Raw genomic sequence first — 221678 nt, forward strand, 5'->3', positions numbered from 1 at the left:
TAGATCAATTCATGGTACCTGGGTTATGCTCAGTTGATACATTAGAAAGATTTTTTAAAAAGAAAAATTAGCAGCAAAATAATACAGAATTGACGAAATAATACAGTTTAGACATGTCACGATGAATAGATAAAATGAGGTGTTTAAGCAAAAATACCCCATTAGAAACTCTACATGGTAAAAAGAGATGTCTTGCTCAACACAAAAAGGCAAGAGCATTAAGAGCACTGTTTAAGATATCATAAGTAATCCTCAGACCATAAAGCTGTCATCTACTGATGATTTATTTTTCTGCCCTAAAATATTAACAAAAAGGCAGCAGTAGTACATGAGTAGTCCCACAAATTTACTACTGCTAAATTGTCTGCACAAATATTTGTCAAGTACTTTTTAATGAAACAGGCAGCACTACAACTCACCCACTGTTTCCCACCATATATATTACAGATAAGGAAATCAAACCCTAAGAAGTGATGTAAGGTGTCCAAAAACATCACTATTCTTGACGTTAAACAAGCTAGTCATGCAGTTTTGCTGCGGAAACCGCAATCCAACCAAGATATCCAACAAAAACACTGGCATACACCCCAACCCTTCACGGACAGCAGTTCATCAACAACTGGTTTGCACTTAAAAATCCAAACTCAATTAAGATTCTATCTGGAATCGCATCCTCCATAAATGGCTTCTCTCATGGAACACTTGAAGCCATCTTTCCGGCGTCATTCCTTACCTATTATCTTATTGAAAAACCATGCAATATTATCAACAAAGCAACACCTCAAGTGCTGACAGTAGCAGTAGCAGTGGAAGTAGCAGAACTGCTTCTGCTGCTGCTGCTGCTGCTGGGGCTATTGCACCTAAAGTTTCAGGCCACCATCATGTTTTCCGTGGAGTTCGGCGTAGGAGTAGTGGAAAATGGGTGTCTGAGATTAGAGAGCCTAAGAAGCCTAACAGAATCTGGTTAGGCACATTTCCTAACCCTGAAATGGCTGCTGTTGCGTATGATGTGGCAGCGCTTGCACTTAAAGGCCAGGATGCAGAGCTTAATTTCCCAAACTCAGCTGCTTCTCTGCCTGTTCCTGCTTCCACGTCACCACGTGATATTCAGGCGGCCGCAGCTTCTGCGGCTGCTGCTATAGGTGCTGCAAAGGATGCTTTAGGGATTCGAAGTATGGGGGATACTAATCAAATGGAACAGGAAATTAGGCCAATGGTCAATGATCAGTTTGTTGACGAGGATTTGATGTTTGATATGCCTAATGTTCTTGTGAACATGGCAGAAGCGATGCTTCTTAGCCCTCCCCGCTTGGACATTGCAGGTGATGATGCTACAGCCTATGACAGCACTGGAGACCAGAACCTTTGGAAATTCCCTTGAATCCATGCATCTTTCTATATGAATATGATCAGAAACTATATTAACTAATCTCCAAGATAAATAAAAAATAAAAAAAAGAGAGTAAAAGATCATAATTCATAGTATCTCGTGTCCAATTTCTGAAGCTGATCGGATGCAAGGTATATGCATATGTTAATTAGCATGAGTGGCTTGTTTTTTCCATTATTAATTTTTTATAGGATTTTCTTATTCCTATATTGAAGTTTTTTTCCTTTTTCCATGATCGGCGCCTTGATGAGTTGAGTTCATGAACTATCTTTCAATCATAAACTTTGCCAAATCTTCATTGTTTTTGTTCAGTTCTCAAATCAAAAGATTAAGCGAAGACACCATTCCAATGGTGGGTAAAGAAAAGCTAGCAAGTTGGCAGCTTTAGTCAATAAGAATGATTAAGAAGTTGATTTACTATGCTAGCTTCTTATAGCGATATAACATTTCTTTTTATTTTTTATACATTATTATAAAACCTTTGCGAAATAATATTGGACAGCAATCTCATCCATAACATCGAGGCTATTTGATATCTTTTATGCTTTTAAACCACATTAATTTTAATCATACTTATAAATTCTACATATCCGTAATCTTAAGTTACAAATAAATCCAAAATGATATTTTTAATTATTAAAAAAAAACTGAAAACTGTTCGGAAAAAAATAGATTACTGAGTTGACATATGCTCGGTATATATGGTGAAATATTTGTTTTGTTTTTGAATCGAAGCTCCGTACAATCGGTTCGCGTGTCATTCTCAACAAGTTGGGTATTGTCTGAGTAGACGCTGACATTTCAGCTTCCATGGATAATTGTCTCCTACTAATGCATGGTTTATATAAATGTCTGAGTGTATCCACCACTGTCAGCATCCCATTTGATCAAATTTAGTTTCACCTTGAGAGTAAGAAAATGAACCACCAATTGAGTAATGTTTCTATCAAATGTACTGTACAAGTATGCGACGAGTGATCTACCAAAGGGGAAAAAAAGCTATAAATGAGCACCCATGGATTAGAGAAGGAGGCTGGTACGTACAAAGGTAAGCTTTCTTCTGGTGATATATAGACTAGGACCAGGACAACTCTCTTATGGTTCAAGTTCTTGAGGTAGCGTTTGAAAGAAAAAATAGAGATAGTTGAGATAAAAAAGATATATTTCCTGTCATTTTTGTCTTGAAATAACATAAATTCACTTTAAAATTGCTTTAGAAATCATCTTCGTCCCTCCGACTAAACATGTTTTTATCCTCTCGATAGATGCTTCTTCCTATCTTGAACCTAACCAAATACTACCTTAACAATAGATAGGATGGAAGAGAAAAGATCATTTATGAGAAACAGTAAACATAACAATTTCAGGTTTGTGCCTGTCATCCTTGCATATATAGGGCCACGCTGATTTTCTCTATATCGTTCCAATTGTACCGGATGTCTACGTGCATATTTCAGATAAGCCCTAAAGCTAAAACTAACGGTAATGGAGATTGGAGAGGTTTTTGTTCCCAACATGGACATGCATGGCTTAGAATGTTTTTGATGAATGACTGTCTATTTCGTTTCATCAAAACCCAGTAGGAGCTTAACCTGCCACAAAGCTAGGTATAGCATGGGAACAATTATCTGGTAATCTCTGACCTCACTAGCTTTCCACATAAAAGACAGGCAGCATTTATACTTCTTCCCATGTAGATTTGCCTTACTATGGCAAACAATCTGTTGAAGATTGCTAACCCAAGTGATGAAACTATGCTTGGGAATATGAATAGATCTCCAAATAAATTTATGCCAGTACTCAACTAGGGTCTTTTCGCTTCTAGCAAACTCGCAAGCCCTAGTTGAACAGAAATATTTTTTTCTCGTCTTTAGCAATTGCTTCTTGCATACTTTTCTTAGGGCAAAGGCTCAGAGATTGTCTTTGAAAATTTTGATTGTGCCATGGTTTCTTTTTTACCAACTCCAAGGGTAGGCCTAGCAGTGGTAAAAAAATGGTCTGATTGCCCTTTTGACTTGGTGGTGATTTTAGTTTTTTACCAGGAAATAATATAAAATCATTTTAAAACTCACTGTTTAAATTCTCAAATAATTAAGTAAAACACAGTAATAAGCTGGCACAAATTTTAAATTTAAAGACTTTTTATATACTTAAAAAATAATATAAAATTATTCTAAAATCTCATTTGATTTATTTATTTATTGTTCAGAAATGCGATGGTTTTTATTTTTTAATATTTTTTAAAAGTGTATTTGCTTTGAAATAAAACTTTAAATTAATATTTTTTTAGTATTTTTAAATAATTTTAATATATTGATATCAAGAATATAAAAAAAATAATATTTTTTTAAATAAAAAATATTTTTAAAAATACTATGTAACATGTTATGGAACACATGATTAACATCTTGATTGTGAAAATCAATACCCCCGTATAATTGTTTTAATTGAACATATTAAGAAGATAAAATAGGAGCTAAGATATTGAAAGTGTCGGATTTGTTCTAAGATTATGATGGTATTTCAATTACAACAACTATTCAAAACCAAGTTTCTGATCTAATTACCACAAGAAATATATATATGAAAACCAAGTCTCAACTTCCATGAGAATGTTTAACAAGAAGCAAGTGAGCAGAAGATCATTCATATGTAGACTTTCTTTGTCCTTTCACTTCTTGGCTTCTTTCTCAGCCTTTCTTCTTGCTCTCCTTTTTCTTGAGCTTAGAGATGACTCAAACCCTCCATCCTCAGACTCTTCCAGGTCTCTAAATGATTTCTTACATGTTCAAAAACAAAACAAAACATTAACAAAAACGAACACAACATCTATCTATGAAGAGAAAAGAGATAAGATGTTAAGAGATCATAGATACCTCTCGAAGCTCAGAAAAGCTTACAACATAGAAAGTAGCAGCAGCAGCAGCTACAACTCCTAGTATGGGAAGCGCTACTTGCATCCCTGCATCCATTTTTCCTCGTCCTGTTTTTTTTAATACAAGAAGGGAGGTGTTCTTGACTCTTTAACAGTAATTAAACAGATAAGGGGTGTCAACATCTATCTATGAAGATAATGTTTTCAAGCCGTGACCATGAGATGAACTGATTGGTCAAGGTTAAATGGGCCAATAATTCAGACAGTTCAGAACCATCTAGTTCTGGGTCTGCCAACACCCAGCCCAACCTTGCCACTTTTTTTCCCACCTTTTCTTTCTTTATAGATTTGATGGTCAAAGATATTCTAGTTCAATTTAGGAACGTCAACTAAGATTAATTTTTTTAAGAAAATAATTTTAAGTATACACTTTTTATATGAATCTTGGCTATTTTACATTCGGTTCGTCACGGGTAATAAATTTTTTTTAAAAAAATTTGAATATATAGGCTATTTCGATATATTCTTTTACATAAAAAAAATTCAAAGTGTAAATAAAAAAAAAACTATACAAGCATCTAATTAAATAAGTCAGTAATCAACTATGTAAATAAACAAAAAAAATCATTAAGAATGACTGAAAGAGAAACTGCAAAAATTAAAAGATAAATGTAGATCAAGATATTTTATCTCGTAAAATGAGACATTTATACATTTGTGCCTACTAAATTTATTTATTAAAATAAATACAAGATTATTGAAATAGAAACACATATGAAACTAATTGAATAAAAAAAAATATTATGTAAGGTTGAACATATTATAAATATTATTTCAAAATAAATACTTTTTTTATAAAATAAAGCTTATATGTATAAAATCATAAAAAAATGTTGAATCACATTAATTTTTCAAACACGTTGTCCATGTTATTAGATAAGAAACACCATAAATAAAAAGTTATTTTTCCAACTTAAAAATACAAGAAGGCCACATACTGGCACAAAATAAGTATATATATATATAAAAAAGTGTGAAAGGACAAAAAGTACCTCTAGATCCATGTTTTTTTTAAATCTTTTTTAAGGATAAAATCATATTTTTAACGTATTCTAAGAAGCGAAAAACCCAAAAAAACCTTGGTCTAATTTTTTTTTACTTTAGAGATTTTACTGTTTAAAGTTTTTTCATAAATCAAATAACACAGTCGATGGTTCTTGCTTTTTTTTACCTTGAAAGTACATGCGTTATTTTACTATGCATAAAATTTGGAAAAGATTAACATACTTTTGAATTATCTTTTAATGACCAATAAACCTATAAAAAAGATCAAATTACCATGTTATTAAGGTTTTTTTTTCCACCAAGAGTAAAATAGTAATTTTATTGTTACAATTTATAATAAACTATGTTTGGCACTGTAATAAAAATCTCACATCCTCTATATATATACGAGATGACTTGCCCGCGCGCTGCCGCGGGCTTATAAAACAAATGCACTTGATGGTGTTATAATTGTGAACCAACGCTAGATAAGTAATAAAAATTAAAGGTATGATGGAGCAAATATTTCATGAAGGAAAAAAAGTTGTGTTGGTGATTAAAAACTTAGAGACTGAACAAAATAATTTGTAGCAATCTACAATGTTTTGTGAGGAAAGATACAGTGCTTTCGCCACATGATTTAGCTTTTCAGTTACTAAAAAGCAAAAAAAAAAAAACAAAGCTAAATTCTCTACCAACTTAATATTAAAAAAAATCAATAAAGATAATTTTGGAAGGAAAAAAACCCATGAGAAAAAATGTTGCAGCAATTGACAATGTTTTGTGAGGAAAACTATAGCGTTTTTCCCAATAAAATAAACTAAAAAACTATTTAGAGAAATATTATAGCAATCCACAGTGTTTTGTGAGAAAAACTACAACGCTTTCCTCATATGATTTAGTTTTATTGTAATTATAATTATTAACCAACTCAATATTAAAAAAAAAATTGACAAATATAATTTTGGAAAAAATTATAAAAAAATCACATGAGAAAACATTGCAACAATTTACAGTGTTTTAAAAAAAAATAAAGCTAAATTCTTAATCGACTCAATATTAAAAAAAATCAACAGAGATAATTTAACAAAAAAAATAACAAAACCAACACTAAAAAGACGAAAAAAATCATGTTGGAAACACTATAGCAATTCACAGTGTTTTGTGATGAAAGCTACAGTGCTTCCCCACATGATTTAGCCTTATTTGTAATGACTTGTAATTGTAATTCACAAACAACTCAATATTAAAAAAATAAAATTGAAAAAGATAATTTGAAAAAAATTATAACAGCAAAAAACTATGCGGAGAAACACTGTAGTAATCCACGATGTTTTATGAGCAAAGCTACAATACGTTCCCCATATGATTAAGCTTTATTACAAAGTTAAATTTTAACCAACTCAATATTTAAAAAAATAAAATCGATGAAAATGATTTTGGAAAAAAATATTATAAAAAAAAAAACACAAAAGAAACTGGAAAAAAACAATGTGAGGAAAAACTATATCAATCCATAGTGTTTTTTGAGGAAAAACTTGTATTTACTTGTAATTACAATTCTTAACCAGCTTAATATTTAAAAAATAAAATTGACAAAGATAATTTTAGGGAAAAACATAATGAAAACAGAAAAAAAACCATGTGGGAAAAAACACTGTAGCAACCAGCAATAATTTTCGAGAAAAGTTAAAGTGTTTTCCTCACATATTGTAACTGTAATTTTTAACCAGCTCAATATTAAAAAATAAAATAAAAAAAGATAATTTCGGAGAAAATCATTAAGAAAAACCATGCGGAGAAACATTGTAGCAATAAACAATGTTTTAAAAAAAAATTACAAAACTAAATTTTCAATCAGCTCCATATTAAAAAAAATAAAAAATATAATTTTGAAAAATAAATAAATAAAATAGAAAAACTATGTGGAAAAACATCAAAGCAATCCACAGTATTTTCAAGAAAAAATTACAAAGTAAAAATTTTAACCAGGTCAATATTTAAAAAGTAAAATCAACAAAAATAATTTTGAAAAAAAAAATAAAAAAAAATAGGAAAGTTGAAAAAAAAAAATTTGAAAAAAAAATTAAAAAAAAAATTAAAAAAACGAAAAAAAAGGAAAAGTTACAAAAAAAAAGGAGAAAGAATCACTGTGAATTACTGTTGTAATCCACAGTGAAATGTGTGTGGGGGAACAGTGATTCCCCCCACACCATTTAGATTATGTTTTAATATATATATATATATATATATATATTAATAGTGTATTTGGATAAATAATTTTTTTATATAATAATATTCTCTTCGTCGCTAAGAAAGCTAGCCATAGATGATAACAAATTTCTATTTATCTAACACTTTTAATACCAGACACATTTGTTTCCTTCTAAACCTTTTCATATTGTTTACTAGTCAATTGAAAATACTTATAGCAATTAGCTTAGTTTGTAAGAAAGTAATTTTTTTTTAAGCATAACACAGTATGTAGAAATTGCAATTAAATGTTTTAAAAATATATTGTTATTTATTATTATTAATTATATCAAATTTCATTGATTCTCAGTTTTTTTATTGCTATATATTGTTTTGATCCATTTATTTATTTATTTTTTTCAATCTTGTCTCTTAAAATCTAATATAATTTGATTCTTATACCAATTTTGATTCTTATTATTTTAATTGCTATTTATTTTATTTGAAATAATTCATGAAATTACAATTTTTTTTAATTTTATCATCTTTCAACTTTTTTTATCTAGTATATTTAGTCTTTATTTTTTTTAATTATTATTTATTTTATTTGAAATAATTATGAAATTGACTTTTTTTTAATTTAATTATTCTTTAACTTTTACTTCTGTTAAATTTAGTCTATATTCTTTAATAAACTTGAAAAAATAAATTAAAATATTAAAAATTTATTTTTCAATTATTTTTTATGATATAGTCAATATTATTAAGTATTTATTTATTTATTATGATACAGCAAAAAAAAAAAAAAAGACTTTACTTTTGTATATTTTATTTTCTTCAAGGCACTCGTTCAAATTGCTGTCTTGTACATCCAAATTGGGGTGGCAGTGGAGCCCACCAAAAGCTATAGCAGAGTAGATCTTGGGCCACTGATAAATCACTCTCTCGGGAGAAAGAAAAGGTGACAAACAAGTATATACAACAACTTCATCCCATTTTGGTGCTCGGATTTGAAAAAATTTTAGCTATGAAAATGACTCATTTTTTTTTTTTTAAAAAAAAAAAAAACAGTTAGGTGTTGCGCTTTGAATTTTTAAGTCTAAAAACTACTAGTCAAGCGTGGTTAGGTTGTATTTTTTAAAATTTTTAAAAAAATTAAATTAATATTTTTAAATAAAAAATACACTTTGATTGAAAAGCACCGTACGTAAATCGCAATAATAGAGACAACTACTTCTTGGAAACATCTTTTTGTCTCTTTCCCTTCCAAAATTTTAAGTCATCTCTGCTAATTATCCCTTTGTGATGTTTCTATCATTATATTATGTATATTTTATTTCATTCTGTAGATTGGGGTGTCTCTGAGTTTTTTTTTTAACCTCCACGACTTTTCGACTGGTTGTTTCAGGTACATCAGTGAACTGAAGGATGAATTTTTTAAGTTCGGTTTAGTTTTTATAAAAAAAAATCAAATTAATTTTAAAAAAAAATCGAAACCAGCGGTTTTCTAGAATAAAAACCAGTTCAAACTGATTTGACTCGATTTTTTTTAATTTAGCTCGGTTTTTTCCCTGTATTTTTAAATACAACGATAACATATCTTTCTTGTATTCTAGACTTTGTAGAAGTCAACGGTATAAGACCAAGTAAAGTTTCAAGATTGACCAGTTGCTAAAATGAATCGGAAAATTCAGCATAATAAATCAATACAGCAAGTGGATGGAGTATTGATCAGCCCTTCTTGCACAAAAATGTTAATAAAAAATATTAACGTATCCTTTGATTTGTTAATTTCTTGTTGAACGGACGGCCTTTCACTTGTTTAGCTATTTCTAACTAGAATTATTAGCATATATTGGCATATATATTGACCTCCAATTAAATGATAGAAAAAGATGGATAGGCTTGTCTTGGTGCTTGGTGCATTTTGTATAGTTTTCATATTATATTCTAAGATTCAAAACTTAAAAATAAAAAATTGAATAGAGTGCACATGCATGACTTGTTTTCTAGAATAAAAATTTATTCTAAATTTTATGGATATTGATCACACCCAACCTAAATGGATGAGTTTTTTAGGATAATTGTTTTATCTAGTGAGTAATAAATATAATACAGGTATTGTAAACCCGATTCAAAATCTAACCCAAATCTAAATTGAGATATATTTATTTATATTATATAGATAGATATGTTCAAGTTTTTTTTAATTCAATATACTATATACATCCTCTAATACTAACATAACATAACACAACACACACACACATATATGATATTTATAATTCCATCGTAGAATTTATGTGCATATCTCAAATAAATAAATAAATATTATTATTTATTTTACATTGAATAATAAATAATACTTAAATAATAAATATTCAAATATATATATATAGACATGAAATTATCAACTAATTAAAGATATTGTGGAAAGAAATGGGTGACGGTTTTCTGCCTAAAGAATAGACACAAGTAATAAATAAAAAAATACTAAAGATTTGAGCCATAGAATTTCTCAATTCATGTTTGTGACCATTTCTTTCATTTGTTTCAAGGCCTCCCTCCTACCATAAAAGGGTCAACCATACACATACCAATATAGACGACGAGGACTCATGCAAGTTAAGAAACTGATCAAACTTGCAAAACTGAGGGCTATAGTACAATAAATAAATAAAAGGTAAGGAATTAATCAAACAAACCTATAGAACCATAAAATTAAACAAGTTATTTTCCATGTCAGAAATATTTTTTCTATTTAATACATATGATAAGGATATTTCTCATTAATATTAATATATATATCAGTGATATTTTCACTTTTTAGTATCATCCGGTTAATATTACGTTTTAGTCTTTTTTTTCTATAAAAAGACTCGTAAACTATAAATAGATCATGAATCCTTCAACTGTTGGGGGTTCAGAATCTTCACTATCTACTGTATATTTATTTACATAGTATATCTTTGTAAGATTACTGCATTTTCTCTTAAAAAATCACTGACCTAATCATTGAAGAGTTTCTAAATTCATTAAATTTTTTTTTTTACAGATATCAAAAACCAATCATCTCAAACGGAGAATGAATCAAATTTTTATAATATTAACTAGTTATCCAAAATATAAATCTTTTCTTCAAACTGTATGATTTTTTAAAGATATCATCAGTACATTATTGATTTAGATTTTCTACCAGCAATCAAAGTGTCTAGTATCAAATGTTAATTAGGAGTTATGGAATGATGGAGAAGCAAATGCACAAAACTTTTGTGTACTATCCACCTACTAGTCCATTGATATATATAAAAAAAGGTATAAAAAGCAAATTCAATGAAGGGTGGATTTTGGTTAAGATTCAAGTTATAGATGGGAAGGATTAACTAAAAAATATTTTTTAAAAAAATAATTAAAATAAATAATATTATTTTAATAAAAAAAATTAACAATTTTTTTTTGACTAGTTCAGGTTTTGACCATATCAGGCCCGAGTTATTGGGTTAACCTAGGTCTTTGATTGAATAATTTAAATTAGTTTTACTTTTTATTTTTTTCTACTCGAATAGATACAGATCCGAGTTTGGGTTTACTCACCACACAAATACAAACTTTAAAACAATGATAAAAAGAATCTAGAATAGTTGATTTACTAGTTAAATAAAATACATTTTTTCTTGATTTTTTAGATTCATACTTTGAAATCAACACATAAAAAGATTTATTAAATTCTTTTAGATACAACATATCATAAAATAGAAAAAATTATTATTTTTTAAAAAATATATCAGATAATATATTTTTAAAATAATTAATATGCAAACTAATTTTGAAAAATCCACTACAGTAAAACAAACAAAAAAACAAAAAAAGGAGCAAATGTCACGCTCGGCCGAAGAAAAGACAGTCGTCGCCTATGCAGCACACGTAGAAGGGCGGTCTGGTCGGTCGACAAGGGCCGCCATTTTGAGACCAAAAAGCCACACATTTTTCTTTGTTGTTCAGTGACCAATGGCACCTTCTGTGTTATAAACTTTAAAAATGTCTTACATTTTTTTCCACTTATTGTATATAATTTCGCAATGCCAAAACTATCGAGTTGCTCCTTACTAAGGGAAATAAAAACAATAACAACAAGAAGAAAAAAAGACTTTAAAAAAAAAATTGACTCATAACCCCACGAAATTAAATTATATATTGCACAATACATGTGTTATGTATTACTTTTCAATGATAAAAATTGAGATCAAATATTGGAAAGCAGAATTATGATGAATTTAATGATCTTATATGAATAGATTCATCTTCTTTTAAAAATAAAAATTAGAGATTGAGTTAATTAGTTCCAATACTCAAAATTTTGATTGAAAAAAATTCTTTAATTGCAGCCTATAATAATAAAAATTAATTATAAAACTCATTTAAATTCATGATCCAATTCAAGATTCAAGTAAAAAATTAAGTGAATTTTAAAAAAATTCAAATTAGATTTTACATAGATTCTGACCATGAATTAACTTGTTTAGTTGATTAAATTGACCCACCCCACCCGAGGCCGGTATAATAAGGAAATTAAAAAATGGGTATCAATGCTTTTAACCATGTGTTTATTTTTGTGTTTTAATTTATTTTTTTATCTAAAAATATATTAGATTTATGTTTTTAATGGTTTTAATATACTAATATCAAAAATAAAAATAAAATTTTAATATACAATAGAGGCATTATTTTTCTTGGTTTTTTTTTTCTATACAGCACAGTTATAAAATATATGGGTCAAATAACAAGTAATTTGATGGTCAAACTTACTAGATGATGATGATCATTGCTGTTAAATCTAATTTACATATCTGGGAAAAAGAAGAAGAAAAAGGCTAAGCATAAAATCGTTTTGGTTTAAATTTAGCTAATTATGATTAGATATATGATAGAAAAAAAAACAAATTAGATAATTAATCTTTGTTATTTAAATAATCGGTTTCAAATATAAATATTTATATATAATTTGTTTTTGTTTTCCTCCTATGAGATGAAATTTATGTTGTCAGAAACAATTCACCCAGATTGGACTGTAGGCAATCAGAAAATGGAGCCTGATTAACATGATTTATTTAATTTTTTTTTTGTTGTACTGTAAACAATAATTATGAAAAATCTTTTGATTTATTGATTTTTTTACTTACATACCAGATTCATCTGAGTATATCAATGAAATGTTGATCTAGCGATTAAAATATTATTATATCAAGTTCAATCCCTAGAAAATGTATTTATTGGAGAGGGCAACTATAAATCTCGAACAAGACTAGTCTCACCCCTTTTAAGGGTGTGAGAATACCGAGTAAAAACAAAAAAAATACCAAATGTGAGTTTATATCTATATTATTAAACTAATGAATCGATTAAGCTATTAAATTATCAAGTCATTAATTACTATTGAGTCGTTTATAATATAATAAAAATATAAATGTTCGTTGCATTATATGAAAGTTTAAAAAAGAAATGATGAAAGTGGTAAACATACAATTCTATTAGCTAAAGGTTTCAAGTTCAATTCCTGCAAATTATAGTTTTTTTTTTCCTTAAAAAAACAAGTGAATACCCAAACCCACTTATCTAACAAGCTAGGTTTTACGACTTGTTTATTTTTGTATTTTGAAAATATTTTTGAAAAAATTTAAATTTTTTTATTTTTTTCGCTTCGAATTAATATTTTTTTGATGTTTTTAAATCATTTTGATGCGCCGATATAAAAATAATTTTTAAAAAATAAATTTTGATACTTTTCTGAGTGAAAAATACTTTAAAAAACAACCATAACCACATTTTCAAAAGACCATTATCTTAATTTTTCTGATTTTGATCAGGTTTCTTGTCGATCCTGTTTTTAATATGACCTCAAAATAGTAAACATAATTTAATTCGAATGAAACCAATAGATACAACCAAATTAATAACATAAGTTAATGATCAGGATTATCTCAAAATACTAATATCATCTCATGCGGATAATAAATACAGAAATATGAATTTATCTTATGACATTAATATAATACACGAAAATGACGATTAAAATTATCAATAAAGTATTATTTATTTTAATTTCTTAATCTAAATCAGCAAACTAATTGAAACTCTTATATGAATTTGTAACTAATTATTCATTTTTTAATTCTTTTTCTTCAAATCAAATAAGAGCTCATAAAACATTCTTATCAATGTTTTAGACAATTTATATATGGTAAGTAAAAAGAGATCTAGGGGCAAAAACCTAAGATGGAACCAAACCGGCAGCGTTCCGACCCAACCATTGTCCTATTGGACTGACCCCACCAATCACTCCTAGGTGGACCCCACCTCTCCCTCCCTCCCTCCCTCCCTCCCTCCCTCCCTCCTTTGTATAAGATTCTCTCTTTCTTTTCTCTCACACACTATAAAAAAATACAAAGAAAAAAACCTTTCCTCTCTCAAATTTCTCTTCTCCTCCACCACTACGACCGTAACTCTCTATAAATTTTTCGTTTTTCTTGTAAAAGAGGAAAATCCCATTTTTTTAAGATAAAGGAAGTAATCCAACTTCGATTTTTCTCTCAGGTAAACTATCTTTTGTCTGTGTTTTCTTTAGCTCTGTTTCTTGCTCAAAGTTTCAGTCTTTCTGATCAAGAGATCATCAGTGAAGTGTGTTTTTCTTGCAGTGATCAATATTTATGTGATGTTGTTGATGATGATGGTTCAGTGTTCAGTTTGTTTGCGATCTTGGGCTGTGCTTTTTATTTTTTTAGAATTTGATCATCACTCTGTTCATAATTTTTTCATGTTCAAATCTGAAATGGATGGGCATAGAAAGGTTAATTAATACCTTGCTTGCTGGAAATGTTGCTTGAAAAAGGAAAGGAAATAAAAGCAGAAAGCTTTGATCGCTTTGCTTTATTTTTTGTTCTTTTTTACAAAAACCTCTATTTTAGGTCTGATCATTGACCTTTTATTATTTTCCTTTCTGGTTAGTAAAAATAAAATTTTATTCATAATTTAAAAATCAATGAACACGGTGGTTGTTTGTCAATTTTTTTTTGTCAAAATAAATCTGATTTTATTTTCTTTTTTGTAGTATCTTTCAGTGATCAATCTTTAATAACGCATGGAATTTGTTTTAGATCGTTTTGTAGCCAAACGTTTTTGTTTTTTCCACTCCAGCTAACAGTGGACGTGTCAATGATTGTCAGAGGTTGTTTAAAAGGTTTTAGCATTATATTTTAAATTTTACTTGAAAATTATTAAAATAATATTTTTTTAAATAAAAAAATTAATTTTTTAAAAAATATCATTTCACCAAACAGTCTCCAACAATAATTTGGAAAAGAAAAAAGAAAAAATTAAATATTTTAGGTTAAAAGAAAATTGAATCTCAGGAATTTCTCCATTAATTTTTTTAAAAATGTCATAAATTTTCTCTTCAATTGATGCATGCTGTCTGTTTTTGTTAAAAAAAAATAGAATAGTATAATTTTTGTCCTTTAAAATTGTTATTTCACACTAGTATCTTCAATTTTTATTATTACATAAAAAATTAATTAACTATGTTACAATTTATAACACTAAAGCATTACTATTCAAACCACCTATCCTGTCGAGTCAACCTGACCATAATTTGGGTTGAATTTAAAAAAAATCATATTGAAACTTATCTAGCAAGTTAACTTTTAATTCTTATAAAACTTGATTTGATTTTTTATATAAAAAAATAAAATATGCATTTTTTTAATATTTTTTAAAATAAAAAATTTCTTTTATAATTAACCCGTGTTAATCACTCGATCTGTAACTTGAGTCTTGAGCTAAACCGGTTCAATAAATTTGCATTAGACCAAATTTTGCTGGCTATATATGTTTTAAAAGAAAAACTGTTTTTTTTTTTAATTCACACATTACATATTATTTTTCTTAAAAGATACAATATAATTGGTTACATATTTCTAATTTCGTATTTGTCAGCCATTATTGGGCGTATGATTTACAGCAGAGAGGGATTATAGAAACTTGGGTAGGGGTCACCGTCCTTGATTAATGTTCATATTTAAGGGTGTGCCTGTGTGTAGCTATTTGTTGATATAAAAGGTTTAAATTGAGCTGTCACACAATTTTAACTTTAAAATTGGGAAATAAAACAAAAATAAGCAAAAGAGAGATGAGATACAGATGGAATGCCAACTTTGATAGGATCCCACCCACTATGCATCCTTTTTGGTCTCGATATGTACACTCTCATTTTTCTATTTTTTTGCTTCAATACATAGTTTTTTTTTTTTTATTATTATTAATAATATAAATATTCGAATTAGCTTGCGTTGCGTGCACCTTCACTAATTTACCAGGTTCTAAAATTATTAATTATATAAATCTTCAATAATTATAAAATTTATAAAATTCAAAATAATAATTTTTAAAAAATAAATTTAAAAACTAATCAATTCAACCACCTTCATAATTCAATTCATGTATATGTTTTGGTTGATCAATCTCATCTCATCTGCTTTCCAATTGGACGGTCATGTTTCCATGGTCAATCATGGAAAAGGAGGATTTGATGGCCCTTGAGTGAAATTCTTAGGTCCCAGAAAGTTAATGAGGCCCCACATGACTTTTTCACATTTTCACATGATGGGATGTCATAATAATAGGTTAGGTGATTTGGGATCTTATATAGTCCTAGTAAATTGTATTTGAATACATATAAGAACAATAGTAAGCTCTTTATCTTAGTACCAGTATAGTATTTTTTTTAATTTTATGGTTATTTTATGATGTATTTTGGATAAACATCATGGGATACAAATTATTACCAGGTTCCCATGTTGTTGTGATATGTTACATAAATGGCGCCAGGATTTCTGAACCCACCAATTCCATTAATTGCTACTTTTTTGGTGTCATGTTTTGATCTCGAAATATGTTTTTTCAACTATAGATGTTTAGACTTTATGTGTAGTAAAATCTAGAAATTTGATAACGTGTATAGAAATAAATGACAAGATCTTTGGGGCCGGGAAACGGGTAGAATATGGGTTGGGACGGGTATCTACCAGGCCGGCTGCCCTTCCAAGAGGGCATGTGGAGAGCAAAGCATACAGCCTGGTAAAATGTAGCATCTTGGAATTTTATGTTCTAAGAAATGCATTTCCCCGTTGAATAATTTGTTTGGCTATGCCTATGATGACATGATTTGACGTGTACCATGTCCTATTTAGGCTTCCACGTCAGGTAGTTTTGTCGGCACACACTTCAAAGTCCAAATCGAAGACACGGTGATCATGTAATTCACTTGTGCACATCTATATGAAACCCTGCTTGATGATTTTTTAACCTCAAATTTAGCTCCGGCCTGGTTTAATGATAAAAAAAAAAGGAAGTTAAGATGATCCACCTATTTATAAGTTGATCTAGTACCTGATCTTGAGTCGAGGCTTATAACTATATTTGCGTCCAACTAATTCCACCTCGGCTAATTGACTTGGCATTTTATAATTTTTATTTTTTCATAAACTGATTACATAGATAATAGTAGTATAAACTCTGTTTTTTAAGGAAATATTATAATTTCTCACCAAAATCATAGTAATTTAAGTGTTCACGAGCCGGCTGCTACAATATCATTGTGAGACACTTGTTGATTACGAGAAACATGTGAAACTATAGCACTGTAACACCTGAGCCAGTCAGCATTATCGATTTCTGATCTACATGCTGGCAATGCAGTAGATAAAGTAACGAAAGACATCATGTTGCTTTGTTCAATGTCTTTTGAGTTTTGAGGCTTTGCTATGTAAATCATGAAAGAAAATGTTGTGTTAACTGCCAATTTGTTACAATTTCAGGAGGAGAAATCTAGGAAAGTGAAGTTAGTTTGATATGGAAGGAGAGACACAAGTCAGTTCAGAAGTTCCAGTTGTGAAGGGTGATCCTGATGTTGCTGATCTTATTAAGGTAATTTTAATGCCTGAATAAACTTGATGAAAGTGACATTAGCCTGCATTGCAGAAACTTGCTGAAATGCCGAGTTGCTGTGGATTTTTTCTCTCTTTTTTGGAAAAAAACCCTTCTTTGTCAGCTCAGTTTTGATTCTGGTGATGTTATTACAGCTTACAAATGGAGACTTGACGCATGTAGAAAAGGAAGGGAGGAAGGAAGAGGATGAAACTGATGGAGAATTCATCAAAGTGGAGAAGGAATCACTTGATGTGAAGGATGGTGGTTCTCATACCGCTGAGGTGAAATCTGCTGGGGAGGCTGATAAGCCATCTGTCGTGGAAAGAAGTTTAAGCGGTTCGACCAGAGAATTGCTAGAGGCCCAAGAGAAGCTGAAGGAACTTGAGCTCGAATTGGAAAGAGTATCCGCAGCATTAAAGCATTCTGAATCCGAGAATACACTGCTGAAGGATGATGTCTTGCTGGCCAATGAGAAGTTGGATGAAAGTGGAAAGAAGTATGGAGAGCTTGAAATCAGTCACAAGAAATTGCAAGAGCAGATAATTGAAGCTGAGGAGAAATTTAGTGCACAGCTCCACACTTTGCAAGAAGCTTTACAAGCAAAAGAAACCAAGCATAAGGAATTGGTTGAGGTTAAGGAATCATTTGATGGTATCACCCTTGAACTCGAGAATTCAAGAAAGAAGATGCAAGAGTTGGAGCATGAGCTGGAAGTATCTTCTGGTGAGGCAAAGAAGTTTGAGGAGCTGCACAAAGAAAGTGGTTTGCATGCTGAATCCGAGACGCAGAGGGCCTTGGAGTTTGAAAGGCTGCTTGAGGCGGCAAAACTGAGTGCAAAAGAAATGGAAAATCAGATGGCTACTCTTCAGGAGGAAGTCAAGGGCCTGTACGAGAAGGTTGCAGGGAATCTGAAAGTTGAAGGGGCACTTAAGAGCACGACAGCAGAACTTTCAGCAGCTAATGAAGAGTTGGCTGCTTCAAAATCACAGCAGCTGGACATAGAGCAAAGACTTTCTTCAAAAGAGGCTCTCATCGGCGAACTGACCCAGGAATTGGACCTCAAGAAAGCTTCAGAATCTCAGGTGAAGGAAGATTTCTTGGCTCTTGAGAATTTGCTCACTGCAACTAAAGAAGATCTTCAAGCAAAGGTTTCGGAGATGGAAGGCATGAAGCTGAGGTTGCAGGAAGAAATCAACACAAGGGAATCAGTTGAGGCTGGGCTTAAAACCCATGAAGCACAGGTCGCAACTGTACAGGAAGAATTGGCTAAAGTACTGAAAGAAAAAGAAGCTCTAGAAGCAGCCATGGCGGATCTCACAAGTAATGCAGCACAGATGAAAGAGTTGTGCGGTGAGCTTGAGGAAAAGTTGAAAACTTCAGATGAGAATTTCTGTAAAGCAGATTCTCTTTTGTCCCAAGCTTTGTCAAACAGTGCAGAGCTAGAACAGAAGTTGAAGTTTCTGGAAGATCTCCACAGTGAATCTGGAGCTGCTGCAGCAACTGCCTCTCAAAAGAACCTGGAGCTTGAGGATTTAATCCGAGCTTCAAATGAAGCAGCAGAAGAGGCAAAATCACAACTGAGAGAGCTTGAGATACGGTTCGTTGCAGCAGAGAAGAAGAATGTGGAACTTGAGCAACAGTTAAATTTGGTCGAACTAAAAAGCAGTGATGCTGAGAGACAGGTGAGAGAATTCTCAGAGAAAATATCTGAACTCAGTACTACACTGAAAGAGGTAGAGGGGGAAAAGAATCAGTTGAGTGCCCAGATGGAGGAATACCAGGAAAAGATAAGCCACCTTGAATCTTCCCTGAATCAATCATCATCTCGGAATTCAGAACTTGAGGAGGAGTTGAAAATTGCAAAAGAAAAATGTGCTGGGCATGAGGACCGAGCAAAAATGCACTATCAGCGCAGCCTTGAACTTGAAGATTTGTTCCAGACATCTCATTCCAGATTAGAGGATGCTGGAAAAAAGGCAAGTGAGTTTGTGCTGTTGCTTGAAGCAGAAAAGTACCGAATCAAGGAACTTGAAGAGCAGAACAGTGCATTTGAAAAGAAATGTGTGGATGCAGAAGCAGATTCCCGTAAATACTTAGATAAGATATCTGAACTAGCATCTGAAATTGAGGCTTACCAAGCAAAGTCATCAAGCCTTGAAGTTTCGCTGCAGATGGCTGGGGAGAAGGAGACAGAGCTAACAGAATTACTGAATTTGGTCACTGATGAAAAGAAAAGGCTGGAAGAGGCATCAAGCAGTTCCAATGAGAAGCTGAGTGAAGCTGAGAATCTTGTGGGAGTGTTGCGTAATGAATTGATCGTGATGCAAGAGAAGTTGGAAAGCATTGAAAATGATCTAAAGGCTGCTGGATTGAAAGAAAGTGATATAATGGTGAAGCTCAAATCTGCAGAGGAGCAACTTGAGCAACAAGAGAAATTATTAGAGGAAGCCACTTCTAGAAAGTCAGAGCTTGAGTCATTACACGAAGCCCTAACAAGGGATTCAGAAATCAAACTTCAAGAAGCATTAACAAATTTCACTAACAGGGATTCTGAAGCAAAATCCCTGTTTGAGAAACTGAATACCCTTGAAGACCAAGTAAAGGAATACAAGGAGCAGATAACTGAAGTAACTGGAAGGTCTGCACTTTTGAAGGAAGAATTGGACTTGTGCTTGTTAAAAATGGTAGCTTTGGAAACCTCCAATGAAGAACTCAAAAGTCAGATAGTGGAAGCAGAAACCAAGTTTTCCAACTCCTTCTCAGAGAATGAACTCTTAGTTGAGACGAACAATCAACTGAAAAGCAAGATTGATGAACTTCAGGAATTGCTAAATTCTGCCGTTTCTGAGAAGGAAGCCACATCTCAACAACTTGCTTCTCACGCAAGCACTATCACAGAACTAACAGACAAGCACTCAAGAGCCATAGAACTTCATTCTGCAACTGAGTCGCGAATGATGCACGCTGAAACACAATTACAAGAGGCCATTCAGAGCCTCACTCTGAAGGATGTAGAAACGAGAGATTTGAATGAGAAGCTAAAAGCACTTGAGGGGCAAGTAAAACTGTATGAAGAACAGGCTCATGAAGCATCCACAATTTCTGAATCTCGAAAAGGCGAGCTGGAAGAGACTCTCCTGAAAGTAACACATCTGGAAACTGTTTTAGAGGAACTTAAAACAAAGTCAGGTCACTTTGAAAAAGAGAGTGGTGTGCTAGCTGAGGATAATTTGAAGCTCACTCAGGAGCTAGCCTCATATGAGTCCAAACTCAGAGATTTAGAAGCAAAACTATCTACAATCCTTTCTGAGAAGGATGGAACTATTGAGCAGCTTCACATTTCAAAGAAGGCCTTTGAGGATTTGCGGCAGCAGCTTACTGATGAAGGGCAGAAATTACAGTCTCAGGTTTGTAGCATCATTTGTGTTTTTCCTTTTCGTGGTAAATAATGATTTGGCAATTCTTTTGTCCATAGTCGCCTAACCTGATAAACTTTCAAATCACAGATATCTTCAGTTTTGGAAGAGAGCAACCTGCTCAATGAAACATATCAACATGAAAAGAAGGAACTTCAGTCAGTGATCATTCAGCTCGAGGAAGAACTGAAGGGACAGAAGGCCAATGAAGATGCCATGAAATCTGAGATTGAAAGTCTCAAGGCTGAGGTTGCTGAGAAGTCAGCATTGCAAACTTCTCTCGAGGAACTTGAAAAACAATTGACGACTGCTGCAGTTGAACTAAAAGAACAGGTATTTTTTCAAGAATCAAGCACGAGTTCAAAAATAGGGTTCTGATGTTCCATTAAGTTTATTAATGAATACTGAACAACATCTCTGACTGTAGCTTGGTGTAGGCCTCCCATTGTTTCTATGCAAGGAACTTGTAAAAAACTTTACTGACACTTCTTTCTAATGTTCAACCAAACAGAAAGAAGCAAATTCTCAAAAGCTGGAAAAAGAAGCAGCTCTGAAGAAATCCTTTGCAGACCTTGAAGCCAAGAACAAAGAAGTGTCACATCTAGAGAACCAAGTGAAGGAACTTGAGCAGAAACTGCAAGAGGCTGATGCTAAATTATTGGAAAAGGTCAGTTTATATCTCCCCCTATTCATGGAATTTTCATTGTCTAAACTGGAAAAAATAAGCCATGAGGAGGTGAAGTTGGAAATAAATGGTCAGTGGACATGTTATTATACTAGTCATTTAAATGTAAAAATCGAACAGTTGTTTACACGGAGATATATAGCAGGGTGATGGAAGCAGTCCAGCTGAACAGAAAGGAGTAGAGATCAAATCCAGAGATATCAGCGCCGCCATTTCTACTCCCACAAAAAGAAAGAGCAAGAAAAAGTTAGAAGCTGCATCTGCGCAAGCCTCATCCTCTTCTGAAACACATACTCAAACTGCCGATGTTTCGCCTGCCATGAACTTTAAATTCATCTTGGGAGTGGCCTTGGTATCTATCATCATTGGTGTAATTCTTGGGAAGCGTTATTAGTTTTGGCATTTTGGATTTTGGTCCTGCTCAATGCTTCAGGTTTTTTTGCCCTTTTTCTTTAAAAAAAATTCCTTGTTCCGTTCCAGTTTATACATAAGAGGTTGGAAGCTGTATTAGTATGCTTTCTAGATTAGGTTTTTGAGCAGTGGTCAGGAATTTGTTTTCTTTATTATCCCTTGCCTCAATCCATGTGACAGAAGAAACGTTCAATTCATGTAATATTCAAGTTTGCATTTATTAGTTTATTGATTGGATGTAAGTGCTTTGATTCGTTTATTCTTAAACCCGGTCTAGCCTAGCTTGGTAGGTTGCCTTGAAAATCTTATGATCTGGAGATTAGGTTTCAAGATGAACTAGTTTTAACATTGACTCATCCAAACCTCCTGATTAGGTTAACTTGGCTAAATCAATCCAAACTCGGCTAATTCAACATTAAAGAATTTTTGCAGAAAAATTGAAACAAATATTTTTGATAAAAATAATAGACCTATTAGGGTGAACACAGCTTGACCCGGCAACCTAGGGCTTTTTTTCAAGCCAAACCCCAAGTGATAACGCCATCACTCTTTCTGGATGTTTGATTAAATTCCCAAGTGGGTTATAAAAAAACTGGAAAAAACTGAGCATGTGATGAACAAGAAACATGGAGATCAGGCATCTAGTGACCACTACATCCTGCTTTATAAAGGTAGATTGAATATTGTAATCAAGTTCTTTGGCGACCGAACAAGAGCTGAATTCAACACATTACCATTGCTGTACCATCAATGTCTGATTGAAAGAATTCAAACACAAGTACTGCCACTCAACATTTCATGGAGATGCATCCTGAAGGCCCCAAAGCTCTCGGCGCCATTATGATTGCCAGATTAACAAATTTAGTAGCTTCAAGTATTTAAGATCTGTTGATATTGAGGCAGATTCGGTGCATGATCACACGTAATGGCACAAGAGGATCCATCTAGCTGACTCAACTATTTTGGGATTGAGGCTTAGTTGTTGTCTTTGCAATGATTGCTTGTATCATAATTTAAATTCAGTCATAAAACCAGCGATAACATCTCTTTGTGATCTCCAGAAACGTAATTATTCTTGATGTCAAAAGGGTTTAAGGTGAGTCAACTCAAAGCCATGAAAGCAAAATGATCAAAAGATTCCCATGAAAAGGAAGCCATGGTGTTACTCCATGTGCGGATTTTGTTCAGCGCTCTGCAGATGAAGCACAAACCAGAAAATTTTACTGGACTCCAAAAAGATGCAGCGCTTAAAGTATTCAACTATGCCATATTTAGGAAGGTCCAAATTGCACAACATTAGTGTCATACTTGATAGGAGTCACAGCCCCAAACTAGTTCCTATTCATTGCTTCAAACATTACAATACCTTTCTCCACTGTGAGCATATGGTGGAAAACATAACCAGCCATCAATATGAACTCTCCATGGTTTACTTCATCATCTCCATTTCTCATTTTAAACATCCTAAGATCCATTAAAGATCTCAAAATCATCAAACCCTGCATACAGACCAATGCGTTTAGTTTGATTAAGAAAAGGAGCTGACTTGAGACATTCTTGAGCATAGCAAGGCAATTACCAGAAGCGACGTCTTCACTTTCATCAGTTGATGGTGCCAGTGGCATTGTATTAACAGAACGTGGAACTAGTGACATCCAATCTGAACTCCCAGAGTCTTCAAGGCAAAGCTCATTCTGTGTGATCCAGTCTTCAACAAGACTGACATCATCAAATGATATGGGGTCCTCAGGAATCTGCTTTTTGTTTCCATCAACCCTGCAAGAAAATCAGTAAGCAAAAGAACAAAATTTATTTCCTCTCTGATTTTCAAATAACTAAAATAAACAGTCATTGGTTTTACTTACATTTGTCTAAGACGCAGGTTGTACTGAACAAAGACAAGATCAGTTAGTCGTTGACGCTGTAGGAAATTTCTTGTGCGATGCACCTTCTCAAAGGGAATATGATTATGGCTACACCCAATTGCACTGCAGGTTTGGCTGAGAATACGAATAGCTAAACGTGCCAAATTTGGGCAAGATCCGCCATACATAGACCACCAATCAGCTAAAATGCCATGGTATATTTAGAAATCAGTTCCAAGTAATATCGATGAAAAAGAAATGCAGCCCACTACATGACAGAAAGATGAAATTCTTGTACAAGCAAGGATTGCAAAGAATAAATATAACCGCCTACATAATGTCTTATGTCAAATACGTTGAACACAGTATCAGAAACATGTCAAACAGGCACAAGTGAAGTTATGTTGATATTCCTAAATTTTTTATGATATTTGACAGTATGAAATGAGTTTGACAATGAAAGGAAACTTATGTTGACAATATTTTCATAAGAGGTTTCTTAAATGGTTGCATGCACATACTTGCCGTGTGTATGACAACAATTGGCGTACTATCAGAACTAATATTATTAGAAAGCTCTTGCAAGAAAGCAAAGAATCTGAACACTAGATGGAAACAGCAACAGTAATCAAACTATAATGAAAGTATCCTTACTAGGAAGCATAGTTCCTCTAGCTCTGATTGCCAACTTCTTCCCAAGGTGTCCTTCTGCATTTTTATACAAGGTTAACTCTTTGACAATCTTATCCTGGACTTCAGTATCAGGAACCAATCTCTCGATGCAATCAAACATCCTTGACAAAATCTTATTGTGCATATCTCCTTCAATGCTATAAAAGAACTTGGGGTTAAAGAAGAAACCTGCAGCGTGAAGAGGAGTTTGCCATTGTTGTTCCCACCTATGATCTATAATATTCCAGTAGACCATATAATCCTCTCTCTTCACAAGTTCTTTCTTAATGGTTTCTTTGGCTCTATATATTCCTGAAAAAACATATCCCATCGCAGCCCTCTTTTCACTGCTAACTATCACCAAAACTTGCAGGAGAGGACTTGTTAAACGGATGATCAAGATGCATGAAGACCAAAATGACCGATTAGTTATAATATCTACCATTGCTAATCCTCCAGGTTGCTTTGAATAAGGGCAGTCCATCCACTCCTGTGAGGTTACCATGGTTTGCAAATTAAGTTTGAAATTAGCCATTCGTTTCAATGCAGTGAAGTTGGTAGCAGAGCGTGTTATACCCTGTTGCACAATGTCACTACCAGAAGTAAACTTCCTCATCAGGTTCAACACTGCACTGTTATTGTAGACAAATCTCGTGACAGATTTAGCCTGTTCAAGAACTGTATTTATCCAATCAAGTTTTCCAATATCCTCCAGTATCAGATCAATGCAACGAGCTGCACAGGGAGCCCAATACAAGGAGGGGAAAGTATCCATTAATTTTTTCCCAGCAGCAATATAATGTTCTTCACCATTAGTAATTACTTGTAAAATGTTTCCAGCTCCAACTTCCTCCACCATTAGTTTAAGCAATTCATACAGACCATCTGTTGAGTGGATAAGATTTGATGCATCCACAGATTTCAAAAATACTGTTCCTTTGGAGCAATACACCAAAAAATTTAGTGTAGTTACACCACTTTCTGAGTTGCATTCTTCAACCAAAAGAGAACAGCCAGTCTTCACCCATCTTGTCTTATATTGATTAATATCACTTTTTACTTCCTCGACCAGACTCTTCAATATCCGACCACGAAGATCTTGATGTGAGGGTGCAGCAATCCCTGGCCGCCCATAAGCAACAGTATCAATCAATGGTTGGGAAAAATTTGAGTCCATTGCATCTAAACTAGCTCCTATATCATACAAGAACCGCCCCCATATCGCATGGATTGGATTATCTGCTGTTTCTGAACCCATTGCTATTAAAGCATCAGCATCATCTGAAGCTGCAACAGCAATAGCGCTCTTTCTTGTGCCCAAATTTCCATTACTCGTTCCTTCTCCATCCAGTAAGAAATCTGAGTTTACTTCTACTAAATTGCAGGCTGCAACAGCTCGAAGTGGGGTGATCATGTCATCACTATAATCAGCAAATATGTATACATCTTCACCACCAGGAGGTGAATCAACATCGTCTAATTTTTCTCGTTTTGACTTTCGTTTCTTTCTTTGCCTCACTACAATTGGACTTAAATGTTGTTCCATCAAGTCCCGAACATCGGATGGAACTCGTGTACAACTAGGCACCCCACCACTATTTCTACCAGCAAGATGCTCCTTAAATCTATGAATGCCACCACCCTTAAACAATTTGGCACAATAATTACACTTTATCTGCACCCGTTTCTCGTTTTTCAACATTTCACAATGTTTCCACCCCACATCTTTTTTCCTTCGCATTCCCGGAGCTGATTCAAAATTACTTAAGGGATTTGAAAACATGCCTACATCACTAAGAGGCAAATTAACATCACTTTCTTCTTCCTGAATCTTCAGTTGCTGGCTGTTTTGCTTTGCGGTAATCACATCAAGATCTTGTTGCATTAATAGCCGAACATCAGGTGGAACACTTTGGCACATAGGCCCACCACCTTTGGGACCGGCAAGATGCTCCTTAAACCTATGAATCCCACCACCCTCAAATATTTCACCACAATATATACATTTCATGCGTGTCTTTTCCCCTTCCTCAAACATTTGACAGTGTTTCCATGCCAGGTCTTTTGGTGATGGTACCAAAAACTCCTCCATTTTCCAAACTAACCCTTTATAAATCACTAAACAGCTTTACCATCAACTTTTCTTCTTCAACTGAAACAAAAGTAACTGATCAAACCTGAACAACATTAATGTTGCCTTTTCCTAGTTGTACAAAACTGTCAGCTGGACCTCAATTCCTACAATTTGACACAAAACAGAACATAAATAAGACACGCCCTTAATCATTAAATACGATGATAGATGAATCAAACTAGCTAACATTATACCTCGCAAAGAAAAATAACAGCCCAGAAGACAAAAGTTTGAAACTTTAAAGTCAATAGCTTAAAAAAATCATCATATGAAGACAACCCAGGTCTTATATTCCTAGTAAAATGTTAGAAATCTCAAATTTATGCCATAGACTATTATCCCAAAAGTCATGCAAGTCAGCAATTCCTTGATCATGTTATTACATTATAAGACTAGAACCCAGAATATCACAAATACTAAATGGCACTAAATTATACTGCTTTTGGGCATAGAAACATGATTCAATAAAACAGAAATACAAGTGAAAGAAAAGAACTTTACTTTGTTCTGTAACAGAAAAAAACCATGGTGAATTCTGGTCGGACCGATTGTTTTGACCCAACTGGTTCTCTGGGTTTTCACAGGTGATCTATCTAGTGGTGAAGTTTTGAGGGAAGATTCTTGTTGGGTTGTTACCTCGACTAGCTGATCATCGGAATTTCGGGTGAACCGAGAAGATGGTCTGGTTGCTGGTCTGGTTTTGTGTCCTGCCGGTTAGGTTTTTTTTTTTTTTTTAATGGGAGAGGCACTGAAAGAGAGTTGTTTTGATTGCTTGGATGGGTTTTTTTTTTTTTTTTTTCTGGGTCAACTATATTTTAGCCTCTCAAGTCTCTAGATTTGAGATATTTTATTTTATTCTTTACCATTTAGAATTTCTCAAAATTAATTCTATAGATTTTAAAATGTTCCAAGATCACCCCTATATTAAATATTAGAATATTAGCCGTTTAGAACACATTTGTCTATTCAATGAAAATTGTATTTTAAATTAAAAATATAAAAAAATAATATTTTTTTATTTCAAAAGCAGTATAAAACGTAGCAAACTGCGTAAATAAACAAATAATGAAACAAATTGCCAAATAATATTTTTTTTCTTTCTAGTACACTCTTCACAATTTAATCTAGATTTATCTACAATTACTAAACAAATTGCGAACCAGCCTTTTAAATTATTTAAAAACTTTAAGATTAACATTAACATGGGAAAAATTTAAACCAAGAGAATTGTAGTTGAGCATTACTTAATTATAGGGTGTCGAATATAATTTATTCATTTGTTTTTATAAAAAAATTATTTTCGCATTTATACTAGTGTATTGACCCGTATTCTGTAGCGGGACAATAATAAATTTTTAAAAAATATATAAAATAATATTTTTTAAAAAAATCTGGGTCTGACAACCATGTCAGATCTAAAACAAGATATGTAAAATATTTTCAAATTCAAATATCTTTACGTCTGGTATTTTAGTCACACCCAGCCTTGGGTATGTTTTTTAATCTACAATAATTTTATTTATATAATGATGGGCTTCATATACGGATTTAAGAATTGAATATGACGAGTGTTGTTATGTCGGACCTATTGATACCCGAGAGCCCAGTTTGATAGTGGATGCTTTATATTTTTTGGGCCATTAGAACTTATAGAGGCCCAAATTAATGGCCCTATTCTAGATAAGTAACGGGCCACATGATAAATCCAGGATCAAATGAAAAAAAATATATGACATTGTTTTATTTGTTGATTAATTAAAATCCGATTTTCTTAAATTCTCAATATTTAAGAAAAAAAACTCTGAAGGCTTGTTTTTCTTTGCTGGAGAGTGAGAATCTTAACGACGAAGGGTTTTTAAAACTGTGGAGAAATCTCCATTATCTAGTGATCTAAAAAAAAGAAACAATTAAGTTAGAATTCCTGGGATATAGGGTGTGTGTGTTTACACGGCCATACCATGCTTTTCAAAGAAAATATTTTTTTGTTTTGAATTATTTTTTTTATATTTTTAGATTGTTTTGATATAATGTTGTTAAAAATTAAAAAAATAATAAGATATTATTTTAATACATTTTAAAGCGAAAAACACTTTGAAAAGCAACCACTATTATAATATTAAATATTACCTTGGTTGACTGTAACTAATTTGACTTTAATTTCTTTGGAAAAAAGAAATCGTCAAGCGAGTTGGACTCCGGAGAAGGATGAAAAGACGATGATGGTATAAAACGAGTGGGATAAGTATTGTAGAGCTGATACAGTGCGTCCTCTCGTATTTCACTGTTCACCCAGTATTCACAATTTTTTTTTCAATTGTATTTTGTTTGTAAAGTCTCTTTCAAATAATTTTTTTTTCTTTCTATGTATTTAATTTTTGAAGAGATTTTCGTTATTCATCTATGTTTTTTTTTAATATATTCAATCTTGCATGCATGATATTTTTTTTCCTTTTAGTTTACTCAATCAATTTAATATAAATATTTATTTTTATTATCGTTTGATTGAATAAAAAACATTATTTTAATAAATAAAATTAACAAACATAACCAGGTAAAAATATTCTCTTGTGAGATGAAATATTTTAATCTATATTTATTTTTTTAATTTTATTTTTAATTATTTTTTTTAATTTTTTTATTAACACATATAGAGTTATCAATTCATTTAATTACATGAATAAATAATTTTTTTTATTTCCTACAAAAACACGTAAAAAAGCCGCTCTGTGTATAAATTTAATTTAATTTTATTTTTATTTTATTTTTTTTGGTGTTGAAAGAAAAGCCGCCCCGCAGGGAAGCATGTTTCACGTAACTAGCAAAACAATAGCCTGAATCACAACAAGTAGAGTGATGGACATTCTATCAATCAAATCATCCAAAAGTTTGCAACCCATTTCAACCCCCTCATAATTGCCCGATCATCATTTATCCTCTTTTGACACTACGAACCCACTTTACTTGATCACAGTATGCTAATATAGTAACTTCTTTACAGGAAAAGATGGTGTTAATTTGTCAATCCTTCCACATCCAGTACTGCGTGTCCATTGTTGTGTTAAAGCTTGCTGGAAACCATAGAAAGTAGCATCCATCTCACATCACAAGCTGAGCTTTCAATTTCCCATGGCGCACCACATGTGTTGGACTCTCTTGCTTGGCCTTTACCCATCATTAGCTGTGTTTCTTTGTCCTGTATCCTGTTTCTTCTTTCCTGATTTATATATAAGATCCCTTCAGTAGACCCACAACCTTCTTTCCATCGCTCGAAAAACCCTAGTAAATTCTCTCTTACTCAAAGATCACATCCCATGACATCTCTTGTTGCTATCAACCCTAACTTCCCAAGTTGTTTTCCAGCGTTGTATACCCAATTTAAACGAGTCTAAACCGAGTTATCTATGTTTAAAAATGATTGATTATCTATATAGACAATACTTAATTCAAAATAAACCCTCTTCTTCATGATCTTTCCTTGTATGTATGTATATATATAGATATACTGAAATAATAATAATATATATATGAGAAACAAGACTACTTACTAACTGATGGAGCTCGGATTGGTGGCTAGCTCTACAAAACAATTTCTCGGTAACCTCTCCTTGGATTTTTTCTTAAACGGTGAGGTCTTCTCTATACACCAGAGCTAGCCTCTTGATTGAATGAATCAATACTAGTATTGTTTCTACATGGCTCTACTCGTGGGTAGTAGATCTTTCACGACGAGATTCAATTTTACAATAATGATTAATGTTTAATCATGTGGATTAATTAGCGGACCTTAGTGGCCAGCATCAGTTTTTGACTTCTTAATTTAAATAATTAAGATTTGTCCCATTCATGCATACCAATCTGAAAGACTAGATGGTGGCACGTAGCATTAAGAATTAATTAGCTGCGTCTGCGTCTCGTGAGGCTCAAGGTTGGGACCATATGGAGCATATATTTTCAAGAAATTCCAAATCATTGTTCTGTTGCTGCAGATGTCCGATTCTTCAAATCGATAATGGAATATAGAGGATGAGCTGATGAAACACACACAAAAAAACAATATGAGAGATAAGTAAAAATTCAAGATGGTCCAAGCTAGCTAGCTAGCTTCTATTTTGGATTCAAACACACGCTAGCTGATCATATCTGATCTCGCACTGCTCCTAAATTCCATGCAACCCCACAGCTAGCCATAAAGAGATGGAATACACAAAAACACACAAGACTCGACCTCCCAAATCCCAATTGTCTAATGACAAAAACACCCAAGACTCAAAGAACATGGCACAAAAACTCAAAGAACATCGCACAAAAACACACAAGACTAGCTCAAAGAACATGGCACAAAAACACACAAGACTAGACCTCCCCAAATCCCAATTATCTAATGCATCTAATTAAAAATCCAATCACGTTTAACTTGAAACATTTACAAGTTTGGTGAACTGCCTCCAAGCTAATTGCAACTATCTTCCTTTCTTTTCTTCTCACCTCTCTAAAGGAACTTATTCCTAATGAGTATGCCACTTTGGATTAAGAATAGAGAACTACTTTCTTTCCCTTTAAAGAATTACAACAATATTGTGAACATTACCTGCCTAAACATTTAAAGATTTGTTTCGCATTGTGTTGTGATGCGGTTGAAGATATTTTTAGATTGATCTAAAGTTATATGATTTTTATTATTTAAGCCCTTTTCATCTCAAATTATGGTAAAGGTTTGTATTTTAAAAAAAAAAAAACATTTTTTACCGTAACTATAAAAACTACTGCAATGACGTTAAACACACATTAAGTCTTTAAAAAAAAAAACCTTCCTAAATTAAGGTTGTCTCAGAAGGAAGCAAAACACTTCTTGTCCATTATTACAATAAGAGAAGATCCCCCGTTACCATTGATCCAATGCCATCGTCATCATTCTAAAGTCTCTCTCACCACAAATTCTTCACGTTTGTGGCATTTGACTCCAATTAAATAGGATGATCCGGTCTCATTGACGACAACAGAGTAATTCAATCTGACGGTTGCCACGCAGAGGCGGTCAACAAGGACAAATCCTTCCACCCCAATTTCAAGCACCCATTTTCTTCAACCAAAGTATACCCTCTCCATGGAAACATCCCGAGCAACAAACCAGCTTGAGCGGCCGGGTTACCCTGGAGCGAAACGGGTCGAAACCCAGACCGTCTCAGCTCGTCACCCCATCTCTCAACCTTAACCTCACCGGTCCTCTTAGGACCGCCGACAGCAACAATATTCCTTATCTCACACCCAAACAGTTGCTGCTCCACCATATGCCTCTCTACACTATCCACACCCAATCCGTCCCCAAGAGCATCAAACAAGGCACTATAATAATGCAATGCCTCAACAAACCTCCCTAAAAAACTCCCCCCATGACTTAAATCTTGTTCAACGGTCGTGATCAATTTCGGCCTTAACAAAGCCAACAATTTCAACGTCTCTAGATCACTCCCAGTTACATCATACAAACAATGATGCATCCAATGTACTACAATAGCCTCTCTCGGCCTCACCCCGAGTTGACTCAAACCTGTCACATTCCCAATTTTACCCTCTAAGGGGTGAAACTCAAACGGGAGCCCGAGTGAACTGGCGAAATCTGCGAGTCGCCTCCCGGTTGACTCGAGCAACTCGGATGAGGATCCAAACCCGGTAATTCTCATGGACCGGATCTTTCTAGGCCTGGAAGCTAAGATATGAAACAACCCTGGCCATTGAAGTCCTTGCATTATATCCAAATCGATGACGTGGACACGATCTTCGCCGTCCAATGCTTGGAAAATCGCTTGATTAGCTGTGAAATGAGAGAATTTGACCAGAGGACTGATTGAATTGTATGACTGCAAAGCATTGAATAATTTCTGTGACTGAGTTCGCGTTACTGATTTTGACACGAGTGGTGAGTAAGTACCGAGGATAGAACTAACCACCCGCACCTGCAAAGCATGTGCAAAGTACGCTCCCACTCTCTCCGGCGAAGATCCAAACGGCGTCGACAGCTCCGCAATCTCAGGCAACAAGTCCGTCGCGCCATTTAGATTATCCATCGCAACACACTCCGCACATTGCAGCAAGAGCCCAAGCAACCTGAGCCCACTAGACTCACCCCCGTCGTCTCCTCCTCCGCCTTCGACTAAATTGGTTGAGGAGACGATTTCCGTGGTGGGATTTTCATAACTGACCCGTTTGGATGAAGGGTCATCACCGGAGGACTCGCCGACAGTGAGGTCCGCGGCGGCACGCTTGGATTTCATGGGGGAGGAAGAAGAATTGTTGGGGTTTGTGGAATTGATAGGGGATTGAGGAATTAAGCTTTGAAGCATGATCAAAGTGAAAAAAGAAAGATCTTTGGTGGGTATCTTAGAGAGAGAAAGATTCTTAAAGGCGAGCAGCTTTTAAGTAAAAAGAGACAAATCTTAGCAGAGATGTGTCAGAGAAAAGAAGAAGGCGGGGTGTTTGGAAAGAGAGAAAATGAGGGAAAATTAGAAAGGGAAATTTTTGTTTTGATATTATCGTTAGGTGGACTTGGTTTTGACCGGAAGGGTTTAGTTTAATGATGAAGGGTTGTAATTAAAATGGGATTGAGGGAATAATCAACTGTTGATTATTAGGTCATTGGATTCTTGGGATGATGTTTTGGGTAATATTATGGTCAAAGTTTGTCTTTATGTTAAAAAGACAAACATAAACGAATGTATTGATTCTATAGTTGTAAAATTTGATACGAAGCAAGAGTTAATATTTTAAAAAACATATTGAAATAAAGTTTTTTTAAAAAAAAACTCTTTTCAAAAAAATATAAGTTAATTTAGGTTTTTTTTATTAAATTAACTATTTTTAAAACTCAAACCAATTTAAATCTTGAATTAACTGGGTTTTTGATTGACTGATGTAATCCATCCGAATTCTAAAACTATAATTTATTTTATATTATTTTATTTATAATAATAAAGACTGATAATTATATCGTTGTTCTGTATTTTTTTTTTTAGTTTTTAATAATTGAGCAGTTTTGTATTTAACAATGTTTTTAATAAAATAAAATTTGAGTTCTAGTAATTATAGTAATTATTGGGATAAAAATTATACCCATTTTAACCTCTATTTATCGGAATAGAGGTGGATATATAGATTTTGTTTTAGGCGGAGATATATAAATATATTCAATTTATTTAGATATACATGAATAATTTATTATATTTATGATTTTCTCAATACATGTCTAATATAATTAGAAAGTTGACGTTTTTCTAAATTCAATATGAATTAACTTTGTTTAATAAATGTAAAATATTTTATTTTTATGATCTGAAAACTACCTACCATATAAATATAAATATGTATGAAAATCAAGAGATCTTTATGGAAACAAAGTTGAAAAGTGCATCATTGTCTTTATAGACTTTCATTATCATTCGTGAAAACTACAATATATAATTAAATAATAGCAGACTACCTTTCATGAATAAAAAATAAAAATAAAAAAGAATTTTTTTCTATTAAATTTAGGTAAGCAATTTGATTTATGACAGTGGGAATTGCATGAAAATACCAGGCTATAAACAACTTATTTGAAATTAGAGATTTGCTTTATTTTTATTCAGACATAGTATTTATAATATTTCTTAGAACACAAAGTAATATAGCAGGAAGTGACAGTGTTTTCATAGTTACATCGTGGGCTTGAGTATCCATGCTTAAATCTGGATTTTATTTTTGGATTTGATATTCCCCAAAACAAATTTTTTATTAAAATAGCAGATCCTTTGATATTTAAATTAGTAAATTATAAAAAAAATATGCAAGAAGGAGAACAAAGAGTGTAAGGAAATGTATATCATAATTATTTGTGATCTTATGATTGTTTTTTTTAATGAATTTATATTTTCATGTGATGTTTCGAATAAACATATTTACTTGATAACTCAGAGTTCATCTTATAAAAAGTGAAATAATGATGAAAAATAATTGTTTTTTTCATATATAAACTAAAAATTTCAATAATTTATTATTAGGCCTTGTTATGTTGGTGGTGGTGAAAAAGCTTGATGCTCGAAAATGATTAATATTTTTCTTTTTAGAAAACATGTTTGTGGACGATAACTATAAAAAAAATAAATAAATAAAAAACACCCTATAAAATTCCACCTTGCTTTCTGATGTGTGACAATCGCTAGGCTTTCTGAGAATCTATACAGGATTAGATTCGGTTCCATGATAGTTAGGACAAGGTCCAGTTTGTTTGTTTGTTTGTTGTCACCAGCTCAAGGGTTGGTCCATCATCCAATTCCATGTATACATTTAAAAATCCCTAATTTTTTTAATGCTGTAATCATAATAATAAAATTGAAAGTTCTAACATTGGAAAAAAAATTGCCGAGAAGAAAAACAAGAACAGGCCATGGCAAAGTGGCTCCCAGACCATCGAGTTGTGTTCTGTCCTGTTCAGAATGAAAGCATATGTCAGGGAAAGTACAAGCCCTACTTGAGTTTCACCAGGCCCATGAAATAGAAATATCAGATGACTGTTGATTCTCAAGACAGGAAAATTTACAGTGCTGCAGAAACCCAATATTTATTATTCTCAATTATTGAGTTTCTGTTTTTATTCACTAGAGAAAGGGACCTTCGAAATCAATTCTCTTGGGATTTAGATATATGAATTTGGGACATTGTGATATTATTTAGTCTAAAGCATAGTTATTAAATTTAAATTCCCCAACAGACTTGCCAACCCATTGACCCATAGCTTGATTCAAGTTAAGCTTTTTTTACTTGTTTTGAAAATTAACTGTTTAAATTATAGTAATTTGGTTGATCCATCTGAGTTTCGGATAATCCATCTAAATCTAAATAAAATCAGGTTACGTTAATTTTAGGGATCATGAAATTAGTTAAGATACACGTAAGCTGATTCGAAAAAAACAACCCTATGAGATGGCCGATCCAACTTCCCTCCGTTTGTTAAGTAATATTTTAATAAGCAAAATAATTTAAAATAATATTTAATTAAGATTAAAAAAAAAGGACGATAAAGATATAAACGTGTAAAGATACAGAAATATACAAAATTAAATTTTCTTATAGATGTAGAAAAGATCTCTGTTTAAAACAACAAGTATTAAAAAACAAGTTCTCTTTTTCTGTACTGTCTTTGTTGTTTTGTCCGCAGGCAATAATGAATCAAACACAATTAAGAACCTATCGCAACGGATAGTAAGAACTAAAATTAAACAATTTTATCCTGAAACCTGTCCATGTCTTATAATAAGCTAAGTTCTTACCGCTTGAGCTTGACCTTCATTTCATACGTACAGAAAGAGCTGTTAATTGTCATATAATAATCGTTACAAATTATGGAAGTTGTCGAACTGTGATCCTCAAGATCCTGGGCGAGCAAAACAATCAATCATGTCAAGTTCACGTTAATTATTAAAAGAAACTAAAGGGTACTTATTTTACTAGTTTTTCTTTTATTAAAAAAAAAAAAAACTCTAGGCTGATATACATTGTGAATTGAAATAATAAAATTATAATTTTATCTTTATCAAAGAAGAAGAAGAAGAAGAAGAAGAAGAAGATGCTCCTGGCAGGCTTTTGATTTTTACAGTCTAATACTAACATACCATTTAAAGCAAAAGCCATAAGGTAATAAATTTTTTGATTTTTACAGTCTGGTAGGGTTCTTAAATTTTTTTTTCATTTTAAAATTACACTAAAACGATTATACTGTACTTGAATTTAAATTGCCTTTTATTTGAGTTTAGGGTTTTTTCTGTGCTTTTCATATGATTTTTTTTGTTATTATTAAGTTTAATTATGAGTAATATAGTATTTTAGTATATATAAAAATATTGTTTAATACTAAAAGGTGGGTTGATCATGAAGATCATGGGAGAAGCGTGTGGGTACTGCCATGCTTTTAACGTCATTTGACAGTCAAACACCGGCTTTTACAATGATCCTTCATTTCTAAGTAGTGCGTGTGAGCAACAAATCTCATGTTTTGTGTCATCAATATTTTTTCCCCTTTCTTTTCTTCTAAATATTTTCAAAGTAGTTATTTAATTTATTTTTTTCATATTTAGTCTATATTTTTTTAATTTTTATTTGTTTTATTTTAAATAATTCATGGAATTTGAATTATCTTTCAAATCCTTCATTCTCTTTTTTTTTTTTTACTGTGATTTTTTTTTTAATTATTTTCTTGATTGAATTATTTTTTAATTGTGTTTCTCAATATTTTATTTTTATGTTAGGTTTGATCTTTATTTTTTTAATTTTTATTAATTTTTTTTGAAATTTTCCTTTTCAATTTAATTATTTAAGATTTTCATTTCATGATTTTTTTAGATTTGTCTTCTATAAAATAATTTTAGCTTGAAAATCTACGTCATAAGTTTAAAAAGTTAACTCAAGTTAGTTTAAATTTTTAAATTTTTTTTTTATATAATTGACCTTTTCTAATTTTATTTTTTTACAAGGTTATTAGTTATTTTGATCTCATGTAAAAAATCATGGACTTTGTAGTTTAACTCTTGCTATTTTTTTTTTAATTTATCTGTTGTTGTTTTTGTTTTTTTTTCCCATAATTAACCAGGTTATTGAATCCAATATAACCCAAAGATTTTTTTTACATTGAAAAAATAAAATGATTTAGCCCGCAATAGATATATATCATGGGTTACCAATCTAGTATAACTCTAAAGCTTTTTTTTTTTTTTTTGGGAGTAAAATGTAAATCCAACTCTAAAGTTGACATTACTGCAAGACCCTAGTTTTTTCATGTTTCTAATCGGCAAACATTTCATACAGCAAATCAAGATATCAATTCATCTTATCGGCGTAAAAGTTGCATGCGAGACCAAAAATCAGTCACTTTGGAAGACCTGCCTAGGCGCGGAAGGACATGAAGTCAACAATGGAAGGGAGAAACTAGCACAGTTCAATTATACAAGATTGTTGGAAGAGCTTGTTTGACAATTAAGAGACAGAGGACATGATGAATGCTGTAAACAGGGCAACAAAAAGTAGCAACAGCAACAGGAACATTAATGGAATCACGAAGAATGTGGATCATATGATGATATTAAAAATAAATTTTATAAAGTAAAAAATATTATCATAATGCATTTATAAATAAAAAACAATTTCTGTTGTAATATCAAACACCCACTAAGAATATAGAGAGAGAATTGTAAGAGACTTTGAAGGTAGCAAGAGAATTGATAAAATTTGCAGACTGTATGTTATTCTCTCTTCTTCTCCATTCTTTCTTACCCTTGCATTTGTTTAGAATTGATGCTTTTCAAAGAAAGTTTTTACTGGAAAATACATAAATTTAGGAATAAGCATATCGCCTAGTAGCATGGCAGCCTATCTAAAATTAAAATATGTGAAAAGTACCGAGTAAAGTCGAGCAAGATCGATCTCCAAACTCTTCCATTTCATTCAAAAAGTGTAGAAGACGAGGCACCAGCTTAAAACTTCCCAGCACAACCCAACGATAGCAGATGTCAACTCTCAAACAGGCAATTTAGACATTAACAAATCATAAATCATTAAACAAAAGGCACCACATTTCAATTTCATCAATAAAAGGCCATAAACAATAGCTCAAGACATCTAATTTCATTAACAAATCATAAATCCAAAACCTAATCAACCCTGCAAGCAATCCTTTAAGATTAGAGGCACCACATTTCAATTTTACCAAAGGTGAAGCAAGCACTCAGACTCTCAATAAATCAGAACCCCTTCTAAATTCAATCAAGGGAAGAACACACTAACACATTCCCAGGTAGATTTGCAATAAACCGAAACCTAAAACATCATGCTACCAAATTAAATAAAGCCCGTAAAGCTAACATAAAAAAATCATCACATGAACAAACAATCAAACATCAGACATTAAGAGTGCAATTTATATTAATAATTCCAAAAATAACTAAATCCAAGCAGATTCAAACTAGCACCATAAAAAAACTACAAAACCTTAACAATGCTCCTTAAAAATGTCTAAAAATAACTTAAAAATGTCTAAAAATAACACATTAAAACCCAAACAAAACCTTAGAGTCGGCACCATTTTCCTTCCTTCAAAACCTCAGCTTGGTGAAAAACCAACGGTTCTTCCCAGTCTTGAACCTCTCCTCGAACCTTGTCTTTGTTTCCTTACAAGCCACGACTTTCTTATCCTTAGTTGCCAAGCAATCAGGAGTAACAAGGTCCTTCAAATCCACATCCAAAGTATACCTAGTAGGCATCAGGTGCTGATAGTTAACAACCTTAACGAAACACTTGACCCTCGATTTCTTTGCTGTTTTCTTGGCCGAGTCTTTCTTTATAACCTTGCTTGGGTACTTCTTGATCCCTGCGACCAAGCAATGACCATAGGGGCGGTCTCTGGTTCCATCATCAAAGTGCTTGACGATCACTGCCTTGCGACCAGCATATCGGCCTTGGAGGACTATGACGGCCTTGTTGGGTCTGAGAAACTTCACCATTGTCGCTGCGGCTTAGGGTTTCTCCTCCCCTCTCTTTACTCTCTGTGGCCGTTCTAAACCCTAGAGATGGAGAGGGGGCGGTGTCTGTGTTTATAGGGGAAATGGAAACCCTAGCTTTAGCTACATCTGCGTGTGGGCTGTATTTTTTAATAATAAACTGGGCCGGGCTTCGTTTAGTTGTTCACTGTGTAAGTGTATATTGATGGGCAAATTTATTACCCGTCATAAGTCAACTAGAAATCTGGTATGTGCCTGGTTTTATTTTAAATCAATTATATATTTTTTTATTAAAATAATATCTTTATTTTTTCCAAAAAGCTCTCAAACAATATTAGGTTGATTAAATAAATGTTAAATGAAGTAGTGCATAGGTAACACGTGCTTTCCACTCTTGAATTATATCTAATTAGGATTTTAACGTAGACATGAACAACATAAGAAAAATATCATTTGAAAAATGAAAAGAATTGATTGAATTTGATTTTTTTTTCTAATGGAGTTCGTCTCTTAAAAAGATTTATTATTTCTTAAATAGGTCAAAAATCAATCTTAATAAGAGAAATTATAATCTTAAATAAAATAAAAAAATTATAACATCTAAAATTAAGCTAAAAATCTAAAAGAAATAACAAAGTTGATTCAAACAACATTTTTAAAGTCTAATTTAACTGGTTGTCTCCTATAAAATTGAATTTATAAAATCATGTGGTAAAATTTGAGTTTGGTTCAATGATTGTATTAAAATTTATGATCCTTTTCTTGTTAGGTTGTTTGCTAGGTTGTTTGCGTTATTAGAGTTTAATATAAACTAGATCTTAGAACCTCACCTAATAACTTAAACTTGTAAGCTGAGATGATTTTTTAACGTGATATCCTTGCTGATTAAACGGTTACGAGTTCAAATCTCACTATCTCCATTTTTTCTTCTACTTAAAATTAATTAATAGCACAAGATAATATATGTTTGTGGAAATTTCAAGTCCGAAAAGAGTAAAATATATGTTTGTGGAAGTTTCAAGTCCGAAAAAATTTTACTCGATGAGATGTATTAAAAAATAATACAAATTAAATCGTAAAATCTCAATGATTCTGTGTTAATTACTTCATCTCATTTATCCATGAACAAATATGCTGGGCATTCTGTATGGTTCACTTATGGAAAATCCACAACTTACTATATATATTGTCACTTATATATAAATAAGTTGCTACCAGCAAGCGAAGTGAAATGGAAGGCACGCAACAAATCAAATCACTATGTATATAAATAATTTATTGCATCAAAGTGGTAATAAATAAAATCAAACTACACGGTCCCAATCTATTACAACGTAAAAAATCCAGAAAAGCACATCTAAGGAAGGGACAAAGCACAAATAAAGCATCGTTCCTCAAAAGCAAGCGTCGCAGAGACAACAGCAACACAAGGCAGCACAACTGCAAGATGAAAGAGCCAAGAATTAGAACATTCAAAACAGAATGTGTGTTTTAGATAGCTAGTTTTTGCGGTTATGATTTGAAAAAATATATTTTAAAAAACTATAAAATATAATTTTTTTATAATCAAAGTTTTAATCGAGAGTTTTTAGCGGGATTAATGTAATTCAAGAAATGAATATACTAGAGAAAGATCAAGACAAGCGGGCTTACCATCCCTTCCAGAAGCCATCACCCCTGGATTTAGTCTTCACAGGAATAGGATTTTGCTGGTCGGATTGACCATCCATGGTTGGATAGCCAGCTGGTGGTGGGCCTGAATATGCACTAGGATAAGTTGATGTTGGTGGGGGAGGATATGCCACTGCAAGATTTCAAAGCCACCTGAATTAGCATACGCAGACTCCAATAGAGAAAACAAATAAATAAATTACGTAAAGATCTTTGACTCTACAGACAATCTTGTTGATCACTACAAATTATGACAAGGGGAGAGTTAACAGATACCAAATTTGTGATTAATTACTCAATTACCAATCTTGCATGATGTTAATTCCGACTCAAAGAACAAGGGTTAATTTCTTAGTGAAGCCACTGATGAAAGCAATTAGATGTTGATCTTGACTGTTTTATGAAAAAACCAAAGAAAAAAACAGATTTGAATAGATTAGGAATATGTGCAGAGCTTTTGATTTTTGAAAAGGGAAACAAAAAAGACGGAACTTTGCACCCAGCACTTAATTCTTTGGACACTAACCTCAGCAACTAATCCCATCTCAACAATACAACAAAGTGTTTCAAGATCAAACAGTTCATGTCCAAATTAAAGACCTTAACCAATCACACCAGGAAAAAGATGAAGGATTACCTGTAGCTTGATTCTGACTCATGGTTGAAGAAGCGAGTTGAGAAGCACGAACAAATGAGAGCTATGGAAGAATGGAGATAAGGACGAGAGAAGTTCGGTTGTGGTGGTTGATGAAGGCGGAGAAGATGCTATGCTAAAATAAATTATTGCTATCTTTATATAGAGATGGAGGGAGGCGTTTGCTTGCCAGGGGTGACTAGCGAGGGCGGTCGCAAACGCGTTAAGAAGCGATGAGTGGGTGTTTGGGTCTACTGCTGCGGCTGTGGTTAGAATTAAAAATTGTTTTAAAGTGTTTGGTTAATACTACTATATTTTTTTTTCACGTGGACTCCACTTCAAAACTAATTATTTTTTTGAATCCATTTAAAAAAAATAGATATAAAAAGAGGAGAAAATATAAAATACATGACCCACCAAAAATAAAAAAAATATTTCCATTTATGATTTTTTATCCTTTTTATTTATTTAAAATTAACTTTAAAAAATAATAAATAAAATATCAATAATTACTCCCGATCCACGTAAAATTACACTCTTATTTACGTTATTTGTTTAGATTTTACTATTTTAAAGTTGGTATGAAAATATATGAAGAAATGTTTTTGTAATATTTATGTGAGAATGACATCATATGTGGTTATTGTGTCCAAATCTCGACAATAGATGAGAAGGAGAAGCGGAAGGCAAAAATCCTAGTCAGCCGGAAAGATCTTGTCTTGAGTCTTGACACGCGTATCATGTTTGTCGTCATTGTTGACTAACTTGACTTTACCGAAACTTGGAAGATTCGGGGTTGTTCTACTAATGGAATTTATTGGAAGAATTAGGCAAAAATCCTAGTTTTATATATATATATATATTACAAGTGTTTTTAAGCTAGTATGTTTTTTAATTAAGACTAAGTTTTTTTTTTTTTCTAAACATCTAAACCTAATAGGAGAAATGTGAACCAAAGTCTAGTAAGGCCACCCAAATCTTAGCCTAGCCATAAAAGCTTCCAGAAATAAATAAGATACCCATGTAGGCAGGCTATGAGCATTCCTTTACCATTCAAGTAATTAATTATAAACTATTTATTGTTCCTCTTTTATAAAACACTTTATTTTAAATAGTACCTTGCTTCTTCTTTTTCAATCAATGTTATTTTTCTTTAATTTTATATTTAAATATTAGATTTATTTTTTATTGAGTTATCACAGTCTCATGACACGGATCACGAGTTTAGAAGGTTGACAAGGTTGACTAAGGTTTTTTTTTCCTTAATTAATTATTTTTTTCAATTTCATTGTTTAATATTTGGTTGATTGAGAATTAAACTGCATAATTTATTTTTTTTACATTTGATTATGTTATTTTGGCCTCATGACTCAAGAATAGTACTTAACGGGTTAACCCAAGTTGGCTTGAGTTGTTTTTTGTGTCTTTTTTTAATTAATTTTTTTTAATTTCATCATTCAACACTAGATCAGTTGAGGATTGAGTTTTATAATCTGTTTTGATTTGATTTCTGTGGGGATATCTTGGTCTCACGATCAAGGTCGCAAGTTTTGGCATTTTAACTCCAATTAAATCGAGTTTTTTCTTTCTTTCTAAGAGGTTATCTCAATCTCATGACCTAAGTCACTGGTCTTTCAACAACAAATTTGCTTTCTATTAGGTTATCTCCGTCTCATGACCCGAGTTGCGTGTTCGGTGGGTTAATCCAATTGACTCAGTTTTTTTTCTTTATTTAATTGAAATTTTTTCCAGATTCATCATTTAATAGTGTGTTATTGGAAATTATGCTTCATAATTTATTTCAATTTGGTTTTTATTAGGTTATCCTGGTCTGATGACTCGGGGATAATGCTTAACTGGTTAGCCCGGGTTGACTTGGCTCATTTTTATGTCATTTTTTAATTAATTTTTTTACAAATTTCATCATTCAACCGTGGATCCGACAGAGGCCATTGATAATTAAGCTTCATATTTGTTTTTCTCTCTATAAGGTTTGGTAGGTTAACCTAAGTTAAATTAGGTCTTTTTTTATTTTTTTTCTATGATGTTATCTCAATCTGATGACCCGAGTCAAGAATTTGATGGATTGACTCGGATAGTTTTTAATGTTTTTTTAATTGATTTATTTTTTTAATCTCGTTCTTCAATATTAGACTGATTGAAGATTAAAATTCATAATTTATTTTGATTTACTTTCCATGAAGTTATCTCAGTTTTATAACCCGGGCTGTGAGTTTGACAAGTTAACTTGGGTTATTTTTTGGTCCTTTTTTAATTGTTTTTTTTTTCAATTTCATTATTCAACGTTAGGTTGATTGAGAATTAGGTTTTATAACTTATTTTGATTTACTTTCTATATGGAACCATCATAGTCTCTTAACTCGGGTCGTGAATTTGACATATTGTCAAATTAACCGGGGCTGATCTAAGTCAATTCAATATGTTGTTATCTTAATATTAAAAAAATATCATTTTGAATTTTTTTAATCAAACTATATTTTTCCGAGTTTAATGAGTTGCTTTTGAAAACACAATCAACCGGGTTATATTGGGTCAATCCTCACACGATTGAAGTTTTTTCGCTAGAAAAAAATTAGTAACATTTGAATATTTTTTTCACATTAAAGAAAAATTTGACCCGACCAGTCGTGTAACATGAGTCAATAATCTAATGCTAATAATAAAGTGATAACATTAGTGGTAATATGATTTAAGTATTTTAGACTTTGTTAGAGAATAGTATAAATCATATCTCGAGATTTCACTCAACAACTTAAATTTTTGGTTTGAAATGACTTTTTAATATGGTATTAGAGCTTTACTAATCAAATAATTACGAGTTCAAATCTCATCAACTCTCACCTGAGAGGATATATTAAAGAATAATATATAAGATTAAAACCAAATCGAGATAGAAAAGTAAAATTATCCGGACCCAACTCAACAACGATTAAGATTTAATTGTTATCTTTATTAAATATGGATTAGAGTTTAAGAAAATAAGTTTAGAAAACAAGGTTTCTTTTCTTCTTTTTCCTGTTCTTCTAATAAAATAAAGGAGTCATATATCCAGCAGTCTAGTCTGCTAAAATTACCATTCCAAATCATGACACCATACACTTACACTAAATTAGATGCATGTGTATGGATAGATGAATGCATGCATAAAGAGTAGGTTTACAATTCTCCATGAAAACACCAGCCAAGAACTTGCTATGGTGCCCAGTACTGACCAGCCTTTTGATCAAAAACTTGTTTACGTTAAGAAATATTCTTGATTATTTATTGATTAATAAAAGAACGAAAGAATGTCAATTAGATCTTCATTCCTGTAGACCTTCAAAATAGGAGGAATGGAGAGAATAATAATCCGAAAGTAAGTGAAGTTTCAAGAAGAGAATATTTACTCGTCATAAAGCCAAGGGAAAACAACTAAAAAGTGTTCCGTGTAGCAGCAGAAAGAAAAAAAAAGCATGGAATTTGACATTTATTGTCACATCTTGACCTGGGCTATAGCCCACCCAAGTCTTTACCATGCCTCCGCCCTTGCATGTAGTCAGACCGGCCACGCCTTGATAATAAATATACTGAGGGCGCCCATATACCCAGCCAGCTTGCATTTCCATTTTAGGTTTATATTACTTTTGTTTTGATGGAACATACGAGCTATATGAGTCATGGGTCAATTTGACTACGTGTCTTTAGACCCATTCGTCTTGTGATATTAACACATACTCTAAACCGTGTGGTGTTTTTTTTTTTTTCCACTTGTTATTGGTTATTAAAAAATTGTATGGGGATGTATGTTTTTTTAAAAGCAAAAACAATAACAATACTCTTTTATTTCTAAAGTTAATAAAATTTAAAATGATTGGCCAAGAATTTTCTTGACTTCTTATGAGTTTCTTCAAAATAAAAATACTTTTTTACCTTTAAGAACAAAAAATTATTGGGCCACTGGACAAGGTTTTTTATTTTTATTTTTGGTTTTTTCATTGTCTATGTACAATACAATTATGAATTTAACCTTGAATTAAACAAAAAAATAGCTTTGCATTTAAGGGTATTTTTATACTTTCACACGAGTATTTTGTTTAATTAACAAGATCACGAGGGGTGTTTTGGTATTTTTTATGTTTACTTTTGAATATTTAAATCAGAGAACTGCTGCCACATGTTGATAATGTGCTAGCGAGTGGGTGACGTCCGCGCTAATCAGGCAGCGTGTATGACACCGTCTAATGGCTAAATTCAGTCTTTTGTCGTCTTCCTAGATGTGCGACCGTGTCCTCTTCCATACGAGGTGACGCGTGTGGGCTTATGGTGATCGGATTTTAACCAGCAATCATTTGTTTTTTCTCATTCTTTTCTCTCTCCTGACAAATAAAGTACATATTTATCCTCTTTGTTTTTTGTTTTTCTTTTCATTATTTTAATTTCTTATTTTGTTCTTATTTCTTTTATAGATATATATATTTTTTTTTTGCAATTTATTCTTTCAATTACACTTTCTCATATGTTTTATTTTTAATTTCAGTCCCCATCCTTTTTATTCTTGATTTCGTTCTTCTTTCTTTTTATAGTTTCAGCCCTCATTCTTTTAATTTCTTATTTCATTCTTATTCCTTTTAAATAAGTGTTTTTTTTTTCAATTTATTCCTTCAATTACAATTTATCATTTTGTTTTGTTTTTAATTTCAGTCCTCATTCTTTTAATTTCTTATTTTTTCTTATTCCTTTTATAGAAGTTTTTTTTTTCAATTTAGTCATTCAATTACAATTTATCATTTTGTTTTGTTTTTAATTTCAGTCCTCATTCTTTTAATTTCTTATTTTTTCTTATTCCTTTTATAGAAGTTTTTTTTTTCAATTTAGTCATTCAATTACAATTTATCATTTTGTTTTGTTTTTAATTTCAGTTCTCATTCTTTTAATTTCTTATTTTGTTCTTATTCCTTTTTGTAGAAATGTTTTTCTTTTCAATTTAGTCCTTCAATTACAATTTCTCAAATATTTTATTTATCATTTAGGTCCTTATTTTTTTTAATATTTAATGTTTTTTCCTTGGCTCTTTTGTTGAAGCCTTTTTTTTCCTTTTAATTTTATCTTTCAATCAAATTTTTCTCTCTCTAATTTAGACCTTATTCTATTGGTTTTTTCCTTTTCTTAAAGCTATTTTTTAATTCAATTTAACTCTCAATTGAAAATTATTGGCTTTTGGGTTAGTAGTTTATCTAACAATAGTCAACTGATAATAAATCAACTAGTGAGAGAGGACACTCCTCTTGGTCAAATCCTACCATTTGTGTTTTTCAAACTTACATGTAAGTATGCGATCGATTATGAATTTTGAGTTGACAGTCTTTTTCTTGTGGTTTGGCTTTTGAGAACGGTCACCCACCCGTGATCAATTACATCCGGAAACATGTCTATGATATTAAAAAAAATTCAACCAATGGGTCATGCAATGAAATTTATTTATTTTTTGACAAATGTTTCGTGTTTGAGACGATTGGCTCAACTAACAGGGATTAACCCAATTGTTTAATGATTTTAAAAGATTTAATGAATAGTCCTGATGCAGCTACACTAAATTACTCAGCTAAGAGGCATCAATCTCCCTAATTCTCATGACTTTATTTCTTTTCGGTTTTTCTTTAACTTTGTTTAATAATTTTGTAGGGAAAGAATGTCCATGAATTTAGGCCACCATAGAGCATAAATAAACACATGTTATGGGCACAACATGCTTAGTTGACAATCCTTTCCAATCCCTCCCTCTATGTATTTGACCTAGCATTGAAACTTGAATGCAAGCAAATTAAGACAGAAAACATCTAGTTTCCAGGCATGCTGATTTATCAATTTACCAATTAAAATCAAACTCTAATAAATTTGATTTTTAACCCTTTTTTTTAATAAAAATTAGTAACTTCAGGTAGTTTTTTAAATACCAAGATAAAATCAATGAATATTAGATAGACCATCTAGCTATAGCTATACTCATATTGATATATTAATAAAAATATTTTTTAATCAATTTACCAATTAAATTAATCCTTCAATAGAAAATCCCCTCTCAATAATAATATTATGAAAATATGAAGAGAAAAATCCACTTACCACTCAAGGCAACAGTTGTTATCCATGTTACAACTGTCAAAATGTTATTGGTTCATAAATAATGATCTAGAGACTTTTCATCTTCTTTTTTATTTTTTGTTTAGAAAAGATCATGATCTAGGGACTGTTTGTTGCTTACGACATTGGTATTCCAAGTCAGAACACATTAAAAAAAGCCAGTGAAAATATCTGTCTACAGCATTTTCCTATTCCGGCATTTTTTTTTTGTTTTTTTAATAAGCTTAATGATATATATTTTTTTATTTTTTAAATTAATTTTTTTAGTATTTTTAGATTATTTTGATAAAATAATTTTTTAAAATAAAAAAAATATTTTTAATATATTTTAAAATAAAATACAACTCGTAACACCTATCGAACACTACCTTTGGTTTCTTGTCGGAAAAAAGAGGAAGAACGTTAAGTAGAAGACTAGTTTATCTAGTAATCTATATATATATATATATATATATTATCTGTCTAAAGAATAGTTGAAGGCTTGGAGTCTATCACCAACACAAGCAAAAACCTTCTTCTTCACCGTTTCATATATAGGTAACTTATTATTCTTTCTCTTTTCCCTTTGTCTAATAAAGTATTTGCCTTTTTCTTTATGTCTATTATATACTGACCTTTCATGTCATTTATTCAACTGGGTTGAATTTTTTTTTGGCTTGTTTGGTTTCTGGGAATTGAAAAGAAACATCTAAGATTGAAACTCACTAAAAAAGATTGAATCTTTTCATTTCAACTGTTTTATCAGCTGGTAAAGTTCAAGTTTTATACTGGGTTTTCTTTGTTCTTTCCTCAAGTTTCGAGTTTCAGGTTTGTTCTTGGCTGGTTCGTGTGAGCTTTTGGATTGCTCTTGCTGTTGAATTGGTTGTCTAGAGTTTTTCTTGTTTGTTTTTTTGCTATGTTTGGTTGCTGAGAAAATTGGAACGGAATGATGATTTGTTTGGTTTCTATTTGGAGATTGATTCAGCTAAAGAATGTAATTTGATCCGCGATCCTTGATTAATTTAGAAGGCTAGGTGAAAGGCTTTGGGGGCACACTAGCCGGAAAAGTAGTCTGTGGCTATTTTAGTATTCAATTTGTGAAATTGATGAATGGTTTGGTTAAAATCTTTAGATTAATGAATGCTGTTTGCTCCGAGGAACATATATTCTTAATTTTGAAGTTTGTCATCATCTTGTATAGAAATTTGTGCATCTATAGATTTCGAATTTGCTATTGATATTCAGATTTGATGCCTCGCCTTTGCTTGTTTTGTAGGTTAGAATTAGCTGGATTTGTTGATGTTGGCATAGTATGACTGAAAGCAATAGCAATGCAAGTGTGAGCTCGAGTTCGAGTTTGAATAGCAGCTTTCCGGACATAGAGGATGACCAAACCATTGCAAGCATCTTAGCAGAAGATGAAAGTTCTCAAGTTGCTGGAACGCTTGGGAAGAGACTGTCGCATTTGGACTCCATACCAGTATTTTCCTTTCCACATCTATATTTTCCAGCCCATACTACATGCTTACACATATATGACATTTCAAATTCACATGGGCGGTGCATCTTTTTGTTTCATTGTATAGTGTATGGAAAGGCCAATTTGTTAAATTATAGTAAATTTTAACCTCCATCAACCTTGTGCACCAACAAAACGGGCTGTTGATATGCAATGCTGTACCAATCTATACTGCAGTCTTGGGTGTTAGTTACGATGGGTAAAAACTTGTGGTGATATCACTCCTTAATTTAAGCAAAATAGGGGATAAATCTAGGTACCAACGGCGCAGTAGGGCATTTCGTGTATGTGTATGTAACTTCCATTTATAAATAAGCAAAATAAGCAGCTAATTTCATATCTTTGGCCATTAAATTACTCCTTGCAGCGAAGCCTAATTAAGTAAACAATAACCCAAATCCAAAAGTTAAGAAGCATGCCTCATCACCCAGTGAACACGCATGTACCTATCCAATACATCATCCAAAAAATAAAAGATTAAAACAATCAGTCCCTAAAAATACAAGGAACCATTAACAAAAACAATGTGAATTCTGTGGCTGCATAAGCCAAGTATGCAACCTGTAGTTCCTTGCTGAAAGTAAGGGTTGCATTGTGAATGTTCTCTTGACCTTCACATTAGCTTGCAACAAGCACGTGTTTTGAGGAACAGAGTAGGAAGTGCTCACTGGATACTTCAACAACTGCTGTTATTATCCAACATATCTGGCACTTCCTTCTATGCTTGTGATTGGTTATCTATTTATTTTAACCTAGTTTATACTCTATATTGACCAGTGAGTGGTAAAGAGGTAAACAAATACACATAATTGTTGTCCTTTTTTGTTTTGTTATTTCCTCCTGCTGCTGAATAACTTCTTGGTGTTTATTAAGCCATATGAATAATCATAGATTTAATGTTTTGCCAGCACACTCCACGGGTGAATGGTGAGATACCTGATGTGAATGATGCAACCTTAGACCATGAGCGACTGTCTGAAAGGTTGTGATTTTTTCATCCACCCTTCATACTGTTTCTTATTCATTCTTGGATCACTTGGTGCATTTCACTTTTAGCTAGTCTGTAATGTGATGCACCCTTCATACTGCTTCGTATTCATTCTTGGATCACTTACTTGGTGCATTTCACTTTTAGCTATTATGTAATGTGGCATGCCTATAATTGTTATCTATTTTTACGTGCTTGCCTTTTCTCATTCCTGTGATGAATTTAGTTTCAGTTGCTAGCATCCTTTTTGTAGGTTCATTTTGAGCATGGCAAGCATATTTTTCCATGTATAGACTCTGATTTGCGCTGTTTAAGTAAAGATTGTAAATGCTGGCTTGATGGCATCTAATGTGCATATTGTTGAAATATTGAATAAATGGTTTTTACCATCTGATGTCAAAAAATTGGTTTCTTTTATATGCAAAGAGTATGGTTTATCTTTTGTTTATCCTAACAAATGGCTTTCTTTCAGGTTGGCAACATATGGTTTAGAAGAACTGCAAATCGAGGGCGATGGGAATTGTCAGGTGTAGTAGCTACAATACCAGTTTCATTTCTTCAAATGAATTGTTTATTCATAAATGTACTAGCATGGATGTCTGAAAGAGTCCCCATAAGTCACTGTGAGAACTCCATTACAGAAGTGCTTATAAAGCTATGGTTTGATTTATTTGATAGTTTCGAGCATTAGCAGACCAATTGTTCCGCAGTCCAGATTACCACAAACATGTGAGGAAGAAAATAGTCAAGCAGGTATTGTTGATAAATCTCTACACATGACTTTACTAATTCATTATGCCGGGGGATAGAGAGGTTATGCATGTTGGAAAAATGCTACTAATGGCCAACTTCTAATACATCCAAGTGTCTGGTGCTATGCATGAGTCTGCTATATAGACTACATAGTTTATATATTTTCTATAAAATTGCTTTGTCATGCTTCACTATTTTCTTATCATTGTTTCATTTATCTTCTTTTTCAGCTAAAGCATTTCAGAAAATCATATGAGGGATATGTCCCCATGAAGTACAGAAGCTATGTGAAGAAGATGAAAAAGTTAGATTTCTACGGTGATGCATGCTAGTTTTTTTCCTGCAAAAAATGGAAACCATGCTTACAAAAAATTAAGCTGCATTCTAATTCATTTTGTGTGTGAAACCTTCCATGACACTAGGCCAGGGGAGTGGGGGGATCATCTAACTCTACAGGCAGCGGCAGATCGAGTAAGCGGAAATCTAACTCTTTTCGCTCCCTTATTGAATTTTTCTTATTTATTGAATGGATCCATTTTCCTGAAGACTATACATGAAGCCTAATTGTTTGCGTTTTTTGTAACTATTATCTGCTTGTGTTATGCAATGGTTATCCTCTGACCACTTATGGGCATGAATTCAGTTTGGTGCCAAAATTTGTTTGGTAACATCTTTCCGGGACACATGCTATATCGAGATCATGCCCAAAGACAAAAGTCCCACCAGAGGTAGATCTAAATCTTTATACCATATCCCATAGGTCATCACAACATGTATATCATGCTTCTTGCTAAATGGATTTCTGTGTTAAATTTGATTACTGTAGAGTAAATTAAAAGTCCAAATCTTATTTCTTATTATGCTACCATTTGTAAGTCTGCATGCTTTACCTGTCTTGAGAGAAACTGGATATTTTATTTCCTAATTATCACCTCCTCTACTTCTCAATGTTATGGAATTTTGAAGCTAACCAGGATAAGGGATGGGGAATTGAGAAGAAGAATTTTCCTAACAAAGATGGATCACTATAACCTGTTTCATGCTTCAAAGTAGGCTATACTTATTATTCTCTACTTACTGATAATATGGCTGCTCTTGTTTCCAGAACTTTGGCTGAGCTTTTGGAGCGAAGTTCATTACAATTCATTGTATGCAACTGGAGGTGAGGGACAGACCAGTAGTCGGAGCTTGTTTTACCTTCAGCACAGCAAATTTTTTTGGTACCTTCAAACTAATAGCCTTAATGGATGCTGTCTATGCCTACAGATGTCCCGACCAGAGTAGCAAGAAAGAAGCATTGGCTTTTTTAAATGTTTGACATGCCGGCAGGAGATCAAGCAATGTCATATCCACTCTTCGTTTGTTCTCTATACATGTACATAATTTCCAAATAAGCAAGCAACTATAGAGTAATTTAACTAGCAAATATGTAACTTGATATTGAATTCAACATTATATATTCATTGTTTTTCTTTTTAATTCTTATGCTGAGGTCCTTGTTGGAGAATCCTGAGGAAAACTTTATAGTAAGCTTCTTTTTTTAATCTTAAAAAACCACCCTGGCAAGAGCTCTTGGCCCCAAATATACACATATCAGGCATTTATACACTTCCCGAGCCTATAATTCGACTGTATGCCTCCGGAGAAGGTACGAATTTTAAAAATTATTCGTAGGGGCAAGCAGCAATCTCTGCGTTTCAGTAAAACAGATTCGTGCCCCTGCCAGTGGATTGCAAGACCGACACAAAAGAGCAACAATGGGGGTTCTGTATGGATTGTACTGTACGGACATAAATGACATTCTCGTTCTCCCATGCAGCTTCAGTTCGTCTGGTTATATAGTTTGGCAATATAGGGACTCTGATAAAGCCATTGTGAATGGTGCCCACTGAAATGTTAATGGATTTGCGCAACTCTATAACAACAGTCCCTCGACAAATAATTCTTATGGCCAACAGATAATGGAGCAAACCAGCACAGGTATCTTGAAATCATGACTAATCCTGCTCGAATTAAAGGAAACAAATTATTATTGTCCTATAATAGTTACGTTACTTTAACATGAATAAATATGGCTGCGGCCTCTGTTAAATCGTCCTTGTGATGCAAGAAATTTTTTTTCTAGTACTAGCCATTATTTTCACGCTGAGGTTAGAAAGACTTTCCAATAATTTTCCAAGTTGGTCTAATATTTTTTTTTATTGGATTTAGAACTATTTTATTAAATTCCCAACTTTATTTAGAGCTTTTTCCTAGTTTTGTTTAGGATTTTTATTATTTTTTTCTTTATTGTCGGTTTTCTTGTTGGTTTATGTTAAATTTTAGATTTATTTAAAAAATTGTAAACTTCTTAAAGAGACATGTCATATATAAAAAAAATATTCAGTAGTAAAATTATGAATTAGGGTTTCTCAGTGATCGTCTATAATCGATAAAACTCTATGTTTTTGTGTTTATTGTATTTCTTTGTGTTTATTGTGTGCTGCAATCCTAGATTGTTTTGCTTGTCGTGTGCTGTTAAATAACCATGGTTAGAAAATGTCATAGAGCATAACATGTTCAGGTAAGAGGGGGTGAGAAGGTTCCTTGTCGGGAGAGAAACGTTCAAGAGCTGATGATAGAAGACAAATACATACAAATTGCAAAATTAATCTGTCAATTGGTAGAGGTGAGAAGCTTGAAAAATCATAAAAAGAGTGATCATATATCTATAGACACTTTTGAAAATCCATTTCAGAAGCATGCATAGAGGAGGTGGCTTCTTGATCGAGATGAGAATCGTGGAGATTTTAATAATCCTGTTTATAGTGAAGAAGTTGTGAATTAGTATTCTCTATGAATTTATGATGTTTATTTTGATGTGATGATGATATCATAAATAATAACAATAATGGTAGTAATGGTATCATTGATGTTGTCCATGTTGATAAGTTAGAAGTTGAATACAAAAAAAAATATGAAATGTGATCAATTTTTTTTTATTAATTTAAGCTATGTTGATTTTTTTATTACAAGTTTATTATTATCACAAAGATAGATGTATTCAAGTATTACATAGTTGTCAAGCATATTCATGAAGTTGGAGATGTGAAATTTATTACTGTAAAAGTCAATGAAAAAGAAATAAATTGTCAATTGTTATTTTTTATATAAATTTTAAGATGAAGGGATTGAAGTTGAAATCTAAAAATATTATACACCTAAAGCAAAGAAATAAAAGGAGCTAGAGAGTCTTGATTAGACATTCACAAGATCGAGGTAACAATAATTTGAACTCGAAGACGAGTTCTTTTCAACACAGGAAGACTGATGTAAGTAATTTATTTTTTCTAACATGCAATTTTATGTTAATGGGTATAATTTTCAATCTGACTATTGGATCAAATTGAAATTTTACTAGAAAATTTCAGATGTTCTTTTTCTATAAGATTAAAACTTTGCAGCAATTGGGGATCAAGAAGGCCTTCCGATAATACCTAAAATTATTATTTGAAATTTGCTATATTTTTTTAGTTACTTTATAATTTGATTCTCTATTTGATTATATAATGAAATATTTATATTTAGAATGTGTTAAAGAATCATAGCAATTTAAAATTAAATTTTAATTATTAGGTAAAGTTTCACTATATGATTTATATTATTTTTTAATACATTTTCTTAAATGAAAGCTTTTTAAATTTGAGATTTGTAAATGTATATATTATCTTGTGTTTAATTTTGATCAAATAAATAAGGATGATGAGATTCAAACTTATATGACTACTTGGTTATCAAGATTCTAATACATGTGAAAAAATTAATTTATTTTAAAAATTTAAATTATTAAATAAAATTTTAAAATATAATTTATATTATCTTGAAGTAAGTGGAATTTCATTGCTGGTGATAATAGTAATTAAAAAAAAGGAAAAGTAAACCAGCTGTGTGATATGGACACAGATACATGAGGAGCGTGCAGCCGTGCACCTGGTTTAATGGCTCTCTGATTACGTTTTTACTTTAATCCTTAGTAGTAGTCTTTCTCTCTTCCTCATCTTCATAAATATAAGCTTCCGCACATTGATATGTTCAGCCCTATAGCTTATATATGAATATTGAATCATTGGATATGTATAACATTTCATTAAAAATTACTTATAACCCTTGGTAGTGATCTTCTTAATTAATATATTCAAGTGATTGGGGACATACGCACAGCCAAGAACCGTTATAAAAGCAAGGCAGATTATGCTCCAAAAAACCACAAGCACTCTAGCTTTCTTCTTAATCTTCTCAATCACAGGCATCCTCACAGGTTATCAGCTAGTTTATTCCCCTTATTTCCATTGAAGGTTAAATTATTTATCATTTTACGCAAGCACACTTCACTTTTTCTTCATGCATCTAAGAATATTTGACATTTCATAAAACATATGGAATTATTTGATAATTAGTTCCCTTTAGCTAGGCTTGGAAGCAAGTGTGAATTGATTCATGCCTACTTCTGCTGCTATTCAGCTCTAAAATCAATTGCTAATGAAGAACATTTGGGATATGAAAGCAAAAGGTGATTAAATGTGTTATCTTGTGTGGATTGACTATGTAGTCTTTTAACTGTGCTGGCTCTAGTGGGCCGGAGACTTTTGCAAGGTTGATAATGTAAGATTTGACACTCTTCATCTGTTTTGACAGGTGAGATTTGGAAATTCCCACGATCCATAATGGAAGGAAACATGAAAGTTTGGATTTTGCAGTTGGTGGCACTATGGGTTTTGTTAGTGGCAATTCACGATCACCATGTCGTGGCAAACGATGGTGGCGTTTATACTCATCCCGAGCCTATAATTCCACTCCATGCCTCCGAAGAAGGTAGGAAGGCTATCAATAATTCAAGGTCGTTTTCCATCGTCGGGGCAGGCAGTAAACTCTGCGTTTCAGTAAACAGATTCGTGCCCCAGCTAGTGGATTGCAAGGCCGACACAAAAGAGCAAAAATGGGAGTTCCTTGCAGATGGTACTTTGCGGACAGAGACAAACCATAGCATGTGCCTCACTTGTAATGACCTAACCCAAGGAAGCGACATTCTCGTTCTCCCATGCAAATTCAGTTCGTCTGATTATATATTTTGGAAATATAGGTCCTCTGATAAAGCCATTATTAATACTGCCAGTACTACTGAAGACCTGGTAATGGATTTGCGCGAAGGTCAAACAGAAGTCCCTCAACAAATATTTCTTTGGGAATCCAATGATGGAGACAACCAGATGTGGTATCTAGAACCATGATTAATCCTGCTCAAATTAAAGGCAACAAGTTATTGTTGCCCAATAACAATTACGTTACTTTAATATGAATAAAGATGGCTGCTGCCTCTGTTACATCGTACTTGTGTGTAATGCTAAAATATATAAATGAAATGAAGCTTCGCTTTGATAGAGTGGTTCTTTAATTTGTTATAATTAGATTGTGTTGAATGAGTAAAATCGCCTTATTTTCATACTTTTTTTATATATCATGAAAACGATTCTGGATATTACCCACGTGGACAGACAAGATCAAGAACTAAACCATAGAAAAAAGCCACTGGATATGACCCACATGTGGACAGACATGACCATGTAAGCCGCTTGAGATTTATATGGTCATTAATTTCAGAATCCGTGAGATTAGTTGAGATGTACACAAGTTAGCTCGAACACCCACGTTAATCAAAAAAAAAAAAAACTTGTCAACTTAAAGTTCTTAGTTTATCATATATTTATACGGAGGCTGAGAAATGCAAGTGATAATATTTAAATAAAATATTATTTTCTTTTAATTCACTCCTTAGTTGAGTTTCAAGTTTACTTGCTTACCTTACTCGAACAAGGTTTAATAGCTTTCTCTTATCAGTTATCACTATTTAGGTCTTGGGGACCGGTAAGAAAAGGTAAAGGGAAAAACAAAAACTAGCAAGAAATGGTGCGATATACATAAAAATTACTAAGATACAACGACGAGTAATTTTTTTGTTAGCAATAGTTGTAGGTAGAGATATTTAAATGTCTCATTAGCCGATCGACTTTGATTCAGTATAATTGACATATTAACAGTTTGTACACAATCTATATCATGGGATGGCCAAGGAATTATTTGTTGAGGGACTTCTGTTTGAGCGCCGCGCAAATCCATTACCAGTTCAGTGGCAGCATCCACAGTGGCTTTATCAGAGGCCCTAGCTATATTGCCAAACTATGTAACCAGACGAAGTGAGGCTGCATGGGAGAATGAGGATGTCGCTTCCTTGGGTTAGGTCATTACAAGTGAGGCACATGCTAGGGTTCATTGGCACTCTTCATCGATTTTGACAAGATACGGACATTCAATCTTTTTGAGTTGATAGCCTAAATGTTCATTAGTAATTCATTTTAGAACTTCATTGCAGCAGCACCATGCATGAATTAATTCACATTTGCTTTAAAGCCTAGCCGAAGGGAACTAATTATCCAGTAATTCCATGTGTTTTATGAGATGCAATGTATTCTTAGATGCATGAACAAAAAAATAATAATGATGATAAATTGTGTATGTCAATTTCATGTGTAATCTATTGATTAACTGCAAGGTATATTCATTACATTCTCTACACCAAAGGCGTGCTTATGTCAACTACTCAAATCCTACTCCGTGGGACGAGCATGTGGAGCAGCCACTGACTTATCTAATGTTCCATCTACTGTTGCAAAAATGAACTTCGTTTGAAGCTTGGTTTAGATACAAACCAGACCTACAACATTTAAAAATCTTTAGTTACCTTTGTTTCACTTATGTGCCACAGGTTAAAAGAGACAAGATTAATAAAAAGGCTAAACTAGAAGTATTCATTGGATACAACAATTCATCAAAAACTTACAAAATCTTCCAACCTCAAAGTGAAAAAATTCTAGTAAGCAAAGATGTTAACTTCATGAAAGATAACAATGAAAATGAGAGGAACCAGAAGAGAAGCAAGAATCGTCAACAGAGAAGCAGGAATCTTCAACTTGGGAGATTGTTAACGACAATATTGATGATGAGTCGGTCAGAGGTACAAGATTATTATCTGAGATTTATGAAAGTAGCAATATTGTTATTTGTGAGCCTGCATAATTCGAAGAGGCAATGAAGAACTACGAATGGATTGAAGCAATTAAAGAGGAACTTAGAATGATATAAAAAAAAAATGATATATGGATGCTTATGGACAAACCTTTATATAAAAAGGTTATAGGAGTCAAATGAGTTTATAGAACCAAACAAAATGCAGATGGTTCTATAAACAAATACAAAGCCATATTAGTTGTGAAGGACTATGCTCAAGTGTTTGGAGTGGACTTCTCAGAAACTTTTGCACCGGTAGCACAATTTGATACAATCAGATTGCTACTTGCATTGTCTGCATAAAAGGATTGGAAAGTTTATCAGTTAGATGTAAAATCTGCATTTCTGAATGGATATTTGCAGGAAGAGATTTTCATAGAACAACCAAAAGGTTTTGAAGTCAAGGGACAAGAGGAGAAGGTCTACTTGTTGAAGAATGCATTATATGGCCTTAAACAGGCTCCTAGAGCATGATATAGTATAACTGATGAATATCTATATAAACTTGGCTTTGTTAAAAGTATGAGGGAGGCCACATTATATGTAAAAGGAACTTATGCAAACTTCATTATTGTATATGTTTATGTTGATGAATTACTTGTAACAGGAAGTTATAAGACACTAATAGAAGAGTTCAAAGCTGAAATGCTCAATGTATTTGAGATGACAGACCTTGGTTTGATGTCTTACTTTTTTGGAATGGAGGTGAAACAAAGTAATGGAGGAATCTTCATATATTAAAAGAAGTATGCTAAGGAGATCCTGAAAAAGTTTCACATAGAGAACTACAAAAGCACAAGCACTCTTATGAATTTGAAGGAAAAATTCAGCAAGAATGATGGAACAAACAAAGTAGATGAAGGTCAGTATAGAAGTCTAATTAGGGTGTTTGATGTATCTTACAGCAACAAGATTTGATATTGCATTTGCTGTAAGTTTGCTCTCACGATTCATGCATTGTACAAGTGAATCACATCTTCAAGGCGCAAAAAGAATAGCAAGATATATCAATGGTATAATAAACTACGATATAAAGTTCTCTCATTCTCATATTTTTATGCTTCATGGCTATTATGATAGTGACTAGGCAGGATCTATGAATGATATGAAAAGCACTTTGGGCTATTATTTTAGCTTCTGATCAAGCATGTTCTCTTGGTGTTCAAGAAAGCAAGATGTGGTTGCTCAAAGCACAGCTAATGCCAAATATATAACAGCTACTGTTACTGTAAATCAAGCGATTTGGATAAGAGAAATACTTGTAGATTTGCATAAGGATCAACTTGAGCCAACACATATTTATGTTGACAATCAAGCTATAATTTCTATTGCAAATAATCCTGTTTTTCATTGCAGGACTAAGCACTTTAAAATCAAGTTATATTTTTTAAAAGAAGTTTAGAAAAAAAAAAAAAAGGAGAAGTTACTTTGCTTTATTGTAGAACCAATGACCAGATTGCAGATGTTTTGACTAAAGCTCTTTCAAAAATAAATTTTGAAAAACTAAGAAGCAAGCTAAGTGTCTGCAGCAGTTAAGGCAAGGAGGAGTGTTAAGAATGTCTTAAAAGCTGCAGAAGATCAGGAGATTTTGGTCCTCTACTTTAAGACCAAATCTTTAAGAATAAATTTGATTGTATTTAATTTGTTTGCTATGTAATTTTCAAATTTAATAGTTTTTATTTCAAACTAAAACTCTATCTCTATCTAAGAGTGTTCTGCAATCAATAAAGAGTTCTGCAATCAATAAAATTGTCTTTCTTATTTTCCTTCATTATGCTATTATTTATGTTCATGTTATGCAATTAGTGTAAAACAATTAACAAATCGAATGCTGGTGAACCATGTACAGCAGCATCTAATGTTGTGATTGCTATTATACGAGGGCATAAGAGCTCACTGGGTATGGCTACTATCTGGCAAGGAGATACCAAATTCTTTAGCATCTTGATACTTGCATGGGGTTTGGTGGCAAATATTGATGGGAAGTGCTAGTCCAATGGGAATCGCTAGCAGAGGAAGAAGCTGCATGGGAAGACCCCACCATGATAAATATGTAGTTTGGAAGTCAGACCTTAGGGTTGATGGCAAGGGAAAAAATAATAATAATAACAAAAAAAAAAATCAATAGAATAATAACCTTTTGCGTCGACTTAACTACGAGAACAACCTTTTGCATCGACTTAAACAGGTGCAAGGCTCAAATTTCTGTTTAAACAAACAGAAATTCTGCAAACGAAAGAGAAGCAAACAAGTCATGGTGATGAAACATACACTGAAGAACAACCTTTTGCATCGACTTAAACAGGTGCAAGGCTCAAATTTCTGTTTAAACAAACAGAAATTCTGCGAACGAAAGAGAAGCAAACAAGTCATGGTGATGAAACATACACTGAAACCCCAATATCAAAATAATTCTGCCCGTGAAAGATTCCACCACCACTTGAAGCCAATAAGCACAAGACACAGAATCAATGATGTGGTAAACTAAGTCTATCTAACAGTTTTTTCTCACAAATGTGTGAGAAATTGACTACATTTACTTCAGGACTTCCAGTTCCCTTAATCTGACAGAACATTTCTTGCGCCTCCACAACATTTGCAATTTATTACAGAATTTGAATGTCAGTTCTGACTGATACATGCTCCAACAAGTACATCCAGCTTGATGGTCCTGAACATTGGACAACTCTCTTCACTACAACTTCCTTGACTTCCAATGAACAAGACAGATCAAAATAAAAGGGAGTGTTTATCCTGTACAATCTATCCCCTAAGCTTTAGCTTTTGTTTGCCAGGAATTACAACATAGAGCATCAAAATAAAGCTCCTTGGAAGAATATAAAATGAAAAAGGACATCCCAGTCACCATCTCCCATGTATATTTTCCATCATGATACAAATTTATGCATATGACTTTAGGTTTAATGAGATTAGAGTCGTTGATAATCTTTTAAAGGAAAATATTAAACAGATAAAGATGAACCCTTGTAAAACCAGACTCACAATAAAGGTGAATCTCTGCCACTCCCAAGCTCCAAAGCACATTAGTACCATTTCAGTATCCAAATAAGCGTAGTGCTTGATATACACAGAATGGTCATCCAGTTGCAGTATCTTTAATTCTTTCCTCGCTCAACTCCTCACCGATTCAGAGTTTATGTGACCACTATTCCCTGGATGTGCACTCAGCCCAGTGCTGGCATTGCGTTGCTGCCCAAAATGTCTTAAGAGCTCCATCTGGCGTTCATTCGTATGAGGAAGGCAAGCTCGTAAAAGCTCAACGGGCATTTCTTGTTTTGTAGCTGCACGCACCTCCAAATCAATACCTTCTGTACTAGGTGGTGTCTTCGCATAGACTGAATGCAGTATGGTGTCATATTTAATCAGGCAGTACTTCGTAAGAAGATCAAAAAATTCATCAAATGATGCCTGCCAAAGAGCAAAATTGGGCATAGCACAGTTGGCAGAAGCCTGAGGACCATGTAATAGTTTACTAGCTCTTTCAAGAAGACATTTCAAAATAACTGTGGCCCCATCCCCAGCAGGACTACCAAGAGGCCGAAAAGGTGGCTGCTCTGAAGAACAAACTACTGCAACCAGGCAAGCACTCAATGCATGAAGATCCATGCCATTTACACATGCAGAAACTGTCTTTGTGAGATTTGTAGTTGTGTCAGCTGCATCCGTATCCGAGGGAATGCCACCAAACAAAAATCTCAAGTGACGGAAAATAGCCATGCAGACAACACGGGTGAGTTCATTGCCAGGGAATAGAAGCTGGAGAAACTTGCAGATAAGCTTTTGACCCTTGGGAAGAGATACTAACCGCAGGAACACAATGTCATCCTTCGAGGCCAGTCCAACAGATTGGCCAGTTTGGCCAAGTGGGTCAACAAGCTGGAGTGATGCTGCCAAGCCTTCAAGCAAGTTCTGCCGCCTACGCCTGAGCTGAGCCCCACCATCCTGGGACTGATTACACTGCAGGAAACGATCAATATCATCTACATCAAGAAGAAGAGATAAGCTATCTTCAATAGTGATTCTAGCTGCAAGCATAGGTTCCTGTTCCAAAGGCCTCTCAGAGATTTGTTCAGAGTTTCCATCACCAGAACTAGGAGAATCAACTTCAAGAAGGGGGCGAGGTTTACGTATGGGTGGGAGAGGAATCTTCCCAAGAGCATCAAAATGGAGATGAGAATGCTGGTCTGCACTGTTACGAGATCGAGAAGGGAGCTCCTTCATGTGAGATGGGCAGAAATTGTGTTTAATTCTTGACCCAGTAGATTTCTTGGCAATAGAAGCTTGGTGGTAGTAATCATCTATATATGGGTCAGTGCTATGAGTGGCAGCATGCTGCATTTTCAGTATACTCTCTATTTCATCAGCTGTCATATGCTTGGATCGGAATTGCACCCAGCCACTATCACTTTTCTGACTACCAGTGTCAGACCCTTGCGAAAAGCGCCGGTTTCTTTGAGAGGATGATTTATGTTTTTGATCCCTGATATGCAATGATGAAGGATGGGAATTAAAGAGTTGAGATTGCATTGCGGCAAAATGAGCCAGTGATGGTTGAAGTGAAGAGTGCAGTCTCTGCTGTTGCAATTGCTGCTGTGGTGACATCAAATGGGCAGACATTAGGCCATTTTGATGCGATAGTTGTTGTTGCAATATACTCTCTAAGAGCCTAGACTGATCTACATGTAATAGACCAGCATGATTAGGCCAATGCTTTTGTGGCCTATTATTAAAAGAAAGGCCAGGAGACATGATCTGGGGCAGATTTCCACCATAATGTAACCCGTGCTGTAAACCAGCCAGATGAAGATTAGAGTTGGACAAAGGAGAGAGGTTTGGAGCAGACAAGTGCGACTGCAGTCCACCAGAAAGAGAAGCAACATTGAGGTGGTGTGGAGAAGCACCAGGTGGGGGGAAAGATGTGAAATTTGATTTGGGTACAGGAATTGGTTCACTTGAGAAGTGAGGCTGCTGCAGTGGCTGCAGGGGATACGAGGAAGTTCTGTACAATGGCTTTGATTCTGAGAAACGAGCAGAAGAAGGTTGGGGTTGTGATGACCATCTCTTGCTGTCCTGATCATTTTCTGCACAAAACATTTGTTGATCTAACCAGCCAGCAAACTCTCCATCTTGTGCCCAATCAGTAGCAGATGAACCTGAAAAGAAAATTAGTATTAGATACTATGGCAGGAGGCATACTTAGACACCCCTATAGAAGTAATGCTGACCTAAAAATATGTCACTCTGCAAACTGTTAACCGTGGTATGCTAAGTTGAAAGGTGGAAATAATCATGTACATTTTGGTTCGCAAAACAGGAAACACAACAGAAATCATTTGCACGTGTCACCAGCAAGTGATGTGAAGTATGCATATATGCAAAATATCTTATCACTTCTTTTATTTCAAAAACTGGGAGACAAACAAAGATCTGACACATCAGAAATTGATTGTACTGGATGTACCAGAAATTCATGAGAACGTCTAAATCAATCTCAAAATGGTTAATGAAGAAAAAAACCATTTTAGCCAAGAAGCCACTCTCCATCTTACTGAAGAAAAGGCCTTCTGACCTGCATGCAAAGAAAAGGACTTCTGCTAAAACTATTTAACCAATCATCAGGCTTGTGGAAAAAACTAAACAAAATCATAAAAAAAAGTTTATGAAATGCTTTGTGAAGTACATGTAATGGAAGAGAAAACACAAGGATAAAACATCCAATTCAACTTTCAAGCTGAAAACAAAGAATGAAGGCATTTCCATTCAATATACTTCTTGGCTCAAAAATACACTGACAACAATTATATGAGAATTAAATCTCAACCATTGCATGGTCATATCAGGACTCAGAAAGCAAATTTACAGAATATCAAGTCTAGGAAATTTCTTGATTTGATGCAACAAGATAATGTAAACAATATTCAATTAATTGAACTCACTTTCCCTTGAAAACGATCCAGATCCTCTGTCACCAATAACTCCTGGATTTCTTGGTCCGGTTACAACTCTGTTCAACTATGCATTTGGACAACAAATTCACAAGTCAACAAAAAAAACATTAGAAAGCATCCCTTGATCCTCAGGTTGGAAAAGATATCTGAATCAAGAAGACTAGAAATAATAGAAGCAGAAGCATATAGAGATAAAATAATCCTAACAAAAGAATGTGATATAATGACAGAAAAAGCAAGTCCTGTCTTCCTAGTTTGGGCCCAACCTGCTTGAGGGAAGCATTTGATTATTATTGCTTATCTCAAACTTCTTCCTTAGGCCAACTAATGCTTATGGTGGCAGTTTCAAGTATAGAGATCAAAACTCATCTAACAGAAAATGTATGTTCAGTTCATCCTCTCTCAGAGGCATTTAAGATCCTTCCTCGTTTAGACCTCCTCAATGCATACGCATACTGCTAACTTGCAAAACTCATTTCACAAAAGCATTTTGAGTTACTTGTCCAAACCAAGAGTTGATAGACAGAAAGCTAGGTGTCATTCAAAGGAAAAGAAATCGAGGGGTACTTAAAATAAAATAAAAGGTGGAATGTTTGTGCTTAACATCGAATAGGGGCAATATGTCTAACATAAGATCATCACAGAGCAGGGTGGAAAGATTTGCTTTTGATCAAGGTTGGAAAGGGGTAGAGAGCAGATCTTGTGTGTATTAGTTGTACTGAAAATCACTGGGTGGAAAGATTTGCTTTTGATCAAGGTTGGAAAGGTAGAAGATTACTTTTGACACATTTACAATGTTTGTGGTGATCTGGAGTACCTGGATGAACCAGAATTCAAGAATATTCAAAGACCCAGTCAAGTATAGGGTAGAAAGATTGGTTTTCTTGGCCTTCTCTAGTCTCTATGGACCATTGCTTCTGCAGAATTTGACAAAATGTCTTGCTGGCTTTCAGTGACACTAAAATACCTTCTTTTAATTGATTTTATTTATATTTCTTGTATTCTTCTATGGAGATGACTTTTCTCCATCATGACAAATTTTCTTAACTCATTCTCCTAAATTCTTAAATTTTTATCAACAATTTGAGAAGAAAATAATACTAAATAATATGTTCACAGATCAAGGGAACAATTGACGACATAGAAGGGGATCATACAACCAACAAATAATGCAAAATATGTTCACAGATCAAGGGAACAATCGACGCCATAGAAGGGGATCAAATGTCCCTTCCACTTTTTCTCTTCCTCAAACTTATAACTTAGCATCTTTCCCTTTTACTCGGGCAAAACCATGGGGGCCCAGTAAAACACTTTGTTTTGATACTTTTAAATTGAGATGCATCATAAAACCAATTAACCCTATGGAGCCGAATAATATGCAGTTTTTTTAAGCTCTTAACAAACATGTTTACAAGTAGCAAGTGTGTAATGACTAAACTTATCGTCTTAATAAACAGAACACATTGGAATTAAATGAACATGTAGAACTCATCAAATAGTATGTTATACACATTAAATTATAGTAGAAGTTAAAGAAAAAGAATCTAACCTTTGCAAAAGTACTTGCCAGATCATCAATTTCAGATAAAGATCCTAAACTTACACCCTGAAATCAAAAGAGAACAAAAAAAGAACAGGAAAAAATATCAGTCATTATAACAGCAATCCAAAGTTTCAATAGTGCAGCATCTTAATTATGACTCAGCTACATGATTTCATGGTTTGATTCTGATAAGACTCCTTTTTCATAATGATTAGATTTTGATAAGAGCAAAGACCAATGCACAATAGTTGGCTGCAACAGAACAGAGAAGTATCAGACCAAGAAATAAAGGTTTTATCTTTCTTTCTCAATAACTCTTCAGATAAGAGTTAAACAAATACAGAATGGACACTGAAATAATAAAAACACAGGAAAGAACAAAAGTAGCTGACCCCAAACAGCTACACTTAAGGCTTCATCAAATTAAGCACAGAATAGACCATTCTCCTCTGCAAGAGTACAAGGTCTACAGGCTCCTTTTTCTAAGATGACTACATGAAGAACATATAAATTTTATTTATGAAATGAGTGGTTTTTTTTTTATTTACACAAGTCACATATAAATTTTATTTCATCCACAAAAAAGAAAGGACCTAGAAACTTCATTTGATACACATCTAACGATCATTTATAAAACTACCATTAAAAAATAAAACTATATATCAGCACCTCGTATGTTTCCAAAGGAATAATTGCCACTCAAAATCAAACTATATATCAGCAACCTCTTATGTTTTCAAAAGAATAATTACCACTCAAAAATCAAAACATATAAATGTATCACTAACCTCCTATGTTTACAAATGCCATAATTAGCTCAGTATTAATCTTTTAATCTTTTTTTTAACTTAGATTGATTAACTTAAAACTTCTGGTTTAGTAATGAATGCGCAGTGAGGACAATCATCTCAAGTTTCCAAGCTACAATGACAATTAATTACTAAGTAATAAGACCTTAATTGATGTCTGCATCCAAAACAATACACATATTGTACATATAATCAAACAGATAAAACAGATTAAACAATAAGCTAATTAGGCTACATCCAGCAGTCATGAATTAAAAAAAAACTTTTCAGTAAAAGAGTAAGGGTGAGAATAAGAGTCAAATGGATTACAGGTGCCACAAAAAAGAAAACTATTCTTACTTCATCTCTATCAAACAAACGATACTCATCATCAGCAGGTCCAAGCACAAGATTGTCACCTTCATCTTCTAAACCACCCAACTCCACTTCTTCCACAGCATGTTGACCAAAAAATTCGTACCGTGAAGCATCAAAGAGTGCACCTGAAAGACAGTTTGAACAAAAAAATTATGAGAAGTTTTAACAGAAGTGCATGCTTGAGCGCACACATGTCCACATAAAGCGGTAGGAAAACTGAGTTATCTGAATTCATATTCGAGGATAGAACACCAAATTGCACCCTAAACAGAGGAGTAAAAGCCAAGGACTAACAAGTACAATAACATGCATCAAAAGAAGCCCCAATGCACATCCAATAAAACCCAGTACTTCCCAATTTAAACTCTACTTAAAAATTAGCTCGGATTGACAGCAATTGTGCTGCAAGATAGGATTTTCGTTCTTTCTTTTTTTCTTTTTTTGTGGTTTTTAAACATTGACCCGATATGATGTGAGAGCCTGAAGGAGTTCAAGACAGTTCACAACAGAAGCTGGGTATGTTTTCAGCCACAGCATACGTGAACATGATTGCATCACAGCCATTCTATCGAAACACAGGGTACCTGACTATCACATTACCAATCCAACCTAAAATCCCAAGATTAAACAGAAAAGAAAAGCAACAAAACATTAAAATTCAAAGCTCGACATTCATTGAAACAACAAAAGAAGAAAGCTTTTGATTAAACAGAAAAAACCACAAACTTCACAAACATTAAATCTAAGCATATTCCCAAATCTAAAGAATTTATCCCCAAGCTGGGTATGTTTTCAGCCATAGCATACATGAACATGATCACATCACAGACATTCTACAGAAAGACAGGGTACCTGACTATCACATTACCAATCCAACCTAAAATCATGAACTCCAAACTAATATTCACACAATTCAGAACCAACCTTATTCCAGTTTAAACGCAACTTTAATCACAGAAGACCTTGCTTTGCATTACAAGATTAAACGCAAAAGAAAAGCAACAAAACATTAAAATTCAAAGCACAATATTCATTGAAACAACAAAAGAAGAGAACTTTTGATTAAAAAAATCACAAACTTCACAAACACAAAACCGAAAAATCAGCCCTAAACTAAATTTAAGCGCATTCCCAAATCTAAAGAATTTATCCCAGCCAATAAATACAAAAGGCAATCTTTCTTGAATCCCAAGATTTTAGCTTCAATAAAACTCCCTTTAAAGTCCAAAAGCTCTCTTCTTTTTATTCCATTTCATTTCTCAACATCCACAACAAAAACCCTTAAATCAATTCCCAAAAAGAATCAATCTTTCATCAAATACATAAAATCATACACAAGAAAATCAAAACCAAATAATTAGAGAGAGAGGGAGGTAAGAACCCGAAGAAGAATCAGTGAATTCTTTGAAATCTTTGCCATCAGATCGCTCCATATTTACAAAAACCTGCAAACAGTCATAAAACGAAGAAAGAAAGAAAGAAAATCCTAGATTTCGAAAAGAGAACAACGTCGTTTCTCGTTTTCAACTGGTAAAGAGAGAGAGAGAAACCCTAAAAGAAGTCAGTGATTTATGACTCACTCATGCAAAGAAGAGGAAGAGCGTTTAAGGGAATGGCATGGAGGGGTAAATAAAGAGAAAGTTAGGATTTATTTTGAGGGAAAGAAACCCTTCTTTCACAGACAGAGAGAATGAGAAGGATTATTTTTCATCGTCGAAGGAGAAAAGAAAAGAAAAGAAGAGTGGATGACTCTTTTTTCTGCCTTGTGGAGTATACATACATGTGCACTTCGAGAGATATACGGTTAGGTTTGAGAGAGATTATTATTATTAGTTGCAAGTTGGTTTTGCTTTTTTCCAACTTTTTTCCATAGTTACCAGACGCGGTTTGAGCATTGTTTAAAAACTTGGACTCATCTGGCGGATCATCCGGGTTCTGTGCCAATTTGGTTAAAGAAATATTAAAAGAAAAAAAAAAGAATTTGATCGACCCTTTAAAAACTTTGGTTAACTTGTTGATTCATCAACTCAAGTCTTATTTGGTTATCAATTCATTAATTTAAAAAAAATCAAAATAATGTGTTTTAATTCTTTTTTTAAAATAAATTTGGGATTGATTTTTTTAATTTGTAATTCGAGTCTTATCTCAGATCAATCTTAAATCGAGTTTTAAAATTATAGGATTGAGTACCGAATCGTAAAAAAATATATGAATTATTATGTTATTTGATTAATTTCTCTTAATTATTTTTTATTAAAAAATCATTAAAATGATGTGTTTTGATTTTTTTAAAAAAATAAATTTAGGGTTGATTCTTTTGGTTTGTAATTATAGAATTGAGTACATTATCTCTCGGATTAATTTTAAATTAAATTTTAAAATTATAGAATTGAGTACCCACTTGTAAAAAATATATGAATTATTATGTTATTTGATTAACTTCCGTTAATTATTTTTTATTAAACAACATTATTTTATTTTATTTTTTATAGTTGACCTAATGAGTCAATGTTTTTTCTATTCACGTTAAGTTAAAATTATGAGATCTATTACTTTGTCGAAGAGTTTGGATATAAGCAGATACATTATAGTCACTAATTATGAGATCTATGTGACTCGCAATTCATAATGGGCTGGATAGTTTTTTTTTCCAACATAAAAATAATAAATATTCAGGTTTTTTCAATATATTTTTTTACACCAAAAAAATCCTAATTATAAATTAAAAAGTTAATGCATATATTTAATTAAATCAATCAAGAATCATCTAAGACAAGAAATGTAATTGGAAAATTAAAAGATAAGTATGAATCAAAATATTAATAGCATAACACAAGTCATAGATGCGGTTTGAGCATTGTTTAAAAACTTGGACTCATCTGGCGGATCATCAGGTTCTGTGTCAGTTTGGTTAAAGAAATATTAAAAGAAAAAGAAAAAGAATTTGATCGACCCTTTAAAAACTTTGGTTAACTTGTTGATTCATCAACTCGAGTCTTATTTGGTAAGCTCGGCCATCAATCTAACAATGTGTTTTGATTCTTTTTTTAAAATAAATTTGGGACTGATTTTTTCAGTTTGGAATTCAAGTCTTATCCCAAATTAATCTTAAATCGAGTTTTAAAATTATATGATTGAATACCGACTCATAAAAAGATATATGAATTATTATATTATTTGATTAATTTATGTTAATTATTTTTTATAAAAAAAAATCATTAAAATGATGTGTTTTGATTTTTTTTTAAATAAATTTGGGATCGGTTTTTTTGGTTTTTATTTCAAACCTTATCTTGGATTAATTTTAAATTGAATTTTAAAATTATAGAATTGAGTACCGACTCATAAAAAATATATGAATTATTATGTTATTTGATTAATTTCTGTTAATTATTTTTTTATTAAACAACATTATTTTATTTTATTTTCATATAGTTGACCTAATGAGTCAATGTTTTTTCTATTCACGTTAACATTACGAGATCTATTACTTTGTCGAAGAGTTTGGATATAAGCAAATACATTATAGTCACTAATTACGAGATCTATGTGTCACGCAATTCGTAATGGGTTGGATAGTTTTTTTTTCCAACATAAAAATAATAAATATTCAGGTTTTTTAATATATTTTTTTACACCAAAAAAATCCTAATTATAAATTAAAAAGTTAAATATTGATATCATAACACACGTCATAGACTTGGTTGTGATTAATAATTTTGTTTTTATAATTAAATTTTTATTTAATTAAATGATAATAAAAATAAATACTCATATAAAAGCGAATGAATAAAGTTTAAGGGAAAAAATATTATTTAAGATTGCATAAAAAATAACATTTACTAATACCAGAAAAAAAAAAAGTTATCATCTTATATGAAAATCAAGTAAAAACTAAACGATATTTAACCCAAAAAAAATTAAAAAATTAAGAGATAGATGTGAATCTAAATAACTAGTCTAGAAACACAAGTCATGAACCCGGTTATATCTAATAACTTTGTTTCTTTGAGTCAAATTTTCATTTGATAAAATAATAATAATAATAAAAGCAACATACATTAAAATAATTGAATAAAATTAAAGTACAGAAAAATTAAGCAGGGCTACATAGAAATAACACCTACTAATATAAATAAAAAAAATATTGCAATTTTATTTGTAAACTAAATAAAAATTAAATGATATTTTATTAAAAAAATCATAAAGTTCTTTTTTCTTAATTTATTTTAAATAATCTCAGTTTAAATCAAATATCCGACAGGTTAGACATCTCATGCATATACTAAATTAATCTTTATAATTAATTTATATTTAAATAAAAAAAAATCAAAGCTAAAAGGGGGATTAGGCGCCTAGTCCTAGTTGGCCATAATGTCTAGCATATAAACAAATAAAGCCACTTGTCAGAGCTTGCAAGGCCAAACTCGCGTGCCTGACCTTTATATATATATATATATTATTTTTTCTAAAGAGATAGTCATTATATTATCTGTCTCTATTTTTATTTTGAAAAAAAAAAAAACAAACGATTCGTCATTTGTCTACCTAGAATTCAAACATCTTATTGGTTGGGTTTTTATTTTACCTAAAAATTCATTTATCAATCTATTTCATCTAAAAATACTTAACAAACATTCTTAAACATCAAAATAAAATTATCAACCCGAAAACACAAAGTCAAATGGTATTTTTTTTTTATCTCTCAATCTCGATCTATTATTTCAGGCAATATAAATGTTCAAAAACACATCAATAGGATCTATTTTCAAATGAAACTCAATGACACCAAGATTAGTTTTTTTATCATCAAAATGTGACCAATCAATAATTTTCTCTTTCCTTCACAATAATCCAACGACTTTCTCTATCATTTCTCACGATCATGAATTGAAAAATAAACATAATAGACTTTTAGACCATAACTAAAATTTCAAAAATTATAGGGATTGAAAAAGAAGAAAGAGAAAAATAGGTGGACATAAAAGTACTTTTCCACACGAAATTTAAGATTATCCATGTGAATTCTCCTTATTTTACACTTTGATTCTTTTTTATTGGAATATTTATTTTCTTAATAAATTTTTAGAAATTGATTGTTAATTTGGTCATATAATGTTGCACTTGATAAATAAACGGGAGTTTATGGATGAAATTAAAAGAAAAATTTATGATATTATGGATTGCAACAGTAAAATATGTACTTTTTTTAGTATATTCTACTGATACTTGACCCGCGCTTCACCAAGGGTTAGATATATTGTTTTCAACACAAAAAATTATATACAAGGTTTTTTGACATGTTTTTGTAGTGAGAAAAATTCTAAGTGAAAATAAAAAAGTTTATACATACATGTAATCACAAAAATTAAGAATTATGTGTGTTAATAAATGAAAAAAAACATATAAACAATAAATAAAAAATAAAACTGAAAAAATTAAAAGACAGATGTAGATCAAGATATTTAATCTTACCAGACAAGACTTTTACCTGGTTGTGTTTACTGGATTTGTTTTGTTAAAATAACTTTTTTTATTTACCTAAACAATAATAGAAATAGAACCACACATTAAATTGATTGAATAAAATAAAATAAAATAAAATAAAAGGAAAGGAAAAAAATATTATGCAAGGCTGCACATATTAGAAATATTACCTGAAAATAAAAAAAAATTATTTTAAAAAACTAAAGTTCATCTATATATATATATATAAGAAAACATCTTAAAAAAATTAAATGCATAATAAAAAAAATAATTGTCAATTTAAAGAGGTTATATGAACAAAATAAAAGAGAAAATGGTATAAATCTAAATATAAATAGTTTTTTTAAAAAAAATATATATATAAAAAAAGCATTTATTTTGTTTAAAAAATAAAAAAAAAAGTCAGGTCAGCCCATATGGTCCATTTGTTAAAGCCCGTGCAACTGGACCCTTATTGTTTTCATATCATCAGCCCTAAATTTTTCTAAAAAAAAAGCAGATGACCTGTCGTCTCGTTTTGCTCATATTGTGGCCACAATAATGACTGGAAAATCGATGCTTAATGTTTTTTTGACCTAAAATGTTTTTTCAACTAATTTTTGATATAAAACACTTTAGAAATCATAATAAACCTATTTATGACCTTAAAAAAACAAAAACAAAATCCTAAAAACCAAAATCAATATGAATTCGGATATTTTTTTCACAAATTTTAAAGGTAAAAAAACACTTAATATGAACTTTAATCATTAAATGGAACCATTTTACACAAATATCGACAGTTTTGATGGCTTAAGTCGGAGTTAATGATATCTCTTTCTTTCTTTACCGTCAGAATCCAGCGACTCACTTTCTCCTCTCTCAACGAAAGACTAAAAAATAACAAAAATAAAATTTTATATCGAAATTAAATTAGAAAAATATTAAGGTACCAAAACTGTATAATTTGCGTTATTTTTAGAAAGTGAGGACCAAATTGTATCTTTTTAAAAAATTTGGCATGTCACCCATGTATAACGTCTTTTTTATTCTGGTCTATATTCTTTTATTGATTAAGAAATCAAAAGTAATTGCCCCTCAATTAAAATTAAATCACTCAAAATTAAACTCTAAGGACCAAAAAAAAAATTATTAAGAAATACACCATAGGTCCACACTCCACAGTGTTTTATATAGGCGTGGACAATATCTGCTCTACAGTTAAAATCTCAAGCCATTTAGATTTTGACTTAATAATTTGTTGACGTGATGAGGTGTAGGTGCTATGCAACGTGAGGAAAAAGTCTGGATTGCTTGCCTTTTATTTCTCTACAAAAATAAAGCACCGACTAAATTAAATACTTTTTTTTATTTGATAGTAAAAAATATAATCGGATTAATTTATGTATTAATCAAGATTAAGTTATTCTTTAGATGATTTTAATCCCTTATATTGGCTTAATATATTTAAACTAATTTAATAATTTCTTCTTGATATTAACATGTTGTATTTGAGAACGCCGTTGAAATCATGTTTTTTTTTAAATAATTTTTTTTTTAAAGTTATTTTTTATTTTTTTTTATTATTTTGAAATCCTTATATCAAAAATAATTTTTAATAATTAAAAAAATATTATTTTAATATATTTCCAAATAAAATATATTTTAAAAAATAATTTCTACATCACCTCGAATACCTTTTAAAATATAAATATACACACCACACCTTATTTCTTTTTGAAAAACAAACAGGGATGTGTTATCATTAAAGAACTCTAAAACGTGTGGGATATTCACTGTAGCAAGTTTCTTTTTTTTTTTTTTTTTGCTTTTGTTTTTGTTTTTTTTACATGTTTTTTTTTGCTTTTTTTTTTACCCAAAATTGATTTCTTCTTTTTTTTTTTAATATTTTTTTGTTTCAAAATTATCTTTGCTAATTTTTTTAAATATTGAGCTGGTTGAAAATTTAACTATGTAGTTTTTTTCTTTAAAACATTGTGGATTGCTATAATATTCTCATACATTGTTTTTTTTTTTTTATGATTTCTTTGTTTTTTTTTTTTCAAAATGGTCTTTGTAGATTTTATTTTTTTTATATTAAGTTGGTTGAGAATTTAGCTTTGTAGTTTTTTTTTTTAAAAAAACAATATGGATTGCTACAATGTTTCCCTAACATAGTTTTTGTTTTGCTGCAGTGTTTCCCCATATATTTTTTTAAAAAATTATCTTTATCGAATTTATTTTTTCAATATTGAGCTGGCTGATAATCTAACTTTAACTTTCACCATATGTTTATTTTATTTTATTTTTTTCAAAATTGTCATTTTTTACATATTTTCTTTTTTTTGTTTTGTTTTTTTCAGAATTATTTTTTTTTATTTTATTTTTTTACTATTGAGCTGGTTGAAATTTTAGTTTTTTTGTCTTTTTCTTTAAAACACTGTAGCTTTCCCCACGTGTTTTTTTTTCTCGCTTTTGTTTCCTTTTTTGTACATTTTTTTTTTCATTTCTTTTACCCAAAATTGACTTCTTTTTTTTTAGATAGCCTTTGTCGGTTTTTTTTTTTATATATTGAGCTAGTTGAGAGATTAGCTTTGTAGTTTTTTTTTTTTAAAAAAAATACTATGGATTACTACAGTGTTTCCCTTACATGGTTTTAGTTTGGCTACAGTGTTTCCCCCACATGTTTTTTTTTTAAATTATCTTTGTTAAATTTATTTTTTTAATATTGAGTTGGTTGAGAATTTAGCTTTAACTTTAGCTTTACCCACTTTTTTTTTTCATTTTTTTAAATTTTCCCCATGTTTTTTCATTATAATTATAATTATATTGTATTATATTATATAACTGTTTTTTTTTTTTTTTTTAATGAATATTATTTTTGTTTGATTTAGTTTGTTAATGTTAATTTTTTTTATTTAGTTATCAGATTTTCATGATACGAATCTCGGGTTTGATGAGTTAACCTGATTTGACGAGTTATTTTTTTCATTTAGTTTAGTTTGTCAAAGTTAATTTCCTTTCTATTTAATTATCAGACTTTTATATTTTCATGACACGTATCTTGGGCTTGACGGGTTAACCCGGTAAATTCTAGGTAAACCCGTCATTTTTTTTTCTATTTAGTTATCAAACTTTCATGACGCAAATCCCAGGTTTTACAGGATAACCTGGTTTAAAAGGTTGACCCAATTAATTCAATGTTTTTTTTTCTTTTTCTTCATTAGTTTTTTCCTTCCTGTTGATTTTTTTCTTTGTTTTTTTTAATTAATCTATTTAATTATCACACTTTTATGACAAGACCTTATAGCCAGACCCACATCCAGTATTTTTGGGTCCGGTGTTACAGCCAGACTCACTTAAACTTGGGTCATGCAAGTTTAATTTTATTATTAATATTATAAATATTACTCTTAGGTCAGGCGTTGCAGCCAAATCCAAGATTCTTGGGTATAACTTTGCAGAAAAACCCAAGATTTTTAAATTTTTATTTTTTTAAATATTTTTTATGTAAAAAAAATAACCCGCGGTATCGTGCGGGTATCAAAACTAGTACAAAACACTAATTCGTGTGGCCAAATTACTATGCAAAATATACCACGGACCAAGACACATGAAACTATGAATTGCAACAATATCATTTTTTTTCCCTAATTTTTTTCCACCTTTATAGGACCAGATCTAAGGCCAATCTAGGTAACTTTGTTGAGCAGGGGAAAGATTGGAAAATAGAGGGTCAAAGTAAAATAAAAATAAAGAGAATGGGTGGTGACTTCTAAATTGGTGAGAAAAGTTTAAAGTTTACTTTCATCATTTTACTTTCAGATTATAAATATTTAGTCCTTCTAAGTTTTACAATTTTAATTTTAGTTCAAAACTTTATTTTTTTTATTTTTTGATCTCTGGTTCAAGAGAGGAGAGAGGATCTTTGAATTTTAGCGATAGAGAAAAAAAATCTTGGTTTACACCGATTTTGACAATGAAAACAATAGATTTAGATGTCAATGAGTTTCATTTGATGTAAAAAGTTATAGTTATGTGTTTTTTCCTCTTGAAATTGTTGAAAAAATGAGTGGGGATTTTATTTTCGGTTTGGATTTGTGTTTTTTTTTTTTTAGTTTAACGTGGGTGTCCGGGCTAGCTTGCGCGCACCTCGACTAATCCCACGGGCCCTTAAGTGAACGACCATGTAAGCCTCCAGTGGCCATCATATGAGCAACCACAGGGCTTGAACCTGAGACCACAGAGGGAGCAAACCTCTTGGTCCCAAACTCTTACCACTGGGCCACCACCTAGATGGTTAGATGAGTTTTAGGGGGTTTAGAGTTGTTTTAGTGGTTTATTTATACTGGTTGTGTTTTTAAAAATTATTTCTTCCTAGTAAGAAAAGGTGACCTTTAAGATAAAAAAACATGTATATTAAAAAGGAAAGTTGTTAAATATAATAGTCATCAGTTTTTTATTTTTATAAGAATAATTATCTTTTTATTTTAGATTTTGATTGATATTAACAGCTCTTTCTTAATTTACCCGTTCATACATTTTACAAATTATTTAATTTAGCATAAACAACATCTTTATATTTCTCAATTAAATAATTATAGTATAGTAAAACACACTCACAACATCTTTTCATTATTTTACTTCATCAAAAGTTAACTTCAAGTCCTATATCTGGTGTTGCGTTAATAATTTTTTTTATTCATTAATTTATATAATTTTTATTTTATTTTATTAATTTTTACAATAATACAAAAACATTTAATTTTTATATGTTAAAAAATGTATCTGATCAGCGGGAAATCACGGGTCAGCTGACTATTTCATAACTAGAAGTGTTATTGCTTTTCTGCACTTTCTGGTGGGTGGGCTCTCTAGCCCCTTTTAAGGCTGTAAAATCCTGGGCTGATAATCTTGATTTTTTCTTTCTTTTCTGGAATAGATAAATTAATAGAAAAACTAAAAACTAAAAACGAGTTTGAGATTCACAATCCACGGGCTTCTTTGGTGGCATGCTTTTTTCGTGAGCATTTGAAAATATAGTTGTACTCATATTTTTAAAATTAAAATGTTTTGGAATTTTTTAAAAATAAAAAAAAATTATTTTAATGCATTTCGTATAAAAAACACTTTAAAAAATAACCGCAACCACACTCCCGAACAAGCTATTAGTGTCACCTGGTGTTTTAGTATTACTAAGTAGATATTGTTAATTACTAGTTTTAAAAAATATTTTTTAAAATTATAGTAGTGGTTGTAATTTAAAGTATTTTTTATTTAAAAATATATTATAATAATATATTTTTTTAAAAAATTATTTTTAATATCAATACATTACGATATAAAAATATAAAAAATATTATTTAATCAAGTTTATTGATTTATCAAAATTATTGCATTTGTTTCTTCATCAAAATGAAAAGGTCAAAAGAATAACCACCAAGGCATATAGCTTATGAGTTGATCTTCACTCATATAATCTATTATTAGAACTAACAAAACTTTTTTTTTTTTATAAGGAAAAACCATTACAAAAGTTTGGCAAAATACTCTTTGAATAACAAAGGATTATTAATCAATTAAATTTGACTTCAATTAACATATATATTAAATAGCTACAAATTAAAAATAATAATTAAATAATGGCATTTAAAAAAAATTAAGCCTTGCTTATAAGTTCATTCATGGTTCAAAAATAGATTATAAAGAGTAAAATTCTCACAATTTCTTTTTAATTTAGTTCGATAATAATAATATCTTCAATGTACCAATAGCCTCACTAATTATAAAAGATATAATTGTGTGTTTGATATTGTGATAATTTTATAGCTATAGTTTAAAAAAGTAGAGTTAATAAAATTATAAATTATAATATTTGTTTTAATTAAGATTTTAAAATAGAGTCTTCAGCATAACTTACGTATGTATATTAATTAATCAGATATTTTTAAATTTATATTCAAAACAAAATACTGAAAACATTACTATGGATCACATATACAAACACGGTAGTAAAGATTTGATTTATAATTTAATATTAGTTAACTTTCTTCTAAAAAAGAAACTTCTCCAGAGGAAAAGGAAAATAATCTCAAGGTGGACAAAAATTGATTTGAGCAAAGGCACATCAATCATTGTCTAGTTTTCCCTCTCAATTCAAAGCATATAAAATATCAACAAAGGCCACTTGACTTGGTCCAAGTCATCTCTTCTCACATCTATGGCAGTTTCATCCTCCCTTCCTCGACTACTTTCAGAATCTTTAACCTTTTTCCCTTCACATCCTCACCACCTTTCCATTCTTTATTCATTTCCATTTAGAAAACTCAACGTCCTTCATTTTAAAACCTCATGATTTGACTTTAAATGTTCCTATAATATTTCTGCCACTTGTCTTCAGAATCACCCTGTCAATCCTTGACACTTTGTATGGTGTCTATGGTGTTCTCTTAAGATCATTGAAGAGGTTTTCTAATTCTTTGGCTGGTTCCATGTTCTCTTAAAATCACTGAAGAGGTTGTCTAATTCTTTGGTTAGTTCTATACTCTTTTAAAGCCAATTTCTATGTTCTGATTCTATTTTCCTTTCCTTTTCAACCTATTGGCCACATCCCTCTCTCTCTCTCTCTCTCTGTTTTTTTTAATCGGAACTGCAAAGTCTTGTTGGTTTTCTGGTTGGATTTTAGGTGGGTTCCTGTACAAGTGATTGGTTTTTTAATTTCTGAATGAAAAATCTGATTTTGATTCTGTTTGGCAGACTAGTATTGGAATTAACGTTTTAGCTGAAATTTGTTGGTGGGATTTTTTTATTCTCTTTTTAAATATTTAGCTTTCTTAGGATATAACGAATTGGAAATCTTGTGTTTGTTCTATTTTTGATGTCTATTCTTAGGTTGTCTTGTTTTTGTGTCCTTTTAAAGTCAATTTCTATGTTCTCCTTTAAATCCTTGCATCGTTCAAGATTCCTATCTTAGGAAAGATACTCGGCCTAGACTCTAAAATGCCTGTTTTAAATGGGATATCCAAAGAAGGGAACACATCTTTTGGTTTACTTTATATTGATTTATTCTTTTAAGGAGGAGGGGAGGATTGTATGATGATCATAATCTTAGATATATAGACCCTGAAATATATGTTCAGTTCATGAAAGCTTTGAGTTGAATTGGGTACTTTTTCAGCTGAAGTGTGATTCTGGAGGTGTGATTTTGGCTGATTATCATCAATCATTGAAATTTTGAAGGTAGCTTCTTTTTCATATTGATGATTGCGGTATTGACTGATTTTTCATTTGTATGTTCATCATCGTGATCAAAAGTTTTCTTTTCTTTCTGTATTTTTTTTAGCATCTTTCATTTTAGTGGCCGAGGCACAGGATTTATGCTTTTAAAGATAAAAAAAAATGTAGATGTTAGTTTTCAAACAAGAATTCTGGAGATATTGGACTATTGTTGCGTATCAGGAAAAATGGTCCAAGAGATTACACAGCATAAGAGAATTTGCTTCTTCACCTCCTTCATATAATTGACTAATCAGATTTCATGTTTTTCTGAGACTCTGGGAGGATGGATTTAGTTGCCATAAGACTTACCACTATCCCATATGTTTTTTCTTATGCTTTAAAATCAGAAGATTAAGAGTTACTAATCTTGATTAGTTAAGCCGGTGAGCTTTTCGATTTCTGATGGTGCACAAGGGCTCTGGTAATGGCCTTTTCCACAACCCTTCATCCTTGGCTCTGACTTCATATTCTTAAATCTCACTGATCAGTAGAGTTTGATGGCACCTTTAGGATGAGTTAACTGGGATAATTCTTTGATCATATCTAATATTGGAACTTTGATTGGTTGTTTCTGCTTAATATATTTGTGGATTTTATGTTTGAGCCATTAGGTATGGATTTCCTGGATTCAAGAAGAAAGAGCAATTCTGCTGGAAAAGTTATTGCAGTTGCATTCTTCATTGCAGTATGCATTGTCATGCTCAAGCAAGTGTACTCACCTAGTTATACCAGCCCCGACATGGTATGTTACTATCTTGATTATAAAGCTTTGTGCTTACAATCTATGCCTGTTATTCATGTGCATTTTGTCATCTGTAGCAAATCTCAAACTTTGTTATCTACGAGGTTAAAGTTTATTACCACCTATGACAAAGAAAAAGGGCACCTGTGTTGGTGAATCCTTCATCAGAGTCTTTAAGAACTCATTTTCCTGCTGTGTGATACATTGTCTTTCCTTATCATATCCAGTTCTCCCAACATGAGCTAGGCGTAACGCATGTGTTGGTGACCGGAGGTGCTGGTTACATAGGTTCTCACGCTGCACTTCGACTCTTGAAGGATTCATACCGAGTAACTATAGTGGTATGCTTTATTCAGGAAACTTGAAACACTTTCTGTCTAACCATATGAGTTCTGATATTGAAGTTAAGCATGTGATTTTGCTGCATGGATTTATAACCTCTATGCCTCCTCTGACAGGACAATCTCTCTCGAGGGAATCTCGGTGCGGTTAAAGTTCTTCAAGAGCTATTTCCAGAGCCTGGGAGATTGCAGTTCATATATGCTGACCTAGGAGATGCAAAAGCTGTAAACAAAATCTTTGCCGAAAATGCATTTGATGCTGTGATGCATTTTGCTGCTGTTGCATATGTTGGTGAAAGTACAATAGAGCCCCTTAGGTATACCTAGAATGTTTTCCTCCGGCTACCATCTTAAAATTCTTTTTCCATAGAAGTACATTAAAATCCACCATGCTGTGCAGATATTATCACAATATCACATCAAATACCTTGGTTGTCTTGGAAGCAATGGCTGCACATAATGTGAAGACATTAATCTATTCGAGCACTTGTGCAACGTACGGAGAACCTATTAAGATGCCGATTAGAGAAGAAACTCCTCAGGTAAGTTTCTGTTTTATTCTTTGTTTTAGACTATGAAGATTTTTCCACTCCAATATGCAAATGCTGGAGCTCAATCCCCATATGAAATGCCAGAAACCTCTTCTTCTCAGCTTTCTTGTTCATAATGCCTTCTTTAACTTAACAATAACAAAGTAGATATAGAATAGCTGCTTGAGGTGTAGACCGATAGTGACTCTGGCATGTCTGTTCTACTTACAGAGGATTTTCAGAATTCTTCTGTTGAAAGATTATTCTGAATCAAGGCCAAAACGACTCCATAACTCATTTTTCTTCATGCTTCACTCATTTACACTGGTGTATGATTTCAGCTTCCAATCAACCCCTATGGAAAAGCCAAGAAAATGGCAGAAGATATCATAATTGACTTCTCCAACACCACTGACATGGCTGTCATGATCCTAAGGTGAGTGGTGCTCTGATTTCAATTGTTTCTCTTTGCTTAATCTTCAATGTCCTTTCAAGGACTCCGACAATATTAATCAGACATTTTTATCCAGCATCCAGCATTCTGATCAAAATAATGCCTATGTTTACAGATACTTCAATGTTATTGGGTCTGACCCGGAAGGAAGATTAGGGGAAGCTCCACGACCTGAGCTTCGTGAGCATGGCCGAATCTCTGGTGCTTGTTTTGATGCAGCTCGAGGGATAACACCTGGACTCAAGGTAACTTAAGAAAGAAAATGAAAATTCAGTGCTGTGGCTATGTCCCCATGATATTAATTATAATATTGTCATACACAAATCAAGGAAGTGAAGCTCTTCTGCTCCTGTCAATGGCTTTAGGTTAAAGGGACAGACTATAAAACAGCTGATGGCACATGTGTACGCGACTATATCGATGTCACTGACCTGGTTGATGCCCATGTGAAAGCTCTTGCCCACGCAAAACCTCGGAAAGTTGGCATTTACAATGTTGGAACTGGAAAAGGTTTTTCTATATCCTTTCGTTTTTTCTGTTTCTAGTGTCAGTTTCTCTTGCATTTCTTGACCCTGAAGATTGTTTGATTCCTTTCAATCACAGGCAGATCAGTGAAGGAGTTTGTTGATGCGTGTAAGAAGGCAACAGGCGTGGACATAAAGGTTGAATACCTTGATCGCCGGCCAGGAGACTATGCTGAGGTCTTCAGTGATCCTTCCAAAATAAAACAAGAGCTAAGCTGGACAGCTCAATATACTGACCTTCAGAAGAGTTTACAGATTGCTTGGAAATGGCAGAAGTCACATTTGAATGGTTATTGACACAGTTGATTCTGCTAGAAACCTTTGCTGGACTCGCCTAATTGAGTTCAAGCATGCATTTCTTTTCTGCCAGGAAGATAGCACACACAGAATTTGATGGTCCGAGAAGCTGTAGGAAACTTCAATAATGTGAAGAGCCTGATATAGTTGACAATATCCATACATAGATGTATACGTACGATCTGTTATCAGTATAAAATGCCATTAGTATAGCTGGAATAAAATTAAATGTATCATTGTACTCCTGCAAACATTTGGAATAGAATCTCAACAGTTCTGAAAATTCAGGATCTTGATGCTTGCTGCAAAGTAAATTAGGATGCATACAAATTTTTCTTCAAGACCCGCCATTGCAAATTGTCGATCATGAATGTAATATAAGTTTTTCTTTGCTGCTGTTCCAAACATTTGTTTTTTCTTAACAAGTGTTGCATGTGTACCAGTAAAAAATCTATGAAAATATTAAATTAATATTAAGAAAATGAAAAAATAAATTATTATATAAAAATAAATTTGAATAAATCATTTATATATAACATTAATATACAAGTTGCTTGCATATAATTTGATTGCTTGATGTTTCAAGAAACCAAATTTCTGCGAGGCATTTGCTTGCATCATTGACCCTACCATTTTTTAGCTCTTCCATCGAGTGAAAGCTTTGATTGCATCTTCGATTTGACCCTATCTACCTAACTGGGGTATTCTTATATTTTGGTCGAACACATGTTGGCTTCCCTGTTCACCAACTGATACAAACCTTTGTTTCATGGCTTTCAACACTAATCCGTTTGAGACAAGTTCCTGTGTCTCCGTTTTAAGGTTTCCCTCGCAAGCCAAATTTTTTGTCGAGTATTATGGCAAGATTAAGAAACAGAATCAAAATCATACGTGGAAACAGAAACTATATTTCATAATGAAAATGGAAAATACTCTTCCTCGAAAGAAACGTAAATAGCTATCGATTGTTTTGTAAACAAGTAAAGATGATCGATCAAAAATCTCTCCGAGGCAAACTAGCATCCTGGAAAATGCCTCTCGATCTGGGTGGGTATAATCATGAGTTCTACACAAAGGGGAACGTCTTTATATATGAGGGATGATGAATAGGCAGCAGCCTCCTGGGAAAATAGGCGCCCGTCAATTAAAATTGCAGTGTTGTGTCTCCCCCTATCTTTTCGTATACGGCCTCCATACTTTAAACTCAGAAGGCCAACACCGTTCCTACAGGTCATTCCAGATTAATCATAACTCATCACGAGCTTCGGGTTCTGGGTTGACGTCTTCAACAGTTGATCCATCTGGGTTGATTTTTTCATCAGCGGAACCATTTGAATCTGTTGTTTGTTTCTCCTTTTCAGGAGTCTCGCCAGAAGTTGAATCAGCGCTGCTTGTTTTATCGCTGCTGGTTTCAGATTCATTCTTCTTAGGCTTTGGCTTGGGAATTCTGTTAACACTGGCAACCTATGTAAAACACCAATCAAATATCAATTGAAATGGTACAGGCAAGGAAGACTTGCAGCAGTATCTAATTTTTATTTCTTAATGAAGGAGTCGCAAAGACTTGCAGTGATACCTTTTCTTGCAGACTAAACACCTTCAAATATACTTCTTCAGATGTGAATACTGGTGTGCTGAAGCCAGAGGCCCTGTTCAGATATGAGAAGGAAAGTCACTTGATTTTGCACAAGCCCAAGAACAAGAAAATAATAAAGATCTCCATCTTATAAGCAGAAGTATTATTCCTACAATTTGAGTAAAAAGGAGGAGGAGAACATGTCTAGAATGCTATATCATGCCACATGACTTGCAAGCATATTAAGAATACCTTTTCTTTCAAATTCAATAGAACAAACGAAACTGGTTGCCTTGGAGAGAGATAAGCACAAGATTCAACAATGCTAAAGAATGTGTGCATCAGTGCTTCCTATAACTTGAACTAAGATTTTGCAAGCAGCAATAGAGAATTACATGTCTAAATCTAAAACAATATATATACAAACATGACGATAAAAAATTTAATGAAAAAGGAAGACATGCTAAAAACCAGAGCAGTGAAAACTTACTTCTTCTGTTCTGCCTCCTTTTTATCCAGCCAACTCTTTAACTTGTCGGCATCACCTACCACCTGCAAAACCACACAAACACAATATCCAGATGTAAGCATTGCTGAACACTGTTCCAATCTTAAGCAGATCCAAGAAAATCTCATGAAGAGACCAAGTAAGAGTAGATGTGAAAAAACACCTCATCTACTCTGTCCTTTGGAAGCCAAGGTTTCTTTGTCTCCCAGCCCTTTACAATCTGCAGGCAGTGAAAAAAGAAAGGTCAAGGTGATTAATTATGATGTCTTCAAATAAGCCATATAGAAAACATGATAATTAAGTCAATTGCTGAAGAGCTGCAGTCTATCAAAGCTCCAGTTTCGTTAGTTTTTCCTGTTTCAGTATTTCACTTTTGTCCAAGCAAATAGAGGGAAACTAAATATCAAGACGCTGTTTCCTCTGTCCCAAGTTTTTGTAGTTTTCAATTCAAGAAACCAATACAACAATTTACATAGAAAAGAGAGAATATATGGCACGCAAAGTTTTTTGAAGTACAATGGATCCTGCATTAAGTTTTCAAAGTGACAGAGATTATGGGAAAAACAAATGAAAAAGGAGGAAAAATAGTTAAATACCACATGACAGAGGAGTATTTCCAGCAAAAGAAATTAGTTGATTATTTGTATGTTAATCTATTTTTCCAGCCTAGTTTTTCTGTCAGCTTCATGGTGGTAATGGCAATACTGAATGATAACATATCCAAGCCCCAGAAAAGAAAAACCTATCTTATAAAAAGGTGTTTGAACTGCGTTATCTGAAGTACCTGTTGCAGCTCACCAGGATACTTTCGAGCTAACTCTATAGATTTTGGTCTTGCTGACAGTTCTTTATACCTATATCAAAACATTCATAAGTTAGGAATAACTCATTCAAATAGCCAAGCTCAATACTTGCATAAATAACGGCAGTTAGCATCATAGCAGAGGTCAAAATTAAAAGCAGAAACTGTCGTACCTGAAAAATATTGGGTCACCAATAGCTTTTAGTGAATCTAGGCGTTCCTCAAACTCTTTTGCAGTGGCATCTTCACCATCTGTATATAGCCATTCTTGAACCTAAAAAAGTACAACATGCTCCCACATCACAAATTGAAGTAGAGAAGTTAAAATGACAAACCCTTTCAAGTTCCTAAAAACACTAAAGAAAAACCAGGAAAAAGACTCACCTCATCAAGCTTTTCAATGAAGGATTTCCGTTCATCAGCGGTAGAAATTTTCTCAAACTCCTCAGATGTCTCAAGCTGGCACCATGAGTAAGGATATCAACAATAAATTAAAGGAAATGGAATGCTGACTATTCATATTCAATAACAAAATGATCAATAGAAGAAAATTTCTAATAGCAATCAAATCAAGTAGTGGTTCCAGAGCCATCTTAACCATATCACTCAAGCATAGAGGATGAATATAAATTTGGAAGAAACACCTACATCATGTTTAAGATTCCAAAAGATGGTCATCAAAAGAAATGGAAATGTCTGATCTTTATTTCTGTAAAAAGGTAGAATTGATTGAAGACTTCAAACCTTTTCTTTAGTAGAATATATATATCCTTCCAAGTTATTTTTCAACTCAGCAGTTCTTCTTCGCTCGGCGTCCTTTTTGTTCAATTCTTCTAATTTTCTTTTAGCTTCAGCTAGATATTCTTTGGACGGAGGCATTCCAGGTCCCACTGTCTTCTCGACAATCTAGAAATATAAACAACAGAAATCAGCAACAAGAAAGGTGTAAAACACTCTATCGGAAAACTTTCTACCATGCAATAGAGACTTTTAATAATGCTAGCTTGTTTGCACCTTCAGGGGAACCCTAAAAGTCCGTTTTTTTAGCTTCTTCTCTGTAACAGGCTCAGTAGTGCTTGGTCCTTCAACATTATTGTTGGATGAGTTGTCAGTCACACCATCAGAATTCAAATTTACATCACTTTCTTCAGTAGTGTTCTTAGTGTCAGATTCAAGTGTTATATTTGGAGAGGTGGTTGTTGTATTTTCTACAGTCAGGTTCTTTTTAGGAACTTCCACCCATTCTGATATTTCAATAACAGCATCTGCACGATCCAATGAAAGAATTCCACTTTTACTAAGAGAAAAATGCAGATTTGCCTTGATGGGGGAGGACAAATTCCGAGATGAATACCTAGACAACACAAGGAAGACACAGAAGATAAATGTGATGTTAGAAGTTTGCGTGAAGAAATTACTTGAAAACTTACTAGCATTGAAGCATTATATACATCTACATATGATTCAGAGAATAGCTATCCTTACTTCTCGCTTGCATCTGTCAGGCCAGATACAGCATACTGCGCAAATATAGGAGAGGTAACACTAGGTGGTAAAAGATCAGACTCGTATGCCAGTGAAACTTCAAAGTCTTTCTTATGGATGATGGATCTGAACATCTGTTAAAAATCAATCGAGACATAATAAGCAAAACTGGAAAGCAAAATTTGATGCATTTGGACCATCAAAATGGTTTTTCTGATTATCCATCTCTAACACAATAGTCATATCACAATGTTATTTACCTTACTGGGGAGTTTTTTCATCCTTGGCACAAGTAACTGCCTGGTGCTCTCATCTTTCTGCAGATCAGACCCGTCTAATTCAACCACCAATCCATATGATGAACCATCAACCATTCCTAGCTTGCGATTCAATTTGATTCCATCACTCAAATTTGCAGCATGCAGAGACGAACCAAGAACTATAGCTTCATCAGCATCTAAATGTTTGTCCAGTTCATTCTTTCCAAGAAATTCCTGGAGCTTAGCCTGTTATGTGCCAAAGCAGATTTCTGTGATTTGCATCCTAAATGAAAATCAGATATGAAAATAAAGAAACTCAAGGATTGAAGGGACATGCAATTTGAAACACAGGTAAGTCCATGGCATAGGGAGAAAATGCCGAACAGATACTTAAGAGCTACTTCAGATCTTAACATCTAAAAGGCCTAAAAACAAAACTACTCCCATCCCCTACTTTTAAGGCTGTAACAGTACATGGACTCTATTTACACAACCATTCTCCTACAATTCAGGTTTTAAAATATAAAGGGATGATTATTATCCTAGATATTAGATCTCTGAGATCTAAGCAAATAAAAACAGAAAGAACAAAGGTTGGAAGTTGGACCAACAAAAATGATATATTTGCAGCTGACACAAGGGGGCTTGATTAACAGCTGAAACTTCATTTGGGGACAAAACTGTCAAAATGGCTATAAATAGACTAAGATGGCCAAAACTGATCAATAATGGAGGCAACGCACAATGATGGTATTTGTTATTGCACTACACCAACCAATGGACTAGAAAAAGATACTTTGCTTTAAACACCTATACATTAAGTTTATTCTAACTATTGTTATGCAGCATTATCAGTGTTCATGGGCTTATTCAAAATTGAAGAAGATAGCACCAACCTGCAACTTAGGCACTCTGGTAGCACCTCCTATAAGCTCTACTGCATATATCTCATCCACCTTCAGACCTGAATGCTTCAAAACTTCCTTGATGGGTACAAGAGATCTGTCCCACAGGTCTCCACAGAGCTCTTCAAACTTCTCACGTGTTATGGAGCTCCTGGAAGAAAATTAAAGATAATGATTTGAGTGATTTTGGGCAAGGAAATCCACAGAGGTGCCACATCAAGCACAATAAAGTACCTAACCACCAGTATGCATTCATATCTTAATAACATCACAGTCAATTAAAATAATTTCATCACTAATAAAGAGGAGTAAGTTCATAGTATAAGAAGTTAAAGATAAATTCCCATAAATATGCACAGGGTCATTTGCTCAGGGGGCAAAGAGGAAGTGCAGCATGGCAGTAGACAAAAATTGTACATACATAAAACCTTGCCATGAATAAAAAGTAAGGAATACTTAAGAATCCACCGACCTGAAGTCCCGATCATCATAGAGGGATTCAACTGATATAGGAGCCATAGTGTTTGCACTCAAGATTTCTTTCGTACGTTTCACCTGTTTCTTCAATTTAGCCATTGCCTTTGGAGACTTCCTCACATCAATGCCACTCCCAACTTGTTTATTAAACTCATCAGCAAAGAACTCCACCAACCTTGATTCCATACTCCGACCTCCAAGTTCTGGGTCCCATCTGACATCCTTAACCTGGAAATATATCAAAAAGTAACAAGATTGCTAGGAGTACTGAACAAGGCATCCATAAGAAGCACAACAAACTATATAGAACAAGGATGGAAATGAAAAATATTCAGGCTACTATAAAATAGCAGTGATGAGCATCCAACACACATCATGATTCAGATTAGAATGAGCAACCACAATCTTAAACTACGAAGAATGACCACAGCGCAGCATTTCAGTAATATATTTCTTTTCAGTATCCACTTTGCAGTTCCCTCTATTTTAATATCCATACCCACTTTGTATCCTTCTTCTTTTTTTTCCTCTTCCTTTGCACATAATACCATATATTGAACCAAACCATTTTCTAGACAGAGAAACCTATGACAAAATAATGAGCTAACATGCAGTACATCCCATAATTTATGGAAAGCAAAACATCCTAAAACACACAAAATGAACATCAGAACTTTTTTTTTTGGAGTAACATCAGAACGGCCACCATATAACAAACATAACATTCTAAATAATCACCGAATACCAATTAAATTAAATTTACCTGAAACTGATTGACAGACACAGTCTTCCCAAACTCCTTAGCATTATAAGCCGAGAAATACACAAGCGCAGCATAAGTACTACTCGCACCCATATCATAAAACACAACGTACCGCGATCCATTAGAAAAATCCTTATCAATACCATACTGCAAAGCAGCACCAGAATGCTCATTAATCAAAGCAAGCACATTAATCCCAGCCAACTGTGCTGCCTGAACCAATGCTCTCCTCTCTGCCTGCCCAAAATATGCAGGCACACTAACAACCGTATCCTTAACCACAACCTTCGAATGAAACTCTGCCAAATCCCCAGCAAACCCTAAAATCATACCCAACAACTCCTCAACTGAATACAAACCCACATTCCCACTCTCATCCTCAATCCGAAACGCAACTGCCCCTCTAGAATCCTCCACAACATCAAACGGCAAATACATTGCATCCAAAAACTCCTTAACTTGATCATAAGTTTTCCCTAACATATCACGCAAATGCGAATACACTTTATCCGGATACCGTGCAGTAATCCCCGCAGCTTCTTCACCTAAAAGCCTAGTTCCAGATTGGAATGCAACTAAAGCCGGGGTTTTTCTCTTAGACATTTCGTTAATCGCTATCGAAATCGGGGTTTGCCCTGGCTTAAGGTTTACTACTGCTACTTTTAGCCAATCTGAACCAAGATCTATACTCGAAACAGCTGATTCCGACGGAATTGAATTCAACACGATCATAATTAAGAGTAATAACCATAATCTTAATAACCTCATTCTGATCACGTGTTTATAATAATCAGTCAATCAAGCAAGCAAGGAAGCAATCCGTCTGCAACAAAAATTAACAAAAGCAAAATAAATAAATTATAAATCTGTTTGGCTGCAGAGAAATTGAAGTTAAAGACAAGTTTTTATTTTCCCAGGAAACAAACAGAAATTTTGTGAAAATAAAATAAAATAAATTAAACTAAGCCAGAGCTAAAGCTATAGAGAGAAAGAGAGATAGATACCAGTAGATGAATTGCATTGCCTAGACAGAGAGAAAGAGCTAACGAGCTGATTTTGCTATCAATTTTTTTTTCTTTTTTCCTTTTGATTTTCTGTTTGGTTGACGAGAAAACAGAAAAGAGAAAGTGGAGGGGCTTTATATAAGGTGGCAGTGGAGGGTTGTTGACGTGGGAACTTATTTGATACGGTGGCCAGTAGGAAACGGCCATGTGTAAGGAAAGTACACGTGGTGAGATATTAGACGTCAGCTGGTGTTGTGCTTACGGTTGTTGTAGATGTTTGTGGAAGATTTTAAAGTCAGTCAAGAAAAAGATGACTTTAATTTTTTAGGCAAACATTAAATTAGTCCTACAATCATCTACTAACGGAGATATTGATCCTCAAACTATCAGTTTTATTATGTAGATTCCTGAAATATTAGATGTTTTTCAATTAAGTCCTTTTATCTACGATTGTCGTTATATTTCATCTTGCATATAATATGCAATAAAATGATGCATTTTTTTTTTTGTTTTTTGAGAAAAGAGGTAGTTAATTTTTTTTTTTATAGACCTAAGAGAGACAATGTGGATTGTTTCAAAAGTTATTAATCACAATGTATGGAAATTGTCTAAAAAATATTCTGACTAATAAAATTTATAATAAAAATAAAAATAAAAATAATATTTAATTTGATTATTGAATTATAAAAAAAAATTTATGAGTATTTTATAAGTTTAATTTTCTATAAAATTAGTAATATTTTATAAGCCCAATTTTATGGGCTTATAAATTTTATGAGTATTGTATAAGCCCAATTTTACGAGTATTTCCATAAAATTGGTTCTTGCTACGATCACTTCGCGACACAGAATCCAATGGACAACCCCATTAACAAAAGCCTGGTTCCATGCACCAAAAAGCATGCGAAAATGACCAATTTCAGTATTAACTATAGCTTAATTAATCACATTTTAAATTTAATTTTTTTAAAATTATTAATTTGAATTTTATAAATTTTAAAATTATTGAAAGTTTATATAAACATTAATTTGAGATCTCATAAAATTAATCGAGATCCATACAAACTAACCTAAACATTCATATTATTTTTTTTTTTTTAAATCTTCATGTATCCTGCATTATGCGAGTAAAGCTCAACTTTAATATTGAGCATTGCAGGTTTATATACTCTCTGCAGTTGCTGCCCGATATTCTTCCTGATTTTCCAAACATGCACAACCCTGCAACTTTATAATCATTATTCTGCGAATCAAACCACAGAACAACAACAGCCATGTCAATAGTTTTAACAGCACAAGACAACCTCGGATCAAGAGGTCTTAATTCTTTTATAATTGAAGGGTTCCAGAAAACAAGTTTTAAATCTTTAACACATATTCTGGTAATGCGTGTCATGTGCTTTAGTTCTTTTTAAATAATTAAATTTATCAAATTTATATTCTAATTAAGTGAATGAATTTGTTTTGCTAGAATGGACATAATGAATAAAGAATATATCATGATGCATTTTTGTTATGTATTAAATACTTAGAAAGAATCTCTAATTAGATATATTTTTAATATTGATTGTTATGGATAAATATATCATGAAAATCATGGAAGAATCATCTTATATTCAAGTATCTAATGCTATTAAAAATCCATAACCTTCATATTTGATCAAGAAATAACTAAAATTAAGATATTTAACCTCGTAACATAGGTTATATATTCAATCGTGTTTAATAACTTTGCTTCTTAACATAAATATTTTATTTGATTAAACAATTATTCGTGCCCATAAAAGGTAAAAAAAAATCATCATCGAAAGAGAATTGAATAAAACTATATATGAAGCTCAACCATAAAATAATACAATATTAAATGATAAAACTAAAAAAAAATCAATTAATCGAATATCGAAGGATAAAATAGAAAAAAAATATCAATTTAAAAAAACCAAGATAATTCGGGAACCTTCTACACTTGAATTAATCTTCAAAACTTACATCTCATGAAACTCTAGATTCAAGTTGAATTAAAAACTTTAGTTCCAAACTAATTTAATATTAAATAAACAAAAAAAGTACATTGTAATTATATTTTTTAGCTAGTTGCTGCATGTTCATCTAGAAAAATCCATCCATTCTTCTCATTAAGAAATGGTGAGCTATGTAATTCTAAACCACTAATCAAATTTTAGGCTTTTCTCACCATAAGGTTTTTTTTTTTTTTTTGTCATCAAAAGTAACATTGTGAATCTCTTGCAGTATTAAACTGCAGATGTGGAAGTGACCCAAACTAGTTTGGACAGAGAGTATAATAAATTAAGACACAGTCCATAAGTATTTTATTAAGTGAAAACAGAATAATGTAGCCAATGAATGGGGAAGTTCTCAATCTTCTACATGTTCATTCACCAATATATAGTAAGGTAGCAAATTGTGGAGGTGCTGCAAAGGAAGGTGATTATTTTGAAAGAAGCGGCTTCACAATAGTAGGGACGCCATATTGTGCCTCCATGGTCAAGTAGTTAGCTGGTGCATGCTTATACTCTGGAGAGAGGAAGAAAGAAAACCTTTGAAGCAATAACGAAAGCACCAATTTCACCTCCAGCATCGCGAAATTCTGACCAAGGCAAGTTCTCGGACCCATTCCGAAGCCGAGGAAAGCATTTGGGTGTTTTGCAGCCTGAGATACTCCATTCTTGAACCTTAATGGATTGAAATCGTTCGCATCCTCTCCCCAGTATTCTTTACTCCTATGCAGCTGCACCAGTTGAATTGTTATGAACACACCCTTTGGAATCAGGAAATCCCCTAGTTTCGTAGCTCTTGATGTCTCCCTGAGGGTTTCCAGTACAGGACAATACAGCCTCAAAGTCTCAAGAAGAACCATGTTCAGCTGCAAATTAAACAAAGGCCCCTTCATCAGATTTTTAAAATATGCTTTGTTGGTGCACTTAAAAGAATAATATTATTGTATAGTTTACCAATTTTAACTTGGAAACCATATCTGCATCAGGAATTCCCATCCCGCATTCCGTCAGCACCTCTTCCCTCAGTCTTTCTTGCCATTCTTGATGCAAGCTCAACAAGAAAACGGTCCAAGTTAATAGTTTGGCAGTGGTCTCGTGGCCAGAAAAGAAGAATTGCTTGCACTCGTCTATGATTTCATCCATTGTCAACTTGAGACTCTTATTGGTAGTTTTTGAGGCTTCAACCAGTAAACCAAGTACATCATCCCCATAACATCCATCTAAATTTCCTCTAGCTTGGGCCGACTCTAGTCTCCCCTGTATTAAGCGTCTCAGTGAGTTGTTCACATTGTTTTCCATCTTCCACATTTGACGGTTTGATGGTGTAGGAAGAAATCTGGTCAAGAAAAATGAGCAATCACTAGGGTTTTGCACACACAAGATCACCCCTTGGAATCTTAGCTGTATTAGAAGAGAGGAAGGTTACTGAGTGAAGAAATTACCGGCTGCCAGGGATGTAAAGGTCTGCCATAGTAGCAACGCAATGGTGTATAAGCTCGTCTTGTGCTTTAAAGACTTCTCCGCCTTCAACATAGTTACTCCCAAAGGCAGTATGAGTAATTACATCACAAGTGAGCCTTTTAAACTCTTCACTCATTTCTATCGTGATATTTTGATGGTCAGCTATTCGAGCCCTATTTTTCCAATCGTCAATCATGTCTATGGTGCATGATGCCATTCTCTTTGTCATAAGCTGGTAGACTCAACAAATTAAAATAATAGTAGGCATCAAAACTAATATATAATGTTAAGATCAGAGTTTCGATACCTTGAGCTTGTCCTTGGTGAAGGCAGGAGTGAGAATACTTCTGTGTCTAACCCAGTCTGGTCCATTCAACTGACCCACTCCATTCCCCGCGAATGATAATAATCTGTGGTCGAACTGTGGTTGCGCATAGGCACCAGACTTATCTGATAGTATCTGCTTGGCTAACTTAGGGTCTGCTATCCTTATTGCTGGTTGCACCCCACGCCAGAACAAAAATACCTCTCCTGTATACATCATAACAAATTAATGCCTCCATTTTCCATCACTTTTTATAAGTCATTAACAGCTCAGATACGCAGGTTTCATCCAAAAGACTTAACCCTTGGGGTGGGTACTGGCCTATTCTTAATCTTTTATGTTTTTGTAGTTTTTCGATCTGGGACAGATGTTTTTTAACACTCCCCCTTGCTTGCAATCCGTCTTTCGAGGTTTGTCAAGTGGTAGCTACAGGTTATTTGCGGGGGGTTTTGAGGCTCTGATATCATATCGAATCAGATAGTTGAGTCTAGATTCTATGTTCTCAATCTTTTATATTGTTTTATACCTTTAACAGTATGGGATAGATGCTTTATTAATAGTATTTGCACATTTGCAAATGAATTATATGTATATGTATGTGCACAGCTCCCACTGTTGAAACATTTAGAGATGAATAAAATTGATCCATATTCACGTAATTGCTCGAGTAATTATCAAAACTATAACAAATATATAGGTTTTCAAATGAAGAAACATTGTTTAGGAGTGGAGAAAAATCCCTCAAACAATATTAAAATACCCAGTAGCATGCAAAACTGAGAACCAAAGAGGAGGAAGAAATGAACTGACCATATTCAGCGGACCATCTATTATAGTGCGGCTGAACTCTTTGAGCGATGTCATGGCAGTTTGTATCTAGTATCACTTCATTCGCAGCTTTTAGCAGGGTCTTCATTTCAGGAAGAGTACCGTGGAGGATAGAGTAGGATGGCCCTTTGATTCCTTGCTTTTCAAAGCTTTTAATCAAGGCATATGGCCTCCACAGGACAATCCAGCATAATTTCAAGATCTTTGCAACAAGAACCTGAACAGCCAAACCTGCTGCGAAGTAGCCCACGTAAGTGTAAACCATCATTGCTACAGGGAGAGGGTTCGGCTAGCGTGAAATGTAGAAATTTAACGATTCACTTGGCTACAATATATGGTCGGATTGTGTAGAAATTTATGCTGGTTATAGAGTGATGGCATGAAAATTCCTTTTAATTTACACATGGAAAAACTCCCTCTTTCTATATATATATATGGCAAGTAATGGATTTTGTAGATTTGGATCATATTTATGGTTATCCTATTCCAAATGTCATTATCATTTTGAATTCCCATATCTTAGATTAGATTAGGAGAGAGAGATGAAGAATTAAGTTATTTCAACTTTAATTTTTCATACACTGAATCATGACTATTCGATTTAAATTCAATAAATTAGATTGAATGAACATGAATACTAGAAAATTTCAATTAAATTCTTGTTATACAAGTGATTTACTTGCTATATATGCAATCTAGAAACGATTCACTTGCTATTTATGCAATCTAGAAGATTGTGCTAGTAATTTTTTATTTTTTTTACAGGCCTCTTAAATTTTTGTGTCGGTAAAGTCATTCAAAAAAAATTTACTAATTATTATGGAAACAAATCTAGGATGTGTTTGTTTCTCGAAAATTGGTTTTCAAAAAATTATTTTTTAAACTTTCCTGTATTTATTTGTCAATAGGAAAGTTAGTCAACAGAAAACACTTTCCGGTCAACAGAAAATACTTTCCAGTTTAATTATATTATTATTTCTTCATCTTTCAATTTTTTTTATTTTTTAGATTTGATCTTTATTATTTTGATTATTATTTATTTTATTTGAGATAATTTATGAAATTATATTTTTTTTTCAATTTCATTCACATTCAACTTTTTAATTTGTAAGATTCGTTTCTTATTGTTTTAATAAACTTGAAAAAAATAAAACATTAATAAGTTATTTTCCAACTTATTTTCCATGACATAACCAAACACTGGAAAGTATTTTTCAATTTATTTTCCATTACACTACCAAACATCGGAAAATAATTCACTTTCCCGGAATTCACTTTCCAAAAAAAAAACTACTTTTCAGCAAACAAACGGGGCCCTAAAGCCTGTTTGGAGTGTAGTTGCGGTTGCTTTTCAAAGTGTTTTTCGTGTTGAAATGCATCAATATGATGTTTTTTTATTTTGTAAAAATTATTTTTGAGATCAGCGCATCAAAACAATCCAAAACATATAAAAAAAATTAATTTTTAGCAAAAATATTTTTTTTGAATTTTTTAAAAACACGGGTTAGTCCACATTTCCAAATAGACTAGTAGTGTTACATATGTGGTTTAGTTGCCATGTCCACACAATACCATTGATATGATTCCAAGTTAATTTCAAACACAAGAAAAGAAGACACAACATTATGAATTTATTTTGGCATCATTAAATTTGTTAATTAAGAAATGGAAAAATATTCTATGTTTAATAAAATATATATATTAACTGATAAATTAAAAAAGATTGTGAACATTAATTAAAGACTACAATAGGAATCTAATATTCCTAGCAAGATATAAAAAAAAAACAGATACAAATGTAAATATGTTACCTTGAATAATCTTTCTCCTTTAATATGTTTATTTATTTATCTTGGATATTTACTATGGTTAATTTCTCAGTACATGTAATTTTCATTCTTATAAATAAATAACACAGAGGTAACAAATCCATCTAAAATTTAATATGAAAAAAATTAAAGATAAATTAAAATAGTTTAATATAAAAGACCCCAAATATCATGAAAAAACAAAGCATACAGATATAAAATATAATTTTGTTATGGACATGGTTGCACGTAAGAAAATGAACATACTCTTCCAGGGAAATGAGATGATACTGTAAAATCTCCATATGATAGGACGAGACCTTAGAGATTATTATTAATCTTTATTTGTGCCTTTATGACTCTCGTCTGTTTCTTAAAACTTAGATTTAATGTTCACCATCTTAATAAATTATCAAAGAATTATAAATAATTCAATCACTACCATAAATTTAGCGAATACAAATATAAACACCAATAAATTTTTTTTATCAATATATTGCAATGATATTTACTGACTGAATTTTTATATTATTAACTCCGTTGGTAAATACCAATGAAAAATTATCATTGGTATATATCAAGGGAATCACATTCCAAACAGTGCGATATTTGTAATTTTACTGAGCAAATTTTTTTAAAAGACAAAAAAACTCATAACTGAAAGCTTAATATTTTTTTGTTTTTATGGGCAAAATAGCACTTTTGTTGTGGCAAAGAAAAGTGTCATGATAAATTGTTTTCTGATTAATCTTGTAATGATTAATTAAATATTAGAAAAGACATTCTACTTTCAATTATAATTTTTTTTTCCATCATGAAATATTGACTCCATCATACCTTTAGTTTTTATTATTTATTTAGCGATGATTCACAATTATAACACTATTAAATATATTTGTTTTATAAACCCGCGCGGGCAGCTGTCACGGGCATGCATCTCGTGCTTACTGAAAAAACATCAGAACATGTCATGGGACCCCAAAACAAGACAAAGACAACAGAAGAAACAACTTATCTCCAAGCAAATAATAATTCCAGATTTCTAGAATTTATATTTTTTCATGGCAAAAGCACTGCCTTCACCATCTCGTCTAAATTCATGGATGATGAGCCACTTGGACCAGCGGCTTCCTCTGCTAATTTTCTCCACTCCATGACTTTTTTCTTTACCTCCCTGCCTTTCTCTCCTTCCATCAACTCTCGCACAAGCTTCTCCACTTTATCTCTTTCCGCATTGCTATCAATCTCCATTCCAATGCCCCACTCATTGCAAGTGTACCTACAGTTTGTTTGTTGATCAGCAAAGAATGGCCAACAAAGCATGGGCACCCCAGAAGAAATGCTCTCAGCTGTTGAATTCCATCCACTATGTGTTAGGAAACCTCCTATTGATGGGTGGTTGAGAACTTCCTCTTGTGGACACCAGTTAGAAATAAATCCTCTGTCTTTAGTCTCGTCAGTAAATTCCGGTGGCAATATGGCGGAGTCGCCTGTGACCATGTCAGGCCTTATTATCCATAAAAATGGGTGGCCACTTTTAGCAAGTCCCATTCCCAATTCAATCAGCTGCTGCTTTGTGGCGACCGCTACGCTACCAAAATTCACATAAATTACTGAGTTTGGTTTCTTGGAATCAAGCCATTGGAGACACTCAACCTCTTCTTTCCATAGATTATATCCAATAGAATCTAGATCATCTTCTTTCATTTGATTGAGAAGTAATTGAAGTGGACCGATCGTGTAGACACGAGGAAACATTGAGTAAAGAGCACTCAAGACTTCTTTCTCCAAAGCATCAAAAGTAGGGAAAATCACTGCAGAACCTTCAGATGCTCTCTCAGCACATTCCATGGAGAAGTTGAAAGAATGATCATCTGGATCTGTTGTACGAAGAAAACTTGGAAGATCCCTTAACCGTATATCTTTCATTCCTGGAATCCAGTCTAGTACTTGATCCAAATAGCCATTTGTTAAAAAGCTCTCGTCTGCGAACAAAAATTAAATGCATATGTAGCTTACCAGTTATAGGCTAGTAAATTAATGAATACAACAGCAGAGAGGTACGAGCGTAAAATCAGAAGAGAAGAAAGGTTCCCTAGCTTGAAATCAAATTTCAGGTTACGCAGCCGAAGGTCTACTCTGGAATTATAACCACAGATCTGGTACATGTACTATACCATGATCCAGCATAAGAACTCAGTTCATGTAGTGATCTATTTATTTCCATGGATGACGGCTACGATGATGTAGCACAAGAACTACTAGGATATTTATCTAATGCCCAAATGAAATAAAAGAAAATCATAATGAAGTTGTAATTTCAATTCCAATTCTTGTTCTTACCTTTTAATGGAAACAGTCCTCTTTCTTTGAGCTCTTTATATTGCTTAAGCCCCATGAAACTGCAAGCAGAGATAGAAAAGAACAAAGCAACAGGAATTCCATGCCTCTGAGCAGCAGTGATGGCAGCTGGCACAAATCCATCAGATACAATGCAAGTCACTTGAGGAACATCAGAAGATGCTGTATCATTGAGCTTGGCAAGCAATTCATTAAATGGAGCTAGCAAGTTCTTCTTGCAAGCCTCCAAAATTGCTTGTCCATCTTGGGTAGCATTCTCATCTGAAGGAGGGAGGCCATCTGGGATAGATTCGAACCGAAAGTCGGGCAAGCCATTCAGGGAATAAGGACCTCTAGATTTAAGCAAGCGTCTATGGTTGAACTCTGTGTTCACAAAGGTTATGCGAAAACCTCGGTAATGCAGTAGTTTTGCTAGTTTAAGCATTGCCTTTACATGGCTTTGAGCTGGACAGGGAATACAGATTACATGAGGCTTGTCAGCTAAGATTTTGCGAAACATGTCTCTAGCTCTTTCCTTCTTTCTCTAACTCTTTCTTTAGAGTAATTGTTTTGCTACTGTCGTCTGTCAAAGTGAAGCTCACACTTTACACAGGGTACATTTTCTTATCAACAAGACTATATAAAATAGCAGCCCTATATATAGAGGTACAGTATGGATTTTATCTTCTCTTTTAATTTTAATCTAATTAAAATCATAGCGGTTGTCTATGTCAGCCTGCCGTATGTCAGAAACGTTTCACATTAGAAAGGCCGGAAACAATATATTCTTCATAAACTTGAGGAGTTGTTATTCATGGAAGACTTGTCACCATATTTTTTTTAGTTTTTTTAATGTAAAATTTCTAATTTGTCAAAATTAAGATGTTGATAGCAAAAATGTCATTATCATTATCATGTTCTTTCCTTTAATCTCGTTGAAAAACATGAATGAATAATATTTTAAAAGTATAAAAAAAATATCATTATCATTATCATGTTCTTTCCTTTAATCACATTGAAAACATGAATGGGTAATATTTTAAAGATATAAAAGAAATAATTGTTTCCTATAATATTAATTTTTGTAATTAAGCCCAAATTGTCATCTTCAAGTATACATACTTTGTTTGTTTATATAAACTTCATACCCTTTTTTTCAAAAGCCAACAAATGCTAAACAAATTTGTTTTCAATTCTAAACCAAAGAAATCATCGGAGATGATATGGACAATATTATTCTTGGTTTGGATTGCTATTGTCCTTTTTCCATAATGGAAATTTTAGATTCATCACGAAACTTCAGAAAATCTTGATAAGACTCATTTAATTTAAAGAATATTGATTGATCTACACGTGTTATTGCTTTATTCAATGTCTAAATACCATAAAGTTTAGTGATTTTTCTCATCATATGACAAGTCATCAATAAAAATGTTTCATATCTTAGTTGAGAATAATAGAATGACTTAGATTATGCCTTAGCTAACTTTTTCTATTTATATATATGTGGTAGAATACGACAGTAACTGTAGTGATTACAACTTTGGAATAGTCCTACATTAATTTCCAATTCAGATATATACATGTTATACTTTCTATAGCATGCTCCCTCAAGCTGAGGGTGGATGATCGACCCGAAGCTTGAATCGAAAAGCAGTAAAGGACGCAATAAAAAGCGATTTGGTGAAGACATCAGAAAGTTGATTATGAGAGGGGATAAAACGAATCTGAATCTCTTTCTTCACAACCCGGTCTCGGACAAAGTGATAATCTACCTCAACATGCTTAGTACGAGCATGAAAAATAGGATTTGCGGAGAGATAGGTCGCGCCAAGGTTATCACACCAAATGATAGGAGCAGAGATGGAGGGAACTTGCATATCTGTTAACAAATATTAAAGCCAAATGACCTCAGCAGTACCGTCTGCTAAGGCTTTATATTCAACCTCAATAGAGGAGCGATCAACTGTGCGTTGCTTGCTGGATTTCCATGAAATCAGCGTCTGACCAAAAAAGACAAGGTAGCCATCCGTAGACTTACGATCATCAATACTACAAGCCCAATCTGCATTTGTAAAACTATTGAGAGCAAAAGAGGAACCGCGAGTGATATGAAAGCCATAAGATGTCGTACCTTTAAGGTAGCGTAAAATAGGCTTAACAGCGGCCAATGAGAGTCTGTAGGAGCATGTATAAACTGACTAACTCTGTTAACAACAAAGTAGATATCTAGACGGGTGAATGTAAGATACTGAAGAGCACCCATGATTTGACGAAACCGTGTAGGATCAGAGAATGAAGTATCCGACAATATAGTAACTTTCGAATGAGAGACTGGAGTGTCAATGGGTTTGCAAGAAGTCATACTAGCCCGAGTGATGATGTCAAGAATATATTTGTGCTGACGAAGCATCAAATCCATACCTATAGACTGAACTTCAATACCCAAAAAGTAGTGAATTGCGCCTAAGTCACGAAACTTGAATTCAGAGTTTAGTAACTGTATCAGGCAATGAAGCATAGTAGAGTTGCTACTCATAAACAAGATATCGTCAACATACACCAGAAGATAAAAGATATTAGTGTCATCAAACAATATAAACAGGGAGGTATCAACCTTGGAGGCAAGAAAACCAATGGAGAACAAAAAATCACTTAGACGAGTGTACCATGCCCTCGATGCTTGTTTTAAACCATACAATGACTTGTGCAATCTGCACACATGAGATGGAAGAGTAGAGTCAACGAAACCTGAAGGTTGTTTCATATAGACCTCTTCAGTAAGAACGCCATTGAGAAAGGCATTATGAATATCAAGTTGATGAATCTTTCAATTGCGCGAGACTGTAATGGAAAGGACTAATCGGATGGTGGCTTGCTTAATAACTGGGCTGAAGGTTTTAGAATAATCAATGCCTTCCTGCTGAGTAAAACCTCGAGCAACGAGGCATGCTTTACAACGCTCAATGTTGCCATCAGCACGACGCTTGATCCGATACACTCATTTGCTACCAACAACGTTCATTGAAGGATGAAAGGGAACTAAAAACCAAGTGTGATTAGAGCGTAAAACCTTGATTTCATCACACATAGCATCATGCCAAACGGCATACCTGTCAGCATCAGAGAAAGCAAGAGGTTATGAAGAGGGAGAGTGCATTACCCCGGGGGAAGTAGTGACAACGACAATGGAAGCAACCAGATTGGCTGTCTTCGGCTGCCGCGGTTGAAGAACCATAGGGTGTTTGCTGATCAAGGGCGGCAATGCAGGAGAAGAAGATGGCCATAAGATATCCTGCTACAGCAGATAAGAGGAGAAATCAACCACAAGATCCAGGCCAGCTGAAGGGGCTGAGGGGGAATCTGCCGCAAGCAGAGGACTGTTTGCAGAAATGGGACTGTCAATAGAGGCGGAGTTGGTAGCAGCTGGGACACTAGCCAAATATGGAGGAGCAGAGGAAGACACAGAGGTTATCTCAACACTAGTAGAGGAGTCACGCTGAAAGGTGGGGGACACTGATTTACAAGTTGTATCTACAGCAGAATGGTTAGATAAACATGCATGTGATGATGGGCAAGAGAGTGGTGGATGCTGTGGCGGGTGGGCTGTTTATGGTGGTAGGGGTGTATGGGTGGGGAACAACGATGAATATAGTAGATTTGGGAGGATAGTAGTGGCAGTTTGGGTGGGGGGAGTGGAGGAAACCTTTGCAATCTGTTCATAATTTTCAAATGGAAACACATGTTCATGAAAACGGACATGACGAGAGATATAAATACGTTGAGATGCAATGTCAAGACACCGATATCCAAGGTGCAAGGAGCTGTAACCAAGAAACACACATGTAGATGAACGAAAATCCAATTTATGATTGTTATAAGGAAGCAAAAAAGGAAAGTAGAGACACCCAAAGGTACATAAAAAACGATAATCAGAAGACCGTAGAAACAAACAATCAAATGAAGATCTATTTGCAAGAACGAGAGTAGGCATGCGATTTAAAGATAAACCGAGGTTTTAAAAGCATAATTCCAAAATCAAAATGGTGCTTTGCATTGCCCTATAAGAGTAAGTCCTATTTCCACAATATGCCTATGACGACGTTCTACTGTGCCATTTTATTCATGAGTGTGAGGACAAATCAGACGATATTGAATACCAATGATCTTAAAGAAAGTGGACAGTTTGCGGTATTCACCGCCCCAATCAGTTTGAACAAATTTTATTTTTAATAAAAATTGACGCTCAACGAGAATTTGAAATTGGTGAAAGACAGAATAAACATCATACTTGGCAACAAGATGATAATACCATATATATATATATGCATCAACAAAGATAACAAAATAACGATAGTCATCTGAAGAAAAAAGAGGAGCAAGACCCCATACATCACTAAAAATTAATTTAAGTGGAGCAGAGATTTTGTGACCAATAGGTCCTAAAGACAAACACGGTAATTTTTCTAATAGAAAATTTTGACATTGAAGATTAAGACGTTTGTTGTTACAAATAATTTTATTTTTGGAGACTAATAATTGAAAAATACGAGATGTAGGATGACCTAGTTGACGATGCTATAAATCAACAAAAACATGGCTTTGAGCTGGACAAGGAATACAAATTACAAGAGGCTTGTCACCTAAGATTTTGCAAACATGTCTCTAGCTATTTCCTTCGTTCTCTAACTCTTTCTTTAGAGTAATTGTTTTGCCACTATCGTCTGTCAAAGTGAAGCTCACACTTCACAATATGGATACATTTTCTTATCAACAAGACTCTGTATATAAAATAGCAGCCAAGTAGAGGTACAATATGGATTTTATCTTCTCTTTTAATTTTAATCTAATTAAAATCATTATTCTAGACTGATGCCGGCCATGGAATTTATTGGCTTTTGTATCAGTTGATAACGGGAGAATTTTCGTGGTTGTCTATGAATGTCAGGCTGCTCTCATGGAATTTATTGGCTTTTGTATCATTATTCTAGACATAAAAAACGTTTGACATATTTTTTCGTTTAACAGTCAATAGCAACTATTCAATATTCAATGACCGATCAACCACCATGAACATGTTTCTGCTCTCAATGATTTTTCTCGTGGAATTTCATTTCGGCATTGTTTGCTAACAATATATTCTTCACAAACTTGGAAAGGAGTTGCTATTCAAGGAAAACCTGTTACCGTATTTTTTTGATGTAGAATTTTTAATCTTGTTCATAGCAAAAATATCATAACCATGCCTTTTCCTTTAATTTCATTGAAAAAACATGAATGGGTAATATTTTAAAGATATAAAAGAAATAATTGATTCTCTGTTGTGTTAATTTTTGCAATTAAGCTCAAATTGTCATCTTCATGTATAAACTTCATACCCATTTTCTTGAAGTTGACAAATGCTAAACAAATTTGCTTTTAATTCTAGAATAAAGAAACCATCGGAGACGATATAGACAATATTCCTTTCGGTTTGGACCATCCATTTTTCTATAATAAAAATTTTAGACTTATTATCAAACCAATTAAATTAAGAAAAAAAATTGAGAACACTGAACTATAAAAAAAATGATTAAATCAATTAGAATATTTAAAAAAATATTTAAAAAAAACTGAACTATCGTTTGTCAAAGTGAAGCTCACACTTTACTCAGGATACATTTTCTTACCAACAAGACTTTCTACATAAAATGGCAGCCATGTAGAGGTACAATATGGATTTTATCTTCTCTTAAAAATTTTAATCTAATTAAAATCATTATTCTAGACTGATGCGGGCCATGGAAATTATTGGCTTAATTAAAATCATGAATCATGACTGTTCGATTTAAATTCAATAAATTAGATTGAATGAACATATATGAATACTAGAAAATTTCAATTAAATTTTTGTTATACAAGTGATTTACTTGCTATATATGCAATCTAGAAACGATTCACTTGCTATTTATGCAATCTAGAAGATTGTGCTAGTAATTTTTTATTTTTTTCCAAGTCTCTTAAATTTTTGTGTCGGTAAAGTCATTCAATTTTTTTTATATATTTTTAAATTATTTTAATTTATTGATATAAAAAATAATTTAAAAAATATTAATTTAATATATTTTCAAATAAGATAATATTTTAAAAAATATCCTAAATTCTTAGAAAGAGTGATATGTTATTTATTTATTTATTATGGGATTGCACTACTCGGATGTTGACTATCGTACTCGAGGTTGCTAAATACTTTTGTTGGAAGGGAAGTAGACAAGACTATCATGTTCATTGAATCTCTAAATCGTTGAACTCGCGATTCAAAGGGTGCTCCCAAATGTCCTACTTCATCATATGGTGGTGGTGCAGCCACCTCTCACCAAAGGGGGAGATATGTCCTACTTCATCCTGTGATGGTTTCTCTCTGTACTAGTTCGTTTTGTAACTTTCTGAGGTTATTAGGTTATGTGGATTATATGGCTGTGCGTTTCTCTTCAATAGGAGAAGAATGGCTATTCTCTCTCTCTCTCTCTCTCTCTCTCTCTTCAATTGATGATGATGCAGGGCTACAGTTGCTTAAAGTCTTCTGTAGAGGGACTTGATAGGATGATAATGGTGATGATATCGTCGGAAATGGAGGTTAAAGATAAGAGATATCAAGGGAGGAAGTTTCAGCTTTAGAGAGAGAAAGACAAGGTGAGGATTTCTTATGGGAGAAAGATAGGATAAGATGAATAGTATTTTTATAGGATTTGTCTTTCCATGATCATATTCTCTCCAAGAACAATTATGATGGCTAGGGTTGATAAAAGAGATGGTAAATAATATATACTGTTTGTTAGGAATCCAATGGTAGCCTCATCTCCTTTTGTTCTAGATCTTTTTCACTATTTAGATGCAATTTTATTTCTTCCTCTCAATTGTTTGGTATCCCTTGGTTTTATCTTCGTTCTTGTTTTACACTTTGGTCTTTTTATATTATTTTTTTATATTTTTTAAATTATTTTGAAAAAGACAATATTAATACCAGACTTGATAAAAAAAATTAATCAATAATTTTAAAATGAATGCGTTAATAACTAGACGTGTTGAAAATAAATTTTAAAATTTTAAATTCTTTTAAAAAGACGTTACAAATTATGACAACGATGTAAATGCGTCAAAAATATTTAGTTATACATGAATACACAAGTAAAATTCACTTTAATTCTATCAATTTCTGAAAAGTATTAAAGTCTTGAAACATTAAAATTCACATTTATCATATAGAAATATGATCAATCATCTAAACTATGACCCACATCTTTAGTTATACATGAATGATGAATATATCCATTGAATCCGATCCTCTTCTTTTTCAGGCCAAGTTTTAATTCAGATTTTCATGCTTTACCTTTCTCTTCTGTATTTCAGACTATATGTTTCTTCTTTTTTTGGCTAGTTCGCCATCAACTTGTCGGCACCAGCTATTTTAATATATCCTATCTTGCAAACTTGTCTAAATTCATGAATGATGAGCCTATTGGACCTGTGGCCTCCCGTGCTAATTTTTTTCCAATCCATGGCTTGGCTCTTTATTTTCTTACCTTTTCTTTCTTTTCTTCCATCAACTCTCTCGCAAGTTTGTCCACATTTTCTCCCTTGACATTGCTCTAAATCTTCATTCCAATTCCCCACCTCGCATGTGTTTGTTTGTTGATCACCGAAGGATGGCCAACAAAGCCTAGGCATGCCAGAAGAAATGCTCTCAATTGTTGAACCCCGTCAACAATGTGTTACCGAACCTCCAATCTGTTGATGTTTAAGAACAACTTCTTGTGGACACCAACGAGATATAAAGCCCTTCTCTTTAGTTTCTTCAGTGAATTATGGTGGCAGTATTGAGGAGTCGCCATTGATCATCATGTCAGACCTTATTATCCATAGAAATGGGTGACCACTTTTATCAATTCCCATTCCAAATTCAATGAGCTGCTGCTTTGTAGCGTCCGCTAAGATGCCAAAATTCACATAAATTACTGAGTTGGGCGTCTTGGAGTCCGGCCATTAATTGGAGGCACTCGGCTTCTTCTTTCCATAGATTACATCCAATTGAATTCAAATCATCTTCTTGCATTTCATTGAGAAGTAATTGAAGTGAACCCATCTTGTAGGCATGAGGAAACATAGAGTGAAGGACTTCTCTTGCTCCGAAGCATCAAAAGTAAGGAAAATCCCTTCAGAAGCTCTCTCTGCACATTCCAAGCACAAGTTAAACAAGCAATCATTTGGATCTGTTGCCCGAACAAAACTTGGAAGATCCCTTAACCTTATGTCTTTCATTCCTGGAATATTACATTCGAGGTGTTGTTTGATAATACTGCTTAAATACAATACACTATCAACTTGGAACTTGGATTGGATTGGATTGGATTGAGGTGTGAAATTACAAATAATAAAACTTTATAAAAGAGTTAAACAAAAAAACTAAGAAATTTTAAGAATAAAGATCAAATTAAAAACACCAATAAACGATAAAAAATTAAACATGTAAAATTTTTTAACGTGTTTTTTTATATTAAAAAAATAATAAATGTAAATAAAAAAAACTTATGCACGCATCAAATCAAATAAATCATGAACCATTTTGTAAATAAATTATACAAAAAGGTCATGAACGATAAATAAAAATGTAATTCAAAAAATTTGAGAGACCAATATAGCGTGTAAGTTTTTACCAACGTAGTTACCGATAAAAATATAGTGACAGTACAATTCATCCATGAATATGCTGACAGAATTTGTTTGTCGGTATATATTAATAACATTATAGATGATATTATAGTAGGATTCAAAAAGACAAATCGTACAGTGACGTGATATTAATACCGATAGAATTGCCGATGGAGTCACCATTGGAATAATTTCGTCGCTAAATCCATATATTTAATATATGATCTGGCGCTCGACCCTCCTCTTTCCCTCCCCTATTTTTACTTCTTCCTTGTAAAATTTTTCTCTGCAACAAAATAGCTAACCCCACCCCCTCAATATCAACACAACTCAACCTCCCACAACTTTTCCAGCCACTATAGTACTCGGTTTGTCAGCATTCGTGTTCTAATTAAAAATTTATTGAGGATTCTCCACCTTATGTAAAGAAATCTACCTTCTTCTTCTTTTTTTAATTTGAACACAATTTTAAAATGTTAAATTTTTTGCATATGTTTATAGTATATGTATTTTGTTTAGGTGTTTACTTGTTTTATTATTTTTTCTCAAACAAACTTGTTGTATGGATTTATGATTTGTACATGTTATAGTTTGTTTTGGATTTTGTAAAATTGTATTTGTTCGTAAATTATTGAAATTTATATTGAATTATTGACTTGGGTGTTTTGTGATGAAATAAATAATGGTTTGTTTAACGAGTCCATTTTATATTTTATCAATTTCATTTCTAAGTTGTAATTTCCATAAATATTGTAATTTAAAATAATTGAATTACGATATTTTTAGTGTTAATAATTGAATTCCACATGGAATTAAATCTTTAAAAGTAATACAAATAAATCATAGGCAAACTCATTTGACTTACGATTCCATTCCAAAGAGGAGAAATTTAAAATAATACATTATTTGTGTCGAGAGTTTATCATTCTAACTTCAAAAGCACTCCCTTCACCAACTCGTCTAAATTCATGGATGATGAGCCACTTGGACCAGCGGCTTCCTCTGCTAATATTTTCCACTGCATGACTTTTTTCTTTACCTCCCTGCCTTTCTCTCCTTCCATCAACTCTCGCACAAGCTTCTCCACTTTATCTCTTTCCGCACTGCTATCAATCTCCATTCCAACGCCCCACTCATTGCAAGTGTACCTACAGTTTGTTTGTTGATCACCAAAGAACGGCAAACAAAGCATGGGCACCCCAGAAGAAATGCTCTCAGCTGTTGAATTCCATCCACTATGTGTTAGGAAACCTCCTATTGATGGGTGGTTGAGAACTTCCTCTTGTGGACACCAGTTAGAAATAAATCCTCTGTCTTTAGTCTCGTCAGTAAATTCCGGTGGCAATATGGCGGAGTCGCCTGTGACCATGTCAGGCCTTATTATCCATAAAAATGGGTGGCCACTTTTAGCAAGTCCCATTCCCAATTCAATCAGCTGCTGCTTTGTAGCGACCGCTACGCTACCAAAGTTCACATAAATTACTGAGTTTGGTTTCTTGGAATCAAGCCATTGGAGACACTCAACCTCTTCTTTCCATAGATTATATCCAATAGAATCTAGATCATCTTCTTTCATTTGATTGAGAAGTAATTGAAGTGGACCGATCGTGTAGACACGAGGAAACATTGAGTAAAGAGCACTCAAGACTTCTTTCTCCAAAGCATCAAAAGTATGGAAAATCACTGCAGAACCTTCAGATGCTCTCTCAGCACATTCCATGAAGAAGTTGAAATGGTAATCATCTGGATCTGTTGTACGAAGAAAACTTGGAAGATCCCTTAACCGTATATCTTTCATTCCTGGAATCCAGTCTAGTACTTGATCCAAATAGCCATTTGTTAAAAAGCTCTCGTCTGCGAACAAAATTTAAATGCATATGTAGCTTACCAGTTATGGGCTAGTAAATGAAGACAACAGCAGAAGAGGAATTAGCGTAAAATCAGAAGAGAAGAAAGGTTCCCTAGCTTGAACTCAAATTTCAGGTTACGCAGCCGAAGGGCTACCCTGGAATTATAACCACGGATCTGGTACATGTACTGACTATACCATGATCTAGCATAAACTACCAGGATATTTTACCATTCAATCAGAAAGTTTTAGTCCATAAGAACTCAGTTCATGTAGCAATCTATTTATTTCCATGGATGACGGCTACGATGATGCAGGCACATGAACTACTAGGATATTTATCTAATGCCCAAATGAAATAAAAGAAAATCATAATGAAGTGTCATTTCAATTCCAATTCTTGTTCTTACCTTTTAATGGAAACAGTCCTCTTTCTTTGAGCTCTTTATATTGCTTAAGCCCCATGAAAGTGCAAGCAGAGATAGAAAAGAACAAGGCAACAGGAATTCCATGCCTCTCAGCAGCAGTGATGGCAGCTGGCACAAATCCATCAGATACAATGCAAGTCACTTGAGGAACAGCAGCAGATGCTGTATCATTGAGCTTGGCAAGCAATTCATTAAATGGAGCTAGCAAGTTCTTCTTGCAAGCCTCCAAAATTGCTTGTGTATCTTGGGTAGCATTCTCATCTGAAGGAGGGAGGCCATCTGGGATAGATTCGAACCGAAAGTCGGGCAAGCCATTCAGGGAATAAGGACCTCTAGATTTAAGCATGCGTCTGTGGTTGAACTCTGTGTTCACAAAGGTTATGCGAAAACCTCGGTAATGCAGTAGTTTTGCTAGTTTAAGCATTGCCTTTACATGGCTTTGAGCTGGACAGGGAATACAGATTACATGAGGCTTGTCAGCTAAGATTTTGCGAAACATGTCTCTAGCTCTTTCCTTCTTTCTCTAACTCTTTCTTTAGAGTAATTGTTTTGCCACTATATATCGTCTGTCAAAGTGAAGCTCACACTTTACAATATGGATACATTTTCTTATCAACAAGACTATATATAAAATAGCAGCCAAGTAGAGGTACAAAATCTTGATAAGATTCATCTAATTTAGAGAATATTAATTTATCTACATTCATATAATTGCTATATTCTGTATCTAAATACCATAAAAGTTTTGTGATTTTTCTTATTGCATGACAAGCCATCAATAAAGATATTTCATCTTTTTTCTCCACAAAATTAGTTTTTCTACATCATTCTTTAAATTTGTGATGTCCCATAAATGATAGTTAAGTTATTCAACCTTTGACTTGTTAGGCGAGATTTTTCATGAAAAGAAGCGTGGCGTGTAGTGATTGTAAGGGATTCAGTCAGCTGGAACCCAAATTCATTGAACCATTTGGACGTAAATATGATGTTTTGTCCTTCGGGAAAAATAAGACTAAGCAATCATAAGTTCAATATATACATATACAGCACACACAATGAAAGGCATTGTGTTTTTGTTATTTATTTTATTTTACTCATATTTTAAACTTTAATTCTTTGTCTCGGTTCGAACTTAATTATATAGAATAAAAGTTTGATGATGAAATTAAAAACTTATAAAAAAATACACTGTTGAAATCCAAGGTATAAGAGGATGAGCAGTAATGAACATCGAAAATTGCTAAAGGAAAACCTTGGCTCTTTTAGTTTTTACTATAATAAAATAAAATTATAATAATTTCTCAATCTGCAGCCATTTAAAGGGAGTGAATCTAAAAGTAAATTGATGAAAATATTGTCTGTCGAGCAAAGAGCAGCTACACAGCTAGTTCTTGATATAAATTAAAACTACGTTTTTTTTTTTTTATAAATTTAATAAAACATTGACTAGATTGCTTAGGTCGCAAATTCTCATCAAATCACTCAAGTTTCATCGATCAACTTCTTCAACCATTCAAAACCAAACTAAGCTAGGGCTGAACTCCAAGTTAACGGATCATAGAATGAAACCACTGAGTTAAGATTTTATAACTATGCTGTCTATTATAAAAGAAACGAAGGAGGACAGATCAATTTCGGGCGGGTTTCAGAAAGCGGTGCAAACCGTGCTTCTTTGATGTGGGTTTCGTGTAGTTCTTCCCTGATGAGTTAACCACTTTCTCTACCCCGCTTATTCCCTTTCAACATACCCCGAATCTAGCCTAAAATCCGATCTTTCTTCTCTTGTGATTTTTTCTACTTTCTTGACTTTATAAAAATGTATTCTCTCAAAGTTTTTTTTTATTATTTTTTTCAAGAATCAGGGCTGTCAATTATTAACTTTGCAAGAGGCTGTGTCAAATATTAATTTAATTTTTTTTTAAATTAAAAACAAGACACGGCACTGGGTGGTTGAACGTATATGTCAAGATTGTCAAATTCATGAATGAGATGCGACGGAACACTGTTCTTCCAGTCTTTTATGATGTGAAACAAAGAAAGACAGATGATCGAACGGAGTTTATATAATTGTAGTGGTTAAGAATGTAGAAATTGTCATTTCGTCTTGGAAAAGAATATTAAAAATAAAATAATTAAAAAAATAAAAAAATAAAAATAAAAATTTAAATTAACCTAAATTAACATGTCAAACCCACAATATAAATAATAATATTAAAATAACCTTATAGAAAGTAAATAAAAAAATATCACAAAATCTAATTTTCAATCAATCTAATATTAAATAGTAAAATTAAAAAAATATATTAAAAAATAATATAAAAATAACCTGAGCAAATCTAAGTTAAAGTAAATTGTAAAAGTAATATAAGTTAACTTGTTAAACTTGCAATCCAAATTATTAAATTGAGATAATTTTAAAAATTAATTGAAATAAATTATAAAACTTAATTTTTAATTAATTTATTATTAAAAAACAAAATTAAAAAAAAAATGGATGGTTATAGACATTTGCATAGTTAGTGACATACTTTTGGTTAGGATGACTATGAAGATAGTGCGGCTTGATTTTCATGACTGCTACCTCCATGATAAATGTTGTCATGGGGTCAATTTTTCGCTCTCGAAAACAGATCTCGCGCGGCAGTCTAGTCCCGCTAGACTCAGCCTTTCCCTCGCCTATTCACTCGTGTTTTGCCTACGACTAGTTTGTCCCACAAACCCAAGAGATCCCCACACTCTTTCAACGTCACAAGCAAGCAGAATAACACTAATGAATATGAACAGAATCAACACAGCAGATTACATGAACAAGTCCCAACCTTTTCATTAACTTAACTAAAGGATTACACAAAGTCCATCTTGTGTGCTATGCACATTTCCGTTCTCTGCTGCCTACCAGCATATTGCATGCTACACATTTACAGCCTATCTATTTACAAGATAATGGAAGTTACAAGTATAAACTACCCCTAACTCCCTGCACAGCTGGAGCACCCATTATCCCATGTTCTGCCAACTTCTTCCCCACATAAGAAACTGTCGCAACTGCCGATAACTGCTCCCAGAACTGCTGCAACTGCATTGACATGTTCTTTCACAAACCAACTACCCACTGCCAGCAATAGGAGAGGAATGGCTATTCTCTCTCTCTCTCTCTCTCTCTCTCTCTCTCTCTTCAATTGATGATGATGCAAGGCTACAATTGCTTAAAGTCTTCTGTAGAGGGACTTGATAGAATGATAATGGTGATGATATCGTCGAAAATGGAGGTTAAAGATAAGAGATATCAAGGGAGGAAGTTTCAGCTTTAGAGAGAGAAAGACAAGGTGAGGATTTCTTATGGGAGAAAGATAGGAAAAGATGAATAGTATTTTTATAGGATTTATCTCTCCACCTTTCATTTTCTCACCAAAGACAATTATGATGGCTAGGGTTTTGGATGAAAGAGATGGTAAATAATATTTACTGTTTGTTAGGAATCCAATGGTGGCCTCATCTCCTTTTGTTCTAGATCTTTTTCACTATTTATATTATTAACAAATAATCTAAAACGCATGGGGAATGTACTTTCCCCATGTATTTTTTTTTTCCTGTTTTGGTTTTTATTTTTTTGCCATTTTCTCATTTATTTTTGTTTTTTTTATTTTTTCTTTCTTTCTTTTGTTTATTTTTTTTTTTCCCCACATTGTTTTTCGTTCCCCCCCCCATATTTCTTTGGGTTTTGCATGTTTTTTTTCTTTTTTTTTCCCAAGATTGTTTTCTTCTTTTGTTTTTTTATTTTTTTTAAACTATGATTTTTTTTAATATTAAACTGGTTGAGAATTTAGTAATGCAATTTTTTTCTTTAAAACATTATGGATTACTACAATATTTCCCTACATGGTTTTTTTTTATGATTTTTTTTCTTTTTTTCCCAAATAGTCTTTGTCGATTTTATTTTTTTTATATTGAGCTGATTGAGAATTTTGCTTCGTAGATTTTTCTTTAAAACACCGTGAATTGTTACAATGTTTCCCCACATGGTTTTTGTTTTGCTACAGTGTTTCCCCATATTTTTTAAAAAATTATTTTTGTCTAATTTGTTTTTAATATTGAGCTGGTTGAGAATTTAGCTTTAACTTTCTTCACATGTTTTTCTTTCCATTTTTTTTTCATTTTGTTTTTGCTTTTTTTTTTTTCCAAAATTGTCTTTTTTTTTTTTACATTTTTGTGTGTTTTTTTTTTCATAATTGTTTTTGTTGATTGTTTTTTTAATATGGAGCTGGTTGACAATTTAGCTTTGTAGTTTTTCTTTAAAACATTGTGGATTGCTACAGTGTTTCCCCACATGCTTTTTTTTCTTTTCTTATGATTTTTTTTCCAGAATTGTCTTTGTCGATTGTTTTTTCCATATTGAGCTGGTTGAGAATTTAGCTTCGTAGTTTTTTTTCTTTAAAACACTATGGATTGCTACAGTGTTTCCTCACATGATTTTTTTTATGATTTTTTTTAAAATTATCTTTATCAATTTTATTATTTTTAATATTGAGCTGGTTGAAAATTACAACTATATGTTTCCTCATGAAACACTATAGATTGCTACAGTGTTTCCCTGCATGATTTTTTTTCCTTTTGTTTTTTATGATTGTTTCCAAAATTTTCTTTGTTGATTTTATTTTTTAAAATATTAAGCTGGTTAAGAATTTAGCTTTGTAGTTTTTTTCATGAAAATATTGTGGATTGCAGCAGTTTTTCTCCATATAATGTTTTTTATTTTTTCTACAAACCCACGACAATACACAAGCATGCCATAAGCCTGCGGCATCGCGCGGACATGACATCTAGTACATATAACTAAAGGGTGTGGGGAAATCACTGTTCCCCCACACCCAAAAGCACTGTGGATTACAACAGTAATCCACAGTGCTTTCCTCTTCTTCTTTTTTTTGCTAACTTTTCCCTTTTTTCTTTTTTTTTTCGTTTTTTTTTCTTTTTTTTCAAAATTATTTTTTTTTCAACCTTTCTATTTTTTTTTAATATTGAGCTGGTTAAAAATTACAGTTACAATATGTGAGGAAAGCACTCTAACTTTCCTCGAAAATTATTGTTGATTGCTACAATGTTTTTTCCCACATGGTTTTTTTCTGTTTTTGTTATGTTTTTCCCTAAAATTATCTTTGTCAATTTTATTTTTTAAATATTAAGCTGGTTAAGAATTGCAATTACAAGTAAATACAAGTTTTTCCTCACAAAACACTATGAATTAATACAGTTTTTCCTCACATGGTTTTTTTCCAATTTTTTTCGTGTGTTTTTTTGTGATATTTTTTTCCAAAATTATCTTCGTCGATTTTTTTTTTAATATTGAGTTAGTTAGAATTTAACTTTGTAATAAAGCTTAATCATGTAGGGAAAGCATTGTAGCTTTGCTCATAAAACATTGTGGATTGCTACAGTGTCTCTCCGCATGGTTTTTTTTTGTTATAATTTTTTTCAAATTATCTTTTTCAATTTTATTTTTTTAATATTGAGTTGTTTGTGAATTACAATTACAAGTCATTACAAATAAGGCTAAATCATGTGGGGAAGCACTGTAGCTTTCATCACAAAACACTGTGAATTGCTATAGTGTTTCCAACATGATTTTTTTTCCTTTTTTTGCTATTTGTTTTGTTATTTTTTTTCTAAAATTATCTCTGTCGATTTTTTTTTAATATTGAGCTGATTAAGAATTTAGCTTTGTAATTTTTTTCTTTAAAACACTATGAATTGTTGTAGTGTTTTCCCATGTGATTTTTTTTATGATTTTTTCCAAAATTATCTTTGTCGATTTTTTTTTTTTAATATTGAGTTGGTTAAGAATTATAATTACAATAAAGCTAAATCATATGAGGAAAGCGTTGTAGTTTTTCTCACAAAACACTGTGGATTGCTACAATCTTTCTCTAAATGGTTTTTTATTTTATTTTATTGGGAAAAGCGCTATAGTTTTCCTCACAAAACATTGTCAATTGCTACAATGTTTTTTCTCATGGGTTTTTTTCCTTCCAAAATTATCTTTGTTGGGTTTTTTTTAATATTAAGTTGGTAGAGAATTTATCTTTGTAATTTTTTTTTCTTTTTATTAAGTGAAAAGCTAAATCATGTGGCGAAAGCACTATATCTTTTCTCCCAAAACACTATAGATTGCTACAAATCATTTTGTGCAGTCTCTAAGTTTTTGATCACCAACACAACTTTTTTTTTCGTCATGAAATATTTGCTCTATCATACCTTCAATTTCTATTACTTATCTAGCGCTGGTTCACAATTATAACACTATCAAGTGCATTTGTTTTATAAGCCCGCGCAGCGCGCGGGCATGTCATCTCGTGCACTTTTATAACGCGTTCAGTCAAGTCCATCGGATGGTTCCCAGAAAGAGGAGCCTAGAAGGCTAGAAAGGTAGGTAAGCTGCTTCTGGCAAGTTATTCCCAGATGCTGCAATTGCTTAAAGTCTTATGTAGAGATGGTAAATAATATTTACTGTTTGTTAGGAATCCAATGTTGGCCTCATCTCCTTTTGTTCTAGATCTTTATCACTATTTATATGCAATTTTATTTTTTCCTCTCAATTGCTTTGTCCCTTCATTTATTTATTTTATGCTTTGGTTTCTTTGTACTATTTTTTTTATATATATTTTAAATTGATTTGAAAAAAATAGTATTAACATCGACTCAATGAAAAAAATTAAACAATAATTTTAAAATAAGTGTATTAATAACTAGATATGTTGAAAGTAAATTTTGAATTTTTTTAAAAAAACATTGTAAATTATGACAACGATGTAAATACGTCAAAATTTTTTGTTTTTTGAATTTCTATTGTTTTTTTACTATATTTGGATTTTTTGGAAAAATATTTTAAAAAGAAGGTAAAAAACAAATTATGACATATTAAAGGTTTTATAATGAAAAATAATGGTAATTACGATATCCACACGTGAACATGGAATTATTATTTTTTTTTATGACAAAAGCACCTCCTTCAAGAACTTGTCTAAATTCATGAATGAAGAAGAACTACTTGGACCAGTGGCTTCCTCTGCTAATATTTTCCACTCCATGGCTTTGTTCTTTAGTTCCCTACCTTTCACTCCTTCAATCAACCCTCGCACAAGGATTTCAACTTTATCTCAAAACAGAACATTAATTTTTATCCAGCCCATAATAAAGTATTAGTTTTAAAATTAAGAACTAATCATCCCACCTAGAACAAAGCATTAGTTTTTAAACCAAGAACTAATCATTCAGCCTAGAACATGACAACAATCTGATATCAAATATTAATACAATTGAATAATAAAAATCTATTTTGGTGTTTTAACAATTCTAAATAGCGCAGAATTAATAAGGGCCGAGCGCCTATCTTACGTCTAAGCTCTATGTATAGAATCTTGTCTCAATATTCCCTCAACAATCTCTCCTGTAATTTTAACAGCACAATGTTAAATGTCTCAATATTCCCTTGCATTAATTTGATTTTTTGCAAATAAGTCGATACATAAACAATTATTATATAATACCATTCTTTTATCTTTTTGGTTGAAAATACCAAAAAGAAAAGGATATGTTTTCTACTTAAAATCCTTAAAACCCAATTACTTATTAATCATCCCATTATTAAATTCATTACAATTATACCCTTTTCAAATATCAATTTATTCAAACAAACTCATCCCTCCTATTTCTTCAATTGATGTTTCATTTTAGGTAGGGGTATGTTTTTCTTTCCAATTAACCACAATTTCCTCGTCAATCCAACAATCAACTCTTCATTGTAACACTACAAACATTAACACAAGTAAAATTCACTTTAATTCTATCAATTTCTCAAAAGCATTAAATTCTTAAAACATCAAAATTCATATTTATCATGCAGAAATATACAGAAATATGATCAATCATCTAAACTATGAACCACATCTTTAGTTATACATGAATGATGAATATATCCATTGAATCCGAGATCCTCTTTTTATTCAGGCAAGTTTTAATTCAGATTTTCATGCTTTACCTTTCTCTTCTGTATTTCAGACTATATGTTTCTTCTTTTTTTGGGGCTAGTTCGCCATCAACTTGTCGGCACCAGCTATTTTAATATATCCTATCTTGCAAACTTGTCTAAATTCATGAATGATGAGCCTATTGGACCTGTGGCCTCCCTGCTAATTTTTTTTCCAATCCATGGCTTGGCTCTTTATTTTCTTACCTTTTCTTTCTTTGCTTCCATCAACTCTCTCGCAAGTTTGTCCACATTTTCTCTCTTGACATTGCTCTAAATCTTCATTCCAATTCCCCACCTCGCATGTGTTTGTTTTGTTGATCACCGAAGGATGGCCAACAAAGCCTAGGCATGCCAGAAGAAATGCTCTCAATTGTTGAACCCCGTCAACAATGTGTTACAGAACCTCCAATCTGTTGATGTTTAAGAACATCTTCTTGTGGACACCAACCAGATATAAAGCCCTTCTCTTTAGTTTCTTCAGTGAATTATGGTGACACTATTGAGGAGTCGCCATTGATCATCATGTCAGACCTTATTATCCATAGAAATGGGCGACCACTTTTATCAATTCCCATTCCAAATTCAAAGAGCCGCTGCTTTGTAGCGTCCGCTAAGATGCCAAAATTCACATAAATTACTGAGTTGGGCGTCTTGGAGTCCGGCCATTAATTGGAGGCACTCGGCTTCTTCTTTCCATAGATTACATCCAATTGAATTCAAATCATCTTCTTGCATTTCATTGAGAAGTAATAGAAGTGAACCCATCTTGTAGGCATGAGGAAACATAGAGTGAAGGACTTCTCTTGCTCCGAAGCATCAAAAGTAAGGAAAGTCCCTTCAGAAGCTCTCTCTGCACATTCCAAGCACAAGTTAAACAAGCAATCATTTGGATCTGTTGCCCGAACAAAACTTGGAAGATCCCTTAACCTTATGTCTTTCATTCCTGGAATATTACATTCGAGGTGTTGTTTGATAATACTGTTTAAATACAATACACTATAACTTGGAACTTGATTGAGGTGTGAAATTACAAATAATAAAACTTTATAAAAGAGTTAAACAAAAAAACTAAGAAATTTTAAGAATAAAGACCAAATTGGAAACACCAATACACGATAAAAAATTAAACATGTAAAATTTTTTAACGTCTTTTTTTACATTAAAAAAATAATAAATGTAAATAAAAAAAACTTATGCACGCATCAAATCAAATAAATCATGAACCATTTTTTAAATAAATTATACAAAAAAGTCGTGAACGATAAATAAAAACGTAATTCAAAAAATTTGAGAGACCAATATAGCGTGTAAGTTTTTACCAACATAGTTACCGATAAAAATATACCGACAGTACAATTCATCCATGAATATACTGACAGAATTTGTTTGTCGGTATATATTAATAAAATTATAGATGATATTATAGTAGGATTCAGAAAGACAAATCGTACAGTGACGTGATATTAATACCGATAGAATTGCCGATGGAGTCACCATTGGAATAATTTCGTCGCTAAATCCATATATTTAATATATGACCTGGCGCTCGACTCTCCTCTTTCCCTCTTCCATTTCTACTTCTTCCTTGTAAAATTTTTCTCTGCAACAAAATAGCTAGCCCCACCCCCTCAATCTCAACACAACTCAACCTCCCACAACTTTTCTAGCCACTATAGCACTCGGTTTGTCAGCATTCGTGTTCTAATTAAAAATTTATTGAGGATTCTCCACCTTATGTAAGCAAATCTACCTTCTTCTTCTTTTTTTAATTTGAACACAATTTTAAAATGTTAATTTTTTTGCATATGTTTATAGTATATGTATTTTGTTTAGGTGTTTACTTGTTTTATTATTTTTTCTCAAACAAACTTGTTGTATGAATTTATGATTTATACATGTTATAGTTTGTTTTGGATTTTATAAAATTGTATTTGTTTGTAAATTATTGAAATTTATGTTGAATTACTGACTTGGATGTTTTGTGATGAAATAAATAATGACTTGTTTAACGAGTCCATTTTATATTTTATCAATTTCATTTCTAAGTTGTAATTTCCATAAATATTGTAATTTAAAATAATTGAATTACAATATTTTTAGTGTTAATAATTGAATTCCACATGGAATTAAATCTTTAAAAGTAATACAAAATAAATCATAGGCAAACTCATTTGACTTACGATTCCATTCCAAAGAGGAGAAATTTAAAATAATACATTATTTGTGTCGAGAGTTTATCATTCTAACTTCAAAAGCACTCCCTTCACCAACTCGTCTAAATTCATGGATGATGAGCCACTTGGACCAGCGGCTTCCTCTGCTAATATTTTCCACTGCATGACCTTTTTCTTTACCTCCCTGCCTTTCTCTCCTTCCATCAACTCTCGCACAAGCTTCTCCACTTTATCTCTTTCCGCATTGCTATCAATCTCCATTCCAACGCCCCACTCATTGCAAGTGTACCTACAGTTTGTTTGTTGATCACCAAAGAACGGCAAACAAAGCATGGGCACCCCAGAAGAAATGCTCTCAGCTGTTGAATTCCATCCACTATGTGTTAGGAAACCTCCTATTGATGGGTGGTTGAGAACTTCCTCTTGTGGACACCAGCTAGAAATAAATCCTCTGTCTTTAGCCTCGTCAGTAAATTCTGGTGGCAATATGGCGGAGTCGCCTGTGACCATGTCAGGCCTTATTATCCATAAAAATGGGTGACCACTTTTTGCAAGTCCCATTCCCAATTCAATCAGCTGCTGCTTTGTAGCGACGGCTATGCTACCAAAGTTCACATAAATTACTGAGTTTGGTTTCTTGGAATCAAGCCATTGGAGACACTCAACCTCTTCTTTCCATAGATTATATCCAATAGAATCTAGATCATCTTCTTTCATTTGATTGAGAAGTAATTGAAGTGGACCGATCGTGTAGACACGAGGAAACATTGAGTATAGAGCACTCAAGACTTCTTTCTCCAAAGCATCAAAAGTATGGAAAATCACTGCAGAACCTTCAGATGCTCTCTCAGCACATTCCATGCAGAAGTTGAAATGGTAATCATCTGGATCAGTTGTACGAAGAAAACTTGGAAGATCCCTTAACCGTATATCTTTCATTCCTGGAATCCAGTCTAGTACTTGATCCAAATAGCCATTTGTTAAAAAGCTCTCGTCTGCGAACAAAATTTAAATGCATATGTAGCTTACCAGTTATGGGCTAGTAAATGAAGACAACAGCAGAAGAGGAATTAGCGTAAAATCAGAAGAGAAGAAAGGTTCCCTAGCTTGAACTCAAATTTCAGGTTACGCAGCCGAAGGGCTACGTACCCTGGAATTATAACCACGGATCTGGTACATGTACTGACTATACCATGATCTAGCATAAACTACCAGGATATTTTACCATTCAATCAGAAAGTTTTAGTCCATAAGAACTCAGTTCATGTAGCAATCTATTTATTTCCATGGATGACGGCTACGATGATGCAGCACATGAACTACTAGGATATTTATCTAATGCCCAAATGAAATAAAAGAAAATCATAATGAAGTGTCATTTCAATTCCAATTCTTGTTCTTACCTTTTAATGGAAACAGTCCTCTTTCTTTGAGCTCTTTATATTGCTTAAGCCCCATGAAAGTGCAAGCAGAGATAGAAAAGAACAAGGCAACAGGAATTCCATGCCTCTCAGCAGCAGTGATGGCAGCTGGCACAAATCCATCAGATACAATGCAAGTCACTTGAGGAACATCAGCAGATGCTGTATGATTGAGCTTGGCAAGCAATTCATTAAATGGAGCTAGCAAGTTCTTCTTGCAAGCCTCCAAAATTGCTTGTGTATCTTGGGTAGCATTCTCATCTGAAGGAGGGAGGCCATCTGGGATAGATTCGAATCGAAAGTCGGGCAAGCCATTCAGGGAATAAGGACCTCTAGATTTAAGCATGCGTCTGTGGTTGAACTCTGTGTTCACAAAGGTTATGCGAAAACCTCGGTAATGCAGTAGTTTTGCTAGTTTAAGCATTGCCTTTACATGGCTTTGAGCTGGACAGGGAATACATATTACATGAGGCTTGTCAGCTAAGATTTTGCGAAACATGTCTCTAGCTCTTTCCTTCTTTCTCTAACTCTTTCTTTAGGGTAATTGTTTTGCCACTATATATCGTCGGTCAAAGTGAAGCTCACACTTTACAATATGGATACATTTTCTTATCAACAAGACTCTATATATAAAATAGCAGCCAAGTAGAGGTACAATATGATTTTATATTCTCTTTTAATTTTAGTCTAATTAAAATCATTATTCTAGACTGATGCCGGCCGGCCATGGAATTTATTGGCTTTTGTATCAGTTGATAACGGGAGAATTTTCGTGGTTGTCTGAATGTCAGGCTGCCGTACGTCACAAACGTTTGACATTAGAAAGGCATGATAAAAATAGTCATTAATTTATCATCTTCATGTATGCCATTAATCATTTTCTTGAAGCTGACAAATGCTAAACAAATTTGTTTTCAATTCTAGATCAAAGAAACCATCGGAGATAGTATAGACAATATTGTTTTTGGTTTGGATTATTATTATCATCCCTTTTTCTATAATAAAAACTTGAAATTCATCATCAAACTTCACAAAATCTTTATAAGATTCATCTAATTTAGAAAATATTAATTTATCTACATTCATATATATAATTGCTATATTCTGTATCTAAATACCATAAAATTTTTGTAATTTTTCTTATTACATGACAAGAAATCAATAAAGATATTTCATCTTTTTTCTCCATAAAATTAGATTTTCTACATCATTCTTTAAATTTGTGATATCCCATAAATGATAGTTAAGTTATTCAACCTTTGACTTGTTAGGCGAGACTTTTCATGAAATGAAGCGTGGCGTGTAGTGATTGTAAGGGATTCAGTCAGCTGGAACCCAAATTCATTGAACCATTTGGACGTAAATATGATATGGCCAACAAAGCAATCATTAGTTCCTCTTGCGGACTTTGACACGAAGTATGGCCAACAAAGCATAGGCACACCCGAAGAAATGCTCTCAATTGTTGAACCCCGTCCACTATGTGTTAGGAAACCTCCTATTGATGGGTGGTTGAGGACTTCATCTTGCGGACACCAACTACAAATAAAGCTTCTTTCCTTGGTTTCTTCAGTGAATTCTGGAGGTAATTTCGTGGTGTCAAATAACTATGTCAATCCAATAGCTTAAACTGTTAGGTGAGGTTTTAAGATATGATTTATATTATTTTCCAACACACCCCCTCAAGTGAAAGCCCTTTGGACTTGAAATTTACACAGGCCCACATTACCTTGTGTTTAATTTTTATCAAATAAATAGGGATGGTGAGATTCGAACTCATGATCGCTTGGTCATCAAGGCTCTGATACTATGTCAAATAATCATCTCAACCCAATAACTTAAGTTGTTAGGTAAGGTTTCAAAATATAATTTATATTATTCTCCAACACGCGGAATCACCAGTGACCATATCAGGCCTTATTATCCATAAAAATGGATGGCCACTTCTAGCAAGTCCCATGCCAAATTCAACGAGCTGTTCCTTCGTAACGGTTGTTATGCTACCAAAATTCACATATATTACTGACTTGGGTTTGTTGGAATCAAGCCATTGGAGACACTCAACTTCTTTTCAACAGTAATTAACATCAAAAATTGCTAAAGGAAAACCTTGGCTCTTTTAGTTTTTACTATAATAAAATAAAATTATAATAATTTCTCAATCTTCAGCCATTTAAAGGGGGTGAATCTACAAAGTAAATTGATGAAAATATTGTCTGTCGAGCAAAGAGCAGCTACACAGCTAGTTCTTGATATGTTTTCACAACTCATATACGAGTTTACCTCAACAATATATTGCTCCCTGTATTGTACCGTGATCTCATTGGTTCTGCCTTTCCTCTCCTCCCCTATTAATGTAATTTCTTTTGAGGGCTTTCAGCCCCTTTCTTCACACGAAAAGGTGAAAATAATAATAATAAAAAAAGCACTTCATTACAATGAAACCACCATGTCACCTTGAGAACAATACATTCTGTAAAGATATCAAAGGCTCTAGTCCTACCACATGTCAAAAGATTAGAGAATGAAATGGTTAGAATGTGTTAGTAGTTGTTAGTCTTGTTTGTCAGTTAAGAGAATTAGTTAGTGTTGTTTAGTGAAGAATAGATAACGTGAATAAGCTTCTTACTGTAGCAATATATAAACTGATATCAAGTAAGGGAATCCTTCTCTGCTTTTCTTCATCTCTCTATAGTATTTCTTTTTATGTGTAAATCTTACAATCCTAACACATTCGTCTTCAGCTTTAACTGTCTTTAGTTTAGCATGCTGTATTATTTTTTCACGACAAAAGCACTTCCTTCACCAATTTGTCTAAATTCATAGACGATGAACCACTTGGACCATTGGCCTCCTCTGCTAGTTTTTTCCACTCCATGGCTTTCTTCTTCATGCTCTTACCTTTCTCTCCCTCCATCAACTCTCTCACAAGCTTCTCCACTTTATCTCTTTTGACATTGTTATCAATCGCCATTCCAATTCCCCACTCAGAGCATGTGTACCTACAGTTTGTTTGCTGATCACCAAAGAATGGCCAACAAAGCATAGGCACACCAGAAGAAATGCTCTCAATTGTTGAACCCCATCCACTATGTGTTAGGAAACCTCCTATTGATGGGTGGTTGGGGACTTCCTCTTGCGGACACCAACTACAAATAAAGCTTCTTTCCTTGGTTTCTTCAGTGAATTCTGGAGGCAATATCGCGGAGTCGCCAGTGACCATATCAGGCCTTATTATCCATAAAAATGGATGGCCACTTTTAGCAAGTCCCATGCCAAATCCAACGAGCTGTTCCTTCCTAACGGGTGTTATGCTACCAAAATTCACATATATCACTGACTTGGGTTTGTTGGAATCAAGCCATTGGAGACACTCAACTTCTTCTTTCCAAAGATTGCATCCAATAGAACTTAGATATACTTCTTGTATTTGATTGAGAAGCAATTGAAGTGGACCGATTGTATAGACTCGAGGAAACATAGAGTAAAGGGCATTCAGAACTTCTTGCTCCAAAACATCAAAAGTATGGAAAATAACTGCAGAACCTTCAGAAGCCCGCCCAGTACATTCCAAGCAGTTTTTAAACATAAAATCATTTGGATCTGTTGTACGAACAAAACTTGGAAGGTCTCTTAGCCTTATATCTCTCATTCCTGGGATCCAATCTACAACTTTGTCCAAGTAGCCAATAGTTAAAAAGCTCTCATCTGCAACAAAAAAAAATAAAATTGAATTCATATATTAGCTTTTTGATAAAAGGTAATGCTACGTAAATGAATAAAAATGACCTTTTCCCTTGTTCACGGACCATCCAATGAACTAGTAGAAAATCTTAATCAAAATATATATAGTTACATTTTTTTTTTCCTTGCTCATACCTTTCAGTGGTGTAAGACCTTTTTCTCGGAGTGCTTGAAATTGTTTAAATCCCATGAAGCTGGAAGCAGAGATGGTGAAGAACAAAGCAATCGGAATTTGGCGCAGCATCGATAGCGACGGGCATGAAACCATCAGAGACGATGCAAGTCACTGGGGGCACATTAGAAGATGCTGAATCATTAAGCTTGTCAAGCAGGTCATTAAACGGAGCTAATAAGTTCTTCTTGGCAGCCTCACAAAGTGCAGCGACATCTTGGGTTTCATTCTCATTTGAAGGAGGGAGGCCATCTGGAATGGATTCAAACCGAAAATCGGGCAAGCCATTCATGGCATCAGGACCTCTAGATTTAAGCAAACGTTTATGATTAAACTCTGTGTTGACAAAGGTTATGTGAAAACCTTTGTAATGTAGTAATTTTGATAGCTTAAGCATTGACTTAATGTGGCTCTGAGCTGGGCTGGGAATGCAAACTGCATGAGGCTTGTCAGCTAAAATATTAAAAATCATCTCTCTAATTCTTTGTTTCTTACTTTCTTTCTGTATTTGCTCTATGTATTGCCTACACAATATAGAGATTCTGTCCCTATATAGAGCAATGCTACAATTTTTGTACGTGTATACACACAACGAAAGGTAAGGGTGTTTTTATAAGGAAAAGTTGGAACTCAGATTGAGTTTTTTTAATTTTTTTTATTTAAAATGATATTGTTTTCTAAAATAAATAAATTAAAAGAACGTTTTTTTATATATATAAATTTAATAAAACATTGACTAGATTGCTTAGGTCGCAAATTCTCATCAAATCACTCAAGTTTCATCGATCAACATATTCAACCATTCAAAACCAAGCTTAGCTAGGGGCTGAACTCCAAGTTAACGCATCATAGAATGAAACAACTGAGTAAAGATTTTATAACTTATGCTGTCTATTATAAAAGAACGAAGATCTTCTTCCTAGAAGCGAAGAGAGGTTCAGTGTGTCCAATCATCACACCTTCAACATCTCAAGGTTTTTTTTTTTTTATCAAGAATCAAGGCTGTCAATTATTATCTTTGTAAGAGATTATAATTAGTGTTTGAGAGTATAATAGTAGTTGTTTTTAAAAATATTTTTTGTTTAGAAATATATCAAAATAATTTTTTTTATTTTTTAAAAATCATTTAAATAAAATTTGAAATTTTTTTCGAGTCTCATTTTACCTTGACCAAAGATTTCTCAGTCAATCCTATTTAATAATATATGAAATATATTTTTTAATTCACCTAAGATGATGATTCATCTCTTGATCACTCAAGTGCTTAAGTACCTTCATGTAGTTCATGATATACTCAATGTTTGCTTTTTCATTATATTGATTAAGATAACATGTAACATGATTAAAGTGTAACATTTACTATATAAGATAATTTAGTGATATTAAATCTAGAAATCACTTCCACAATTATCACATGAGCTTTTCTATAAATATATGTGATCTCTTCATATAAAATTCTCATATAGGTTAGTTCAGTGTACATGTCTTATAACAAGTATCTACATATTAGTTTTAAATATTTTTTATACCTCAACTTGTAAGTTCAATTACTTCATTTCATAAATGAAATAATATAATAGATATCAATCTTACGATTTTAATGAATGTCTAGTATTTAAAAGAATATCGACCATAAACATTTTAGGAACAACATTTTGATGCAATAAAAATTCTATAATTATAATAACATTTTAGAAATATTTTAGGAAGAAGTTTGATCAATCAACTTCTTCAACAATTCAGAACCAAACTTAGCCCCGGCTGAACTCCGAGTTAACAGGTCATCGAATAAAACCACTGAGTTAAGATTTTATAACTATGCTGTCCATTATAAAGGAAAGGAGGAGGACAGATCAATTTCTTCTTCGTAGAAGCGAAGAGAGGTTCCTTGTGTCCAATCACAACACCATCAACATCTCAAGTTTTTTTTTTTTTTTTGTCAAGAATCAGGGCTGTCAATTATTATCCTTGCAGGAGATTGTGCTGATTCACCTTTGCTGCTTGGACGTATTTGTCGAGATTGTACTCAGATTCATGAATGAGATGCGACCTCACACTGTTTTTCCAGTCTATTATGGCGTGAAACAATCAAAGACAAATTAATGATCAAACGGAGTTTATACAATTGCATTTGATGAGAACGTAGAAATTGCCATTTCATCTTGGCAAAGTCATAAAGGCATGAATATTCTCACCAAAATTGTCATTTCATCTGGGTTGAAATCACGGAAAAAATATTGAACTGATGATTGCTTGGTATTAAATATTTTCCCCAAGGACAAAACATCATATTTACGTTCAATGAATTTGGGATGAGTATGAAGATAGTGCGGATTGATTTACTTCGACGAATCATGTAGTTTCCTTAATATTTTTGTTATGCTAATTTTCTAATTATTTTTTTTATTTTACAAAAAAATATATTCAATGCGGTAACTTGCAAAAACACTCGTCGTATTGCTCCTTCGTAAGTTAGAGGGACGGAGCAAGTGTCATAGAAAATAAATGATTTAATATGGGCCAAAGGTTTTATGATTTCTGGGCTATAATGGATCTAAGCTAAGGGACCATATGTGGACTATCTGTCAAATTAATTTCTTGAATCTTCGGCCTATTTTTGTTCCGTAATTGATCTGAAAGGGCTGGAGGATCCAAACAAGTGTTTGTTATAGTGGTAAATATTATTTTTTTATTTAGAAATATATTAAAATAATATATATATATTTTTAAATTTATTTTTAACATGAATATATTAAAATGATTTTAAAAAATATAAAAAAATATAAAAAACATAGCAGATATGCTTATTGAAAAAACATCAGAACATGTCATGGACCTCAAAACAAGACAAAGACAACAGAAGAAACAACTTATCTCCAATCAAATAATAATTCCAGATTTCTAGAATTTATATTTTTTCATGGCAAAAGCACTGCCTTCACCAACTCGTCTAAATTCATGGATGATGAGCCACTTGGACCCGCAGCTTCCTCTGCTAATTTTCTCCACTCCATGACTTTTTTCTTTACCTCCCTGCCTTTCTCTCCTTCCATCAACTCTCGCACAAGCTTCTCCACTTTATCTCTTTCCGCATTGCTATCAATCTCCATTCCAACGCCCCACTCATTGCAAGTGTACCTACAGTTTGTTTGTTGATCACCAAAGAACGGCAAACAAAGCATGGGCACCCCAGAAGAAATGCTCTCAGCTGTTGAATTCCATCCACTATGTGTTAGGAAACCTCCTATTGATGGGTGGTTGAGAACTTCCTCTTGTGGACACCAGCTAGAAATAAATCCTCTGTCTTTAGTCTCGTCAGTAAATTCTGGTGGCAATATGGCGGAGTCGCCTGTGACCATGTCAGGCCTTATTATCCATAAAAATGGGTGACCACTTTTTGCAAGTCCCATTCCCAATTCAATCAGCTGCTGCTTTGTAGCGACCGCTACGCTACCAAAATTCACATAAAGTACGGAGTTTGGTTTCTTGGAATCAAGCCATTGGAGACACTGTTGGGGTTTCCGGCACCCCCATGCGCGGACCGGGGGTGTACTGATAGTTGCTCAAATGGAGGGCTAAGCACACTGACACAATATTTTACGTGGTTCGGCAAAACCGCCTACATCCACGGGAGAGTCCATATTATTAGAGATATATAAAGAAAGGATTACAACACATATGGAGGAGGAGGATCACTTCACTCAAACTCAACTCCCATTGCTCCCACACTGCTGCACAAGGCAACAGGCTGCTGCCCTTGGCAGCCCCTCACTTTCTCTCTTGTTCTCTCACGTTCTCTTCTCTACACTCTCTCTTTGCTCTCAAATAATTGCCTCTTTTATAGGCAAATATGATCAACATTGGTGGGACAATGAAGCCTTAAAACATGCCACCATTTGTGGCATTAATGGAGCAACCACTTGCTTAGTGGTGGGGTATTGCCACCAAATGGCAATATCCTAACAATCACCCCCTTTGCCATTTGTGTGGGCAATTGTCCTCTTGCTTCTTCAGCACAAGCTTGCATTCTGCAGCTCTTCCAAGCTTCCATTCTGAGAGCGTCTTCAACACAACATTCCCCTTCGAGCGTATCAACCATGCTCGGTCCGGAATGATTTTTCAAGCCTTACACCAAGGCTTGCAACACCCCCTTAAACGGATATTCCAAGTGCGACAGTCATTATCTGAGTATCTCAGTGTGATCACAAGCTCACCACTCTTCCAAGAGTCTACTCATCCAGGAGTTGCGCCTGCCCTCTGTTCCACCCTAGAAACCACGCCTTACTTCTCCGTGAGTCTCTCGCTCTTAGTCGTAAGAGTCCAGGTAGCTCTCCACCTTTAACCATGGGGGCAGCCCATTAAAGGTTGATCCATATCTGTCTTCATACTCTGAGTATTACAATGCCATTACCGAGCTCACCACCTTGACAAGAGTCAACTCGTTCCCGGAACCTGCGCATGCCCTCTGCTTCTTCATAGCAGCCGCGTCTTAGTGCTCCACAAGTCATCCACTTATTGTCCAAGGCAAATGTCTTCTAGCTCATTGATCTTTAGCATGGGAGCAATATCCATGAAAGTCAATCCTGCATTTGTCTTCATACTCATCATAGCCACTTCATTGGCTACACACCTGTCCACTCATATCTAGCCATTACATTGGCTCTGGGGTTGTTCTGAACTGGGCTCATATCGTGGCCCACACACCTTCTCCTTAGGTGTCTCCGCTCGTTGTCATACGGCGGTCTGAAATGGGGCTCCTATCATGGCCTTCACACCTTCTCTAAGGCGTCTTCGCCCGTTGTCATGGGGCGGTCTGATCTTGGGCTCATATCAAGGCCTTCACACCTTCTCTCTAAGGTGTCTTCACCTTTCATAGGTGGTCGCATCCTCCTTCAACTGAGATGCTTCAAAGTGGCTCCAAAAGTCTCTACCACCATGTGCACTTATGGGAGAGATTACTGCCACTGACTACATAGAAAGAGAAAGTTGCGGTATACTCCTCGCAATCCTCCACCTCAATTTCTATGTTTGGAGCTTCTGTGCCTTTCTGCTTGACAGCTCCACCTACACCAACTCTCTTTGATGTCTTCGCCTTTCATCATAGGCGGTCGCCTTTTATCACAGGCATTTGCACCCCCTCAATTAGGTGCCTCTGCAACAGCTCTCTTTCCATCCTTGCATGCATTGGAAAGGTCTTCGCCTGTTGTCTTCATCAAGAGCATAAGAGACTTCTTGTTGTACAAACTTTAACAGTCTCTGCTCTGAGCTTCATCTGGGAACACTTCTTCTCCTTGCACCTGTTGTCTCATTACAGTACCTCGTTGGATCCTACGGGTACCTCTGCACAATCTCCGTGTGCCCTCGTGCAATTTCTGTTCTTCAGATTTCTCCCTATTCCTTGCTTATGTTTGACAGCAGCTCATCCTGTCACAACACCTGTCCAAGTCAAAAATAGGGTGCCAATCTTTATCCCCTTGCTGTATTTCTCTTCCATTATCAGGGTCTTCATCAATTCTCCCTTCGAGAAATCACAGTCACCGAATCTAACTTCTTTTGAGAAATCACCACTTCATCAGATCCTTGATCATACGGAACCCAACTGTTCCCTTGTGCCGTCATCCTGCTAGTCTTCAACCGTTTCATTACAAACTGCTATATATACGAAAATAGTACCGTATGGATAATCCTTCCACTAAGCAAGTTCCCAGGAAAGATTGGAGGGGTCACACTGGTCCCGCTTAAAACCCAACCTCCTAGACAGAACTTCTTAGGCCATATCTATCCATCGTACTGTCTTTCCGTATATACAACCATTTGCTAGCTTTGTTGCGGCTTTCCTTTACAAGTGATCTGGGGTATCCCGGTTTTATACCTGATTTCTCAACATCTGGCGAGACTACCAGTTCTTAGATTTGTCAAGATTGGTCTTCATCAATTTCCACTCTTCACCTCAAATTATCCACATGATCGGGTGTACAGAGTGTCCCAATATTGCCTTCCCTCAAGGCAGTTAAATTTCTCTCCACTTAGCAGTTCAGCACATGTAATTGGGTAAACATGTGTGACATGTTCTTCTTCATCTCCATCGACCACCATGATGACCATCAGATGCCTCCTGATCGGGCAATCTCTTTCGTTAATTCACCACCGCCATTTTTGGTCTCAAATCTCAACGATCGGACCGTACCATTGCATCCGGAACGATCAAATTAGCTGGAAACAAGTCTGAAATCGTCCAAATCGCACTTCAGACGGCTAAGATTTGATCAAAACAATTCTGGCCTGATGAGCGGCTCAGATTCAATCTCATATCCGGTTGCACGTAGGATCAGCTACATTGGATCCTGTCCCTCGGCTCGCGGCTCGGCTCCAATTCGGCTCGGTTCACTCGGCTCGGCTTGGCTCGCGGCTGATGATGTGGCAGGTGGGTCCCACTGTGCTGACGTGTCTGCTGACTGGACGCTGACATGGTGATTGTGCATGCTGACATCTCCGTTACATCATGCTGATGTCATTATGGGCCATGCTACTGTACATGATGATGTCACAATTACATCATGCTAATGTCATCCCTGGCATGTCTACTATTCACGCTGACATCACTTTTACGTCATGCTGATGTCATTCATATCCGGGTCAGTCACATGGGTGGGGTCAACTGGTATTCGGGTCGGGTCAACTCATCCGGGCGAAGAAGATGCGTGGGGCGCGTCTGGGCGCGTGGGCAGACGCCTTGCCGGAGAGTGATGGAGAGTGCGGCCATGTCCGACGTCCGATTTTGACGCCGTTTTCACCAGTGGCTTCGTCTCTTCCTCCTCTACACAGTGGTATGGTCAAAACACAATTTTGACAACTTTCATTTTTGAGCAAAAATCAAACACCCCTTTAAACCATGTGCTCTGATACCAATTGTTGGGGTTTCCGGCACCCCCATGCGCGGACCGGGGGTGTACTGATAGTTGCTCAAATGGAGGGCTAAGCACACTGACACAATATTTTACGTGGTTCGGCAAAACCGCCTACATCCACGGGAGAGTCCATATTATTAGAGATATATAAAGAAAGGATTACAACACATATGGAGGAGGAGGATCACTTCACTCAAACTCAACTCCCATTGCTCTCACACTGCTGCACAAGGCAGCAGGCTGCTGCCCTTGGCAGCCCCTCACTTTCTCTCTTGTTCTCTCACGTTCTCTTCTCTACACTCTCTTTTTGCTCTCAAATAATTACCTCTTTTATAGGCAAATATGGTCAACATTGGTGGGACAATGAAGCCTTAAAACATGCCACCATTTGTGGCATTAATGGAGCAACCACTTTCTTAGTGGTGGGGTATTGCCACCAAATGGCAATATCCTAACAGACACTCAACCTCTTCTTTCCATAGATTATATCCAATAGAATCTAGATCATCTTCTTTCATTTGATTGAGAAGTAATTGAAGTGGACCGATCGTGTAGACACGAGGAAACATTGAGTAAAGAGCACTCAAGACTTCTTTCTCCAAAGCATCAAAAGTATGGAAAATCACTGCAGAACCTTCAGATGCTCTCTCAGCACATTCCATGCAGAAGTTGAAACCATAATCATCTGGATCTGTTGTGCGAAGAAAACTTGGAAGATCCCTCAATCGTATATCTTTCATTCCTGGAATCCAGTCTAGTACTTGATCCAAATAGCCATTTGTTAAAAAGCTCTCGTCTGCGAACGAAAATTAAATGCATATGTAGCTTACCAGTTATGGGCTAGTAAATTAATGAAAACAACAGCAGAAGAAGAACGAGCGTAAAATCAGAAGAGAAGAAAGGTTCCCTAGCTTGAAATCAAATTTCAGGTTACGCAGCCGAAGGTCTGCTCTGGAATTATAACCACGGATCTGGTACATGTACTATGCCATGATCTAGCATAAACTACCAGGATATTGTACCATTCAAATATAAATTTTTAGTCCATATGAACTCGGTTCATGTACTTATCTATTTATTTCCACAGATGACGGCTACGATGATGCTGCACATGAACTACTAGGATATTTATCTAATACCCAAATGAAATAAAAGAAAATCGTGTTGTCATTTCAATTCAAATTCATCTTGTTCTTACCTTTTAATGGAAACAGTCCTCTTTCTTTGAGCTCTTTATATTGCTTAAACCCCATGAAACTGCAAGCAGAGATAGAAAAGAACAAGGCAACAGGAATTCCATGCCTCTGAGCAGCAGTGATGGCAGCTGGCACAAATCCATCAGATACAATGCAAGTCACTTGAGGACCATCAGAAGATGCTGTATCATTGAGCTTGGCAAGCAGTTCATTAAATGGAGCTAGCAAGTTCTTCTTGCAAGCCTCAAAAATTGCTTGTACATCTTGGGTAGCTTTCTCATCTGAAGGAGGGAGGCCATCTGGGATAGATTCGAACCGAAAGTCGGGCAAGCCATTCAGGGAATCAGGACCTCTAGATTTAAGCAACCGTCTGTGGTTGAACTCTGTGTTCACAAAGGTTATGCGAAAACCTCGGTAATGCAGTAGTTTTGCTAGTTTAAGCATTGCCTTTACATGGCTTTGAGCTGGACAGGGAATACAGATTACATGAGGCTTGTCAGCTAAGATTTTGCGAAACATGTCTCTAGCTCTTTCCTTCTTTCTCTAACTCTTTCTTTAGAGTAATTGTTTTGCTACTGTCGTCTGTCAAAGTGAAGCTCACACTTTACACACGGTACATTTTCTTATCAACAAGACTATATAAAATAGCAGCCCTATAGAGGTACAGTATGGATTTTATCTTCTCTTTTAATTTTAATGTAATTAAATCATTATTCTAGACTGATGCGGGCCATGGAAATTATTGGCCTATATATCAGTACTTTGATAACGGGAAAAATTTTGTGGTTGTCTATGAATGTCAGGCTGCCGTCTGTCTAAAGTGTTTACTATACAAATGGAGCGGTAATCATACAGATTGGAGTGAGTGAGATGTGAGGAGGATATGCCTTCACAAACTTGAGAAGGAGTTGTTATTCAAGAAAGACCTGCCATCATTTTCTTTTGATGTAGAATTTTTAATTTATCAAAATTAAACCCAAATTCATTGAACCATTTGGACGTAATTATGATGTTTTGTCCTTCGGGAAAATTAAGACTAAGCAATCATTAGTTCAATACATACATATACAGACAGGCACACACTTCTCTGTCAGAGAGTTAAGCACATGAAAAAATATGTTAGTGCAATAAAAATATATACATACAAGGCATGTTGTATATTTGCATACACGATCTTTATCACAAATCGTGGTCCTTGGTACACACAATGAAAGGCGTGGTGTATTCTTTATCTATTTTACCCATATTTTGTATTTCAGTTTAATTTTTATCTTCTAATTTAATCTTTATTTCGAAAATAATATGTAATTGGGATCAAATTTAAACTTAAAAAATTCAATTATACAAAATAAAAATTTGATGATTAAATTAAAAATTTATAAAAAAAATACACAGATGAACAAGGTGAAATATAAGAGGATAAACAATAATGAACATAAAAAATTGCTAAAGGAAAACCTTGACTCTTTTAGTTTTTACTATAATAAAATAAAATTATAATAATTTCTCAATCTTCAGCCATTAAAAGAGCAGCTACACAGCCAGTTCTTGATATAAATTAAAACTACGTTTTTTTATATATAAATTTCATAAAACATTGACTAGATTGCTTAGGTCGCAAATTCTCATCAAATCATTCAAGTTTCATCGATCAACTTCTTCAACCATTCAAAACCAAACTTAGCTAGGGCTTAACTCCAAGTTAACGGATCATAGAATGAAACCACTGAGTTAAGATTTTATAACTATGCTGTCTATTATAAAAGAAACGAAGGAGGACAGATCAATTTCGGGTGGGTTTGAAAAAGCGGTGCAAATCGTGTTTTTAAAAATTTTGAGTGTTTTTTGCTTAAAATAAAAAAATTATGTTTTTAGATTATTTTGATATGACGATGTTAAAAATAATTTTTTTAAAATAATTTTTTTATTTTAATACATTTTTAAATAAAAATCATTTTAAACCATCACCACTACCATAATATCGAAACATTTTCTTTCTAAAAATCAAGTGAATAGAGGTTCATGTCTAGTCATCACACCGTAAACATTAAGCACCCATAGTAGACATTTGCGAATTTGAACTATTATATATCCTGAAGTGAGTTAAATACAATGTATATTCTTGCTCATCTCTTCTTATGATGAGAATGTTGAAGTTAATGCTTCTTTGATGTGGGTTTGGTGTAGTTCTTCCCTGATGAGTTAACCACTTTCTCTACCCCGCTTATTCCCTTTCATCATACCCCGAATCTAGTCTAAAATCCAATCTTTCTTCTCTTATGATTTTTTTCTACTTTCTTGACTTTATAAAAAAGTATTCTCTCAAGGTTTTTTTTTTTTTCCAAGAATCAGGGCTGTTAATTATTAACTTTGCAAATAATTACCATTTGAGAAAGACAAGGTGAGTATTTTTTATATGAGAAAGAGAGGAAAAGATGAATAGTATTTTTATAGGATTTATCTCTCCACCTTTCATTTTCTCTCCAAAGACAATTATGATGGCTAGGGTTTTAGATGAAAGAGATGGTAAATAATATTTTACTGTTTGTTAGGAATCCAATGTTGGCCTTATCTCCTTTTGTTTTAGATCATTATCAGTATTTATATGCAACTTTATTTCTTTCTCTCAATTGCTTGGTCCTTGGTTTTATCTTGTTCCCTTGTTTTACACTCTGTTTTTTTTTGTATTATTTTTTATATGTATTTTAAAATTATTTTGAAAAAGATAATATTAACACTCATTCAATGAAAAAAAAATCAAAAATTTTAAAATGAGTGCATTAATAGCTATGCGTGTTGAATGTAAATTTAAAAAATTTGAATTTTTTTTTAAAAGACATTGCAAATTATGACAACAATGTAAATGCATCAAAAATATTTTTTTTTGAATTTCTATTGTTTTTTTTTACTATATTTAGATTTTTTGGAAAAATATTTTTAAAAGAAAGTAAAAATTAAATTATGACATATTAAAGGTTTTTTTAATGAAAAATAATGGTAATTACGATATCCACACATGAACATGGAATTATTATTTTTTATGACAAAAGCACAGCCTTCAACAACTTGTCTAAATTCATGAATGAAGAACTACTTGGACCAGTGGCTTCCTCTGCTAATATTTTCCACTCCATGGCTTTGTTCTTTAGTTCCCTACCTTTCACTCCTTCAATCAACCCTCGCACAAGGATTTCAACTTTATCTCAAAACATAACACTAATTTTTAAATCAAGAACTAGTCATCTAGCCTATAATAAAATATTAGTTTTTAGATTAAGAATTGATCATCCAGCACAAGGCATTAGTTTTTCAACCAAGAACTAATCGTCCAACCCAAGAACAAAGCATTAGTTTTTAAACCAAGAATTAATCCTTCAGCCTAGAACATGGCAAGAATCTGATATCAAATATTAATACAATTGAATAATAAGAATCTATTTTAGTGTTTTAACAATTCTAAATAGCGCAGAATTAATAAGGAGTCGAGCACCTACCTTACATCTAAGCTCTATGTGTGGAATCTTTTCTCAATACTCCCTCAACAATTTATTCTGTAATTTTAACAGCTCAATGTTAAATTTCTCGTACCCTTGCACTAATTTCATTTTTCACAAATAAATCGATACATAAACAATTATTATATAATACCATTTTTTTTTTATCTTTTTGGTTGAAAATACCAAAAAAAGAGGATATGTTTTCTACTTAGAATCCTTAAAACCCAATTACTTATTAATCATCCCATTATAAAATTCATTACAATTATACCCTTTTCAAATATCAATTTATTCAAACAAACTCATCCCTCCTATTATCTTCAATTGACCGGATGTTTCATTTTAGGGAGGTATGTTTTTCTTTCCAATTAACCACAATTTCCTCTTCAATCCAACAATCAACTTTTCACTATAACACTACAAACATTAACACAAGTAAAATTCACTTTAATTCTATCAATTTCTTAAAATCATTAAATTCTTAAAACATCAAAATTCACATTTATCATGCAGATATATGCAGAAATATGATCAATCATCTAAACTATGATGTCCCGCATCTTTAGTTATACATGAATGATGAATATATCCATTGAATCCGATCCTCTTTTTATTCAGGCAAGTTTTAATTCAAATTTTCATGCTTTACCTTTCTCTTCTGTATTTCATGTGAAGCTAGCTGGCACCAATTGGTGCAGCTAAGTCAATAAAATGGGCACCAATTCGGTGCCACTTGCCTTGCTCTTGTCTTTTGCAAGACAAAGGCAAGGATGCTTGCCTATAAATAGGCAGCACATCCTTGCCATATATATCACACCAAAAGAGAGAAACAAGAGAGCAAGAAGAGAGAGTGAAGGAGAGTAATCCCACAAAGTTGTGAGGTATTTGTGAGATAGTAAGTTAGGTGTTTTCTCCTAGTAATAGAGAGATTTCAGTTGTTCTCCTATTAGTAGAGAGAGGTTGTAATTCCCACATTACTTAGTAAAATCCTTCTATACTTGCCCGTGGACGTAGCCAAATTGGATGAATCACGTAAATTCTTGTGTGTCTAATTTCTCATTTTATCCTATTCTTTGCCTTTTATCTTGTCGGGTTTGCATGCCAGTATCCTAACAGTGGTATCAGAGCCTTCTAGTTGGTGTTGTTAATACACAAAAGTTATTCGTGTATACGGTTACTATTAACGTCTACGACACTATTCACCTATACGACACTATTCATCCATACGGTACTGTTCACATACGTTACATATTTGTGAAACAGTGATAGCTGAATAGATCACGGTGAATAAAATGGCAGCAAAGTATGAGATTGAGAGGTTCAATGAGAGCAATTTCTCACTCTAGAAAATGAGAGTCAAGGCAATCTTAAGGAAAGACAATCGCTTAACAGCAATTGGGGATCAGCCCGCAGAGATCACTGATAATGCAAAATGGAATGAGATGGATGACAATGCTATTGCTAACATACATTTAGCATTAGTCGATGAAGTATTATCAAGTGTGGCGGAGAAGAAAACAACTAAGGAGATATGAGAGACTCTAACAAAGCTATATGAGTCCAAGTCCTTGCACAATAAGATTTTCTTAAAGCAGAGACTTTATACCCTTCGAATGGCAGAAACCACGACGGTGACTGACCACATCAACACAATAAGAACTCTATTTTCACAACTCACTATGTTGGGTCAACAAATAGAGGAAAGTGAACGTGCAGAGCTTCTACTTCAAAGTCTTCCAGATTCGTATGATCAACTCATTATCAACTTGACCAATAATATCCTCACAGACTATTTAGTCTTTGATGATGTTGCAGCCGCCATCTTGGAAAAAGAAAATAGGCGCAAAAATAAAGGAAACAAAAATAGTTCAAACCAAACAGAGGTATTATTGGTGTCAAGAGGGAGATCAACGGAGCGTAGCTCCAGTGGGAGTCAAAGGCAAGGGAGGTCCAAATCAAGAAGTAAGAAGACTGTGAAATGCTACAACTGTGGCAGAAAAGGGCACTTCAAAAAGGATTGTTGGTTTAAAAAGGGTATAGAGAACACTGCAGAGTCATCAAAACCTCAAGGATGTGTTGCAAGCACCTCAGAAGATGGAGAGGTTTTATATAGTGAAGCAGCGACAGTCTCTACAGATAGAAAAGAGCTCACTGAGGTTTGGTTAATGGATTCAAGAGCAACATGGCATATGACTCCTAATCGAGATTGGTTTCATACATACGAACCCATCTTTGAAGGCTCAGTGTTCATGGGTAATGATCATGCTTTAGAGATTGCTGGCATTGGCACCATCAAATTAAAGATGTATGATGGTTCAATTCACACTATTTCAGGAGTGCGACATGTGAAAGACTTAAAGAAAAATCTTTTGTCCGTATGACAATTTGATAGTCTTGGCTGTAAGATTCGAACAGACAATGGAATCATGAAAATTATCAAAGGAGCGCTGGTGGTTTTAAAGGCAAGAAAGACAGTTGCAAATATGTTTGTATTAATGGGAGAAACACATCATGAGGCAGAAGCGTCAATTGCATCAGCCAGTCCAGCAGAAGAGAAGACGATGATGTGGCATCAAAAACTAGGCCACATGTCAGAGAAAGGTTTGAAAGTTCTCTCTGATAAGAAGTTACTCCCTGGGCTTACAAAGGTTACTTTACCCTTTTGTGAGCATTATGTTACAAGTAAACATCACAGGTTGAAGTTTGGCACATCAACAACTAAGAGCAAATGCATCTTAGACCTGATTCACTCTGATGTTTGGTAAGCATCGGTTGTATCCTTGGGAGGAGCAAGATACTTTGTATTATTTATAGATGACTTCTCCAGGAGATGTTGGGTGTATCCAATTAGAAGGAAGGCAGATGTGCTCGCAGTCTTTAAAACTTTCAAAGCGCCGATAGAACTTGAATCTGAAAAGAAGATCAAGTGTTTGAGGACTGACAATGAAGGAGAATATACCAGTGATGAATTTGATAACTTCTTTCAACATGAAGGTATCAAAAGGCAGTTCATAACGGCATATACTCCACAACAAAATGGAGTGACAGAGCGAATGAACAGAACTCTGTTGGAAAGAACAAGAGCAATGTTGAAGGCTGCAAGTCTAGGAAAGCCATTCTGGATAGAAGCAGTCAATACCGCCTGTTATGTGATAAATCGATCTCCATCAACTGCAATTGAGCTGAAGACACCGATGGAGATATGGACTGGAAAACCAGCTGATTATTCTCGATTGCATATATTTGGTAGTCCCGTGTATGTGATGTATATTACTCAAGAAGTTAGCAAGCTGGATTCAAAATCCAGAAAATATGTATTCTTGGGATATGCTGATGGAGTGAAGGGGTATCGCTTGTGGAATCCCACTGCCCACAAGGTAGTCATCAGCAGAGATGTTATATTTGCAGAAGGTAAAATGCAAATGGAAGAACATAATAGCATTCTAAAGGAGACTAAAGCAGTCCAGATGGAAAATACTCAGAATCATACTTCTTCTGAAGCTGCACCAGAGCATGAAAAACAAGAACAAATAGAGTCTGAAACTCCTGAAGTTCGACGGTCGACTCGTGAAAGAAGACCACCGGCTTGGCACTCAGAATGTGTTACTAAGAGCAATATTGCATACTGTCTTCTAACAGAGGATGGAGAGCCATCATCTTTCTATGAGGCTATCAAAAGCATAGATGTATCTATGTGGATGACAGTAATGCAAGAGGAGATTGAAGCTCTGCACAAGAATAACACTTGGGATCTTGTTCCGCTACCACAAAGAAGAAAGGCCATTGGCAACAAATGGGTTTACAAGATAAAGCGTGATGGCAATGATCAAGTGGAGCGGTATCATGCAAGATTGGTGGTGAAAGGATATGCTCAGAAAGAAAGAATAGACTTCAATGAGATATTTTCTCCGGTCGTACGACTTACTACAATCAGAGTAGTCTTGGCAATGTGTGCTATATTTGATCTTCACTTAGAGCAGTTAGATGTGAAAACTGCATTTCTTCATGGAGAACTTGAAGAAGAAATTTATATGCTCAAACCAGAGGGTTTTGCTGAAACAGACAAGGAGAACTTGGTTTGCAGGTTGAACAAATCTCTATACAGTCTCAAACAGGCGCCGAGGTATTGGTACAAGAGATTTGATTCCTTCATAATTAGCCTTGGGTACAACAGACTCAGTTCAAACCATTGTACGTATTACAAGAGGTTTGAAGAGAATGATGTTTTCATCATTATATTGTTGTACGTGGATGACATATTGGTAATAGGCCCCAACAAAGATCGAGTCCAAGAATTAAAGGCACAGTTGGCTAGGGAGTTTGATATGAAGGACTTGGGACCAACAAACAAGATTCTAGGGATGCAAATTCACCGAGACAGAAGTAAAAGAAAGATTTGGCTTTCTGAGAAGAATTATTTGAAGAAGATCTTGAGACGCTTCAACATGCAAGATTGTAAGCCAATTTCCACCCCACTTCCAGTTAACTTCAAATTATCCTCAAGTATGTCTCCTAGCAATGAAGCAGAGAGGATGGAGATGTCTCGAGTAACCGTACGCATCAGTAGTGGGAAGTTTAATGTTTGCCATGATATGTACAAGACCAGACATTGCACAAGCAGTGGGAGCAGCTAGTCGATACATGGCAAATCCTGGTAGAGAGCATTGAAATACTATTAAGAGGATCTTGAGATACATCAAGGGCACCTCAAATGCTGCATTATGTTATGGAGGATCGGAATTTACCGTAAGAGGTTATGTTGATTCAGATTTTGCTGGCGACCTTGAGAAAAGAAAATCCACTACAAGCTATGTGTTCATAATTGCAGGAGGATCTGTGAGCTGGGTCTCTAAACTTCAGACTGTTGTAGCTTTATCCATAATAGAAGCTGAGTACATGGCAGCTACACAAGCTTGTAAAGAAGCAATATGGATGAAGAAACTTATGGAGGAGCTCGGGCACAAACAAGAGAAGATTCCTTTGTATTGTGATAGTCAGAGTTGACAAGATAATACAAGAGAAATTCTGAAATGTTTTTTGTATTTTTCACTAAGAGAGTTACAATATATATATACATCAAGAAGTATCAAATCCCTTAATTCTAGGATCTAATCATCATAATCAGATCCTTTTAGTCCTAGGCCTAGACAATAATTGAGGTTTTTAGAGAGAATCAAGGGATATACAGCTATGACAGAAATTGAATAAGAAAAGAAGAATATACTGACAGCTACAAAAGAAAAGAAGAATATACTAACAGCTACAAAAGAAAGACTGACAGCTATTAAAGAAATGCAAGAAGGAAAGGAGATATTGACATCCCCCCTCAAATTGATGCGGGTAGGTCTAACAACATCAATTTGCTGCTGAGAAACTGATGGCGTTGGCGTGTTAAGGCTTTTATAAAGGCATCAGCTATTTGAAGAGCAGTATTGAGATGAGAAAGAGTGATAACACCCCGAGTAAAAGCCTCCCTAATATAATGACAGTCCACCTCTATGTGCTTAGTGCGTTCATGGTAGACCGAATTCGCAGCTATTTGAATAGCACTAGTATTATCACCATGAAGAGGAGTAGGAGCAGTTGGGGGGAACCCAAGTTCAGAAAGAAGACCACGTAACCACACAATTTCAGAACAAGCTGCAGACATGGCGCGATACTCGGCTTCTGTAGAAGATTTAGAGACACAATCCTGCTTCTTACACTTCTAAAAAATCAAGGCATCGCCAAGAAAAATGCACCACCCTGTGATAGACTTCCGAGTATCCGGGCAGCCAGCCCAATCTGCATCACTATAGGAAGTCAAGGTAAGAGGAGAATGTTTAGGAAAAAACAACCCACGAGTAGGGGACCCAATTAAGTATCGAATAAGACGACGAACGGCAGCAAGATGAAGATGGCGAGGTGCCTGCATAAATTTGCTAACGATATGGACAACATAGGAGATATCAGGCCGTGTAATGGTTAGGTAGATAAGACTACCAACAAGTTGCCTATATAAAAAAAGGATCAGGCAAAAAGTCGCCTTCATCTTTTCGGTATTTCACATTCACCTCCATTGGTGTATCAACAGCAGTAGCATCCTTTAAACCAGCTAACTCAATGAGATCCTGAATATATTTATGTTGATTTAAGAACAAACCATGATCTCTAGAGTGAACTTCCAGCCCCAAAAAATATGTGAGATGTCCAAGATCTTTCATTTGAAATGTACTATGCAACATATGTTGAAGCTTGGTGATCAACCCAATGTCATTACCAGTGAGGATAATATCATCAACATAGACTAAGAGAAATACCATACGAGTGGTGGTCTTGTAAAAGAAAAGTGATGAATCATATTGACTTTGTGTGAAGGAGAAGGTGAGTAGAGTGTTGCGAAACTTCTCAAACCAAGCTCTAGGTGCCTGTTTCAACCCATACAAAGAGCGTCTTAGTTTGCAAACTTCATCAGAAGCCGTTGTGGACATACCAGGTGGAAGTTTCATATAAATCTCTTCCTTAAGATCCCCATGCAAGAAGGCATTTGTCACATCCATCTGATATAAAGGCCAAGCTTGAGAGGCTGCAATAGCAAGAAGTGTTCTCACCATAGTCATCTTAGCAACGGGTGCAAATGTTTCTTCATAGTCGAAGCCATATTCTTGTTTATTGCCAAGAGCAACCAATCGAGCTTTGTATCTATCCAAAGATCCATCAGACTTGAGTTTCACAGTATAAACCCACTTGCTACCAATGGGCTTGACATTTGGAGGACAAGAATTAATGTCCCAAGTATGATTGGCCTTAAGTGCATGAAGTTCAGCCTCCATTGCTTGTTTCCAGCACTCATGTTCTCTAGCCTGTTTATAACAAGTGGGAATGGAAATAGAAGACAGAGTAATAGACATAGCCACAGGAGTTGAAAAACCATACCTTTCAGGAGGTTTGTGAGGTCTAGAACTTCTACGAAGAGGAGGGGGATCATAGGAAATGGGCAGAACAGGATCAGATGCTGCAGAAAGATGTGAACAAAACAAACACAACAAAAAATATGAAGATTGGAATAATTTGGTGCATGTCCAAACAAACGAACGTAGTGAGAATCATTGTTCAAGTGAGGAGATGGTAATCGATTAATCAAATAAACAGCAGTACACAAAGCTTCACACCAAAAATGAGAAGGAACACATGACTCAAGGAGAAGGGTTCGAACAACATCAAGAAGATGACGATTCTTTCTTTCAGCCACACCATTTTGTTGTGGGGTGAAAGGACAAGAACGTTGTGATATGATCCCATGACTTTGAAGAAAAAATTGAAATTCATTTGACATATATTCACCACCTGAATCAGATTGCAGAATTTTGATTTTGGCAGAAAATTGTGTCTCAACTAAGGCAAGAAGGGCTTTAAACACAGAGAAGACCTCACTTTTAGATCGAAGAAAATATACCCAAGTAAAACGAGTGAAATCATCTATAAATGTAACAAAGTATCTGTAATGTTCATGAGAAATGACAGGTGCAATACCCCATACATCAGTATGCACGATTTCAAAAGGTTTCGTGGTGCGGGTTTTATGCAATGGAAAAGGAAGTGTTTTGCTTTTACCAAGTTTGCAAGATGCACAATCAACAATATCATTATTAGAAGAAGTCGAATTTTTATTTCCTAGTAAACCAGATTTAAACAAGACTCGAAGTACATGAGAATTAGGATGTCCTAAACGTCTATGCCACACCTGATTATCACATTGAACATCATTACATGCAACATAATTTGACATAGGAGAGGGAGATAGAAGCAAGGGAAATAGGCGTCCCACTTTAGGTCCCTTCGCGATCATCTTCCCGGACACTTGATCCTGCACAAAACAACCAGATTTGGAAAAATGAACATCACAATTGTTGTCAACTAATTGGCCAATAGATATAAGATTAGTGGACAGCTTAGGAGACACAAAGACAGTATTCAGAAGGGCTGAAATATCACCAACAGCTATGATAGACAAGGGATTACCATCGGCAGTACGAATATGAAGATTGCCTTTATATTTTTGAACATTATTTAAAGGTAAGGCAGTGTTGGTCATGTGATTGGAAGCAGCAGAATCAAAATACCAAGGCTTAGGAATAGAATTTCGGTTACCTGAAATGCCTAAAGCAGAAAGGGCAGAAACTATCATTTGTTGGACCATTTCAGGGGTAATAGAGGACTGACCAGGACTAGGAGTATTTGAGGAACCAACCGAGACATTATAGGCAGTTTCAGATTTCTTTGGAGGCCGGATGGAGCAGTCTTTGATGATATGCCCTGTTTTCTTACAATAGTTGCAGAATTTTTTAGTACAAGTAGTGGCAATGTGCCCAAATCCTTTGCAGCTATAGCACTGGACATTTGACATATTTCTACCTCCTTTAGACCTCCCTTGAGCAGTGTATGCAACAGGAATTGGAGTAGAAGTTTGAGCTTTCTGTTCCAAAACAGCTTGTGTAATGATCCGTTGTTCTTCCCTGAGAAGTTCTCCTACACAAATATCCAAGAAAGGAACTGGTTGTCTATTCATTAGGTTGGACCTGATTGCTTCAAATTCCCCCCTTAACTTCATTAAAAACTGATCACGTTTGCTGGTCTCATGCACACTTTGAATAACAATAAGTCCTTCAGGAGGTACACTTGCATACACAATATCTGTGTACTCAGCCTAAAGATTTACAAAGGAAGAGTAAAACTCTTGTATTGACATACTGCCTTGACTGAGTTGACCCAACTCGAGTTCCAATTGGAATCTTCGTGCTGTATTGCTTTGGTTGTAAACTTTCTTCAGGTAATCCCACATCTCTCTAGAGGATTTGTAAGGCTTGAGATTGAGAAGCATGAAGTGTTCCATACTTCCAAGGATCCAAGACATAATCTGAGCATCCCTCACCTCCCATTTCACATATTTCTCTTTCTCCTCCTCACTGTCAGGTGCAGGAACTGTCCCAACAATATGACCCCATAATTCCTTTCCCTTGACAAAAATCTGAAACTGGAAAGCCCAGGCAGAATAGTTCTTTCCAGTAAATCGAACAAGAAAATGTTCAGATCGTTCCAGAGACATGATTTAACTAGAAACAAGAACCAAGAGATCAAGTCTAAGAAAAACAGAATAGAAGAACCAGACAAGGAACTAGATACAAGATGAATTGATTTCAGAGTTTTGGCTCTGATACCATGACAAGATAATACAAGAGAAATTCTGAAATGTTTTCTGTATTTTTCACTAAGAGAGTTACAATATATATATATACATCAAGAAGTATCAAATCCCTTAATTCTAGGATCTAATCATCATAATCAGATCCTTTTAGTCCTAGGTCTAGATAATAATTGAGGTTTTTAGAGAGAATCAAGGGATATACAGCTATGACAGAAATTGAATAAGAAAAGAAGAATATACTGACAGCTACAAAAGAAAAGAAGAATATACTAACAGCTACAAAAGAAAGACTGACAGCTATTAAAGAAATGCAAGAAGGAAAGGAGATATTGACAAGAGTGCCCTGCATATTGCAAGGAATCCCGTGTTTCATTCAAGAACAAAACACATAGATGTTCAGTATCATTTTGTTCGCGAAGTGGTGGAAGATGGAAGTGTAGATTTTCAGAAGGTTAACACAAAGGAAAACCTAGCAGATGCTTTAACCAAACCAGTCAACATTGACAAGTATATATGGTGCAGATCCTCTTATGGCCTAGTAGAAACGTAAGCAGCATGAAGATGGCAAGTATAGAAAGGATAGAAGAATCACAAATGATCAAGTGTGAAGACTTGATTAAATCATCAAAGTCTTCAAGTGGGACAATGTGAAGCTAGCTGGCACCAATTGGTGCATCTAAGTCAACAAAATGGGCACCAATTCGGTGCCACTTGCAGCACCAATTGGTGCCACTTGCCTTGCTCTTGTCTTTTGCAAGACAAAGGCAAGGATGCTTGCCTATAAATAGGCAGTGCATCCTTGCCATATATATCACACCAAAAGAGAGAAATAAGAGAGCAAGAAGAGAGAGTGAAGGAGAGTAATCTCACAAAGTTGTGAGGTATTTGTGAGATAGTAAGTGATGTGTTTTCTCCTAGTAATAGAGAGATTTCAATTGTTCTCCTATTAGTATAGAGAGGTTGTAATTCCCACATTACTTAGTAAAATCCTTCTATACTTGCCCGTGGACGTAGCCAAATTGGGTGAACCACGCAAATTCTTGTGTGTCTAATTTCTTATTTTATCATATTCTTTGCCTTTTATCTTGTCGGGTTTGCATGTCAGTATCCTAACATTTCAGACTATATGTTTCTTCTTTTTTTGGCTAGTTCGCCATCAACTTGTCGGTACCAGCTATTTTAATATATCCTATCTTGCAAACTTGTCTAAATTCATGAATGATGAGCCTATTCGACCTGTGGCCTCCCGTGCTAATGTTTTTCCAATCCATGGCTTGGCTCTTTATTTTCTTACCTTTTCTTTCTTTGCTTCCATCAACTCTCTCGCAAGTGTGTCCACATTTTCTCTCTTGACATTGCTGTAAATCTTCATTCCAATTCCCCACCTCGCATGTGTTTGTTTGTTGATCACCGAAGGATGGCCAACAAAGCCTAGGCACGCCAGAAGAAATGCTCTCAATTGTTGAACCCCGTCAACCATGTGTTACAGAACCTCCAATCTGTTGATGTTTAAGAACAACTTCTTGTGGACACCAACTAGATATAAAGCCCTTCTCTTTAGTTTCTTCAGTGAATTATGGTGGCAATATTGAGGAGTCGTCATTGATCATCATGTCAGACCTTATTATATATCCATAGAAATGGGTGACCACTTTTATCAATTCCCATTCCAAATTCAATGAGCGGCTGCTTTGTAGCGTCCGCTAAGCTGCCAAAATTCACATAAATTACTGAGTTGGGCGTCTTGGAGTCCAGCCATTAATTGGAGGCACTCGGCTTCTTCTTTCCATAGATTACATCCAATTGAATTCAAATCATCTTCTTGCATTTCATTGAGAAGTAATTGAAGTGAACCCATCTTGTAGGCATGAGGAAACATAGAGTGAAGGACTTCTCTTGCTCCGAAGCATCAAAAGTAAGGAAAATCCCTTCAGAAGCTCTCTCTGCACATTACAAGCACAAGTTAAACAAGCAATCATTTTGGATCTGTTGCAAGAACAAAACTTGGAAGATCCCTTAGGAATATTACATTCGAGGTGTTGTTTGATAATACTGTTTAAATACAATACACTATCAACTTGGAACTTGATTGAGGTGTGAAATTACAAATAACAAAACTTTATAAAAAAATTAAACAAAAAAACTAAGAAATTTTAAGAATAAAAATTAAATTGAAAACATCAATATATAATAAAAAATTAAACATGTTTTTTAACGTGTTTTTTTACATTAAAAAAATAATAAATATAAATAAAAAAAATTATGCACGCATCAAATCAAATAAATCATGAACCATTTTATAAATAAATTACACAAAAAAATCATTAACAATAAATAAAAACATAATTTGACTTTCAATTCCATTCCAAAGAGGAGAAATTTAAAATAATACATTATTTGTGTCAAGAGTTTTCATCTGTTTGGGGGGCTGCACAACGGCAAGTCCAACCATGTTCATCATTCTAACTTCAAACCTGCCAATATGTAGACTGCTAAGCCGGCTAAGTATAAATCTAACTTAGTATAAATCAAAGTGATTCGCTATAGAATGTGAGAAAAGACATCCTCTTATTTTTCTATCAGCCACGTGATTAGCTTCCTGCAAGATATGTGAGAAAAGTCTCACAACCCATGCGAGGGGAGAAACGAGCAAGGATGAAGATCTCAACAGTACTTCAATTCAATTGCATTGTGTGTTAGTTTCTCTTCTATTATGAATTTCTACAGGGAATGCTCTAGGCCTTGGAATTTATATTTTTTTCATGGCAAAAGCACTGCCTTCACCAACTCGTCTAAATTCATGGATGACGAGCCACTTGGACCAGCGGCTTCCTCTGCTAATTTTCTCCACTCCATGACTTTTTTCTTTACCTCCCTGCCTTTCTCTCCTTCCATCAACTCTCGCACAAGCTTCTCCACTTTATCTCTTTCCGCATTGCTATCAATCTCCATTCCAATGCCCCACTCATTGCAAGTGTACCTACAGTTTGTTTGTTGATCACCAAAGAACGGCAAACAAAGCATGGGCACCCCAGAAGAAATGCTCTCAGCTGTTGAATTCCATCCACTATGTGTTAGGAAACCTCCTATTGATGGGTGGTTGAGAACTTCCTCTTGTGGACACCAGCTAGAAATAAATCCTCTGTCTTTAGTCTCGTCAGTAAATTCTGGTGGCAATATGGCGGAGTCGCCTATGACCATGTCAGGCCTTAATATCCATAAAAATGGGTGACCACTTTTTGCAAGTCCCATTCCCAATTCAATCAGCTGCTGCTTTGTAGCGACGGCTATGCTACCAAAGTTCACATAAATTACTGAGTTTGGTTTCTTGGAATCAAGCCATTGGAGACACTCAACCTCTTCTTTCCATAGATTATATCCAATAGAATCTAGATCATCTTCTTTCATTTGATTGAGAAGTAATTGAAGTGGACCGATCGTGTAGACACGAGGAAACATTGAGTAAAGAGCACTCAAGACTTCTTTCTCCAAAGCATCAAAAGTATGGAAAATCACTGCAGAACCTTCAGATGCTCTCTCAGCACATTCCATGCAGAAGTTGAAACCATAATCATCTGGATCTGTTGTGCGAAGAAAACTTGGAAGATCCCTCAATCGTATATCTTTCATTCCTGGAATCCAGTCTAGTACTTGATCCAAATAGCCATTTGTTAAAAAGCTCTCGTCTGCGAACAAAAATTAAATGCATATGTAGCTTACCAGTTATGGGCTAGTAAATTAATGAAAACAACAGCAGAAGAAGAACGAGCGTAAAATCAGAAGAGAAGAAAGGTTCCCTAGCTTGAAATCAAATTTCAGGTTACGCAGCCGAAGGTCTGCTCTGGAATTATAACCACGGATCTGGTACATGTACTATACCATGATCTAGCATAAACTACCAGGATATTGTACCATTCAAATATAAATTTTTAGTCCATATGAACTCGGTTCATGTACTTATCTATTTATTTCCACAGATGACGGCTACGATGATGCTGCACATGAACTACTAGGATATTTATCTAATACCCAAATGAAATAAAAGAAAATCGTAATGAAGTTGTCATTTCAATTCCAATTCTTGTACTTACCTTTTAATGGAAACAGTCCTCTTTCTTTGAGCTCTTTATATTGCTTAAGCCCCATGAAAGTGCAAGCAGAGATAGAAACGAACAAGGCAACAGGAATTCCATGCCTCTGAGCAGCAGTGATGGCAGCTGGCACAAATCCATCAGATACAATGCAAGTCACTTGAGGAACATCAGAAGATGCTGTATCATTGAGCTTGGCAAGCAGTTCATTAAATGGAGCTAGCAAGTTCTTCTTGCAAGCCTCAAAAATTGCTTGTACATCTTGGGTAGCTTTCTCATCTGAAGGAGGGAGGCCATCTGGGATAGATTCGAACCGAAAGTCGGGTAAGCCATTCAGGGAATCAGGACCTCTAGATTTAAGCAACCGTCTGTGGTTGAACTCTGTGTTCACAAAGGTTATGCGAAAACCTCGGTAATGCAGTAGTTTTGCTAGTTTAAGCATTGCCTTTACATGGCTTTGAGCTGGACAGGGAATACAGATTACATGAGGCTTGTCAGCTAAGATTTTGCGAAACATGTCTCTAGCTCTTTCCTTCTTCCTCTAACTCTTTCTTTAGAGTAATTGTTTTGCTACTGTCGTCTGTCAAAGTGAAGCAAACACTTTACACAGGATACATTTTCTTATCAACAAGACTCTATATAAAATAGCAGCCCAGTAGAGGTACAATATGGATTTTATCTTCTCTTTTAATTTTAATCTAATTAAAATCATTATTTTAGACTTATGCCGGCCGGCCATGGAATTTATTGGCTTTTGTATCAGTTGATTACGGGAGAATTTTCGTGGTTGTCTGAATGTCAGGCTGCCGTACGTCACCAACGTTTGACATTAGAAAGGCATGATAAAAATAGTCAATAATTTATCATCTTCATGTATGACATTATCATTTTCTTGAAGCTGACAAATGCTAAACAAATTTGTTTTCAATTCTAGATCAAAGAAACATCGGAGATAGTATAGATTATTTTTTTTTTGGTTTGGATTATTATTATCATCCCTTTTCTATAATAAAAACTTTATAGTCATCATCAAACTTCACAAAATCTTGATAAGAGTAATCTAATTTAGAGAATATTAATTTATCTACATTCATATAATTGCTATATTCTGTATCTAAATACCATAAAATTTTTGTAATTTTTCTTATTACATGACAAGCCATCAATAAAAATATTTCATCTTTTTTCTCCATAAAATTAGATTTTCTACATCATTCTTTAAATTTGTGATATCCCATAAATGATAGTTAAGTTATTCAACCATTGACTTGTTAGGCGAGAATTTTCATGAAAAGAAGCGTGGCGTGTAGTGATTGTAAGGGATTCAGTCAGCAGGAACCCAAATTCATTGAACCATTTGGACGTAAATATGACGTTGTCCTTCGGGAAAATTAATACTAAGCAATCATTAATTCAATATATACAGACAGGCACAGACTTCTCTGTCAGAGAGTTAAGCATATGAAAAAAGATGTTAGTGCAATAAAAATATATACATATAAGGCATGGTGTCCACACAATGAAAGGGGTGGTGTTCGTTATCTATTTTACCCATATTTTATATTTTAGTTTTTTATCTTACAATTTAAATTTTATTTTCAAAATAATATGTAATTAGGTTTGAATTTGAATTCAAAAAACTTGAATGTGCAAAATAAAAATTCGATGATTAAATTAAAAATTTATTAAAAAAATAGACAGTTGAAATCCAAGGTGAAATATAAGAGGATCAACAGTAATTAACATCAAAAATGGCTAAAGGAAAACCTTGGCTCTTTTAGTTTTTACTATAATAAAATAAAATTATAATAATTTCTCAATCTTCAGCCATTAAAAGGGGGTGAATCTACAAAGTAAATTGATGAAAATATTGTCTGTCGAGCAAAGAGCAGCTACACAGCTAGTTCTTGATATGTTTTCACAACTCATATACGAGTTTACCTCAACAATTTATTGCTCCCTGTATTGTACCGTGATCTCATTGGTTCTGCCTTTCCTCTCCTCACCTACTGTAATTTCTTTTGAGGGCTTTCAGCCCCTTTCTTCACACAAAAAGGTGACAAATAAAAAAAAAAGCACTTCATTACAAAGAAACCACCATCTCACCTTGAGAACAATACATTCGTCTTCAGCTTTAACTGTCTTTAGTTTAGCATGCAGTATTGTTTTTTCACGACAAAAGCACTTCCTTCACCAATTTGTCTAAATTCATAGACGATGAACCACTTGGACCACTGGCCTCCTCTGCTAGTTTTTTCCACTCCATGGCTTTCTTCTTCATGCTCTTACCTTTCTCTCCCTCCATCAACTCTCTCACAAGCTTCTCCACTTTATCTCTTTTGACATTGTTATCAATCTCCATTCCAATTCCCCACTCAGAGCATGTGTACCTACAGTTTGTTTGCTGATCAGCAAAGAATGGCCAACAAAGCATAGGCACACCAGAAGAAATGCTCTCAATTGTTGAACCCCATCCACTATGTGTTAGGAAACCTCCTATTGATGGGTGGTTGAGGACTTCCTCTTGCGGACACCAACTACAAATAAAGCTTCTTTCCTTGGTTTCTTCAGTGAATTCTGGTGGCAATATCGCGGAGTCGCCAGTGACCATATCAGGCCTTATTATCCATAAAAATGGATGGCCACTTTTAGCAAGTCCCATGCCAAATTCAACGAGCTGTTCCTTCGTAACGGTTGTTATGCTACCAAAATTCACATATATGACTGACTTGGGTTTGTTGGAATCAAGCCATTGGAGACACTCAACTTCTTCTTTCCAAAGATTGCATCCAATAGAACTTAGATATACTTCTTGTATTTGATTGAGAAGCAATTGAAGTGGACCGATCGCATGGACTCGAGGAAACATAGAGTAAAGGGCATTCAGAACTTCTTGCTCCAAAACATCAAAAGTATGGAAAATAACTGCAGAACCTTCAGAAGCCCGCCCAGTACATTCCAAGCAGTATTTAAAAATAAAATCATTTGGATCTGTTGTACGAACAAAACTTGGAAGGTCTCTTAGCCTTATATCTCTCATTCCTGGGATCCAATCTACAACTTTGTCCAAGTAGCCATTAGTTAAAAAGCTCTCATCTGCAACAACAAAAAAATTTGAATTCATATATTAGCTTTTTTGATAAAAGGTAATGCTACGTAAATGAATAAAAATGACCTTTTCCCTTGTTCACGGACCATCCAATGAACTAGTAGAAAATTTTAATCAAAATAAATATAGTTACATTTTTTTTTTCCTTGCTCATACCTTTCAGTGGTGTAAGACCTTTTTCTCGGAGTGCTTGAAATTGTTTAAATCCCATGAAGCTGGAAGCAGAGATGGTGAAGAACAAAGCAATCGGAATTTGGCGCATCTCAGCAGCATCGATAGCGACGGGCATGAAACCATCAGAGACGATGCAAGTCACTGGGGGCACATTAGAAGATGCTGAATCATTAAGCTTGTCAAGCAGGTCATTAAACGGAGCTAATAAGTTCTTCTTGGCAGCCTCACAAAGTGCAGCGACATCTTGGGTTTCATTCTCATTTGAAGGAGGGAGGCCATCTGGAATGGATTCAAAACGAAAATCAGGCAAGCCATTCATGGCATCGGGACCTCTAGATTTAAGCAAGCGTTTATGATTAAACTCTGTGTTGACATAGGTTATGTGAAAACCTTTGTAATGTAGTAATTTTGATAGCTTAAGCATTGACTTGATGTGGCTCTGAGCTGGGCTGGGAATGCAAACGGCATGAGGCTTGTCAGCTAAAATATTAAAAATCATCTCTCTAATTCTTTGTTTCTTACTTTCTTTCTATATTTGCTCTATGTATTGCCTACACAATATAGATATTATGTACCTATATATAGGGTTTATTTAGCAGTGTGTCGCAGTTGTTTTTTAAATAGTTTTTATGTTAAAATACATATTAATAATGTTTTTTTAAAAAAAAATTATTTTTGATATCAACACATCAAAATGATTTGAAAACACTAAAAACATATTAATTTAAAGTTAATAAAAAAATAAAAAAATTTCAAATTTTTTCAAAAATATTTTTGAAATACATAAATAAATACACCGATAAAGCAATGCTACAATTTTTGTACGTGTATACACACAATGAAAGGTAAGGGTGTTTTTATAAGGAAAAGTTGGAACTGGATTGAGTTTTTTTAATTTTTTATTTAAAATGTTATTGTTTTATATATATAAAAAAAAACTATGTTGTTGTTTTTTTATAAATATAATAAAACATTGACTACATTGCTTAGGTCACAAATTTTCATCAAATCACTCAAGTTTGATCATCAACTTCCTCAACAATTCAAAACCAAACTTAGATCGGGCTGAACTCAAGTTAACGGATCATCGAATAAAATTAACCACTGAGTTAAGATTTTATAACTAAGGACAAATCAATTTCATCTTCTTCCTAGAAGCGACGAGATGTTCATTGTGTCTAATCATCACACCATCAACATCTCGAGGTTTTTTTTGTCAAGAATTGGGGCTCTCAATTATTATCTTTGCAAGAGAGATTGTGCTTATTCACCTTGGTGCTTGGACGTATTTGTAAAGATTGTCAGATTCATGAATGAGAAGCGACCGCACACTGTTTTTCCAGTCTATCATGATGTGAAACAATCGAAGACAGCTGATCATACGGAGTTTATACAATTGTATTTGATAGGAGGAAAAATAATTAAAAAAATATAAAAATACTTATTAGGTTAAAGTTATTCTGACTTAACTTGTAAAATTTTAAATTATAAAAATAAAATTCAATATAATTTTAAATTTATAACTCAAATTATAAGACTATGATGAACTTAAATTGTAAAAATAACTGGAGTCAACATATCAAATATGCGATCTAGATCATTAGACTGAGATAATCTTATAAAAAATCAATTAAAACAAATTATGAAGTTCAATTCTCAATCAATTTATTATTGAAGAAAAAAATAGAGAAAAAAAAATAATCCTAAGAGGTAGCTCAACTGGTCAGATCTTGGATTTGCTCCCCAATGGTCGTGAGTTCGAGTCCCTTTCAGGGCCACTGGAGGCTTACATGATCGTTAACTTCAGGACTCATGAGATTAATCGAGGTACGAGCAAGCTAACTCTGACATCCGTGTTAATAAAAAAAAATTATAAAACAACATGAGTTTATCTGGGTTAACATATAAAACTTGTAACCCAAGTTTTAAGGCCTAGATAAAAAAACTTAGATAAACTCTTAAAAAAAATAAACTGAAATAAATCATAAAATCTACTCAAATTAATATGTAATATTCACGGGCACAAATTGATTTTCTTGACTGCTACCTCCATGATAAATGGCTTATGGAGTAGGAAAACATGGCTTTAAAAATTAAGTGCTGAAGGCTTTGTATGAGTAGGCTCTTATAACGAGTGATGTGTTTTTTTTTTATGGAATTGCACTACCATGACTATCATCCTAGAAAAAAAAATTAAAAATATAATTTAACTAATTAGATTATAAATTTAATTTTTAGAAATTATTCGTTCAAGTTCTATAAATTTTAGAATCACTGGAGATTTATATAATTATTAATTTCAGAATTTATAAAATTAATTGATGTGTATACAAACTAGATCAAATACATTAATAAAAAAATAATTAAAGAGGAAATTCATAGTTGAATTAGAAACATGACTATCATGTTCATTAATTCTAAATCGTTGAACTCATGATTCAATGCACGATAAAAATAGCAACGACTTGACTTTTTATCCTTTTATTTCTTTTATTTAATCTAAATCATTAAATATAAATTATAGGATTCAAATTCATGAAAACAAATATCAAGAAACATCCTAACCATTAAAACCGGTATATATAAATGTGTAGGAGAGTGATCCATTCACGTCCCATATATATATATATAGTCAGACATCAAATTATTCCTAAGATAATCTTATAAAAAGATGAAAAAGTCCATTATATTAATTTTAATTTTTTTGTTCTTAAGATTATTTTTGTTGTTTTATTATACTTTTTTTATTTGATCAAAAAATGAAAAAGTCCATTATATTAATTTTAATTTTTTGTTTTTAAGATTATTTTTGTTGTTTTATTATATTTTTTTTATTTGATCAAATATTAAATCATCTTTAAAAAAAACTATTGTGACTTACGCCAGGTTTTGATTTTTTATTTCAAAAGTATTTTGGTTTTTTCACTATAAATTTCAAATGAAAAAAAAAATTTATTTTCGATCAATTTTGATAATAACCAATAAATTTTTTGAAAAAATCAAAAAACCCTTCAAAACCAAACCAGTGTTAAATTTTTTGGGGGATAAAGCAAAATCATCATTATACAATTCAATTCAACTGAACATTTCAAATAGATCTGAATTTTTCAAAGGCGGTTTAGCCTTTGTTAATTCCATAATTTACTTCCACGAATCATGTGATTTCCTTAATATTTGGTGGTCTAATTAGGTTCATTTGGTGCGTGGTGCATGAATTGAAATCAGGTAGAGATGGTTTCAATTTTATCCAAAATCTTTACTTCTACGTACTACTATATATTATTATTATTATTATTTAAATAATTAAAAAAAATAATTATTATTATAATTTTAAAATATGAGTACTCGAGAGTCAACTCGAGACAAAATATAGATCAAACATTTAAAAAAAAACAAAATAATCAAATCCCTTGTTTTAACCAAAAAATTCAAAAAAAAAAATTAATAGATTTTAACTCGTGTTTTATCTTAAGTCGATTTAAATTTTTAATCTGGTGAGGTCGGATCAATCCTTCCTCTATTTTTTCTTAAACTTAGCCTTTAATTAATCAAGTCTTATCTAGTGTCTACTAAATATAAAATAAAATAAATTATCCAATTCCATTGAAAGTTCATCAAACACAACACAAGAAAAGAAAATTATTTATGAATCATATCCAGTTATTCGTGTTCAGTCTAGTTCATATGTTGTTCTTTGAAGTTATGAAGTGTGTGGGTTGGTAAAAAGGCCATCAATAAGAACCATACTCTTCGGCCTTTCTTCTTCAACCAAGAACTAAGAGCTACTCGTGCAACCCAGAATAAGGTATTAGTTTTTAAACCAACAACTAATCATTCAATACAAATTAAGCAACAATTCCATATCAAATATTAATACAATTGAATAATAAAAATCTACTTCGCCTTTTAACAATTCTAAATAGCACATAATTAATAAATGTCGAGCACTTACCTGATATGAGCATCTACTCCTCAGCAATTTCTCTTACAATTTTAACAACTCAACATTAAAAGTCTCATATTCTTGTATTAATTTTATTTTTCGCAAATAAATCGATACATAAATAATTATGACTATAATACCATTCATTTATCTCTTTGACCGAAAATACCAGAAAAAAGAAAGGATATTTTTTCTACTTAAAATCCTTAAAACTCAGTTACCTATTACTCATCCCATGATTAAATTCATTACAATTATACCCTCTTCAAATATCGATTTATTCAGCCAAACTCATTCCTCCTATTTTCTTCAATTGATTGAATTCTTTTTAGATGGGGGTATGTTTTTTTTTCCAATTAACCACAATTTCCTCATCAATCCAACAATCAACTCTTCACTATAACACTATAAACATTAACACAAGTGAAATTAACTTTAATTCCATCAATTTCTCAAAAGCATTAAATTCCTAAAACATTCAAATTCACATTTATCATGTAGAAATAGGATCAATCATCTAAATTATTACCCACATGTTTAGTTATACAAGAATGATGAATATGTACATTGAATCCGACAATCATTATTTCTCTCTTTTTATTCAGGCAAGTTTTAATTCAGATTTTCATGCTTTTCCTTTCTCTTCTGTATTTCAGACTATATATTTCTTCTTTTTTTGCTGGTTCGCCGTCAACTTGTTGGCACCAGCTATTTTAATATATCCTATCTTGCAAACTTGTCTAAATTCATGAATGACGAGCCTATTGGACCTGTGGCCTCCTGTGCTAATTTTTTCCGATCCATGGCTTGGCTCTTTATTCTCTTACCTTTCTTTCTTTCCTTCCACCACCTCTCTCGCAAGTTTGTCCACATTTTCTCTCTTGACATTGCTATCAATCTTCATTCCAATTCCTCACTCCTCGCATGTGCACCTACAGTTTGTTTGTTGATGACCGAAGGATGGCCAACAAAGCTCACGCCAGAAGAAATGCTCTCAATCGTTGAACCCCGTCAACAATGTGTTAGAGAACCTCCAATCTGTTGATGTTTAAGAACAACTTCTTGTGGACACCAACTAGATACAAAGCCCTTCTCTTTAGTTTCTTCAGTGAATTCTGGTGGCAATATTGAGGAGTCGTCATTGATCATCATGTCAGACCTTATTATCCATAGAAATGGGTGACCACTTTTATCAATTCCCATTCCAACTTCAATGAGCTGCTGCTTTGTTGCGTCCGCTAAGCTGCCAAAATTCACATAAATTACTGAGTTGGGCGTCTTGGAATCCAGCCATTAATCGGAGGCACTCGGCTTCTTCTTTCCATAGATTACACATCCAATTGAATTCAAATCACCTTCTTGCATTTCATTGAGAAGTAATTGAAGTGAACCAATCTTGTAGGCATGAGGAAACATAGAGTGAATGACTTTTCTTGCTCCAAAGCATCAAAAGTAAGGAAAATATAACTGGAGAACCTTCAGAAGCTCTCTCTGCACATTCCAATCACAAGTTAAACAAGCAATCATTTGGATCTGTTGCCCGAACAAAACTTGGAAGATCCCTTAACCTTATGTCTTTCATTACTGGCATATTCCATTCGAGGTGCCTGTTTGATAATATATGATGATTTTTTTAAAAAAAAATTAATGGGGTCAGGTGTTACTGGGCTTAAAGAGTCATGCCCAGCACTTGGTCTACCCATAAAAGGGCCGCGTGGGGGCCTTTAATATTTTTTTAGTTAATGGGGTGGATGTATCGTCCGCCTCAATTTCCTGCACATAAAAAAAGACGATGCGTTGTCTATAAGTATCTAGAATCCAGCCACTAGTTTGGCTAGAAAAATAAGATTTTTTTTAAAAAAAAAACTCATTTTCAACTTATTGTTTACCGAAAACATCTAGGATACATCCTAAGAACCTTGTTAAACTAATATATAGCTTTCAAAAAACAGAAAAAACCTCCCCAAACCTCAAAATCAACTCGAAACTAGAAATCTTTCAGAGCTTAGATATGTTTTTTTAGATGTTTTTAAGGTAAATAAAAATACATAATCTTAACTCCACTCGTCATATATATGGAACCATTTAACACAAAAATGAATCATTTTGATGGTCAAAATCTTCTCCAATAACAACTTTCTCTTTCTACGCTGAAATCTAACAACCTCATCTCTCTCTTCCACCCAAAAAATAACTAAAAAAAGGAAAAAAAAAAATTTGATACTAAAATTTCAAATTTTCAAAATAATTTACCACCCAAAAGCAAAAAGTATTTTCACTATGCAATATGTGCATAGTGAAACATGAGCTCTTTTAGCTTTATATCTAATTGTTTGGTGAAAAATATAACATTTGGAACGGAGATAAAGTAAAGATAATTTCTATTTTATCAAAATAAATTATTATTATTATTATTTCAACAATTAGGTATTCTTGCCAACTTGGTGCATCAAAATTAGGTCACTCCCCCAATCTGATAAGTTTTAATTAGATTCGTATGTCGCTCTAGTGTTTATATTTGTGATGCCAAGAATTTCCTGTGGTAATGTTTGCTCTCCTTGTCATAAATAGTATGATGAAAACTCATGGCGGGACCCTAAGAAATTTGTTGTGGTAATTAGTTATTCGTTGTATCAGTTCTTGAAATTATTTGTTGTAATTAGATGTTTGGTAATGTGATATAAAATATTTTTTAAAAGTATTTTTTAATTAAAAGTATATTAAAATATTTTTTTAATTTTTTTTTTATTAAAATTCAATTTATTATCTTTCATATCAAACTATCATTTATTAATTTTTTAATGAAAAAAAATGCAAGTGTACTATCCCACATATCAGGCATGGAGTTATTCATTAAAATTTGAACATAAAATTTTCAATATACAAAATTTTCGTTAACAATCTATTATGTTTATTTTAGTTAACGAATTGAGATACGCTGCAAAATTGCATAGTTTTACCTTAATTAGCCACACAACAAAAAAAAAAACCTAAAAGCTTTTTAGCCTTAAAAACCATATATTTTTTATTTGAAAAAACTATTCAAGAAAAACAATATAAATATACAAATAGACTAGCAAGAAAGGTCTCGGGTCTCATGCCAGTACTTAAACCCGAGCCAAGAGCGCCCGTATGATTTAGACCCATATTATTTTGTTTTAGTTCATTTATGATCCTTCAATTTTTTATTATATAAATTACAAGATAATCTTGTATTTTTTTACATGAGATGAAGGGAACTTTGATTTCACAAAAACATAATTAACAGCCAAAAGTTGTTTAAAATTAATTTTTTATTTATCTATATTTTTTTAATTATGTTTATTTTATATTAAAGAACTTATGTTGAAGATTAATTCTTGACAAAATATTAACCATAATCCACTTTGAATTTGTCCTTAAATATGTTCATTGAACATGGTTTTAAAATAAATCTTCAAACACAAGCTTATAGAATTCATCCTTTTGAATTTTGGGTTTTAAACCTAATTGTTCACATTGGGAATGGTGAATTTACAAGAGATTTACATTTTTCATTAGATTTAAACCTCAAGATAATACTTCAGCCGTAGAATTTTAGAGCTACAAAAACATTTTAAAATATTATCAGATTTAAATGCATGTTTCTTTCGTCTCTGATTTCTTTCCACCAGACTAACGTGTGTTTTAAAAGATGGAGGTCAGGATTTGCAATAACATGGCATGCATGTCATAAATAATATCCGCAGTTTGCCAATACAGGAAATGCCATGTTTTCCATGCAGTAATCAACATCTTTACCTTGAGAGACTCGGCCGAGAAGGAAGAGATATCAGATACTGATATGCCATTGGCAAATCCTACCAAATACCCAACATCACACTAATTTTCCAACTACAATTCTTGGCATGTGGCATGTGATAAGGCCCTAGCTAGACGACATTGCTCATGTGCCTTAATTCAATTGTGTAAATGTTTTTCATGGAAGAAAGCTACACCTAATTAATCATCCTAGCTAGGCAGCTTCTGATGCCATGATTTGGAAAAATCAGCTAGTTGGATCGTGGCTTCCATTGTGAATTGGTAATTGGTCCATGTGCTTAACCACATCATAAACTCGATGCATTAAACATCGAGGGCTAGGCCATCTTGGTTAACTAATTAAGACTCAATTTCAAAGTAGAGTCGATCGAGGATTGTGAAGAGAATATATTATAGTCATTCCTTCCATGAGCTTTTTTAGCCCATTGAAAGGAAGAAAGGATTGTGGTCCTATATATAGCAAGCTACACAATAATGGTGATAAGTCATTCTCGAAGTTAAAGAAAATATCTAAGAGTTGGGGGATCGTTTGGATCTCTTGAAGAGTGTAAGAACCCCACAAAAGACATTGATGTAATTAGTCCATGCATGTGGAAATTATTAGCTCATTCTTCACGTGCCCTGTAAGGTTTTTACCTCTCCCACTTTGCTAGCTTGCAATTCGCATGCTCCTTTCCTTTTATAAGAACCCATTTGGATCGAAGATCTCTTCTTCCCGTATCGGATCATGTTCTTAGTGCTTAACACAGCTCTTTTTGTCATGTTTTCTATGGCTTTGTAGTGTATCAAACAACCTTAACTTAATTCTTTGTCTTGATTTCATACTATCTTCTTGCAATGAGGAGGGATAGCAACTTGGATCTTTGCCTTTCTCCAATGGCGCCTTCTTCATCTTTGCCGTCGGCTAGTTCCCATCAAAACTTAATGTAAGTTCGATCACATTTTGCATGAAGGAGGTGAATTTTGTGGGATTCTTTTAAAAATCCTTTTATAGCATGTTAAGGACCATTTCTGGAGAGGCTGTGGTGAGATCAGAACGGTGGTTCTTATACTTGAATCCATAGAACCTGTAGAAGACTTCTAAATTGTTTCCTATCTTACCTCGTTTTCATTCTTTAATAATCTTTATATTGATTATTTTATCCATCTAATGGTCATGATAATTGCATATCATTGTAATCATGTGGTAATTAACACTCATTGAGCAATTAGTGGGCTATTAATTATGCATGTTTTCCCTTCATTCTTTTCTCTTTTTTGGGATTTAATTACAGGGATGAGCCGGCAATGCGCCAACAACATCTCACAATCTTCTACAATGGAAGGATTAGTGTTTGTGATGTGACTGAATTTCAGGTAAAATAAAACGATGCGTGATGTCCTGCGACATCCTTGATGAATGATGCTAAATTTACCCATATTCACCTGCCCTATCGGTGTCCTAAAATCTTGGATCGTTAGACGAGTGGATTCCAAATTTGGGTTCCATTATTGGGTTTTTGTAAAATCATCTTTTTTCCATCTTTCATAAATCAAATTATTACAATTGTTAGCCATTGACAAGAGAAATACGATTTTGTGATCATAAGGGCCTTTCCATGGATATTATATTTGATTTTTTTTTCTTCGTTATTTTTTTTAAAATATAAATCCAAGATGTAACTATTTATATTTATTTTTTGAGTATTATAAAACCTCTTCGGAGGGATTGAAGGAAAGAAATAAGTTTTTTTTCCATCTGGTTTCTGATTAGAAACTCCCAAAAGTGCATAATTTCTAGTTTTGGAAGCTTGCGAGAAAGAGATTGCAATTTTAAGATATTTTAGCCTAAAAACTGAGGTCATGCACAAGGTTTGGCCCAGATTGGAGACACAGGAACAGAGCACAAGAAGCCATGTGAGCTCTCTCTATCTGCCTCGAGGACAGAATAGAAGGATCAATCGCAATCCTCCTCCTCGAAAATAAATTAACATTACAAGAACAAGATCATGGATGGTTCGAAGAATTTAAAATCTACTAGCTAACCCGTGATTTCCACCGTATGTAGGCTAGAGCAATAATATGGCTAGCAAGTCGAGAAAAGGAAGAGAGAAGTAACACTACAAGATCCAACCAAGCACCGAAACCTCTGCATTCTCAGCTCCATAGCCCTCCTGGTCTTTCATTGAAGAGATCTCTCCAAAGGTTCTTGCAAAAGAGAAAGAAGAGGGCCGAAGCGATCTCCCCATATAGACAATGATAATGGCTGAAATAATTGTGGGGGAAAATAACCTCAATTCCCAATTCGATGATTACCATGTTGTTGAATAAGAGAAATCTCATTGATTTTCAAGTGTATAAAAGTACTCTAGTGTAGCTATGATTCTTGAGAGGAGGAGCCATTTGTAATGTTTCCAAATCCTTTCCCTTCTCTGATTCCTGTTTTGATAATAGTTATAATTTAAAAATTATGATTCTTTTTTAAATGTAATGAAAGGGGTTGAAACCATAGAATTTTATGGTATTCGAAGAACATTGTTTTTTAATTATTATATATTTGATATAAAAATAACAATACTAATAATATTTTTTCATGAAAATTCAATTCAAATTTTTTATTTTTATTTTTTAATAGGTTTTTAACATTATTTTCTTACATTTATAATGTTTTTAACTTTAAATTAAACATAAAATATGAATATATTATTTAAATTTTTTTAAAAAAATATTTTAACAATTATAAAATATTTTTTTAATAGAAATAATGTTCCGATAAAAATCTTGTATTTGCTAAAATAAGTAAAAGATATATTAATTAGAAAAAATTATAAATAAAATAATATTATTTTAATAAAAATAATTAACTCATTTGTGACTCAAAACACAAGCCCAAAAATTAAAGCCCACAATAACAAACCGCTGAGCCCATGATGACCACATCAACAAAAACTGCCACTTTACAAACACATAAAGTTACTTTTGCAGTCCTTGTAAGCACTTCACTTCACTTCACTTGTAACACCAAAGACACAAACCCAGAAAGAGGAAAAGAGGAAAAGGAGAAAAATGATGAAGCCTCCTCAAGGAGAAGAAGAAGATGAAGAACGACTTCGTCAAAGAAAACTTGAAGAAGCCCTTGAAGTCAAGTCTCTCCGGCGCATAATCAGTGCTTACCTCAAGTAATTTTATTGCCTGGCCTTTTCTCCCTCAATTTCCTCTTCTTTTTTTGTGTTTTGATTTGTTTTTTTGTGTTTAGTTATCCAGAGGCAGCAGAAGAGGATGTTAAAAGATATGAAAGATCTTTTAGGAAGCTTTCTTCTTCTCACAAAGTGGGTTTTCTTCTTTAATGGATTTTTTGCATGTTTTCTTGAGATCTTGAAAGATTTGAGTAAGGTCATGTGATTTGAATAAAGATTTACTGAATTCTGAGTTGGAGATAATGAATTCTGAGTTTTTAAAGCACTTAATTTTGTGTTACTGAATATTCTAATGTGATTAAAGTGAAGTCGCCGGCTACCCCACCAGCTGCATTGACTTGAAGTCACTGGAACTAGCAGCTCTCTTACTGCATGTGATTGATTGATTGTTTTTAAAGTAAAAGAATTGCTGAATTGTGAGTAGATGTGCTCTAAATTCTAGATTTTTTAAGGTAAATAGAAATGAATTCTTGTATGTGATTTTGTGAAAGTTGAATTTCTTAGTTTGATGTGATTAAAGCGGACTTTAGGAATTATTGAAATTTACGTCGAACATTTAATATTTTCGGTTTTATTATATGCCAGAAAAAGGATGGATTATACACTCCTGTTATGGTAATTCATTCTTGATAAAATGTGATTTGTTTGTCTTTCATAATTTCTGTTTCGCAGGCTTTGTTGTCACACTACCCTTTGAAGTTTCAAAGTCTAAGAAGGTAATTTTCCGAGAGGAAGGGGCCGCAATGCTATTGCATGCTCTAAATTTCACAAGTACACACAGGCACATGACTGCAGAGAGTCTTTGCCTTGACTGCAGAAAAGTAGTATTGAGTTGGTATAATGTTGGAGTTTGTGAACAATTTTGCCTTTTCTTTTTCTATCTGCAGGTGTATTTCTATAAATTCGTTTTTCATAATTAATATGCTTCAGGTGAGTTGAGTTCTGTGTTTTCTTTATTGATTATCTCTTTTTATTCTCTACTTTATGTCTTTGTTTCTCACATCTCCTTTTGTTTTATATTAATTCTGCAATATTCTATGATCTTCAAGAAAAAAAATAAAGTTTTATTCAATTTATTTACTATGATTGGCAATCACTTTTCAGGCATTTGAGCCACCCCTAGATATGAGCCACGATGTCGACGATTGTGGGTGCTCGCACTTTGAACAGCCTCCAAATGACATGAATGTTTGCTCTCATGAGTCTGCCGCAGCTAGTGGAAGTTGTTGTTCCAAACCTGATGAAGCTTGTTGTGGAGAACCAAGCAATATGATGAGCAAACCAGCAGATTGTTTGGCTCCCAATGAGGTCTCTGCAAGATGGCCATGTGATGTTTTGCATAATGACTGTCTAAACTGCAAATTTTGGTTCCAATTTTATGTCTTTTCATTTAGAAGTTTGACTTCTGTAGATAACAACAGGAGGTGGACACTGAAGGTTGTCTTCGGTCTGATACTGGGAGCTGTCTGGCAGGCCGGGAAAATTACAAAATGACATCTGAATGCTGTAGCAATCATGTTTCTGATTCCAATGGAAATGTAATGGTGTTTAGTTTGTCTAGTTTTATCACAAAGTTTCTTTCCTTCTTTGTTTATAATTACTTTCTGCTTGCTGCTAGAATTAGGAATGGATTTCTTGCACAGAATTTCTCTTTAAGTCATCATTTTTTTTCTCGTGCCATGTGCCAAAATTTACTTTCTTGCACATTACAATGTACATTCAGGTTCCGTCATCACATCATGATTGGTTAGATCCATCACTTCAGTTGCGTGTTCCGATGGTTGATGTTGATAAGGTATTTGGCTATCTTGTTGTAGAAGCAAACTTTACGAGCTTTGCTACTTTTATTTGGTAAAATGTGTGAAAAATCAATGAAATTTTCTATCTTGATTCAAATTTTAATGAGGTCACATGTAATTGACATGGCTGCCCAAGGTCACTGTTTTTTACCCTATACTGGTTTGATGAATCTGCAAATTTGGGTCAGAATATTTCAAAACTGATGCATTTTTCATGTCTTTAGCATATGATGGATGGGAAATATGAAGAAACAAAAATGCATCTCACAGATACAAGATGCCTTTGGTGTGTTATTTGTGGAAACTTTATGATTATAAATTAATGTTACCATTTTTTGGTCATTTCATAGGTCCGTTGTATAATAAGAAACATAGTAAGAGACTGGGCAGCAGAGGTAATGATGCTTCATTGCTTTACTGTTTCTAACTCGTCATCTATGATTTTTGAGCCAAGGCTTACGTGTTCCCCCATTCCTACACTGATGCAGGGACAGAAAGAACGTGATCAGTGCTACAAGCCTATTCTCGAAGAGCTGAATTCTTTATTCCCTGATCGTTCCAATGAGAGGTACATAATTTCCTTGTATTGTGTTTTTCATTTTGGGAATGCAATTTCGTGCTTGGTGATTGTGAAATAGAGAATGAAGTATACTCTCTTGTGGGAATAATGTTTTATCTACTATAAACCATGAATTTCATTGTACAGTCCTCCTACTTGTTTAGTTCCTGGTGCTGGTCTCGGACGTCTGGCCTTGGAGATTTCATGTCTGGGTATGTATTAAAGATGTGAAGTTCTTACAAATTCTACCTTGGCAACTTTAGGTGGAGCCTAACACTTATCATATGATAATGAAGGTTTTGTTAGCCAGGGAAATGAATTTTCATACTACATGATGATATGCTCAAGTTTTATTCTTAACCAGTAAGAACCTTTTGACAATTTCTTGCTAATCTTATTATATCTATCCTCTCGACAGTGGTGCAAAGTAATCTGCAAAAGAATGAATTTCACTTTCTCCCTTTCTTATTGTATTAGGACCGAGACTGCAGGAGAGTGGACTATATATCCTTGGATCCATAGCAATTGCAATTCACTTTCAGATAGTGACCAACTCCGTCCTGTTTCAATACCAGATATTCATCCAGCAAGGTATTCAGGCTGCACTTCATGTTGTTTCGCCTTCAAAATCTTTGCAGAAAATTTTTAAACAGTTGCCATTTGCTGTTGTTTTAGTTTTAAATCCACATTGACTTTCATAACAAGCAGTGCAGGGATTACTGAAGGTTTCTCCATGTGTGGCGGTGACTTTGTTGAAGTGTATAGTGATCCAAGTCAAGTAGGTAGGAGAATTTATTTCCTTTTAATGTTTCATGCTACAAATAATAGTTGGAACTTTAGGTCACCAAAGTGGAAAGATAATTTGATATATTTTGTTCCCTCCTAAGGAAACTTTTATTTATGCAATATTAATTTATTTTGCAGAAAACTAGACATGGTATCAAAGGCAAAGTTATTAACCCCGGTCTGGCTCGGCCCATGACTCAACCCAAGGCTTGGGCCATGGGTTGGTCAGGTTAACCCGGGTCAATCAAAACAACATAATGTAATTTTTTTTAAGCTAAAATGATATCGCTTTGATTTTTTTTTTAAAAAAAGGCAAAACAAAGTCAAAACAAGTTTTGATAAGGTCGCAGGTCGACCAAGTCCCTATCAACTCTAGGTTGGGTTTTTTTTTTTTTTTTCCAACTGGGCCAAGGAGCAGGTCGCCGGGCTTAATAACTGTGATCGTAGACACATTATTCCTGCAACATTATTGCGTTGAAGTGAATTCTTATGGAGAGTACTTGTATTACATGCAGGAGTTTGGGATGCAGTTGTTACTTGTTTTTTTATTGATACAGCACACAATATTGTTGAATATATTGAAATCATATCAAGGATTTTGAAAGATGGGGGGGTGAGTTCCTTGAAGCTGTTTGAATCACTTTGTACCTTTTCCTTTATTCTTCACCATGGAATTAGCTCAATCAGTTTGGCGATGACAGGTTTGGATAAATCTGGGACCGCTACTATATCATTTTGCTGATGTGTACGGACAAGAAGATGTAAGCTTCATTTTTCTCCAATATACATTTATAATGAAGTATATTAGGTGCTGATTTGATGCTGGTTTCTTCTCATTGTATTTACTCCTTTTCCTTTAGGAGATGTCCATTGAACTGAGTTTGGAAGATGTAAAAAGAGTTGCGTTAAATTATGGGTTTGAAGTTGAGGTAATAATCTCAACTCCATATATTTTTGGTTATCTTGCATGAGCGAATGCTTTTCTTTTCTGGCTATATCTCTTCATAATTTAAAATCACACTGTTTTATTCATGGGCTGCAGAAGGAATCGACAATTGAAACGACTTACACTACAAATCCTCGAGCAATGATGCAAGTAAGTTTCTCAGACTGATGTTGGGTATTCCCCAATTATATGTTTTCTTCTCTTGCTTTGTTAATTTAAAAGGAGAAATAAGGGGGTGGGGAGTGAGCAGCTAATCCTGTAAATCTCTCCCTCAAAATATTAACCTTGCAGTATTTATAGAACGACCAGTGTCAATTGCAAGTTATTAAGGGCTAAGATGGAGTTTAAAAATGTTGAATTAAAGACTCGAGAGGCTTGCAGTTGTGGCTAACAAGTTTGAATAACCAATGTGCATACCTGTGTCCAATGTTCAGCAGTCCCAAGCATGCTATTCATCTGATCTTTCTTAGCCCAATGACAGCCACTGAAATCCCTTTTGCTAATCAAATCTGATTTTTGTAGTTGTAGAATTTACATTCAGCTCATGCTGGCCTGGTATTTGTAAACATATTGATAGCAATCGTTTTCACAGAATCGATACTTCCCTGCATTCTGGACAATGAGAAAGAAATCGGTGGAGAAGCATTCTACATGAAAAGGAGCGACAGAAGCATTCTGCATAATGATTACCTGCCTATATATTATGCAGTCTGCTATATTGCTCCCTCGTAAAAGCTGCATAACCGAAATCAGTAATTCTATTGTATTTCTAGAAAATAATACAGGGTTTAAAATTAATTTATCTATGCATCGAATTGTTGACTGATAGACGCATTTATTTCTTTCTGTTGCCAAGTTTCCTGGTTTGTGTCCTCAAATTCTGGTACAGTGTTAAGAGATTAATTACCATTGCCACGCTTGATTAGAGAATTACAGGTTTACAAGCTTACAAATACTTGGAACATGGGACTGGACAAGACAGGAAGACCTTACTTGTACTTGTGTTTGGCAGATGGGACAAAGCAGTTCCTTCAAAGACATTGAAACCCCTTGATTAAACTGGATGTTAGAAAAAAATTCGACCATAGGCAATGAATCGAATGTTCTAGGCATACGGTTCAGCATCGACTGTGCCTTACGAAGGATTGAAGAAGGCATCCTCGCCAAGGACACTCTCTGGTGTTGTAGCTGACACCTTGCTTTGCTAACAAACAGTTACCTTTAACAAAATAACAACCATGATATCATCTTCCTTCACATTTCTTTCCATGTGCCAACTGTGTATATACTATATACTCTCCAACCTGCAAGCAAATCTCACCAAGCATAAGCGAGAACTCCACCAGGCAATCCTCTATGAAGACCATTGCTGTCTTTATCTTTCTTGTTCTAGTAGTATCACAATGGACCATGGTTGCAACCCAAGGAGTCAGACCAGATGTATTTGAATGTGATCGTGTTGCCATGGCTCTTAGATAGTGCTACCCTTACTTGAGAGGCATTTTGATCCAAAGCCATCAATGTCATGCTGTAATGGAGCTAAGATGATCTTGAACCTGGCTTCTAAACCAGATGAGCAGCCTCTGGGTTGCAAGTGTTACAAGGAAGCATATTCCTACTTCGATAACTTCAAGGAAAATGCCATGTTGGAGCTTTCCAAGGAGTGTAATCTGAACGTGACTCCATTAAACGGTGATATCTGTGGCAGGTAATTTCTTCAAATTTTTATTTTTATTTTCACTACCATATATTCCCGTCGAGTATTTTTTTTAATTTGCAAGTAGCATTTGATATGTGAGACCGGACATGACAAAATAGGATATCTTTACTTCGACCACCAAATAAGTGTTTCTATCATCACTCATAGCTTTAGTTTTGTCCAACTTTCTATAAAAGAGCTAACATTGCCTCATCCCGTTCAATCTCGTCCCATTCAATCTCATTTCCTAACCAAATGTAACAACTAAAATTATAGGTTAGAATATAGTTTTTAGACCGACTCGAAGATTATTCTAGAATAAAATCTAGATCACTAAGTCACTAGATCAACCACATCAATCATTTTAATTAAAAAAAAGTGTCATTTTGTTTTTTTTTTAATTATTAAAATTAACCCTGACCGATTTAAATAATCTTTGACTGTCAATCACATCATTAAAAACATAATAGATATTAATGTTTTTTATTTATTTAACTTGAAAGATGACCCAAATGAGGCTTCAAATCACAATTTTTTCTGAGATTAATAACTGTGGGTTAGGGTCCTTCAAAAACGACCGAGATGATATTGAACCCGTGAGGCCGGAGCATCTACCTAGAAGTCACTTTTTGGATTTACTCAATATTTTCATATTTCAACGAAATTTTGAACATTTTTATTGATCGACGGTGATCTGTTCTCTTAAATTATTTGCCAAAGAGGCCTAAGGTATGACCCAAGGATTCCAGGGCCTGGACAGGTCTGCGTCCGAGCTTAAAGCGTGGGTCTTAGACTGGTCAGAATATAGGGTCAGGCTTAGGTGAAAACTTTCCGGCCCAGGCTTGTGCTCAGTTCTGTTCTCTACCAAAATACGAAAGGCACAGCCGAGAAACAAATTCATAGTCCCGGTGATATTTCTCAAATAAAGGTTCATGTCTATTTATTGAATCCTTCATGTCCTAATATAAGCTGGCCTGTTTTTTTTTTCCCTTGACAGGTACTCAACTCCGAATAAATCTTAAAGCAGTCAAGGAGTAACTTTCTTAAACTTTATATGGGGCAATAAATGTATTATTAATATCCAGATTAATGAACCACCTTTCTTTTATAAATTTTTTTATGTAACTCCACCCTATTGTAACATAAGATATTGGTATTTGCATGGTTGGCATGAAGTAAATCTAATTTAAAAATCATATATTTCTGGAGTCGATAATTTTTGGTCCATAATGCAAAGATCAACTATATGATTATAGCAGTATTATCTAGCAAGAGATTTATTGAATTGAAATCATGTAATCAATGCAGCTGAAACTGGTAGAAGATACTCAAATTATATCAACTGAAAAATAAATTTATCACAGATCGATAGTATGACTTACCGGAATCTTCAATTTATAACGCATTTACAATGGATTAGGAGTTAACGTTGTGTTCTTATATCTTACCTCCTTTTCCTTTTCGTCCATCTTTTGCTGGGATGTGCAAACCACATCATGTCTTGAACTCTGAGATTTTTCGCAGAAAAATACTTGATATTGGCTTCAGTCTTAACCACTAAACCCTTTGATAGACAAGGCAATTATTCTGTTTCTCTATCCTCACTAGCAACACTAACTGGCTGATCCTCCTCAACAGCTTCTGCCAGATCTTCGTCAACATTATTGTTCTGATCATCTGCATAGGCCTGGGAACTTACAACCTGACCCGTCAAATCTTTATGTTTCAAATTCCCTATCATAACACAAGGATAGTAAATAAGTTAGTTGGACCGTAGTTATATTTTTGCCAACTAAAGAAATATCACCAATAAAATTCTGTTAGTGTAACAGCCGAAATGTCATTTATAAGAAGCCATGTAAAGGCTTACAACACAAATTCGTGCTCTTCAATGGTCGTCTAAAAGCTTCATCCAACCACTCGTTTCAAATTGTGAAACTTTTAACAAAATATGAGCACTCCAATTCATCTATGATATCAATTTGTAAATAATATGACCATTCATCAATTTCAAATCAAATAGTCGATTTCAAATTGTAAATACTGTGACCATTCATCAACTTCAAATCAAATAGTCGTTTTCAAATTGATGCAATGTGTTAGTGAGCTGCCTTTGTGCCTGAGCACACGGGGATTTACACACAAGGATGGATACCACCTCTAACCCAAACACCTAGACTACTAGGTCAAGGGCTCATCTTGTATACGTCTCTTTTCCCGTTCCTTCTTAATGTAAGATAATTACCACTTACATGTATGTTGGAGAATTATATAAATAATAGTTTAAGTTATTGGGTTGACCAAACAATCACAAGTTCGAATCTCTCAACTCTCATTCTATTTAATAAAAACTAAAAACTAAACACATGTACAAGTTTCAAACTCAAAAAGCTTTCATCTGAGTGGGTATGTTAGAAAATTATATAAATCATATCTTAGGATCTCATCTAACAACTTAACCTATTTGGTTGAGATGGTTCTCTGACAAAGTGCACCCAACAAATCTTCTCCTTACATTTGAGCCCAACCCATTGAACACAACTCCACCTCCAATGGAAGCAAACAAAGTCATGGAAAAGCAGAACCTTTGGTTATGATACCAATTTTTTATAGAGCTGCCTATGTTCGACTAGACTTTTGGGTTGGAGGTGTTGTTCATCCTTGCGTATAAGCCCTAGTGCTTGCATGCCCAACACGAACACAAAGGCCATGCATCACCCCTAACTCAAGCAGACTTTTGGGTTGGAGGTGGTGTCTATCCCTGTGTGTAAGCTCACATGCGTGCAGGCTCATGCATCTTCCTGAACACAGGCAGCTCCCTAACACAAAGTCTCCCATTTCCCACCTTAACTAAGGGAAATCAAACTGCCCCTACCCCTGACCCTCATTCTAAGAATTGACCAAGTAATTCCAATAGAAGCTCAGGGTACATACTGCTGCTTGAACTGCTCAATTAATTAAAACAAGGTAAACCATTCCAAGGGGATAGTTAAAACTATATCCAAGTTCCAGGGTGGTTAAATTTTAAAACTTTTGATTGACATTTTAGTTTCTAGACCGAATTAGCCAAATACCTTCTAATTGCCCAATTAAAGTTGTGTGATATAACTAGCTAGGAAAGAGCTTTAAATGGGATTCTGACAGCTCAGTTGATGTTTATTGCAGATGTTACTGAATTCTGGAAAATGCAATAAGGGTATATAAATTAAACAATTATAAAACTTCCATACCCATCCAAAAAGTGCATCCACTTGATGTCGAGTGAAGAAGAGCCTTGACGCGGAACAAAAACCGTTCCATTGAACGCTTTGTAGCAGGAATTTTGCTAGTGATGGCTGTTTGTTTCGAGCCCTTCACAAAGAGCAACAAATTCAGACTGATCTTATGTTGCAAAGTTATTGACTCAAAAATAGAAATGAACATGACAAACTGACCTTTGCTTCAGAACATAGAGTCTGTATTGTTCTTGTGGCCTTTTGAAGCTCTGTTACCTAAAGGAAGCACAAAGGAGGAGCTTAGCACCAATCTAAGATTTTTATCATAATCACCCACCTTAGAAGTTGTTCAGTGGACCTGATCTTACCAATTGGATTATGAGTTCATTGTGTGTTTGAAAGTGAGCCTGTAAGAAATCAAAAACTGTTTGAAGGTTTAAAATTCAGTACTCCAAGCAACTACATCTCAGATTCTACTGCAAAAAGAAAGTGTCACGGATGTACCTTTTAGGAAGGAGTCCACAAACTTCCCACCATACTTGACAGACATGGCACGCACAGTCACCTGCTCCATTAATTTAGCATGTCAACCATTTTCCACTTCACATTAGAACCTAAATATTGACAAAGGCACTCCCGTTTCTGCTTTCCTACCTTGTCATGAGTTCTGCACAAGTTAACTAGTGATACGACAACGTTCACAGATTTTTGTATTTTGATCAAATGCTTTTCAACAGCTTCAATCTGAACAGCAGCTCTGGGTTTCATAAAGAGAGCAATTTCCTTAACCTAATCACAAGACAGGAAAGAATAAGAAACTAAAATCTAACTCCAGATGAATTTTTCTCTATTTCAATCTTATGTATTTAAAACTCACCAATTTGTTAAGAATAGCGATGTTCCCTTCATGCTGCACATAAAACCACCTTATGTAAACATTTCCAAAGAGCAACAGAAACATTAGATGAAATCTACAATAATGCTACCATTGGAAACCATACCAGCACCCGGCACCACACAACAAATGTTGCATTGCATAGAGTTGGGAAACCATGATGATCATCTTCTACTGTTGTTCCAGATGAAGAAACCTAGTAAGAAAGTGAATTCCATTTACAGATAACTTGGAAAGCAGCACAATCATGTTGTCTGGTGCATTGCAATGTTGGACATTCCATCCATGTTTCAAGCAAGTCAGTGTTTTATCCTAACTGTTTCAAATTCAGGTTCCAAATTCCAAATGGTGAACTCTTAAAATCACATTTTCAACTCCAAGTTAGAGGGATAACAATTTTACTATCTGGAAGAACATTGTACTAGGATGGTCAGATGCAAAGGTAATGAGTTAGCAGAAGATAAGTATAGAAATATTCACATACCACAGGCAAAATAGAGCAGGCAAGCTTATCCAACAAATCAGATTTAGATTCACTATTCTCCAGGTAAATCTGCAAAATCTTTTGTACAATTTCCCCCTGACAACATCAGAAAATTAAACACCATCTACGCATGTTACTTGTTCCATTAACTATTAAAGACTACTGAAACAAAGAGCTAAATAGGATGAGATAGATGGTCATACTTTGTTCTTCCAACTGTTCTCAAGATGTTCACTATCCCAGTTGTGACTTAAAAGCTTCTGGGCAGAAGTTCCAAGTCTGCTGCGCAAGTTTGGAAGGATCCTGTGAATGGATGGTGAGTGTATACCTTTACCATTAGTCTCCGATTTATCCAGTACAGTCTGGACAGAGGTTACAAGTGATTCTAGGGTAAGAAGAGATTCTGAGGCCAGCATAAAGGAGAATGAACATGCTGCAAGGAGAAGTAATTATAATTACAAAGGATACCTCTTGACCACATTATACACCGCTACAAACAAGATAGAATCTATACCCATATCTAATGCATCTTCAATAAATGATGAAGCTCCAAGATACAAATATTCTATTGTCCCAGGTGAAGGGCTATGCTGTAGGCCAGAAAACACATTCTCGGATACTTCTCTTGGTTGAAAGGCTTCAAGAAGATCCGATAGAACTGATTTGTGCATTTGAACATCAATAAGGTTTAGCATCTGCAAATAGGAAAAGGGCAGAAAGAAGTTTGAACAATAGAAACTCAGAAAGGTTGCTTGCATTATTTTCAAAAGAAAAAAAGAATCAATTATGTATTGGTGACTGGTCTGAGAGAGAGCAAGAGTTAAAAAAAAATACCTTACTAAAACTATGAAGTACTTCTTTAAATACCAAAGTCGAAACTACAGATTTTGAAAACACAATACTGGCTACTTCTGGATTTCCAGCAGAAGCAGAGTGAACATTCCAATGATCTTCACAAGTTCCATCACCTGCAAAGAACATGCTCTTAGATAACAAGAACACTGTCACACGTGAGTAGCATTTATCCAACCAAATTAAGCAGCATAAACTAACCTTCTTTAAGAACAAAAATGGCATTATCAAAATGCCTTCTCAGATTTGGAAAAAGCGGCCTAACGTTGCTCAAGAACTCTTGCAAGGTCATTCTAGTAAAACCTGCAGGAGCACTCAAGCATGTGGCCGAGAATTGTTTTCCAGGAGGCATAAAGTAATCCAGCTTGTTGTGAAGATCGCGCAAAAGGTATAGATAGAGGGGTAACTAGCACAGGAAATAAATCATTGTGCATGTTTAATGACATTAATAACCTATTAAAAAAAAAACAAATTACCACAATCTCAGTACAATTAGATTTGTACCTCAACTGCAGGATCAAGGCAACAGGACTTTTGATTCTGCATATGAAAAGACACATTAAATGACTTCCATCAGTGCTTGTTTAAATATACTACACATGTATTAAACAACAGCATGAGACTAGACCAAAAACCAAGATGCTGACTTCGGATAGAAATTATCATGCCTAGTGAATGAACACCCTTCCAAGGAACAAGATGGAAAGGGAATCAGAGTGTGGGACTGTGAGCGAATACCAGCATATCACTCTAACACAGTAATCTTAGTCTAGAAATTCTAGAGAGAGAAAAAATTGAAGAAAGGATAGCACATGCAGAAGACCATCCATCTTATGAAACAGATAGATGTTTGATATGATATGTAATATCTAATTTAGTAACATTCTTGCATACAAGTGCTTAAATAAGTTGATATAAAACCATTCTCCTTTACATTCCTTCCAAGTACAAAATGCAATTTCAGAACAGACAAACTGAATAAAACGTTGAGAAAAATACCATTGCACAAGATCCTGCAGTTGAAAGTCTACATTTGAAATGAAAATCCCACAGCAAGCAGCATGTAAAAACTAAATGAAATGAGAATCATGATTTTCAGCAGCATTATTGTGTACTCACATTTGAAAACATCAAAAGGGAGTAACATTGGACATGGAGCGGCCTGAATTTAAATCGTTGTGCTTCTAGAGCCTTGGCAACTGCAGAAACTTCTAAACTTATTAGCCCAGTAGAATTACAGGAATCTTGATCTGCAGGAATAAATGTTTGTCCCTTCGAAGATTGACTAGTAGACTCCTCATTTGAGACATCTTGGCTTGTTACAGCTCCTTTTTTCCTCAACACATCCAATATTGTTGGCTGCCGGAGTTTACCATTTGGATCCGAACTTGATTCTTTTGATGTCTTTTTATGTTTGTTGTCTTGTGTTTTCTTATGTTCACCGTTTTTTTCGAAATGTACCCTATTGTTAGCTTTGTTTAAAAGTAAAGTTCCAGAATTATCAACTTGAAGATGGAGCTCTGGCAGAGACAGAGGATGGCATTTGATGCAGTTGTTTAGTAAATTTTCCAGAAATCTGCATTTCAATACTATTTTCATCAGTGCAAAGATAACATACTGCTTTCAGAATGAAACTGAAAAAAAACTACAATTGAAAATTGCATAACTCCTGGCATGAATCAAATACACTTAGACTAGTAAGTGGGACTTTCATCGGTGTAATAAGAATATGCAGTTGTAACAAATGATGTAAAGATTCCAGTTTTTTACCTCTAAGTGTATGGAATGCCTAGGATTGCTTGCATGACTAACTATAGAAGTCATAGTCAACCAAATTATTGATCAAGTAAGAGCTATCCCTTTTCTAGGCTTTCATCTGTCACTTTACAGTGTGCCTTTATTACGTCATTCTTATCACTGTTCACATAACAGCAGTAAAAAGGCCAATCCACCTAGGGTACTATTGTGGAACTGTACAGAGAATTACACCAAGGCTTTAATATATAAAAAGATGTGATTAAAAATGGCGCATGAATAATCAAGTAATTGAGAGCACTAGAGTTTACACTAGGTTCCTGAGTCGCTTCAATAGCTTGACAATTATATCCATTTTTGTAGCCTGACTGGTGCATTCAAATCTTCCAGTAACTTGTGTACAAAAGGCATTAAGCTACAAGCAAAATTGTATGCATTACAGACCAGAACATATAGAAAATTATTCAAATAAAAAAAAAAGTGGCTCAACCCAGAAGGTGACAATTTCAAACTAAAAAAATATTACCAGTTCCCTTATCCAGTTTGCCGCATAATAAAGAGAAAGGCATACAATCTGTTTCTGCTTAGCTGTCAATGATTGCCAGCCTGCTTCAGAAAAGTACTGACATTGCACAAGATATAGGTATCAGAAATTGGTCAAGACCAACAGCAGTGCCAAACTATGTAAATGTACAAAGCTGAAGGAAATCACAAAGTAGGTGACACAGTGGCAAAGGTCATCAGAAGTTCCAAAGTATCAAGCGTCAGGAGCACTATGTGCACTGCTTGATCTGGACACAATGAGTTACAAAGATTTGCTAGATAACCACTTTGGAAGCAAAGCACTTCAAAACCTGTTCAATGAAACCATGCTTTTTCCTGCTTGACATAGTATTCTAGCTTTTTTAACTTTCCTTGCCCTCCTTGAAACATGAGCAAAGGCAAAAAATTCTGCTTGTATTTAAAACAACGCTTGGATGCTAAAATAACCAAAAACCATACATATGAAGAAAGAATTACTTCTCGATGATGTTAGTAAAAGCATCTCCCTGGCCTCACCTTAGAGGAGGGAAGGTGCAAAGGGCAGCCAAGTAGTGCATCAATTCCACTAAGAGATCCCTGATTTGTCAACCTCTCAACCTGAAAAACAGACCAAAAAGAAAACATCCATATGCTTCCTTCTAAGCTTATAGTTCTAATGCCTAAAGTCCATGAACTTACAGCGGATAGTAAGAGGAAGTTAGCAGGAAGAACTTGCAATGAAGACGTAGACCTGGGCAGAACAAACTTTTAAGCCAACAGGCACAAACATTTAAACAAGTACTAAAAAGAAAAGGGCAAGGATGGCCAGAACATTACTGCAAGGAAGAGGACGACAATGACAAAATGCTCAAACAAATAGGAGATATGTCACCATCCAGGTTCATCCACAGTTCCCCTGCAAAAGGAAAGTTATACATGTCCTGATTTCCCATTAACTTCAAGGGAAAAAAAATGAGAAATCAAGAAAGAGATTGCAATGCTAATTCACCTTCTAAACCACAATATGAGTCCTCGCCTGGTAATTGTCCACCTTGGAGATCAGATAGAAACTTAGACTCAAACTCTCCAGCATGTTTGCCAACCCTACAAAATACAGACAATTTTCTCCAATATAATCAGGCATTTGATACTGTTTTAAATGACTGAGAAGCTTAGTTTCCAGAATTATGTGGTTGTAGTCACTGACCATTCTACAATTTCTGGCTGAAGTTTCTTATGAAGCATTATTGTAGTCAGTTCATCATAAAAGAGAACCAATGGTAAGCACAACTGCTTGCAAGAATCCAGAGATGTTCTCAAGAGTTCCAAAGCCTCCTCACAGTTAGATTTCTGTGTAAGTAACATTCAATAATGGTGAATAGGCATGCTGGAATAAAAAATCTTCATTAAAACATGAGAAATTAAACATAGTAAAAAAAAAGGTTAGCAGGATTAATTTCCTTTATAACATAGGAAAGCATTGCAAATTCTATAGCAGGGGAGCAAACATGGAGCATTATTTACAGTTGGAAAAAACATCAGCAGCAAATAAATAAGCAGCCATAATCTTGCAGTTGAGGAAACAGTGAATCCTACCTGAGAAGGAGACGCCCCGGTAGCATTATTTATGTCTCCGAGACAAGAGACTACTTTCAGAGTCCCGATTAGGCCCATCTTCTTGTACTTCATATCTGGATGGCTGACCTATCCAATATGAGTCATGACAACCAAGAGAACATGGATAAAGACTAGAGGAAATTTGTAAGCAGCTAAAAGGGGACAGAAAGAGAAGGATAAAAGAAAAAAGTACAGAAAATACCTGCTTTCGGATTATCATAAACAGTTCATCTGCAATTGAAGATCCAAAACAATATGTACTAGATCGAGCTGCCAAAGCCAGCTTGCTGAAAACTTCATAAACCTGCACCACGGAAAGCTAGTGAAACTGGCACAAACTATCAGCATTTCAACTTATAATGCCAAGAATAGAAAAAATCTACAGACCTTGTGTAGATGTTCCATGCAAAATCCTTCCAAGTAATCCAGTATACCTAAGGCAGAACATTAAACACATCAAGAGAAATCAGCATCAAGTCACAGCATATAGTCATGTGACACAAGAGTGGATAAATACCATTTATATGAGCAGAAAGTGGAATCAACTCCTGTGGATACTTGGAGGCCAGCAAAGCCATGGTGTTCAAAGAAGAATTTACTTCGAAACTAACACCAGATCCAACATGAGTCACAAGTGCCCCAAGAACCTGCAAAAAAGCTGGAATAAGACTTCCCACAGTATGCGTTTAAATTACTAAATCACAGACAAGAAATATTTCAGCAGGCTACTGACCTCTTGTCGAAAATAAGTATCACCAAACTCTCCAAACAAGCAAATGTATATGTGAATGCCAAAATCCCTTGCTTTTTGTTCTTTACATGCCAATAAGTGCTCGGCCAATGAAAGAAACCACGGAAAATAATCCTAGTCAATAAACATAAGACAGAAATCAAAAGGAGTTCCAAAACCATTCCTTAATTCTGATCCTAGCTTGTTAATGTGAAATGATTCTTCATTCAAAATGACGGCAGCTTATACCTGAACCAGTTCTTTGTTGCCACAAATACACTGGTCAATCATATCTTCCCGAATACAACTTTCAACAATTTTCTTCTTGAGAATCTTCTCAACACTCTTTTGCATCGACTTGCCATTCATGTATATCAATATCAGAAGCCATATGTCTATGACCTTGTGATCCTGAGGTTTCTCAATACTACTCAATTCTTTCAAAACCTCCTGACACAGCATCTAAACAGCAGCAAATGGAATAAGATCATATAGACAAATAGCATACACATATGCTTACATTGGCAATACTGCAAAGAAAACTTACATTCTTAAATAAAAGACTTGATCTCAAAGCATCAAGAATAGACGCCTCCGTATTATCCACGAGTGACTTCCCTTTAAGTTTCCGCTGCTGACTTGAACGAGAACTATTCGACATTCCCACAAATTTTAGCTGCTGACGAATCTGCGATATTATTCTTCGAACATTTTGAGGTGTAGCCGATAGCAATAAAAAACTAAGCAAATTCGGAATATGCTCCCCATCTATTGTCCTAATACACGATAAAGCTGTCGAAATAACCTTCAAAACAAAAAATTATCACTATCAAAACAAATCAAACAAAAACATAAAATGCTCAATCCCAAGTCTCTATTTTCCAAAAACATAACAATGCACCTGTTCTTGCATCATTTCATCCAGATTAAGATTCGAAAACGCATCAAGCACCGGCACAATGATCTCAGAATCCTCCTGTAGCATTTGGTCTAACGAATCAACGACAGCATTATTACTACTTTGATCACCGATGATCTCCGGCAAAGAACCGATAATCTCTTTCTTTAAATATAAAGGACAGATTGAAACAACTTGCAATAACTTATCCGTGAATGTATTAGGATCAACAACAAAATCAAGCCACCGGAATTGATCAATTATCAGCCTGGCTACATCATCTTCGAGCGACAGTGTTGTTCTAGAATCTACGGAATTCGTGTCGAAATATTCCGGAAGTTTCTCGAGGAGCATGATCTGAAGGTCTAGCTGAATTGCTGGAACTAGCAAGAGCTGCCTTACTAAGCTCTCACTTCTCTTGGCGCCAAAACCATCTCGTTTCGAAAATGCAAGAACCCTGATTAATTAACATTAATAATAATTAAAACTTAATTAAATGTTAATGACGTAATTAAGGGCACCACGGTGGGGCCCACGCAATCGCGCAGGCACATTCCAGGGAGCTTTTTATCTAAATCGTGAAATAAAGCAGAATTTGTGAGTTTACGAAACTGACCTGCGGAAGTTATGTTGAAGATTAATGTAAGAGGAGAATCCGGAAAGGAAATCGGAGCGGAGAGCAGGGGCGGTATCGGAAGAAGAAAATAGACGGTTGAGATGGTTCCGGAACTTATGATGATCAGAAGGAAGGCAAGGTGGACCTGAAGGATTGATCAAAGTACAGCCAGCATCAGCTAGAATCGACACCAATTTATCAACGGATGATGACGATGAGGATGATGATACTTGATTGTCCTCGACGGCTTCGTTTTGAGATTGTGGTGGTTTTTTGGTGGTGGTCGTGGAGGATTTGGGGATTTTCGGTTGTGGAAATGGAGGAATAAAGGAGGAAGGTCGTTTCCGGGAGGGGTTTTGTTGGTGGAGGAACACCATTTTGGTGGCGGACGAGAAGACGTTTGGTGGTTTAGGGAGAGAGAAGGGGATTTTGATGTGCAAAACAAAGTGGCGCCAAATTGTTGAAGAAGAAACCGCTTGAAATTATTTAAAGGCTGGTTGGTTTAATTGGGCTTAATGAGGTTAGGTCCAGCCCATGTTAAGTGATAAAAGGAAGTAGGCTTCCATAACACTTTTTTTTAATATATATATACACACACATACACCGTTTGGTTTAATTGGGCTTAATAATGATTGGTCTGGCCCATTTTTAAGTGATAATGGGAAGTTTGACATTGGGATAGCTTTGCTTTAAAAAAAAGTTTTAAGTTTTTTATTTAAAAAGAATTAAATTGATGTTTTTAGATTATTTTTATAATTTTTAAATATAAATATTAAAAATAAAAAAATCTAAAAATATATTTTTTCAATATATTTTTAATTGAAAAATATTTTACACCGGTACAATGTTTACGGATATCCTATCTATCTCTATATCCAAATTCATTGCATATTTTACTTCCTTCTTTTTTTCCATCTCCATCTTCCTGGGAACAGGAATTTTGAATACAAGACAAGGTAACCACTTACGGTCTCTGATCAACCTTTTGGGAAAATGCTCAAGGTTTTATATTAAAAAAAAAAAAAACAAGGGGACTGTTACAATGCCGTATGCCACTTTAAATATATTTTTTATATGTGGTAAAAAAAAAAAAGACAACATCAGATCATGTAAATTCATATGAACCGTTCAAATTATCAGAAATAAATAAATAAATTGGGTGATCTGCTTTTAATTTAATTTGAAAAATAGAAAAGAAAAATGAGAGGGAAACTTTTCAGTGACTTATCCGATAAAAATCACCATCCACTTTAGAAAATTACTCTTTTTTTAAGAAAATAATTATTTTCAATAAAAATGCCTCTGGTTATTATTAAAAAACCTTGAGATTTTGTGTTGTTATTTAATGAGTTTCAGTTAATATAATCTATTTTTTAATTAATTCCAATTAGTCTTGGAATATTGAAATTTCTTGTTGTTTTCTTGTTTCTTATTATTTAATTTTATATAATATGTCTTCGTTTATTTTCTTATAATTTTCTTTACAACAATATTTCTCATAAAAAAATATTTTCATCTTTATATATGTAAACAATAAATCACACAAGCAGTTGACACTTCAATCATATATAGATAACTTTTTGCTCACATAACCACAACTTCATGTTGTTTGCGTATAAATTATTTTTATAATATTTTTATTTTAAAATATATTAAAATAATATTTGTTTATAACTTTTTTATACTTTTTACATCAGATATTAAAATAATTAAAAAATATTAAATTAAATTTAAAAAAAAATAAAAATCTGAAAATATATGTGTAGCTACACTCTCAATCCGTACCTTAATCATATACTCTTAATAAATTTGATGTCGCATCTTATATTTAATGAAAGGTACGACATTATAAAGTCCACGACACTAGTGCATTAAAAAAAATCACATAAAAATACCATTCAATACAAAATATACTAACGAGCGTACACTTGCATGTTGGAAATACAAGGGAAGATACGCATACTTAGATTTAATCTTGTTATACAAAAAAATTAATTAAGAACGCCAGACTGTTTAGTTAAAAAAAGGAATTGAATTTCAATCCTAAATCTTTTTATGAATTCTAATCTTAAGATGGGAATTTAAAAAATTTAATCACTGAAATCAACTAAATAAAAAAATTTAATCTCAATTAATAGTTTTTTTTTTTGGATTCGAGGAAACCCCACCCCCCGGAAAATGTATTTTGTGGGCCCAGGTGAGCGAGTAAAACCCCGACTGTCCTAGGCTCTTACAAGAGGTGCACGCTCTGACTCGAACTCAAGAACTGCTATGCAGATCTCAGACCCTTTGTCATCACGCTACACCCCTTAAAAACAATTAATAGATAATATAACATGAGAATATTCCTTATACTTAGTTAAAAATATAAAAATAAAGAGGCTTCATTTTTTTTATTTACCATTGAATTTAACAAATCATAATAATTTTAAATAAGATATAACTGGGTCAACTAAGGTTTAATATGTTCATATATACTAAGGGATCGCAAACTAGTTATTTAACTCGTGTTTTGTTGTGGGTTATAAATTTTTTTATCAAAAAAAATATCAGGTATACATGTTGTTTAAATTTATTTTTTTCTTACATAAAAAATTCAAAGTACAAATTGAAAAGCCTATGTGATCATTTAATTAAATAAATCAATAAAAATTATTGTAAATAAAAAAAATCATCAACGACAACCAAGAAAAAACTGCAAAAACAAGATAGTTTATCCAATTGTGTTTACTAAACTTATTTATTTAAATAAATAAAATATAAATCAACCCTAAAAAACTCATGACTTAAATGATAAATACAAATGAAATTGACCGAATAAACCCATGTCATATAAAATATTACGCAAGACCAAATACATTAGCAGAATGTAAGGAATGGACACCTATTGGTATGATGAAAAGATATATATAAAAAAAGTGGTGTGTGCGACACCACAAGTTGCCTAAACCTGGTCTTTCGCCTTGTCCCTAGACATGCCATCGCGTCTCCTTTTTCCTAGTGCAGCGTGTGATGGTAGTCGATAAGCGATTTATCGTCGATTAGCATTTCTTTCTTTTTTGTGTTTTACGTCTTTTCCCTCTCTTCCAACACAACTACATGTTTGTCCTCTGTTCTTTTTTTTTTTTAGTTTCAGTCCTTATGTTTTGGATGGTTTATTTTCATCCTTGGTCCTTTTACAAAAGTTTTTTATGTTTTCAATTCAGTCCTTCAATTATAATTTGTCATGTATTGTTTTTTTCAATTTGATCCTTATTATTTTAACTTCTCATTTTGACCCTGGTTTTTTTGTTAGAGTTTTAACTGTTTTCAATTTTATCCTTCAATCAAAGTTTATGTTTTTTTTTCAATTTAACCCTCATTCTTTTGTTTTATTTTTTCCTTTTGTTGTAGTTTTTTCTTCTTTTTTTCAATTTAACTATCCAATTTGAAAAAAAAATATTGGAAAAAATGCTTTAAAAAAACCAAAGTTGACTCGGACTAATCTTTAAGATCTATGATCCCGGTCATGAGATTGAGGTGATCCCATTAAAGGCAAGATGAAAAAACAAGGAAGCAATATTATTTATCAAACAACTATTGAGAGATGAAATCGAAGAAAATAAAAGTCAACAAAAAAACAATGCAAGATAAAATAAATAGCAACTAAAAGAATTAAGATTAAATTAAACATAAAAATCAAATGAAATTAAATGTTTAGGGGAAATTAAATGAAATCAGATGTTAAGGGATGAAATTAAAAAAAAAATCAATTTAAAAAATAGCAATTAAAAGAATTAGGACCAAATTTGATATAAAAATAAATGCTTAGGGATTGAATTGAAGAAAAACAATTCAATCAATAAAATGATTCAAAACTAAAAAAAATATCAATTAAAATAATGAATACCAAATTAAAAAAAAATTAACAAAATCAAACCACCGGGGATGAAATTGAAATAAAATCCAATTAAAAATAATCAATGCAAATAGAATAATTATAATTAAGAGAAGAAGGACTAAATCAAAGGAAAAAGAAATTGAAGGTATGATATAATTTTTTTGCATGGCCAACACCCAATACGAGGAAGAAAGCGAAGGAAAAAAATGGGAAAAAAGAAGAAAAAAAGCAAATTGAAGCCAAACCAATGATAACCAACATTCACTCGCCACTTGAGGAGGTAGAGGATGCTGAAACGAATCCAATGATGCGACGGAATGATAATTTCCTCCATTAAATTCATCTACATATGCCATCCAAAGACAGCGAAGTGACTGACACGTGCGAGGATTTGAAAACTTGTTTATTCTGATTAAGAAGAAGAAATGCATTGAAATACTAATACAATATGGTATTTGATACTGAAGATTTCTTTTTATGATTGTTATAATGTCACGATGACCAGATTTAGTGCATGATTGAGAGTGTTATATAGACTGCTTTTTAGAATATTTTTTACTCGAAAATTTATTAAAATAATATTTTTTATTTTTAAAATCAGCGATTTAAAATGATAAAAAAAACTAAAAAAATAAACATCTAAAAAAATATTGTCAAACTACACTCCTAAACAGAAATTTAATTGTTAGCAAACAATAAAAACAGAAGAAAACAACCTAGTTCATTCTTGTGGGAAAAAAAAAGAAAAAGAAAAGCCTAGTTCATCTCTTGTATTTGTTTGAAATTAAATTTTATATACTCCACTTGTGAAACATGTTGTAATCCAACTTATGGCAATTTCCCCTTACATAATTATTACTGATTTGATTGACGTGTGTTTTTCCTACCAATCAAATAAGGCTAATATTTTATTTTTCTTATTGATTTTAGCATGCAAAATAAAAATAAAAAAATAAATTTCTTTAAATAAAAAATAATTTATTTTAATTTAAAAAATAAAGTTTGGAACGTAATGTAAAAAAAACCATGATTTATTTAACATATTATCCAATTCTCAGTTTCATCCTAGAATAAGAAAAGCCTTTTCAATTAGTCCTGCAATCTCAAACATTTCTCGATTGGATCTTTATATAGATATATCTATTATTTGTATTTTCTGTCAAAGTTTCTTGAAAATGGCACCGTTTTGTTTCATTATTTAAGCACAGAAGAACCTAATTGTGAATCATTAAAAACACTAGACTCGGTTGACAAAACTCTTTATCTGGAAATAAATTAAATTGAGAAACGGATTATTTGTGAGAGACAGAATCAAGGATTTATTACTTGTAAAGCTCTCTATCTATCTTTTTTTTTTTTTTTTTTTTTGTGGTGGGGCTGGGGCAGATTGAGGTCGATGTCATGAGCAAAGTTTTTAAACCCGGTTCGGTCCAAGGCCAGGGTTTCGGGTTTTGATCGGGTCACCAGATTTTGACCGGGTCGGCCGGGTCAATTTCTATTTTTAAAAAAATTCAAAACGGCGTCATTTTAATATATAAAAAAACAAAAGTCAACAGGTTGCAACCGGGTTTTTGACCTGGTTTTGCCGGGTCAACCCGCCGGGTCGGCCGGGTCACACCGGGTCATGACTTATCCTATTTTTTCATCAACTCGGCCCGGTTCTAGCCCCGGGTCGGCCGGCTCCCGGGTCGACCCGCCGGACCGGGCCGGATTTCAAATCTATAGTCATGAGACATTTTAATATTTTAAAGGAAAATATAAAATAATAAAAATAAAAATGTCACTCACAAGTTAGCTGCCGTAAAAAAGAGACACAATCATAAACAATAAAAGATACAAATAATAACCAAGACTTAGGGCAAGAGCTATTGTTAAAAGATTGAGATTAAGAGATTTGTTTTTTTTATTGTTGCTAATATAATAACCACACGAGGTTTACATAATTGTTAATTTCAAGGTCCGTAAGATTAATCGAGGTACGTGAAAGATGATCCGGACACTCATATTAATAATAATAAAAAAAAACAAATAATAACAGCAACAGCAGTAAATTTTTCTAATGTACCCTCAAGATTTGAAATTAGGAAGTGAAGAAATGTAACAAACTTTCTTAATTATTAAGTCTATCTCTTAATTTATTTTATATATATATATATACCTAGGGGAGAATGAACGGTCATAAAGCTATTAATATTTTTTTACCTCATTCATTTGAATTACCGAATCGCATATTTTAATATCGTCAATGCCTTGCTTAAATCATGATAGATGCTGAACAGTTTTTAATGATAGCCAGTTGAATTTTTTTAATGGTGAGTTTGATTGCTTCTGTCTTCACCATTACAAGAAAAGGCTTAAATAAGGGTGGATGAAAACGACTATTTGACTGTTTGAGGGGTTTTTTTTTTTTAAAAAAATATTAAATTAATATTTTCTAGTGTATTTTAATGATTTTAATATAGTCAACATTAAATCAATTAGTTATCATTATAGTCAACATTTCAGGAATATCATATGTTAATTAACGAGGGCGGTAGGAAAGCATGAATTGCTACAGCAAGCAACAAGCAAGCACATAGAGTCCATTGCCAGAGAGAGAGAGAGAGAGAGAGAGAGAGAGAAAGCAAGCATAGAGAGAGTAGTAGTGAAGGATGGGATCCAAGCAAGAAGCTAATTACTTGCCTCATATAGTTTTGATCCCATGTCCACTACAAAGCCATATAAAAACCATGCTTAAATTGGCAAAACTTCTGCACTACAAAGGTTTTCACATAACATTTGTTAACACAGAGTTTAATCACAAACGTTTCTTGAAATCAAGAGGCCCTAATGCCCTTGACGGCTTGCCCAACTTTTGTTTTGAAACCATCCCTGATGGCATCCCTTCTTCAGATATTGATGCCACGCAAGAAATAGATTCTATTACAGTTGCTGTTCAAAATAATATGTTAGCTCCGTTTAAGGAACTTCTTGCAAAGCTTGTGAATCCTCCGCTGACTTGCATAGTTTCTGATGCTTTCATGCCGTTCACCATCACAGCTGCTGAAGAAGCTGGACTCCCAGTTGTGATGTTCGTCACCATGTCCGCATGTGGATATATGGGATACAAACAACTTCATGGCCTCAAGGAGAAGGGCTTCGTTCCACTAAAAGGTACTTTTATTAAAGGAATTTTTATGAGATCTCTAGTGTTACAGTGTACAATTCCACAATCCTTTTCAGTTTGTTTATAAGAGCTTTAGAGTATTTCTTGTGTTCTAAGCCTAAGGTGACGAGGCTTTTGTACACGGTTGTTTGGCTCTGTCCAACCTCCCATGGTGGATAGTTTTGAGTGCTAGAAGCTAACTTTGATGAACTGTGTTTTTACAGATGAGAGTTATCTAACAAATGGTTATCTTGAAAACACAATTATAGAAGGGATTCCTGGTATGAAAGCCATCCAACTCAAAGATTTTCCATTTATTCGAACAACATGTGAAAACGACCTTTCATTGAACTTTGTAATTGGAGTTGCTGAGACTTCTGTTAAAGCTCAGGCAATTACTTTTCATACTTTCGATGCATTGGAGCTAGATGTTTTGGATGGCCTTTCCACTATATTTCCTCGTGTTTATTCCATCGGTCCATTTCAGTTACTTCTCAATCAAATTCAAGATGATGGTTTGAAGTCTATTGGTTACAATCTATGGAAGGAAGAGAGTGAATGCCTCCAATGGTTAGACACCAAAGAGCTCAAATCAGTGGTCTATGTGAATTTCGGAAGCATAACAGTGATGACAGCTGAACAACTGGTTGAGTTTGCCATGGGGTTAGCTGATAGCAAGATCTCATTCTTGTGGATTATAAGGCCGGATTTGGTTATCGGTGATTCGGCAATTTTGCCAGCTGAGTTTGCAGTGGAAACTCAAAAACGTGGTTTCATAGCTAGTTGGTGCCCACAAGAGGAAGTACTAAACCATCCATCAATTGGAGGATTTCTAACTCATAGTGGTTGGAATTCAACTGTTGAAAGCTTGTGTGCTGGGGTGCCCATGATTTGTTGGCCTTTTTTTGCTGACCAGGCAATAAACTGTAGCTATGCTGGCAGTGAATGGGGAGTTGGCATGGAGATTGATAACAAAGTCAAAAGGGAAGAAGTAGAGAAGCTTGTAAGAGAGTTAATGGAAGGAGAGAAGGGTGAGAAAATGAGGGGAAAGGCCATGGAGTGGAAGAAGCTGGCTGAAGAGGCTGCTGCCCCTCATGGTTCATCATCCATTAATTTAGACAAGTTCATAAATGAAATATTACAATCCAAAACTACTTCTTAACTCATGATCTTTTTAAAAAATACTTTTGTAATTACATTTTATGATTGTTTGTTGGCGAAAAGAACAAAATCAAGGCTTGTGCTAGTTGTGTAATTGATTGTGTAAGGTGTATGTGTTTGCAGGATCCGTTTGCATGTCTAGACCATGTATTGAAACAATCCAAATGGGGTAATCGCAACAGACTTGACTGTATTTAGCGATTACTTTAGCAATCTATAAGAGAATTCCTATCTAAGGAAAAAAATAGCATCAAACTCTCTCTGCAATCTTCATGGTCTATTTACTGCTTGCTTGCTATCCCGAGGAATAGCATAAGAGGAAGAGCTACAGACACATCAAAGCTCTCTTGATAGCTAAAATCTCCTCTTCATTGGACTCCCTAATGCCAGTGGAAGATGAAAAGATGCAAAGAAATCGACCATGATACCATACGAGAGGGCTGGAATTTCAGTGGAAATTCTAGTCAGGGTGGATGATGGGAATGGAAACGTGAAAGATGGAAAATGTAGGATAGATGATGTTAGCCCTTTAGAGATATAGAAAATCACCACTCTAAGGAGGAAGAACAAGGATTAAACTCACAAATCTCAATGTTTCAGTCTCACCACAAAGAGATTAGAATTTAGGATAGTTCACCACTCAATGGAATCCACCGAAGAGATGCACTCACTTAGAAGACGTTATTTTAGTTGTTTTTTTTTTTTTAATTTCTCTAGTTATTTTTTTTCCTTTCCTAGTTTTGATTAGTTTTTACTTGATTAAGTTGATTTAGTGCTATTTAAATAGTTTGCAAGTTATTTTTATTAAGAATTATTGAGTTTCCGAATATATCAAAACATGATTTTTTTTCTTAGTCCTAAAACTTGAAAAACACCAGTTTTCTATTTCACTACATCACTAATTGAACCCCAAAAGAAAAATTCAAAGCAAAAATCACGTGGAAAGAGAGAGATGATCATTATAAGAACTGCAACTTCCTTGCGAGATCTTCTTGCAAAACTGAACGATAATGCATCCTCAGACGCCCCCCAGTGACCTGCACTGTTTCTGATGGTTCCATGGCATTCGCAATAGGAACTGCTGAAGAAATTGGAATCCCTATGGCCATAACTTTTTCAATGTCTGTGCGTGCCATAATGACTTTTCCATTTCCAATTACTACTATTTGCTTTTATCATCGTGTAGTTCTTCTCTTTCCATCGATGAAAGTCAAAGCTTGATCACATGCATGTTTCTTCCGAAGATCCATGGAAATTATCTGTCTAGCATGGAAATTACTTCAGTTTCAATCCTACTCGTGTAAATGGTTATATCACTAGCTAGCTACTTGGTTTCATTCTAGGAAACTTAAAACCATAGCCGTTAAATCTAGACTGACTTGATAGATCGATCCAGAAAAATCAAGACTCAGAGCCTGGTCTAGGTTGGGCTATAATTGAACTAGATTAGACTCGATAAAATCTAATTATTTTAATTCAATTTTTAACCTAACACAAACAATTATGAATTAAAAAAAATAATAAAACAATATTATTATAATAAAAATAATTGCGCTGTAGTGCCAAAGTCAATAATACACAATTTGCCCATAGTCCACAACATTGACCATCGATCAGTCCAATCAAGATGGTAGGACACAAAACTCTAAGGTGTTGGTTAATTGGTTAGACTTTGAGTTTGTTGATATTATTAGTTTGATTCTTATAAATTTCAAAGTTATTAAAAAATTACATAATCATTAATTTCAAGAGATTACTAGTTCGATTCTTATAAATTTCAGAGTTATTGAAGACTTACGTAATTATTAATTTTAAGATCCGTAAAATTAATCAAGCTACACATAACCTGATTTGAAATTAATCATTTAATCTAACAAAAAATGGTAGGACACACTGTTATTCACATCACAGAGAAAATTTGAATAATACATGATTGAGACATGGCAGAGATACAGTTTTCCTAATGACGTTAAAAAAACTACCAAAAAGAAAAGAAGAAAAAAAGAATTATTGAGATATGGCCATGGCACTAGCTTAATGTCCGTTCTTTTATCATTTCTCTTGCCGGCTTCTTCTTTTGGCTGATATCATTGAAACCAATGTTTGATCTGCAGAAATATTTACAGAACAGTCAAAACATGCAGTAAGCAATTCATTCCGAAGTACTGCACAGTGCCAACAGCACCTGTGTACATTTTTTTCTCTTTTTTGAGTTCTGGTTGATAAATACTCTGTTTCGTTGCTTGAATGTCTATATTGGTTTTAAAGAGGTACCGTCGATCCATTTTTCTATTCCAATCAAATGATGTCGGCAGACTAATTTTCACACTACGAAACTAAATCCATCTTTGTCTCGGCTTTAAAAGGAAAAGCTATACTCATGATTGTCAGTCCTGGTCGAAGATCTGATCCGATTTATGGTCTAGGTTACTCAGATTAATCTGAAAGTCATCAGATCAGCTAATAAGTTCACTTGAGTTTGGCCGAGTTAATGTAAAAAACAGTTTAAAATGAAACCCACTCGGAGTCAAGTTTCGAGTCTCCGGTCATCAGTTTGACAAGTTCTATCATTGCTTGAATCGAAGTTCAATAATTCTTGAGTTGTTTATAGCCCACGACATGTTGATAGGTCGATCCAATCAAGAGCAGTAATCCATGACTTAATTTTCTTCCATATCAAGAGACGAAGATCAAGATATCACATATGCTTTGCCTACATCAGCCAAAAGATGATGCGCAGTTCACTCTATCGTCCAGCTTTCTGTGAAAAAAGAACCAAGTTTCCTCAAGGTTTGTGCTTACTAACACAATGGGATCCAAGCCATGACAAAGATGGCTGGACTTAGTGATGTGCAGCCCCCAAAACAGCTGAAAACGCTCGGCACAAATAATGTCACACAAACCTCTCCATCCTCTCCCTGACTCCATCTCGAATGGCAACTAGGCTGTTTCACTTCTTCTTTTCTCTGTTTCTCCATAAGCTGGGTGCCTCTTGCAGCCTTAGCTTCGACTCCCTCCGAAGATTTGGTAGGATTTCCTTCACTTCCATAATAAAGATCATCCAGTTTACCAACAAACCTGATATTTTCAAGAGTCTAGACCACCAAGTGAAGAGATCAGTGAATATTTGATCTCTGCATCCATTTTATCTCTGTCCTTTTACTGATAACACCAATGTGCTAGACATGATAAATCTTACCTTTACGCACTGAGATCATGTACATCTTTCAGCTTTAGTCGAATAATATTACGGACTAAATTTCACGTATCAAAATAAATCCATTTGTATTTAATCAAATGTGAGCTGTTAATTCAGAAATTAAGTGACTCAGAAGATTGATTTTATTTATTTTTTTTCCATGGTTTGAGCAGGGGCGGTGGCAGGGCAAAAAAAAATTTATTATGCCCCATAAAAAAAATAAATTTTAGAACCAAAACCATTAAAATTTAAGTTTTGGACCCTAGAAAAATCTTATTAATCTTGCCACAAAAAATTTCCTGGCTCCGCCCCTGGTTTTGAGGTTTGAAAAACAGAGAATGTATAGGCTATTAGCACCAATCAAGAATCCCCGATCAGATAGAATTGAAAGTATGGTGGAAAAAGGTGAAAAAATGCAAGAGGATTTCTATCATCAGGAATAAGATTGCAATTTTTGATTCATTAGAATCAATCTCACTTCATGCCACTGGAAGCAAAGATTTTGAATCCTAGGTTTGACTGTCTTCTGATGAGAACTAGCCATCACGACAACATCTGAGGTTCTATGTTTGCTTGGATAGACAAGTCCCTGGAGCACACAGATATTGACCACCCCACCCAGTCAATATCAGAGTTGCATCAAACAAAAAAGAAAGAGACAAGGCAACCATAGCAGCCTAATGTGCCAAAGAAAACATGGATACAGGTCACTCTATCGTCCACCTATCTATGAAATAAGAAGCAAAGTTCCATAAGGTTTTCCGGGTGACACAATGGGAACCAAGCCAGCAGGAAGGCCTCATGCTGTTGTCATTCCATGTCCATTTCAAAGCCATATCAAAGCAAATCTTAAATTGGCAAAACTTCTGCATCATAGAGGTATTTTCATAACCTTTGTCAACACAGAATTCAATCATAAACGTTTCTTGAAATCAAGAGGTTCCGATGCCTTTGATGCTTCGTCTGACTTCTGTTTTGAAACCATTCCTGATGGTCTCCCTCCTTCAGAAACTGATGCCAGCCAAGACAGGATTTCTCTTGGAAAGGCTGTTCTAACAAATTTCTTGACTCCTTTTCTAGACCTCATTGCCAAACTTAACAGTAACTTGTCCTCGAGAACTCCTCCGGTGACTTGTATTGTTTCTGATGGTTTCATGCCATTCGCCATCAAAGCTGCTGAAGAACTTGGAGTCCCTGTGGTGGTTTCTTTTACCCTGTCCGCATGTGGCGTAATGGCATGTAAACAAGTCCGAGCGCTCATGGAGAAAGGCCTCATACCACTCAAAGGTAGTTGGCAATTAAAATTGTTATATAACAACAAAATTATGTGCTTTCGAGTTGGTTACCGCTCTTTGACTTCAATTTCTTGGGTTCTTCACAGATGAGAGCTATCTTGATACAACTATAGACTGGATTCCAGGTATGAAAGATATCCGTCTCAAGGATTTTCCATCAGCTCAAAGAATAGATCAAGATGAATTTGAAGTTAACTTCACAATAGAATGTCTTGAAAGTACTGTTAAAGCTCCTGCGATTGTTGTTCATACTTTCGATGCATTAGAGCCAGATGTTTTGGATGGCCTCTCTTCCATATTTCATCGTGTTTACGCAATTGGCCCTTACCAGTTACTTCTCAATCAAATTCAAGAAGACAGTTCGGAATCTGTCGGTTATAATCTATGGAAAGAAGAAAGTGAGTGTCTCCAATGGCTAGATACTAAGGAACCCAACTCAGTGGTCTACGTGAATTTTGGCAGTTTAATTGTCATAACAGCAGAACAGTTAGTTGAGTTTGCAATGGGATTAGCTGATAGCAAGCACCCATTCTTGTGGATCATAAGGCCAGACTTGGTTGTTGGTGATGCTGCAACCTTGCCAGCTGAGTTCGCAGCAGAAACTCAAAATCGTAGTTTCATTGCTAGTTGGTGTCCACAAGAGGAAGTGCTCAACCATCCATCAGTTGGAGGGTTTCTAACTCATAGTGGTTGGAATTCGACTACGGAGAGTTTGTCTGCGGGAGTTCCCATGATTTGCTGGCCCTTCTTTGGAGATCAACAAATGAACTGTAGATATAGTTGCAATGAATGGGGGGTTGGCATGGAGATAGATAATAATGTGAGGAGGGAAGAAGTGGAGAAGCTTGTCAGAGAACTAATGGAAGGAGAGAAGGGTAAGAAAATGAGGGAGAAGGCCATGGACTGGAAAAGGCTGGCTGAAGAGGCCACTGAACCAACTGGTTCATCATCCATTAACTTGGAGAAGCTGGTCAGTGAATTGCTTTTGTCAAACTAATCGTTTCCGGCGTCAGACAACACTGGTGAAATGGGGAAAAAGAGTAATTTAACTTGCTAGATTTTTATTTTTATTTTGTCATAAAGATGAACAAAAACACTATTGGATAGTCCTTTACCACATGACTACCGAATGAAAGCATGTTCATATCAATGTGATGGCTGGTATAAAATAATCAAAGTGAAATTTTATGTATATTTCATTGTAAACTCTATGCTTTATTTTTAAAATGCTTCATGCAAGCTATTTACCTTTACCTGAAGGTAACATTCAGGAAGGAACATCGGTGAGCTTCTCAGAGAATTGGAGTGGGGCGATCCCTCCCTTGCTTCTGTTATGAAGATAAACAAGTAAAATCACATTAACACAGCGCATTGGCAAGTAATCAAAACCATCAATAGCTGCACCGAAGGGAAAACAATATTTCTTTCTATAGACTTAAAACTGCCTATGAAGTGAACTTGTAAGCATTGTTCATATCAGGATACTTTGATTACACTTATCGTGTCGCTAGATCAAACACGACATTTCTCGGCAAGATGATCACATCCTTCATACACTTCTAGCCGTGGATGGCTTACTTGATCTTCCTTAAAGCAAGCACATTGCTTGCTCATCTTCCCAGTCAAAGCAATTTCTTGTGGTCTCTGCACCAACCTTGGGAAGGCATCATTGCACCAGACCTGCACAAAGCTGATATAGTCAAACTACTGAAAAGTATCCGAATAAAGATTTATAGCTATGCCCCCTAATCAAGTGAAAATATACCTCTCCACCCTTTCCCTGACTCCACCTCGAATTGCAACTATGCTGTTTGGCTTCCTCTTTTTTCTGTTTCTCCATAAGCCGCGTGCCTCTTGCAGCCTTTGCTTCGACTCGGTATCCTTTTCTTTTCTTTTTGCTCTTTCATTCTAAGCTAAAAGGACATCGTAATATGGACAATGTGTAACTCACGTGTAGCTTCTGAAGTAGAATTCCTGCCATTCAACAATACTCTTCACCTACAAATGTGGGAATAGTCGAATCATATAACACATAACTTTTAGCAATATACTAACATTAGCATGGAGCATGCAAAAGAAGTTTAACATATTGATCCATACCACTTATAAATGAAATAGGATGTTTAAAGTGATTTTCTTTTTGACAAATTATCATGTTAAGAGAGTTGAAAGCGAAAAAGGTGGCCTACACCGCCAAGACTCGCAGTGTGTGTACACAAAACATGCCTCACTCCAAAGGAAAGGGCACAGGGATTATCTCAGTACTGGACAAGCCACGCAAGGAGTCTGTGAGACTGTGAGTCCATCTCCTGCACAAAATGGGGAAAAAGAGATAGATGTACTTGCAGAGGCAATTCATTTTCAGGGAAAGGGAAAATTATTAGGGAAGGGGAAAGTCTGCTGGACTAAATACAATGCTCCAAGTGCTGATAGAAAAAAATAAAACTATCAGCTTAGTTGAGCCAAACAAACAGATAGAAATGGAAATAATTAAATTCAATCCTTTCCATTCCAAGAAATCAGCATTAGAGTTTTTGAAGCCAAAAAAAAAAAACATTTCTTTGAGCTAAAATACTTCAACTTGCATCAATTTGAGCCCCAAAAAAATCCCATGAAAATAAAGATAAAGAGAGTGAGAGAGAGAGAGAGGGAGAGACCAGTTCCTGTTGTTGAGGAGAAGTGTTAATGGGTTTGAAGGGAAATCTAGAGCTGAAGAAGAAAGCAGCAAGAGTGACTAAAACAGTAATCAAAGCAAAAGGAGATGGTGCTAATCTCTTTATTATTACAGTTGCCATGTCTGTTGCTGGTTATAGACCACCTCAGAACAACAAGACTAGCAGCAGCAGCAAGTGGAAGTTAAAACGGTCACTGTTTTGTCTTGTTTCGGTACTTTTCTTATGGGCTTAAAGGCCCTTGTTCTTTATTGATTACTGAATTTCGTTTGGAGCCCATATGAAAATTAAATTAGTTTTAATGTTGCCAATGAAAAAAAAAATGAATTAATTTTGATATATAAAAACTAATATAAATACAATCTTACCCTTAAAATCAAGATGAAATATAATTTTTGGGCAAATTTTTTTGTTAGAAAAAATAATTTCATTAATACTTAAATTATATTACTCGAGTTTAACCGAGTTAACTAAATAACTTAACACAGTTCTAGTTGTAGATTGATAAGTCGATTGATCAGGCCGGTCCGAGTTTAAACAACAGTTATTATTGTTGCTAAAGGAAAAAAAGAATGCAATTTTTGGAAAACAAAACTACGAAAGCCTATTCTTGTAAGACTTCATAGCCCCATTGGAAACTTCAACAACTTGGCTACAATGCGAAGCCCATCCAATCTAGAAAAAAACATCCAAAAAAAACGACATCAAATTCGACCTCCTTGTTAATACCCGAATCTCTCTTTCTCCGAGAAGCCCCTGAATCTTCCTCTTCAGGTACGTTCCCTCACAATCACAATCACAATCACAATCACAGACACACTTTTATTTTTCCCAAAATTTCTCTTTTCTTCGTTCATATTGATTTTTGATCCCTCCCTTTGTTGGGTTTTTTAAAAAACTTATAGTAACGTTGACTGGGCATCCTTAATTTCCTACAATTCACTAAATTCTATGTTTTGTTTGGTGCTAACAATGTTAAAACCAAAAAAAGATGCAGACTTTGAAGGGTTTCTGATATGGGTTTTTTGTGATTCATTGATTTATGCAGCTGATAGATTGGTATTGTAAAAGTAGAAAAAGATGGGAATGAAACAAGCTATAAAGAAATTGGATGCGTTTCCTCGTGCAGAAGAGCACCTGTTGCAAAAGACACAATCTGGGGCTCTTGGTAAATTGACGTTTTTGTATTCCTTTGTTTTGACATAATTTGTACAGGACGTTATTTGTTTACGCTTAGTGGAGGTGGGTTTTAAGCTAGGAATGTTTTTATTGCAATTTCTTAAGGCTCTAGTGGGGTATGTAGATAGAGTGTTTGCTGCGCCACAAATGATTCTTGATGGACAGATGCAAAGATATCTAATTTTCATGAGAAGTTTTGTAAATGGGTTTTGATAAAAGATGGTTTAGATTGGTATGATGATTATTGTTAGTTTTTGTTTTGTGGTGGATCGTATTGTAAGAGAAATTCTTGAGCTGAAACCATGTATTGCAATCATGCATGCAATTTTGTTTCTAGGAAATGAAAAGTAGTGTTTATTGAATTTAGATTCACTGTTTGCACTGTCTTTTGATTGTTATTTTTATGGTGTTGATTCTGCTTCTTCTTGTTCCTCACAGTTTCCATCATTGGGCTAGTCACAATGGCCACGTTGTTCTACCATGAGTTGGCATATTATCTTACTACATATACAGTCCATCAGGTGAGTGCTTAATCGCCATCTCTCTTCTGCATGTTTGGTTGTCTCTTGTGTATGATGTGAGTCCACCTTGTCCTCCAATTGTATACCTTCATTGTTTTGTTTCAAGTAGGGGAATTTCCTTACATTATATTTACAGCACTGAGATAGGCCTTCAAAAAAGTGTGGATCATGATGCCATGATACCACTTTCAACGCCCCTCTTTTTTGAGTGTCTGAATAACTTGCCTTCAGTACCCAATTGGATTAAAGAATATGTTGTTATCATCGTAATTATTGCAAAGAATCATTTGCAATAATTAATCTGGGAAAGTTCAACACTGAAAATGTATGGCAAACCCTTGCCTGCACTCCTGATAAGGTGACCTTCAATGTCATAGCTGAGGAAATGCCCAAATAATCACATGTTATGAACAATATCATGAAAGTAACTTGCTTCGTGTAAATTGAGGAACATCTAAGCTTTAACATGTACTACAAAAGAGAATGATCATTTTTAGCCTTGTTGAGCTGAGCTGCAGTGGTGATTCATAATTTAGACATGGCTTCCTCGCAATAAGAGGTTTCTGTCTGCTAAACAGTTGAGTGCAAACAGAAAAGAATTTGACTGGGTAAGTCTTGTAATCTAATCAAGGCTATAATGTAATTCTGAAAGGTGACTTGTGTCATTCTTCCAATTGTATGGGTTTTTGCTGAACCTAATTGACTGGGTATTTAAATAACAGGAAATACTTTCAATGGGTCTATACTATATTTCATAAGGATCCAAGCTTTCTGGTGTTGCTTGTGTTTTGCAGATGTCTGTAGATTTGACACGTGGAGAAACTCTTCCAATTCACATTAATATAACATTTCCTTCCTTACCTTGTGATGGTTAGCCATTCATTTTCCTTCTTTGATTTAAAGCAGCTGCTGGTTTATTATTAATATCTGTTTATTTCATCTTTTATGATAATTCTATGCTCCTGCTTTTCTAAAAGTTCTTTTTTTTTTTCATCTGTGCAGTTTTGAGTGTGGATGCAATTGACATGTCAGGCAAGCATGAAGTGGATCTTGATACAAGCATATGGAAAGTAAGAAAATTTCTTTCTTTCTTTACTTTCCGTTTTTTTTTTTTTTTTTGCTGGAAATTTTTGTCTTTGCTATAAAGCTGTTAGGAGCATCTTGGAATCACTCTAAGATGAACTAGGTGTATTTGTTCATGTGTCTGTACCTATTAATGGCGTATGATAGCCGCTGCTAACAGGGTAGAGTTTTTGCAGCTTCGCCTGAACAGTTATGGCCATATCACTGGCACTGAGTATTTGTCAGACCTTGTAGAAAAGGAACATGAAGCTCACAACCATGGTAATATCAATTTTCTGGCATATTGGAATTTATTTATGTTTTTGGGATCCTGATTTGGATTAATATGCATTGCATAATTTTGTTTTCCTTTTACCTTTATAGTGCAACATAGTTGTAGCTTCATTATCATTGAGCAGCATCTGGTAAACATGAGAACTTGGTATCGAATGGAATGATAGGAAGTTTGAAGCTAAGAGCAATTGAGAGTTTTTCTTTCTTCCTACTCAAAATTTAGGATGCGCATTGGTATTGACCTGGTTATTTTCAAATCTTGCTATCTTCTTTGTGCTTTCTGTTAGAGGGCCCTTCATAGACAAAATCTAAACCGCAAGTTCCGAACAAAAATATCAGATTTAGTCCTAATAATTAAGCTGCTTGAGTTATTGACAATGCTTATGTTTAGTTATGGTCATTTTTTTTTTTAAGTTTATTAATGTGGCTAATATCTCAGAAATAACTTTAATCAGATCACAATAAAGATCATCATGAGGATTCCCATGCAAAACAGCACACGCATGGCTTTGATGACGCTGCTGAAACTATGGTCAAGAAGGTGAAGCAAGCATTGGCAAATGGAGAAGGATGTCGGGTATTGCTTTTCAATACATGTATCTTCATGAACTTGTTACTTTATGCCTCGAAAGGTGGGAAAGTTCTAAGTTTGCATAACATCTTCTGCAGGTTTATGGGGTTCTAGATGTCCAAAGGGTTGCTGGCAACTTTCATATTTCAGTTCATGGATTAAACATTTTTGTTGCCCAAATGGTCAGAACTGCTCTTTTCGTATTTCTTTTTCTGTGTGCTTTTGTAAACAAAATAGCCTACTAAGAAATTGGCTTTTTTTTTACCTAGCTGACTATCATGCTAAGAATTTAAAAGAAATTTAGTGTCTTTTTGTTTCCAAGTTTTATCAGTGCATGATCCCTACTTTAATGAGCTATTGGTTAATGAATGTATCACTTGTAACTCCACTCTTGAAGGTTGCTGCATGCTGATGGAAGGGTGGTTGCATACATGTTTTTACCCTTCATTTTTAGAGGGGTTTGGGGGGACATTCATTCACATACAAAACACAATCTTATTACCCTGAAGAGTGCAAAAAACTATATAAAGATCATATTATGTCTTAGATACAATTTCAGTACCTGGATTAGTTGGTTTGTAAGATCAATTTAAACAGCGAAACTTCAGATTAATTAGTCTTGTATTAAGTGGTTGTTTCTGAAGTATGTTTTAGAAATTTCTTGTGTTATATGTGTTGCATTTAGTTACTTTGCATCCGCAGTATATCAATCAGGAATCCTACTGTTTTCTTCCAGATTTTTGATGGAGCTAAGCACGTCAATGTAAGTCATATTATCCATGACTTATCATTTGGACCAAAATATCCTGGAATTCACAATCCTCTTGATGGGACAACACGGATTCTGCATGAAACAAGTGGAACATTCAAGTATTACATCAAGGTTTGAATTTTGGGCTTTCTTTCGGATGACCGGCTACTTCTTAGCTTACAAGATTTCTACACTTTTGATGTTGATGAGACTTTACTGCAGAGCATATAGACTTTCTAAACCAAATTACAATAGTAATGTCGAATAATGTTTTTCTCTCTGGGAAATCTAGCTAGCAAGGGCTGAATTTTCAGGAACAATCTCATATTTGTGAGCAATCCTGTCCTTGAGAGCGAGCAATATCTTTAGCATGCAGAGATCTACTTCTTTCCCTGGCTAAATAGAGCTTATAGTGAGATTAGAAAAATTGCCATGGAAGATTTGGAACTAGCATGCTTGTGTCTCTCTTGTCAGTTTCCAGAAGAGTCCATCTGATATTTCTTCCGCCGTTTTTGTTTTAGATGATAATGAGAGATAGATTATTGGTATTGATTTTGGAGGTTTCAGTTGATTGTATTGCCTCTAGATATGACTGCATTTTGTAAGTGTCTATATGTCTTGCAGATTGTTCCAACCGAGTACAGGTACATCTCCAAAGAAGTTTTGCCAACTAATCAATTCTCTGTCACTGAGTACTTTTCTCCCATGACTGATTTTGATAGGACATGGCCAGGTTGGTTGAATATGTATAGGTGTTAGCTGTTCCCTCTTTAGCTTTGTTCTTAGCACTGATTGCCATTGTTTTCATTCGTTTTTTGCAGCCGTTTACTTCTTGTATGATTTGTCACCTATCACTGTCACAATCAAAGAAGAACGGCGCAGTTTTCTTCATTTTATCACTCGGCTCTGTGCGGTTTTAGGTGGTACTTTTGCTTTAACAGGTAATGTAACCTAGTCCCCACTGGTTTTTTATTCGTTATGGAAATGCTGGAGATCCAGCTTAGTAATTGAGATATCAATTTCAGAATGGAACTTACTGGCTAGGCTAGTTTGCTGTTTCTATCTTGTGAACTATGTGTGATTTTCTTTGCTTCAATCTGTAAAATTTTGTTACCTGCTTTATGCACAGGAATGCTAGATAGGTGGATGTGCAGGCTTCTTGAGGCTCTGACTAAACCTAACCCTAGAAGCGTACTTCGATAAATGTAATGTGCACATGGCTAGTGTCAATTCATATGCGACTCCAAGGGATTCTCCATGCAAAGCCCATGAATTACCCAGGTTTCAGCACTAGATGTTGATTTGAAATTGCTGGTGGAGAGTTAAAAGCCAGGGCAGCCTTTGATATCTGTCCATTTTTCATCTCCATTGTTAGGGTGGTGATTGAAGGTTTGTTAAATGCTTGTAACACTATTTTTAAAGCACACAGCAACATTATAGCTCGAGGGGGGAAAGTATGAAGGTTTACATGTGGGATTCTTTCCAGGCGCACAGTTTTGATTTATTCTGACCTTTATAGAGTTTAAATTTTTGTTCGTTACTCCTTTCTATTCTAGGAGATCATAAGAACAAAAATTTGAGATAAGAACACGGTTATTAGACTCCCCTAGATCGCAAGTTTACCGAGTTAATCTCAAAATGATGTCAAAATGATATCATTTCATTTTGATTTTTTAAAATAAATGATATTATTTTGGACCAATTAAAAGAAATTCTTTGAAATTGATTCAGTCAGGTCAATTAGGTTGGCAAAGAAGTTTGACCATTTCAACATCCAAATTGATTTTAAGTGAAACTCAGCTCCAGCTAGTCTTTGGTACCATGTTAACACAGCAGACTGGCCATGGCCAGTTTGGCTATGGATAAAAATGGTAGGACAATGACATGATGAAACATGGTATGTATATTTCCTGTTGTGCATTTCTTGCTAGCAATACAGCAAGAAGATTCCAGGTCACTACAGCAACAATCGAATTCTTCAAGAACAGTGTTTCCTTTAAAGAATCTGGAGTCCTTTATGATCAAGCCCTTCTATTCTAGAGGACAACTTGACAAGCAAGCCTTCACCATGATTGTCAGCTATTTGGAGTGAGTTTTCACAATTTGCCATTCAAATGACCTGGATTCATGACAAATATATTTTTTAATAGAAACAAACCTTCTTATATGCCCCCCAAATCCCTATAAATCTTTCTTTTCCAAGCTCTCTCTCTCTTTTTAATTGGTTGTGTGGAGTTTCCTGACTGAAGCAAAAAAGCAATGCCTAGCCCTGCAATGAAAAAAGAAAAAAGAAAAAAAGGGCATGACTTGTACTTTATTGAATAAGCGCATAAAACTATATCCACAACAAAAGCTAGCTGATTTAATAAAAATTTAAAAGTCAACCAGGATCGATCCTTGGTTTGGATGCGATGCAATATATAATTTTCAAGAACTTGGCCTAGGGTGCCAGGAAAGTGTTACATCATGACATGAAAGCCTTTCCACATTTAGGTGGCGGTGCCTTGAAACCCTGAATGTTGGTTACATTAGAGCTTCAAGTTTAAACTGTTAGGTGAAAAGCTCGAGACCCAGCACCAAACATGGAAAAGAAACTATAAAATACATTTGACCAATGAGTAAAGCTTTATTTCTTTTACCTTTAGAGAAAACCAATGTCTTCATCGTATCTTTGTGAACTACGTATTCTGGATTATAGCTTCGTGTTGCCTTGAGCTATCAATAGGTCCAACATTGGAATCTTCAATGGATTGTTGTCTGGGTTGTTGATTCTCTTGCTGCCATGTCTGCATGGACTGTTGTTGTTGCAGTAGCTGCGCCTGCTGCATAGCTCTGTCATTTTGCTGATGGGAAGATTGCAATTGCCTGCTTGCCCTCCACCTCAGGCACTCCACAAGAAGAGAGTTTGTGCTAATTGCAATCCCAAAACCAGTGAATGAGGATAGCAGGACAGAGAGTATAGGGTTCACATTGAGCTGCCAGTTTAGAAATGAAGCATGAGACATTAGACATATTAGGAATATCACATAGAATAGTTCAGGAAAGAAATTTAGTTTGCTCACCACAGTATAAAAAATATGAGCGAACAAGATGACTACGGCAAACTGGAAGGAAGCATAAGCCCATATGTAACTCCTGCTTACTGCCACCACCATATATTTTAAGGTCATTCAATCATGTTAATCCATCAAAAAGTAGTTTTTTTTTAGCCAGCAGAAATGGGAAAAACATAGAGTGCAAAAAGAAAGAACCAGCAAAATGATATTGTGAGCACTCCTTATTACTATGACTTTTGTTTTATAAACCAAGGAACCTACCTCTCGTAAGCCATTTCTTGAAAGAAGGCAATTTAAAGATGATATGTCTTTTATCATATGAAGATGATTTGAAACCATAAGAACAATATGATTTTATAGATTTAGTTTGATTTTGTAGTGCATTGTAGGTACTAATGGATTATCTAGCACAAACTGTATTAAGGATTAAAAGAGAAGATACAGCAAAACTCACCCATGGTGGAAGCGATCATGGAAGAAAGGAGACCTAAAACACAAGAGAAAGGCAATGAAATGGCAAGAGCACGAGGGCCCAAGTCAGATACCTGAAAAGATTGAAAACAAAATAAAATAAAATTGCAAATACTACAAATAAGCATAATAGAAATTTTTTTCAAAAATAAAATACAGCTTTTAAAGAGTTACGTAGATAGAGATATGCATAGTGCAAAAGGCCATTAGGAAACATGGAGAGCCTAAATGTTTAATCCTAAACAAAAATTAAACAATAAATTCAAATGTTGGTTTTTTTCAAGGCATCATCATACAAAAGTTAAGGTGTGATATGAGAATTCATGAAAAACTAGCTAGTGTAAGATAATGTCCTTTTGTGAGGTCATTTATTTTATCAAACGTATTCCCAAGGGGGAACATGTATACATGATAGCAATACGAGTTCCATTCACGTTTTGACTCTTTTTAGTTGTTAACTAGTTACATGATAGCAAACGTATTCCCGCGGGTCAATTATTTTTTGCATTTCATAAAAAGCTAAGATCTAAAAGTATTAGGTTTTTTTGCAAAGTTATACCCAAGAGTCTTAGGTTTAGTTGCAACGCCTAATCCAAGAGTAATATTTATAATATTAATAATAACATTAAACTTGCATGACCTAAATTTAAGTGGGTTTGACTGCAATACCAGACCCAATAGCATTGGACGTGGGTCTAGCTGCAAGGTCGTGTGATAAATGTGTGATAATTAAATAGATTAGTTAAAAAGAAAAAAACAAAGAAAAAAAACCAACAGGAAAATAAAAACTAATGAAGAAAAAGAAAAAAATATGAATTAACTCGGTTAACCCTTCAAACCAGGTTAACCCGTCATACCTTGAATTCGCATCGTGAAAGTTTGATAATTAAAAAGGAAAAAAAACAAACTAATGGGTTAACCCAGAATTAACTGGGCTAACTCGTCAAACTAGGTTAACCTGTCAAACCCGGAATCCGTGTCATGAAAATTTGATAACTAAATAGAAAAAAAATTAACATTAACAATTTAAATTAAACAAAAAAAATTAATTAAAAAGAAAAAAAAAACAAAAGGATGAGCCTTTTCACTATGGACTGCACTGTGCAGTCCATAGTCAAATGCATAAAAACAACAAAAAAACAAAAAGAAAAACTAAAGGCATCAGCCGAGAACTACTTAGAAAAAAATTTAATATTAATAAACTAAAATAATTAAAAAGAAAAAAAACCTCTAAGAAGAAAAAAAAACTAAATAGAAAGAAATTTAACATTAACAAACTAAACTAAACGAAAAAAAAAATTAAAAAGAAAAAAAAAAGCAAAAAAAAAAATTTCAGGTTAACTCGTCAAACCAGGTTAACCCGTTAAACCCGGGATCCGTGTCATGAATGTCTGGTAACTAAATAAAAAAAAGTGAACATTAACAAACTAAACTAAACGAAAAAAATTAATCAAAAAAATTAAAAAAAAATCCGGGTTAACTCGTCAAACCATATTAAGCCGTTAAATCCTAGGATCTGTGTCATGAAAGTCTGATAACTAAATAAAAAAAATTTAATATTAACAAACTAAATTAATCAAAAAAAATATGAAAATAAAAAACAAAAAAAAAATGACGGGTCAACCCAGAATTAACTGGGTTCACCCGTGAAACCAGGTTAACCCGTGAAACTCGAGATATGTATCATAAAAGTCTGATAACTAAATAAAAAGAAATTTAACATTAACAAACTAAACTAAATGAAAAAAATTAATTAAATAGAAAAAAAAATATTTCTGGGTTAACTTGTCAAATCAGGTTAACCCGTTAAATCCGGAAAACGTGTCATGAAAGTCTGATAACTAAATAAAAAAAATTTAACACTAATAAACCAAATTAAACAAAAAACTTTTGTTAGAAGAAAAAAAATAAAGAAAGAAGCAAAAAAAAAATCCCGAAAGGCATAAAAAACAGTTAAAAAAATAAGACAACTTAAAAAAAAAACCAAAAACGGATCAGTGTTTTACCGTGGACTGCACTGTGCAGTCCACAGTAAAACACTGATCCGTTTTAGTATATGTTACAATTAATTAAAAAGAAAAGAAAAAAAATTCGGGTTAACTCGTCAAATCAGGTTAACCCGTCAAACCCGGGATCCGTGTTATGAAAATTTGATAACTAAATAAAAAAATTAACATTAACAAACTAAATTAAACAAAAAAAATTCATTAAAAGAAAAATACACAAAGAAAAAAGCAAAAAAAAACCCATAAAGGCAATAGAAAACCAAAAAAAAAGAAAAACAAAAAAAATAGGAAAAAAATAAAAACAAAATAAAAACAAAAAAAACAAAAAAAAAAGAAAAAGAAGAAGACAAAAAAAATGGGAAAAAAATAAAAACAGAAAAAAAATAGAAAAAAATAATTAAAAAAAAAAAGAAAAAAAAAAAAGGAGAGGACTGCTCAGCGTTTCACTATGGACTTGCACAGTGAAACACTGAGCAGTTTTAGTTTTTTCTTAATGTTTTATATGATTTTCCAACTGACAACATAACAATACCCTGATTTTTATTTTTGATTGACAATAGCCTGATGATCTGAATTTTCTGATAAATTTATGCTATACATGGCTAAAACAATCAAACCCAATTGATGGCCAAGTGCATACCACATTGTGATAATATGCTACCCCAGTTCAATACCAGAGATGCAGACAGATGACGATATGTACCAGTAGTTGCTCCAGAAAGCAGAAATATGCTAGCACGCTGACCATGACAAGAACTGGCACATCCTGCCAAACCCTGACAAGAAACAGGTACCGATCAATACATCAAAGTTGATCCAAGTAAACGAGAACTATGCAGTGGAGGTGATTGAGGATCTATCAAATTATAGAATCAAGAATATGCACAATTCTAAGGTTCGCTTTGGTGCTACCACCCAATTGAGGAGAAAGTTTTATGTTTTCATCACCAGTTCATTGGTATGAGCTGACAAACCACAATGTCCTTTTGTCACATTACCAAATTTATTAGCAAATCATGAATAAATCTCTAAACAAGAAGGGAGCTAACATCATCTTACGAGAAATGACAACAATTTATTAGCAACTCCATTAAATAGCCTGATCAAAAACCAGTCATGTGCAATTTTGGCATTGTATGTAAGATAATGTTGTGCAATTTTAGCTTAAGCACCATCAAATATCCTAAGAAAGCAGTATCATTAGCATATGTTCAGAATCTCAATCCTGCCTGAACCAGAAAGCACAGCTCAACAACAGAGTGTAAATTTGAATCTTACAATTCTAGTAAAAAAATAAAATCAAAAGGGGAGTTCACATGTGCAGTCAGCTAAAATATCGAAAACAGTTGAACTTGCCTATAACGAGTGACCTCCCTCTGCTGAGATACAGTTAATGGCCTCCTACCAGCTGCTTGAGGATTATGTATCTTTAGCAATGTTACAGGCAGATTCCGAACATCTTGCCTACAAACATCACATGTCTTGTTTCCTTTGATGCTAAACCACTTCACAGCACATTGCTGATGCCCAAGCGCAAGCTCTCCTTTACAACTACATTCCATCTTCAAAGTATCACCTCCTTCACTGAGCTCAACCAAACAAATTCTACAAACCGCTTCATCTTCAGGAATATCTTCACCATCATCTTCACTCGCTAGTGTATTTAACATACAAAAACACAAGATTACTTCACATTAAATCAAAACCATTCATAGATCACTCATCACTTATTCAAGATTTACCGGTTTCAATCGCCGAGGCATCATTAGTAGACGTGCTATCAGCTGCCACCGGACGTGGAGTCGCCAAGACCACACGAAACAAACCTCCACCTGACTCGGTCCGTCTTAAACTTCTAGTCTTTATATTCACCGGAACTGACAACGACCGCTTTATATGATGCCGTACTTCTACCTTCTGTATATAAAAAAACGCACACATCCAACATTTCACAGATTCAACGAAATCACAGTAACTATAATTCTTGTACATTATTAAGTAATCCTGAAGCTGTGACGGGACCCGTCATGAAAAAAAAATCTCGAGTTTACAGTTTCGGCTCTTATAATTATGATAATCACCCGTGACATGGAGCATGAAAATACAGAATAATTGCTCCACGTGCCAAGGCTGTGCAAATCTCTAAGAACAAAAAAGTAATAAAATTAAAAAATTATAACAACCAACCAGGAATACTTACATCATCAGAATAAGAATTAATATTCCTCTCCAGCACCGCCTCAGGATCCGAATTCCCACACGGCGTAACAGGCAAAGAATTCGCCGGTTTTAACGGAAACAGAACTTTATTAAGCGAAAACGACCGAGAGGTAGAAGGCTTAGCAGCCGGACTATCAGACGGCGGCGTATCAGGAACAATCAAGACAGTTTTTTCACCATCTTCTGATAAAGCTTTCGCCTTTAAACTTCTCTGTGGAGGCAAATTCTTCACCGTCGATTTAAATTTAGCTGAATTCGGCCGCGGCGGCAGGCCTGGTTTAGCTGGGCTAGGGCATTGAGTGATTTCGATTCTCGTGAATTCTGCTTCCAACGACGACGACCTTGCCGGTATTTGTAGTGAACTCAGGTTCGGTTTCCTCGAACCAACCTTACAAAAAAAAATCAGTAACTGAGATTTAAAAATAAAAAAGAGTGAAAATAAGGTAGTGCCAGAGTTACCTGAGAATGATCAGGGGAATCTGACGTGGAATCTTGGTGTTTGGCAGCTGAATTTTCTTCCATGAAAGAATTTGGAAATGGAAAGCAGAGAGGAAATGACGGGGACAGGTGGACAGGAGGGAACGTGAGGGTTCCTGTTTGGGCATCATGGAATTTTATAGTGGATTAATTTATATTTATTTTTTGTTAATTGTTTTGCGTTTTGTAATGAAAGGTTACCCGCCAACTTGTGTTTGTGCGGGATCCCTCCATGGATCTGCCTTTTTGGTGTGCTTTGCTTTTACTTTACTTGATTAGTAGAACATGAATCAAGGGATCGATTAATTGCTTTGTTTAGTTAATACTCATACATCCCCACTGGTCTCTCACTTAAATTAATTAATTCTCAGGTTTGGCTCCTAGTTGTCATTCCTGACATGGATCCAAGATCTACCTGAATTTTTGGTTTATTGGACCAATTTCCAGTCATCGGATAATTGATTTTTTTAAAAAAAAGCTCTATTCTTTCAAGAGAAAGAAGAAGAAAATATTAGATTTAGTTGAGTTAACCAGTTACTGGAAATCTGGTGTGGTCAATCAAGTTTCACAATGTCAATATCTCGTCTATTTTTACTAAAAATCTAGCTTGGATCAAGAAATTTCTCGAATCAGATTCTAGAGCTCGAGTTTCTTGTTTTCTCATTCTATTTTATTTTTTATATATATTTTTTGTTTGATCGAGATAGATTATCTTTCTTTAATTATTTTAAATGTTTTTCAATGTTGATATTAAGATTTAAATTCATAAAGTTAGAATAAAAAGATGTCGTTTTTAGTTTATAATAAACTAGATACGTGAGCATGTAATGTTTAGTTTATAATTATACAAAATTACAAGTTCATTATAATAAAAGAATATGGCTACTTGCAATTATAACAAAAAAAAAATATTAGCATGTTTACTAAACAAATATATAAACCTATATAAATAATTAAATCACAATCTCGGGATGTATACTAATATATCCGATCAAACAAAATAAAAAATGAGTGTTTACTTGTTAAAAAAAATTAAAATTGATCAAGTTTTATCGTTGTTAATGATCAATCATTTGTTCTTGAGGTTTTATTGTTTCTCACTCTATGCAAAATAAGTTTATTCAATAAGTCTCTCAGGATTATAACAACATCATATTGTTTAGGTGCACACCTAAATAAAGTTCAACAAACTCAAATGAATTATATTTAATAATTGTCTATAAAAACCAAACCTAAGCTTTAGAGTAGATGAACAAGTCTAAGAAAAATCAATAAATATTAGTCAAGAAATTTCATATATTATTTTTCACTCATCCAAGACATTTATTCATATGACTTGAAAACTAAAATATTGATTCTTATAATTAATGAATTTTCATAATTCATTACTATTTATTAATTATTGTGAATGTTCATAGTTCATGAATTACTCATTATTAATCATGAATATCTAAATTCTTGGAAGAATTCATTGCTCATGAATTACTCATAATAATATTTATCATCATCACATCATTAATGTATTGATTTATGTACTAGTATATTTTATGGACAGAAAGAAATCATTAACCAAATAAAAACTTAGTAAAAAATATTCTTCTCAACCAAACTCTCATGAGCCCACGGTCTGTTATCTAATCCACAAAACTATTCTGAGTTTGAAATTTTTGTTATTTAGAGTTTTTTTAGGAATAATGTTTCAATTACCTTTAATTTATTTTTCCAAACAGATTAATATTTCATGTTAAAATACTGTCGTTGAATTATAAAATTTAACATGGTTATCAAATTTAATTTGACTTGGTTAGCATTGTTTGTTTTTTTTTTTTTGATCGATTAGAATAGTTGAAACTCGGAAGAATAATGTTAATGGAGTCAGATTATTAGACAGCCTACTAAACTGTTCTCTCAATGGTTTATTGTAGTCTCAAGAGGAATATTTTGTACGAATTGACAACAACATTACTGCTTGCCATTTTGAGTTCTTCGGTCAATGCATTATGTGTTTTCTGATACTCTTTTCATCACGCTGGATTGATCAAGGTCTTGAAAAAGTAGATCAGCAGACAATACATGATGACTTCAACAAGCACAGCCCTGCAATTACACAGCCTTCTACTGCACCACCTGTCGCGCCACAGCTGCCTCCCCTTCTCCTGCAGTTGCCAATTCTACAGTTGGATTTATAGCTACTCGAGAAGACGTTCTTACTAGAGCCGCTGCACTTGGACGTGGTGCCGCCACAACAGGTTTCAAGAGGTTCCTTGCACTAACTGAAGCTGCAAAAGACCAGAAAACTCTTCGATACTCGAGATCTCCTCAATACAGTACATGTACATCAGGTACCTGTTCGTTATTTTATTTTATTTTCTTGTAATTCCGTAGGATTTATCCCTTTTTGGTCATATAATGATGCCAATAACTCCCTGCAGATTTTGTGTACGGGGAAAGAAAATCGATTCTTCAGTAAATTTCCCTCTCCATATGCCTGATTCGGCAAAAAAATAACAAGTTAAAAACCCGTGCTTTGATTTTGCATGAATGCTGGATTTACTTATTGATGGCTTCATCTTCATCCCTCAGGGAAAAAACACAATCTGACTGTATGAACATTGCCCTTTGTTACAAGATCTCTTTAATATTTCTTGATATGATGATATCCATCTTGTGTTAAGATTTTATTTTATTTTATTGTACATAAAATGTATGTACAGATAGATTGATTGATTACATTCTACTTACAGCCATTTAGAGCTGGTCTTTGATATTTCTTCAAGAAATACTTGGTGTGGTGCAGACTCTGAAACTTTCTAGGAGAATTGTTTGGCCAAAGTTACTTTCTATAGAACAAAGGATTATACTGATAAAATGTGATGATGATGAGATAGAATACAATAAAAATCGTAAAAACAAACAAAAAAAGCTACTCTTAGATTGATTACATATGAAAGCTCTTTTCAGATTGTCTTAACGATAGAGAGCTTGTTTTTATCTTCATACAATAATCATGAGCTTAAATATAAACAGCAAAACAGGTAAAATGACAGCGTTTTAAACTAAAATATTAGTAACAATTCCTCTCACCACATGCAGCCCTGAAAGCCATGCCACAAACCCTTCTTCTGCTTCGTATCATACTTTTAATCTCCGTTTTCTCATGTGGTCATTTCTTTACCCTCTTTACCTGTGGTGAAAGACAGCAGCCAACGTTAAAAAAGAGAAATCTTTTCTAGTGTAAACATTTGACAAGGTGGTGTTTTCATAAATAATTAGGAAGCAAAAAGAGATATCCTCTGATAAATGACCACCCCCATGTAACTTAAACGATCCAACAGTAAGCTAGGGATCATCGGCAAAATAAACTTAAGGATTGAAAAATAAACAAAATAAATTTTTAGACTAAAATTAAAATTGTCTTGAATTTAGAGTGAGACATGTATTTTCTGTATTATACATTTCCGTCCTCTATCTTTTAATTTTGTATTTCTATTATAATTTGAAATCTAATTTCATATAATTAGGTTGTTAAAGGATGCAATTGAAAGAAAAAAGTGAGAAAAAAAAAACTGGGTTGAAGGTTCATATGAAAAGTGGTCGCCTAGCAGTTTTTTTAGTTTTTGTTAACTAGCCAACAGTGAGAAGATTTTGGGAGTAGTAAATGTATTTTACCTTTTCACTTGGTCGGGATTGTATTCTCTTGTTGTCAATGCCATCACTAGTCAGAGTCCCCAAAAGGATCAAAAGCAGGAACCTTCTGCTTTCCACTAGAACGTCCTGAACCAAAGTCCCCAAAAGTGCTTGAACGGCCTGAACCAAAGTCCCCAAAAGTGCTTGAACGGTCTGATCTACCCGACTCACCAAAGCTGCCAGAACGACCAAAATTCCCTGTTTTGTTTCTGTTATAACCACCTTGACTGGATCCAGAAAATTGACCATTAGAACGGCCAAAGCCAGAATTCCTGGAGCCTTGCCCAGATCCATATCCGCGGTTACCAAACCCTCCAGATGAGTTAGATCGTCCACGACCCAAGTCATTGTGCATGTCTAAGCTTGCACCATCGACAGCGATTTTAGGGAGCTGAAAAACACCACAATTAGGATACCATCATTTCTGCTCAATCAAAAATAGATGAACATATTACTGCATACACATACATGCATGCACAAACCCTCGTACGAACCAGACCATGCACATTGCAAAGGACTTCCACGTCATTATACATGGAAATAACTATGTTAAAATAGTGCATCAACTCGTATTGAACCAAAATTGTGCATCAACTAGTATATTCTCCTAATAATTATAATCAATATCAATCCAAGTAACCAATGGATCCAGGTTATGTGTTAGAATTGGCTATGCAAAGTGCTATTATACTTCCAGGTTATGTATTAGAATTGGGTACGCAACACTCTCCATGATCCTCTCATTAAAACCTATCAGAAAAGCCTGTCATAACCTGTGCAGTGCATTTTATTCTAAAAATGATGATATTTACTGTATGCATGACATTTGCCGTTCCTGGCAGAAAATTCTCAATTGAGACTTGGTGACCAGACATTTTACACATCTAAGACAAAAATCAAAACAAATGAAAACATTATGATGGAGAAAAGGAGAATGATGATTACCTCCGAAAATCTGCACCCTGTGTCCCGTTCAATTAACTTGACTTGCCTGGCATCTTCTTGAGTATAAATAAGAATTGCAGTTCCCTTCTTCCCAGCACGACCAGTACGGCCAGATCGATGAACAAAAGTCTCTGAACATCTAGGAAGTGCATAATGTATTATCTGATCAAGGGGAACAGGTGGTCAACAACTGTATGTAAATGCAAAAGAGAACATAAAAATGAAATAGCAGGCCAGGAGATGGCAACTTGCTAATATAGCTCTTCAACTTGTTTGCAATTGGTTTTAAAAAATATAGCCGACACGGAAGATTTTGATGAATATGATTTTGTGTTTGTGATCAATAAAGTTTGGAGGAACTTGGGAATTTGGGGGCAAGAACTTAAAATATGAAGCCTTTAGGGGCTCTTAGTTTAAATAGAACTTGAACCAGATGAGGTTAGGAAGCAGAAAAATAACTTTCAATGCATGGAATTGTGAGATCTAATTGCAAATTTTCTAGAAAGCCACTTAAGACAGATTTGTGGTTAATTAAGTGAAATAGCAAACTATGATCATACTAGTATCTATACAAAGTGCACTGCTGCAAGATGGATTGAGATTAGGAACTAATTATAGCAAGAGAAGGAGAAAATTTGGGCTACCTGTTGCTTAACTGTAAAGCTAAACCTACAATCAACTAGTTACTAGTAGCAGAACTAAAACAGTGGGATTTGAAATAATATAGCTCACCAGATCAACATTAGGGACATCAAGACCACGAGCCGCAACATCAGTGGCAACTAGAATATTGAAATGTCCCTCTCGGAAGCCTGAAAGTGTCCTTTCTCTCACATTCTGTGAAATATCTCCATGTAAAGCCTCACATTTATGGTTCTTTGCCATGGCATATGCTAATCGATCAGCATCACGCTTTGTTTCAGTAAAAACAATGCACTTTCCTCCTTTTGCATGTTCCTAAAAAATACATATGTAAAGTTGAGAGAGGAAAATTGATGATAGGGGTCAAAGTGAAAGTAACAATAATTCTTAAGTTTCTCCATCATGTGCAGTTTGCATAATAGATGTTAATTGTAAGGTTGAGGAAAACTTAAAATCACAACAAATAGGAGCTCTGTATACGTACTGTAATCAGAGGACCAAGAATTGATGCTTTTGCATACATGTCTGAAGCTATTGAATAGAGGGTAATTCCATCAGCCAGCTTTCTATCAGAATCTCCAACCTAAGATTCATTTTATGGGTTAGAAAGTGCAAGTAGTAATGAAACAAACAGATGCGTCAATAATAGAAACTACCCAACCATGCAGATAAACATAAAGGCCCAAGCTTTGCAGAAATCCAGTCAAAACTTATATCACATACAAAATTATGGTGCCCGCATACATCTATTGAACACTATAGGCGACGACAGGTGAATCCCCATACTTACAAGATCAATAGTCAGCGGATCTTTTAGGTACTTCCTAACAAGTTGTTTGATCCAACTTGGCATTGTAGCAGAGAAGCACATGCTATGCCGCTTCTTAGGTAACCTTGACAAGATTGTCTCAATATCATCAACAAATCCCACACCAAGCATCTGATCAGCTTCGTCAAGAACAACATACTTAATTTCTGACAAATTAAGCGAACCCCTCTTCATCAGATCAATAATACGACCAGGTGTGCCAACAACAACATCAACACCATATTCAAGCTCCCTCATTTGGCTTGAAATAGGAACACCCCCATATAAACATATGGTATCCAAACTAGGCGCAGAATCATGAAACTCCTTCTGTACTTGTCTTGCAAGTTCTCTTGTTGGAGCCATAACCATTGCCAACGGGTTCCTCCCTTTCCTGCACAATCCCGATACAAACCAAACACGTAAAAAAACCTAAAAACCAACAAGATTAAATTCAATCAAAGCAAAAACCCAACAGCAGGAGTAAAATAACACAAAAAAATGAACAAACCCATGTTGCTTGTTAAATTCTATAATTTTATCGAGTATAGGGATTCCAAAAGCAAGTGTTTTTCCTGTTCCTGTTCGAGCTCGGCCAAACATGTCCTTCCCTTGCATTGCCGGTTCAAGCACAGCTTTCTGCAATAAAAAAAACAAAAACAATAATCAAACATTAATCAAAGGGAACCAAATTATTTAGCTAAAAATCTTTTATTTTTTCCATTTTTTTAGATTGAATTGATAAAAATACGCCAAAAAAATAATTAAAATACCACAAAAGGAACCAAACTTTCATGTTTAAGTGTTCGCAAAAAGTCATTTTCTAAAAAATAAAATTGAGCAATAAATAATCTTTTAAAAAAACAACAAGTTTAATCAAACTTTAATTTAATTACAAGGTAAAAATTCAAGTTTAATTCAAACATTCGTGCATAAACATCCCCAAGATTCATTTATTTATTTATTTTTGAAAGGGAAATGATAAAATTACCTGAATGGGAAACAGTTTAGTTATCCCTTTTTTAGCTAAAGAGTTAACAATCTCTTTAGAAATCCCTAAATTTGAAATTTCAAGCCCTTCTTCGCTCCCTTTCCCTTTCTCCTCATCAGAGCCATAATCAGCTACAGCGATCCCAGCTTGAGTCACCGAACTCGCCTTAAAATCCAACGGCCCAGATTTTACATGAAAGTCTCTAGATATGGTTGGAGAAGTAAGAAATGAAGAAAAGGGTCTAATCTCACCGGGGAGAGACCCATTTCTGGAAGGAACTGGTGACGTAGCAGGCGTTAATTGGAGGTGGTGTAGGAGGGTTATGGCGGCTATAGCCCGATTTGGGGCTAACGCATAAGAAGAGGATGATCTTCTTAGAATTGTTGACAACATTTTAGGGTTTTGAGAGAGAAACCCCAAATTTGATTTGGGGATTTTTTAGGGTTTAAGAAAGATGAAGAGAGGCGGGGACGGGAGAGAGGAGGGTTTGGCAAGGGTTTATGAGGGAGTGAAGAGAAACGTGTGGTATTTATGAGGGCTTGATTCTGTGCTTTTCATAGGTTTTAAGAATCGGTGTGTGATCAATTGGGGTTTTGACACGTACAGTGAGAAGCACAGTGGGGCCCAGATGAATTTGAATGGTGGATGTTGGATGCTGAGGTTTAATGGGACTTCTCCGATGTTGTTATTATAGTGCTTTTTATATATGTTAAGTAATTTACTTTTTCTTCTCGTGAAGGAAAAAAAAAAGTATTTTAACAAGTTATTTTCTATTTTATATAGAATATAAATATGTGCTCTGCAGCGAATTAATATCAAAAAAATTTATTATACGTCTCCCTAAAAAAAATATTTTTCTTAATTATTGACTTTAAAATTAAAAAAATCAAAACAAAGCTGTTCACCCATTATTGAGGTTATATATTGGAGTATTTGTAAAGTAAAATGAGCATAAATACACGTAGATAATGTATGTATAAATAAATATCGATGTCATAATCAAAACCTTGAATTTATATCTATCCTTAAAAAAATTAAAATTGAGGGGAAAAAATCATGTTCACATTCGTTGGAACCAATCCACCACGTTATTATCAGGCTAACAGATGGGCTGGGCTTTCTCAGTTGATGGGTAAGAGTTCAATGGGTTCGGTCCAATGGAACGAACTACTCTAGACCTGATTCGCAAATATCTGGACTACCACTAATGGGCCTAAGTTAAGCAAGCCCATAAAGATACTGGAGAGGCCCTATATAGTGCATAGTCAATGAAACTAAAAGAAGCATGTGGAGGCACAATAAATATTGCATGCTAGGCCAAGAAAAAGGGGTGTAAAGTATTTTTTTTTAGAAATTTATTAAAATAAAATTATTTTATTTTTTAAAAATTATTTTTGATATTAGCATATTAAAACAATTTAAAAATATAAAACAAAAAATTCATTTAAAAAAAAATTAAAAAATTTTTAGAACACCGCGTCCCAAAAATACTTTTACTGAAGATAAAATTCTACTTATGTTTTTCTATTTTTTTCATAGTAAATTATAAGAAGTAACTAGTCTATACACTATAAAATCATTCTCTTTTTTACTGTTACAAAAACATTTAATTTCACTATGATTTTTATTTTTTACTGTCGTATCCCACTTGAAACCTGAGTTAGTCCAAGTTTTACTTTGAATTATTTTCAAAATTAACTTTGCTAAACTCGGGTTATTGTTCGACACCTCTTGACCATTGTTAGAGAAGAGGACGAAGGAAGGGGGAGAGATTATTTGTGTTTTTTTCAAGATAAAAAAGGCTTTGTAGACTTATATGTTTTGAAGTTTTAATTTTAATACTTCATACGCGGACCTAAAATAAATATAGGAGATGTAGTTAGACCATGTTTTTTTAATTTTTTTAACTTTAAAATAATTTTTTTTTGTTTTTTAAATTATTTTGATGGACTGATATCAAAAATAAATTTTAAAAATAAAAAATATCATGTTGATATATTTTCAATAAAAAAACTATTTAAAAAATAATCTTCACCACACTTCCAAACACACACAAAAAGAAGCAAGGTTGTTGAGGTTGTGTTTGGTTTTTGTAGGAGAGATAAAAAACCGAAGATAAAGATGAAAAATAAATATATTTCTAGGAAATTTTAAATGAATTTTTGGACTACTAAAATAGGTACAAAAAGACATTCTTTCTATATTTATTATATATATTTTTTTTTTCGGATAATAATTCAAGCCATGTAATTATATAAAAAAATAGTGTAACATTAATTAATTACCAAGTGATCTGATCAAATAAAAAATTATTAATTTTTTTTTATTTTTTAAAAATTATTTTTGATATCAGCGTATCAAAATGATTTAAAAACACCCAAGAAAAATTAATTTAAAGTAAAAAATAAATAATTTTTTTTATTTTTTTAAAAATTATTTTTAAAACATAAAAATAAACAATATCTTAATATTGCTATTGCGATAAACTATATTTTGTGAGATTGTGACATTCCAGGCAATATGGTTGCCATCATTTTGCAAGGAAAAGCTTTAGAAACTTGTATGAGATTTTTAAGAACACGACAAACATAATTTATGACACATGTAGGAAATTAAGAAATTCAACAATCTTATCAAACTATGCTTAAAGTGATTAATATTAAACTATTTTTTATATATAAATTAATATTAAACTATATATAAAGAAGAGAGTTGTAATTAAGCTTCTACTCATCTTCCCTAAACTAGACAGAAACACTCACAAACATACAAACAAAAAGAGTCTTTTGACTACAAATGGCAACATTCGACCTCTCGTGGGCACTTTATCATGGAAATTCAAGCCGACTTCGAAGAATCCATGGAGATCAACTTGTTTTGTCATGAATTTATGAAAGCAATCCTTGAACTTTTTAGTTTTTAGGTTTCTCCGCTAGTATTTTGTCTTCCACTTTGTATTTCAACCCTCCCTTAATTGGACCAAGTTCATGTCTCATAAAAGTATAATGATAAATGCATTGAAATTGAGATGTTGAATGAAAACTTAGTTATAAAACTTGGATTGACCTAACGAGTCATTTAGAACTCTACTGACCTTTGGATCCACTGATCAATATTTTAGAGATCTGGATTTAAGTGGATTCAGCACAATTCATTATGAAAATATAATAGACAGTGTTACCCAAAAAAATAATGGTTAGAGATGGAATTTTGGTAGTAAGCTAGGGAGAAAGGGAGAATCTGGTGAAATAAGGTGGCTGTTGTTCAAATATTGATAATGTTAGGGACAATATAGCAAAAGCTACAGGGAAATTGTTGATTATAAAAGGCAATGGGCTATGTCTCTTGAGATAACAAAGCACATCGATCATGGCAGAGGAAGTGAAGGTTTTTAGGTCATGGTCAAGTCCATTTCCTTTGAGAGTCATCTGGGCACTGAGATTGAAGGGTGTTAAGTTTGATGTAATATGCGAAGATCTCTTCAACAAGAGCCCTTTGCTCTTGCAATATAATCCTGTCGGAAAGAAGGTTCCTGTGCTTGTCCACAACGGTAAAGCCATCTGTGAATCACTAGTCATTCTTGAATACATTGAAGAGACATGGAAGCAAACTCCTTTGTTGCCTGAAGATCCTTACCAGAAAGCCAATGCTCGTTTCTGGGCCAAATTTAGTGATGACAAGGTAATTATGTAGGTGCTATGCCACTTCCAGAACAATCAGAGGTTTTTATACGGACCGATTTCTCACTGGTTTTTAACTTTTTATTCGGTTTACTTGTGGTTGCAGGTCTTCCAGTCAATTAAGTGGGATGTGCTCTTGAAGGAGGGAAAAGAGCAAGAAGAAGGGATACTCGCATCCTTGCAGAACTTGAGATATTTAGAAGAAGAGCTAAGAGGAAAGAAATTCTTCGGTGGGGAGGCAATTGGACTAGCAGACCTTGCATTAGGATGGCTTGCTTATTACCTTAATATCTTAGAGGAGGTAGCAGGTCTGAAACTGGTAGACCAGGAAAGTTTTCCATCCTTAGTGGCATGGATGCAAGAATTTGCAAATGCTCCAGTCGTCCATGGAAGCTGGCCCGATAGAGACAAGCTGACTGAAAAGTTTGTTGCCATGCGCGAAGCCAGTCTTGGAAAAGAAACACATAAATGAATGGCTTGTGCTGTTTCATTTGCAGACCGTTAATGCTACTAGAAAACAAAAATAATGCAGAAAACAAGCAAATCGCCATTGATAATGATTCCTGCTATTGTTAGTTAATTTTCTGTGGTGAGCTGCAGCTTCATCCAGAAGTCTACGACCAGAAACATGTTATTGTCTCTGGTATGTTATCGAATGAAGGCAATAATAAACTTCTGTTATTTTCAAATTGCTTCAGTTGTATCAAGGTGGCAATCTCATGAAGATTCAGCATAATTCCACATCATACACAAATTGTACCTAAGAGTTTCTAGTTTTTGAATAGTGTAACCTTTCGTGCATAATTATCTAACCTAAACTGATTTAGCGGGTAGATTTAGAGGCCCAAGAAGCCCAAGAACCGGGCCAAGTTTGTTTTTAAATCAAATTGGAAGTTTACTTAATTAAATCCAGTTAACCTAATTAATTTGACCAAACTAAACACACCGAATGAACTTTAAATAATTTTCATCCAAAACATGACAATTTAAATATTTTTTTATCGAAATAATATTGTTTTATTTATAAAAAATAAAATGACATTGATTTGGGATAAATTCAAGTTGACTTGCCGATTTAAGGATTGACCTAGTCAACCCGCCACTCTGGCCAAGTTTGTTTTTAAACCAAATTGAAAGTTAGCTTGATCAAATCTAATTAACCTGA

At 33.9% G+C, this 221678-nt stretch overlaps 25 protein-coding genes, 1 long non-coding RNA gene and 1 pseudogene across 49 annotated transcripts; 12 read left to right on the forward strand and 15 right to left on the reverse strand.

The window, feature by feature from the left end:
- Positions 1 to 609: 609 nt before the first annotated feature.
- LOC7495637 (ethylene-responsive transcription factor ERF024) lies at positions 610 to 1701 on the forward strand. The gene has a single exon (XM_002307878.3). The coding sequence runs from the start codon at positions 755 to 757 to the stop codon at positions 1379 to 1381; it is 627 nt and encodes a 208-aa protein (XP_002307914.1). The 5' UTR covers positions 610 to 754; the 3' UTR covers positions 1382 to 1701.
- Positions 1702 to 3872: 2171 nt separating this feature from the next.
- LOC7495638 (uncharacterized) lies at positions 3873 to 4437 on the reverse strand. The gene is made up of 2 exons (XM_002308785.3): positions 4267 to 4437; positions 3873 to 4169 (listed from the first exon to the last, which is right to left on the reverse strand). Exons 1-2 carry the CDS (start codon positions 4360 to 4362, stop codon positions 4062 to 4064), a joined length of 204 nt encoding a protein of 67 aa, XP_002308821.3. The 5' UTR covers positions 4363 to 4437; the 3' UTR covers positions 3873 to 4061.
- A 9494-nt stretch (positions 4438 to 13931) lies between these two features.
- On the forward strand, positions 13932 to 22237 carry LOC7479604 (uncharacterized). Of its 3 annotated transcripts, none has more exons than XM_024603838.2 (6): positions 13932 to 14093; positions 17372 to 17480; positions 17636 to 20890; positions 20990 to 21232; positions 21411 to 21566; positions 21727 to 22237. In XM_024603838.2, exons 2-6 carry the CDS (start codon positions 17406 to 17408, stop codon positions 21976 to 21978), a joined length of 3981 nt encoding a protein of 1326 aa, XP_024459606.1. In that variant the 5' UTR covers positions 13932 to 14093; positions 17372 to 17405; the 3' UTR covers positions 21979 to 22237. The 3 variants fall into 3 exon arrangements, with proteins under 3 accessions (XP_024459606.1, XP_024459607.1, XP_052309820.1); XM_024603839.2 differs by having other exon boundaries at positions 21730 to 22237; XM_052453860.1 differs by having other exon boundaries at positions 17375 to 17480.
- Positions 22238 to 23110: 873 nt separating this feature from the next.
- On the reverse strand, positions 23111 to 27463 carry LOC18099776 (uncharacterized). 2 transcript variants are annotated; one of them, XM_006380870.3, is made up of 5 exons: positions 27168 to 27463; positions 24515 to 26770; positions 23861 to 24062; positions 23575 to 23771; positions 23111 to 23494 (listed from the first exon to the last, which is right to left on the reverse strand). In XM_006380870.3, exons 2-5 carry the CDS (start codon positions 26622 to 26624, stop codon positions 23460 to 23462), a joined length of 2544 nt encoding a protein of 847 aa, XP_006380932.1. In that variant the 5' UTR covers positions 26625 to 26770; positions 27168 to 27463; the 3' UTR covers positions 23111 to 23459. The 2 variants fall into 2 exon arrangements, with proteins under 2 accessions (XP_006380932.1, XP_024459608.1); XM_024603840.2 differs by lacking the exon at positions 27168 to 27463 and adding an exon at positions 26861 to 27110.
- Positions 27464 to 31458: 3995 nt separating this feature from the next.
- Positions 31459 to 33343, reverse strand: LOC7495639 (scarecrow-like protein 23). Its single transcript, XM_002308786.4, has one exon. The coding sequence runs from the start codon at positions 33005 to 33007 to the stop codon at positions 31673 to 31675; it is 1335 nt and encodes a 444-aa protein (XP_002308822.1). The 5' UTR covers positions 33008 to 33343; the 3' UTR covers positions 31459 to 31672.
- Positions 33344 to 38582: 5239 nt separating this feature from the next.
- On the reverse strand, positions 38583 to 39294 carry LOC7479605 (60S ribosomal protein L27). Its single transcript, XM_002308787.4, has one exon. It carries the CDS (start codon positions 39188 to 39190, stop codon positions 38783 to 38785), a length of 408 nt encoding a protein of 135 aa, XP_002308823.2. The 5' UTR covers positions 39191 to 39294; the 3' UTR covers positions 38583 to 38782.
- An 8723-nt stretch (positions 39295 to 48017) lies between these two features.
- On the forward strand, positions 48018 to 52351 carry LOC7479607 (OVARIAN TUMOR DOMAIN-containing deubiquitinating enzyme 11). Of its 7 annotated transcripts, none has more exons than XM_006380872.3 (10): positions 48018 to 48170; positions 48889 to 49092; positions 50040 to 50113; positions 50592 to 50646; positions 50798 to 50872; positions 51103 to 51176; positions 51295 to 51343; positions 51516 to 51600; positions 51978 to 52034; positions 52139 to 52351. In XM_006380872.3, exons 2-10 carry the CDS (start codon positions 48925 to 48927, stop codon positions 52180 to 52182), a joined length of 681 nt encoding a protein of 226 aa, XP_006380934.1. In that variant the 5' UTR covers positions 48018 to 48170; positions 48889 to 48924; the 3' UTR covers positions 52183 to 52351. The 7 variants fall into 7 exon arrangements, with proteins under 7 accessions (XP_006380934.1, XP_002307916.1, XP_052310199.1 ...); XM_002307880.4 differs by having other exon boundaries at positions 48062 to 48170; positions 48894 to 49092; XM_024602644.2 differs by lacking the exon at positions 48018 to 48170 and adding an exon at positions 48196 to 48606.
- Positions 52352 to 54752: 2401 nt separating this feature from the next.
- LOC7495640 (abrin-a) lies at positions 54753 to 56239 on the forward strand. 2 transcript variants are annotated; one of them, XR_002982203.2, is made up of 2 exons: positions 54753 to 55206; positions 55547 to 56239. XR_002982203.2 is itself a non-coding variant. In XM_024602568.2 (2 exons), exons 1-2 carry the CDS (start codon positions 55103 to 55105, stop codon positions 56137 to 56139), a joined length of 660 nt encoding a protein of 219 aa, XP_024458336.2. In that variant the 5' UTR covers positions 54768 to 55102; the 3' UTR covers positions 56140 to 56239. The 2 variants fall into 2 exon arrangements, 1 of the variants encoding a protein (XP_024458336.2); XM_024602568.2 differs by having other exon boundaries at positions 54768 to 55169.
- A 4309-nt stretch (positions 56240 to 60548) lies between these two features.
- On the reverse strand, positions 60549 to 68475 carry LOC7495641 (protein PAT1 homolog 1). The gene is made up of 5 exons (XM_002308789.4): positions 68036 to 68475; positions 66637 to 66779; positions 65495 to 65551; positions 63931 to 64006; positions 60549 to 63147 (listed from the first exon to the last, which is right to left on the reverse strand). Exons 1-5 carry the CDS (start codon positions 68085 to 68087, stop codon positions 61106 to 61108), a joined length of 2370 nt encoding a protein of 789 aa, XP_002308825.4. The 5' UTR covers positions 68088 to 68475; the 3' UTR covers positions 60549 to 61105.
- Positions 68476 to 78319: 9844 nt separating this feature from the next.
- On the forward strand, positions 78320 to 82569 carry LOC7479608 (probable UDP-arabinose 4-epimerase 3). Of its 5 annotated transcripts, none has more exons than XM_024602478.2 (10): positions 78320 to 78652; positions 79298 to 79359; positions 80010 to 80140; positions 80368 to 80481; positions 80599 to 80798; positions 80882 to 81023; positions 81353 to 81447; positions 81581 to 81710; positions 81831 to 81975; positions 82069 to 82569. In XM_024602478.2, the coding sequence occupies exons 3-10, from the start codon at positions 80012 to 80014 to the stop codon at positions 82284 to 82286; spliced, it is 1173 nt and encodes a 390-aa protein (XP_024458246.1). In that variant the 5' UTR covers positions 78320 to 78652; positions 79298 to 79359; positions 80010 to 80011; the 3' UTR covers positions 82287 to 82569. The 5 variants fall into 5 exon arrangements, with proteins under 5 accessions (XP_024458246.1, XP_002307918.1, XP_024458249.1 ...); XM_024602480.2 differs by lacking the exon at positions 78320 to 78652 and adding an exon at positions 78715 to 78805; XM_002307882.4 differs by lacking the exon at positions 79298 to 79359.
- Positions 82570 to 83174: 605 nt separating this feature from the next.
- Positions 83175 to 90220, reverse strand: LOC7495642 (heat shock 70 kDa protein 17). Its single transcript, XM_002308790.4, has 15 exons — positions 90067 to 90220; positions 89063 to 89885; positions 88295 to 88527; positions 87814 to 87973; positions 86918 to 87163; positions 86658 to 86791; positions 86187 to 86526; positions 85917 to 86078; positions 85557 to 85631; positions 85346 to 85446; positions 85155 to 85224; positions 84534 to 84590; positions 84353 to 84414; positions 83863 to 83935; positions 83175 to 83750 (listed from the first exon to the last, which is right to left on the reverse strand). Exons 2-15 carry the CDS (start codon positions 89828 to 89830, stop codon positions 83532 to 83534), a joined length of 2700 nt encoding a protein of 899 aa, XP_002308826.1. The 5' UTR covers positions 89831 to 89885; positions 90067 to 90220; the 3' UTR covers positions 83175 to 83531.
- Positions 90221 to 92385: 2165 nt separating this feature from the next.
- On the reverse strand, positions 92386 to 94989 carry LOC7479609 (cytochrome P450 709B2). Its single transcript, XM_002308791.4, has 5 exons — positions 94681 to 94989; positions 93853 to 94076; positions 93527 to 93777; positions 93039 to 93420; positions 92386 to 92950 (listed from the first exon to the last, which is right to left on the reverse strand). Exons 1-5 carry the CDS (start codon positions 94964 to 94966, stop codon positions 92516 to 92518), a joined length of 1578 nt encoding a protein of 525 aa, XP_002308827.4. The 5' UTR covers positions 94967 to 94989; the 3' UTR covers positions 92386 to 92515.
- Positions 94990 to 97497: 2508 nt separating this feature from the next.
- On the reverse strand, positions 97498 to 110473 carry LOC7479610 (7-deoxyloganetin glucosyltransferase). 3 transcript variants are annotated; one of them, XM_002308793.4, is made up of 3 exons: positions 110142 to 110473; positions 98850 to 99197; positions 97498 to 98491 (listed from the first exon to the last, which is right to left on the reverse strand). In XM_002308793.4, the coding sequence occupies exons 1-3, from the start codon at positions 110308 to 110310 to the stop codon at positions 97566 to 97568; spliced, it is 1443 nt and encodes a 480-aa protein (XP_002308829.3). In that variant the 5' UTR covers positions 110311 to 110473; the 3' UTR covers positions 97498 to 97565. The 3 variants fall into 3 exon arrangements, with proteins under 3 accessions (XP_002308829.3, XP_002308828.3, XP_052309686.1); XM_002308792.4 differs by lacking the exon at positions 98850 to 99197 and adding an exon at positions 108683 to 109388 and having other exon boundaries at positions 97498 to 97785; positions 109794 to 110451; XM_052453726.1 differs by lacking the exon at positions 98850 to 99197 and having other exon boundaries at positions 109794 to 110468.
- On the forward strand, positions 98380 to 133998 carry LOC127905445 (uncharacterized). Its single transcript, XR_008059440.1, has 4 exons — positions 98380 to 98527; positions 109426 to 109764; positions 121385 to 121809; positions 133850 to 133998. It is a non-coding gene; the product is annotated as an uncharacterized LOC127905445 (long non-coding RNA).
- LOC18099782 (7-deoxyloganetin glucosyltransferase) lies at positions 119996 to 133971 on the reverse strand. Of its 2 annotated transcripts, XM_024603871.2 has the most exons (3): positions 133455 to 133971; positions 132724 to 133052; positions 119996 to 120677 (listed from the first exon to the last, which is right to left on the reverse strand). In XM_024603871.2, exons 1-3 carry the CDS (start codon positions 133969 to 133971, stop codon positions 120075 to 120077), a joined length of 1449 nt encoding a protein of 482 aa, XP_024459639.2. In that variant the 3' UTR covers positions 119996 to 120074. The 2 variants fall into 2 exon arrangements, with proteins under 2 accessions (XP_024459639.2, XP_006380939.2); XM_006380877.3 differs by lacking the exons at positions 132724 to 133052; positions 133455 to 133971 and adding an exon at positions 121415 to 122240 and having other exon boundaries at positions 119996 to 121006.
- Positions 123569 to 154041, reverse strand: LOC7479613 (7-deoxyloganetin glucosyltransferase). Of its 3 annotated transcripts, none has more exons than XR_008059438.1 (3): positions 153490 to 154041; positions 152231 to 153320; positions 123569 to 123780 (listed from the first exon to the last, which is right to left on the reverse strand). XR_008059438.1 is itself a non-coding variant. In XM_002308795.4 (2 exons), exons 1-2 carry the CDS (start codon positions 154004 to 154006, stop codon positions 152395 to 152397), a joined length of 1443 nt encoding a protein of 480 aa, XP_002308831.2. In that variant the 5' UTR covers positions 154007 to 154041; the 3' UTR covers positions 152002 to 152394. The 3 variants fall into 3 exon arrangements, 1 of the variants encoding a protein (XP_002308831.2); XR_008059439.1 differs by lacking the exon at positions 123569 to 123780 and adding an exon at positions 123785 to 123888 and having other exon boundaries at positions 152331 to 153320; XM_002308795.4 differs by lacking the exon at positions 123569 to 123780 and having other exon boundaries at positions 152002 to 153320.
- LOC18099781 (7-deoxyloganetin glucosyltransferase-like) lies at positions 124166 to 125915 on the reverse strand (annotated as a pseudogene).
- LOC7479612 (7-deoxyloganetin glucosyltransferase) lies at positions 148458 to 150857 on the reverse strand. Its single transcript, XM_002308794.4, has 2 exons — positions 150225 to 150857; positions 148458 to 149819 (listed from the first exon to the last, which is right to left on the reverse strand). Exons 1-2 carry the CDS (start codon positions 150739 to 150741, stop codon positions 148894 to 148896), a joined length of 1443 nt encoding a protein of 480 aa, XP_002308830.2. The 5' UTR covers positions 150742 to 150857; the 3' UTR covers positions 148458 to 148893.
- Positions 148995 to 217342, reverse strand: LOC7479617 (DEAD-box ATP-dependent RNA helicase 53, mitochondrial). 2 transcript variants are annotated; one of them, XM_052453725.1, is made up of 8 exons: positions 216834 to 217342; positions 216354 to 216481; positions 215825 to 216236; positions 215519 to 215617; positions 215125 to 215349; positions 214393 to 214554; positions 213430 to 213838; positions 148995 to 149012 (listed from the first exon to the last, which is right to left on the reverse strand). In XM_052453725.1, exons 1-7 carry the CDS (start codon positions 217224 to 217226, stop codon positions 213476 to 213478), a joined length of 1782 nt encoding a protein of 593 aa, XP_052309685.1. In that variant the 5' UTR covers positions 217227 to 217342; the 3' UTR covers positions 148995 to 149012; positions 213430 to 213475. The 2 variants fall into 2 exon arrangements, with proteins under 2 accessions (XP_052309685.1, XP_006380943.1); XM_006380881.3 differs by lacking the exon at positions 148995 to 149012 and adding an exon at positions 212665 to 212944.
- Positions 161748 to 163763, forward strand: LOC7479614 (protein TIFY 5A). Its single transcript, XM_002307883.4, has 3 exons — positions 161748 to 162177; positions 162526 to 162607; positions 163299 to 163763. The coding sequence occupies exons 1-3, from the start codon at positions 162089 to 162091 to the stop codon at positions 163488 to 163490; spliced, it is 363 nt and encodes a 120-aa protein (XP_002307919.3). The 5' UTR covers positions 161748 to 162088; the 3' UTR covers positions 163491 to 163763.
- Positions 164227 to 169447, forward strand: LOC7495643 (uncharacterized). The gene is made up of 18 exons (XM_002307884.4): positions 164227 to 164409; positions 164487 to 164559; positions 165100 to 165143; positions 165315 to 165357; positions 165532 to 165735; positions 165849 to 165965; positions 166151 to 166222; positions 166577 to 166621; positions 166715 to 166794; positions 166933 to 166997; positions 167082 to 167148; positions 167263 to 167376; positions 167494 to 167567; positions 168087 to 168184; positions 168273 to 168332; positions 168432 to 168500; positions 168614 to 168667; positions 169110 to 169447. The coding sequence occupies exons 1-18, from the start codon at positions 164297 to 164299 to the stop codon at positions 169170 to 169172; spliced, it is 1455 nt and encodes a 484-aa protein (XP_002307920.4). The 5' UTR covers positions 164227 to 164296; the 3' UTR covers positions 169173 to 169447.
- On the reverse strand, positions 171532 to 182359 carry LOC7495644 (uncharacterized). 3 transcript variants are annotated; one of them, XM_024604338.2, is made up of 31 exons: positions 181801 to 182357; positions 181188 to 181641; positions 180834 to 181091; positions 180536 to 180748; positions 180290 to 180421; positions 180074 to 180203; positions 179944 to 179990; positions 179759 to 179860; positions 179536 to 179643; positions 179147 to 179289; positions 178949 to 179043; positions 178777 to 178855; positions 178639 to 178690; positions 178477 to 178557; positions 177944 to 178039; positions 177729 to 177832; positions 176782 to 177238; positions 176167 to 176202; positions 175864 to 176068; positions 175645 to 175778; positions 175325 to 175505; positions 175014 to 175243; positions 174811 to 174906; positions 174433 to 174522; positions 174309 to 174341; positions 174086 to 174220; positions 173936 to 173996; positions 173800 to 173855; positions 173651 to 173707; positions 173447 to 173567; positions 171532 to 171950 (listed from the first exon to the last, which is right to left on the reverse strand). In XM_024604338.2, the coding sequence occupies exons 1-31, from the start codon at positions 182175 to 182177 to the stop codon at positions 171799 to 171801; spliced, it is 4515 nt and encodes a 1504-aa protein (XP_024460106.2). In that variant the 5' UTR covers positions 182178 to 182357; the 3' UTR covers positions 171532 to 171798. The 3 variants fall into 3 exon arrangements, 1 of the variants encoding a protein (XP_024460106.2); XR_002982604.2 differs by lacking the exon at positions 171532 to 171950 and having other exon boundaries at positions 173476 to 173567; positions 173800 to 173838; positions 181801 to 182359; XR_002982605.2 differs by lacking the exons at positions 171532 to 171950; positions 173447 to 173567; positions 173651 to 173707; positions 173800 to 173855; positions 173936 to 173996 and having other exon boundaries at positions 174190 to 174220; positions 174433 to 174500; positions 181801 to 182359.
- LOC7479615 (7-deoxyloganetin glucosyltransferase) lies at positions 188229 to 190080 on the forward strand. The gene is made up of 2 exons (XM_002307885.4): positions 188229 to 188833; positions 189050 to 190080. Exons 1-2 carry the CDS (start codon positions 188332 to 188334, stop codon positions 189985 to 189987), a joined length of 1440 nt encoding a protein of 479 aa, XP_002307921.4. The 5' UTR covers positions 188229 to 188331; the 3' UTR covers positions 189988 to 190080.
- On the forward strand, positions 193861 to 195672 carry LOC7495645 (7-deoxyloganetin glucosyltransferase). Of its 2 annotated transcripts, XM_024603340.2 has the most exons (3): positions 193861 to 194064; positions 194194 to 194472; positions 194567 to 195672. In XM_024603340.2, exons 1-3 carry the CDS (start codon positions 193959 to 193961, stop codon positions 195475 to 195477), a joined length of 1296 nt encoding a protein of 431 aa, XP_024459108.1. In that variant the 5' UTR covers positions 193861 to 193958; the 3' UTR covers positions 195478 to 195672. The 2 variants fall into 2 exon arrangements, with proteins under 2 accessions (XP_024459108.1, XP_002307922.1); XM_002307886.3 differs by having other exon boundaries at positions 193863 to 194472.
- Positions 197736 to 203070, forward strand: LOC7479616 (uncharacterized). The gene is made up of 12 exons (XM_002307887.4): positions 197736 to 197926; positions 198201 to 198320; positions 198770 to 198852; positions 199647 to 199722; positions 199855 to 199922; positions 200112 to 200196; positions 200664 to 200785; positions 200878 to 200961; positions 201516 to 201662; positions 202155 to 202263; positions 202352 to 202471; positions 202660 to 203070. The coding sequence occupies exons 2-12, from the start codon at positions 198233 to 198235 to the stop codon at positions 202731 to 202733; spliced, it is 1056 nt and encodes a 351-aa protein (XP_002307923.1). The 5' UTR covers positions 197736 to 197926; positions 198201 to 198232; the 3' UTR covers positions 202734 to 203070.
- Positions 203416 to 209909, reverse strand: LOC7495647 (uncharacterized). The gene is made up of 9 exons (XM_024604171.2): positions 209743 to 209909; positions 209264 to 209671; positions 208806 to 208980; positions 208420 to 208717; positions 207767 to 207839; positions 205041 to 205131; positions 204593 to 204672; positions 204170 to 204505; positions 203416 to 203799 (listed from the first exon to the last, which is right to left on the reverse strand). The coding sequence occupies exons 1-8, from the start codon at positions 209803 to 209805 to the stop codon at positions 204209 to 204211; spliced, it is 1485 nt and encodes a 494-aa protein (XP_024459939.2). The 5' UTR covers positions 209806 to 209909; the 3' UTR covers positions 203416 to 203799; positions 204170 to 204208.
- Positions 217343 to 220177: 2835 nt separating the features above from the next.
- On the forward strand, positions 220178 to 221204 carry LOC7479618 (probable glutathione S-transferase). The gene is made up of 2 exons (XM_002307888.4): positions 220178 to 220514; positions 220620 to 221204. Exons 1-2 carry the CDS (start codon positions 220203 to 220205, stop codon positions 220983 to 220985), a joined length of 678 nt encoding a protein of 225 aa, XP_002307924.3. The 5' UTR covers positions 220178 to 220202; the 3' UTR covers positions 220986 to 221204.
- The last annotated feature ends 474 nt before the right edge of the window (positions 221205 to 221678 follow it).

The sequence above is a fragment of the Populus trichocarpa genome, chromosome 6, assembly GCF_000002775.5.
Source record: "Populus trichocarpa isolate Nisqually-1 chromosome 6, P.trichocarpa_v4.1, whole genome shotgun sequence".
Lineage (NCBI taxonomy): Eukaryota > Viridiplantae > Streptophyta > Magnoliopsida > Malpighiales > Salicaceae > Populus > Populus trichocarpa.

Coding starts and splice junctions, on each gene's coding strand:
- LOC7479605 (XM_002308787.4), bottom strand. CDS start 39,190: ATGGTGAAGTTTCTCAGACCCAACAAGGCCGTCATAGTCCTCCAAGGC.
- LOC7479613 (XM_002308795.4), bottom strand. CDS start 154,006: ATGATTTTTAATATTTTAGCTGACAAGCCTCATGCCGTTTGCATTCCC. Junction 153,321..153,489: donor AGGTCTTACACCACTGAAAG/GTATGAGCAAGG, acceptor TTGTTGTTGCAG/ATGAGAGCTTTTTAACTAAT.
- LOC7479607 (XM_006380872.3), top strand. CDS start 48,925: ATGACTGAAAGCAATAGCAATGCAAGTGTGAGCTCGAGTTCGAGTTTG. Junction 51,601..51,977: donor AGACAAAAGTCCCACCAGAG/GTAGATCTAAAT, acceptor TCTTGTTTCCAG/AACTTTGGCTGAGCTTTTGG. Junction 52,035..52,138: donor TTCATTGTATGCAACTGGAG/GTGAGGGACAGA, acceptor CTATGCCTACAG/ATGTCCCGACCAGAGTAGCA.
- LOC7479604 (XM_024603838.2), top strand. CDS start 17,406: ATGGAAGGAGAGACACAAGTCAGTTCAGAAGTTCCAGTTGTGAAGGGT. Junction 17,481..17,635: donor ATGTTGCTGATCTTATTAAG/GTAATTTTAATG, acceptor ATGTTATTACAG/CTTACAAATGGAGACTTGAC. Junction 21,233..21,410: donor CAGTTGAACTAAAAGAACAG/GTATTTTTTCAA, acceptor TCAACCAAACAG/AAAGAAGCAAATTCTCAAAA.
- LOC7479618 (XM_002307888.4), top strand. CDS start 220,203: ATGGCAGAGGAAGTGAAGGTTTTTAGGTCATGGTCAAGTCCATTTCCT. Junction 220,515..220,619: donor CCAAATTTAGTGATGACAAG/GTAATTATGTAG, acceptor TTGTGGTTGCAG/GTCTTCCAGTCAATTAAGTG.
- LOC7479610 (XM_002308793.4), bottom strand. CDS start 110,310: ATGTTTCGCAAAATCTTAGCTGACAAGCCTCATGTAATCTGTATTCCC. Junction 99,198..110,141: donor ACGCATGCTTAAATCTAGAG/GTCCTTATTCCC, acceptor TTAAATCTAGAG/GTCCTTATTCCCTGAATGGC. Junction 98,492..98,849: donor AGGACTGTTTCCATTAAAAG/GTAAGAACAAGA, acceptor TTTTGTTCGCAG/ACGAGAGCTTTTTAACAAAT.
- LOC7495647 (XM_024604171.2), bottom strand. CDS start 209,805: ATGGAAGAAAATTCAGCTGCCAAACACCAAGATTCCACGTCAGATTCC. Junction 208,718..208,805: donor TGCCTCGGCGATTGAAACCG/GTAAATCTTGAA, acceptor TAAATACACTAG/CGAGTGAAGATGATGGTGAA. Junction 205,132..207,766: donor GCTTTCTGGAGCAACTACTG/GTACATATCGTC, acceptor CAATCTTTTCAG/GTATCTGACTTGGGCCCTCG.
- LOC7495640 (XM_024602568.2), top strand. CDS start 55,103: ATGCTCCAAAAAACCACAAGCACTCTAGCTTTCTTCTTAATCTTCTCA. Junction 55,170..55,546: donor AATCACAGGCATCCTCACAG/GTTATCAGCTAG, acceptor CTGTTTTGACAG/GTGAGATTTGGAAATTCCCA.
- LOC7479616 (XM_002307887.4), top strand. CDS start 198,233: ATGGGAATGAAACAAGCTATAAAGAAATTGGATGCGTTTCCTCGTGCA. Junction 198,321..198,769: donor GACACAATCTGGGGCTCTTG/GTAAATTGACGT, acceptor TGTTCCTCACAG/TTTCCATCATTGGGCTAGTC. Junction 202,472..202,659: donor TGGTACTTTTGCTTTAACAG/GTAATGTAACCT, acceptor CTTTATGCACAG/GAATGCTAGATAGGTGGATG.
- LOC18099776 (XM_006380870.3), bottom strand. CDS start 26,624: ATGGAGGAGTTTTTGGTACCATCACCAAAAGACCTGGCATGGAAACAC. Junction 24,063..24,514: donor TAGAGGAACTATGCTTCCTA/GTAAGGATACTT, acceptor ATGGCATTTTAG/CTGATTGGTGGTCTATGTAT. Junction 23,772..23,860: donor AACCTGCGTCTTAGACAAAT/GTAAGTAAAACC, acceptor ATTTTCTTGCAG/GGTTGATGGAAACAAAAAGC.
- LOC7479615 (XM_002307885.4), top strand. CDS start 188,332: ATGGGATCCAAGCAAGAAGCTAATTACTTGCCTCATATAGTTTTGATC. Junction 188,834..189,049: donor GGGCTTCGTTCCACTAAAAG/GTACTTTTATTA, acceptor GTGTTTTTACAG/ATGAGAGTTATCTAACAAAT.
- LOC7479612 (XM_002308794.4), bottom strand. CDS start 150,741: ATGTTTCGCAAAATCTTAGCTGACAAGCCTCATGTAATCTGTATTCCC. Junction 149,820..150,224: donor AGGACTGTTTCCATTAAAAG/GTAAGTACAAGA, acceptor TTTTGTTCGCAG/ACGAGAGCTTTTTAACAAAT.
- LOC7495645 (XM_002307886.3), top strand. CDS start 193,959: ATGGGAACCAAGCCAGCAGGAAGGCCTCATGCTGTTGTCATTCCATGT. Junction 194,473..194,566: donor AGGCCTCATACCACTCAAAG/GTAGTTGGCAAT, acceptor GGTTCTTCACAG/ATGAGAGCTATCTTGATACA.
- LOC7495644 (XM_024604338.2), bottom strand. CDS start 182,177: ATGGTGTTCCTCCACCAACAAAACCCCTCCCGGAAACGACCTTCCTCC. Junction 181,092..181,187: donor ATGAAATGATGCAAGAACAG/GTGCATTGTTAT, acceptor TTTGTTTTGAAG/GTTATTTCGACAGCTTTATC. Junction 173,568..173,650: donor CTCTATGTTCTGAAGCAAAG/GTCAGTTTGTCA, acceptor CTCTTTGTGAAG/GGCTCGAAACAAACAGCCAT.
- LOC7479617 (XM_052453725.1), bottom strand. CDS start 217,226: ATGTTGTCAACAATTCTAAGAAGATCATCCTCTTCTTATGCGTTAGCC. Junction 215,618..215,824: donor ATCCGCTGACTATTGATCTT/GTAAGTATGGGG, acceptor AATGAATCTTAG/GTTGGAGATTCTGATAGAAA. Junction 214,555..215,124: donor ATGTCCCTAATGTTGATCTG/GTGAGCTATATT, acceptor CCCCTTGATCAG/ATAATACATTATGCACTTCC.
- LOC7495642 (XM_002308790.4), bottom strand. CDS start 89,830: ATGAGGTTATTAAGATTATGGTTATTACTCTTAATTATGATCGTGTTG. Junction 88,528..89,062: donor TGTCTGTCAATCAGTTTCAG/GTAAATTTAATT, acceptor ATATATTTCCAG/GTTAAGGATGTCAGATGGGA. Junction 86,792..86,917: donor TGAAAAAACTCCCCAGTAAG/GTAAATAACATT, acceptor GATTTTTAACAG/ATGTTCAGATCCATCATCCA.
- LOC7479609 (XM_002308791.4), bottom strand. CDS start 94,966: ATGATGGTTTACACTTACGTGGGCTACTTCGCAGCAGGTTTGGCTGTT. Junction 94,077..94,680: donor TAGATGGTCCGCTGAATATG/GTCAGTTCATTT, acceptor TGATGTATACAG/GAGAGGTATTTTTGTTCTGG. Junction 92,951..93,038: donor TGGTTTCCAAGTTAAAATTG/GTAAACTATACA, acceptor TTTAATTTGCAG/CTGAACATGGTTCTTCTTGA.
- LOC7495641 (XM_002308789.4), bottom strand. CDS start 68,087: ATGGAGCGATCTGATGGCAAAGATTTCAAAGAATTCACTGATTCTTCT. Junction 66,780..68,035: donor ATTCACTGATTCTTCTTCGG/GTTCTTACCTCC, acceptor ACTGTCTTTCAG/GTGCACTCTTTGATGCTTCA. Junction 64,007..65,494: donor TGGCAAGTACTTTTGCAAAG/GTTAGATTCTTT, acceptor CCAAATGCATAG/TTGAACAGAGTTGTAACCGG.
- LOC7495643 (XM_002307884.4), top strand. CDS start 164,297: ATGATGAAGCCTCCTCAAGGAGAAGAAGAAGATGAAGAACGACTTCGT. Junction 166,622..166,714: donor TAAGAGACTGGGCAGCAGAG/GTAATGATGCTT, acceptor ACACTGATGCAG/GGACAGAAAGAACGTGATCA. Junction 168,185..168,272: donor GGATTTTGAAAGATGGGGGG/GTGAGTTCCTTG, acceptor TGGCGATGACAG/GTTTGGATAAATCTGGGACC.
- LOC7479608 (XM_024602478.2), top strand. CDS start 80,012: ATGGATTTCCTGGATTCAAGAAGAAAGAGCAATTCTGCTGGAAAAGTT. Junction 80,482..80,598: donor CATACCGAGTAACTATAGTG/GTATGCTTTATT, acceptor CTCCTCTGACAG/GACAATCTCTCTCGAGGGAA. Junction 81,448..81,580: donor ATGGCTGTCATGATCCTAAG/GTGAGTGGTGCT, acceptor CTATGTTTACAG/ATACTTCAATGTTATTGGGT.
- LOC7479614 (XM_002307883.4), top strand. CDS start 162,089: ATGAGGAGGGATAGCAACTTGGATCTTTGCCTTTCTCCAATGGCGCCT. Junction 162,178..162,525: donor AGTTCCCATCAAAACTTAAT/GTAAGTTCGATC, acceptor ATTTAATTACAG/GGATGAGCCGGCAATGCGCC. Junction 162,608..163,298: donor GTGATGTGACTGAATTTCAG/GTAAAATAAAAC, acceptor CACCGTATGTAG/GCTAGAGCAATAATATGGCT.
- LOC18099782 (XM_024603871.2), bottom strand. CDS start 133,971: ATGTTTCGCAAAATCTTAGCTGACAAGCCTCATGTAATCTGTATTCCC. Junction 133,053..133,454: donor AGGACTGTTTCCATTAAAAG/GTAAGAACAAGA, acceptor TTTCGTTCGCAG/ACGAGAGCTTTTTAACAAAT. Junction 120,678..132,723: donor ATAATCTATGGAAAGAAGAG/GTTGAGTGTCTG, acceptor TGGAAAGAAGAG/GTTGAGTGTCTCCAATGGCT.
- LOC7495637 (XM_002307878.3), top strand. CDS start 755: ATGCAATATTATCAACAAAGCAACACCTCAAGTGCTGACAGTAGCAGT.
- LOC7495638 (XM_002308785.3), bottom strand. CDS start 4,362: ATGGATGCAGGGATGCAAGTAGCGCTTCCCATACTAGGAGTTGTAGCT. Junction 4,170..4,266: donor GCTTTTCTGAGCTTCGAGAG/GTATCTATGATC, acceptor TGAACATGTAAG/AAATCATTTAGAGACCTGGA.
- LOC7495639 (XM_002308786.4), bottom strand. CDS start 33,007: ATGCTTCAAAGCTTAATTCCTCAATCCCCTATCAATTCCACAAACCCC.